General features: G+C 49.8%; 21 protein-coding genes and 3 long non-coding RNA genes across 55 annotated transcripts in view; 12 read left to right on the forward strand and 12 right to left on the reverse strand.

The window, feature by feature from the left end:
• The first annotated feature begins 1,243 nt into the window (after window positions 1-1,243).
• On the forward strand, window positions 1,244-15,271 carry CAP1 (cyclase associated actin cytoskeleton regulatory protein 1). 5 transcript variants are annotated; one of them, XM_058856677.1, is made up of 13 exons: window positions 1,244-1,314; window positions 6,630-6,742; window positions 6,989-7,089; window positions 8,081-8,158; window positions 9,964-10,107; window positions 11,008-11,093; window positions 11,227-11,332; window positions 11,425-11,596; window positions 12,223-12,410; window positions 12,591-12,714; window positions 12,824-12,906; window positions 13,371-13,514; window positions 13,896-15,271. In XM_058856677.1, exons 2-13 carry the CDS (start codon window positions 6,649-6,651, stop codon window positions 13,977-13,979), a joined length of 1,404 nt encoding a protein of 467 aa, XP_058712660.1. In that variant the 5' UTR covers window positions 1,244-1,314; window positions 6,630-6,648; the 3' UTR covers window positions 13,980-15,271. The 5 variants fall into 5 exon arrangements, with proteins under 5 accessions (XP_058712660.1, XP_058712662.1, XP_058712663.1 ...); XM_058856679.1 differs by having other exon boundaries at window positions 1,250-1,369; XM_058856680.1 differs by having other exon boundaries at window positions 1,257-1,360.
• Window positions 15,272-15,363: 92 nt separating this feature from the next.
• Window positions 15,364-19,208, reverse strand: PPT1 (palmitoyl-protein thioesterase 1). The gene is made up of 9 exons (XM_058856682.1): window positions 19,080-19,208; window positions 18,788-18,897; window positions 17,914-18,041; window positions 17,589-17,659; window positions 16,859-16,961; window positions 16,691-16,781; window positions 16,475-16,573; window positions 16,242-16,313; window positions 15,364-16,006 (listed from the first exon to the last, which is right to left on the reverse strand). The coding sequence occupies exons 1-9, from the start codon at window positions 19,177-19,179 to the stop codon at window positions 15,884-15,886; spliced, it is 897 nt and encodes a 298-aa protein (XP_058712665.1). The 5' UTR covers window positions 19,180-19,208; the 3' UTR covers window positions 15,364-15,883.
• A 2,182-nt stretch (window positions 19,209-21,390) lies between these two features.
• Window positions 21,391-24,094, forward strand: RPL11 (ribosomal protein L11). Its single transcript, XM_058856683.1, has 6 exons — window positions 21,391-21,445; window positions 21,822-21,972; window positions 22,333-22,439; window positions 22,804-22,935; window positions 23,293-23,403; window positions 24,019-24,094. The coding sequence occupies exons 1-6, from the start codon at window positions 21,440-21,442 to the stop codon at window positions 24,046-24,048; spliced, it is 537 nt and encodes a 178-aa protein (XP_058712666.1). The 5' UTR covers window positions 21,391-21,439; the 3' UTR covers window positions 24,049-24,094.
• A 4,178-nt stretch (window positions 24,095-28,272) lies between these two features.
• ELOA (elongin A) lies at window positions 28,273-40,231 on the forward strand. 2 transcript variants are annotated; one of them, XM_058856674.1, is made up of 11 exons: window positions 28,273-28,651; window positions 33,161-33,217; window positions 33,814-33,932; window positions 34,724-35,936; window positions 36,711-36,825; window positions 37,175-37,330; window positions 37,689-37,786; window positions 38,032-38,212; window positions 38,640-38,751; window positions 39,003-39,154; window positions 39,799-40,231. In XM_058856674.1, exons 1-11 carry the CDS (start codon window positions 28,580-28,582, stop codon window positions 39,858-39,860), a joined length of 2,337 nt encoding a protein of 778 aa, XP_058712657.1. In that variant the 5' UTR covers window positions 28,273-28,579; the 3' UTR covers window positions 39,861-40,231. The 2 variants fall into 2 exon arrangements, with proteins under 2 accessions (XP_058712657.1, XP_058712658.1); XM_058856675.1 differs by having other exon boundaries at window positions 37,178-37,330.
• A 3,016-nt stretch (window positions 40,232-43,247) lies between these two features.
• Window positions 43,248-45,611, forward strand: PITHD1 (PITH domain containing 1). Its single transcript, XM_058856833.1, has 6 exons — window positions 43,248-43,679; window positions 44,339-44,382; window positions 44,515-44,592; window positions 44,780-44,884; window positions 45,154-45,262; window positions 45,348-45,611. Exons 1-6 carry the CDS (start codon window positions 43,263-43,265, stop codon window positions 45,447-45,449), a joined length of 855 nt encoding a protein of 284 aa, XP_058712816.1. The 5' UTR covers window positions 43,248-43,262; the 3' UTR covers window positions 45,450-45,611.
• A 136-nt stretch (window positions 45,612-45,747) lies between these two features.
• Window positions 45,748-53,416, forward strand: LYPLA2 (lysophospholipase 2). The gene is made up of 10 exons (XM_058856834.1): window positions 45,748-45,925; window positions 48,094-48,197; window positions 49,009-49,040; window positions 49,618-49,683; window positions 49,999-50,046; window positions 50,220-50,290; window positions 50,515-50,588; window positions 50,695-50,796; window positions 50,933-51,109; window positions 51,533-53,416. The coding sequence occupies exons 2-10, from the start codon at window positions 48,120-48,122 to the stop codon at window positions 51,581-51,583; spliced, it is 699 nt and encodes a 232-aa protein (XP_058712817.1). The 5' UTR covers window positions 45,748-45,925; window positions 48,094-48,119; the 3' UTR covers window positions 51,584-53,416.
• An 85-nt stretch (window positions 53,417-53,501) lies between these two features.
• On the reverse strand, window positions 53,502-57,801 carry GALE (UDP-galactose-4-epimerase). 8 transcript variants are annotated; one of them, XM_058856825.1, is made up of 11 exons: window positions 57,091-57,646; window positions 56,847-56,973; window positions 56,660-56,775; window positions 56,380-56,493; window positions 56,095-56,271; window positions 55,901-56,014; window positions 55,752-55,818; window positions 55,581-55,666; window positions 55,401-55,478; window positions 55,154-55,268; window positions 54,890-55,078 (listed from the first exon to the last, which is right to left on the reverse strand). In XM_058856825.1, exons 1-11 carry the CDS (start codon window positions 57,112-57,114, stop codon window positions 55,023-55,025), a joined length of 1,074 nt encoding a protein of 357 aa, XP_058712808.1. In that variant the 5' UTR covers window positions 57,115-57,646; the 3' UTR covers window positions 54,890-55,022. The 8 variants fall into 8 exon arrangements, 7 of the variants coding, with proteins under 7 accessions (XP_058712801.1, XP_058712803.1, XP_058712805.1 ...); XR_009279525.1 differs by having other exon boundaries at window positions 54,939-55,078; window positions 56,660-56,707; XM_058856822.1 differs by having other exon boundaries at window positions 53,512-55,078; window positions 55,581-55,818; window positions 56,660-56,707.
• A 1,143-nt stretch (window positions 57,802-58,944) lies between these two features.
• On the reverse strand, window positions 58,945-63,454 carry HMGCL (3-hydroxy-3-methylglutaryl-CoA lyase). Of its 3 annotated transcripts, none has more exons than XM_058856829.1 (9): window positions 63,302-63,454; window positions 62,818-62,907; window positions 62,488-62,595; window positions 62,028-62,123; window positions 61,441-61,589; window positions 61,046-61,109; window positions 60,141-60,329; window positions 59,759-59,884; window positions 58,945-59,471 (listed from the first exon to the last, which is right to left on the reverse strand). In XM_058856829.1, exons 1-9 carry the CDS (start codon window positions 63,350-63,352, stop codon window positions 59,370-59,372), a joined length of 975 nt encoding a protein of 324 aa, XP_058712812.1. In that variant the 5' UTR covers window positions 63,353-63,454; the 3' UTR covers window positions 58,945-59,369. The 3 variants fall into 3 exon arrangements, with proteins under 3 accessions (XP_058712812.1, XP_058712814.1, XP_058712813.1); XM_058856831.1 differs by having other exon boundaries at window positions 63,291-63,338; XM_058856830.1 differs by lacking the exon at window positions 63,302-63,454 and adding an exon at window positions 63,072-63,168.
• Window positions 63,455-64,061: 607 nt separating this feature from the next.
• On the reverse strand, window positions 64,062-68,697 carry FUCA1 (alpha-L-fucosidase 1). The gene is made up of 8 exons (XM_058856826.1): window positions 68,326-68,697; window positions 67,459-67,593; window positions 67,121-67,258; window positions 66,367-66,472; window positions 65,801-66,001; window positions 65,463-65,653; window positions 64,884-64,983; window positions 64,062-64,306 (listed from the first exon to the last, which is right to left on the reverse strand). Exons 1-8 carry the CDS (start codon window positions 68,667-68,669, stop codon window positions 64,166-64,168), a joined length of 1,356 nt encoding a protein of 451 aa, XP_058712809.1. The 5' UTR covers window positions 68,670-68,697; the 3' UTR covers window positions 64,062-64,165.
• Window positions 68,606-74,994, forward strand: LOC131588182 (uncharacterized). The gene is made up of 3 exons (XR_009279526.1): window positions 68,606-68,740; window positions 72,943-73,026; window positions 73,129-74,994. It is a non-coding gene; the product is annotated as an uncharacterized LOC131588182 (long non-coding RNA).
• Window positions 69,627-77,493, reverse strand: CNR2 (cannabinoid receptor 2). Of its 2 annotated transcripts, none has more exons than XM_058856827.1 (3): window positions 76,910-77,493; window positions 76,016-76,155; window positions 69,627-71,479 (listed from the first exon to the last, which is right to left on the reverse strand). In XM_058856827.1, the coding sequence occupies exon 3, from the start codon at window positions 71,412-71,414 to the stop codon at window positions 70,365-70,367; it is 1,050 nt and encodes a 349-aa protein (XP_058712810.1). In that variant the 5' UTR covers window positions 71,415-71,479; window positions 76,016-76,155; window positions 76,910-77,493; the 3' UTR covers window positions 69,627-70,364. The 2 variants fall into 2 exon arrangements, with proteins under 2 accessions (XP_058712810.1, XP_058712811.1); XM_058856828.1 differs by lacking the exon at window positions 76,910-77,493 and adding an exon at window positions 76,558-76,583.
• A 4,654-nt stretch (window positions 77,494-82,147) lies between these two features.
• PNRC2 (proline rich nuclear receptor coactivator 2) lies at window positions 82,148-86,053 on the forward strand. Of its 3 annotated transcripts, none has more exons than XM_058856291.1 (3): window positions 82,148-82,305; window positions 83,161-83,365; window positions 83,825-86,053. In XM_058856291.1, the coding sequence occupies exon 3, from the start codon at window positions 83,843-83,845 to the stop codon at window positions 84,263-84,265; it is 423 nt and encodes a 140-aa protein (XP_058712274.1). In that variant the 5' UTR covers window positions 82,148-82,305; window positions 83,161-83,365; window positions 83,825-83,842; the 3' UTR covers window positions 84,266-86,053. The 3 variants fall into 3 exon arrangements, with proteins under 3 accessions (XP_058712274.1, XP_058712275.1, XP_058712277.1); XM_058856292.1 differs by having other exon boundaries at window positions 83,164-83,365; XM_058856294.1 differs by lacking the exon at window positions 82,148-82,305 and adding an exon at window positions 82,344-82,686.
• SRSF10 (serine and arginine rich splicing factor 10) lies at window positions 85,012-96,845 on the reverse strand. 7 transcript variants are annotated; one of them, XM_058856288.1, is made up of 7 exons: window positions 96,615-96,836; window positions 94,537-94,643; window positions 92,773-92,874; window positions 91,198-91,360; window positions 90,865-90,918; window positions 90,591-90,692; window positions 85,012-87,539 (listed from the first exon to the last, which is right to left on the reverse strand). In XM_058856288.1, exons 1-7 carry the CDS (start codon window positions 96,677-96,679, stop codon window positions 87,521-87,523), a joined length of 612 nt encoding a protein of 203 aa, XP_058712271.1. In that variant the 5' UTR covers window positions 96,680-96,836; the 3' UTR covers window positions 85,012-87,520. The 7 variants fall into 7 exon arrangements, with proteins under 7 accessions (XP_058712271.1, XP_058712273.1, XP_058712272.1 ...); XM_058856290.1 differs by lacking the exon at window positions 90,591-90,692 and having other exon boundaries at window positions 90,865-90,915; window positions 96,615-96,835; XM_058856289.1 differs by lacking the exon at window positions 90,591-90,692 and having other exon boundaries at window positions 96,615-96,834.
• Window positions 96,846-100,434: 3,589 nt separating this feature from the next.
• LOC131588037 (fatty acid-binding protein, liver-like) lies at window positions 100,435-102,694 on the reverse strand. Its single transcript, XM_058856534.1, has 5 exons — window positions 102,623-102,694; window positions 102,392-102,497; window positions 101,201-101,373; window positions 100,826-100,915; window positions 100,435-100,545 (listed from the first exon to the last, which is right to left on the reverse strand). The coding sequence occupies exons 1-5, from the start codon at window positions 102,677-102,679 to the stop codon at window positions 100,495-100,497; spliced, it is 477 nt and encodes a 158-aa protein (XP_058712517.1). The 5' UTR covers window positions 102,680-102,694; the 3' UTR covers window positions 100,435-100,494.
• Window positions 102,695-103,586: 892 nt separating this feature from the next.
• Window positions 103,587-129,981, reverse strand: MYOM3 (myomesin 3). The gene is made up of 37 exons (XM_058856529.1): window positions 129,000-129,981; window positions 127,161-127,295; window positions 126,962-127,036; window positions 126,212-126,377; window positions 125,891-126,048; window positions 122,931-123,026; window positions 122,219-122,307; window positions 119,529-119,573; window positions 119,193-119,333; window positions 118,522-118,683; window positions 118,120-118,261; window positions 117,832-118,031; window positions 117,505-117,558; window positions 117,235-117,362; window positions 116,453-116,636; window positions 115,289-115,463; window positions 114,574-114,695; window positions 113,902-114,089; window positions 113,639-113,765; window positions 113,077-113,255; window positions 112,888-113,002; window positions 112,458-112,614; window positions 112,041-112,150; window positions 111,540-111,584; window positions 111,276-111,412; window positions 110,426-110,570; window positions 109,319-109,378; window positions 108,565-108,632; window positions 108,204-108,314; window positions 107,473-107,560; window positions 106,821-106,859; window positions 106,527-106,632; window positions 105,607-105,770; window positions 105,051-105,087; window positions 104,916-104,938; window positions 104,778-104,833; window positions 103,587-104,136 (listed from the first exon to the last, which is right to left on the reverse strand). Exons 2-37 carry the CDS (start codon window positions 127,265-127,267, stop codon window positions 103,843-103,845), a joined length of 4,293 nt encoding a protein of 1,430 aa, XP_058712512.1. The 5' UTR covers window positions 127,268-127,295; window positions 129,000-129,981; the 3' UTR covers window positions 103,587-103,842.
• A 150-nt stretch (window positions 129,982-130,131) lies between these two features.
• On the reverse strand, window positions 130,132-131,471 carry LOC131588038 (uncharacterized). The gene is made up of 3 exons (XR_009279498.1): window positions 131,271-131,471; window positions 131,007-131,179; window positions 130,132-130,420 (listed from the first exon to the last, which is right to left on the reverse strand). It is a non-coding gene; the product is annotated as an uncharacterized LOC131588038 (long non-coding RNA).
• A 2,011-nt stretch (window positions 131,472-133,482) lies between these two features.
• On the reverse strand, window positions 133,483-141,252 carry IL22RA1 (interleukin 22 receptor subunit alpha 1). 2 transcript variants are annotated; one of them, XM_058856530.1, is made up of 7 exons: window positions 141,034-141,252; window positions 138,870-139,002; window positions 138,320-138,492; window positions 137,001-137,185; window positions 136,366-136,501; window positions 136,053-136,174; window positions 133,483-135,319 (listed from the first exon to the last, which is right to left on the reverse strand). In XM_058856530.1, the coding sequence occupies exons 1-7, from the start codon at window positions 141,074-141,076 to the stop codon at window positions 134,078-134,080; spliced, it is 2,034 nt and encodes a 677-aa protein (XP_058712513.1). In that variant the 5' UTR covers window positions 141,077-141,252; the 3' UTR covers window positions 133,483-134,077. The 2 variants fall into 2 exon arrangements, with proteins under 2 accessions (XP_058712513.1, XP_058712514.1); XM_058856531.1 differs by lacking the exon at window positions 141,034-141,252 and adding an exon at window positions 139,982-140,063.
• A 2,484-nt stretch (window positions 141,253-143,736) lies between these two features.
• Window positions 143,737-148,103, reverse strand: IFNLR1 (interferon lambda receptor 1). Its single transcript, XM_058856532.1, has 7 exons — window positions 147,994-148,103; window positions 147,259-147,382; window positions 146,835-147,016; window positions 146,349-146,491; window positions 145,762-145,918; window positions 145,353-145,477; window positions 143,737-145,175 (listed from the first exon to the last, which is right to left on the reverse strand). The coding sequence occupies exons 1-7, from the start codon at window positions 148,097-148,099 to the stop codon at window positions 144,264-144,266; spliced, it is 1,749 nt and encodes a 582-aa protein (XP_058712515.1). The 5' UTR covers window positions 148,100-148,103; the 3' UTR covers window positions 143,737-144,263.
• Window positions 148,104-181,694: 33,591 nt separating this feature from the next.
• Window positions 181,695-204,794, forward strand: GRHL3 (grainyhead like transcription factor 3). 2 transcript variants are annotated; one of them, XM_058856458.1, is made up of 16 exons: window positions 181,695-181,783; window positions 192,819-193,005; window positions 193,601-193,662; window positions 194,751-195,090; window positions 195,281-195,360; window positions 196,830-196,983; window positions 197,446-197,557; window positions 197,691-197,785; window positions 199,214-199,372; window positions 199,825-199,903; window positions 200,168-200,301; window positions 200,771-200,805; window positions 201,369-201,457; window positions 201,546-201,631; window positions 202,433-202,497; window positions 204,014-204,794. In XM_058856458.1, exons 1-16 carry the CDS (start codon window positions 181,767-181,769, stop codon window positions 204,126-204,128), a joined length of 1,809 nt encoding a protein of 602 aa, XP_058712441.1. In that variant the 5' UTR covers window positions 181,695-181,766; the 3' UTR covers window positions 204,129-204,794. The 2 variants fall into 2 exon arrangements, with proteins under 2 accessions (XP_058712441.1, XP_058712442.1); XM_058856459.1 differs by having other exon boundaries at window positions 194,754-195,090.
• Window positions 204,795-206,669: 1,875 nt separating this feature from the next.
• Window positions 206,670-218,182, reverse strand: LOC131588015 (uncharacterized). The gene is made up of 4 exons (XR_009279495.1): window positions 217,562-218,182; window positions 216,751-216,845; window positions 210,033-210,192; window positions 206,670-207,148 (listed from the first exon to the last, which is right to left on the reverse strand). It is a non-coding gene; the product is annotated as an uncharacterized LOC131588015 (long non-coding RNA).
• A 78-nt stretch (window positions 218,183-218,260) lies between these two features.
• NIPAL3 (NIPA like domain containing 3) lies at window positions 218,261-228,175 on the forward strand. Its single transcript, XM_058856476.1, has 12 exons — window positions 218,261-218,358; window positions 219,200-219,573; window positions 221,146-221,214; window positions 221,302-221,473; window positions 221,568-221,627; window positions 222,185-222,330; window positions 222,954-223,050; window positions 224,093-224,228; window positions 224,810-224,898; window positions 225,560-225,623; window positions 226,553-226,647; window positions 227,115-228,175. Exons 2-12 carry the CDS (start codon window positions 219,475-219,477, stop codon window positions 227,312-227,314), a joined length of 1,227 nt encoding a protein of 408 aa, XP_058712459.1. The 5' UTR covers window positions 218,261-218,358; window positions 219,200-219,474; the 3' UTR covers window positions 227,315-228,175.
• Window positions 228,176-233,246: 5,071 nt separating this feature from the next.
• Window positions 233,247-242,033, forward strand: RCAN3 (RCAN family member 3). 3 transcript variants are annotated; one of them, XM_058856657.1, is made up of 7 exons: window positions 233,247-233,511; window positions 234,416-234,453; window positions 235,373-235,454; window positions 236,277-236,522; window positions 238,439-238,612; window positions 239,092-239,263; window positions 240,001-242,033. In XM_058856657.1, exons 4-7 carry the CDS (start codon window positions 236,328-236,330, stop codon window positions 240,207-240,209), a joined length of 750 nt encoding a protein of 249 aa, XP_058712640.1. In that variant the 5' UTR covers window positions 233,247-233,511; window positions 234,416-234,453; window positions 235,373-235,454; window positions 236,277-236,327; the 3' UTR covers window positions 240,210-242,033. The 3 variants fall into 3 exon arrangements, with proteins under 3 accessions (XP_058712640.1, XP_058712639.1, XP_058712638.1); XM_058856656.1 differs by lacking the exon at window positions 235,373-235,454 and having other exon boundaries at window positions 236,280-236,522; XM_058856655.1 differs by lacking the exons at window positions 234,416-234,453; window positions 235,373-235,454 and having other exon boundaries at window positions 236,280-236,522.
• A 3,315-nt stretch (window positions 242,034-245,348) lies between these two features.
• Window positions 245,349-252,299, forward strand: NCMAP (non-compact myelin associated protein). Its single transcript, XM_058856684.1, has 4 exons — window positions 245,349-245,530; window positions 250,829-250,923; window positions 251,048-251,132; window positions 251,584-252,299. The coding sequence occupies exons 2-4, from the start codon at window positions 250,839-250,841 to the stop codon at window positions 251,723-251,725; spliced, it is 312 nt and encodes a 103-aa protein (XP_058712667.1). The 5' UTR covers window positions 245,349-245,530; window positions 250,829-250,838; the 3' UTR covers window positions 251,726-252,299.
• Window positions 252,300-254,953: 2,654 nt separating this feature from the next.
• Window positions 254,954-257,467, forward strand: part of SRRM1 (serine and arginine repetitive matrix 1) — a 17,251-nt gene continuing 14,737 nt past the window's right edge. For all 5 annotated transcript variants that reach the window (XM_058856369.1, XM_058856370.1, XM_058856372.1 and 2 more), the window contains exons 1-2: window positions 254,954-255,054; window positions 257,412-257,467. The exon at window positions 257,412-257,467 is cut by the window's right edge and continues 34 nt beyond it. In XM_058856369.1, coding sequence (XP_058712352.1) covers window positions 255,034-255,054; window positions 257,412-257,467 — 77 coding nt within the window. In that variant the 5' untranslated portion in view covers window positions 254,954-255,033. The remainder of the gene's footprint in view (window positions 255,055-257,411) is intronic.

A 257,467-nucleotide genomic window follows, 5' to 3' on the forward strand; every position in this document is an offset into this window, starting at 1 on the left:
CCTGGAAGCAGACAGCGGAACCGTCTGTGGGAACAATCCGTGCCACTCCAGGCATCTCTTCCTCCATCCCCGTCGGTTTTCCCTTGACCACCCCGGTCTCGGACTGTCCAGAGACTTGTCCCACCAAGCTGGGGTGATCTTTATCCCTCCTCGGGGGTCTGGGAGCTCAGGGCTCCAAAGTGCTCCATCCCCCGGGATGCAGAGGAGCCTCCCGGTTTTGTGATGCTTGGGATGAGCCAGCAATGCCAACCACCCCTGGCACAGAGCACCCAGAGCCCCCCGGGATTCACCCTGAGAAGAGGTGCAGATGTTTTAGTGTCCCATGAGGATCTTTCTCCCACCCTGCACCCACCAGGCTCAGAGGGATCGTCACCTCAGCCCCAGCCAGGTACCATTTGGGGTGACCCTTTGATCCCTCCCAGCCCCAACAGAGGCCACCCCACTCCCAACCAAACCCTGGCGCTGCAAGAGGGGGGACGAACCCCTCCCCAAGGGGATCTAACCCCCCCTAACCCCACCCTGGCAGCGCATCTCCAGCCCCATCTCTAGATCCCAACCTTCAGCCTTACCCCTCTCCCAGTGTGTGCTGCATCCCAAAGCACCCCTAACCCCTTTCGGGGGGTCCCAAACCTCCTGAGGACCTCGCTACCCCAACAGCCTCCCCCGAGGGGGTCCCTGCTGGGGCTCTCAAATGCCCCCAGCCCCGCTGTGTGACCCCCCGGGGGTCCCGGAGCCCTCCCAGCCCCTCCGGGGGTCCCGATTCCCCCCGGGGGTCCCGGAGCCCCCCCAGCCCCTCCGGAGGTCCCGATTCCCCCCGGGGGTCCCGGAGCCCTCCCAGCCCCTCCGGGGGTCCCGATTCCTCCCGAGGGTCCCGGAGCCCCCCCAGCCCCTCCGGGGGTCCCGATTCCTCCCGAGGGTCCCGGAGCCCCCCCAGCCCCTCCGGGGGTCCCGATTCCTCCCGAGGGTCCCGGAGCCCCCCCAGCCCCTCCGGGGGTCCCGATTCCCCCCGGGGGTCCCGGGCCCCATCCGGCCCCTTGGCCCCGCCCCCTGCGTGCTCAGGCCACGCCTTCATTTCCACCCGCCAATCGCAGAGCGGCATCATCCGCTAAGCCCCGCCCCCTACCACACCCCTCACCGTGTCTGACCACGCCCCCCATTCCTGCCAGCCAATCGCGCTGCGGCTGTCCCGAGGCCCCGCCCCCTCGCCGCGCCGCGCGCGCCGTGCGCACATCCGGCGCGCGGGGCGGGGGCCGGAAGCGGCGGGCGCGGCGGGGCTGGGCGGCGCCGGGAGCGGCGGAGCGGGAGCGGAGCGGGGTGAGAGGCACCGGGCACGGCCGGGGCTGGGCATCCGAGCCCGGGGGTGAGCGGGGTGAGAGGCACCGGGCACGGCCGGGGCTGGGCATCCGAGCCCGGGGGTGAGCGGGGTGAGAGGCACCGGGCACGGCCGGGGCTGGGCATCCGAGCCCGGGGGTGAGCGGGGTGAGAGGCACCGGGCACGGCCGGGGCTGGGCATCCGAGCCCGGGGGTGAACGAGCACCGGGCACGGCCGGGGCTGGGGGCGGTACCGGCGAGCGTCAGCGGGGACCGGGATCAGCACCGGGCACCGGGCGGGGGACACGGCCCAGCCCCGGGGGCGGTACCGGCGAAACGTGAGCGGGGAGCGGAGGAACGGGACCGCTCCCCCCGGGCCGGGGCACCGGGCAGTGGGAACCGGGGAGCGATGGGTACCGGAGAGCGATGGGTACCGGGCAGTGGGTACCGGGGTACCGGACAGTGGGTACCGGGGTACCGGGGAGCACCCGCACCGCCCGGGCGGGGCATCCCGGGCAGGGAGACCGGAGAAGCCCCGGCCCGGTTGAGCTGCCCTAAAGGCGGCGTTCCGGGGTTAATTCGGTGCGAACACCCCCGCGGGGCTGTTACCGGGGGGATGGAGCTCGGTCACCGGGACAGGCAGCGGCCCCGGTTTCCTCCGCTCGGATTTTTGTGCTCCACGGCCCCGGTACCGGCTCCATCCTCTCCTCAGCCTGTTGCTGGTTCCTGGCGATGGGAAAAATGCGCGATTTGGTGATGGCGATGTAGAGAATATTTTATATTTTAGTAAAAGCCTCTCTGGGCGAACCAGCCTTTGGTATAAGCGGTGATATTAAAGGCTGATGCCCTTGAAACTCGTCTGAAGCAGAGAGAATGAAAGAAAAACATTATCCTTGTGTACGGGAGAAAAAATGTAAACCAATCTGTGTTAGCCAATGGTGACTTGCTCGGCCCTCAGACCCTGTAAAACCCGATAAAAGTGTGCTAAAGATAGAGATAAACGATGTTTGCGGTGCTTCTGTGAAGGCTAGGCTGAACAGTCTGAGCGGTTTCTCCATATTGTGAAGTGGAAAAATAATAATTCCAGGGTTGTTTCTGAAATTCCCCCAGAATTTCTGAAAAAAACGGGGATCCGTGGCATCACGACACTGCTGTGTGTCCCTGTTCCCTTCCAGAGGCCATCCTCGTGTCCCTGGGATATTGCTGAGCTTTCTGAAAGCCCAAAATACCCTTTTTATTCATGCAGAGAGTTCAGCCAAGCGGCCCATGCAGGAGGGATGCTGAGCAGTTTCCATGCTGGGAATTCCTGAGCTCGCTGCTGCATCTTAGCTCAGATCCCATTCCTTGGTTACCTCCCTGCTGGATTCATCCCCCTGTGACAGGGAAAGGAAGTGAGAGGAGTGTGGTAACTGAGGCTGGCAAGCTCCAGCCTCGTAATTCAGATAATTGTGCTGAAAAAAGAACCTTTGCTCCAGTGCCGAGCTTTAACCCCCTGTTAACAACACCAAATTAACATTTTTAATGGCTTCAGGAGGATTTGGTGTGTGGGAAAGCTGGAATAGGAGCCAGATGGATTTTTATTTTATTTTTTTTTTTAAAAGCACTCTTGGTTCTCTAAATAAAGTGGATCTGAAATAGCAGGAGCAGCCAGCACGAGTTCTGGCGCAATGTCAGCAAGTATTGTTGGACTATAAACAGCTGAGATCTCTGTCCTGGCAGCTGCTGGGACCAGCAATAGCTGTCTTGTGTTCCTGACCACTGCCTAAATTCAGGCATTTGACTCCTGCCTTGCTTCAAATAATTCCTGCCTTGATGAGCTGAACTGTTTAAAAAAGAAAAAAAAAAAAGAAAAAAAAAATTTCTTTGGGCTTTTGGCAGATATAAATGTTGGAAATCATCTGGTAGCTGATCCCCTGAGATATTCCAGTGTCAGCTCAGAAATAAACTGTGGTATGTTCCTAATTTAGTTGTCCCATCTCTATTTCTTTTGCCTGGAGAAACAGGAAGTTGCTGATGCAAATTTGGTGGTGCTGACAGCAGTTTGTCGGGCTCGGTGTGAGCAGAAGCGTAGGTTTGACTTGCTTTGGCTAGAAACCCAGCATTTGTGTCTTCCAGAATGTCTAAGAAAGGGCTTCAGGTTCATGTGCTGTCTCAGGCAAGCAAATAATTTCATTTTTTTAATTGGTTTTCTGAGAATTTGCTCACTCTGAGGCTGGGACATTGATGTTCCCCAAACAGGAAGCTCCTCTTGCTGTGATGGGCAGGCTTTGGGGTTAACTGATGTTTTTACCATTAAAATCCCTTCCTTTTATTGCTCTGCTCAGGCTGTTTGTGGCACAGCGTGTCCAGAGCTGTGGCACACGTGCTCCAGTGTTCCCAGGCTGGGATGGGAATAAAGGGCAGTTGATAGATGAACAAATGTGCTGTGAAAAGGAATGGATCCTCTGGCCTTGGGTGAAATGCCTGTTTGCTGCTTCCGCTCCACTGCTAATCAAAGTTCAATTGAATTTGAAGGGGACCTGGAATTAAATCCTGTCTGGGAAGGGAGAGCTGCATCTCCACCCTGTCAGGGAACTCCAACCCTGCACAGGGAGCTGGAAAAGTCTCCTTCATCCCTCTGGAGCATGGGGTGCAGAGCAAAAATGATCCCTGGATGGGTGTGTAGGATAAAAATGATCCCTGGATGGTCTGTAGGACAAAAATGATCCCTGGATGGTCTGTAGGACAAAAATGCCTCCTGGATGGGTCTGTAGGATAAAAATGATCCCTGGATGGTCTGTAGGACAAAAATGATCCCTGGATGGGTCTGTAGGACAAAAATGATCCCTGGATGGGTGTGTAGGACAAAAATGATCCCTGGATGGGTGTGTAGGACAGAAATGATCCCTGGATGGTCTGTAGGACAAAAATGATCCCTGGATGGGTCTGTAGGACAAAAATGCCTCCTGGATGGTCTGTAGGACAAAAATGATCCCTGGAGGGGTCTGTAGGACAAAAATGATCCCTGGATGGGTCTGTGTGTGTGTCATCTTCCTCTTCAGAGGAAGGAAACAAGATCTGATCCTTTGCACTGGGACTTCTGAAGTCAATTTGTCGCTTTCTGTGGAATTATTTTACATTCAGACAGGCCAGTAGAAGAAACCTTGTCTAGATGCAGTCCAGGCAGGTCCTCTGCGTGGTTGATTTTATTTTCCTTGCTGAATGTTAATGTCTGGGTTGCAAACTCGGGTTTATTTACAGCTCAATCTTTTCATTTCATTCCGTGTGGGTATCCAGGCAGCAGAAATAGCTGCATCCACAGGGCAAAGAGCACAGGGAGGGTGAGTCAAGAGGAGGGACTGACATCCAGGACTTCGGGTTGCCTGCACTTAGCTCCCATTTTGCTGCCAATTTACCAACTATCTTTTATCTTTTTTTATCTTTTAAGTTGCCTTAATGCCATCCATTAAAAGGAAATTAAAATGAGTTCACCATCTGCCTGACAGCACGAGGTTTGCAGAGCTGAGGAAAAACAAGGGAAGACTTGTCAAACAGCAGGGAGAGTGGAAGGAATGGGAGTCCCAAGGAATGCTGTGATTTTAGGATGTTAATCCCAGCCAGAGCAGCGTGTTTTGCTGCTGGGGGTGGGAAGGAAGCAGATTTCCATCTGGACTTTGAGGTTGGTAATCCTGATCCGAGCTGCAGTTTGCTCACTGGGTAATGGTGCTGATCAGATTAGAGCCCTGGGGCTCAGCAGAGCAGCTCGCTGTGCCCTTCCCTGTGCCACATCCCCCCCTGGGATGCGGATCCCAGGAACAGGTGGCTGTTTCAGGGGAAGAGCCCACACTTTGTGAGATGCTGGCAGCGGGGGAGGCAGAGCCCGGCTCTTCCTTGGCCGCGCTCCCGCGGAGCCGCGGATGCAGCAGGAGCGGAGGATCCTGCGGTTCTGCATCGCTCACAATTAAAGCAGCAGAGCTGTTCATTACTCTGATGATAGGGGTGACTGCCGTGGAGTTTCAGCTTCTCTGGACTCTTTTTTTTTTTTTTTTTGTGTATCTGGAAGGCATCCAGTGGCTGCTGGCTGGTTTTATGCACGGTCTGTCCCCTGGCTCAGCCGTGGACAGAGGAGGAAACCGCTTCTCTTCCTCTCCCCTGCCCCCCACAGCAGAGCTGCCTCTCCTGATGCAAGCAGGCACCAGAGGGGTGGAAAACTGCCTTGTTTGTCTTGTGACATCAGTGCTGGGCTCATGACTAATGCTGGATCTGCCCCACATCCTCTGGAGATGGGGTGAAAACCCTGTGCTTTGAAGCAGGGCTGAGAGGGCTTGTGAACAAAAGCAAAACTCGAGTGAGAACTTGAGGTTTCCTCTCCGAGGGGATCCGGTGTCAGCTCAGCTCAGCAAACCCTGCCTTCCTCCTTGAGCGTTCTAGGGAATGTTTTGGGAAGGACCCCCTTCCTCCAGGCAGGGCTTTGAGCTTCTGCAAGCTGCAGGAACCACTTCAGAAGGAAGCTGTGTCCAGGCCACCATCGTGATTCATGCTGTAAAATCTTTTGATGAGTGGTGATAAGATAAAAATGCCATTGGTGATTTTGCTGCTCCCTCCCTGCATTCCCTGCGCATTACTGCGCTGGGAGCGTGACCTGTCTTGTTGCTTGGTGCAAAGCAGTAATTAATGGAAAGTTTATGTGACTTTTAAGACTTTTTCCAGATGAGTTGCAGCAAATGGTTTGTGTGCCTGAGTCTCTTTCCTGTGCAGTGGCTGCAGAGGAGGTTCTGCAGAGCTGCAGAGGAAGAACAGGGGCGCGTTGTTGCAGAAGCAGCTCCGCCGCCTCAGCTCGTGCAGCTGCTCCCCTTGATGTGTGCCAGGGCGGCTCAGGCTCTGTGCTGGAGTGATGCTGGCCTTGCAGATGCTCCTGGGAGCAGTTCAGGACTCCAGGAGGTCCTTCCAGATGCATTTGGAGGATCAAACCCAGTAGTTTTCACCTGGAGCCTGTGAGCTCCCAGCAAAGCAGTTGAGCTGCGTGGTCACAGCTGGGACTTTGGCCAGGAGCTGACTGCAGTGAGAACCTTTGTGTCACTACGAGGTTAGAAGGTGGAAGTTTTATGTCCTTACACATGTAAGGAGTGCTTAAAATGGAATAGAAGCTATTAAGGAGCGAGTGTGGCAACAGCAAGAGGCTGTTGTGTAACCCAGCTGCCTTTGCTGATGTGAGGGTACTTTGCTGGCCATCCTCAGGGGCAGGAATGATTCTCCTGGAACTGGCAGAGCTTGTACCAGACAGCCATAAACCCTCTGTGGCATTTGAAGATGGAGGTAATTGTCTCCTGTCTGTGCAGGTTGTGGACATCAGCAGACATGGAGAGGCTGGTGGAGCGGTTGGAGAAGGCTGTGGAGCGCCTGGAGGGCGTGTGCCAAGGCTCTGGCATGTGTGGAGATTCCTCTGCCAAAGGTAAAGCCCAAAGCAGCTCCCTGTGCAGGGCTGGGAGGGGAGGGGGCAGCAGCTCCTGTGCAGCTCCTGTGCAGCTCCTGTTTTTATCCTGGGGGCTGCGCTTGCTGCTCTGAGAGGATAAAAACTCTGTGGCTGCAGCACTTGCTGAGCTCCCAGCTGAGCCTCCTGCGGGTGGGAGGTGCAGCCCGGGGCTGTGGCAGCCTGTGGGGTGCTCCTGGTGATCCCTGTGCTCGGGTTTCCCCACAGGAGTGGCTCAGTACGTGCAGGCTTTCGATGCCCTTCTGGCCGGGCCAGTGGCCGAGTACACCAAGATCAGCAAAGAAGTCGGCGGGGATGTGCAGAAGCACGTAAGGATTCCTGCTGTCCCTGTGCTGTCCCTGTGCTGTCCCTGTGCTGTCCCTGTGCTGTCCCTGTGCTGTCCCTCTGCTGTCCCTCTGCTGTCCCTCTGCTGTCCCTCTGCTGTCCCTGTGCTGTCCCTGTGCTGTCCCTGTGCTGTCCCTCTGCTGTCCCTCTACTGTCCCTGTGCTGTCCCTGTGCTGTCCCTGTGCTGTCCCTGTGCTGTCCCTGTGCTGTCCCTCTGCTCTCCCTGTGCTGTCCCTCTGCTCTCCCTGTGCTGTCCCTCTGCTCTCCCTGTGCTCTCCCTCTCCTCTCCCTGTGCTCTCCCTGTGCTCTCCCTCTGCTCCTCTCCCTCTGCTCTCCCTGTGCTCTCCCTGTGCTCTCCCTCTCCTCTCCCTGTGCTCTCCCTGTGCTCTCCCTCTGCTCCTCTCCCTCTGCTCTCCCTGTGCTCTCCCTGTGCTCTCCCTGTGCTCTCCCTGTGCTCTCCCTGTGCTCTCCCTCTGCTCCTCTCCCTCTGCTCTCCCTCTGCTCTCCCTCTGCTCTCCCTCTGCTCTCCCTCTGCTCTCCCTCTGCTCTCCCTCTGCTCTCCCTCTGCTCTCCCTGTGCTCTCCCTCTGCTCTGGAGGTGCTGCCTGTCCCTAGGGCTGGAAGGGCCAAGTTTGCTGTCAGAGTCTGCATTCCTCTAGCTCTGTATCCCAGGATCTTTACAATCCCTGAGCATTCAAAGCAGATGCCCAGATAACCTCTGGGTTGCCACCTACACACTCAGGATGACTCAAAGCTCCTCCTGGAAATCCTGAAGTGCCTGGCTGTGTACAGACCTTGGTGCAGGCCTTCAGGAGAAAACTGCCCATCCCTGAGCTGTGACACTCTGGTGAGGTTCCTCTGGGGGTGGGTTTCTCCAGGAATGTGCTTGGAGGTCAGTGTGGCTGGTTCCTCAGGGATGGGATGATCTGTTAATGTGGCACAAGGGAATCTCCCTCATGTTTGTGTCTGTCCTTAGGCTGAGATGGTCCATGCAGGCTTGATGAGCGAGAGGGCTCTCCTGGTGGTGGCATCTCAGCATCAGCAGCCAACAGAGGTGAGTGTGGGAATTCCCTGATCAGAAACTTTGTCCTCGGGGTCAGGGGTGGCTGTGAGTGTTGGGGGAACCTGGGCTGTCACAGCTGGGCCAAAAGAGGAGCTGGAGGAGGACTGGGGACACTTGCTGAAGGTATAAAGTGCTCTGGGTGCTCCCCAGTATTGGGCAGGATGCTGGATGTTGGTTCTGGGAGCTGCAGAACTGGCATTTCCCAGCTGTTAGAGCAGCAGCTGTGGTGTCAGAGCAGCCTGGGGGTGTCAGCTCGCAGCCTCTGTCTCCAGTTTCACCTGGCACCAGCTCTGCTCAATCAGTGTTCCCTGAGAACCTGCAGACAGCATCTTGTCTGAGCCAGCAGCCACCCTGGGATTTGTGTAGCTGCTGCTTTTCATCCTGTGATGCTCAGGAGACTTTCAGGCATCAAACTCCTCCAGGAGCAGAGCAGACACTTGTCTCTAAATGGCCTCTGAATAATCGCTGGGCTTTTAGGATTGATTTGTCCTTAGCAGGTAATTTAACACTTTACCCTGAGCTGCTGCTTCTCAGCAGGGTGTGTGCCTGAGAATCTGATCCTGAATGCATTGGCTTTTCCCTGCTGAGAACTGTTTTTCCCGAGCAACAGGATCCCACCTTGCTTTTCTTTGCAGTTATTATCTCGCTCAGTCATGGCTTCTACTGTTACATTGTGAGAGCTGGGTTTCTCTGCTCCTTTCCTGTTCACTGCAAAATAGATCTGCATCTTTTTTCCCCAAAATCAGCGTTGGAGGGTTGTTATGTTTCACCAGCCTTGCTGGGATGCAGCTCTGTGCAGCCTCTAGCCTGAGAACCTGCTTACAAATCCCACGGACACGTTATTTAAATAAAGGATTATGAACAAAGAACAGCCTTAATCTAGGGTAGCTCTTTGTGCAGGTTGTCTGGCAGGAGTCTAATTCTGGAGCAGGCAGTTTAAAATGCAAAATGTGTGAACTCTCAGTGCTTGTGCTGAAGAATTTCCCCATCCTGTGACTGGAATGTGCTGCTGGGCTGCAGCTTCTGAAAGTGTGGCCTGGCCAGCGGTGCTTGGGACCTCTCAGTTTTCATCTAAACAGAGGAAAGGGCAACAAAAGCAGAAGCTGAGGCTTTGGAAAGCAAGTTTTGCCCAAATTTGTCCCTCTCTGCTGCCACCAGCAGGAGATTTTCTGATGCTGAAGGAAGGAAAAGTTTCCTCAGAGGCTTCTCTGGAGATGTGGAACTGGCTCTTTGCTGTGCTCTGACCCCAAAGCACTTCTGGCACTTCCAGTCAGCATTCCAAGGGAACAGCACACAGGAACAAATTTTTGCTAAATCCAAATACTAAAGGATTGACTTGAGAAACAACAGAGGAATCCTGAAGTCTGGCTTGATGGGGGTGACATTTGAATTTGCTGGTTGTGGGGCAGGCTGTAGGTGCCAAACCTGCCCAGCACCCTTTTCTCCCAGGGTTCGTGAGAGAGAGGAAAAATGTAACAAACTGTGTTGGAACAAAAGAACCCAGGAAAGGCAAAAGCTATTTCTGTCCTCGTTACTAACAAGCTTTGTCAGTGTCTCCTGGATTGAACATGAGTCACAGTTCTTGGCGTTCTCCCACAGCGCCGATCCGATGGGAGCAGTGACTTCAGCCCTGGAGGAGCTGGGCTGTGGGACCAAGCCTGGCCAGGCCTGGACAGGAGCTGCAGCAGTCACTGGTGCCAGCTGGAATCTTGTTCTGAATCACCATCACCTCAGCTGTGCAGCCATTCCAGAGCCGTGCTAATTAATCTTAATTAATTGTCGCTGTCGTTGTGCAGAACGCGTTCTCGGATCTTCTCAAGCCCATCTCGGAGCAGATCCAGGCTGTGCAGAATTTCAGGGAGAAGAACCGTGGTAGCAAACTGTTCAATCACTTATCAGCAGTCAGCGAGAGCATCCCAGCCCTGGGCTGGGTGGCCATGGTAAGGACTGCAGTGGGAAGGGGTTTTCCTTGGGGAAAAGTCTGCCTCCTCCTCAGTTCTAGCTGTTACTTCTCTCTCCTTGCCTCCTTTGGGCTGAATTTTCTGTGGATATAACTTTTCTCTAGTCTCTCAGCCTCCTTTGGGCTGAATTTTCTGTGAATATAACTTTTCTCTAGTCTCTCAGCCTCCTTTGGGCTGAATTTTCTGTGGATATAACTTTCCTCTAGTCTCTCAGCCTCCTTTGGGCTGAATTCCCTTGGGATCCTCCCTCGTGGGGAGTCCCACTTATCTCAGTCCTTATTATTCAGAGAAAACTCCCGGGCTCATTAAATTCTGGTTTCTGGTGTTTATTGAAGGATCTTTACAAAACTTGGCAGGTCTATCCAGACTGCACAAGCTTAAATCACCACAGCCTGGCTGATCTCATACTAATGATACAAAATGGCCTCAAACCATGTGGTCTTTTCACCTTTATACTAACTTTTATCCTATTAACTACAGACACGTGTATTGTTATTATATCTCAACAAATGAGTTTTCTATATCTGCTCATGTAATTAAAAGTGTGACTAACTCTAAACCAATCATATTTTGTGCTTCTATAAACTGCAGAAGCATGGAGAAGAAGGAAGAAGAAGGATTAAAAACTACACCCTTTTTCCTCCATCTTTACTCCACGTGTGGAACCCTCTTAAAATCTATACTTTCACCTCTGTGTTAAAAGAAACATTTTTCTACTTTCTATTTTATTTCTTACAAACTCTGACTTGCTCAGGGATATTTGGAAGCCTTTTTATCAATATTATATATGATTGATGTATTTTTTTTAAAGAATTACATAGACAGAGAAATGTCCCTGCATTTCTAGACTCCTACACTAGCGTGTTCTTTCTGCTCTAGGCTCCAAAGCCTGGTCCTTACGTGAAGGAAATGACTGATGCTGCCATGTTTTACACCAACCGGATCCTCAAGGAGTACAAGGATGTGTAAGTTCACCTTTTCCCTTTGGGATGTTGTTGAATTTCACCAGCTGGGTGTGCAGGGGCTGCTCCAGCATCTGCCCACAGCCGCTCTTCTCAGCCTTCAATTCCTCCTTCTCTCATCTCCTTGTGTTCTCAGAGATAAAAAACAAGTGGACTGGGTGAAAGCTTATCTGAGCATCTGGACAGAGCTGCAGGCTTACATCAAAGAGTTCCACACCACGGGGCTGACCTGGAGCAAAACAGTGAGTGCTGGCTCCGGGGCGCGCCCGGCCGGGTCACCGCGGCAGAAACGGAGCTGGGGTGCCACTGCCTTTCCTCTTCCCCGCTCTTCCAGGGTCCTGTGGCCACAGCAGGGGCTAAAGCACCGCCTGCCCCCCCAGCTGGGGTTGCACCCCCACCTCCAGGGCCTCCCCCTCCTCCTGCCCCCGTGAGCTCCGGCACGGACGACTCGGCCTCGCGCTCGGCGCTCTTCGCCCAGATCAACCGGGGAGAAGGGATCACCTCGGGTACGTGGGGGGCACAGGGAGGGAGGGAAGTGCTCTGCCCCTGCTCCTTGTGCTGCTGCTTCTTGTTTCCCTGCTGTCCCTCAATGCACCTCCTTAAAAAAGACGTGAAAACCCATCTGGTCCCAGTCTGGGGCTGGCAGCCAGGGGCAGCGCTTTCCCAGGGACCAAGTGAGCGCTCCTGGGGGAGGATTGGCACCCTCAGCTGCCAGGTGGAACAAGACATGGACCTCTGGATGTAAACAGCCAAGGCTGAGCCCTTTGGTTGCCTGCATGTTTCTGGTACAAAAAGTGCAATTTTGCAGCTGTTGTTTGCACAAAATCTTCCCCTTTTTTTGTGTTACCTGGTGAGCACATCAGGACAGGGGCTCGGGGCTTTTTCCAGCTGCAGAATGGAAGAGCTGGCACACTCTGCATCTGTGATCTGTGTTCTTGTCAATATTGCACCAGCATTTCCTGCTTCCTCCTTCCCTTCCTGTCCCTCCCACTTGGGTCAGCTTAGCCCCAGTCTCAGAGTTTATTTGTGTTTTGACAAGTGTTATCTTGATGGGTGGAACCGCTGATGTCTGGTGCTGGTGGAGCTGCATTCCTGCAGGAGAGCCGAGTCTCAGGTTTGCCTTCCCTTGCAGGCTTAAGGCACGTCTCAGATGAGATGAAAACCCACAAGAATCCAGCCCTGAAGAACCAAGGGGGCCCCGTGAGGAGCGGCCCCAAACCTTTCACTGCTCCCAAACCAGCCTGTAATGCTAATCCCTCCCAAGGCACCTCCCCGAAGGCTCCTCCCTTGCTAGAATTAGAAGGCAAAAAGTGGAGAGTGGTGAGTGCCTGGTGCTGGCAGGAGTGGGTTGGAGGGATGGGAGCTTTGGAGAAGCAAAGGGAGCTCTTCTGGAGACCTAAGAGGCACCAGCCTGAAGGCACCTGTTTGTTTTTAAAGGGATTTTCATGGCTTTATTGCTCTGCATTCAGAAAATGAAGTGTGTTTCCCCTTCCTTCTCAGGAAAACCAGGAGAATGCCACTAACCTGGTCATCAGTGACACAGAGCTGAAGCAGGTAGCATATGTTTTCAAGTGCACAAACAGTACACTCCAAATCAAAGGCAAGATCAACTCCATCACCCTTGGTGAGTGGGGAGAGCCCTGAAAGCTGCCTCTGCCTGCTGCTGTGTGTGTGTGTGTGCAGGAGCTGAAGCCTCCAAAATCTTGGTGCCCTGATCTGCTTTTTCTTTGCAGATAACTGCAAGAAGCTGGGTCTGGTGTTTGATGACGTGGTGGGCATTGTGGAGATCATCAACAGCAGGGATGTTAAAGTTCAGGTGAGTGACCTGTTCTCTCTCCTGGCTGTGGAGCAGTTGTATTTCCAGACCTGGAATGTGCAGCTGTGAAGAATATCCATGAAACACCATCTGTCCCTTGGGAAAGGGCTGAAATTTGTGTCTTTTGAGCTGTTTCAGGGCTTGGAGTAAGAGCTGAGGCTCTGTGAGGAAGAAGGCACAAAGCAGGAGGCCAGCAGTAGGATTTATTCCAGTTCAGTTTGGTATCTGATTTGGGATGGTCAGTTTGCCCAATGCTGGCTCAAGCTGTGTTCTAAAGAGATCAGAATAAGAAAATGGGGGAAAATGCAAGCAAAAAACTTCTTTTTTGCTAAAGGTGGGAATATTTGAATCCTGTGCGATCATCACGGGGAGGGCTTGGAGTCAAACCTCTTGCCTTGAAAGAAAACACACCCAAAAATGCTGTGGTTGTGCAGTTTGAGCTAATTCTGCTCTGGCCCTGCCAGGTCATGGGTAAAGTGCCAACAATTTCCATCAACAAGACAGATGGGTGCCACGTGTACCTGAGCAAGAGCTCCCTCGACTGCGAGATCGTCAGTGCCAAGTCCTCGGAGATGAACGTCCTCATCCCCACCGAGGGGGGAGACTTTGTAAGTGCTGCTGTGGAATCCTCCTGCAGCTCCCAGAGTGGGGCTGGGGGATGCAGGAGATCTGTTTTGAGCTTTGCAGGGGGTGTTGGATACAGTGGGGGACAGTTTGTAGCGTTTGGAGGTTGTGAGTGGAGAGTTTTGTAGAGTTTGGAGGTTGATTTAAAAAAAAAACAGCAAAAAATATCTATAAATAAGATTATTCCTGATTTGTGAGAGCTGCTCCTTCCTCAGGATCTCTTGGGGGCAGGACAGGCACCAGTGGTGGTACAGGAGGTAACAGAGCACAAAGCTGAGAGAAGAAATGCCTGAAGTGGTGGGAGTGGTTACTAACCTCAGTCATAAACGGATTTTTGACAACAGATTTCTGTTTTTACCCTCCAGACTGAATTTCCTGTCCCAGAACAGTTCAAGACAGTGTGGAATGGTCAGAAGTTGGTTACCACTGTGACAGAAATTGCTGGCTAAGCTGAACAGCTCCAAGGCTCACACCCTCCCCTGGCCCTGCTGTGGGACAAATCTGCTTTCAGATGATTCTCTTAGATTTCTTGTACCTTTCTGCTCTCAAACTGCTTCTCTTCTACCCAAGAGACACAGCTGCCTGCCATCACTGAGATTCCTCTGCCTGGGGCTTGGGGTAGGTGGTGGCTCAGTGATTGTCCACCTCTCTCAGCAGGAAGGTGTATTTCTCTCTCCCTTTGTCCCATCTAACCGCACCAATCGATCAAGAGTCTCAGTGAACTTCACAGCCAGTCCTGGCAGTTGGCTTTCAGAGTGTTGTTTTTGTATTGCCTTTAAGCAAAACTGTTCATGTGAGAGGAGTGTTGTCCCCTTTTTAACGAGTGCTGGTGTCTGTTGGAGCCCACAGTACCCGGCTGCTGGGGCAGGTGTCTTGGGAAGGTCCTGGCAGCTGCTCACTCCAGCTCTCTGGAGCACTTGGTGGCATCACAGCACATGGAAACGGTTTTGTCGGACCAAAGGCTGAGGACCTGGGCCGATTCCACCCTGATTTCCTCTTCCATCATTCCCAGTAGCTCAGTGCATTCCTGATTGTGCCATGACAGGAGGCTTTCATTGCCCAGTGCCACAGGAAGGCTGCGGCGCTGTCACCACGGCCACCCAGCAGCCTGGAGCTGAGCACCTCTCATTCCATCAGCTCTCCACCTCCACAAGGGAACCTTTGCTTCCTTCTTGGAGCAGCTGAACTCAGGTTCAGTCTTCCAGGATGGTTCTTCTGAACCTGTCCCCTTCCCCAGAGGAAGGGCCTCCTCCATTCCAGGGCAGCAGTGCAGAGTTGTAAATACCCGACTTGGATCAAGTGGGTTCATCACTCTCTTCCTCATCTGCAATCAGCCCCCACTGAATCCTCCCCTTTTTTTCCCCCCTGTTGCTTGGCTCTTTATTTTGGTGGAAGCTCACAGCCTCTGTTCCAGGGCCCTGGAGCAGAGTGATGGATCACACAGTACTGTACTGACCCATAAAGGGAGCTGCACGTGCTTTGACCTTCATTTTTCCAAGGCCTCGGGTGGTATAAGCATATCTTAAATGCATTTCTTCTGTAAAGTGTCAATGTTCTTTTTCTCTAGTACAAAACTTACAGAAAAAAAAAATAATTATGCAAAAAAAAAAAAATTTTTTTTTTTATTTTGAAACTGTCCTGTGACTTGTACTTGTCTTCTCCTGAGGCTTGTGAAAAAACCTTTCTTATGTACTTAAGATTATACAGAAGATAGAATAAAGTTAATGCCAACTTGCTCATTCCTGTGGCTCTTGTCTCTTTTTGGGAGCTCATCTCTGCCTGACCCAGATTTTCCTCAGCTCCCCTCCAAACACAGTCAGTAGCTGTCCAAGCTTCTTTTTTAGTTGGTTAGATGGAAAGTTCTTTATTTATTTCATTTGTACAAAAGAACAGAAACCAAGCCATTAGTTGAAAACTCTTCAAGCTGTTAATACTGCTGAATTCCAAACCCTCTTTTTTTTTTTTTTCTTTCTCCCAGAAACCCCTAAATTTGGCCTTTTCCCCCCATCTTGAAGGGTGGGCTGTAACATTTCCCCTGCACACAGCCATGAGAGCTTTGCTGATCCCTACTGAGTTGGGTTAATACTGCCAGTGTGTCCTGCAGGAACAGGGGATTGAGGACAAAGCTCTGGCACAGCTCTGAGAACTGAGGTGGATTTACCAGGCCCTGGAGTGTGTCAGAGCCAGAGCAAGGCTCAGCCCAGGTGGGAGTGGAATCCTGGCAACCCCTGCTGAGCTAAACCTCCCCCTCTTGTTCCCCAAATCCCTGCAGGCTTGGCTGCACCAAGTGCTGTTGCACAGTGGCTGGTGTTAGTTACAGTGAAAAACCCTGCCCAGTGCTCCCAGAGGAGCTTCACTGCAGGAAAGGGAGGATGGTGCTGTCAAACCACTCTTCTGAGAAGTGCAGGTGATCCCCCTTCACCCCCAGGAACACCAACTTCCCTGCTTTGTCCATCTCCTGCAGCCCCAGGCGATCCTGCAGAGGGAAGGGGGAGGTTCCACCACTGTTCCCCTCATGGAGGGGGCAAAAGGGATTTGAGGGGGATCCTGAGCCAGGCAGGAACCACCAGTGCCATTCCCTGAGTTTCACCAGGAATGGCTGGAGGGAAATGTCTCCCCAAACAAACAGCTCCTGGCAGGGGGAGTGACAAGAGCAGAGCTGGGACAGTGAAGAGGGGACACAGCAGAAGCCCCCATCCCCCAGAGCTCACCTCTTTGTACAGCGAGGTCTCCTGCAGTGGGATGGTCTCCTTGGCTTGGCCACTTTTGTAAAACCCAAACCACTGCATAAAAACGGATTAAAAAAATGAAGGAGGCTTCCAGCAGGCTTCCAGCAGCTCCTGGAGCTGTCTGTGCCCAGCTTGCCCCTCTGCAAACTCCAGTTCTGCCACCAAAGGACAAACCAAAGACAAGGAAGCCCCCAAACCTGCCCTGCCTTCCTCACCTCAGAGATCGGAGGGTCCACCATGGTATCGTTGAGGAATTTCACCATCACAAACTTCTTCAGAGCCATCAGGTTTTTCTTGTAGGTCTGGTTGATGCCCTGGATGGAAGCAGGAGAACACATCCAAGCCCCTGGAGAGCCCAGAGCCAGGGAAACTGCCTGCTCTTCAACCTGAACCCTCCCAGGCTTCTGCTCTCAGGTCACCGCTGTCCTTACCCTCTCCTGATTGATGTCAGCCAAAAAGATGCTGTTCTTCCTGTAGTCCTCCTCCTTCAGGGGGTCGTGCCAATACTCTGCTTGGACCAAGCTGGAGAGGGGAGAAACCAGGGCTCAGCCTGGAATGCCAGAGCTGCTCCTGTGGCCTGGCCTGGGGGAGGTACTCACTGCTCCTGCACTGCCTTGGTGTAGGCTCCCAGGTCCAGGGTTTTGCGGATCCAGTCGCAGACGTGGGAGCTCTCCCCGGGACAGCGTGGGAAGCCATACACCCCTGGGGCAGGGACACAGCTCAGTCAGCCAAACTGGGACCCCTGGAGCCCTCCTGCTGCACAGGAGCCACCTCTTGCACAGCAGCAGCAGCAGCAGCAGGAGCAGGAGTTACCCAGGCAAGCTCCTCAGCCAGCCCTCCTGCCCCGGGAGCTGGGGCAGAGAGAAGGGATGTGCTGGGTGCTCCCTACAAATCTTCCCTCTCCAGGAGCTGGGGAGTTCTCAGGTATCTGAAATGCACTGCCAGCCACTCCTAACTGCACACCTCCTTAATTCCACTTCATACCTCCCTCTCCTTGGGGCTCTGACCTTCCAGGTGCTGATTGTAAAATACCCTGAAGGTTCAGTTTCACAAATCTACAGAGATTTCCCACAGAATAAATCATCCCAAAAGTCCCAAGGTGTGTAAGAATCCTACCCAGGCAGTGAAGGCAGCTCCTGACAGAGGTCCCTTTCCACTGCCAGTTAAGCAAGATCAAGATAATGAAATCAGCAAATATTAATTGGGCCAAACAGATCAGCAGGTCCAGAAAAGGGCAAAGGGACAATTTAATCCATAAGAAAGTGATCAGAGCTTAGGAAAGAGCCCCAAAAGGTGCCCAGGAGGGGTGACAGCTGCAGGGGACACTACCTTGGTGCTGTCCCCCGACGGAGATGAGGTTGAGCATGGGAGGAACAGGGCACCTCTGGGCCACAGCCCTCCTGTGGGGGAAGAGGAAGGAGCTGAAAGCGTGCCCAGGCCACAGCTGAGAGTTCTGCGTGGGTTTGGGCACTTGTGCAACGTTTGCCAAGGGATTTAACCCTGCCTGGAAGAGCAGGGCTGCGGGAAATCACAACCTGCCCCCTTTGGAGCACTCCTGCCTTTAGGAATTTGGCAGTTTGTGTCTGCTGAGTGCTTCTGAAGGGTCTTAAACGAGCAGCTGAACCCAGCAGGAGTCCCTGGAGTGCAGACTTACAGGAATTGGCCTCCCTGGGAGAAGCCCATGGCGTTGTAGCCTCCCTGGAGCCGAGGGTCCGTGGCCAGCTGGCTGCACACCTCCCTCACCTGATCGTTGACGTTCATGAAGAAGCTGTTCTCCATATCCTGAGGGATCAGATCAGGATGGATCATCTGTACCTGTGCCATGGCTGGTGATGTTTTCAGCTCTGCAGACAGCACTGACATTTGTGGTTTTGAAAGAGGACCTGAGCTGTCCCAGGGACAGAAGTGAAATTCCAGTTCTGAGACTTCCCTTTACCATGTCCTGCTCTAGTTGTCCAAACTGGCTCATGTGGGGCAGAGACATTTCTCCAAACTTCTTCACAGCTTGAATCTCTTCACATTTTATTCATGTATACATAAAAATTAAACCCCAAATGTCTCCAGAACCCAGAAAACCACCCACACTGAGCATTGCCCTGAGGAATGATTTAAAGAAATTCCACGGGACTACAAAAAATCTGTCAGAACCCACGAAGGTGCAGAAGGGTGTAATTTATTACACTGAAGTAAATAAATGTTTGCAAATCAAGAAGCATGGCCAGGGTTAAAGCTCTGCCCCAGCACAGCATCCATCCCAGTATTACCTCCAGTGGTTCGAGTGTGCTAATCAGTGGATTTGCATATTAATCCAATTTAGGTCAGGGATTTGTTTTCCCCCAGTGCTTTTCTGCAGGTATTAGCTGGACTTTATCGGGTTCTACCTGCCAAAGCTGTTTACCTCACTGAGAAGAGAAAATGAGCAGGGAAAGCACAGCAGGAATCCTTGTGGAATCCTGTTAAAACCACGGCGTGCAGTAACTTCAGCCCCACCCCTGCACGCAGACACCCAAGAGTGACACCCGATTTACCTGGATCATGTTGCTCCCAATCTTCAGCGACAGGACGTAAATCCCCGGGATTTTTTTCTCCACCAGTTTTTGGATGTAGCCCATGCTCACCGGGTTGCAGCAGCTGTCTCCTGCGGGAGGGAACACGGGGATTGACCACCACGCCACGGCCGCGGCCCTCACCTCGCCTCCACACACACACCGCGAACCCCGCTGCCACGGCACCGGGAGCTAGCCAGCGTCCCTCGGTTCTGCTCGGTCCCCAGCCAAGCCCCGCCGTCCCCGCGGCCGTGGGCGGAGGGTCCCGGCTCACCCATGCCGTGCCAGATCACCAGGGGAGTGGCGGCGGCCGCGGGGCTCAGGCACAGCCCCAGCAGCGCCAGCACCGGCACCGCCACCGTGAGCGCCGCCATCTTGGGCCGTCACATGACCCGCCGGCGGCAATAAAGGGGCGGGGCCTGAGCGGGGCCAATCAGGGGGCGGGACCGAAAAGGGGGCGTGGCCTGAATAAGGGGGCGTGGCCTGCGACTGCCCCTGGACCCGGGTTCGAGCCCCGCCGTTGCCGATCCCAGCCAGAAATCCCAAATCCTGCGGGCCGCTCCCCGCCCCGGGACACGCAGCCAGGAAATCCATCAGGCCTGCGTGTTGTCCACGTGGCACTGCTTCCTCTCTGCCCTGCCGCGCGTTGGGAATGGGCTGGGGCACATCCTGCCTGGGCTGCTGCCTGATTTCCTCCTGCAGAGGCGGGTGCTTGGCACAGCAGCCTTCAGGAAGTTCTTCTCAGCACCGAGTAAGGACAAGCCTTCATCTGCCACCCAGCCTTTCCAAAACACTTGTGTGCTCTGTTGTAAAGTGATTCCCATTTCCTCCCAAGGGAAGCTGCTCCCAGGCACCTTCCTGGTGGCTGTGCCATGCCTTGGCTGCGGTCCTGCAGTCATTGTGGTCCTTCTCACGCTGGCCTTGACAATAACCAGCATGCCAGGGACAGGCATCAATATCCACCACGTGGATATTGCACATCTCTGCCCTCCCTGGCTCTGCATCCTTCCCATTCCCAGTCCCACGAGGCCTCTGCAATTCCTGCTCTCCCCTTTTCTTCTGGAGCTGCTGGCATTGGAAGATAAGGGGTGAAATATAGGCTTAAAATTCCCCCCACTCTTGCAGGGATGATCCTAACGTGTCTCAGCACTCCAGGCAGCGTTCCTGCAGCGAGGGAAGGGACAGGAAGCACCCACTCCTCTCCCTCCTGGTGACAGTTTCCTCCCGGCCTCGCTCAGGAAATTTTGCTCTCTCCCTCCCTAGGGAATCACAAATACCTTTGGCATAGTGGCAGGGATTATTGCTCCCACTGCAGCTGGACTCCTCATCAGCCAGGTAACCTGGGGCCAGAAACCAACAGCACATCCCTGGACAAAAAACAAACCTGCTCTCAGCAATGGATTCCTTTCTTTGCACTGAATCAGAAATGACACCAAGCCCACCCCCTCTCCCAGAGAAAATGTGTTGTAGCACCTGGCAAAACAGAGCTCTGGACTATTTTGGGGACAGGGATGACTCAAAGCAGGAAGAGCTCCACATGGGACCCCATCTGGATGTATTTGGAGATGGGGAGAGGGTTGGGGGAGCGGGTGAGTGGGAAGCTCTGTGCCAGGCAGGAAAAGCTTCCTGAATTCAGCAGAGAAATGTCAAGGTAGGAAATATCTCTTCAACAAGATGGGGTCCGACAATTCTTCTCTGTGAGGGTGGGCAGGCCCTGGCAGAGGTGCCCAGAGCAGCTGGGGCTGCCCCTGGATCCCTGGCAGTGCCCAAGGCCAGGCTGGACAGGGCTGGGAGCACCTGGGACAGTGGAACGTGTCCCTGCCATGGCAGGGGTGGCACTGGGTGGCATTTCAGGCCCTTTCCAACCCAAACCACTCCAGGAGTCTCTGATTCTCTGTGTCTGGAGCTGCTGGCTGCAGTGCCCTGAGCCTGTGCCCATGGGAAGGAGCATGGACAGATCCCAAATGGGATCCAGGGATTGCTGGAAGCCAGCCCAGCCTGCTGCTATTTCCAGCAAAGCTTTTCTTGGATGAAGTAAATCCATAATGAAGCAGTGTTACTTTTTAACCAGAGGCTTTTCACACCCTCTGCGCTGAGACTCCTGACACTTTTTTCTCTCCTTAATGAGACAAGCTGATTATTCATTTATCCTTCATCCCTGCTTAGAAGCAACTGGGGCAAAAAACAATTGATGGCATTACAGAGCTTGGGCTGGCAGCTCTGGGGAGGCAGGGAAAGGGGATAAACAGGGAAAGCCTTGAGCTGGTGCCATCCTTACCGAGTGGGAGCCTCCTTGAAGGCATTTTCTGCTCAGGATGTGGCTACTGAAGAGAAGTTTGGACTCCAAAGTGGTGTGAGTTTGGGCTGCTGGGAAGTTCTGCTCCCCCCCTGAATGCATCACATGCTTGGGGTGCTTTTTCCTGTCTCCGTTCATTGTGGTTACTATTAACACTTCCCGTTATTAGCACATTTGACCGTGTTTTCAGTGATGAGCATTAATTAACGGCGGGAGCCATGACAGGGCCGCGGTTGCCATGGCAACGCCGCCCTCCGCCCGCCAGGGGGCGCCGCCGCCCCGCGCGCTCCCATAACCCCCCGCGGCCGCGCGCTGCCCGCCTCTTCCCCGCCTCCATCATGGCGGTGAGTGCCGGAGCCGCGGGCCGGGACTGGGCCGGGCCGTCTCCATCCGCCGCCATCCGCGCTCGCCGGGGCTCGCCCGCTGCGGGCGGGAGCGCGGAAGGCCGGCGGGAGAGGCACGGGGGTGGGATGGGCGCGGAGGAGCCGGTGGGACGCTCCGAGGGAGCGGCTGTGGGAACAGGCCGCGGCCCGCCCTATGGCGGCGGTGCTCGGGAAGGGACCGCGGCACCGGGACTGAGGCCCGGCGGGGAGCGGAGCGCGGTGTCCGGCTGCGGAAACCTTTCTCCGGAGCCCTGACGAACCGTCCTGGGGCTGCCGGGGCGAGCGGCGAGCCCTGCCCTGGGCACCCCCGGTTACCCTCGGTGTGGTCTCTCCGCAGCAAGACCAAGGTGAGAAGGAGAACCCGATGCGGGAGCTGCGGATCCGCAAACTCTGCCTCAACATCTGCGTCGGGGAGAGCGGGGATCGGCTCACCCGCGCCGCCAAAGTGCTGGAGCAGCTCACGGGGCAGACCCCTGTCTTCTCCAAAGGTGAGCAACTGCGGAGGAGCCCTGGTGCTTTTCTCGGTTGTTTTCTCGGTTGTTTTTCTTCCTTTCCCGTGGATGCAGTGGCAGCGCGGTTCGCAGGAAAGGGCTCCTCGGCAGAGCCGGTGTCGGGAGAGCTGCTGGAGATTTGGGGGGTTTCATTATTTAGGGATTCGTGCACGTTTGTGTCATTTGAGTTATGTCTCCAAACTCAAACTGCTGCTCTGCCAACATCCCTTAAGACGGAATGTGGGGCTGCCTCGGTTCTTTTTAATTCCCTTGAGTTTATGGCGTGTTGAGAAGCTTTGAATCCGGCGGGTGGGAATTCTCTGGCTGTGATCTAAGTGTAACTATTGCTGCCTACAGCCCGATACACGGTGAGATCCTTTGGGATCAGGAGAAATGAGAAAATCGCTGTCCATTGCACGGTTCGCGGGGCCAAAGCAGAGGAGATTCTGGAGAAGGGGTTAAAGGTGAGGATTTTGGGCTGGATCTTTGGTTTGTGGAAAAATGGAACCTTTCCATTCTGACTGAAGGGGGGTGTGCTCTGAAATGTTGCAGCTGGTCTAGGTACAGGTCAGATCCATGGGATGAAGTGTTCACACTGTTAATCTGGGTGTTGTTTGATCCTTATTTAAGAACTAATTGGTGCAGCAGCTGATTTTGTTTCGTGTTCTGTCTTTGCTGCTGGAATTTAGGATCAAGCTAGGGGAGTAAAATTTTTGGGATAAGGACTCAATAGCTTGTGAAGAAGTTTGGGGTCTGGTAGCAGTGGGCAGGAGTTTTAATTCTGCTTCCAGTCAGGAGCAAAACAGTGACCAAGAACCAACGTTTCAGGTGCGAGAATACGAGTTGAGAAAAAACAACTTCTCAGACACGGGGAACTTTGGCTTTGGAATCCAGGAACACATCGATCTGGGCATTAAATATGATCCCAGTATTGGGATCTACGGCCTGGATTTCTACGTGGTGAGTATTCCCTGTTTTCTGGGCTTGTGGGAAAGCTCCAGAAGGAGCCTAGAGCAAACCCTGGCTCCCATGGACTTGCTGCCAAGTGCTGGAAGATAGATTTGGATTTTGCTGACATTTTTCTAATCTGAGATTCCCAGAGCTGCCATAAAATCCTTGATTTATGACAAATCCCACAAAGCCTCTTCAGAAACAAACCCTGTTGTTTTGACAGCAACTCCTGGGATATCATTGGGCTGGGTTTGGGGAAGGAGAGAGCAGCAAGGCATCACTGATGAGGAAATTTCCCTCCTGGAAAAGTGTTTAAGAAAACAGTAAATGTCAGGGTGAAGCAGTGCTGTTTGCCTCCTCCTGCAGGTGCTGGGCAGGCCGGGATTCAGCATTGCTGACAAGAAACGCAGGACTGGCAACATCGGGGCCAAGCACAGGATTGGGAAGGAGGAAGCCATGCGCTGGTTCCAGCAAAAGGTACATCTTTATTTTTGTACCCCAGGAGTTTTCTAGCAAGGAACAGCAAAATTCCTCATGGAGAGGCTGGAGAAAATCACTGGGCAGATCTTGATGAGGGCTTAAATCGTAGATTTTTACTGTCCCAGAGTAGTAGAAGGTGCTACTACTAAATAGAAATGTTAGAGCAGGAGTGCTGTTTGTGCTTTTTTGTGCTGAACTGAAAGAGCTGCTCTTGGCAGGAGAGCTGGGAGGAATTCCCAGCTCTTGTGGAAATGACTCTCAGTTTTTGGAGGAGCTGCATGTTTGGGGATCCTGAGTGAGGAGGCAGGGTTAGGATTTGTTGGTCTGACAGAGCTCCAGGCTCAGCTGCCACACTTGGAGGATGGAGATATCTGCAATTAAAACAAATTCTTGGGGTTATCTGTCCGTATAATGAATAACAGGATAATGAACAGGAGCTGCTGAGAGCTGGGCTGGAAATCTCAGAGGTGGGGACTGCTGATAGTTTCTTGGGGGGGGTTTTGATAGAAAGTGTGGACAGACTGTCCTAGACCTACACAGGTCACACCCTGATCTTGCCTGATGGTGATTTCTCACTTTGGTTCTTTTTGTTTCTTTGTGTTTCTTTCACAGTATGATGGCATCATCCTTCCTGGTAAATGAGCGGTTCCTGTTACCAGAGAAGTAAATAAATTTTTCTAACCCCTAACTTGTGTTGTGAGTTTTGTGGGAAGCTGATGGAAGCGAGGGTCCTTCTTTTCCACTATTACAGTTTGGCTTAATTCTTTATTTTCTCCTTTTTGTTTTCCCCAATCCATGCTGCAATCCAGTGCTGCAGGCTGGGGAGAAAAGCTCTCTGTCCTGCTTCTGTGCCTGCATTCCCTGCTTAGGCTTCGAGATGGAGATGGAGGCAGCTCAGGGGACAATTTCCTGGCTCCCAAAGTTTGCAGTGAGCCCAGACATCAGCGTGCCTCCTTACCCAGCTGTCCCACACTCTGGAGCTGGGTGTCCTTCCCTGGCTGGTGGCAGAAGCCACGTGGAACTCAGCTCTTCACGTGCTGCTTGCTATTGAGGCCACAGAGCTGGAGCTGGAGCCCAGGGATGGTGCAGCACGAGACACCCACCATGGCCTCGGGGAGCTCCTCACCCTCAGCCCGCTCGTTGAGGTCAGGGTTGTAGCACTGCACACAATTCTGATAACTCTTCCTGCTCTCATTCCAACCTCCCTCCAGCTGTCTGAGCCAGCCCAGGCTGCTCCCTCCAGCTGTCCCAGCCGGGCTCTAGCAGCACACAGAGCTGGAGTGGGTGTGCCTGATGTAGCCACAGGTGGCCATGGATGACTGTGGAGGCATCTCCAGGGTGGTCCTGCTGTGCCAGCTGGTGGTGGTGGGGATGTAGCACTCGACAGAAGCCAGCAGGCACTGGGTGTTGTGTCCTCCCACAGCGTAGAGGAGCCATCACAGGTGCTCAGTGGATCTCCTGGGCTCCATGCTGGCCAGGTGTTGACGTGTGGGTCGTACCTGGGGGAGGAAGGGCAGGGCAGTGAGGAGAAGGGGCGTCCCAGACACATCTGCCTTCAGAAGAGGTGAGTCGTGCTCTGGATGTGCCTCTGTCTTCTCCAGGAGTGAGAAAACACCTGGACAGGCAGTGCAGGTGGAGACAGGTGCTGCACAGCACTAAATCCTACCTGTGACTGCTGCTGCTCTCCCCCCCTGGACAGCCCAGCATTGCTCCTGAGCTCCAGCCTGCCCTGGAAACACTGAACTGCTGATCTGAGGTGTCCCAGAGCACTGTCACTGTCCCTTCTGCCGAGTCCTGGCAGGTAGAAGAGGAGCAGGGACAGAATGAGAAGGCACCAGTTCCCTGTGTGCCCAGGAGATGGCAGAGGGAACTGCTGTGTCCCCAGAGCGATGCTGCAGGGACTAAAGGCCAGCCTGGGACAGGTGGATAAACTGCAGACCCGCCAGTGACTCCCTGAAACCTCAGAGCAGGAGGAGGATGATGGTTCCTGAGTGATCAGGTGAGGAAGGGCTGGCCTCAAGATGTGCCAAGGATGTTGGCTGTGCTCTCTCAGGTGGCAGAGCCACTGGGAAGTGCAGAGGGGTGAGGAGCCTTGCAATGGGGGTACAGGTGCCTTTCTGCTCCTTAAGATCTTCAGAAAAGGAAAGGGAAAACTCCCACTGAACCAAAATCACCTGGGTCAGGTCTAGAGAAGGATGGGAACTGTTCCCCAAGCCCTGCACACCTCTGTGAGAAAGAGCCATGACTGCAGGAGGGGATTCTCAACAAAACCAGTGCCAGGACCTTTGCTGCATTACAAAGGACTGAGGATTTTGGGTGGCTGCTCTGGGGAACTGGGAGCACCCACTGCTCCTGGGGTGTGGGGCCACGCACAGCCCCAGTCTGGGGTGACAGCAGGGTGTGTTTCACCTGACTCAGGCACAGCTTTTGAATATTCCCAAATCCCATTTGAACCTGCAGTCTGAAACTCAGCAGTGACCTCACCTCCTCCAAGGGAGCTGGGAGCAGCCAGTAGATGAGGGAACAAATCTGGCCAGAAATAGCTGTTACCGCTCTGTCTCACATGTCTGGGGCTGTTTATTGCACTTGGACACAAAGATCAGGTTTCTTGGAACTGAATCAGCTCATATTTAGCACCAGGAGGGAAGGGGGGAATTAGGAGACTTCAGCAAAAAAATGGAGAAGGGAAAAGTTTGGGAAAAGTTGAGTAAAAGTCTGTCAAGAAAGAGGATTCCAGGCTGGGCTGGAGTGGGAAAGTGGCAATGCCAGCACAGCCAAGCTCAGAGGAGAGAGCAGAGATGACTCAGAAGCCACAGGGGTTCAGGAGCAAAGTCCCAGGCACTTGAGCCATCCCTGGAATTGTGGTGTTTCATGGGGCTACCCCAATTTACACCACTGAGAGCTCATCGATCACGGTGTCACATCCTGGAGCAGGCCCAAAAACTGGGACCCAAATGCTGCTCTCTCCCTGAGTCTGGATGTGAAAGGATTTCTGACACCAGCTCAGCACTGGGAGAAGGAACTGGGATTTTCCCTTTCACAGCAACAACACTTGGATGTTGCATTTTATCCAGACTCGTCAGAAAAATTTGCAGTTTCAGCTTTTTGGCTGGATCTGAAATGAAGATACAGGTTAAATATTGGAATTTCCTAGGAAAATAAAATCTTTTTTCCAGGTCTTCTCTCCAGATCCCTCAGACTTTCCTCTCCCTAAGATACAGCACTGCCAGAGCCTCCTTGCAGCCAAGAAGGAAATTGTTCTGGGGTAAAACAGATCTTCCAACTGCAGCACACTTCACACAAGTACAAGGAAAGTTTTGGATTGATGTCCCTGGGATCCTGCCTGTCCCCTCTGGGCACCTTTGACAGATTCCCAACTCAAAGAACAGCACATGTTAGATTTATTCCAAAGTCTGGCTGTGGGAGGGCACAGCGACCTTTGTTACCTGCACTTAATTTAAAATGGGACATTATTGCTGCTCCTGATTGAAATGTCACTGCAGTGACCTGAAAGGGGTATTTTTTTATACAGATTAATCCTGTCTGCTGGATTAATCTAGGGAGCACGAGTGATTTGAAGAGATTTCAAAGGGCCCAGACAGAATGGAGGGAAGACATCAAGGGAAGCTTTTATTCTGGCTGTTTAAATTTCCCTTAAAAGACAATCATTGTCCTCACATCCTTTCAGTGCTGCTAATCTCAGCCCTGATTACTGAGCCAACAGCAGATCAGTGTAACAGTGCCTTCAGAAAGTTGTGTCAGGCTTATTTTCTTTAATACTGAACCAGAGTCCCTCTCTTTTTCCTGCTGGTGGGTTCAAACAGATTCTGAGTCACAGCCAGCCTGGAAAACTACCTGGGCACTGCAGCTCCAGGCACTCTTTTGCTGCTAATAATTCCTCCAGCCCTGTTTTAGAAAGCAACAAAGGGGTTTTTTTTCCCATTTTCCATTATTCAGCAGTTCCTGGCCCCACACAAAGTCTCTGCTGATCCTGCCAGGTGTGTCCTGGCTCTCTGTGACTCACCTACAGGCTGGGGCTGATCTTACCTTGCTCTCAGACAGGTTTGTCCAGGGGGAAGCTCTGTCCAGTGCCAGGATTTGCAGGTTGAGGCACAGAGACCCTCAACTTTCCCCACACGACATCCTCCTCCCTCCTCTCCCAGCCAGCTGACTGCTCTTATAGCTTCTACACTTACAGCTGGCTTTTGGGGTGGTGTGAGGTCAGCCACCCTCGCCGAGTCACAGGGACACGGAAAGGGCTGGACTCAGATCCAGACTGAGACCTGGAATGGGCTGGAATTGGGTCCAGACTGAGACCTGGAATGGGCTGGAATTGGGTCCAGACTGAGACCTGGAATGGGCTGGACTCAGATCCAGACTGAGACCTGGAACGGGTCCAGACTCAGCTGAGACACAGCACTGCAAGAACATCCTCAATCCCAAAGAAAAGCAGCCATTGGGAGGCAACAGGAACAGGTCTGGAGTGACATTGCCTCAGGAAAAAAAACCTGTTGAGTTCTGGGCTGCTTGAGGAGCTGCTGGAGTGGGTCTAAAAGAGAGAACAGAGATCACTAAAGGACTGGGGCATCTCTCTGGTGAAGAGAGACTGCGGGAGCTGGGCCTGGTCAGTCTGGAGAAGGGAAGGTTGAGAGGGAATCCCATCAATCCATAAAATGTCTCCAAGGGGTGTCAGAGGACAGTGACAGACTCTGTTCAGGGACAGGACAATGAGCAATGTGCATCAACTAAACCACAAGTTCCACCTCAACACGAGGAAGAGCTTCTTTCCATGAGGGCGGCAGCGCCTGGAACAGCTGCCTAGGGAGGGTGCAGAGCCTCCCTCTGTGGGGACATCCCAAACGCACCTGGATGCGTTGTCACCTATCCAGGCGACACTGCCTTGACAGAAGGTTGGACAGGACATCTCCAGAGCTCCCTTCCAGCCGCAGCTCCTGTGGGATTCCGTGACAGCCCATCCTGAGGGCGGAGCTGACGCGACCCTGCCAGCACTCAAGATGGCGCCGCCCTCTGCCCGCACCCGCCATGGCCGAGGCCGCGTTGCGCCGCTTCCGCTTCCTGCCCGCAGCCAAGATGGCGGCGGCGGCGGGGCAGCGCCGTGGGCCCGGCGGCCGCTGAAGCCGCTTCCGCCGCCGCCGGCTCTCCAGCAGTAAAAATGGCGGAGTCGGTGCTGGAAGTTGTGGGCCGGCTCCAGGCGCGGCTGGCGGGCAGCGCCGAGCCCAAGAAGGTGATGGGGGCTGCCTCAGCCCGCCGGGGTGCCGGCGGTGGGGACGGGGCTCGGGAGCGCGTGGGGCAGGGCCTCCCTCCGCCGGGGCTTCCCCTGCCTGGAGTTCCGTGCCCGGCCGGGGCCGCGGGGCGAGACGTGCGGGCTGCCCGGGGCTTGTCCCCGGCTCGCAGGCCTTGGGGGTCCCGTGGCGGAGGGCGGCTGTGCTTTGTGGGGTCCCCCCGTGGCAGCGGTGGGCGGGAGTCCCTTTTTCGGGTGGGCTCGGGGTGGCGGCAGGGCTTCCACGGCCGGTCCTGCCGCCACACCGGCAGGCAGGGCTCCCTTTCGGGGTCCCCCTGGGCAGACGGGCAGCGGAGAGCTCTCCGGAAGAGTCTTGCCCTGGTGACGTGTTGGGTGGCGGAGCAGGGTGAGCCCACGCAGGGAGGCACCGCCGCGGGGCTGGGGGGGACACACGGCTCCGCTCCGGAGCTGCCTCCTGTCGCCTCCTTCCCTCTGCCTTTGCGGGACTCGCTTGGCTCTTCTTGCCCCTCTCCACCGGGGAATTTGCCCGCTGACAAAACGTTCTGCCCGCAGCAGCTGCCGTGGAGCGGCTGCTGTGCTGCCCCGAGCTGTCCTGGGCTCGCTGTGTTCGGTGACATGAGGCTGGTGACAGTGGCTGGCTGTCCTGCTGGGCACCAGCGTTCAGAGCTGGCTTTTCTAATGAAATCTGGAATTATGGTTGAACTTGGTGCTGTTACTCTGTTCAGAGGGGGAGCATCTGTTGAGAGTATTGACACGTGTTGAATTCACGTTTTGTGTAATTCAGGTGAAAGAGGAGGCAGGCAGGGCTGTGCAGCTGCTCTGTGCTGGGCTGTTTCACTGAAACAAACACCTGCAGAACTCTCTTCCCGAGATCTCCCAGCACCCAGGAAGAGGAGAGGATGCTCGAGTGCTGACCCTTTGAAATGGGAGCCTCTGTAGGAGCTGCAGCCTGGCTGGGGGTGCTGCCATGGGATCTGGTTACTCTTCTCACCCTCTCAGCCAGGACCAGAGCAGGGTTTAACTGCTGGAGCCCCAAATGGAGCTGAGGGACTGCCAAGGACTCAGTTCCAGGGAGTCTGAGCTTCGTGGTGCCGAGACCATGGGCAAGACATCAAATATTGTCTTACAGAGAATTAGTGCTGCTGTTCCCCGACCCTTGTGTGAGCTCAGGGCAAGAAGTGCTGGTGTGTTTCTGGAGCACTGCAGTCCCAGGGCAGTGTTTGCACAGCCCGACTCTTTCTCCAGTGACCTCGTGGTGCGAAGTCATTTCTTGCTCTGTTGATCCTGGGCGGTTTTGCAAGGGCAGGCAGAGGAGGTAAAGCAGGGTAATGACTTGAAAACCTCTTTTCTTCCCCAGCAGAAAGGCCCTGTGACCTATATTCTTTATTTTTGATACTTTTCCAGCCGTATCCTCGGAAGCATTAGTGGTTTAAAGCCTGAATTTAGTTGCCATTGCACTGTCTTGATAGGTCTTGTGAGCACCTTCCTATTGAAGGAATTTGATCCTGTCAGCAGGACAAATCCATGGCATCCCTGGGTACTGCCCATTTTCACTTTTCTTGCCTGATCCTTTCAAAATATTTTATCAGGAACGTGAAAGAATAATATTTGCCCAGTGTCGTGTACAAACTCACTGCCTTGCTGAAGGGTGTAAAGTGTTGTTATTACTGGTTTTGGGTGAAAATTGGGCTGCTGGCACGGAACAGTGTGAGTGAAATCTTGGACAGTGCTGTCATGGGTTGGAAAGAGTCCTTTTTTCCCAGCAGAGGAGGTCCAAGCTCTGCTCCATGGCTATGGGAAGAAAGAGGAGAAGGAAAACAAGAGCAAGAGCATCTTCACGGAGGCAAAGCAGCCAGGCTGTGCTGGAGCAATTTGACATTAGTGTGTGTTTTTAGTGTCAGTCTGGCTGCCTTCTTTCAAGAAAGAAAATAATCCACCCATGTTCAACAGAACTTGATTGGAGCTGGAACTCAGGGAAGGTTTTATGGGATTGACTGAAGCCCTGCCCCGTGCTGGGGTGTTTTAGAAGAGCTTTGTCGTGTGTGTCTCACAAGACACGAGCCTGGTGTTTCCTGCCTCCCACCTGGTCGCCTTTTCCTCCCAGGGTTTGTATGATCCTGGTTATTTCCAAGATGAGCTGCCAGATTTAGAATCCCAGGATTGTTACAGGTTGGAAAAGACCTCCAGGATCGAGACCAGCCTTTGATTGAACCCTTCCATATCAACTGAGCTCCGCATTGAGTTATTTCTTGAACACATCCAGGGATGGGGACTCCACCACCTCCTTCCAATGCCTGACCACCTTTCTGTGAAGAAATTCCTCCTGTTGTCCAGAATTCTTCCTGATGACCCTTTAAGTCTCAGTGGGATGAACTCCATCAACTTGTTTCTAAAGGAAATAAAGTTTAGTATGAGTTTTTAAGCCCCACTGCATCAAAGTTGTCCCACTTGGTGCATCTCATGGACCTGTGTTCCACGGAGGAATCAACTGCAGTGGCTGTGGAATAACTCAGCTCCTCGTGAGACGTGTTCTGGATCAAGTGTGTGGCTCCTCTGGTCTCCAACCACACTGAGAACAGCATTCCCATTGAGAACAGCACCTCTCTTCCTGGAATTCAGCCCTGAAGGCAACAAATAACTGAAGAGCAAACAGAACTGTGGGAGATGCTACAGTGGGGTGTAGCTAGAAAATATTTGGGAGGATTTAGGGATACCAGGACGAGTTCTTCTTGGTTCTTACTCTCATAGTGGGATTTTGTAAGCTCTGAAAGAAACCTTTCTAGGAATTCAGCTAGCTCACAGACATGCTGTTGCTTTAATATTGTCCTGATTTTATCTTTTTCAATCTAGTACAAAAATCCATCCTTCTTTCCCTTCCTGTCCCCTTTGCACAGGCAAGTCCAAACTCCTTTATTACCAATCCCAGAAGGATTTTGGCCTTCCCAGAGGGATCCTGACCCCTGAACTGTGGCAGGCAGTCCTGGGAGAGGCAGCAGAGTAGGACTGTCCCTGCTGCTTTTGGTTTGATGGCTTTGGTTGCCAGTGCATTTGTTGAGCAGCTGTGCTGGCAAGGCAACAGCAGCCACTCTTGGTATCGGTGTTTCACTCTTCTAAACCAAGAAAACCGAAACCTTCTGTCACAGTTATTAGATCCTAAATATAAAAAAATACAAAGGAGTGGTTTCTAGTGGACAGAAGTCGTGGTTTTGCTTAAGTCAGAGCAACCCTTCCCTGGGTGTCGAGGAGTGCTTCCCCTCTGAGAGCAAGAGCTCTCCTCAAAGAGATTAAAGGAACTCATTTCCCTCCGGAGAAGGAAACCTGCAAACCTGTCTGACCCTTGCACGGTGGCCCTGGGGGTGACTGGGTGCCAGCTTAGGCTGACAGTGCTGATTTGAGCACGAGCAGAGTGCTTTAAAGAGAAGATCTTCTGGATCAGGGGCAGCCCTTTGTATGGCATATAGCATAGGAGTGCTGAGCACAGCCTGGGCTGTATAGGGGCCATAATAATGGGAATGCTGATGAGGCTGGACTGTGGCTATAGCTGAGCTCTGGGAAATGATGTGAGATGTGTCCTACCATGTCCTGTAGCTACAGAGCCAGCAGACATGGTGGTGAGGCCATGTCCCAAACCACCTGGCTGGCAGAGGTACAGGAACATCCCCTTCACTTAGAATCCCACAATCATTAGGGCTGGAAAAGATCATAAAGTCCAATGTGTGACCGATCCCCACCTTATCAACCAACCCCATGTCTGGTCAATCCTTCAGCACCTCCCTGGACAGTCCATTCCCATGCCTGGCCACCCTTTCCTGAAGAAATTTCTCCTGGTGTCCAACCTGAACCTCCCCTGGCACAGCTTGAGGCTGTTTCTTGTTGCCTTCAGCTCCTCACTGGAGAGGGCTCCTTGTTCCACCCTGTCCCATGGAAAAAACACTTCTCTGGTGTTTGGTGAAGGGAAGGGGAAAGAGTGGAGCAAGAGGGAGGGAATTTGGAAGTGATCAGGTGCTGTTTTAGCAGCTGATTGAAGAGAGCCTGTGGGCAGTGGAGACACTGGTTCACCTCTTAGGTCTTTAGCAGCATCTAGAAATCTTCCTTCCTCTTTTATTTTGGTTTGCTCCCACCCCTCTTGCCAAGGGGTAATTCCACCACCACCTTTTGAGTCACAGGCTTCCAAGTCCTTTCTTCCTCTTGCTGTGTGTTTCTGTTCCCAGTGCTTTAAGCCAGATTTAAGCTGCAGTCCTGTGTGAAGCAAATGTTAATATTTGAGTGTGCTACAAGACTTTCAGGTGGGTTCCTGTGGGCAGAGACAGGATTTTTTTGCAGTTTCCCCTCGTGTCCAGCTTCTCAGGAGCTTTTTGTGGAGCGAGACAGCAGCTGTCAGCCACTTGGATCTTCTTGAAGCTCTCAGGCAGTGCAGCATTTCCTTCCTCCCTAATCCCAGTCTGTGGTCCTGTGTGACAACTCTGAACATTTCTCCTGTTGCCTCCACAGCTGCTGAAGAGTCTGAAGAGGCTGTCAGAGTTACCCATCACCGTTGACATTCTCGTGGTAAGAGCTGGGAAATCTCTGGGGCTTTTCATGGTGTCTGTGGAGTCCCAGGGAGGGCTGTTTTCCATGGAAATGCTGCTTTCCCTGGAACAGGGTGTGTTTCCCTGGCCACCTGCTACAGCCCAGTGACATGGGTGTGATTGTGATAAGGTTCTGGAAGTGCCAGGGCAGGTGGGAAGCCACGGAGGACAGTTTGTCACGCTCTGTTCTCCCAAAAGCTTAACACCTGACTGGGATGTGAGAGCTGGAGCAGATCCCAGCAATAACAAATCAGCAGGAAATGAGGAAGTGCTAATCCTTACAGTTTTTAATGGCTTCTGTCTTCAAACTTGCCAGCTCTCATGGTAAATACTGACTTGGGTTATTAATACAAATAATTAGTGTTTGACTAAGGTAGAATTAACTCTTTGGTGTACATGTAGTGAGTGATACAAAGCAGCTGAAAACATAATAAAAGTGATATCTTTGCTGTGAGATCAAGGAACTTTCTCCCTCGCAGCAGTAGGGAGCGTGTTCTTTTCATTGACTCTTTAGGGAGTTTAGCAGGGGTGAGAATTCCTGTTTTGCTAAGATGGATTTGTGCTTCTCTCCTGAAGGAGACAGGAGTTGGGAAGACTGTGAACAGCCTGAGGAAACACGAGCTCGTGGGAGACTTTGCCAAGGACCTTGTGGCCAGGTGGAAGAAGCTGGTGCCGGTGGCCCAGGAGGTGGAGCGGTGAGTGAGCCCCATGGATGAGCTTTGGGAATGTTTTTTTTCAGTGGATATTTCAAACTTCTCTGGCCAAGGCTCTGGAAATACTTGTAAAACCAATATGCAATCTCTGCCTGGGGGTTTTGCCTTGTTTTGGCAGAAACTTCCTGCCTTTGCTGGCTCTGGAGTGTTGGGATGATGACAGCTGCAGTTTCATGTGGAAGCTGGGGCCAGCTTTCAAGAATTGGCAGTTTGATGAAGAGATTAACAGGAGATGCCTTAATAAAGCAAAGATGCAATCTGCTTGCTTGCCATTTTATGTTCTGAAGACAGGAAGTTCTAGGCCCAAGTAATTTGAAAGAAAGCTTTTATGAGCCAGAATCCTATGGAAACTGGAAGTTATTGCTAGCAGGCATGTGTCAGTAACAAAGCTGTGTTGAACCCAGCAGAGATCAAATAGATTTGAGTGATAAAGGCCCAGTTATTAATGGGAATTTAAAGGAGTCTCATGCCCACGTGTTGAGCTGGGGGACTGGGGGACATTTCCCACAGCATCACACAGCCAGGAGTGTGTAGGCAAGGAGAAAGTTCTGTCTCTAGTCCTAATAAAAGTGCTTTGTCAGTTCTTGCACTAGAAATGCAGTTTTTAAATCTCTGATTGTTGATGTTCCTTAGAGATTTAGTGGGATTTTTGCCACAAAGCTACCAAATACAACCTTGGTCTTCTGTGAGAGGTGTTCCAGTCCAGGGAATGGCTCTTTTCATTCATGTTGGGCACTATTAATCTAAGTCTTTTTGGTTTCTTCTCCCTTCAGAAATAACCTGGACTCTGAAGAGCGTGACTACGAGAGGAGCAGCTCGAGCAAAAGGCATCAGGAATCCTCCCTAAGAGAGGATGAGGAGGCTGACCAGGATTACTCAGAACCCTTCCAGCCATCTTGCAGCCAGTCCTATAGCCCAGATCACAGGGAAAAGAAATCCAAAAGGCATCCTAGGCCTGAGAGAGCCCATGAGACTTACGGCTATAGCGGCCACCAAGGGAAGGGCTGGGGCAGATCCTCCCCGGTGCTCTCCTCAGACCAGGAGTACTCGGACTGTGGACAAGCTGTGTCACCCGAGCCCAGTGAGAGCCCCCAGGATGTGGACACAGACCCTTACGCCTCTGAGGAGCAGGAAGAGCCAGCACTATTCCATCGGAAAGCCAGTAAAGGCCACAGCTTCCAGGAGAAGCTCGGGGCAGGCCGGGAGCGCGGCTCCAGCGATTTCTGCGACAAAGGGAACGCGAGTCGGAGCAAAGAGCACAAATCCTCGCACAAGAAGCAGCGACTCGATGACAGAGGGGATGACAGGACCTCTGCCTTCAGCCCAGAGAGGTTGCACAAAAGCTCTTTTAAAGAGCAGCTCCGAGAATCCCCCGTGGCAGCAGCTGGCAAGGAGAAGCAGAGGACATCAGAGGGCACCAAAAAGGAGAAGAATCGGGAAAGCGGCGCCTCCAGGAAGGAGAAGTCGCACTCGTTGCTGCACTCAGAGGAACCTTTGGACAACCATGTGAAGAAGCAAAAGCATCGGGACTCTGAGAAGAGCAAATTGGAAAAGTCCAAGCAGAGCCTGGAGAGCTCTAACTCGGAGAAACGGAAAGCTGAGAGTGACTCGGGCAATAGGATCAAGGAAAAGGGGGGTTCTGGGAGCTTAAAGTCTTCGGAGGGGAAGCGCAAAATCTCCGATGTGGAGAAAAAATCTGTGGGTTTTTCCTCAAATTCTGGGGAGGGGGAAGCAGAGGATGAGTTTGAACAACCTACAATGTCGTTTGAGTCATATCTCAGCTACGACCAGCCCCAGAAAAAGAAAAAGAAAGTGGTCAAATCCTCGGCTGGGTCAGCTGGGGACAAAGACCGAGGGCACAGCAAACAGAACGGATCCAAAGCCAGTACCAACAGCTCAAGCTCCAGTCAGAAAAGTCCAAGCCACAAAAGAACAAGTGAGAAAAAGGCAGAGAAGAAACCCCCAGAGCCTCCTAAACCAAAGAGGGTAAGGTTTGGTGAGAAAGCAGAGTATCTGTGGATGTGAGCTTAGAATCCAGCCCAGTTTGCAGTGCATCTCCTGCTAACAAGGTTCTCATGTCTCCCCTCTCAAGTATTTGTGCTTCTCAAAAATTGACCTTTTTTAGTGTGCAGAAATGGGAGAACTGGTGGTACAAGGCAGCTCATTCCAGAAGACAAACCTTCTTTTGTGAAAGCCTGGAAAATGAGCAATATTTCTGTACAGATCCTTTGTCACATGGGTGGCAGGGTTTGGTGTCTAAATAGGGACTAAATGTAAAAAAAATCATTACTGTTTCATCTTTTTACTCAACTTTTAAACACTTGGCTCTTCACAGAGTGGTTTTTATAAGGTTTAAATCCTGCTTTGCCATTCATTCTAATAAGTGCTTCGTAAAACTCCATATCAAAGTTTTCAGTTTTCCTCAGTTTCTGAGGTTCCCTTTCTCCTCCATCAGTGCAAAGTTTTTTTGCAGGAAGAGGAGAAAATGAGTGTTTGAGATCAAGGAAATGCTTCTGCTTGTCCTGAATAGGTTAAAAACAGGGATGTCTCTTTCTGGAAGGTGCTGAATGATTCAGATCCCAAATTTTGGCTTCTTCCTCTTGGCAGCCACCCCCTGAGCTTGTTGCCTTGTGCAAACTGAGCAGCACTGAGTGGTTTATTCTAAATATTCAAAAAAACCCCACAGCTGAGTGCTGTTTGTACACTGGTGGAATGTCACATGTATTCCTGTCTTATTCCATGTCCATCCTCTCCTTCCAGATAATTTTAGATGTGGTTCCAACGTTACCAGACATCCCCCTGCCCCCCATCCAGGCCAATTATCGTCCTCTTCCCTCGATTGAGTCCATCACCTGCTCCCAGACAAAAAGAAAAGGTATGTTGGGCAAGAAATGGGTTTGGAATGAGCCAGACTGTGGGAGAGAGCAGGAGTGGATGCTGGCTGGGGGCTTTCTGTTGGGGTCTGCCAAGGGCAGAGGTTTCAGACAAAAAATCGGCCGCTTCCCACGTGCTCCATCAGAAATGAGAATAATCCTTCACTGACGCTTCTTTGGGGCTTGGGCTTTGGCCTTGCCCTTCCTGAGCTTCCTCTGCAGTGTCTTGGAGAAGACTTTGCCCTTTGTGTCACTTCTGGGTGACCCCAATTTGTGCCTCCTGTGCTATTTATCAGGACAGGTTCTTTCTTTTCTCTGCCCCGTCCTCACTCCAAGTGTTTCCCTCCACAGCAGTGTCCTCGCCAGTGGAGGAGAGCGAAGCGGGTTTCACAGGCCGACGGTTGAATTCCAAAATGCAGGTGTACTCTGGCTCCAAAACTGCCTACCTCCCAAAGATGATGTCCCTGTACCAGCAGTGTATCAGAGTCCTCAGTAACAACATCGACTGTAAGTACTTTTCCTTGTCTCAGAGTCACTGAAATTTTGGCAGCTTGTTGGTACAGACCCCAGCAGTTCCCCCTTGTTACAAATATGGGATAAATCCCACTGGAATTCCAGGTGCTGCAGGGATCAGCACCCAGAATGCTTTCAAGCAGTGCTGAAGCACTGGAAATTGGAAATGGAGCTTGCACAGGTATTTCTTAACTTGGAAATATTGGTGCCTGAGGTTCCTTTCTCCTCCCCTCGTCCTGTCTGGTGTTGTGCAACGCTGCAGTTCTTTCACTGTGTTTCAAGGTGTCAAGCCCTTTCTTTGGCAAGGAAGGAGCAGGATAATTAATACCCTGTTCTTCTTGCTTCTCTCTAGCAATCTATGAAGTGGGTGGTGTCCCTTTCTCCGTGCTGGAGCCGGTGTTGGAGAGGTGCACCCCGGAGCAGCTGTATCGCATCGAGGAATGTAACCATGTGAGTGCCTTGGCCTGGGAGAAGGGATGTGATGTGCAGGGCTGTCCTCAGCTGCAACAGCAGAATAGCAAACAGAGATGTTTTTCATTGCAAGACGTGGCTTTTGTTCCTGGAGTTTAGAGTTCCTGGCTTTGCTGCACACAGGCCCTGCTGGAATTCCAGTGACACCAGCACTGAGCTGGTGCCAAGGGAAAGGGGACAGGAGGAGTCAGGAGGGATCCCAGCTCTGTGTGGGTTTGTTTCAGGTGCTGGTGGAGGACACAGATCAGCTGTGGCACAACCACTGCCTGCGAGACTTCAAGAACGAGAAGCCCGAGGAGTTCGAGTCGTGGCGGGAGATGTACCTGCGGCTGCACGACGCACGCGAGCAGCGCCTGCTCATGCTGGCACGCAACATCGGCTCTGCCCACGCCAACAAACCCAAAGGTGGGGCTTAGGGAGGGCATTTGGGTTTAAAACCAGTCCAGTTTAGGGGTTGCTTAGCTCTGTGTGCTCACCTTTGCTTTGTGGTTTAGTGGTGGCTCGTTTTCATCCATGATGGTGTTGAAGCAGCTCAATATTTGACACCAGTGAGGAGTAGGCTCCTGTTCCATGTGGTTCTCCATGCTGGCATGGAAGAGAACCAGGGTGGGGGGAAACATTCCCGGTTTTTGGATGGACATAATGAGAACTGCTGAGCTGATCAGTCTCATTTCTCATTGCTAGAGGTTCAGACCTTAGGAAGGAGACTGTCACTATTTCTTTGGAATGGATTGACTGGGGAGAGGTGGATGAACTGTCAGCAGTAGGACAAGCAGTGAGGAGCCTCATTTATAGCCAGCTGGATGTAAGTGATGTTTCTGGCCTCTTGCAGGGAGAGTGGCCAAGATGGCATTTGTGAACTCTGCAGCCAAGCCCCCTCGGGACGTACGGAGGAGACAAGAGAAGTTTGGAACTGGAGGCCCTCTTCTGCCAGAGAAGACCAAGTGAGTGTTCCTCTTGCTCAGGGCCCCTGCCAGGTGCCCCCTGAAGCTCAGGAAAGGACACTGTGTGTCTGGGAGTTCCTTTTGCAGAGAAATTTGTAACTGTAATCGTCTGTTTCCTGCTGGGAAGTGCAGGTCACCGCTGGTTCCACATTGTAGCAGCCCTGCTGCTGTTACAAAGGTGTCTTGTATCTAGAATTGTGTCAAACCATGGTGAACCCTTTATGGAAACACCTGTCCTGTGTCTGTTCCAGAATTAAACCAGTCCTGTACACATCCAGCAAAAGCCACGCTCGGGCGAGTGACGAGCAGTCCTACGATGGGCCCAGCACCAGCAGTGCCCACTCGGTCCCATCTTCAGGTAGCACCTTCTCCTCCTACGACCCCAGGAAACCCCCTGTGAAGAGTAAGTACAACCTGCAGCACATCCCTGTGGTCTCTTAGAGCTTCTTCACAAACAGCTGCTGTGGGAGAATCCTCCAGGCTGTGCAGGAGGGTTGATGTTGGTATCTCTCCTCTCTCTCTGTTCAAACTTGTTGCATGAGGAGCAGCAAAGGGAAACATCTGATTCACCTGCTCAGAGCTGACTGTAGCAGCCTGTCCTAAAGGTACCAGTGAGGCAGAACCTCTGCCTTTGCCCTCCTGCTGCCTGTGTCTGTTTGGAATTGGAGTGCAGCTCTCAGGGGAAGGAGGCAGGGAGGCTTTAACCAGAGATCTGTGCAGGGAGGCTTTAACCAGAGATCTGTGCAGGGAGGCTTTAACCAGAGATCTGTGCAGGGAGGCTTTAACCACAGATCTGTGCAGGGAGGCTTTAAGCACAGATCTGTGCAGGGAGGCTTTAACCACAGATCTGTGTTGGTGCAGTGCAGAAAGCAGTGGATTCTCCTCAAATCTGTGACCTGAAAACTCTGATGGGCCCTGCTCAAACACTCAAGTCTGCCAGAGCTGCAGATTTCAATTGCTCTCAGCTCTTTGTCTGTCACTTTTGCTTTCATTCATTTCATTTTTGTTTGATTCAGCAGTGTTTTGTTTTTTCTTTCTCTTTTGCAGAAATTGCACCAATGATGGCAAAGACTATCAAAGCTTTCAAAAACAGGTTCTCTCGGAGATAAGTTTGCAGTGCTGAGCTGGGCCTTTCTCTCTTGGGAAGGAGTGGCACTGAAAGGGGAGAAGGTACCCAAACAGCCCTTCCTTATCTTTGAACTCTTTGGAGGCTGCAGCTGCTGGGAGAAGCTTCAATCTGCACAAGATGACGGCACAGTATTTTATCTTTTATTCTGGTCCCTTTCTCAGTGTCAAGCCCCCCCTCTTTTACCCCCTGTCCTCAACATTCTGTTTCTGGCTTTGTCATCCATCGAAAGAAGGGTGTACAGAATCTCCCGACACAGGAAAATGTGAAATCTTGGCGCCTGCTGAGAGTGGAAGATCCAGAGACTTATTTACTATTTAACCTCTTAATAAATTATAAAATGGTTTTAATTAATATTTTGCCCCTCTCCCCTGATGTATTATTTATGTTGCTCCCAGTAGTCCCTCCCCTCCCAACCCAGTCCTGGGGTCAGCCTTGATGCCTCGAGCTGGAATCCATCTGAGTGGACTCTGGGTGTCACAGGAGCCTTTCCTGTGATCTGGTACCTGCTGGGCCCAAAGTCTCACCTGGGGACTCTGGGGCAGGTAGGACCAGTGGCCCATCCACCTGTCAGTCCTTTGGCAAGTGCATCCAGCCCTGAGGCTTTGCTCCCTGCTCGTGTGTGTCAATAAAATCTCAGCTCTTGACCTTCTCTGTGCTGTTGCTGTAGATCCTGTACAGGTGCTTTTGTGGTCCTGCAGGGATGCAAAGAGCCTTTGGGGACGTTTCCTCTGCTGCTGTTGTCTTCTATAAAACTGCCAGGGATTTGGAAGAAGTTTTACTGTGCATCAAGTCAGATTTTAACTTTTTATCTGGAGAGAGATAGGGGACTTTGCAATGGAAAACAGTTTTTAAATACCAGTGAAGGCATCGTTTGCCTCTTTCAGTGGGAAGAAGGAATGCTTTTGTCTTGTTTTCTGTGTGGAATTGCAAAGGATTTATTTCCAGTTGGGAAGCTGATGCCTAAATCCTGTCTTTTCCCTGTACGTTTTGCTCTGTCCCCTCTTGGGAAAAATCCAAGGATTTTGGTCTTTGAACCCGAAACCACTTGAATGAGGTTGGAGGGAGGTGAGCAACGGAATGTGGCTGTTGTAACACGTGTGTCCTTCAGAGCAGGAGTTCAAAAGGCTCCCTTGGACCTGCTGTGTGAGGAGCTGGAGCTCAGGAAGGAGAAGGTGCTTGATGGGGCTGGTGGGAGTGTCAGGGAGAGGTCAGAGCCCTGCTGAGGATGTGAGGATGGCAGCTGGGCTCGTGGGGGCCGGAGCTGGACACAGCCAGGAGCTGTGCTGTGCTGTGCTGGTGGGAAGCTTTCTGCTTGTGCGGTGTGACGGGGGGAAGGTTTCTGCTTGTGTTTTGTCTGCCCCAAAGGGAACCCCAGGGGTGGTGCAAGCAGAGGATGGGGCTGGGGAGACCCCAGGGCTCATGGCCTCTCTGGGAGGGCTCCAGGCTCCAGCTGGGTCAGAGAGGGGAGGGATTCTCCTGTTCCAAGCCATATTTGCTGCCCTAGGACTTTGCTGTCTGGGTGGAAAAGATGCTGGTAGTGGATGCTGTTGTTGGCAGCTCCTGAGAAGCTCTGCTGCTGGCTTTCTGTGGCTGCCAAATCCCAAACCGGTGGAGCTGTCTGTGTGCACTGACCGGGGGAAACTTTGCTGTGAAGGGTCCTCCCTGGAGGGCTCTAGAAAAATCCCTGTTTTGCTTCTGGTCTGTTTGGTTTTTTTTTGTTTGTTTCCTTTTTTTTTCCCTCCTCCTTTAAAAGAAACATCTTTCTTTAAAACCATTCTAAACACCTGTCTCCTGTTTATTTGCTCTGTTCTCTGTTTAGTTTGAAATTCTTGGAAAAATGTTCTCAGACTCTCATGTGCTGTAAGTTTGTTACAGTCCCAGATGCTTTAATGTTACTGTGCAGCATTTCAGTGTGTGTTGTGCTGTAAAATAATGGCTCCTTCCTTACTCTCCTGCGTTTTTGCTGTATTTAATTTTGCTGTATTTTTAATTAGATAACAATATATTCTCTTCTGCTGACTGTTGTGCTACTGTTTATTTCTCTCTGTACTTGGGGTAGGGGCAGAGGGGAGGGAAGCAGAGCCTGGTATCGTGTTCAGACACGATGGAGCTTTGAGCAAAGCATCTGGGCGATGCCTGAGGACGATTCTGGGCACTGCAGAACTGCCAATTCTTGATATCACAACTCCACACTCAGCTGTGGCTACGGCCCAAGCATTGCTGTTTTGGGGAGATGCTCTTTCCCTCCCACAGCAGCTGCTTTGCTCCAGGCTTTGCCAGCTGTGTCTGTGTTTTGTTGGTGGCATTGCAGGGAGGTGACACTTCTGTGACTCTGCTCTCACAGGGGCGATGCCAACCCCTCATCCTTCCTTTCCTTTTGCTCGGACACTAAATCCAGCCTGAGGAGAGGGGAGCACCACCCTCAGCTGGGAGCAGAGCAGGGATATTCCCCTGAGGGACACACTGTGCAAAGTCTGGGATCGAAGTGCTCCTTCCCAGTCTCGGGCTGTGACACTTGCACAGTTGTTCTGTGCTCCACCAAACTGAAGGATGGAGCAGAGCTGCCTCTTCCCCCTTCCCATCCCTGTAGGAGGAATAACAGGAGGAGGAGGAGGGGGAGTGACTCAGACTCGTATTTGTATTTTGGTCCCAAACTGTGTATATATACAATTTTCTATGTTCCCTTTTTTTTTGTGGTAACTAAGATGAATATTTTAATTAGATAAGTTATATGAAAAAGAGGAGAATCATGTCTCAATAAAAGCCAAACACTGGACCGTGGCTGCTCGTTCTTTCCTGACGCTGATAACGAATGTTAAACACACCATTAGGAAACTCCGTGGCTCCTCGGAGGCGATGCTCCGGTATCCCACTCCGCTATCCCGGCGGCGGTGCTGCTCCCGTTCCTGCGCTGCTTGGAACAATCCCCACGGATAACACCCCGGAAGCCCTTGCGGGAAAGCAGCAGCTTCGCCATTCCCCGGGTGGGGTCAGGGCGGGGCAGAGACCACCGGGACCCCTCCCCGGGACCACCGGGACCCCTCACCGGGACCACCAGGACCCCGCCCTGGGACCACCGGGACCCCTCCTCGGGACCACCGGCACCACCGGGCCCCTCACCGGCACCACCGGTACCCTCATCGGGACCACCGGGACCCTCATCGGGACCACCGGGACCCTCATCGGGACCACCGGGACCCTCCCCGGGACCACCGGGACCCCTCCCCGGCAGCAGCGGGCGGTTCGCGGGCTCAGCACGTGCAGCGCCAGGCCACGCCCACATGGGCGTGGCCACGGCAGAACGGACCTATCACCGCTTAGCGTGGGCGTGGCTACGGCCACATGGGCGTGTTTAATTACTACGTGAGGTGACGCCAGGGAGATGGGCGTGTCCTGTGAGGTTTGTGGGCGTGGCTTAGGCGGCACCGGGGCGAACCGTGAGGCGCTGTGGGCGTGTCCCTCCGCCGTGTGGGCGTGTCCCTCCGCCGTGTGGGCGTGTCCCGCGGCCGTGTGGGCGTGTCCCTCCGCCGTGTGGGCGTGTCCCTCCGCCGTGTGGGCGTGTCCCGCCGCCGTGTCCCGCCGCCGCGCATGCGCGCTGCGCGGTACCGGCGCGGCCATGGCGCACGGGCACGGGCCCGGCCGGTGCCGCTGCTGCGGGGAGGAGGCGGCGGAGCGCGGCGCGGCCTGGGGGCTGTACCTGCGCATCGACCGGCAGCGCCTGCAGTGCCTCAACGAGCGCCGCGAGGGCTCCGGAGCCACCGTGTTCCGGCCCTGGGAGGAGCGAGGAGACCGCTCACAGGTGGGGCCGGGAGCGGCGGCGGCGGGACCGGGGGCAGCGGGGACGGGACGGGATCGTTCCCCGCCGCTCGGCCCTAGGGAGGCACGGCTGGAGTGCGCTGCCCGGGCCTGGGCTTCTCAGGACAGAAGGAGCTGCTGGAGGGGTTGCAGTGGAGGCCGCAAAGGTGGTTTGGGGTCTGGAGCATCGCCCTCATGAAGGGAGACTGCGGGAGCTGGGCCTGGTTATTCTGGAGAAGAGAAAGGCTGAGAGGGGATCCCATCAATCCATAAAATATCTCCAAGGGGTGTCAGAGGATGGTGACAGACTCTGTTCAGGGACAGGACAATGAGCAATGCACATCAACTAAACCACGAGTTCCACCTCAACACGAGGAAGAGCTTCTTTCCATGAGGGTGGCAGAGCCCTGGAACAGCTGCCCAGGGAATCTCCCTCTGTGGGGACATCCCAAACCCCACATTGCCACCTGCTCCAGGTGACCCTGCCTGGGCAGGACTAGATGCTCTCCAGAGGTCCCTTCCAATCCTAAATTTTCTGTGAGCAAGGTGCCCCCAGAACCCCACTGGGGTCATCCCTCCAGCTGTCCCCACACTCCCCACCTTGTCCCCTCTGCTCCCTCACCACCCCCAGGCCAGCCCTGACCTGCTCTTCTCTCTCCCCAGTTCGTGGAAAGTGATGATGACGAGGAGCTGCTCTTCAACATCCCGTGAGTTCCGTCCCCGAGCTCCTCCGGCACCGTCCTGGCCGCTGGCAGGGCTTGTTCCTCACCTGGGAACGAGGCACCGGGGCTGGCTTGGAGAGGACAGAGGTGAAAACCCTGCTCTGTGTGTCTGGGCAGGTTCACAGGCAGCGTGAAGCTGAAGGGAGTCATTGTGATGGGCGAGGATGACGGGACACACCCGGCCGAGATGAGGCTGTGAGTAAAAGCAGCTTTCCCTTCCTCAGAGGGGCTGGGTGCTGTGGGGGGAACTTTGTGAGAAGACAAACTGAATCCATTTTTTTTGTTGAGAAGAAGCTGGGCGGTGCTAATGAACGGAATCCAATTAGCTGACCTGTTGTTAATTAATGTTGTTGTTCCCTGGGTCTCCTTCTTGTCCTGCCAGCTTCAGGAACATTCCTCACATGTCCTTTGATGACACAGCCAAGGAACCAGAGCAGAGCTTCAGCCTGAGCCGGGACCCCTCGGGAGAGCTGGAATATCCCACCAAGTACGAGCCAGACCCTCATGAGGGGTGTGGGGGCTGCTCCTGCCTGGCACAGGATTTTCCCAGATTCCTTCCCAGATTTAGGGAAGGGTCAGCGCAGGGCAGCGCCTCAAAGGAGGAGGATTTGCCTTCCCAGAGCCTGGGGCTGGCTGTGTTGGCACCCCAGGAATTGTTGGGGTGTCTGAGTGGGATCAGGGGGAGCTGCAGGTGGTGTGGGAGCCTGGGGAGCTGCTGGAGCAGCGGCTGCGCTCTCAGGCTGTGTTTTCCTCCAGAATTTCCCGTTTCTCCAACGTTCACCACCTCTCCATGCACTTCCCAAAGAACTTCGGGGCGGAGACAACCAAGATTTTTTACATCGGCCTGAGAGGGGAGTGGGCAGAGGTGAGTGAGAGCAGAGAGGAAGCCGAGCGTGGAAAGGGCTGGAATCCCGATTTCCCTGGATCTCAAACATTCCATCTGCACCCAGGCTCACCGCCACCAGGTCACCATCTGCAACTACGAAGCCTCGGCGAACCCGGCCGACCACAAGCTGGAACAAATCACGCCGCAGACTCACTTCATCTCCTGACGTGGCTGCCGGGAGCCTGCCCGGGGCAGGAACGGCTCCCGAGGCACCGGAGCAGCTCCGCTTTGTGGGACAGACGGCGGCGCGGTGTGAGGCGGCCCCGAGGGCGGCGGGGCCGGTGCCGGTGCCGGTTGTGACTGACAATAAACGCTGCGGTGCAGAGCTGTGCGCTGTCCCTGAGTCGCGGGTGGCACCGGCGCTGAGGCGGGGAGGGCGGCGGCGTCCCCAGAACCCGTCAGCCACCGGGGGCAGCGCGCTGTGGGAAGGCCGGGGCCTGTCGCCGATAACGCCCTGCGGGTCTGCTCGGGGTCGGGGCCGCTCCCGCCGCGGGTTCCGAGCGCGATCCGGTGCCCGTTTCCACCATGGCCGGCCCGGTACGCCCGGCGCCGCTCTGCGTCACTTCCGCCGCGCCGCCGGAAGTTCCTGTGGGAGCGCGTCGGGGGAGCCGCGAGGAGCGCGCGCGCCGGGCCGCGGGAGAGGTGCGGGGGGGGCGGCACGTACCACCGGGGCGCGGCGGGGGGGGCGCCACCGGGCAGCGGCGCGGCGGGGGGGACGTACCACTGCTGCGGGCGGGGGGGGGGGGGCAATTCCGTGAGGGCCGCGGGGATGGCGGGGGGGCGGCGGGGCCCTTCCCGGGGTTTAACGGGGGATTAACGGGGAGAGGGGCCGGAGGGCCGCAGGTCTGGCTCGGCGATTCCCGGTGCGGTAGCGAGGCCGGTTCTTCCCGCCCGAGGGGGGTCCCTACGAGCCCTCAGGACTCGCAGCCTGAGGGGACCCCCCTCTGAAAGCTCCGGTTTTGGCGGAAAAGCGGCGCTCCCGGCCGCGGGGATCCCGCCTCCATCCGCTTCCAGGCGGGATTTCTCCATCCCCCCGCTGGATTCCGCTCCCCGCGGGGCTGCGGGCTGGAGGAGAGGCTGAGGCACGGTAATTAATGCTAATTAATGACTGATGAACGCGTCCCCCCCTCAGCGGGCCGGTGTCACCGGTGGGGTCGCCTTGAGGTGCGGCACCTCAAAATCGGACCCAAATTCACCTCCTGCTTCTGTGTTTGCGCCTTTACACCCACCCAGACACACACGAGGGGTGTTCATCCTCGGGGTTCCCATTGTGTTCCCTCCAGGAACATCCCAAGCCATTCCCAGGATGTTTGGGGCAGCCCTGAGCATCCCAAGCTCTCCTTTCCCTGGAGCCTCCCCAGCAAGGAGCGCATCCCATCAGCTGCCAGGGGAAGATGCTGTTATTTCTGGCTCTCTCTCTCTCTCTCTCTCCCTGCCAGGGTTTTTGGCAGGTGCGGTCTCTCCTGGCCGCTTGTTTTGCCCCTGGAGTACACACGAGCACGTGGGCCGTGTGTCTGTGTCAGATCCGGGGAGCTGCTTGTTCCCGGTGTTTTTATTTGAGTGGGGAAGCCGCTGACGAGCAGTCGGTGGAACGAGTCGGGCAGGTCTTGGCCGGGCTGGGAGAAGGAGCAGGCTGTTTCTCGTGGGTAAGGCTGGCTGCTGGCATTCCGGGCTTTTGGCAGGGTTTGGGGTGATCCTGTGTCGCCCCGAGCCGGGGATGGTGCTGCTGTGGGAGGTGAAGCTGGAGCGGAGTGAGGAGGATGAGGAAAGGCCTCCCGAGGGGCAGCTCTGATCTCTGACAGGGGCAGGACCTTGGGAGCGGCTGGAGCTGTGCTGGGGGAGGTTTAGGTTGGATTTGAGGGAAAAGGTTTTTCTTCCAGAGCATGCTGGGCACTGCTCAGGCTCCTCAGGCACGGCCCTGAGGCTGCCAGAGCTCCAGGAGTGTTTGGACAGCGCTGCCAGGGATGCCCAGGCTGGGATTATTGGGTGTCAGGGCCAGGGACTGGACTGGATGATCCTTCATCCCTTCCAGCTCGGGATGTTCTGTGATCGTGCTCCAGAGGCTGATCCTGTTCCTAGGGGATAATGGCAGTGCCATAAACAAGCTCTGATCTAATTAGTGCTGGTGGGTCAGTGGGGTCAGGGCAGCCTTGTGGGGAGCTGGAGCTGTGATTTGTGATGTAGTGGGGGCAAACACCGTGGACTGTTGTGGCTGAAGGCTGTGGGTGCTGCCAGCTCTGTGGGATCTGGGAGGTGACAGGACAGCGGTGGTGACCCTGCCTGCTGTCCTGGGGAGGCACAAGGGTGCCATCCATCACTGGGGGGGCTCAGACCAGCTCCCAGTGCTCTGCTTCATCCTAAACAGCCCCAATAACACAGGGCTGGACTTCTATTGGTGCAGCAGAGCCTGTGCTGCCGCATGCCAAGGGTTTCCTGCTTCCTGGTCGGAGCAGATGTGGGTCAGGCTCCTGCACAGCTCCGGGAAGGAATGAGGGGATGCAGGAATGAAGGGATGCTGAGGCTGCACTGCCCGGCCGCCCTCTGCCCACGCCAGTGCAGCCACAGGAATAACTTTGGCTCTGAGGTGTAATTTCCAGGCTAATTTTAACACTTCCAGCGCCCCACGCAGGGAGTGTTGGCTGCTCCTGGACTCTTCCAGCACTGCCAGGCCACGGTGTGGGGTGTCCCAAGGGCTTCAACATCAAAGCCTTCACCTTCTCTTTAGTTTTCCCCCATTCCTCTGGATGAAGGAGCTGCTGAAGGGGAGGGGTGAGAGGTTTGTCTTCCTGCCTCACCTCTGTGTCCCACAGGTGCCAGTGTCGATCCCTCTCGGTGTATGTGTGGTAACAACATGTCTGTCCCCCTCCTCGCCGACGCTGTCACCGTGTCAGGGGCAGAGCGGGAGACCGCCGCGGTAAGGGCTGCTCCCTCCCTCCCTCCCTCCCTCTCCCAAAAACCAGGGAGCTGCTTCCAAGGGCTCCAGAACGGGGGAGGCAGGGCCAGCAAGGGCTCTGTGGCTGTCCTTGGGCTGGGCTGTTTGCTCAGCTTCTCAAGGCAGTGGGAGTTGGGGCTGATTGGGATGTTTCAGCTTTTAAAAGCAGATCTCCCCAAGGACAACCCCCCCCCACCACTCCAGTCCTTCCCTGGGGTCTGCAGGCTGCCTTCCCTCTGCTCCCCAAGGCTTAGGGGTTGCTGGAGTTGGAGGTGAAAAGCCTGTGGAGGTGGATTTGTGAGTTCTTGGTGATACAGGGAAGGAATTCCTCCCTAGGAGGGGGGTGAGGCCCTGGCCCAGGGTGCCCAGAGAAGCTGTGGCTGCCTCATCACTGGAGGTGTCCAAGGCCAGGCTGGATGGGGCTTGGAGCAGCCTGGGACAGTGGAAGGTGTCCCTGCCCGTGCCAGGGGTGGCACTGGATGGGCTTTAAGATCCATTCTGGGATTCAGGCTGGGTCTCTGCTCTGGTGCCATTCCTGGTGGGATGATCTGACACTCCTGGTCCCTCTGCTGTGCAGAGCAGTTGGGACCTGCCTGTGGCAGCTCTGTGGCAGGATGACACCACAACCCTGACCCACCCATCCGCCGTGCTCCGAGCTAATTTGAGCCTCTTGGAGCTGGTGACTAAGTGTCCATTTGCCACCTCCCTGCCAGCCCAGCCCTGCCCTGCCCTGCTCCCTCCCTGGGCACGACTCTCACACACCAGCTAATTCCCTTCCTTTTCTGTTTAACAGGTCATTTTCCTACATGGCCTTGGAGACACGGGGTGAGTGTCCCTGGAGCTGGCTCCAGCTGGGATGTGTGGTTTGCCAAACGCAGATCCTGGCCTTTTTGCTGCTGCTTTCCCTGGGGGCTTCTCTGGGATCTGTGTGGGGCTTTGGGCTGGGGTCTGCAGCCATTCCTGCACCAGCCTCTCATGGAATGGCAGGGAATTGCTGCCAGCAGCTGTCTGCTCTTGAATATTTATGATGCCGGCAGCCTGGCAGCCCCCCACCCCCCGCGGGTGGATTTTGTGCTGCCTTCAGGGATTGCTGATAAGCACTGCGGCTTTTCCAGGCCTTGGCAGGGCTGGCAGCTGGGCTGGGCCTGCACGAGGCCACCTCAGAGGTCCCGTGGTGGTGACAAAGGGCTCCTCCCTGTCCAGGAGATTCCCACCTCCCTGGTGGCAATCCAGAATCCAAAGCCTCCAGGGCTTTGTGTGCTCCTCTCAGATGGGATCGGTGCTGGGGGGGGCTTAGGCTGATGGGGTGGATAAAATAAGCTCAGGGGAGGGGTTGGGGGGCAGCAGCCTTGGGAAAATGGCTCGGACAAGCCTTGGACTCGTCTCTCCTGTCCCTCCCCAGGCACAGCTGGGCCGATGCTCTCTCCTCCATCCGCCTCCCGTACGTGAAGTACATCTGCCCTCACGCGTAAGTGCTGCCCTGGGGGGGCTCCTGGGGCTGCCAAGGCTCCTGGGGGAGGCAGGTGGTGGCCTGAGCCCAGCAGGGCTGCCCAGCCAGGCTGGCTCTGCTGCCCTGGTCAGTTCCTGCTGCAGGCAGAGCTGTTCCCACAGAGCAGAACCAGAGGCTCGTTGCTTTCCCCTCCTGTTGTGTTTATCCCTGGTGGCTGCGGGGAAGGACAAAGGCGCTGGAGCTCTCTGTGCATCCCCAGCAGGAAGGGCAGAAGTGTCAGTCTTGCTGCTCCCCTCAGACTTCAGCTAAACCACCCAAAATGTCCTTCCACAGGCCCCGGATCCCGGTCACCCTCAACATGAAGATGGTCATGCCCTCCTGGTCAGTGCTCTGGGGGACAGGGCTGGGTGGGACCCTTTTGGGGAGTGAGAGGGATGGGGAGACAAAATCCACTGCCCTGTGAGGGCCAGGGAAGGGCAGAGCACACCCAGCTCCTGCCTCCCCACACTCAGGGTGCTGGGAGAGGTTTTGGCTGATCCTGCTGCTTCTCCCAGGTTTGACCTGATGGGATTGACTCCAGATGCACCTGAGGATGAAGCTGGGATCAAGAAAGCTGCAGAAAACAGTAAGGAGCTCTGGGGAGGGGGTAGTGGAGAGCACGGTGTTCCTCTCCCTCCCTGTGACTGGAGCCTTCCTTCCACCTCTCCTTTGTTTCCACTGTCCTGTGATCCCAGCAAACATTTCCTCTGGGATCTGTGGCACCTCCCTGTCCCTGATGTGCACCCTGAGGTGCTGGGTGATGCTTTTCAGCCCCTCTGTCCTTCCACTGACCCTCCCATCTCCTTCCAGTTAAAGCAATCATCGAGCACGAGATGAAGAACGGGATCCCCCCCAACCGCATCATCCTGGGGGGCTTCTCACAGGTGAGCACCAGGACCCCAATTCCTGCTCCACCTGTCCCAGGTGGCTTTGTGAGCTGAGGGTGGCCCTGCATTCCCCGTGGCACTGATTCCACGTTCCTCCCTGCAGGGCGGTGCCTTGTCGCTGTACACGGCTCTCACCTGCCAGCACCAGCTGGCCGGGATCGTGGCGCTCAGCTGCTGGCTCCCGCTCCACAGGGCCTTCCCACAGGTACCCCACTGCAGGGACCCTCGGCTTCTCCCCCTGCAGCTCTGCATTTCTCCCCTCATGAGCTGCTGGCTCATGTGTTGGGGGCACAAAGCACTTGCCCCACTGGTTTCCCACTCACTTCCCCTCCTGGTGGCAGGCGGCGAACAACGGCGTGAACAAGGACATCGCCATCCTGCAGTGCCACGGGGAGATGGATCCCATGATCCCCGTGCGCTTCGGGGCCCTCACCGCCGAGAAGCTCAAGTCTGTCGTCACCCCCACCAAGGTGCAGTTCAAAACCTACCCCGGAGTGATGCACAGTTCCTGTCCTCAGGTCAGTGCTGGGTGTGGAGGGAGGGATGATCGGTGATGGGACCCATGGCAGTGGCCTGGAGCTGGGTCAGGGGAGGGCTGGGGTGAATTTCAGGGGAAGGTTCTTCCCCCGGAGGGTGCTGGCACTGCCCAGGTTCCCCAGGGAATGGGCACGGCCTGAGGCTGCCAGGGCTCCAGGAGGGTTGGGACAGCGCTCCAGGAATGCCCAGGCTGGGATCACTGCGGGGTCTGTGCAGGATGATCCTGGTCCCTTCCCTTTGGGACCTCTGGGATTGACCCCAGCACTGTAGCTCAGGCAGGGTGGGGAACACACGAGATTTGTTCCCGACTTACTCTGGGAGGCTGCAGAGCCTCGTGCCCCAATCCCGGGGCTCAGCCCGGCCTCTGGGGAGCCCTGGAGTGACGGGCTGTGCGCTGCCGGCAGGAGATGATGGCGGTGAAGGAATTCATCGAGAAGCTGTTGCCCCGGATCTGAGCGGAGCCCCTGGGGACTGTCGCAGGGGAGGGTGCCGAGGTCACGGCCGCCCGTGTGTCCCTGTGACCCGCCCGCTGCGAACGGAAGCCATGGCCCCCCCAGCGCACCTCCCACCGCCCCCGCCCTCGCACCGCGTCCCCTCCGGCCGGGGCTGCCCCGCTGCTCCCGGAGCCCTCATCGGAGCTGCCTAAGGCGAGTCTGGCCTTTTCTCTCCTGCTCTGGCTCCGAGCGCTTCCCGAGGGGGGGTCACCGTCCCCTCGGACCCCGCGGGGCTGGCACGGTGCGGGTGAGGTTTTCCTGTTGGGTTTGGGGTTTTTGTACCAGTATTAGGGGCGGGATGTGCCCGGCTGCGGTGGGAGGAGCGGGGCGGGGCTGGGGCACCCCTGGGGCTCGGAGCGCTGCCCTTGATGGCCGCTCTCGGCCTCCGCTCAGGCGACTCACGGGTTTTCAGTCAGAGCTCAGGAACCCGGGACTCCCCTGCGGACGCCTCCAGGCTCCGGGGCAGGCTCTGCCCTGGGCTGGCACCGCCAAAGGCTGCCCGGGGCCGGCGGGGAGGGTCAGTGCAGCTCCCGCACCTCCCGCACGGCCCCGCCTGTCACACACGCACACTCCCCTCAGCCATCGGCCTGGGGCAGCTCTGCCCTCCTGAGATAATCACCTCCCTCCTCCTGCTCCTCCTCCTCTCGTTGCTTTTACAATCTCCATCTCCTCCTCTGCCCCGCGGGGGTCCCAGAGGCATCTCCCCCCTCCCAGCCCAGCTCTGCACCCTCGGAGCCCTCAAGCTTCGTTTACACTCACAGAGCCACCGGCCCCATCTTTAATGTCTTCTCTTGCTGCTACTTGTCCTTCCCTTTGGACTCGGGCTGGCTCGGGGAGGGGGAGGTGAGGGGGGTCCCTGGTCCCCGGGTTTGGCTCCTGGTGCAGCTGGAAGGAGCAGCTTTGCTCCCATCCATCATCTGAGCCCTGGGTGCTGCTGTGCCCCATCCTCTGTGCTCCTGGGATCTCCCTGCTCCCCGGGGCTGGGGGCTCCAGCCCCTCCCCATGTACAATCACCAGTGCCCCTCACCTGTGTCCCCTCCCCAGTGCTGGCATCATGCTGGGACCCCGAATGTCTCCTCCTGGGGGGCTCCTGGCTGACCCTCCCTCCCCATAGGGCCCAGGGCAGTGGCTGTGGAGCAGCTCTGCCCTCACCCCCTCTTCCCCCGGGCTGAGCCCCTGCTGGGGGCTGATCCTGGCTTTTAAAACACCCCCACATTCCCCTGGCCCCAGGGCTGGCCCTGCTCCCCCTGCCCGGTGCCCTGGGGCCAGTGAGGTGAGGGCTGCCCTGGGGGGCTCAGCCCCAGCAGTTCTGCTCCAGCCCTGCCCTTCCTGCCCGGGCTGTGCAAAGCAATAACTGCTCTCTGGAGAGTGGGACCCACCCTGGGCTGGCCTCTTGGCTTGGGCTTTGAGTTTTTGCCCCTTTCAGCAAGTCTGAAAGTGGCAGAGCTGGCACCGGGGACAGCCCAGCTCGGCTCTGCCCTCGGCTCTGCCCTCGGCTCTGCCCTGGGTTCTGCCCTGAGCTCTGCTCTGGGCTCTGCCCTGCCCTGGGCTCTGCCCTGGGCTCTGCCCTGAGCTCTGCCCTGGGCTCTGCCCTGCCCTGGGCTCAGCCCTGCTGGCTCTTCTATGCTGTGTTTTAATGTTGCTGTGCCCCTGCCCCCCACGCTTGGCTGGGGGGCATGAGAGGGTCACAGGGGTGGGATGGCAGCTCTTTGGGGTCACCAGGAGCTGGCAGGGGTGGGATGGCAGCACCCTGGGGTCACCAGGAGCTGGCACGGGTGGGATGGCAGCTCTTTGGGGTCACCAGGAGCTGGCAGGGGTGGGATGGCAGCTCTTTGGGGTCACCAGGAGCTGGCAGGGGTGGGATGGCAGCTCCCTGGGGTCACCAGGAGCTGGCAGGGGTGGGATGGCAGCTCTTTGGGGTCACCAGGAGCTGGCAGGGGTGGGATGGCAGCTCCCTGGGGTCACCAGGAGCTGGCAGGGGTGGGATGGCAGCTCCCTGGGGTCACCAGGAGCTGGCAGGGGTGGGATGGCAGCTCTTTGGGTCACCAGGAGCTGGCAGGGGTGGGATGGCAGCTCTTTGGGTCACCAGGAGCTGGCAGGGGTGGGATGGCAGCTCCCTGGGGGTACCAAGGGCTGGTGATGGACAGACTGACCTGTTTGACTGTGAACTGGAACCGTGTGTGATGGGGGGGCCTGGGACCATCCCTGGGGGCCCCGTGGGCCCCTCTGCAGAGCATTCCTGCTCACTCCCTGCCCGAGCAGTGCCGGGAACCCGGGAGGGAGAGCGGCTTCTCTCCATTCCTCAATACAGCTTTGGGTTTTTTTTTTAGTTAGTTTGTTTTTCTTCTCTCTCTTGTCTTCCTTGTACATGTTTGGGGTTGTTTTTTTTTTTTTGTGTGTGTGTGTGTGCGTTCCACAGAGAATTAAGGTGAAATAAATCCTCAACCTATCCTGGAGCTGGCGTCATCCCTGGCCAGGCAGGAGAGATTTGGGGAGGAGTGGGATTGGCACGAGGCCCTAGGGTGCCATTTTTAGGGGCAGCAGCTCTGGCTGAAGGGAAGCAGAACAAAGCTGCCACTTAGAAAGTAGGAAAGTTTATTTTAAAAACAAATCAAAAGCTCGATTCATAATTTAGGAGCATAAGTTATTCATCCAGCCGACAGCACACGGGGCCAAGTGCGTCATCCCTGCCCAGCAGAGCCCTGGGAGCTGCCAGGAATAAATAGGAGCAGTGTGGGACAGGGGGGCAGAGCCGGCTCCTGGGCAGCCTTTGGGCTTTGGGGAGTGACCAAACCAGGCACCGAGGGGGGGCTGTGGGCAGCCAGGCCAGGCTGGCACAGCCCTGGGCAGGGGATTCTCTGGCTCAGCAGGAGAGGAGGGAGGTGAGATTTGGTCCCCAAAACCATGCTGGGGTGGGGGGGTGGAAGAAGCCCTGGGTTGGGGAGATGAGCTGTGGTGGCCTTGGAATGTGACAGGTCCCTGTGGGAGGCTCCTGGTCCCGCTCTGTGCCGGGGCAGGGGCAGAGGTGCCTCGGGCTCCCCCTGAGCCCACGAGGCAGGTGGGGCAGGAGGGAACAGGGGCTGTGCTGCAGTTTGGGCTCAGCAGGACTCAGGTGTCCCTGGCTGCAGCCCCTGGCCATTCCCACAAGGGGTTCCATGCCTGGGGTGCCAAACCAGGCCTGGCTGTGTTCTCTGTTTGTTGTGGTTCTGCTCTGTGAGATGCAAAGACCTGGGGGATGAGGATGAGGAATAGAGAGGCTGAGGATGCTCCAGCCTTCCTGCCCCGTGCCAGAGGCAGGAGGGGGAGCTGGAACTGCTCTCCCAGGATGGTGACAGCTCTCAGGGAAGGAGGCAGTGCTGGCTCAGAGCAGCCCAGGGCCCGGCCAGCCCTCAGCCACAGCTCAGTTCTTGCTGAAGCCCGTGGGGTTCTGCAGCTGCCACCGCCACAGGTCCTCACCTGGAACAGGGAGAAGGGAGGTGAGGGAGGACAGGGGCTGCAGTGCCCGCTGTGCCAGGGAGGAGATGCCCTTACACATCTTGTCCAGGCCAAAGGCAGCTTTCCAGCCCAGCTCCCGCTCGGCCAGCGCGGGGTCAGCGTAGCAGGAGGCCACGTCTCCCTCCCGCCGGGCTGTGATCTGGTACTTGATCTGCAGGGAGAGCAGCACCGTGAGCTCCCAGCGGGGCTGAGGCCCAGGAGCTGAGGGAGCTGTGCCAGGGGGGATCAGGGGGTCTGTGGGAGCAGCTCCCCTGTCCCTGTAACGCTGCAGCTCTGCCCTCACCTCCCTCCCTGAGGCTTTCTCCATGGCCCGGACCATCTGCAGCACGGAGTAGCCGGTGCCTGTGCCCAGGTTGTAGATCTGGGAGGAGGAGAAAGGACAGGGATCAAGGGGAGAAGGGCCAGGCCCCCCCTTTGGGACCCCTACACCTCCCCAGGACTGGCAGCACCCCGAGGTTGGTACCTTGCAGCCACAGTTCTCCTTGAGCTTCTTGAGAGCAGCGATGTGGCCCTTGGCCAGATCCACGACGTGGATGTAATCCCTGACTCCTGTGGGGACACAGAGGCTGAGGGCAGGGCCCAGGGTGCAGCCAGGGCTTTGGAAATCCCAAATTCCACCCATCCCATGACGCACCCGTTCCATCGTCCGTCTTGTAGTCGTTCCCAAAGACGCTCAGGAATTCCCGGCGTCCCACTGCCACCTGCACAGAGGGACAGCCCCATGGGAGCCCCATCACCCTCTGTCCCCTCCCTGTCACCCCCCAAGGGCTGTGGGGGCGCTACCTGAGCCACGTAGGGCATGAGGTTGTTTGGGATCCCCTGAGGATCCTCTCCGATCATCCCCGACTCGTGGGCGCCGATGGGGTTGAAGTAGCGCAGGAGGACGGCGTTCCAGTCCTGGGGACACACGGACGGCGCTGCCCGGTCACCCCCGTGGGGACACACCTGGGCTGCAGCCCCTCGGGGCCGCTCCTCACCCTCTCTGCTTTGCAGAGATCCCGGATCATCTCCTCGATGAAGAACTTGGATTTGCCGTAGGGGTTGGTGCAGCCCCCGACCGGGTGGTTCTCGTCCAGGGGGAGGTACTTGGGGTCCCCGTAGACGGTGGCGGAGCTGCTGAACACGATGTTCCTCACGCCGTGCGCCTTCATGGTCTGGGAGAGGGCAACGACCCAGCTCTGTGCCCTGTGCCAGCCCTGCACAGGGCCTGGGCACAGGGAGAGCAGAGGGAACAGCACAGGATCACCGCTGGCTCCTCTCACCTCCAGCAGCCGGATGGTCCCGGTCAGGTTCACTCTGTAATATTCCAGAGGCTTCTGCACCGACTCCCCCACGGCCTTCAGCCCCGCAAAGTGCATCACGGCCGAGAAGCGATGCTGCAGGGGAAGGGGCTGAGCATCAGTGCCACGGCAGGAGGAACCGGCCACAACTCCCCCGGGAGCTCCGTTCAGCCAGCCCGGGGGGCTCCACGGCCTTTCCTCCCCGCTCCCGTGGCTCCCACCCCTGCCAGGGACCCCAGGGCACCGCAGCTCCTGCTCTCACCTTCCCGAAGAGCTCCTGGAGCGCGGCCTCGTCCGTGATGTCGAGCTCCTGGAAGAGCACGGGCCGGTTCGCGATCTCCTGCACCCGCCGGAGGCTCTCGGGGAGCTCCTCGGAGCCTGGGGGATGGAGGGGAGTGAGGGGTGGCTGGAGTCGGGCACAGCCCGGCCCCGCATGGGGCTCCCCGCACCTCGGATGGCGTTGTGGAAGTTATCGATGACCACGGGGACGAATCCCGCCTGCAGCAGCTCCAGCACGCAGTGGCTGCCGATGTAGCCGGCGCCGCCCGTCACCAGGATCTTCTCTGCCATGGTTCCCTGCGGGAAAAGCCCCGGACCCCTCAGCTGGGGCTCAGCCCGGCCCAGGCACGGCAGCCCGGCCGCCAGCCCTGCCCCGAGGGACGGGCCGGGCGCTCCCGGCCAGCCCGGTCACACCTCCCGGACACGGAGCTGCCACATCCCGGACACGAGCCCCGGCTCTTCCTGGTAAACCCAGCCGAGCTCCTGCCTTCACCCACATCCCTCAGGGCAGGAGTTCTCACTATTAATTAATTATTGATTAATTGAGGTGGTCTCCGCAGGGGTATCAGCTCTGCCCTTCAGCCATTCCCTGTTTTCGCCCAGCATCCGTTCCCGGTGCTGGCCCCGCTCCTCGCAGGAGCGCGGACTTTGGGACACCGCAAAGGGCAGCGATTGCTGCGGGACCCGTCCCTGCCACGGGCAGCACCGAGGGAAGGAGCCGAGCTGGGAAATTCCTTCCCTCCGGAGCCCCCCAGACCACAGCCCCCAGCTGGGAGAGGGCGGGGAAGGCGAAACAAGGCGGGTTCCAGCAGGGCGGGAGGGAGCGGAGGGGTCCCGGGGGACAGAGCGCACCCCGGGGACCGGAATTACTCCAGAGCCCCGGGGGTTTGGGCTCTCCCCACCAAAGGAAGCAGGGGAGGGCAGCACACCCGACCCCCCGCCCGTTCCTGCCCGTTCTCCCCTCCGCCTCCCCCCGCTCTCTCACCCGCCGCTGCCGCCGCCGCTCCCGCTCAGCCCCGCGAGGGGCGCGGCCCCTTTAAGGCCGGGTCTTGGCCCCGCCCCCCGGCGCCACGCGCGCGGCTCCTCCATGGAAACGTGTCAGGGCTACGGGGCGGCGGCGCGGACAAAACACCGTGGGCGAACGGCGGCCACCGGTGCGCGCGACAGGGGGCGGGGCCACCGCGAACAGCCCGGAGCCGCAGCGCCCCCTGGCGGCGGGGGGAGACCGGCCCCAAACCCCGAATTATTGCCCCAAAACCCCGAATTATTGCCCCAAAACCCCGAATTATTGCCCCAAAACCCCCGAATTATTGCCCTAAAACCCCCGAATTATTACCCCCAAACCCCGAATTATTGCCCAAAACCCCCGTATTGCCCCTAAACCCCGAATTATTGCCCCAAAACCCCGAATTATTGCCCCAAAACCCCCGAATTATTGCCCTAAAACCCCGAATTATTGCCCCAAAACCCCCGAATTATTGCCCTAAAACCCCCGAATTATTGCCCAAAACCCCCGTATTGCCCCTAAACCCCGAATTATTGCCCCAAAACCCCTGAATTATTGCCCCAAAACCCCGAATTATTGCCCCAAAACCCCGAATTATTGCCCCAAAACCCCGAATTATTGCCCTAAAACCCCGATTTATTGCCCCAAAACCCCGAATTATTGCCCTAAAACCCCGATTTATTGCCCCTAAACCCCCGAATCACTGCCCCTAAACCCCGAATTATTGCCCTAAAACCCTGAATTATTGCCCCTAAACCCTGAATTACTGCCCCAAACCCCGAATTATTGCCCCTAAACCCTGAATTACTGCCCCAAACCCCGAATTATTACCCTAAAACCCCGAATTATTGCCCCTAAACCCTGAATTACTGCCCCAAACCCCGAATTATTGCCCCAAAACCCCAAATCATTACCCAATTTCACCTCATTTTTGTGGCATTTATTAGCAGTTAGAGTTTATTGAAGTTATGTGGAAAGGAGCAGCCTCGAAACCACCCTGCCCCCTGAAAGGACAAAGTTCCTGCGCTCATCTCCAGTCTCACAAATAAACAGTTGAATAAATTATTGTAAATAGAAGAGCTGGGGGTGGTTCCCAAGCACCTGATCACCGTGAGGAGCAGGAGGGTTTCACTCTCTGCTCTCTGGGGGTGGAAGGAATTCATCACCCCATGATGATGGAGTTTCCATGCAGAAGAGGCACTTGGAACCACACCAGCAGCAAAAGCTCCTTAGCTGGTTCAGCTGAATCAAATTTTTAATAGTTCAGACTATTAAACAATGTGTTTATTACTCCTGGAGGTATCTTACAACAGATACACAGAGCAGTACCACAGTCCCTTTGGGCTCAGCCTTTGGAGGGCTGTGCTGGGAGGGAAGGGAGGAAGAGCAAAGCCTGACCTGGAGCAGAGCTCCAACTGCACAAGCCGTGGGTTGTCCTTGGCTCTGCAGGCTTTGGGGCTGCTCAGAGCTTTCCTCAGCCCCTCCACATCCTCCCTTCTCTAAGGCACATGGGGACATCCTCGAGGTCCAATATAATACAGTGGAATAGAATATTCTCTCATTTCTTCATAATTCTGGTGGATTTTGAGCTGCCTCTCAAATGCTGAGGTCAGGAGATTACAGAGGAATCCTGGACACTGCTGGAGCCTCGGTTTCTTCTTGATCCAAGGAGAAATTCCACTCAGTGTCACAGTCTGCAGGAGGCCTGAGACACCTTGGAATTGGTTTTTCTGTTCAGGGCATTGCAGATGAAGGTGCCTGTGTCCATCAGCTTCTGGAGATCCACTCCCTGCATGGGAAAGGCACAGGACACGCCTTGAGGGACATCTCCCACCATCCCAGACTCTCCAAGCCCCATCCAGCCTGGCCCTGGACACTTCCAGGGATCCAGGGGCAGCCACAGCCGCTCTGGGCACCCTCTGGTGCTCTCCCCACCCTCACAAGGAATATTTTTCTCTAATATCCCATCCCACCCTTCCCTCTGGCAAGGAGCAGCCACTCCAGGCCCTTGTGAAGTGTCTCCCCAGGCCCAGTGAGCTCCCCAAGCTGCCCCCACCACACTCAGGTGCCACTCACCGTGTGGATGCCCAGCCCATTGAGCATGTACACCAAGTCCTCTGTGGCCACGTTCCCAGAGGCTCCCTGGGCATAGGGACACCCCCCAAGTCCAGCCACGGAAGCGTCCACCACGCTCACCCCCATCTGCAAACAAACCCAGAGTCAGGGGCTGCTCTGGAGGCACAAAATCTGCAATTCCCAAGCAAGCACAAAAAAATCCCAGGGAAAACTGTTTCATTTGTGTGGCTGCCTCATCCCTGGAAGCGTCCCAGGCCAGCTTGGATGGCACTTGGAGCAGCCTGGGATAGTGGGAGACAGGCAGGAAGTGGAACAAGACGGGCTTTAAGGTCCTTCCAACCCAACCATGCCATGAGTCAGTGATCCAGAGCAGGAATCCTACCTGGAGAGCCACCAGGATGTTGGCCAGAGCCTGTCCGTAGGTGTCGTGGCAGTGCACAGCCAGAGCCCCCACGGGCACCTCCTTCATCACCACTGTCAGCATCTCCTTCATGCTGCCCGGGGTGCCCACGCCGATGGTGTCCCCCAGGGAGATCTCGTAGCACCCCATGGAGTACATCTTCTTGGAGACCTGTGCCACAGCCAGCACGGGCACTGAGAGGACAGCCTTCCCTCCCCACAGCTGATTCCTGCTGCACCACCATTCCCTGGACACCTCCTTCCCTCCCCACCGCTGATTCCTGCTGCACCACCATTCCCTGGACACTTCCTTCCCTCCCCACAGCTGATTCCTGCTCCACCACCATTCCCTGGACACTTCCTTCCCTCCCCACAGCCGATTCCTGCTCCACCACCATTCCCTGGACACTTCCTTCCCTCCCCACAGCCAATTCCTGCTGCACCACCACTCCCTGGACACTTCCTTCCCTCCCCACAGCTGATTCCTGCTGCACCACCATTCCCTGGACACTTCCTTCCCTCCCCACAGCCAATTCCTGCTCCACCACCATTCCCTGGACACTTCCTTCCCTCCCCACAGCCAATTCCTGCTGCACCACCATTCCCTGGACACTTCCTTCCCTCCCCACAGCTGATTCCTGCTCCACCACCATTCCCTGGACACTTCCTTCCCTCCCCACAGCTGATTCCTGCTGCACCACCATTCCCTCAACACTCTTCTCTGGGATTAAAAACCTCCAGGTGCCCAAACCTCCCTCAATTCCCCATTTCAGCTGGATTCAGCCTCTGGATATTCCCTTAGGGCTGACACATCCCCCAGTGCCCACTTCACATCCCTAAAAATAAACCAAAACCCTCTCAGGAATTCTGGTTGCAGTTATGACTTACCTCTGCAACTTTAGCTGCAGAAATCTTGCCTTCATAGGGACATCCAAGGACACAGGAAACGTATCTGTGGTTAAAAGAAACCCCACACTTTTAGCTGGAAAAGGGAAGTGGGATTCTACTGGACAAATCAGTCAGGACTTGTGTATCTTCCATGTCTGTAAGATGGGAGAATCAGATTTATATTCCAGAAGTCCAGTGGCCAAAGGTTACAGGATTTCAACAATTTCTTCTTCCATGTGTGTGAAGCTTGCCAAGATGAGCCCACAGGGCTGGAGGGTGTGTGATCTGTGCATTTCCATGTGGGACATTTGCCAAGAAAATCTGATCCAAACTGACTGTGGATTATTCCAGAATGAATGGTTACATGTGGGTGAATTCCAGTAGGAACTCCTTACCCCCTGACAGGAATGTTGGCTTCCCTTGCTGCCTTCATGACCTCGTCAAACCTCTCCAGGCTCTCCTCGATGGAGCAGTTGATGTTTTTCTTGGTGAACAGCTCAGATGCTGCCCCAAAGATCGACACCTCTTTGGCCCCAGCTGCCACCTGCAAAGAAAAAATCCTAAACTGGAAGCACAGGACCACTGAGGGTGGAAAAGATGAGCAGGTCCAACCCTTAACCCATGGCCAAGTGTTAATTCAAGGCTTTCAAACCTCTTGGTAGAGAGCCCCATAAAGCACTTCCCCTTACAGAGGCTCTTCTGTTCCTAAATAAATCTGCCCTGTTTACTTGCACTTGAAGATCTTGGAGATCTTCTCCAGCCTCAATGGCTCTGATCTACAATCTCTGACTGCACTTCTCTCACTTTATAAAAGTATTTTTCCCCCAAACAACCCAATCCTTCCCTAAGTTCATTCTGCAGCAAGACCACCAGGACACATCTGAGTTTGCCTTGAAAAGGGTGAAGCCACAGGTGCAGGAGCAAAGGATAGGTGGGACTGGAAACACCCCAGTGTGGATATTCAGGTTTTCCCAGCCCTTACCGCTGCCTGGAATCCCTTCAGGTTTGGAGTCAGCACAGGGTAACTGATCCCAGGTAATTTATTAATCCCCTGCATGACCTCGGTGTGATCAGCCATCTGCAAAGCAAACCAGGAAACATCTGTGAGGGGGACAACTGCCACTCCTGTCTGCCAGAAAATCAGCACTAAAACTCCTTTTTATAAAGGAAACAGAAATATTTAGGGATCAGAGCCTCTAAAAGCAAACAGAACTGCACTCTGTGAGGGGTCAGGGGTCACCCAGCCAGGCCAAAGTGTACAAACAGATGTTTATGTGTGACCTGCCTGTCCCTTTGCTCTTTTCCAGGGTCCAAAGGGAAACTCTGGGATATTGTAACTCCTCTGCTGGTTCTTGCCCAGTCACAGGGATTTGGGAGCAAGCAGAATCACTGGATTGCTGCACTTTTAGAACACACCACTGCAAATCTGTCTGAACACTGACCTGAGGAACCCACTTGGGGGACACGAAGCTGGTGGCCTCTATGACCTGAAGCCCTGTCTCTGACAGCATGTTGATTAAATTGATCTTCACTGGGGTGGGCACGACATTCTGAGAAGAAGAAAAGGAAATTTATCTATAGTTATTATTATTTCCACAATAAACTCTTCCACCACTGGAAAAAAAAAAAAAAGCTATTTTCCAACATCAAAAAGGCAGCATTTAAAGAAAAACCGCCGCACTGGTGGGGGCAGGGGGACGTTTGGGGGGATTTATTTGGAGAATATTCCAGCTCCATCCCGGGAGCTGCAAGGAGCCCGGAGCCGCCGGTACCTTCTCGTTCTGGAGCCCGTCTCGGGGTCCCACCTCCACCACCTTCACTCGCTTCGGGTACGCCCCGCTCGCCGCCGCAGCGGAGCTCACCTGGCACGGAGGGAAGAGTCAGCCGAGCCCCCGGAGCCCCGGCCCCGCTCGGCTCTGTCCCGGTGCCTGTCCGGTCCCTTTTCCTCCCAGTCCCGGTCCCTCTCTCCCTGGTTCCGATCCCCCCATCCCCTGTCCCCCCCTCCGCCGGTTCCCCGCTCCCTCACGGGCCGCAGCGATCCCGCCCAGCGCGGGAGCAGCCGCCGCGCCGCCGCCATGCCGGCCCGCCCGCCTCACGTGACCGCACCGCCCCTCCACGTGACCTCACGTGACCGCACACACCCCCTCCACGTGACCTCACGGGGGGCGTGGCTCCCGTCACGTGGCGCCGGGGCCGCTCGGTCCCTCCGCTCCCGGTGTCGCTGTCCCGTACCTGTCCCCCGTACCTGTCCCGTACCTGTCCCCAGGCGCCGTCCCGCGGCGCGGAGCCCGTGTCGCACCGCGGCATCTTCCCCTCCGGCACTGCCGGCAGCGCGCCCGCCGCGCACTTATACCGGCGGCTTTCCCGCTAGCCGGCGCGCAGAGTAAACACGGCGCTGTTTGTTCTGGGGCGGGCCCCGCGCCGCGCCAAGGCTCGGCGGCGTGATGGGGTTGTGAGGCAAGGAGGGCATCGCTCTGTTGTCCCTTTTGTCCCCGTGTTTTGTTTGTAAGGGTCGCTGGCACTCGCAGCCGCTTCTCTGGAGCCGGGGTGGTTGGGTGTTTGTCACTGCCGCAGCCCCGGGGCTCTGCTCGCCCTCAGCTCCTGGCAGGTTTTGCTCGGACAGGAACAAAATAAAGCCTGTCTGCAACGCTGTGCTGGTGGGAGCAGTTTCAACACACACACACACATTGTTCGACCCTTTTTAAGGAGTTCAGTATCCACGCAGGAAACCTGCTCCCACTGCAACTCAAAGTTCAGAAGTTCGGCAGCACAAGTAGAAGTGACAAGTGCAATTCACAACGGTGGAGTCTCTTAAATTCACTAAGAATAAAACCTTTTCTTGTAGCTGTCTCCAGCAGAATATTGATAAAAGTTTGTTGATGGATTTGTATCATATTTTTTACAGATTATTTCTTCCAGCAAGCTTCCATTAGATTTATTCATCACGGAAACAGCTGATCACAACTGTTCCAACCAACAGCAAAGTAACACAAGGCAACAGAAACTGGAGGAGAGATTCTCTCAAGTGAAAAATAATGTATTCATTGTGAAACATAAAAATCCTCTTGGATTCAATCAAAAAGAAAGGCAGTGGGAGATGCTGTGTCCCCTCCACAGGCATCACTTCACACCCTCAAGCTTCACTGCCCAGCCAGACTGAGGTGAGAGAGGAGATGGGAGCATGTGGGGCAGGGTTATGAGCATCCCTTGCCCTGGCTGTTTCTGCCACTCCAGAGTGCCACCAAACCCCAGCAGTGTCACCTGCACGGGAAGGAAAGAAGGGGACACTCAGCTGGAGCTCACCAGGCCCCCTCTGCACAGCCCAGCATTTCCCACAGGCCCTACAGGTCCCCAGCCGTGGTTCACGTGGCACAGGGGGTGACACACGAGGTGTTTTGAGGCCAAACCAGGCTCCAGGTTGTTGTTTGGGGTTGGTTTGTTGCTGATGCACTGCCCCTGTTTGTTCAGAGCAAAGGACACTCAAACATTTGCGTCACGGTGACATTTGCCACGAGCAGGGCGCTGCACCTGAGCTGAATCTGGGCTGCAGGACAGCCACTCCTGCTCTGTGGGTATTTACTTCCCTCCCCTGCAACAAAACATTCCAGGAGAGGAATCTTCCCTGGCAGCCATGAGCCTGTCCTGGCAACTCCTGTCCTATGCTCCATGTGAGCCAAAGCCTAGGGGACAGCCTGGGATGCTGCAAGGAGCCCACAGCACAAAACCTCTCCATTTCCCACTCCCCCAGATCCTAAATAAATCCAGGTTGGCCCTTCCCAGTTCACAAATGTCCCCAAATGTGCTCTCAGTATGTGCTGTCTTGTTTCAAGTCCCTTACCTGTGTGTCTGGGGATGGAATGGGCGAGGCCAGACGCAGGACACTGTCCAGAGGCCAGAGCAGGAAGATGGCAAACACCACTGGTCCCTTGGAGGTGTACCTGAGTGAGCAGGAGTGCAGCAGGTGAAGGGCACCAGACACAAACCTGACCCTTCCAGGCAGCACAAGAACACTGCCTTGCCTTCTGTCACCACACAGGGGTCACCTACTTCTCCTGACTCCAAAATCTGTCACTTTGGACCCACCAGCAGCCCCTCAGTGCTGGCTGATGAAACCCAAGCCAAGTCAGTATGTAAAGGTCATTGCCAACCTGTCCTGGCCTAACCCTGCTCTACATTTCTGGGCTGAACACACTGGGGGAAATCAAACAACTCCATTTTGTAGGTATTTCAGGCTGGGACCACTACTGAAACAGTCCTGACAGCCACAGCATGGACATTTTTTAAAGGAAGAGTTGTTTTTTCTCCTATTGAAGCAAGGTGGATGAAATCCTAATGGCAAGACTACAGAATGTACCAAATTCAGGAAAAGATAAGAAACAAACATCAGCTCAGCTGGTGTGAGCAGCAGAGTCCTTACCAGACTGTGTCTGTGGTGTTCTCCATCTGCACCCTCCAAGGCTGGGATTCATAAATCGCCTCCCCATTGGTGTCCAGCCACCTCCCAAGGGCCAGGAGTCTTTCCTGGAAGATGGGGACAATCACCCCTTCTTTTGTAGGTCCCACATTGAGGAGGTAGTTGCCACCCAAACTCACAGTCTGCACCAGCTCCTGTGGCAGATAAAACAAGGAAACAAACTGCATTATCTTCACCTCAGACAACACAAAAACTGAGGAGTTTTACCCTCATCAGCTGCTCCAGAAGCTTCTAATTCCCAGTAACCCTCCCCCAGGCTATTTTGATTTCAGGTTTCTCACCTCAATAATACTCATTTCATCCATCACCTCAGCCAGGCTCATGTTGCTGCGGTAGCCCCAGGAGAGCTTGTCCAGGGAGGAGCACATCTCCCACTTGTGATCTGGCAGGGTGCCTGGTCTGTACTTGTCAGCACAGTTGTAGAAACCCCCATGGTGGCAGGAGCAGCCCCGACCCCAGCGATCGTTGACAACCACAGTGTCCTGAGAGAAGGAAAGCAGCTCAGGGGACAGAACCTTTTGTTCTTGGGCTGTCCAGCTGCCTGTCACCCCCCTGAGGAAGCACCTAAAAATTCCCTGTGTAATGGAAACCCTTCTGAGAAGGCTGAATCCCTCCCTCTGCTCACTCAGCTACGAGCTGAGGCAACAAAGCTCCTGGCCTGAGCCTCACACGAGGATCCTGCAAAGGACAGTGGAGCTGTCACAGCAGCACAGCCAAGGTTCTCTTTTTGTCAGAGAATAAAACACATCTGGCAAATGTCAAGGAGGTTTCTGGTTTGATCACACATCCCACAGCTTCCTGCCCTTCCACACCCACCCAATGCCACGAGGGCAGCAGGCACCGGTACCTTGACAGGGCTGTCGTTATAGAGCCAGGCAAGGAAAGAGGTGGAATTCCAGTAGGAATCTGGAGCTTCCCAGTCTCCATCTGACCAAATCAGATCTGGTTTGTATCTAAGAGAGATAGGTGCTGTTTCAAAATGGCTTATTAGCTCCTGCCATGCTGTGTTTCTTGGGTGTGGGGTCGTTTCACCCTCCCTTCCCAGTGCCTGACATCACCAGGAGGTTTTTGCTTCATTTTCTGCTTCACACAAAGCTCTAAGGGAGGTTCTTGCAGCAGCAAAGAACAAGGTGTTGATCCACAGCTCAAGAGAGGGTGCAGCTCTTCCAAAAAACCCAGAATTTGGCACCTCAAAGGTGATTATGAGGCACACTCTTGAGCTGGGACAACAACCCACAAGCCCAAGTTCTGTATTTTTGTCAGCAAGGGGAAGCAAGTCAGGGATGCAAATTCACAGTGAAATCACTCTTCTATTCTACTAAATACTGAGCAGTTTGTTCCACTTCCAGCCACCCTGCACAAAGGCAGGATTAAAGGGAATTGCTTTTGCAGGAAAAATTTGTCTCTGCCTTATTCTACAGATTAGATCTTCCACAGGGCAAAAGTGAACCCCTTTTCTAATTACCACAAATCATTCCTGGTTAGCAAAGAGAATTTGCTTCAGAAAAAATTAACATTTCTCCTCTTTGAGCCCACATTGCACTTTTCTCTATAGAACTGAAACCAGGAAATGCTGGTGCTGAACTGGTTGTGGCTCTTACTTTAAGACAAGGTCATAAAGTTCTGGCATCGTCTTCTTTAAAACGAAACTCTGGGTCTTGAAGTCACTTTGTTTGTCAGCAAGGTAGAGAGGGTTAAACCACTCCATCAGGGAGTGATACAGCCCGTAACGGAGGTTGCTGGAGGACAAAACACAGAGGGAAGAGTCAGGCTTCAGTGGGGATTAAGAAGCAGTGGAAATTAAATTACTGGCGTTATTATTTTTCATTATTTGCAAGCACTCAATTTTTCATACTGAACTTGGGCTTTTCTGCTGTTTGTCAAGCACAGCCAGGAGAGTTCTCTGCTCTGAAAGAAGAGTTCTCTGGCAGGGTTGTACCTCTCCCTGAGGGCTTCTCCCAGCTCTCCCACCAGGTCTCGGTGGGGCCCTGTATCCACAGAATTCCAGTTCCAGGACACTGGTGACCCCCAGTTGGTGAAGCCCTCATGGTGCTTGGTGGTCAGGACCACGTATCTGAGAAGAGAAAAGGATTTGATTGGGATGGCAAAAGAAACAACTGAAATATTTCCCAGCCTCACTGCAAACCCAGTCACTAGAACAGCAAGGCTCTAAATAACCATTCTGTGAGGAGCCCTCTGTCACTGTCCTTTGAATTTAGAAACAAATCCAGGAATAAGAGAGGCTTTTAGTGGATTTTAATGCTGGGAAATAATAAATAGTCAATACTTAGGAAAGAACAAGACCTGCTGTCTGCTCAGCATCCTGGGCATGACCCCTCAGGGATCTCCAGCACTGTCCAGGGACCCCCAATCCCTCAGGGATCCCCAGACTTGCCCTTTCCATCCCCTCAGAGACCCCTGCATCCTCTTGGGAATAGCCCCATTTGCTTCCCAAGCTTTTCCATCCCCTCAGGGACCCCCAGACCCACCCCTCATTCCCTCTGGGAATCCCAGACGTGCTCTTCTATCTACTCAGTGACCCTCACTGCCTCAGAGATTCCCAGACATGGCTCCTCTACACCCTCAGGGACTCCCAGACCCACCACCTCAAGGACCCTGAGGGATCAGGGACCCTGGGCCATGACACTCATCCCCTCAGGGACCCCCCATCCCCTCAGGGACCCCCCATCCCCTCAGGGACCCCTCATCCCCTCAGGGACCCCTCATCCTCTCAGGGACCCCTCATCCCCTCAGGGACCCCCCCATCTACTCAGGGACCCCAACTCGGGCCACTCCCGGCTCTGACCTGGCCCCAGCCCGCTGGAAGAGCTGTGCCCACTGCCGGGGTTGGAAGTCAAAGGCGGTGAAACGGGGCGCGAACTCCGCGTAGGTGGTGCCGGGCGGGAAGCGGCGGCGCACGAAGCGCTCGTAGGCGGCATCGTGCTGGCCCTGCCAGTGCCACCAGAACCACTCGGAGCCCCAGGCCGGCACGGAGAACACCCCCCAGTGCACGAACACCCCCACCTTGGCCCGGTCGAACCAGGCCGGCAGCGGCCGCGCGTCCAGGCTGGCCCAGTCCGGGCGGTAGCGGGGTGCGGCCAGGCCCGGGCCCAGCGCGGCCGCCACACACAGCAGCGCCCGCGCCGCCATGGCCCGTGACGTCACCGCCGCCGCCGCTCCTCGGGGGCCGCGGGTTCGAGGCTGCGGAGCGACCCCTGCCCGTGAGCACGGCGGGGAGTGGGGAACGGCCCGGGGAGGGGATGGGGATCATCGGGATAACCCCAAAAATAGGGGAATGGCCAGGGAGGGGATGGGGATCATCGGGGATAGCCCCAAAAATAGGGGAATGGCCAGGGAGGGGATGGGGATCATCGGGGATAGCCCCAGCAATAGGGGAATGGCCAGGGAGGGGATGGGGATCATCGGGGATAACCCCAGCAATAGGGGAATGGCCTGGGAGGGGATGGGGGATCATCGGGGATAACCCAGGAGTCGGGGAATGGCCCGGGGAGGGGATGGGGATCATCGGGATAACCCCAGCAATAGGGGAATGGTCTGGGAGGGGATGGGGGACCATTGGGGATAACCCAACCCCAGCAATGCCACCCTGTGCATCCCTGGCAGTGCTGTTCAAACGCTCCTGCAGCTCTGGCAGCCTTGGGGTGGCTTTGGGGAGAGCCTGGGCAGTGCCCAGCACCCTCTGGGAGAAAAACCTTTCCCTAAATCCAAGCTAAACCCCCCTGGGCACAGCTCCAGCCGTTCCCTTAGATCCTGTCCGTGGTCACAGAGATTGGAGCTGCCCCTTCAATGCCCTGCAGACTTTGTTAAGTCTCCCCTCGGTCTCCTCCTGACCCTCCTGTGCAGCCAAGACAGGCCTGGCAGGGCTCCCAAAGCCTCCCGGTACTGGGTGCATCCTCTGGGACAAAGGGCAGAGTGCAAGGGCCTCGTGGCCGTGCCCTGGCCAGGCTCATCCGTGTTGGAGGTGTTTTGGGAGCTGGCAGGAGCCAAACTGCTGCTCCAGGTCACTGGTGAAGGGCCCTGTCCCACTTCATTGTCCATTCAGCTAAAAGTGCTGCTTTTGCGTAATTTGCAAAAAATCATCTCAAATCAAGTTCCTCAGGCTCAAAGTATCTGCCCCAGTTTGGGCTTAAACTTGTCACCTGGGGGACTTTGTACACCAGGAAAGAAAGGGAAGAAGAACCTGGAAAAATGGCTTGTAAGTTTAATCACATAACATCCAAGGAACACGTGTGGTTAGATCAGTTCTCCTGAATTCTGCTGGAATAAATGTGCTGCCTGCAAGGTCCTGTCTGCCCCAGCTCTGGCCAAGTCCTTAAGGCACAGTGAGAACGTTCCTCTGAGGTTGGAAAAGCCCTCCCAGACCATCGAGTCCAAGCTGTGCCCAGTCCCCACTTTGTCACCAGCCCAGAGCACTGAGTGCCACATCCAGGTGACACCTGCAGGGATGGGGACTCCAGACCTCCCTGGGCAGCCCCTTCCAGAGCCTGACCACCTTTTCCATGAAGAAATTCCTGCTGATGTGCAAGCTGAACCTTCCCTGGTGGGACATTATCACAGAATCATGGAATATCCTGAGCTGGAAGGGACATCCCAAGAATCATCCAGTCCAACTCCTGGCCCTGCACAGGACACCCCAACAATCCCAACCTGGGCCTGAAGCAAAGTCTGTGCACTTTATGTCCCAGCGTCAAAGGGTGACATCAGCAGGAGCTGTCTCCATATCACAGCTGATCCCTCAACTCCCACCAGAAGTGAAAAGAAAATGAAAAGTGATCCAAGCAGTTCCATCCAGCCTCAGGGTATGCATTTCCCACCGCTGCCTCCCTACACCACGCGCGTGTCCTCGCAGACGGTCTCTATCACGGACGACTTGTGGGTGCTCTCAGCTTCTGGGCTCTCCTCAGCAGCCTTCAGCTGCCTCCTGAAGTGGGAGAACACCCTCCTCAGCGAGGAGAACAGCTCCTTGCTCCGCAGGGCGTAAATGATGGGGTTCACCATGGAGTTGAGCAGGCAGAGGGTGCTGCAGAAGGCGAACACCTTGCGCAGGTGATCGCTCAGCCTGGCGAAGACGCTGTAGATCATGAGCACCAGCACGGGCGACCAGCAGAGCATGAGGACAGCCAGCACCATCACCAGGGTCTTGGCCAGCATCACGTCCATCCTCATCCGGGTGTTTTGCTTCCCTACGTGTGCCTGGTGCTTCTCCATGTAGGCCACGTGCTGGCGAGCCCTCCAGAGCACGTGGGCGTAGGCGTAGACGATGCAGCCCAGCAGGACCACGACGAAGCAGATCCAGCCCGCCAGGTAATTGTCATCCACGAAGGGGAACAGCTCGGAGCAGGCGGAATCCAGCGCGCAGCAGTTCCAGCCCAGCAGGGGCAGGCAAGCAATGGTGGCACAGGTCACCCAGAGCACCGCCAGGGCTGTCCAGGCTCTTTTCCTGGTCATCAGGAGCTTGTATTCCGAGGGCCGGCTGATGGAGATGTAGCGGTCCAGGGCTGTGAGCAGCAGGCTGCAGAGGGAGGCGGAGAAGGACGTGTTCACCCCTCCCAGCTGCAGCAGGAACACCTCCTTGGAAAAACCAGCCTCGTTGAACACGTGGAAGTTCACAAAGCTGCAGACAAAGATGATGCTGGCCAGGATGTCAGCCAGGGCCAGGCTGCCTATGAAGAGGTAGGAAGGCTTTTTCCTGGTGCTGGGGGAAGAGAAGATCAGGTAGAGCACCAAGGAGTTCTCAAAAACGCACATTGTCCCAAAGAGGCCGCACAGGATGCCAATGCTTATCTTCTGTGCCTGTGTGCTGAGCACCATGAAGCACTCCATGGTGTTCCCGCTGCACTTGGAGGCGTTTGCAGGTATCCTGCAAGTATCCATGGTGTTACCTGGAGCTGGCAGCTCACAGAGAGCCTTCTGCTGCCTCCTGCACTTCTTCACATGCTCTGAAAAAGGTGGAGGTGAAGAGGTCTTAACAAGCAAAAAATTCAAGCCAGACACTTCCATCTCTTTAGAGGGAAGCAAGCAAAATGAAATCAGCCTACACAGAGCTGCTTTCAGGTCCACAGCCCAAATGCTGGAGCCAACTCCCATGCTTTCCCAGCTGAGCTCCAGGCTTTGTCCCACTGGTTGTCTGGCACATTTCCCACAGCCTCAATCTCCCAGGCTGGTTCCTCACCACAAGAGGGAAGCAGCAACGGTGAGAATTGTACAAATCCTGAGGCAGCTCTTATCACTCCTCCAGGATTCACTGCTCAGGGCCAGCAGCACGGGAAGGGACTGCTCATGGGGAGTGCTGTGGGCAGAGACAGAACAGCCTGTCCCACTGAAGCTGCCCTGGGAGATGGTTTGGATGGAGAAGGATGGGAGATATTTCCCTGCCAGGGACTCGATGCAGCTCATCTGGGAACACAAAGTGCACTCTGAAGGATTTACTCCTCACCAAAGCTGTTTGAACATATAAAACAACATGACCACTTATATTTAAGCTTGCCCATTGGAGCTTTACAAAGCTCACTGCAGATGTGTTTCCTCCTCCATCCTCCATGTGCCACAGTCAGAGTGATTAATAGATTTTATTAGAGATTAATTAGAGATCGATATTAGCGTACAAATGGGGACATGCAGGACTGAGACCACCTGAGCCTAAGAACCCCTGTCCTAATAGTAATAATTATCCAGGATTAGGATAATTTCATCAGTACTTTTAGCATTAGCAGAGGTGTGATGGAGGGAAATACCTGATTTTCCATAGGGCAGATGCTGAGCTGCTCAGTGCACCCTGCAGCAAGAGTTGGGTTTTTCTCTACAGCTCAATGCATTTAACCCCATTCATCTTCATAACTTGTCTTTCAGGTGTTGTTTTCTCCCATTCTTTCTGTGGATTGCACTGGTGTTTAAACCAAGTTGTGCTGCCTTGGATTTCAGGGAACAAGGTTAGAGAGCAGGTGAAAAGGCAGCTCTGGGATACCCCAAACCTGCCTGAATTACAGCAAAAATGCTGTGCCCAAGCTCATGGAACAGGACCCCCCTTCCCAAAAGCTTCCAGGATCCCTCATCCAGGCAATGGGATCAAGAGTTCCCTGTGCTGGAGGAGAGCACTGAGCTGACAGAGTTCCCTTCCCCCAGAGCAAACAAGTCACGGTCCCTCCCTGCCCTCAATGGAAATTGAAATGTCCCAAAGCCACGAGCCATGGCCAGGGTGAGTGACAGGGACAGAGCAGGGGTTCCAGCCACCTGTCCCCCTCCAGCTGTGCCTCCCCTGCCTGCTGTGTGACATTCAGGTGACAGCAGCCAGCACTGCCCAACAAACCTCTGTCATCCCAGCAGTGACACGTTTTATAGCTGGCTTGGGGACTTCCTTCCCCACTGATTTCCCCCGACACTCATCACCCTTCCTGTGTTTCAGGAGTTGCAAAATGACCCGAAAGGCTTCCCAGGAGGTGACAGAGAAGAGCCCCAGCCCCACATTTGACTCCTGCTGCCTGTCAGGGTGAGGACATCAGGGACATCAGGACATCCCTGGCCTCAGGGAGTTCAGTGCAGGTTACAGGCAGAGCAGGGCAATTCTCATTGGGGTTTCTTGGCATTCCAGGCTGGAGGATCCTGGATTTTGGGCTGATGTGTGGCTGAGTGTTGCAGCAAGCTGCCCTCCTCTTACATCAGGCTCTTGCATGGGCTAACAGCACAGGACCAGGACGTTGCCCTCAGATATCAGCGCTCTCGTTTCCTGCAGCCCTTTACAGGAACACCACGCAGGCAGCAGGAATTACCAGCTGCTGTTATTAAACCTGACAACATCCCTCCCTCTGGAGAGAGATGGATTTAGCAGACAGATGGACTTTTCATATAGCAGAGCTCACCAGGGACCACTAGAGCAGCAACTGCCTCGAGTCTCCAAACCTTTCCAGCCAAACCCCAGCATCCAAACCAAGACATCTCTTCATTAAGCAGTCTCCAGCATCACCTTGGTATCCATTACCTGCAGCTAGCATTCCCAGGACCATCATAAATCCTCAAACCTGCAGCTGTGCAATATCCAACAAACATCCTTAGGAGCCTGGAAACCGTTGAACACCAGGCAAGGGAGTGAAGGCAGCAAAATGCCATCCCTGATATTATGCTGCTTGGGGAGAAAATGTGCCTATAATGTTAAAATAACTCCTGTGCTGCCTGTCCTGGCCCAGCTCTCTCCACTAAGTTGAAACAACTCAGCTAAGGCTCAGGTTCAAAGTCCTGTGTGGGGCTCACAGCAATCAGCCAGCCCTGATCTTCCTTTCCCACATCAGTTGTGTCTCAGGCTGAATGACAAGGACAGATCTCTTTGCTGCCCCAGACCCTCCTTGCAGCTCCTGTGTCCATGAGGGAGAGCACAGGGCTTTGCTCCAGCAAAAGATCTCTTCTGCACAAGCATGAAAACACAGGCAGATCCAACAGCTCTTCTTCTTGCACCGCCTGCCCCTCATTTTTTTTTTGCTTTTTTGGCCACAAAGCTGCTTTTTCCTGCCCAGAGGACATTTTCCTCTTGTTGGATGGGCCCCTAGATTAGTTTGTCCATGCCCTCTGCTCCCTGCCTGGCTTAGCTCCTGGGGAAAATGCCAGCCCATATCTGGTTCCTGGGGGAGAGCTGACCTGCAGCATCCTCCATGGGACAAGTCCTGCTTTCCAGGGTGGAAACATCACCTCCCTGGGAATTCCAGCCCCAGGCATGGCTGTGCATCTCCCCACAGCCAGCCTGGCAAGCCCAGGGAGTCTCAGCCCCATGGGCTCAGCTCAACAAGAAAGAGCCAAGTGGCTTCTGGCTCTCCTTTAGATCCAGGGGCTGTGGCACAGAGGGCCTGGTTCCCTGGAAGTGCAGAAGCTGAGCCGAGATTCCCTGGGCTTCGGCTCTCTGATCACAGCACGGCATCTCCTGCCGGCAGGAAGGCCCAGGCTAGGGAATATTTTACCAAAATAATGTCCTTGCAATAGAGAACCCCTCCAGCAACAAGAGCAGAGCCCCAGGAAACAACACAGTGAATGAACGAGGAGTTATTAGGAACAGAATCCAGATAAAATACTTGGGAATGCAATCCTGATACAGCCTCAATGATTGTAAAGTGCCCAGAGCAGCAGAGAAACCTCCCCTCCCATTAGATCTGCTTCGAGCCCACTCACTCCAGCCTAATAACTCCAACTGGCTTCGGGGGAAATTAAATTTACAAATGAAAAAGTCCTTTTCCTTCTCAGTGCCTCGCTGCGATTGATTCCAGCTGTCGGGCTCGCGGTGCCTCGCACGCAGCAGCGCCATTCCTGCTTCCATTGGGATGGGTTCTGCATTCACAGAGCTATCACAGCACCCTGCTGATTAAAAAGTTACGTACCAGTTGCTTAGATAATGTAAAATTAAATTTTCCTGCTGCAATCAGCCAGTGCATTGTGCCTGTAGCGCTCTGAAAAGCGCTGCTCTTGAATATTTCATGTTCAGAATATCTGAGAGCGTTGAGCTTTACGATATAATAAAATGTCTTAAATGATCACCTACTATGAACAAGTGCGGTGATTTATGTAAAAATTGTCACTAATGCTTGCAAATTTCACTTGCTGAAGAAGCAAAGTATCTTTTGCTTTACAAACATTTTCGTTTATGTGTGATTTCTTAGTTTAGTTGCAGAAGTTTTTCCATTATTTTGGAATTAGCTGTTCACAGTTTGTCCTACTGAACACGTTAAATAACACTGAGAGGAATTCCCTTCCTGATGTAGGACCTGTCTACCTCAAATGTCACTCTGAGGATTATTTGATTATTTATTATCCAGAGTCCAGCTCTGCCCATGTGTGACCAGGATGGGGTGGGTGCAGAGCAGCTGCAAGTGCCAGTTTGGGTACAAAGGAGGGAAAAACAAGCAGCTCTCACTGCACCAAAATCATCACAAACTCTGAACTCAGCATCACATCCTCGTGAGACATTTGGGAGTACCTCTGACACAGAGAATCTGGGAATGCTTTGGGTTGGAAGGGACCTTAAAGCCCATCCAGTGCCATCATCCCATCAAACCTCATCCAACCTGGCTTTAGGCACTTCCAGGAATGGGGCAGCCACCAGCTGTTCTGGGCAACCTGTGCCAGGGCCTCCCCACCCTCACAGGGAAGAATTTCTTGGAAACCATAACCCTTGTCCTGTGACTCGAGCTCCTGATGAACTGATCCAACATTAATCCCCAAAATCAGCTGTAAAGAGTTAACCCACAGCCTGCTGTGGAGCACTTACCTTTCACCTTCTCCTTAAGAAAGAATCCATCCTAAAAACAGATTTCCCACCCTCTGTTAAACATTGCCTTGCAGTTTATCCTGAATAGCTGATAGTCAATCCCGAGAATCTCCCCGTGCAGCAGAGTCTCCCCAGCCTGCCTTGTGCATGGCAGCACCGAGGGCTCTCAGTGTGATCCAGTGTGAAAAAAGGGCTGCAGGATGCTGTGGGTCAGCAAACACAAACCACTCACCTCCCCACGGTTGTTCCGGGGCTTCCCATCCCTCCGGCTCTCAGGGCAGTTGGTGCAGCTGTGGACAGCGCCTGCTTCCCTCTCCTCTCACAGCACTTCTGGTTTCGCCTGGGTTTGTTGAACCATTCTGGTTTATTCCCCTGGGTTGAAAATCCATCAGTGTGAATCCTTCCTCTGCTTCCTTGTTCTCTGTCACACTCTTTTGGAGAATGTGTGTCGGGTTTTCTTTCCTTCCTCCCTTCTCCTCTGGGTGTTGTGTTCTGCTGCCTGCTCGTGCCACATCTACAACCACCCAAACCCTCCGGCTCGCTGAAACAATCCTCCCAGTCCCTATCCTTTCTCCGTGTAACTGCAGAGTTTGAGGCAAGAGACATTCAGGTTCTCCTCCTGATTTCTCTGGGAGCATGGAAAAGTATGGGGAGGAAAAAAGCTAGGAGGCAGACGTGGAAAAATCTGGATATACCCGGCTGTGTGCAGGTCTAAGGGCAAGCTCAGAAATCTGCTGTGTGTGCCTGCAGCTCCTCGAGCAGCACAAACCTCACCTGTGTCCCTGAATTTCTCTGTGCACAGGAACGAGGTGATTTTCTCTCTGCAGGTGGAAGGGAAATGGCTTAAGGTCTTCAATTACACAATCTCTGTGGTCAGGAAGGGCCCGGGGCTGCAGAGGTTGTGGTCGCTGCTGTACCTGCTCTCATCCATCCTTCCTCCAGTGACCACTTCCCCCTCGGCTGGGCAGCAGCTGCCTGGGGCTGGGTTGTGCTGGCAAGTGGGGACAGCTGCCGAGGGACACCGGGGAGAGGCAAATTCGCCCCAAATCCCAGAGGAATTGGCCACATTGTGGTTGGATGTAGGCCATACGGGCTGTAGTGGGGAGCCTTGGAAGTGAAGGAATACCTGGAGGTCCTTTTTGTCCTGAAGCTGAGGAAAGTGATCTTTAGCTCTTGGATGTTCCTTGCCTGGCTCTGCCACCCCCAGAGCGACCCCACAGCCCCATCCCAGCACCAGCAACTCGCTTCTCCGGCTGGGAACTCAACTTTCCCTCCCAGTTGCCTCATTCGGTGGAATCACGAGCAGTTACATCCCGTCCTCTCCAAATCCTGCTTTGCCTCCTTCCCCCTGGCCACCGTTTGCGGCTCGGGGCTCAGCGATGCTCGGCTGCCCTCTCCAGGGAAACCCGGGCAGCGGCCGGGGAAAGCTTGAGAAAGAGGCAGAACTGGGAGCTCAGCGCTTCCCCCTGGCCCCGGCCGGGGAAAAGGGGTTCCTTGGCTCTGCAGGGACCTGCCTGACCCTTTCGAGGTCTGAAATCCACAATAAGGATGAGAGGCATCACGGGCTCTGCTGTAAGCACAGGAGATGATGGGCTGTCAGCTGTCTCAAAAAAATAATTCTTCCATTCCCGTTCCCAGGAACTGAGAAATTTGCAGGAACAGGTATGAGACTGTAAAGAGCAGGTGAGAATCAGAAAGGACCTGAGTTCCAACAGCAGCACCCAGCCCCAAAATATTCCGTGCTCTGACTCCGCTTCACACCCAGCAGCATCCTGTGAAATAAGGATCTAAGTTTCCTCTGTCTGCAGAGGGAACTGTTGTGTCACAGTTAGTGTGTGTTATAGGAAAGAAATCTTATTATTGCAGCATGGTTAGAAGCTTTTATTTTGACTCTGATTTATAGCAAAAATTCTCTTGCCAGACTAAAGGACAACCATTACAGCCGATTCCTGTAATGTAAAGGCTTTTTGGTCAGCTTGGATTTTTTCTCCTGGCATCAGCTACTGTTAATCCAGCCTGGAATAACCCTGCTTTGGGAACACCCAGGGTGGAAGAAACGCTGTGCAGGCACTGGGGAAAGGGACTGTGAGCCTGGTGTTGTTTGGCAGTGGTGTCTCTGTCTCCAGAGCAGAGTGAAGAGCCCTGGGCTGTGCTGGGACACAGAGCAGGTGATGGGACACTCAGACACGCAGGAAAGGTGTCTGTGCTGTGTGGGAACTCAGGGATTTGCTCCTTTCTCTGACTGTTGTGTTTGCTGGGGCTGAATTTGAAAACTGGGTGGTGCAGACGGGGCTGAGGATGGGGGCACTGCTCACCTTGATAAGGTGTGACTGAGAGAGAGCCCCCGTGAGTGACTCTACTGCACCCTTAGAGAAAATGCTCAGAAAAACCCCCAGATTTATTGCTGTGTCTAGCACAGCTCCTGAGAGCAAACAGGGCTTGTCCCAGAGCCTCTCCTGTGCCCTGGCCTGCTGCAGAAACCTCTGCTGCTCTTGTGGAGGGAGGAGGGTTCAGGTAAAAATGGGTTCCCTGCTGCCAGGATGTGAAGGAGGCACATTGATTTAAATGGGCTGAAGGTTCCTGCAGGGTTCTGTGACTCAGAGCTGCTGTGGGTTCCAAAGGGGAGCTGTTGAGGCAGAAAACAGGGAGTGACTCGGGAGTGGTGCCTGCATGTGTTTGTTTTCCAGAGTGGGGCTGTCAGCTGTGACAAAGCTGCTTCAGCACAAGCGCTTTAAACCCCCAGGCTCGGGGTTTGGATAACTGATCTGTCGGTGTCGGGGGTGTTTTTACTCCTAGTGCTGAGCACACCCCCACACATCAGTGCACGATGCAGTGGTGGATGTGATCTCACACTCACGAGCTCCAGCAGCGCAGAGGAGGGAACTCGTGTTCTGGAGCTGATGTAACTCAGGTGCTGGTGGACACAATTCATGTCTAAAGCTTATATCAATATGCTTATAAGGAGATTTAAGCAATTAAAGTGTGTAGTTTTGTGGGTTCTTGAGCCTCTTCTCTATTTACCCTGCAGAGGTTCAAATATCTGCTTAGTTCCTGTAGCTCACTGCTGTGAATATCCCAAGCTTTATTTGATGAACACCAGGCAGAATAAAAGATATTCTAAACATTACTGTATACCCAGTGCTTTCATGCAGTTTTAAAGAAAACACAAACTCGCACGTTTCCCTCATGAGGAAACTTAGATTAACAATCTGGTTAATGTTTGGCTCAGGTGGAAACATCCAACGAGTTTCAAGTGTGTCATGAGGCTCTTGGAGCTACAAAAAGTAAACATCTTGGGTTTACTGAAAGTCACCCACGGCCGGAAACTCGTCACTGTGAAATAAAACTGGGGCAATGGTTCACTATTGATTTAACAAATGAGTCATCCGTGCTGCAGACTTCCTGCAGCATCCACGCTGAGCAGCTCCACTGAAACACTCGGGCAGGAGCATGTGTGCGGTGAGATCCATCTCAGCCACAGCTGGAAGCATCTTAATTTGGTGCTAATGAAGCTCTGGAGGCTTTGTCTTCACTGGGACTTGCTGGTTGTGGCAGTGCCAGCACAGATGGAGCTGCTTCCCTGGGCTGGATTAATGTTTGCTGTGAGAGCCAGTGGAGGTGCTGAGTGAAAAATAAAGGTGGCTGGGGAAATCTCTGAGGTGCTGTCACCGTGGCAGCAGAAGCGTGGTGAGGAGCTGAGGAGGATTTGGGTAACGCAGCTCCCTGGGAACATGAGGAAAGCTGAGATTTGTTGCAGTCAGAGGAAGTGGAATAATCCAGACAGAGCAGACACTGGCACAGCAGAAAACTCCTGCCCGTGCTGAGGACAGGTTCTGAGAGGGTGCAGTGGAGCTGAGGTCACCGAGGCTGTGTCACCACGAGCAGGGTGGGTTTGGAAGCACTGCCCTGTTCCAGCAGTGTCTGGGGGCTCTGCCTCTGCAACTGGGTCTGGAACCTGGAGGGCTGCAGGGCATGAAGGGTGGGCACAGCGTGATCCTGGAGGCAGCTAAAATATCCCAGTCTGCCCATGAGCAACTGAGGTCAATGCAGCGTCACATGCTTAGGAGTCACAAATGTTGCATTGAGAGCTTTGAAAAGGAAGAGGGTTTAAAAATCATGATTTGAAGGAATGGAGTAGCTCCTGTTGAGGGAATCTCGGGTGGTGATGATAAAAAGTTGAGACAGAACCTCAGGATTCAGTCTATGCTGTGTCTTCAGGACGTGGCAGGAACTCCAGGGCTTCTGTCTACGCTGGGGTTAGCACAGCTCTGGGAACATCTCCTTTCCTTCCACTGCAGAAGAGGAAACCAGCCCCGGGCTCTAAAGCTGGACAGTAAAACACAGAAGTTTGCAAGTTGGACTTTGTGGTGTTTGGGGTATTTGTCCCGTTGATTTTAAAAATACCCTGGTGATCCTGCTTGGCCTCCAAATGACTCAGTTTGTTTCGGTGGAGCAGTTCCTGCACAAATACAGGAATGGCTTATCACTGACATTTCCTGCTCCCCCAGGCTGAATGTGTCAGCCTGACCCCAAAACCAGCTCTGAAAGACAAGATGTTTCTTTAATTATCTCAAAGATAGCAGGGACAAACAGCCAGACCTTGTGTCATTCTTGATCTGAATTGAAAAGTACACGCTGTTGTGTTCCCCAGACAAGAGAGCAGAACATTTGCACACTGCAAAATGCTCTTTCTTAATCCCACTGACATGTCCTGGCTGGAAAACATCCACACTCTGGGGTGAGATCGTGTTTGAGCAGAAACAAACACACTAGAGATAGAAACAAATCAAAAATCTGCTGATGTGCATTGTAGGAGAGTTGTTTATTAATGAGTGGAATTTCAAGGCTTACAGCAGATATTGTTGTCTTCCATCTAAAGACAAAAAAAACTGCTATAAGGACCTCAGCCATAATGTTGTGCCAAGAAATCCAAAGCAAAGGGAGGAAAACAAATTAATTTCGGCTTGCTTTGTGCAAACATACAATAAAGAATAGGGACAAAGGTCTGGGCTTGGGTATGTCAACACATCTTGTATATTAAAATATATGCTGGCTTTTTTAATGACTTCACAATTAATACAAACTTTGTTTTAGAGTCTTTACCTTGTCGTGGGTTGGGTCACAGCCCAGTAACACCAGGTCAGTAAGAAAAGAGTTTTGTTTTAGGGATAAAGCCGAAATGCATAATTTTCCCCTTCTGTAGCAAAAAAATGCAGGGTAACTCAATGAACCCAGGGTCTTTACCTCAAAATAAAACCTCTGAATGTTCATGTGTTGTTTTTAAGTACTGCTCTGACTTGGTGGGGTTGGAACTGAGCTAGTTGTTTTCTGTTTTCTTTGAAACTTCCTTTTTTTGGTCTTTAATGTGGTGTACAGTGCTCGCCTGGCCCCTCAGTAGTGGGCAGGGAACACTCTTACATGTGCAAATTTCTTATGTATAACTAATTTTCTTTCATCCTACACATGGTAAAGGCCAAATCTTGTGAGTTTTTTCTTCAAAATGATCCTTTGAGGCAAAATAAGAACATGTGAATATAAACACAAACTGCAGCCAGTTCCAGGGGCTGTGCATACCCACAGTGCTGATTTAAACCTGGGCAAGCTTTTCCCTGTATTTTGACCTGAAACATCCCACTACGTTGTTTTCAATACTTTAAATTTAAACATTAAATAGTTTAACTAAAGGCAGGCATGGAGAATGGGCTGAACAAACCCGAGACCCTTCGTTTGACATCAGAGCTTTGCGAGGATCTCTGGGGGGGCTGAATTTTACTCTTTGTTCGCTGAATCCCCTCTCTCGACGCCCCTCGCTCGCACAGCCGGGTGTTTTGTGCCTTTTTGCTTTTTTTTTTTTTTTTTTTTTTTTGTTGTTGTTAATTATCTCACCTCTTTGAAGCCCCCAGCGGCAGCTGGTGCGGGCGTTCCTCACTTTTTTTTGTTGTGCTAATTCGCGGGCGAGGCGATGTTGGCAGCCTGTCAGGGGGGCTGTGGAGAGGGGCCGGGGGAACCGCGGGCGGTGCCGTCGATGGGGCCGGGCCGGGCCGGGCGGGACAACGAACGGGGGGGCCGGGCCGGGCGGGACAAAGAGCGGCGGGGCCGAGCCGGGCCGGGGGGGGACAACGAACGGCGGGGCCGGGCCGGGCGGGACAAAGAGCGGCGACCGCTCCCGCGCTGCCCTCCGTGAGGGGATTCAAATGGCGGCCCCGCCCGCCCTCGCGCCGCGGCCGCTCTGCCCCGGGCCCGCCCAGCAACAGGCGGGGCTTGGCTCCCATTGGTGGAGCGGGCCAGCGGCGCGCTCCTATTGGCTGCGGCCGAGCGGCCCCGCCGAGGGGGGAGGAGGGAGACGGTGTTAAACGGCGCAGGACGCGGCCGCCATTTTGTGAGGGAGAGAGAGGGGCGGTGCGGAGCGGAGGGAGCGCTGAGGGCGGGGGTCGGACAGTGACGGCGGAACAGCGCGGGGTCGGTTCCTGAAGGGCCGCGTGTGTGTCCGTGCTTGTGGGCGAGCGGAGCGGACAGAAGTCGGTAAGGGCGGAGCGGTGCGGGAAGGGCCGGGCGCGGCCGCCGCCATGTTGTGCTCCGTTGTTGGGGAAGGGGGGACGGGGGGTCCCGGCTCCCCGCAGGTGTCGGTGAGAGAAGAAGGGAGAAAGTTCGGAGGCGAAGAAGCTCCGGTCGGCGGGAGCTGACGGCAGCTGGGCCGGGGCCGGTGACGTTATCTCGGCTTTTGGTTGCAGTCCAAACAAGGCGGAAGCTGGAAATGGAGCTGGGCGGCTCCTCTGGAGCTGAGGGATGGACAGGGGGCTGCTGAGTTTGGAGTGACAGGAGCTGAACAGACCCGAGTGCGTCAAGATTAAAATCTCAGAGATCCCAGGAAAAGACAAGCAATGAGCAAAACAGGAAATTAGTGTAAGAGTTACTAAGGAATTACTGGGATAACGAAGGTTAAAGAAATAGCTGACAGATGACAAATGGAGTTCTGTGATGGTTGGGGAAGGGTTTGGACACTGGGCAGTTCCTGTGTTGGTCCCAGTTCCCAAAGTATTTCTTATTGTACTTTACTTTTTCTCTACTAAAACGAAAGGGATAAAGTTCTTGATTGTCTGTCAGAATGCTTTTTAAGACAGAAAATGAGAAAAATGTCGTTACTTGGGATATGCTAAGTTTGGTGGTGAACTTTATATGTAGAGAAAGGCAAATAAAGCTGTGTCTTTTTGGGTGAGGTTTTGGGGTTTAGTTTGCAGCATGTTGTCATGTTTAACATCTAAGGAGACACAGCTGACTCTAAATTCTCTGAATTAATTGCGCTTGCCCTTTATTCCACCCCAAAATGAAACAATTGTTTCCTTAATCTGAATTGAAATTTCTTTCTCGTTTCTGCAGCAGGACTTCTCCCTTGGAGTTTCTGTGCCGAGAATCCGATGTTGGGCTCGGCTCCCTGGCTGAAGACAGCAGATCAGCCCATGAAAACTTCTATTCCCAGCCAAAGGAAGGAGTCCAGCACAAGGCAGCACCTGTTCTTTCAGGCTTGGAAGCAAGAAAGGGGACAAGAGTTGGAGAGTGTGGAATCGGAGAAGACCACTGAGAGGTAAATGACGGTGGGAGAGGGAAAATAAATATTGCAGGAGAGCCTGCAGGGATGTGCTGAGTGTGCTGTGCTGGAGTCTGGGTGTGGGCTTTGGAAATGAATTAAATCTCTTCCACTTGAGGTGCTTTTCAGCTCATTTTGTGTTTATCAGACTTTGGGAAGTCTGGGGAGTGGCTTTATCAGGGCAAACTTTGCCCAGTCATCAGGCGTTAACAGACTGAGTTTAAATGTCTCCAGCACACAGTACTGACGGATGAAATGTGGTTCTGCACTTTCTAAGCAAGGTTTTGTCAGTCACATTCCTCCAGGTACACCTTTTCTGAGGAGAGGACTGGCCTATTTAGAGTGAGTTTTGGTTAGATTAATTTTTGTCCTTTTGCTTGAAATCTAAATGTTGTCTGAAATACTTCGTTTAAAAAAAGTAATAAAGACTTATCCTGACTCATCTTGTTTTTACAGGTGACATTTAAGTTGAAGATGGGAGGTGGAGAAAGATACAACGTTCCCGTTCCCCAGTCTAGAAATACCACCAAGAACCATCAACAACTTAAAAACAGGCAGAAGAACAAAGACCAGAATTCTCAGATGAAAACCTACGTGAAGAAGGAAAGAGGCCACGGCTGCAGCTCCTCTCCTGGTGCATGGCAGGCCATGCAGAAAGGGGGGAAGAACAACGTTCCCTTCCCCAAGAATCCCAATTGGAATCCTGCTCTATCCAATCGCAACCTGTTGTTCACCCCTCAGAGCAACCAGAACTATGCTGGGGCCAAGTTCAGCGAGCCACCCTCCCCAAGTGTTCTGCCTAAGCCACCAAGCCACTGGGTACCTGTTTCTTTCAAACCTTCTGATAAAGAAATAATGACATTTCAGCTCAAAACCTTACTGAAAGTCCAGGCCTGAGGTGTAGTGTGTGATTTTTCGGAAGTGATTTCGACTGTCAGGGTTTCAAATTTGAGCATTGCTTTTCCCAACTCCAGCTGCACAGATGTGCAGGACCAGGTGTTCTTGCTGCATGTAGTTAGTCACTTGGAGAGGGGTGAAAGTTTACATTCCCCTCATCTTTTACCTCAAAAGTTCAGTGCTGTGTTCACCTCACTGTGAAATAGCTATTTTCTTGAAAATCAGTCAAATCCTGAGCAGTCACATTTACTGTATTTAAGAATAAATGGGACTGTATTCCAGAATTGGACTTGTGACTCTGAATTGTTAGAAAACCACCTTTTACCTAACTTAATGCAGCATGAACTGAAAATTAAAACGCACTGAAAACTTTAGTCAGGTTATTTGCTGCTTTTCAGACTGGTGTGAGATTTGCTAAACACTCTGCAGAGCAGAAACCTCCACCTGGGCACAAGGGGAGGCAACAGCTGATTGTCTTACCTGTCCCTGTAAGCTTTGTTGGCACTCCTGCAGTGGTGGGTGAGTGTTTCAAGCCCGTGACTCCCATCTGGAATGTTCTGGAAGGGTGTGGAAGAACTCCTCAGGCAGATCCATAAAGCCTCTCCAGCTGTGTTTCCCAGGAATCTCCGTGAGTGCCAACTAAAGACCTTGCATTGCCAGGTGACTGCCAAAAAACCTCCCCCCAATCCTTTGTATGCCCACTGCACTGAGGAGTTCTAAACCACATTTTTCTATCAGTTTTTATAAAAAAAAAAGGTGGAGTAGTTCCTTAGTCTAGTCTTAAATTGGTTCCCCTGTAACAATTAATAGTTTGGGGCAGGTATTAGATGTTCTCACAGGGAAGACAGAGCCATGTAAATACATGTAAAACATTGTAGCATATGTAAATTTCTGCTGGGCTTTCCTGCACAGATGTATTTTTAGTACAAAAACTGCTGAATGTAAGATGACCATGTTGAGTACGTGGCCTGGTTTTAAAAAATGATATTTTGTTTAAAAAAAATTAACAAAAAAAAAAGACATTTGTGGCTGTGCCCTTGCACTTCACATGCAGTGAATATGCACATTGTATTTGGTTGTAATCTCATTTTTTTAAAGTAAAATCAGTGCAAAAGAGGCTTATTTAGATTTTTTTTTAATTAAAGAAAAAAAAAAATTAAAAAAAAAAAAAAAAAGCTGCTGGAGTTTCAAATCCTCCTGTTGTGAATGTGTAGGAGAGGTGTGTGTTCAGTGATGAAAAAACACTGAAATGTTCCAAATCAAGTGTTTCACAAGAAATGCAAATGCCTGGGTTTGGGTGCTTGATAAAACTGAAGGATTGTAATCATTCTGTGTTTCTGAAATGTATCAATGCTCTGTAAAACAACATTTTTGTCCCAATCTTTGCTAAAATCAGGGCAGGTGGCTCCTGTGCTGTCACCCTCCAGCAGGAACAGCTGGACTGTGACAACAGCAGCAGCCAGGGTTCTTTCAAAAATACAAGGATTACTTAAAAAAAAAAGTGCTTTAATTTGAACAGGCCTTTTGCAGATTGTGAAATGTTCAGAGGTGTCTTTCTGTACATTCCAAATGCAGTGGCAGCTGAGCTGAATGTTTACAAAAATTATTGCTCCTAATCACATGGAATTGGCAGTCTCTAAACTTGTGTTGTGACCTGGACCTTCACCAGAGTCTGAGCTGTATCCCAGTTAATTATCAATTCTCAACTTCAAATTGTCAATTACTGATGATGTTTGTACAAATTGGAAACAAAACATTTTAAATAAACTTTTTTTTTTTTTTACCCCCTAAAAGGATCTCTTTGTTTTCAGATGGAAATGGAAAAGTGGGGATGACCTCATTTTGGCAGTTCCTTTCCCAAGGGAGGTTTCTTTAACTGCAGCCTTCTCCTTCATGCCTTTCCAGTGGTTTGGGAACACAGGGTTTGGGAATTAACACTAATTAATGTTCCTGACAAAACCAAAAGCTGGCGAGGCTGGGAAGCAGCGCTTGGGGCTCCGTCTCCCACAGACTACGGCTGGATTAATTAAGTCAGAAGGTGCTCTCAAGTTATAGTCAAAACTTGTACATTTTATTCCCAATTCACAGGGTTATTTGCACAGATGGAACACAAAACTCAAGAAGAAAGGATGTGGATGAATAAAACATCAGCATCTCCGATCAAACACACTACAGGGTACAGAGTCTTCCCTTCCTACAATAGTCTCAGCAGCAAGAGCATCTTTAGACAAATATTATAGCAATGGACTACAGACTTTTTTTAAGCAAGTTACAAGATAAATGGAGAAAACCAGCAATTCTTAATGGGTGATTATGTCCTAAAAATGTGTCAATTTTATCCCTTTGTACTTCAAAATGTTCATCTGCACCATCCCTGCCGAGGCCCGAGCAGCAGTGCTGTGCGTGGCTGCACTGCCCCTCTCTGAGCACACCCCCAGCTGTCACCCCAAAGGCAGCAGGCAGGAAAAAAAGCTCTGTCCAAGCAGAGAGCTCAAAACAACATTAAAACCAAAAGATTCCACTTTGAGTAAAACCATGATACTGTACATTAAACATCTTGATAAGACATAGAAAGGATAACATTGAGCTTTCAGAGACCAGTCTATCAGAGTCCCTAATTAAACACCCAGCTACTTAACCACTAAATTGAAGATTTTTAATTACCAGTTGGGTGCATGGACTTTAGGTGAAAAAGAAGTTCCAATAGAGCCTTCTATGACTGCTGACACCAATCGATTCGCTGCAGATATTTTGGAGCACAGCCATTACTTTCAGCAGAGTTATTTTTTACACACTACTTCAATTCTACAAATTTTGCAGGAATGACAAAATCTAGTTTTACCACAGAAAAACGTAATTCCCACCATTCTTGAGACTCCAAAAGAAAGATGCCTAGACATGATCTTTTGTAGCCTGCAAAGTTCTTGCATTCCAGCTGTGCATAACCTGCAGGAAGCTTGCACAAAACAGGCTCCTGCTTTTTTTTATTTTTTTAGGGCAGGACTGGGATACCTGCATCAAGGAAGGGAGATGTTATCTAGATGGGCTGTGGCTTGACTTGCATGAATGCATAAACATTCCCTGCCCTTTTGGCCACATCCTGCTAACTCGTCCCCAACTGAAAGGCCCACAGAACAGCTTCTTCACAATTTTTCCATGGGAGCAAGAACTAGGACAACATCTTTATTCATGCACTCTTGAAACATCGTGGGTTTGTGTTCGGCTTTTCTGGCTTGTTCATATACACAAGTCAAGTCAAAGTTTAGTCCTACCTCTGGGAGAGAAAGAAAGAACCATCAGAACTGGCAGACACTATATTATACTTGCAATGATCTGGCTTTTCAAAACAAAAATTAAACTGTGCTATACATAAATGCTGAGGCACACAATATAAGGACATGCTGACACAACAGTTAAGGAACAGTTACTGTTACTCTGCCTGGACATGGAGATTTCTCCTCCCTCCTCCCACCCTTCCAGCTCCAATTCCAGCTGGACCAGCATCACCATCAACCACAGCAATCCCTGCAGGTCCCTGACAGACACAGCCACGCTCTCCCCACCACTCAGTCACGAGGACCCCTTTCAAGCAGGAGTTTAGTCATGAAGACTATATTTATATTTATAAATTATAAAGCTGAAAAGAGTGGGGGTTTCTGCTGTTAGAAGCAGAAATAATCACAGCTCAACTTATAAAGGGTGACAGTAGATTTATCAAAGCAATTCAGTGCTTTACAGAGGATTTTTGTCTTTCAGGGCAGAACCTTCAGCTGGGCACACAGCAGTGCCAGCAGGCAGCTCCATCCCTGTTGCCACCTCCCACAGAACCACTGCTGGCACCAGTTTTCACATGGCAATCATAAATTGATATGGTGATACTATAAATTTAATTTTATATGAACCTTCAGTCATTGCTTTTAAGTAGTTTCATAACCTGGCTGATAATATCTGAATTATAACCTATGGGGCAAGTCCATCCAGCAATAATGAAAGATAATGGCAAAGAAAATTCAATATATTAGAGTACAACTTATGCTTAAGAGTTCTCAGTTTGTCTTGTACCCCTTCAAAAATGTTAAGTGACATTTATTCAGACACTAAATGAAAAATTCCTGCCTTTACTGAAATACCATAGTAAGGATTTTACTCCATAAGGGATGCATAGCTCTACTCCTAACCATGCTCTGGAGTCAAATTCTAAAGCTACAATAATTCCAGTGGATCAGTATTTCCTTCATTTTTTTATTACAGCATGTTTGCTAAATTTACAGCAAGCAGAAAATAAGCTGGGTCTTTAGTTATTTTGATCAAAACATCGATGTTTTAAAGGTAGTACACAATATTTGTTAAAAAGAACATATAAAAATACCTTTTTAGAAGCCTCTATAAGAAAGGAAATACAAAGTTTAATCCCACAACTTTCCTCTGCTAGAGCTGCACGCTACTGCTACAGTTTTAAATAGACTTTTTGCTGTTTTTTAAACTATACATCCAGGAAAAGTCTACAAAATTAAAGGAACGTGCATATAAATGATTGCATAGCAGAACATGAACATTAACTGCAAACAGTAAAAGAAAAAGTTAGAAATACTATCAAATGTACAAAGGTTCTAGGATCAACCCCTAAGCACGTTCCACTGACAGGATCCCAAAGCCATTTGTGCTTCTTTAAAGACCCTGCTGAAACACTAAACCCAAACCCTAAAACATTTCTCTAAAAAGGAACTTTTGGAAATCAATGTCTTTCTATGCTACAGACATCAGACAGTGAGGAACACTTAAGTGTTTGATGGTGGCTTTTGAAGGTAAAGATAAAAAAAAAAAACAATGCCAAAAGCCATTTCCATAACAAAGGATCTTGCCTTCTAGAGAAATACTGGGAAGATTACACACTGGGTTTGTTATTTTTCACGTCCAATTTTCTAAATATACTGTACTCGTGATAAACTACATAACTAGAGATGCAGCTCTTGTTCATATCCAACTTCAAACTTTTGTTCTGAAGGAAAATGAAATCTTGTAACCAAACCACTATCCATTCTGAGGAAGGAGTGATTCAGACTTGCTTGAGCAACTGCTTTTTTTGCTGTGTAAAAAGCAAGCCTGGTAACCCAGGGAGATGGCTACAGTTTGATACCTATGAATACACCAACTAACCACAGGAGTCATTGGCATAAAAGTTTAGTTCTTATATACTGTACACACACAACTCCAAACAATCTACTTGTATCTAACAGCAGGAAAACTAAGCAACTTTATGGTTAACTGCTCACTAAAATTGAGAATAGATACAAAAAACTGCATAAAATGTACACACAACCTAATATTTAGTTGCTCTGCCGTTTGCTGAAATCTGAATTGAGATTTTCCATTTCAAGGTGGGTTTTTCCCTCACATTCAGCACCAGCAACCAGGGCAGAGGCAGTGAAGCCTCTATCCTGACGGGTCACGACACTGCACAGGCTCTGAGTGAGCTCCAAGGCCAACTCTCTGCCCATGCTGTACATGCAAGGTTAGTACCATCTCTCCAGACAGCAGGGTAAAGAGAAATCTCCCAAATCTCCCTCCACAGAGCTCCATCTGCCAACCTGCTGGTGCTGGTGGGCACAGAGAACACTGAAACCTGCCCTGGAGCCACGGAAACAAACTGCCAGTCTGATTTCCTAGCAGCCAGTGTTGCACTACAGCTGTCCAGTTTTCCTTTTTCTCACAAAGTTTAGAGTTGAAGAACCAGTTAAACAGCTGGTTTAACTGCCCAGCACAAACTGGTACCAATTTTTCTATGGGTGTGACATTTGTAAAAGGACAATGTTGCAAGTTACGATCAACCAAGTCATCACCAAATATCTAAGCATTAAAAATGCAAATCTTTACAAAAATATACATAGAGACACCACAACCAAATCATTAGCTGCCCATGACATTTAACCAAGTGGACAATCTCTCTCTCTCTCTCTCTCTCTCTGTGGCTTCTCAACACTGTTCTAATTTCAACCATTGTTGGCTACAGGGAAAACTGACAAAGAAAATATTTTTTAGCACTGCTGCAACATCATATTCCTGATAATTTAAGTAAACTGAACTGTGTGTAAATGAATCTTACATGCCTAAACCAACATGGATACACTGTTAGTGGCCACTGGACTTGGGACTAGTCCAAGACCTCGATCTGGATTTTGACCTAGACCTAGAATGTGATCTTGACTGTGATTTGGATCTAGCTGGTTCTTTTTTTCTCGACTCCTTCTCATATCTTGAGCTGGACTTATAGTGTGTTTTAGTATCTGTTTTAGAGGTGCCTCTAGATTTGGTGTGAGATGCAGACCTAGACCGTGATTTAGCCTTCATTTCTTTCTTGGGCTGTGACTTGGATCGTGATCTTGAATTGGACTTAGATCTTGAAAAAGATCGATTGCGGTGTTTGAACCTATCAGAATAAAGGGGAGAGAGGAGATTTGAATGTAAAAACACTATTCTTAGACATCTAATACATTAAAAATTGTTTACCGTTTTTGCAGGAGAAACTTTTTTTTTTAAACCTATAGTTAAAGGAATACAGTGATCTAGTTTGCAATTTAAAGGGTGTAAAAAGTTTTTACCTATCATTGTCCGAATGGCTTCTGCTACGACGAGGTCTTCCAGTAGGTCTACTGCTAAAAAGGTACATCAGAAAAAGTAAACGGTGACAAATACCTATGTAAACATACAAATACTTAATACATTATATTTTCAAGCTGTTCATTTGCTTTTAGTTATTCTCCTATGCAGCACAGAATCGGTTCATTCATTATTCCTGAGCAGATGCAGCATGCAAGGTATGCAACTCCCAGTGGTTACTCCCACGATAAGAATTACTCAAAATTGTAACAAACAGTCAGCGTGGTGTGTGTCTGTGCTGTGCAGCTGAGGCCAGCCCCACACACTACACTTACTTTCTGGGACTATAGGATCTTCTATAGCTGTAATCAAAGGAGCGACTCCTCGACCGTCTGCGCTCGTAACTGCGACTCCGAGACCGCCTGTATCTGTCATAGTCATCGTAACGAGAAGAACTGTACAGGTTTCTCCCTTCCTTGGCTTTCATTTGGTTTGGTGCTGTAAAAATAGCAGGATTTGCAGGTGAAGAAGATGCCCTACTTTTTTCCCCCTCAAGGTCTAAGCCATGTATTTGGTATTGAGCAGAAAGGCTCATTTGTGATTTGATGTTTATGAAGGAACAGGTGAGAGGCTGCTCTGTGTCACTTGTTTTGTGCTGCTTTAGCCACTGGACACAAATTAATGCAGCCTTGGGGGCACTGTAAATCTAGAAAGCAAAACAAACAAAAAAACCCCCTCAAAACCAGTCAGAAAGGACTAATGCTCCATATAACCAGAACACAGAGCTGGCCAAGGTGATTTCAGGCCAGCTGGAAACTGGTACAGCAGGTCAGACCCATGACTGACACATTCTGACATTGCTGAATTTACCCAATGAGTGAAAACTAATTAAACACTTTTTCCTGACTGCACAGCACCATCATCACACCTGATCCACAGCTGTCTTTAATGATTAAAGGCCCAGCTTATACAGAGGCTTTGATGGATGCCACACAAAGAGAAGTCTGATTCCAGAGGGAACCCCCCCAGTAAAACACTTCACTTTCACTCTGCAGCTTAGTTATTAAAGAAATTAAGAATGAATGAACCTATTAGTCTTCCACTGTATTTCCTCTAAGCAGCACAGCTATCCTTCCTTTGTAGAAAATTCAAACCCAAAGACCATGCTCTAAGTATTTTAAACTCGCTCTAACAAACACCCTCTGCAGAAAATGGCTTCAAATTTTATGTTTTTAGTGCTGCTTGCACCACACTTAAGGTGGATTTAGTTAATTTTGTTCAGAAACTAGCTAGAAACCCCCATGTTTATACACAGGGCAGAAACCTGTCCTTTGGAGTGTAGAATTTCCATTAACTCCATTAAATTTAATTGTGAGGACTTGAGGGAGAACTGGACAGTCAGGTTGTTTTTCTGAGAGGTGTAACTAAAGACCTTTAAGGCCCTTTTATTCCCAGGCATCACATGAGTATTACAGTCCTCGTTTGTGCCAGGTTTTACAAATCTGTATCACTCTGCAAATTAAGACAACACACACAAACAACAGATTTAAAAGATCTAAATTCTTTTTACATTTATCTGTTCAGAAAATATTGAGTTCTGCTTCACCTTGAACTCGGGTAACTTGAAACTGACTTTTATCCTGAAGCCAAATGAAAATGAAGACATTACCTCAATCCTGAAAAATCACACAGAGCTGCACAGAAAGCTCCAAAGAATGATTGTGGTGACTGCTGTACTTAGTTATCCATTTATAATTAAAACGAGTCATTAACAGTTACTGGATAAAAGGCAGAACATCCACGGGCTATTTATATAAAATAAGAACACATCACAACAATTAGCACCACGTGCTGTGTTTGGTGCTGAAATTCAGGCTAAATTCAGGCTGTGATAAAATCAAGGCACTTACTCTTGCGGTCCCCCTGTGCAAACTGGATTTCTATTTGCCGACCACAAATCCACTTTCGATCCAAATTATGGAGAGCATCTTCTGCATCACGGACATCTTCAAATGTGGGCAGTGTTAAGGTACTTGGGAATTTGAGCAGTTTAACAGATTTGGTATTTAAAATAAAAAATTAAATTTTCAAGTTATTTTCTCATTTTACAGCTGTTAAGTTTTTGTGTTATGCTACTCTACATACTAGTGATTTTTTAAAAATTAACCACCAGCTATCTGAAAACTCCTGTAATAAAATTAAAATGTTGTAGTATGACCATGAATTTATCAACAAGCACTTGCTATGTGATAATCTTAATTTTTTTTCTTCTCCCACTTGTACTTATGCAAAGAAAACAAAGGTATCCTTTCAAAACACACTTGTTAATGGTCATTTAGTTCTTTCTACTTGAGTTTATTAAAATTAAGCCCTAGTTCTTCAATTATGTTGGACATACCAACAGAAAATATTAACTATTAACTCTGGAATTGGAATAAAACTTTCCTTTATTTTTTAAAGAGTTGATTTGAGGTTTAACTGGTGTCATGTCACAGCCCTGTGTGCAGAGCCTCTGCAGTGTGAGAGAAGAGCAGACACTGCGAGCCCTGCACTGGCACTCGGGGCCAAGGCACAGTGACAGACATTGATTTTAATGCTGGAATTTACACCCCTAATTCCAGCTTGTGGGACCCCAAACAATGAGCTGCCTTTCCCCTCCAGGCCACTCATTTCTCAGCAGCATCATCTCTGCAGGAGAGAAACTTCCATTTCATTCAGACCACAGTTACAGCAGCACTCACAAGAGAAATATTACAGGTTTTGTCAATGGACTAAACCAGAATAATTCATCAAATTACTGCTTACATGACAGACAGAAGAAAAACTGTAATTCTGTAGGATACATCAGGTATGACTCCTTTAATCTTGGCCACCATTCAACTTCATCTTGACCTTTAACTCTTTAAGTGCTTGTCAGAAGGACTTGTCATGAGATGCTTGGCCAAAAATGACAGATGGCTTTATCTTTAACTTTGAAAAACAACCTTTTCCCCCTTTTGTAGATAAAGCGAAGCTTTGTCTCCCATTATGGCTTGTCCTTCTTCCAGCTTTTCTTTACTTTTTCTTTTCCCAAACTCTCCCTTCTCTTCAAGCCTGATCCTTAAGAGGTCTTTGGCTTGTCTACTTGCCTTAATTGTTGAACTCTACTCTAAAGGTTCTTTCATGCTTTCTCTTTGGGGTCGCCATTACTGTACAGCTTTACATTCTGAGGCAACAACAGAGGACAGCAAATTAGGGGACAATATTAAAGAAAGAAGTTCACCTCATTTTTTACACAATCTGATTTTGATCAAGTGATTCCAGTTTCAATTTGTTAAATTAACAATGAATAGCAGCCACATTTTGCTAAGCACAATTTTACTTACACACCAGTGATAATAAAAACGTGCTAGACAATTTTGAGTCAGTGATAAATTTTCATTTAAATCAAATAGTATTAATTTCAGTGACATAAGCAAGCTTTTATATTACTGGACTTAAGTTTTGCAAAAAAGGCAAAGAACAATTGAGAGAAGTTAATCTTCAAAAATAACGAAACACCACGACATAAGTAAGACACTTATTAGATACAACACAAAAGTAAACTGCTTTTTCATTTAGATTGGTTACCTCTTACACAAACTTGAATTTCAAACTTCAACACCCCTCACTAATGAGCCATCTGAAGAAAGGATATTGAACATAGGCAAATCCTCTGGGACGACGAGTGTAGAAGTCAAGTGGAACGTAAACATCAACTATAGGCCCATAACGACCAAACTCCCGGCGCAAATCTTCGGACCTGGAACACCACAAACACCTGATATGGCTTTGTCACTGGTTAAGGAGCTACAGAACACCCACCAAAATAAAATAATATAAAGCAAAAAATCAGATCTGCAATTAATACGACCATCCCTGGTTTTTGGAAGTGTTTGGTGGAGGATGAAAGTAGTTGAACATTTTTTGGGGGAAAAAAGTGTTTGGGCATTTCCCTGCTGGCAGCACATGGAGCTTTTCTGAAACACTCAAGATACACCCTGGCAGTTTGAAACCATAGCATAACCCTAAAATAAAAATGTAAACTGAGAAGTGATGCACATCAGCTCATTCAATGCAGCCAAGGTTGGCAGAAAGTGAAAGAAAGGACTGTTAAATTATTGTTATTATCATTCAAGTACCTCATGTAACTCGACAGTGATTTTGCAACACACAAACATCAATTATGAGATCCAAATAAACATTATGAGAACAAACCAGTCACCCAAACTCATTTCCATAGAATAATCAATACTTACAACCACATCAAATAGAACAGATCTCAGTGAGCAGCCACTCATGCCCTCAGGATAGTTTTTCCAAAAGACTTGGCTTTAGAGAGCTGAGACAAAACTGTTCAGCTTCAACTAGCCCTGGAACAACAGCCTTTCCTCAATAGAGGTTTCTCATTCATACTGGCTCCTCACATTTAATTTGTAACATTTGAGAACAAAAACCAGCATGAGAAGATTGATGCAATACCATATTTAGGTGGTATATGAGACTTACTACTGGTTTTCAGTATTTTTACATTTCTCTTGCATCAGCTGGGAAACAAAATCTCCACACAGTCAGTGCTGGCAGAAGGGAGCCACGACCAGCATGGAGATCTCACAATGAAACAACCTCCAAGAGCTCCGTGCTTGAGGTGAATCCTCAACAGGATTCACATTATTGTAAAGAATTTTAAAGTAATCATCCTCAGCTGTTCTTAAAGCAAAATAAATTATTGGAAACATTAATTAATTCATGAAAAAAAGTGAAAGTTTAATTTGTAGTTATTTATCACAACGTTCTCAATTCATTCCATTGTGCCCAGACTACTGTTTGCTGAACAACTTTGGTCCAAGTCGCCCAGGCAGAGGTGGAAAATTCATATTTTATAGGACCAGACCCTACAAATTCTACATGAAAAAAAAAACAACACAGGAGTGCTCTGACAAACGCAGTCTGTGGCAACAATGATCTGTAAATGTTCCACATCTGATAACAAACACCAAAAGTGTTTTTTGTCACTAAACTGCCAAAGTGAAATGAGGAAAGCCAGCAGTTCACTAACAGGAAAAAATAGGGAATAAATCAGAATCTGTGCAATGCTCTGGTTTTGTTGTTTCAATTCCCTGTGAGAAGTTTTGTCACCGCACACGTTTAGTCCTTGCGGGCTCTCGGTACAACACGATTATAACGGAGATCAAGCATTGCTTCCCTCGACTCTGAGCCGTCCTGAGAGGCCCCTGCACACAACTATTACCGCAGGAACATTGCACCTGAATTGGCAGCAGCTCCCACACTAAAGGGACCGGCTACGCTAGGAATTTTGGGCACAAATACTCTATTTTCTCCCATCTAGCAACAATACTGCACTTGCAGAGGAGCATCCCAAACACCAGCGGCTGTCCAGCATCGCCCCGGTGGCACATCCCACCTGGATCTCCCGCTGGCCACACTCAAAGGCGGCTGCGGGGAGCTTCACTTTGTTGCGGCCCAGCTTTGTTCTTTCTGGACGCTGTTTGGAAACGGATCCGCGTGGAGAGGCGGGGAACGGGGAGCATCGCGAGGAAAATGGAAGGCAGGGCACGGAGAAGGGAGAAGGGAGGGAGGGAGAAGGCAAAGCGGAGGAAAGGAGCGGGCCGGACTCGCCCCCTTCCCTTCCCCGGCTGCGGAGGGACCCCCGCGCCCGCGGCCTAGCGAGCCCGCCAAAGCCTGCGCGAGCCCCCGCTCCGCCCCCACTCACCGGGTGTCGTCGGCCACGTTCCGCACGAAGAGCGAGGTGTTGGGCGGCCGCAGGTAGCGGGACATGTCGGCGGCGCTGGGAAAGACGGAAGGAAGGAAAGGAGGGAAGGAAGGAGGGAGGGAAGGAGCGAGCGCGGCCCGGGCGCGGCGGCAGCGGCTGAGGCGACCCTGGGGGAGCTGCACCGCCCGCCCGCGCGCCGCCTCTCGCGAGACTTCCCGGGGGGCTTCCGGCGAGAGCCAAACGCGGCGCCAAAATCCTGCCCCGCTTTGGGAGCGCGCATGCGCGCCCGCCCCGCGCGGGAGCTCGCGGGCCCTCCGGCGCGCGCCGCGCATGCGCGTTTCTCTCCCCCCCCCCTTCGCTTTTCCCGCCGAAAGAGAGGGAAGGGGGAGCGCGCGCGGGGCAAGATGGCGGCCGCGCGCCCGCCGTGAGGGGACGGCGCGCCCCGGCCTTGTGCAGCCGCCTCAGAGCGCCGTGGCTCCCTCCTGCACAGCCAGCTGACACGACCTCGGGCTATATTGCCCTTCCTGAAGCTCAAGGGATCGATGTTCTGTGGCCTTACTCTTGCAAAACGTGGGGTGTGTAAAAGTTCCGTTAAGAAAAGATGTTCGCTGATGTTTGACGTTTTTCTGCTTTCAAGCTTAATCAATGTAACCCGTAAAACAGCAGCCAACAAGCCCTAAGTGGTGTCCCTGTGTTAGAATAACAAATTGGTAGAACTGCCTTGTTAAGGTTCAGGGCTGGACATGCTTCGATGATCTCAGACCTATGGGGAGGTTAACAAAGCTTGAGAAAAAAGGATACCCGCTGATAAAGGACACAAAAGAATGCAGAATTTATGGGCCATCTGGCAAGAACTCCCAAGATAAGGAAGAAACTAATAAGCCCAACTCAGCAACTGTGCTGAAATGATCTCTGGCTGGGTAAAATGTAATTTTACATCTGCAGGGGCAGGCCGTGACCACCAACCCACACACCACTGACCCAAAAGGAGAGAAAGACTGAGAAAGGGACTAATTAGCATGAGAAACAACAGAATAATTTACCAACAGAAGATAGAATAGAATACTAATTCAGAACTACGTAACTTGTAGCCAAGGAACACTAATTCCTTTTGTTTGCTAAAATGTGTAAATAGTAATAAATTTTGATCGTTGATGTGCTCGATTTGTTGAATCCCACAGGGCCCTCAACTGTGCAACTCTGAAATAGATGACCAAAGTCTCTCTGGAGTGTGAAAGTATTGTTGCACATGGAGCAATTAATCCAATTTTTGTGGAGAACACCGTTACCCACAGCCCTGTTGGGCCCCAGGAGTTTTCATCACAGTGTTTGCACAGGACCAGCCCTTTCCATTGAAGCTGTTTGTGTGATGAAAACAATACAGTTGGTGGGTGGAGAGATTATTTCTTACCAGCTCATGTGTGACTCACATAAAGGTGGATAAAAAGCACATCTGTGACCCAACAGTCACAGAGTTTGGTGAAGGATTGGATGAAAAGTGTCTGCATTTTCATGTGAGGGATTTTCAGCAAACTCCTTCAGGGATACCAAGACTTTGAGCTGATGCAGCCCTGGTGTCTGGCACCAGTGTATTTTCATCTTTATTTTTAATATTCATGAATGAAGACTGGTGGGAGGATATTGCTGTTCGTATCTTGGCAATCTCATACTAAGAAGTGCCTCATTTTTACAGGTTTCGAATGACAGACGATTCAAGTTTGAATGGCAGATGAAGTTCAGTCACTAACACAGGAGATGTGCAGCCATATACACTTCCAAAAAAAAGGAATTTATGTGGTAGTATGTTCAAGGTCTGTGTGCAGGACTTAACAGAAGAGGGATGGGAATCTCTGACCATGTTTTTTGCATTTAATATTTACAGTTAACATTTTTCTGTATGCAAGCAGCAGGTTGAGTTGATACCTTGTGCAATATAAACACAGATCTGCTCACACAAATCATTAAAAAGAACATAAAAATCAAGCCAAGAACACACATTAGAGACTGAAGTTGTGGTGGAAGTGCTTGGCACAAAGTGAAAAAGAAAAATATTTTATGGGCATTCTGAAAGCAATGAATTTACCAAAGAGTGGACTTTGGGGATTGACAGAAACCCACTCTGCCAGGATTACCTTGTCAGAGCTTGTCAGATTTCGAATCAAAACTTTGAAGAAGATCCAAGTTCAATTATAAATACTCCAATGGAGTCCTTCACAGAAAAATTCACTTGTTTTTGTGAATCCAGAGCTGCCATTCCAGCCTGTGCTAATTCCTTTGGGCCATGGGACACTGATCTCAGTCTGATCAAAATCCTTCAGGTTTGACTGCTTCACATAATGACCTGCACTGAATATTCCACCTAAATCCGGGATGCCCTGTGGCAGAAGGACATTGCCAGAAGGATGGGAAAGATTGGCAGCATTGCTGGAAATATGGAATCATTGCAGTTGTGAAGAAAGCCAGGTGAACTGTTCTTTTAATTTTTTAAAGTTTAGCCATTAGAATAGCTTAGCATGAGTTTAAGTTCTAAATCAGGTTAGCATGCTTTTAGTGTGTAGTATCCACAACAATCATTTTGTAGCAGGTTTTAAATGAGTAATGAATGATCTCTGCCTTGGTTTAGAAATTCACCTGAAATGTCTTGCATGTTCCATCCTCCAGTTTGCAGGTACAGCCTGTGATCATTGCAGACCTGAGGTGCTGAGTTCTTGGGTGGCTTTTTGCAGCACCAGTGCTTTAAAGCAGCCTCCTCCTCCTCCCTGAGTTTTACCAGCCCCGATTTCTGTGCTGTTGATCTTATTTCTGTGTAACTCACATGGAATTTAATTCTGGCTGCAGGAGTGTGCTTGGCATTAGAGCTGCCTGGGAAGCAAAATGAGCACAATGATCCTTTATGCCAGTGAAACTCCCCCTGAGAACAGCCTTATCCTAGAATAAGAATACACTTCCAAAATTGCTTGTATCACATTGTGTTATTAAGTAAAACACAAGCTCCCCCCTCACAAACTGCTCTTCTAGCATGGGGAGATGTCAGCTCAGCATTCTTCACTGGGATAAAACCTCCCCGTGAGGATTTTAAATGGCATTATCAGTCCAGCAACTTTGTTCATGGAGGCCTTGCACCCAAAACCAATTCTAACAAACCTGCAGTGACTTAGATTATGAAATGGAGCTGGTGATATAATAATGGGATCTAATCAGCAGAGGAATTATTCTAGGCACAGCTCCTGTGTGTTTTATACTTAATAGAGAAACAGGGTCTGAACAAAGTCTGGTTTCCTTGAGCCTCACAAACTTGGGCCATGACAAGATACTGGGAATTCATTGCAAATTGGAAGAATGTTTAATTCTCTTTGCTCTTGTAGTGCCTCTTAACTGTACTTTTGTGTAATTCAGTTTAAGAGCAGCCATCCCTATTGTTAATGACTGCTGAGTGCTTCACAGCTTTTAAAATATCGCAGTTTCTATTCCTGGGACATGTGGTACAGATCAGCTCAACAAATGCCTGATTGTTCTCTGTTGGCCAGGTCATAGAGAATGGGGGTTTGGTTAAAGACTAAACTTTATTAGATGCAGGAACTAAAGCTGAGTGTGTTCAGTCTGTGTGTAAGAAACCAAGAAGCATTTCTGTAGCTTTTGGCTGCTCCCAAGCATTATTGTGGTGAACTGGAACAATGTGATTTATGTCCAGGTTGGGTTGTCTGGGAGGCAAATTTCTGTCATTCTGAGGACAGAGGGGAAAACAGTCCTGTAACAGGGGAAAGTGTCACAGGAGAGCAGAATTCATCATTCATTCCTGATCCAAAACAGAGATCACACCTTATGGAAAGTGCACTTTATTTCAGGTATGTAAAGGTGTCACAGAGGTGAGGATCAGTCTTTAGACTTTCTTCCCTCTTCTGACAAGTGTTACTCCACCATATGTTATAGTCTGTGGGAGACAAATGCACATTTAAACTTTAGGAAATGTATTTACAGCTAAGTGGCAGAAGAGTCTGTAATTCATGCATAAATCCATCCTAGTCCACAAGAAAACACAATCACAGTACCTGCCTGTAAATATATGTACAACATTTGCATGAAGGAAAAGCTGGAGCTGGTTGTGCTCCTTGGAACAGTCTTTATCCACAGGACACTTTGTAGACTCTGAGCTAATCAACATTTTTTCCTTCAGCATTTTTCTGCAAATGCCCTTATTTTCTAGCACTTACCTCCACCATTTCATTTCCTTTAACTTCCTGCTCGTGAGAGAATTTATCTGATTTGGACACCAGCTTCCCGTTCACCAAGTTCACAGTGCACTGTTGGAACATTTATAATATTTAAAAAAAATAGATTTTGGAATTCAGTTTGAGTAAGTAGAGGACTTATGGACAGGAAATAAATTACACTGATGTTTCATAATGACAACTGCTAATTTAATTCAAATGCTGAGAGCACAATATTTGAACAGGAGTTTTAGGAACATTTCTGTTTGTTGAAGTGATAGAAACGTTTGCAAATGGAAATGGTACAAACAAATTCCACTCACACCTAAACTGAGGTTTAGGGATAGATAAAGAGATGGAATTCTTGGAATGCCTTACCTTCAGCTTTCTGCCATCCATGGTGGTGATGTCAGCCTCTTTGCCAAGTGTAAACGAGTTGGTTACAGATTTGTTGGGTGTTTTGGATGTCACAACAAAGTCATTGCCTTTTTGTTGTATTTCAACAATAGGCTTAATATCTTTGGCCATTTTGATAGTGTCATCTGGCAACCCTGCAAAAATAGGCAAAACAGGTCTTTTTGTTATTGAAATAGGAAATTCTTTTCTCCAACAAAGGCACAAAAGATTCAAACCAATACTGGAAGGTTGTCCAGGTTAAAAGACAAATCCTGTTTTGGATTCCTCTCTACTCTATGGGTTTTTTGCTCCATTCATTCTAGTCTGGTTAGGTTTTGATATTATATTTGGTGATGTGTCAGATTATGCAGTTTCTTCTAAGGGCCGGCCATGGGGTGATGATTCTTCATGAGAAAAACCCACGTGTGCATTACTTTATTTTCCCAGGGAGATTCGAGTTGTGGGGGATTATCTGTCCAGCCTGCAACAACGGGAGTACCTCAAACTCCCTTTTTGGGGTGTCCCTGGCATGATTTGAAGGTGTCATTGTCACCACGAGAGGGATTGGTTTTGTCACACTGTCAGACCAGGCTTTTCTGGGTCTCACTCTCCGGAATATCTCGTATTTACTCTTTAAAACCCCCATGGAATGTTTCGTTGCAAAGGTAAGTGGATATTTATTGATGTTGCTCCTCCTAATCCTCACAGATTACACCTGATACTCACTCCGAGTTATTGACACTTATCACAGGTGATAATCAGTGACAGATTACTGACCACTTATCACCTTTAATCATTCACAGATTACTGATGAACATTTGTGCTGCAGAAAGGGCTTCTGTACCAATAATTTACAAGCTGAATAAGTCACTGACAACTTGTTTCTAGTTATATGTGTTTATAAAATTACAACTCAGTCAACACAACTTCGTTTCTTGCTATAGCTGTTCTTTCTTGAGAAGAGAAAGAGTTTATAGCTCATCTAACATAAAGACAGGGGTTTGGGGGTTATCTGGGACCTTTCTCCATCAATTTATACAACTGTCAGCTTCTTTTTGCATTCAAATCAGATCAAACAGATTTAACCAAGCAGGGGAGTTTGCCATAGAAAGAAAAGGAAAAAAATCCATGGAAATGCAGCAGTTAAAAGTTGAGGAGGAAGCAGCCACTTACCCAGAGCTTTGAGGAAAGGCTCCAGGTTCTCCTGGGAGTAGATCTGCCAGGTGCCAGCGAATGCCATCCTGTGACACAGCGAGGGCTCTCCCTGCACACTGGGATGCTATTTATGGAAAGAGAAAGGCCAGCCCAAAATTGTCAGAGGGCTAATTATTAACTGGGAAAGAGCAATTATTAATCAGTTATTTGTTTTTAATGATCATAACCTCTCGTTCATGCTGCTCTTACCTTGACAGTTGGGATGTTGTGTTTGTTGTGGGTTACTGACCTCGGGTAATTGTCCATCGGTGTTGGAAAGTGTTGCAGTGCAGCTTCATTTGTTTGCTTTTTGTTCACAACTTCTGTGTTTAACACATTTTCTGTGTCCTGAGTAGAATTCTCCAGATTAAGTTAGGTTAGATCAAGGTAATTGGTATTGTACAGCAGGAACTTCCTAATTATCACAATATTCTCTGCTGTGGGCACTTGAACCTTAAAGGGTAGGTAAAGAATGCATAAAATCATTCTGTTTCTTTCAAAATTGTGGGCCTCATTGCTAGGGGATAGGGGAAATCATGTTGGAGTGGGACATCAATGATGACTGTATCCAGCAGATGTCAGTGATGTGCATCTAACTCTGAATTGAATTAAATTCAGTTTCTTTTTACTTTTTGTTTTAATAGAAGATAAAAGATAAAACATGGAACATTGCTTGGAGAGGGAATGCAGGAAGCAAATAGGATGTGTTATTTTTCCTTCTCAGCAACTGCACAAGGAATTCTCCACTCATTCCAGCCCTTGAGTGATGTTCTGTGCAGGCCTGACTGTTGATTTTGGAAGACTTTCATTAGATTATGTGTCTTGCAATTAGATTGCTTAATTCAATCTGAGCCTGTATCCCAGGGGTGGGTGACCTTTCTAAGTTAACTTTTCATTCTATTTAAATAGAAACCCAATGCTCAGTTTTTTCTTACCAGTTCACAACCTTTTGTTTAGTAGGTAATTTGAAAGATTTACACAGAAAGAGCCAGATTTGTAATTACATTTCCCTGTGAGAATTCTTGATTTGCAGGGCCATTTTTGTGTGTGGAGCATTACTGACTCCCCATACACCCACAGCTGGAGTGATTTCATCATGGATATACTCAAAGCAGTGCTGAGATGTCACCAAGGGTTTGAGTTTAATGACACACACACACAGGCTACAAGAAAATCTGTTACATGTAGTGATTTAATACAAAAACCCTCCACTGAAAGCCTCATGTGTGAATCCTCTGGTATTTCTCACACAGATTTTGCAGAGCAGAGTCTCTCTGGAAGGTGAACATGCAGTGCACACACATAAACACACAAGAATCATTCTCTAACAACTGCCAAAATACTGAAATATTACTAAAATAACATAGAGACACCAAAAGGCATCTTAAGGAGTTAAATTCCTTTTAAATTCAAGGAGACAATTCATTCATTTAGGCTTTTTTTGTGGTAATCCCAGCTGGGATTTCCTGCTCTGTTGGTACTGGGATCTCCCCATGTTTATAGACACTGATAGTGACCTGCCCTGTTTCAGACCCATATTTATTCTTGACATAGATGCTGTATTTTCCTGTGTCTTCATTGCAGACTTTCTCTATGGTGATTGTGACCACTGACCCCTTCACATCCATCTTGTATCTGTCCTTAAACACGATGACCTTCTCGTTTTTGAACCAGGTGATCTCTGGGTAGGGGTCTCCAGACACACAACAAGTCAAGCACAGGGTCTGTAGTGAAACAGAGAACAGAAATGGATTATGGAGCTGTAAATGTGCAGGGAAATTCAGTTCATAGAATCACAACATCATTTAGGTTGGAAAAAACCTTTAAAATTGAGTCCAGCTCTTAATCCAGCCCTGGCCACTGAACCATGTCCCAGAGTGCCAAATCCACACATTTTTTAAATTAAGAACAATAAAAATCAGTTCTCACATTTTCATTAGGTGATATTCCTTTCCCTGATATCCTCCAGTACAATCAGGATTAACCTGCCTGATTTCACTGGCACTGACTCATATTTGTTTTACTGTCTTTTTATAGCTTCCTATGCTGTAAAGTGGCACTTCAACAGGCACCTGGTGAGTTTGCAGGGCTTTTGTGCTGCCTGTGTAACGGGGAATGTGACTCAGAAATGAAAGCAGGGACTTGGTCTGATGGGAAAATCAGCACCTCAAAGCCTTGAAAGTCCAATCCTGTGAAATGGGAGGACAACAGGAAGGATCTGGCTGTGGTGGCCCAGGAGGGCACAATTCACAGCTCAGAAAAGCTGCTGGCAATGCACAGGAGGGTAAAACAAGGATCTTTCCTCCCCATCAGTGATCTTTCTGTGTCTGTGCAAGGACCAATTAATGGAGTTACTCAATATTACCTTGTCCTCCATGATGGTGGCAACATCTGGCAGACCTTGAACGACTCTGGCACGACCTGGGAATGAACAAATACAACCTTTTAGTTTTTCTTATCAGCAAACTTGGCTTTGTTTCACTGAAGAGATTAGTTTACTTACGCTTCTCTGCTATTGCTGCTTCCCTGAAAGGGAGAGAAAATGATTGTGGTTTTATTTATTAGCCATTATATTAACAATTTCGAGTGTGAGACTCAAAATAGATTTATCTGTGAAAATACTTAGGCAGGAACTTACTTTAGCCTCCTGTGCTCAGCCAGGGCATCTTCAAAAACTGCAAAAATGAAAGGTTTTAGGGAAAGTTGCCTTTTGTTTAGTTTGACTCAGCAGATTTAGCATTATGTTGTTGTTATCAGTGCTGGGATTACATGGATAAATGTAATTATCCTCTAGATGGTATCTGCCCCTGCCTTAAGGAAACACAGCTCTGTCTGTTTACTGCTGAAATAAATGGGACTGAGTACTCTCTTTCCAAAATTCAGAGGAGGGATAAAAAACTCCAGCAGTTTGGAAAAACCTTTGTTAACCTGCAAGTTTTCTTCTCCATGATGCCACCTGTGAGCTCTGTTGTCCAGTGGAGGAATTGGACACATCCCTGGAGCAGCTGCCCCTTCTCAACCTTTCCTCAGCTTCAATCCTTTCTCCATTTCCCCTCTCCTCGTGCTTCTGTGGGCTCTTCACTGTCCTCCTTACCCCAATTCCACATGGAAACCAGCTCCACACAGGGAGAGAGGAATCCCTGCCCAGGATTTGAAAGGCTCCTGGAAAGCAGCTCAGCTGTGACTCAGCTCACCTTGCCCAGACAGGTCTGTTGACAGTTTGTGGGAGCTGTTCCCATCGAATAACTCCAGGGTGTATTTGCCCTTATCAGCCTCCGTGGGGTCCAGGATGTGCAGCCAGATCTGATTCATGGTGCTCCCAGCTCTCATCCTGTCACGGCTTTCCAGTTGTTTCTCCCTGAGTAAACAAGTGATGCCATTTCAGTAATATTTAGGAGAGCTGGAGAGATCAGAGCTTTCACTTTTTTCTAGACCTGTAGTCTGAAAAAAAGTGTGGGAGTCAGGATTCATTTCATGGAGAGAGGAAATCCCATGGGGCTGTACTTTTAGGCAGTTTGCCAAAGCTTCACAAACTCTACAAAAGACCTCTTAGTTCTTATTTAAGGGATTAAATCCCATTTAGATGTTGAATATTTGTAAGTATTTAGCCCTTGAATGTTACTAAAAATTCACCTCCTTATCTACATGGGTAGGTGGTATCTAATGAAACACCAGCTCTATTTAGAAAGACATTATGAGGCTAAATTAGTCAGTGTTTAGGAAGAATTTTGTAATTTTGGGATTTTTTTTTTTATTCAGAGTGGGGGAAGAGACTGGTTTAGGAAAACATGAAGTAGTAAAAATAAAGTGTTTGAAAAAATTATGTCTGTAACCGAGGAGGCTGTAACTGAGCAGTATCGTAAGTTAATTATTTTTCTAGTAAAGATGATCACTTACAAATATTTCTGCAGTGCTATGATAAAAATAACATGACTTTTCATTCTGGAATTCTCAGACATATTCCAGGAAGGGAATTGTGGATTTCAGCCCTTACTCAGACAAATCCACAGTTGCCTAAAAAATATATGGGCTCAGGCCCAAATGTTTAATTTTGGATAAACAGTTACAAGAAACAGTGCTCCAGAAGCTTTGCAAATATTTTTGGGGGACTTACTTGTGATACCAGGTGGTTTTCATGTAGTCTGTGAAGAACTTGACATCTGTGTAGATTTTGATGCCTTCCTCGGTGGGCTGGATTTTCAGAGGTGTAGCAGAGAGAGCTGGTGGTATAACAGAAGGACTGAAATTGAGGAGGAATGCACAGATTTACCTGTTCCATCCCAAAACCCCACCCAAAGGAGCGGTGAGGGGGTGCTGCTGTGGCTGTTCCACACCCAGGGACAGCTCTGGAGCTTTGGCTGTGCCATCCCACCTTCCCCCTGTGCTGCAATGCTGAGAGCTGACATACCACTGATCCTGCACAGCTCCTTCAGAAGCTCCTCAAAGGCTGCAAGACAAAGATTTAAGTGCCTGTAAATACAATTCATAGCAAATCACATCCAATCTGCCAACTGATTTCACTGGGGATAGGATGTTTTATATCCACAGGTCATTTTCTGTGGCAGAGCTCACTGGGAATGGAGTTTTTGCCTCTGATTCGTTTGTTTTCAGATGCTGGGCATTTCTTACTAAATTTAGATGTCCCTATCTTCCTTCATGCTCACCAATCACAGCTGATTGCCTCCCAGACAGGAGATTTATGTGCCAGGTTTAAATGATGGATTCCAGATGCAGGGGCAGGATTTAATCTTGGGCAGCAGAACCTTCTGATTGTTTCTGGATTGAAATGACTGAAACATCCCTGAGCTTTTATCTGTGGGGCTTGGCAGAATTTATAATGCAGTCCTGGCTTGAGAAATGACTGCAGGTGGAAATGACATTATCATGTAGGGCAGGAATCTCTTTAAATTTGACCAGTAACATTTTAATGTGGGTTTTAACGTCTATAAAAGCACATAGGACATGTAGGTTTCACAGAAAGTGAGGATATTTGGTTTTAAATCCAAAATTAACCCAGGGCAGGGGTGTGAATGTGTCTGTGTGATCCAAGGTTCTCTTACCTCCTTTTGTGAGGTCCAGCTGGGTGGAGTCCTCTCCTCGGTTATCTGAAACAACTGCTTTGTACAGGCCCTCATCTGCTTTGGTTACCTACCAAATAGGTGTGTGCATGTGTAATATTGATTAAAATAACCCAAACAAGCCCCAAAACAAACAGCACCCCTCCCAAAGACATTTCCCATATCATTGAAACAGGGCAGGATTTGGAAAAGTGGAAAAAGCTGAGATTTTCTTCTTCCTTCCCACATGAATTTGGTTGAACTGAGCAGAAATGAGGAGGGGAAAAGGGTCAGTTTGTCCCAAAATCTCCTGTGAGAGGATAGGGGGGGTCTGGTTCAGAAACTGTTGATTTTTGGGGGGTCAGTTGCTCAGCTTTTGCCCTCAGTCCCTGTGTGAAACCTGAAAAAACCCTCCCATTCTTTTCAGCCTCTCAGGATAAACTTTGTACAGCCACCCACTGTTAAAAACATCTTATTTCTTATTAAGATCTCAGAATCACAACCTGGTTTGGGTTGGAAGGGACCTTAAAGATTGTTTAGTTCCCTGCCATGAATTCCACTAGAATTCAGATTCAGAACCCAACTGTAACATTAAAAATTTCTTCTCTTTTGCTTTTCTCAGTGTTTCTTTCTCTCAGTGGGCACTACCCCAAACCCACGTGGAATATTAATAAGATCAGCCCACATTTTTATGCCGTTTTCCTGTGAACCTCTGAGCTGTTTGAGGTTTTCACCTTTGAGATCTGCAGAGTTCCCATCCCAGTCTGTGGATCAAACACTCCACCACCTCGTGCCTTGTGATTGAAGAACCACTGGAACTTGGTGTCCTTCCTCAGGTTTGTTGCCTGTTTGATGTCAACATTTAGAAGTCAAAATACATTTGATTTCTTAATTCTTGGACGTCCTAATATGAATCATCACTTACATTTCTCCAGAATGTGAGAATTTCCCTTCTTTGTTAAAAATTCTGCCCAAAATAAACCATCTCCTTACTGTCACTGCTCTGCAGCAAAGCAAAGCACGAGCAGTGCTGATATCCTCTGGAAATTCCACCTAAAACTGAGTGCTGAAGGAATTCATCCAGGGTTCTGTTACCTTGCAGGTGAGGAGCACTTCACAGCTCTCCAAAACTTTCCATGTCAGGTTCTCTATGAAATGTGGACCTGGAAAAGGAAAGAAATATCTACAGTGGTGCCTTTGCCGTGTTTCCTGCAGGAATGCTTCCATCTAGTGCTGGATGCCCACAGTGCAGCCTGGAGCTCCCGAGTTCCACAGGGAACAGGGAGGGGAAACTGAAATAAATTACTTTAGATCCTTTCATCCTATACTGAGCAACTCAGGAGACTGGATTTATAATGTGGTGTCCCAATCGTTATGAAGTGAATATTTTTATCCTCACTAGCAGGGAATCACTTTTCCAATTGTAGCATTTTTCCAATGAACTTGTTTTATAAACTTCTTTATTCATCAACATAAGGTGGGAGGTGAAAGTGCAATGAATGGATCTTTACAAACTTGCTAGAAATCCTGTTTTTTACAAGGAAAAGCAGTGGATCTTAATTATAGAATTTATATTCTATAGTGGACAATTTCTGGAGTTTGGAAGTGTTCAGTGCCACAGCACTGATGCAGAAGATTTCTACTGATAAATCTGCCTAGCTTGGCTAAAACTGTTTGATAATTTTGATTTTTAAGGTCAGAGCAAAGTATCTGAAAACAAGGAGTCTTATCCTAGTGTCTTAATCAGCTTAATAATGTGTTTAAAAAGATGATGAAGTGAAGTAAATCCACTTGGGTTTTGCCATCCTGGCCTCATTCTGACAAATCTTTAACCTTTGGCTGATCTTACCCTGCTTTTTCTTCCATTGTCTCCGTTTTGCTTCAGCTTCTTCTGCCACTTTAGCAAAAGCTATGGAACAGCAAAGGACAAAGTCAACAACCCCTCATTATTGGATATTTCCTGTACAGAAGGTGTTATCCTTAGAGCTGTGCTGTTTGTTTATGCTGGGAGCCTAACATTTCTTTTCCTTGAAACAAAAGAGCCACTGAAGACTTGACCATTGAGCATTTAGCAAATTAAATACAAAATTTCACCATGTAAAAAGGTAGGCTAGAAAACCTGAAATTAAAAGATTTAAAAAGTGAGAAACACTGAAGAAGGCAGAGAGCAGAGAGCACAGCTACATCTAACTTTACATCTGCCTTTACATTGTCAGTAAAGAGAAATGGGCACTTCTAGAGCACAGCTCATCAAATTAATTTTCTATCCTGAGCCCAGCAAGTGCTGAATCCCTTTGGGAAGGTGCCTGTGTCTCTCCAGGGAGTCAGGGAGACATTTTATAGACATTTTCCATTTAAAAACTTAGGAAGCTTTAGAAGGTCACTTGAAAGCAAAATGCAGAGAACTGAAACCAGAGATAGGCACTTGATGGGGAAGGATTTGAATGAGAATCTTGCTCCTTTCTATTTTTAATTAATTTTAGGAGGCTCTTTGTACTGCATGTCCAGGGAACTGTGTGTTCCATGTTGAACTTCTGTGCCTTGTATTGACACTTTCTTTATTGCATTCAGTGCAGTGAACCAGCTGCTAAATACACTGAATTTCTAGCCTGATCCTGAAATAAATGACTTCACACACTCCACTCTGCTGCCAAGGCACAGTTCACCACTGCAAGCTAATATGTAAAACATTTGGAAGAAAGAACTGAGCATTCCACTTCAGCAGACTGCTTTTATCATCAAGCACCTATTTATAAGACCAAAAGCTTTAATTTATAGTAAAGAGAGATTCAGATCATTTCTTAAATGATTCCTGGACTTTAAATCTGGGCTAAAATTTGCTCTCCCCATTCCCAGTGTGCCATTAGAACTGTTGGAAATACTTTGAGGCCTTAAGTGCCTCACAACCTTTCCATTGAGCATGGCAGTCTATATTTGATACCAAATTTCTACTTACATTCATCCATGAGAAGAAGAGTGAATTGATTTTTTGCTTTCCCATCTTTGAGCTGGGCTGTGTACACCCCTTTGTCATCAGCAGAGAAATCCTGGATTATCAGTTCCACAAGGCCTTTCTCCTTGACAAAGTTGATTTTGTGTGTCTGTGTAAAACAAAGGAAATAAGATAAAGTGAAGAGTTTTTCCACAGTAGAACTATTCCAAGGTCAGATCCTGGCACAGCATCTTCTACAGCAAATTTTCCAGTCATTTTGTACCTGTATCCTTATAAACTCTCATCATTTTACTGGGTAATGAAGGCAGAGCACTGTGCTGTGCCACAGTGTCAGTTCTCCAGTGGAGAGGAGACAGATTTTAGAGGAGATAAAACCTTGGATAAATTTATTACATGTTGATTTAACCCCCCAACAGGGCACTGACAGCTCCAAACTGCTCTGGCCTGGTGCTGTTCTTTGTTCTGGGGGTCCTGGATGTTATTTGGGCATTGCTGCTCTGCACTGAGCTGACAGCCCATGATTTATATTTGTGCTTCATTCTCAACTGTTCTCCCCTCTGGTCCTCTCATTCCAAGTATTTTTTAAATGATCTAATATTAATTTGATATGGGAGGACAAGAGGAGGCCTGAACATTTTTGTGGATGTATGAGGAGGTTGGAGGGTGCTGTAGCACACGAGGCAGGGTTATTTCCAGTGCTTTGGACTGAGAAATAAATCACCTCCATCTGCTCTTAGAATTCATGAGATTCAAAATCCCCATCAAAATAGCTGATGGGAATTCAGAAAACTGGGAATGTGCCATATTCATCAGTGGGAAAGTAAGTCAGGATTAAATGCAGAATAAAACCTACTGGGGTACTGGTGAGCTCTTTGTCATTGAAGATCAGGTGCAGCTCAGCATTTGGGGACAGCTTCTCCACCTCCAGCCACAGCCTCACTTCCCCTTTCTCCAGAACATCGATGTTCCAGCCAGATATCAGCTTGATCACTGGCAAACAGAGAGAACAGCAGGGGAATCACAGGCACACCACAGGATTTGGCTCAGCCAGGGCTGTGCTGGGCTCCCTTTTCCCAGGCTGGCCCTGTGCTCGTGGCTTTTTGCTGCTTCCACTTACGTGGGTTCCTGATTTCGTGGCTACGTTTCAGTAACTTGTCCAGATCTGAAATGCAGGGAATAAAAAGTCAACACTAGGCCAAAACAAATTAATCTTATCAGTTTAGTTTAATTTGGTGATGAACTTTATTTATGTCAAAGAGAAGATAAAACATTCAGTAATGGGGAGGACTAGAAAAGGTGTTGATATCTGAATAAAAGATTGGTTGGATCAATTCAGGGAGTGTGCTAAAGAAGTTTTAAATCTCAGTGACAGTACAGCCAAATGTGAAATCTGAACTGCAGTGGAAAAATGACTTTGCAGGAGCACGGAATCTTTCCTTAGGGGACTGTAAAAAAAACTGCCCTTGAGCCTTCAAGGAATGGAAAACATCTTTCTAGTGATATCATTAAGTGACATTAGTCACTCACTATTCTTCTGCAAGAAACTTTCTTCTAAACATCTAAGATTAGAAAATGAGGGCACATTAGTTTTTTGTTGTTGCAAATTATCAGTTTTTACCTTCTTTTGTTAAAGTGCAGCTGGCAGAGATATCATCATCTACATCTGTGACCTCCACTGAATACACACCCAGGTCCTTTTCTGAGGGCTCTTTCAGTATCAGTTTTGATCTAAAAGTAAAAAGAATAATAGCAAAAACTACATTTTCCTCAGGAATTATGTCTCCTGTAACAGAATTCGATACACCCAGAACAGGAAATATAGAACTCACTGGAATTTATAAATGACACTGAGGAGCAAGGTAAAGATATTGGGAATATGATGGCAGCTGCTCCCCAGATTCCATTTCATGGACTCCAGGGCTGGGAATCAGGGAAAGGAGGGGAAAACATTTGGCTTCACGTTTTTCTCAGTGTTTAATGTGTTCTTTACTCACCAGACCATGATTCATTTTCCCAGTGTGCATTAGATACTCACCTATTACCTTTCTCTTTAATCTGAACTCGGTCAGCATCTGGAGGTCCCTCATAGTCCTTTGACCAGATAAATTCAGAGGAGTCATTCTTTTCAGGAGCTTCAAAGGCCATATAAATGAAACCCTCTTCATCCACCCCGAGTTCAATTTCATTTGTGCCTGTATGAGCAAAAAACCCACAAAACATTCCTTACCAAAGCAGATCAGGGCTGAGCTTCTGCACATCTAACTCAAAAAATGATCCCCAAAACCAAACCACGCAGTGCACAGTTAGAGCTAATTCATTTGGGTGGTTTGATTTGTTCATCTTTGTTTTTTCTGAGGGTGTTTCTTGCTGTGAAACAAATAGCTGATGTGTCACAAAGCAGTTTTTCACCCAGATCATACATTTATTTATAGACTGGCCCAGTCTCATGGCTTTTAGGTTCCTACCAGGTTTAGTTTTAGCCACCACAGGATCCGAGGGGAGTGAAGGGGGTCCAACTCCAGCCTTGTTCAGTGCTCGTACTCGGAAAATGTAACATTTCCCTGTCTCCAGGTCCTCAACCTGCAGGAAACACGGCCAGGAATTAATGTCAGACTAAGAGAAGCAGCACTTGGACACTAAGAGCAGGTACAAACCTTCATGTGGGTGGTGGCTGTGGGCTGCTTGTTTATTTGTTTCCACTCCTCTGAGCCCTCTTCACACAGGTCTATGAAATACCCTGTGAGTGGCCCTGCCCCCAGGTGGAGAGGAGCTTCCCAGTGCAGCTGCAGGGAGGAGTCCCTCACCTCAGTGCACCTCACATCGTAGGGAGGGCCTGGCACACAAGGGAACAGCAAAGTCAGAGAGCAGAGTTTAAGGTAGAAATTGAATAGTGGGTCTGCTTTCTATGGTAATTAGGGGTTGGTTTATAAAATAGCATAACCAGCTGCTTTCATGGTATTTGCTATGGTGTAAGAAAAAAAGGGATTTAGAGTTATCCTTAGTCTTCATTCTCTGGAAACAATATTATTAAAAATATCAGTGTGCTTTATCTGTGCAATGGAGGAAAAACACCCTGCATCAGAACATCCCTGGAAGTGTTTGTGTGCTCTTCTGTCCTGGGAGCAACCATTTCTATGGAAGAAACCCCTTGGATGAGTGAGGAGATAACAAATACAGCTGGTGACATTTTCCTGGATGGCTTTACACGAGGGATACCTGGCTCTGGCATTGTCCATTCCTCACACCTGAACCAGTCACTGGGCTCTGACACTTCCCCAACTCCAGCCCTGTTCATGGCACGGCCACGGAACTCGTACAGGTGCCCCTCCTGCAGGCTGCTGACCTTGGGGTGCAGAAGGGCAGAAGATGTGGTTAGCTCAGCCCTGCGTGGCTTGGGGGCCAGCAGGACAATGCAGAAGAGGAGAAAACCCAGCTCAACCCTCAGTGCAGCTGTTCCCAGCTGTGCTCCAAACAGATACCGTGCAAACTCGCCGAGGAATTGGCTGAGTGTTGACTTCGTGCCAGTCTGGCTCAGAGTGGTCGTGCTGGTCCAGGAAATATCCCAGGATTTTTGTTCCTCCTTTGCGCCTGGGGGCTTTCCAGCCAATGGTCATCTCAGTCTTGCCACAGTGCAGCAGCACAAAGCCACGTGGGGCTGAGGGACAGGCTGGCACAGAGGGACAGACAGAACAGGAATGGTCAGCACAACACCCACCTTCTCATCTGGAAATCACAGCAAAAGCCTTGGATGTGTCTCAGGAGGTCTCTTACCTGGTGCTTTATTGTTTGTGTGGCAGAAAAGATGGGAGCAGTGGGTTGATAAAATGGAGGGCTAGATCCTGGATGACACCAGGTTATTGGATTTTCTAATTTCCCTGAGAAATTCTCAGTGTTGATTTCCTGACATCACATAACGGAGCACTTAAAATGGTCACTTGCACCCAGAGCCAAATTAACACAACACTGCTAGGTCAAAATGCTAATTAATTAACTCTGTCCATGCTTGGCAAGTGTAATTAATGGCAGAAGCTGCAGGGTACAAGAAAATGAGTTCTTTTTTGTTTTGTTTCTCTGACCCTGTCACCTGCAGGCAGCAGTGGCTGTGCCTGACAGGTGGGAGTTGGAGGAGTTTCATTTTGGTCACTACTCACCGATCGCCGGCCTGACAACGATGGGATCTGTTTCTGGTGAGCTCTCACTCAGCCCTGCCTCACTGACAGATTTCACACAAAACACATATTCTTTTCCAGGCTGCAGCCCAGGAACAGTAAATCTGGGAGAGCAAAGGAATATGTTTGTGTTTGCCTGTGCACAGGTAAACAGTGCTGAAAGAGACAGCAACACACTTCAATGAGGCTTTGTTCTTGCAAAATCATTATTTGTCATTACAAATTAGTGTATCACATCAAATGGCTCCAAATAAATCACAGTGGGTATGGATCAGATGGAGAGGAATCACCACTGGCAGGGAGATAAACAAGACTTTTTAATGGATTTTTCTGCTTGACACGTGACCCCGCAGCTGGAGAGCAACTGTAAATTCTGCATGTGATTGACACTGACTTACTCTACTGGAAAACAGGCAAAGCCATGGAATGTGATTCTGCTGGTGCCCCAGGCTCTGTGGGGCTGCACAGCCCCAGCCTGTGGAGAACACACAGCCTTTGCTGCCAGCTCTGGGTGTAAAAGCGAGGCTTGGAGCAATCCTGAACTCTCCAAGAGGCCATGGTGTTGGTGTGCGTGCCAGCCTGTGTGTGGGGACTGAAGGAAGTTCTTTTTTTATCTGAAACACGACTCCAGCCAGAAACAGAAGAATCCAGGTTGGGCCCCTGTCATCCCTCAGCAGAGCAGAGGAGTTGAACTCACTGGGTGCATGTCACTGGCTTGTTATTGACTGTTTGCCATTCCTCTGTGCCCGTCTCCCGGCAGTAGATGTAATAGCCCAGGGGCTCCAGGCCATCCTTGGGCTTGTCCCAGTGCAGAACAACAGATGTCTTGGTGTCTCTGAATGCCAAAACCTGAGATGGTGGAGGCAGAGGAGCTAAAAAAAGGGAAGAAACAAACAAAAGACATAGACAAAAGTAGAGCGGGTTAAAATCTATAATTTAGGTAACACCAAAGCTATTATTAGTGAGTTGGCCTGTTTGATTTATTCTCCTTTTCCAGAGCACCATTTTCAAATTGTTGCCCAGGGAAGTTGTGGCTGCCCCATCCCTGGGAGTGCCCAAAGCCAGGTTGGATGGGGCTGGAGCAGCCTGGGATAGTGGAAGGTCCCTGCCTATGGATGAGCCTTGAGGTCCCTTCCAACCCAAACCATTCTGGGATTCTGTGGAATTAGAGCAAGAAGCCATGGACAGGGGCCCACTCTACAGGATCTGGTTTTGTGCTTGGGTTTGCCAGATGTCTCCTCTCCCACTGATTCCTGCAGTTACCCCACACAACCTCCTCTGAAGCAGAGGAGGAACAAAGCTCATCTGGTGATTGTTCTCGGCTCCATCCTAAACTGGGACCTGCTCCACTCTGCATTTCCATTTATGAGTGAAGTGTGGGACAATATACAAATGGAGTCAGTGCTCATCTCTCTGCAGAAGAGGAACACCAACATGAGCCTTTGGTCTGTTTCTGTCAGCTCAGTCCAGGGATAAAACAACCCAAAGCAGAGACCCAAAGAGTCCTGTCTGAGCCTCCCAGCCCAGGCTGCTGCAGCCTCCTGTCATTCCTTCCACGCTGTCACCTCCCTCACACCATGCTGGAAGCATCCTTGGATTAAACACAGGCTTCAACTGTTCCTATTTTATTAAATGTAATTCCCCACTTGCTGCTTGCTTAGATTAACACTGCCCTGTCCAACTGCAAACCAATTAAAGAAGGATTTAAGGCTTCAAGAGATTTCCTTATATCAAAGCCACTGCTGTGTAATCGTAGACCACGAAGTTTAGAGGAGAGTGTGAGCAGGGGATCCCCCTCATTCCTTTCAGTCAATGCCCCTCTCCCCATGGTGAGTGCAGAGCTGAGTCACTCAATAATTACCCAGTTTTGCCCCAGCAGTGATGGGTGGGCTGGGCAGGGAGGGCTCGCTGATCCCAAACTTGTTCACGGATCGCACGCGGAACCGGAATGATTTTCCCTTAACCAGATCAAAGAGTGCAAATCTTGGGGAATTTGCTGGCATCTCCAGGTTCACCATTTGCCAGGAGTTACTGCCTACGAGCGACTGCAATGAAAAAGGCGAAGATTTACAACTCCTACTGCAAGCACAAAACCCTCCTGACCAAAGCTGAGCTTTGTAGGAAAGGAATTTAAAAAAAGCTCCAAACAAAACACAAACCAAAGCCATAAATTATGTATTTCTGGTTGATGTACCCAAACTTTTCACCCTTGGCAACAGAGGGCCCCTTTGCTATAGAAGATGAGAAATAAAAATGCATGAAAGGAGATTGGCAGAAGATATTAATTAACCAACAGAATGATTAGTGGGGAACAGGATAGTGGGGTATCGTGCAGTTCTTCACAGCTTTTCCACCTTTCAGGGCTGTGGGGCAGGAACAGTTCTTCCTGTTAGAATTCTGCCACTGTTCTGTGGTGCTAAAATTCCTTGTCCATTCCTTGTTAATCATTAGTCCTTGAGCTGGTGTCAGAGCCAGGGCCATGGCTCAGGGTGCCTGTGGGGCTGGAGGAGGCTGAACCAGCCAGGTTTGAGGCTGGATCTCCCCAGTTCCTAACTGGGAATGGCCTCACTTGTGCCGTGGCCCACCTGAGAAAGAAATGGTTCTACTCTGCAGCTTCTGTCCTGTGTGGTATTATTTTCTTACCTTTTCCACATAATAATTCAGTGGCTCTCTTCCTCTTGGATCTGGTTCATCCCAGGCCAAAGCCACATAATCTTCTCTGACCTCACTTGCATGAACATTGGTGGGTGGCAAGGGAATTTTAATGTGTCCTATGAGAAGGCAGAAAAGGCTTTAGTGATAATGTGGCAGGAAAATAAAGTTCTTTTACAATGGGTTCTGTTCTCCCCGTGTAAATTAAGATTCTTCAATATAAAGAAGGAGACAAAACACTTTGGGGAAATCTGAACTCACCCTCCAGGTCATCCTTGGATATTTCTATGGTCCTGCCATCGTCGTATGGGATCGCTGCAATGACAAACAGGGCAGTGTCACCCACCCACAGGAGGTGTTGGGGGAGAAAGACAGACCCCAGGAATGGGTCATTGCTTCTGTGTGTAATTACAGACATTTTATGTCACAAACAAAGATATTTTGAGCTTTTTCTGTGAAGAATGCTCCCAAGATGAGCTCAGCAAAGGCATTTGTGGGAATGGAGAGGATCTGGACAATCTGCACTCAGTTATTCCTGCAGCCTCCCGTGGTCCTGAGGGAGCAAATTGTGCTGGCTTTGGTACCAACCTGTCACTCTCTTGTCCCTGCTGGCATCCTGGGTTGTAACAGGGTCACTGGCCTTTGAAGGGTGGCTGGTGCCAGCCTTGTTGACAGCCTTGACCCGAAATTGGTACGTCTGTCCCTCATCCAGGCCCAGCACTGGGCACCTGCAGCCTTTCACAGGCTGAGCATTGCACTGCACCCACTCCTCTGAGCCAGCCACACACCTGCAAGGAAACACAGCCCACGGGGCTCCTTTGGTCTGTTTCCACAAGAAAATGAGGTTTCTTAGCTCAGAGATGATGTCTTACAGACCTTTCAATGAGGTACCCCAGGATGGGGCTTCCTCCATCATCACTGGGTGCTACCCAAGAAAGAACCAAGCAGTCTTTGTTCACATCGTGGCATTTCACATTGAGGGGGGATCCTGGGGCTCCAGCTGTTGGTGCTGCAGCATCTGTAAAACACCAAATGAGGCTGGTTCTGATTTATTTTGTTCTTTTCCAAAATTTTCACTGAGTAGCTTAATTTTAATTGTCTAAGGGCCTATCCCAGTAACACAAATCCTGTTTTCTAATACCAAAATCACCAGCAAAAATAAGATTTGGTCATTGTGATAGTTCTATCCACGCACCAAATTAATTTCCTTGTGTGTGAGGGTGGGAATTCCTTTATGCCAAGGTCTTAGGAAAGGAGATGTGTAGGTTCTGCAGATACCTCTAACAAACACGTAAGTGGTCTGCTCCCTGTATCCATCCAGCGAGGGGACACGGATGGTGTAGAAGCCTTCATCCTCTTTGTGGGCACAGGGCACTGTCAGAGAGGCCTCACACTCCTGGTACCTCAATTTGTGATGTTCTGAGTCCTGCAGCAGCTCCCCTGTGGAGCAGGAGAAGGGGGAAAGGAAGTTCACCTGGATTTGCCTGGTTAGGAGTGGCAATATTTCTTTCCAAATGCCTCAAAAAGCACAGAATGAGATGAGGGATCTCTAAGACATTCCTGGTATTATTTTTGTGCCCCTGAATTGCAGCCATGGACTCTGATCCTCGGAAAGACCCAAATCCTTGATTGCCAGCAGAGCAACACAGAGTATCCAAAAGTTTTTCTCACTGGAGAACCACAGGCTTTTCAAACTAAGGCTCTTAAAATTTTCTCATGAAGAGGAATGCCATTACCTCCAGAACATTTCAATGATACCATCCTTTACAAACAGAGAAAAGACAAACATAAAACAGTAACATCTGTAGCTTAAGCAGACCTGAGAACAGCTTAGGAATCCTGAATTTTAATTATTTCCTTTTTTCTGTGAACACTCCATTACATGCTATGAATTCCAGTGGGATATTCCCAGAGGTAAATGCACATAAAGTCAGCTGTTGCCTACAAACCATCTCTGAACCAGCTGATGCCTCGTTGGTGGTCCAGTAAATCAGAGGAGAAGTAACAGGAGAGGGTGAAAGGCTCCTTTTCTCTGGCAAATAGGGGTTTCAGTGAAAAAGCAAAATCTGCCTCTCTGGCCAGAAGGGATCCTGTGGAATAAAAGTCAGCATGATAAAGAGACTTCCAGAGCTTTCCTCCTGTAGTATTTTTATTATCATATAATTATGGTGAGCCTTGCACTTTGCATGTGCAGTCAGGCTGACAGGAAAAGCTCTCAGGGAAAAAATAATCAGATTGCATCAGGCTATAAAAATAATTAATAATAACATCAATGATTTACTCACTTTTGTATATTTCTGAATCAAATCCTGACTCCTTTCCATAATATTCTATAAGACAAGAGGAAAGCACATTTAGCAAATCTCACAGTGTTCATCTTCTTAGAAACACCCAGTGTTGCTCAGCAAACTGTTTGTCCCTCAAGCCAGCCCTCAATTTGAACCTTTCAAGTGTCACCATGGGCTAAAGCTTTAATTCATTTGACATGAACTAAATTTGACATGAAATGAATTTGGCATTCATTTGATGCCCTTCACAAGCCACTGGGGATGTGAGGAAATTGTTCCCATGACTGTTCCAGTGGGAGCAATCCTGCTCCAAATGCTTGTGCACACTCAGTTATTCAGAGCTAAGGAGGGCTTTGTCACTTTGGCTTCTGCCTCTTCAAGCAGGCAAGTTTAAACCAAATAAAATGAAGATTTGAATAAAACAACCCCCTGGGTTTTAACAGCATTCCCAGAGGATGATGTGAAGTTTTTGAAAACTACCAGTGACAGGGACTTTAAGATTTAACCAACAGGAAAGGATGTTTGTGCTGAAACACTGAGGCAATTCCTGGGGCTCAGGGAAGGATGTTCCCAAATCCCAGATTCTCTGGAGGCATCACAGGTGGATGCTGGCCCACCTCACCTGCTCTGGCCTCTTGGCATCACAGCACAATGTGAAATCATTTGGAGCTGAAAGCCAACAACTGATGCACTTTCAGATGAAACTGAAACTGAGGGACTTTTCTCTCAAGTTGCAATAAATGCCCATAAAATAAAACCTGTGCTTCCAGTGGTTGAAGTTTGGCAGCAGCAGATCAAAAAAATGAGGAGTGAGACCATAGGAGAGGAGGGAAATACAAAGCACTGGAGGTAAAACAGCCTCAGCCTGGGTCCTGTGAGACCCTCAGTGATGTCTTAGGGAAAGGGAGCTCTGGATCCCAGGGACCCTCCCTGGGCATCCAGGCCCTTTCCAGACAGCCAGGGGCCAGGGGAGGGAATGGCAGGGCCTGCCTGGGAATGTTTCCAGTGGAGGCAGGATTAAGGCCTCGCTGTAATCTCTATTTTCAGAGCAGTAAATGCAGCTAGCAGAAGGAAGACTCGGGTTACTGGGATGGGAGGAGCAGTGGGGGCTCCTCAGCAGTGTCTGCAGTGGTGTGCAGTGGTTTGTCCCTGATGAGGGACAGCTTAACCAGGCACTCCCAGGTGAAGAGAGCTGTCCCAGCCAAGCCTTTCTGTGCCCCTGTCCCATCCTCATGCCTGCTCTGATCCTAAGGATTCCACAGGGAATTGAGAGGGGTGGGTTATTATCTGCATGGAATTGTTCTTCCAGGCTGCTCCTGTTGTGGCCATACTGTGAGAACCCCCTGGTAACTTTTCCTGTCTTCCTGCAGTAAGGAAGGGGGAATTTAGGAATCTGGGAAGGATGCAAATGAAGGTTTTCTGGGCTGTTATACCTGTCCCTTTAGAACTGGTAATATTCCTGTTCTAAATTCTAAATTCTAAATTCTATTCCTGCTGCATATTTCCAGATATGCTGAATTTTGACACTGTTTAAATAAAAGACCTGAAAGGTGTGATAATACACTGCTTTTACAATCCTGGAGTCACATTCTTCTGCAGGGTTCTGCATCCCAGACAGGACTCAGACCAAAATACAGCATGTGAAAATAAGTGTGATAATAACACAACCCATGACAGAGGGCTCTATCAGTCCCACTGAAAGGTTTAATTGTCTACAGTCCTGTAGGTCTATTCTGTCCATGCTTTTTTATTACAAAATCATAATTTAGATACAAATATATGAAACATGAACAGCTGAACTGTGATCCTGTGAGACTGCTCTGCACATTTCCTAAAGCTTGAGTTGATTTCCCTTTTTTTAAGTGCTGGTGGTTTATTTACTTCCTTCCCCACGTCTGGATTTGGCTGTGCACGTTGTGTATCTGTGGAGTCTGTGCCACTTCTTTTAAGAACGGCACAGATCAAAGAGGAAAATCTTGTATTTGCCCTTGGTAGTTGCTGATTTCAGGGGAAAACATGGTTCTCTCTGCAATAATGCACTGAAAGGTCCACTGAAAGCCACACTTCTTGGGGAACCATTTCTTGCTTATTTTTAGCAGACTTTGTAAACCTGTGTTTCACTGTGGGGCTGTTTCATAGCAGACCAGAAGAAATAAACACCTAAATTTAGTACAATTTTATCCCAGTGAAAGGACAGCTGTGTCCATATGGAATCTGAAAGGAAAAACTTTGGCTGGGCCCAGAAATGACGAAGGAAGAGAAGCTGTTCTGTCCTTTTCCAAAATACCTGTGTGTGCCTATCAAATAATGAAAATATTTGGAAGACTGTGCAGTATTTGAAAGTTTAAACCCAAAGGAATATTTGGAAGATTGTGCAGTATTTGAAAGTTTAAACCCAAAGGAATATTTGGAAGACTGTGCAGTATTTGAAAGTTTAAACCCAAAGGAATATTTGGAAGATTGTGCAGTATTTGAAATTTTAAACCCAAAGGAATATTTGGAAGACTGTGCAGTATTTGAAAGTTTAAACGCAAAGGAATATTTGGAAGACTGTGCAGTATTTGAAAGTTTAAACCCAAAGGAATATTTGGAAGACTGTGCAGTATTTGAAATTTTAAACCCAAAGGAATATTTGGAAGACTGTGCAGTATTTGAAAGTTTAAACTCAAAGGAATATTTGTACTTACTCCTGACAAGCACTGTAGCAAAGGAATAAGCTTCACCATACTGATTCTTTACCTCCACGCTGTATTCAGCAGAATCTTCCATGGAGCACCTGAAAAAAAAAATAATATTTCCCCTCCTTCATATTTCAAAGGACAAATTCAAAGGGGTTCCCCTTTAATCCCAGAAGTGTTTGCATTTCATCCAGAAGTTGCTTTTCCTTTCAATTACAAGGATTTCTGGTACTTTGAAGTAATTTTTTTCTTTTGAGACCCAGAGGGAAAACATTTTAAGTACTGAACAAGCAAAAGGCCTGTGGAACACTTGATTCCACTGAAGATTTGTGTATCACTGTATAATTAGATCAGAATTAATGATGTTCTGATTACACTGATCCATCCCAAATCACATTTTTTTGTCTGCTCATGAAGTACTTCATGTGCATTCCTTACACTGAGGGAAAAAAATACTGCTAATGCATAAAAAGAGGAGCAGAAGTAAATGAATCCATTAAATTTTGTTTTATTTTGTTTTATTTTTCATAGTTTTTTTTTAAACCTTGTGAACTGCTGTGGAGATTGGCAAAGGTTTAGCTCAAACACAACAGCCTAAAGGCAGGCAAGGTCAGATTCCAGAAGAATTCTTTGGTTTGTTTATCATCCACAGACTGGGAATTTAGGGAGAGCAGGTCTCACTCAGCTGAAAAAGCAGCTCAGCCAAGGGCACAGCCATTACCTGCTGATGTGCAGGGTCAGCATCCCAAATTTATTTCTGATCTTGTATTTTCCTGCTGGGGCTTGGCGGGGATCGATGGGGATTCCATTTTTATACCTGGGGGAAAAGAAGGAAGCGTGCTGTTAGGAAAGGAGCCACATCAAACACCACAGGAAAAAGGAGTAGACACAATTCCTTCTTTTACAGATCTCCCTCTTCAATCTGCGAAAAACAAGGTTCACATAATTTTTATAGAATTTAAAAGTTTAATAAAAAAGACAATTAGGAGAAAAATTAAAGTAAAGTATACAGATATATTTATATCAGGTGTCTCTGCATTCATCTCACTGACCAAGGATTGTCCCTTAAAAACAGAACCCTACTACACATCCATAAATTCTCACACATATCCATAAATTCTCACACATATTCAGACATTCTTCTTAGGATCTTTGGTGTTCTTCTGTTTAGTTTTCTCTTGCCCCCTTCCCAATAGATCAATCTTCTTGGCACCATCGAGATTTACATTCCCTGATACCAGAAATGCAATAAATTCCTCCCCCAGAGTTCTGGTCACTGCTGTCTTCATCTGGATAAGATGGTTTACAAAAGGAAAAAAAAATAATATTTTTTGTCTTTTTTATCTTTTTCAGTCTTTGGGTTATACAGACAAAAATAGTTTTTGTTTTAATGCTATGTCATAACTTAACATATATGTATTATATCACTACTTCTACGTTTCATCAATAAGAGAAATAAAGAAAACTATATTAATACAACAAAAATTTCCATTCTTATACACATAACATTCATTTTAATATTTGTGAAAAGCCAACAATAAATGTATCTATAACAAATCCAAACCCATCTGGCAGCTAAAACCAGACCCTTCCATGGTCCTGTGTGGGTCTCAGCCTTGGCTTTACATTCCCTGGCCTGCAGCTCCTGTGAGGGAGTTCACAGATGTCTCTTCCTTGTGTTCCCCAGGGATGTGTGGGAGGTTCAGATTCTCTTTGTTCTCTGAATAATTCAGAGAGGTCGTTCTGGAAGGACACAGGCAGAGCTGCCACCCACGAGTCATTAGTAATGCAAATGTTTGCACAATTAAACCTTCCAGAGGAGGACTGGTCAGTCACTTCAAACTGATCAAAGTATGCTTTGTAAGTTGGTTTTTGGGATGATCTTTCATTTATTTCTGGTGTTTATGGTGTGTGCTGCACTCAGGCCAGTCCATAACACTCTCCCCTGAGGTTGGTTAATATACAAAGGGAGTAAATGACAGTTCTCTTGTATTTTACAAGCTGTAGAAGCAGCAGTAATTTAATGCTGAAACTCTCATGGTGTGCAAGGCAGCCAGGCCTTGTTGGGGTGTGTTTGTGGTGATTTAGTGCTGAGAGGAGATTCTGAATTTTGAGACTTAAATCCCAAGTTTGCCTGTGGGAAAACCAAAGGAAACAGAGAAACCTCGATGGACATCAGCCCTGTCCCAGAAGGATCCTACAGGAATGTCCAGGGAACAGAGAAACCCCCATGAACATCAGCCCTGTCCCAGAAGGATCCTACAGGAATGTCCAGGAAACAAAGAAACCTCCATGAACATCAGCTTTGTCCTAGAAGGATCCTACAGGAATGTCCAGGGAACAGAGAAACCTCGATGGACATCAGCCCTGTCCCAGAAGGATCCTACAGGAATGTGCAGGAAACAGGGAAACCTCCATGAACATCAGCCCTGTCCTAGAAGGATCCTGCAGGAATGTCCAGGGAACAGAGGAACATCCATGAACATCAGCCCTGTCCTAGAAGGATCCTACAGGAATGTCCAGGAAACAAAGAAACCTCCATGAACATCAGCTTTGTCCTAGAAGGATCCCACAGGAATGTGCTGGAAACAGGGAAACCCCCATGAACATCAGCCCTGTCCTAGAAGGATCCTACAGGAATGTCCAGGGAACAGAGAAACCTCGATGGACATCAGCCCTGTCCCAGAAGGATCCTACAGGAATGTGCAGGGAACAGAGAAACCCCCATGAATATCAGCCCTGTCCCAGAAGGATCCTACAGGAATGTGCAGGGAACAGAGAAACCCCCATGAATATCAGCCCTGTCCCAGAAGGATCCTACAGGAATGTGCTGGAAACAGGGAAACCCCCATGAATATCAGCCCTGTCCTAGAAGGATCCTACAGGAATGTCCAGGGAACAGAGAAACCTCGATGGACATCAGCCCTGTCCCAGAAGGATCCTACAGGAATGTGCAGGAAACAAAGAAACCTCCATGAACATCAGCTTTGTCCTAGAAGGATCCCACAGGAATGTGCTGGAAACAGGGAAACCCCCATGAACATCAGCCCTGTCCTAGAAGGATCCTACAGGAATGTCCAGGGAACAGAGAAACCTCGATGGACATCAGCCCTGTCCTAGAAGGATCCTACAGGAATGTGCAGGGAACAGAGGAACCTCGATGGACATCAGCCCTGTCCCAGAAGGATCCCACAGGAATGTGCTGGAAACAGGGAAACCCCCATGGACATCATCCCTGTCCTAGAAGGATCCCACAGGAATGTGCAGGGAACAGAGGAAACCTCCATGAACATCAGCCCTGTCCCAGAAGGATCCCACAGGAATGTGCTGGAAACAGGGAAACCCCCATGGACATCAGCCCTGTCCTAGAAGGATCCCACAGGAATGTGCAGGGAACAGAGGAAACCTCCATGAACATCAGCCCTGTCCCAGAAGGATCCCACAGGAATGTGCAGGGAACAGAGGAACATCCATGAACATCAGCCCTGTCCCAGAAGGATCCTGCAGGAATGTCACTGTCCCCATGTCCTTACTGGTCTGACAGTGGGTCTGGACACCGAGGTGTTCCCTGTGACCCCTGAAGCTCTCCCTCCCTCCCTCCCTCCCTCCCTCCCTCCCTCCTGGCAGGACAGGGCTGCCATCCCCCGTGTCCCTGTGCCCATGGTGCTGGCACTGCCATACCAGGTGGCCTGTGGCACAGGGCACCCCAGGGTGGTGCATGCCAGGGTGACATCCATCCTCTCCCAGACGGCGTGTGCCCGCAGCGGGATCCAGAACATGGGCGGCCGCCCCGAGCGCAGCTCCAGGAATTCCTTCTCCAGACCTGCCTTGTCCATAGCCTGTGGCAGGGAGACACTGGGTAAGGGCAGTGCAAAGGGATGCTGTGACACAGATTCTCTGACATGAGGGACCTGTGAGGACATTTCAGGGGTGAATTTAGCTGGAAGGATTTTGGGATCCTCTGGTTTTAACCCTGCTGCCAGCAGAGGTGTCTGCTCTGACCTTCCTGCGCAGACCCTTGCGGTCAGCCCTCACTCGGAGCAGCCTGCAGATCCTGATGAGCTCCTCTTCCATCTTCTCTGTGTCATTCCCAAAACGAATCCTCTTCTGCCCCCTCTGTTCCAGCTCCAGGATGTCAGCTTCCCTTCTTAGATTGTACTCCCTGGAACTACATGATGATTATCATGTCAAAAATGAAGATAAAATATTTTTCTCTCTTTTTGGTTTTTTTTTTTTGTTGTTTATAGCACACTTTTTGGTTAAATCAGGAGTGTTAAGGACAGAAACACTGGCTGTGAGTGTGGGTAGGAATGTCAGGGAATTATCCCCCCCAGGAACCAGCATTCCCAGAAGAGATCAAACTTCCATAGGGACCCACTGTTGGCCACTTTTAATCCTGGGGAGGAAGCTGGGAAAAGGATCAAAGGGAGGAGAGATGTGGTTAAGATTTTCTAGGAAAGAGGGAGAGTCCCATTCATTTAGTAATCTGCCAGCATTTTCCATTTATTCCTATAAAATCTGGTTTCTCTCACTCCCCTACATATAAGCAGGGCAATGTTCCCCATTATCACACTGCACCATCATTTAATTTCCTGCATTTTAGTTGAGGCCTGATGTTTTTAAAGGAAGAACCTCTGTATTGAACCTGCTCTTTTTGCTTCCAACAAATTAAGTTGGAAGCTGTGACTCTGATCCAGAGCTGTGATGTTGCCTACAATGGTTATATTGGAGTTAGAATAATTCCTGACTTACGTTGCTGTTTCGGAGGTCAAGGCAAGGGCAGCTGCTATCGATAGGTCTGAAAGGCTGAAAGTCTCCTCTTCCTCACTTCCAGGGGCAGATTCATGGAAAAGAATCCAAATAACATTCCATCGTTTCACAAACTCAAAATTCTGAAAATCTGGGAAATTGTAGAAAGCCCTGCCTTCATCTGATTGACTCTGGGACTTACCTGGTTTTAAACCTTTTTTTCCTTGTTGTGGAGGTCATTTCCAAGCTCTGCTTCCTCTCCTCCTTCTGCTCCTTCTCACTGTGGTGGAAAAAGGCTCGGGTTCCCATGGTGGGATGTCAAAGCCAAACTTTCTTGCTGGAACAGATTAAAAGGTTCATATCAGACACTTTAACAGAATCTGTTTAAGTCCTTGCTCTGCTTTGGCATTCAGGGGCTGTGAGTGAAGGTTCATATAAAAATATTTTCTTACATCCACACTATGAGAGGGGTTTTCCTCATGGTGCTTCTGTGGAAAGTGGGATCAGGGGGAGAAATGGAGTCTCTCAAGGCAGCTGGAGCTGTCTCAGAACAGGGAACAGGCAGCCCCTTGTGGGAAGATTTGTTTCTCAGGATCTTATCAGGAATCCTGGAATGATTTGGGTTGGAAGGGGTCTTAAAGCCCATCTGATGGGCAGGGGACACCTCCCACCAAACCAGGTGTTCCACCAGTTCCAGCTGCTGAAAAGGAGCTCTCCCTCATGCTCCCATCTGCAAATCTGTAATTCCCCATTCCCAGGCTGCAGACGGGAGCAGCCACAGCTCAGCACTCCCAGAGGATCATGCTTTATCCAGTCCTTTGCATCCTGAGGGACCAGGTGTTTCTCCTGAGCTCTTAGGGAAAGGTTGAAAAATCATGGAGAAAACAGCATCCTCCCAAATGTCAGCCTACAAGGAATGGCTCAGTGAACAGCAGGATTTTCCCAAAGAGAGAAATCCCAGGTGAAACACAGGAGGTGAAACATTTGCACTCCTGGCTCCCATCCACTCCTGGCTGTTCCCAGCCTCTGCTCTGGGAATCCACAGCTCACTGCTTTTAGGCTCTGACTAATGGAAGGCATTAAATCCAGTTTTTAAAGTGGATTCATCCTTATCTCTCTCTCCCTGCAGTTAAATCCCAACCACCCAGCAGGATCCTTGCACTGTGCACATTTACAGGTTCTAAAAGCTCAGGTTACTTTGGAAAAGGAGCTTTGCAAATGTAATTGTTGCTGGATAGAATTTGTTCAAGCATAGTTGTAAATCTTTCCCTAGCTCATGTTCCATGACTGAAATTTTCCCTTGGCAAATCTTGCAGCTGGATTTGAGCTTTGCTGCTTTTTGAATCCAAACTTGATAAAAATACAAACCCAGTATCATTTTCTCATACAATTTTTTTACTTGCACAATTTTCTGTTGATGTAAATAAATTTCTTATAAACAGTCCATGGAAAAGCAGAGTTGTTGTGGTAAATGCAAAATATCCCAACATGCAAATGAAAATACAGAATTATCTTGATAATATTTCCTACATGGACATTAACTTTGGAAGAAACAACAAATGCTGACAAGTATAAGAAGAAGAAAATAAAGCAGGCTTTTATGGGAAAAAAATCATTATAATTTCATAGCTTCTGTTGTCTTCAGAAGTGGTTCAGCTGCAGAATGAGTTCTGTCATCCTGGGCATCAGAGCCTTGTTTCCATGCTCATGAATAATTATTGATACAGACTCATTTTTACTAAATAATGGTTTTTATTTTTCCCTGAACAAATTTCATTGTTTTATAATCACTGTTAAAACCTACACTTTTCAATTCAAATGCAGATTATTTTCTAAACATGCCAGTAAAACAGAGCAGATTCTGGTGAGAAAACATGAAGCAAACCAGGATTTTCATCATAACAACACTGGCAAAACAATCATTAAAGCAGATACAATCACAAAGCATAATCTACAAGTGAAACAAAGCTGTCACATAAAACAACTGATCCTATAAAAATGACAATAAACAGCAGTTTATTTACAGATAAACCAAACTCACCCAGTGAAGGCTGCAGGGAGAGCCCCTGTCCCCAGGCAAGGGAAGGGACAAAGGAGCTTTCCTTGTCCCTGGTGATGACACCGAGGATGACTGTCCCCAAAAGAATGTTGCCCATGTTGGAGTGCCCATCCTGCAGTCAAATATAGCCCCTGCCAGGCCCTCCCCGGACAATGGCCCAGCTGGGGACACTCACTGCTGTCTGCAGTGCCACCAAACACCCTCCCAGAGCTGTCCCCAAGGACCTGTCCTCTGCTCTTTAAGGACAGAAGCTCATAAAGCATCTAAACTGAATTCTGAATATTTTATCCAGTTTTGAATATCAGTTAACTAACTACTCAAAGCTAGAGAAATAGATCTAGGTTGCTCACTTAACCAGTAGCTTAATTTGGTTAATTGCTTTAAAGTTTCTGCTGAAGCTACTTGAATTGAAAGCTGAGTTGTTATAAATCTCTGTCTAAAATTTCATGAGTCAAACTCTCCACAATCAGGTGTAACTAAGATTGATAGAAGGTTACACTAAGATGTTGCCTCTTTGTATAGAGCATGTTTTGGAGTAACATTCATTATCTTCATTCTGTTTTAACACAGAAAAATTGGATATTATACAAAAATCTATTTTCTGAGATAAGGTGCACTTTCTTTTGAGTTAACTAAAAGAAATGATGCAGGTGAAATTGCATCACAAAGTGATCAACAAAATGATACAGCTCAAGGGTGATACTTGATTCACCTTCATAGTCAAGGACTTTATCTCTCGTGCAAGATTCTGAATCTTGACACAGTTCACACCATGCTTTAACAAATGAGGCTTTAAAATATCAATTTCCCCACTGTTTCCCATAAAACCCAAAGTTCATTGTTCTTGCGTGTGGGATCCAAGCTGTTCTGGGAATGTCCCTTGGATTAACCTTGCCATTGCTGCCTAACAGAGCGACATCATTTGATTTGACATCTCTTTAGTGAATGTCAACTCCAGGCAAATGCTGGCAGTGTCTGATTACACCAGGAGCTCCAGCAGCTCTCAGGTTTTGGTGGGCTGTGGTGGTTTTATTTCCTTTTTCCAGCAAACAAAGGCTTGGTGCCTCAGAGCAGGTGAGCTCATGGTGGTGTTTCAGAGTTTGGGGCAGGGTCAGAGAACAGAGGTTGCTGATTCTCTGTTTATTTGAGGTGGTGTTGCAGTACCAGCATTCAGGGAAAACCCTTCCCAGCACTGTGAGGAGCAGCTGATGTTTCTTGTGGTGTCAGAAGGCCCTGTGAGAATGAATTCCACCATCAAACCTGGCACAGTACCAGTAGGAGCCATTTCTAGGAACTTTGTTTGCTTCATCGTCCAAACAAAGCAGAAACCCAGCAGGATCAGCACCAGAGCTCCCAGGACTTCCAGGTGTGAAGTTCATGCAGTGGCTCTGTTTGTGACATTCCTAGGAAAGCAATAAACAGGAAAAACTAGGTTGGCATGTCTGGGGCACTCTGGTGTGAGCTGAGCTGTCAAAGGGAACAAACACTTCCCTTTCATTGGTTTTAAACCCATGGCCACTCAAGTGCTTCCCTGAATTTTGTATTATGAGAAGTAATGTGTAATTATCATCTATTCTGCTTAAAAATTATAATTTCATTCATTTTGTCACATCAACCCTCTGTTATAAAATTTATTTTATATAGAGGGGCAGGCACTGATCTCTGGTCTCTGTGAGCAGGGACAGGACCCAGGGAAGGGCTGGAGCTGGGCCAGGGGAGGGTTGGGGTGGATTTCAGGGAAAAGTTCTTCCCCCAGAGGGAATGGGCAGAGCCTGAAAGCTGCCAGAGCTCCAGGAGGATTTGGACAATGCTCTCAAGAACAAGGTGGGATTGTTGGGATGTCTGTGCAGGAGTTGAACTTGATGATCCCTGTGGTCCCTCCCAGCTCAGGATATTCTGTGAGCTCTCCTTCATTCTGTCTCCAGAATCTGGAACTTTCCTTTTGTTCCTCAAGTAAGATTTTCCTCACAGAACTTGTTAAAAACTCACCAGTGATTTTTCATGGTGTCCAAACACCCATCCAGTGCCAAAATAAAGGAGCAAACAGGGAGGGGAATGGGATCCTTGGCTTGCAGAGTGTTCATCCCTGGGCAAGGATCCCTGCTGAGCTCCCAGCGAGGCTGCAGCTCGGGGAGTGAGCAAGTGCCAGCTCCCAGATTTAGCTGAGAAGACAAAGAGCAATGCTTTGCTCTAGAGTTACAGCTGCCACCTGCTCCTCTGGTGTCCTTGTGACAACTGAACTGCAGCGCTCACCTGTCACTGGTGGGACATCTGCTGGGGACACACGCTCCTTGTGGCAAAGCACCTCCAGCTTTTATTGTCCAGAGCCATCAGAAGTGTTATCTGCAGCAGAGCCTTGTCAGGCACAGATGGCTTGCATGGGAAGACCTTTGGAACAATGTTGAAATCCTGCTGTTTAGCTGGAAATGTTCCTACACAGAAGGAGATGGAGATAAGGAGGTCCTGGAGCTGCTGTTTGACACAAATGGATCCGGTTGGTTCTGAGCAGAGGAAGGCAATGAGGTCAGCAGGGATGACGTGTTCCTTGATCCAATAAAATTCAACTGCATCAACATTTCTCTCCAAGCTTTTCCAAAGGGAAATAGCTTGAGAAGGGATGATCTGTGTGTTAAATTTAGGAGGTGACTCATGAGACAAGAATCAATCTCCCTCTGCTCAGAAGATCCAAGCCTCAAAGATCAATATTGACTAAGCCATGACTAGAGAAGGAAGTTGAAGATATTGCAGTCAGTCCCTCTGTAGGACAGGGCTCTCCTGCCTGTGATCCCTGGGCACTGCAGCTTCTGGGAGAGGATCTGATGGGGCTGGAATCATTCCTGCCTTCTGTTCAGCCAGGGGTAATGCAGCCCTGAAGATATTTAAGGGCCTGAAGGAGAGATGGATGTCCCAGCTCAGGGACTCTTTGCATCTTTTGGCACCTATGTGCATTCTAAAAATCCATTCCCAGACTTCCCTCAGTTCCCAGCTGTCCTCCAGCAGGAGGATACATTTATTACAGTCTGGGCATGATCACACCCTGTGGTGGGGGTTCTGCAGGGTGGTTTGGAAAGGCTTTTAAAAATAGAAAATAACATTATTTTAGCAGCAGACTCAAATGCTCTCCCAAGGCCCCCATCCCTTCCACACAACTCTGCCCATACTCATCCTGTGCTGGGGCTTGTGTTTCACAACACAATCCAAAATGTTGGTATTGTGGCATTTGATTATTCCCTGGGTAGCATCACTGGGAATGTTGTTGACACAAGTTATGCAGCCCACAGGCAACTCTGAATAAGGTAATTTGCATTAATGGCTTTAAATGCCTCTCCAGGGGAGTTTAGTAGAAAAAAAATGTTACCCCTGGGGTCTCCCTGTCTTTGGGAACAACTCCAGGAGCTGCAGCATTTCTCTGTGTGTTGTTTTTTGGGGCACAGAGCAGAGGAAACAGATCAAAGGACATTCCACAAACCCTTTGGTAGTGAATGGTAGGGAGGGAGCTCCCTGGAAATGTCCTGCTGGTCACTGCCCAAGCCATGCATTTATTTCAGTCTTTGATACCCTGACACTTCTTTACCACACTTGGAATTTTGGCCTTTTGGCCTCACTGGGCTGTGGTCCTTCATCAGCTGTTGGTGCTGCAGCTCACAGCTGAACCTTGGCCTGTAAAGTTTCTATTCCTTTAACCCTGGGTTGAATCATCAAAATCTTCACTTCATGAGCCTATGGCTTATTTGCAAAATCACCTCAAAGCAAGTGGAATTTAGCCTTCAGCTGCAGCTTTTCTAGGCTGAGAAAACCCCCAAGTGCACTTGGAGTGGGAACAGCTGAATTTGACTTCTGGTCAGCATTGGTATCTTTGAGTAAATCCTTCCCCATACCAGTCAAACCTTGTTTATTCCTCTAAATGCTTTCACTTCTCTAAAACCAATGTCCTCAGACACATTTTTTCACCACAGCAGTGGAAATGAACAGCCTGAACTGTGTTTTCTTCTGGATGAGAAATAATCACCTCCTCTGGCCCCTGAATTAGAATTTAGCTTGCTTTTGGTGGAGGTCCAAGTCTTCCAAGGGTTTTAACTCCCAAGAAATTGGTCATGGCAGCTCTGGCATGGAACATGGAGCAGGTTCCTTATGGGGAGTGAGAGGAAGAGCTCCAGACCTCCCTGGTCTCCTTTGTGGATTGCTGAGTGCATGGATTGGGATTGGGATAAATTGAGATTGAGGGTTGAACTGGGAATGCTGCCAATCCTCACATCCCTGCCTGTCTGGAATGTGATCCCAGGAGCTTCATCCCTGGGGATCTCAGGGGAGGAAGAGAATATGTGACTATTGCAGAGAAAGAAAGGAGCAGCAGCTGAGAAATCTCAGAGTTGGGCCAAGACTGCATTAATCTGTTGCAGAGATGAAAAAAGCTTTATCTTTACACAGGTATTAAAAAAGGCTTTATCTTTGTACAAGTATTAAAAAAGACTTTATCTTTGTACAGGTATTAAAAACCACAGGGGACAGGGACATATTTCACAGAACTGCTGTATCAGGAGCTGTTAGCCAGTTTCAAGGACTCCTTTACAGGCAAAGTCCAGGGAAGTGGAATCCTTTTTTTGCAAGTAATTTATCCAAGGGTAGAACACCAATAGCTATTTACTCCTTTTGCTCTACTGTGGTACAATAAATACTTCTAAGTTTGCATACCTGAATTTCTTCAAAGGGAGGGGTACATCTTAGCCCTCAATCTTTGGTGTTGGTAAAGAGCAAACATGGTTTCTGTTGTGAACTTTGCTAATTTTTCAGTAAACTGAATTTGAGATTGGGAACTGAATCTTAACTGATCTTTTAAAGTAATCCATAATAAATTTGAGAATATGCAAGAAATAAAGACCTGTTGTTTGAGTGCAAAGGTACAGTATTGCAGTGTAACAAGGAGTAATTCTATCAGTAAAGGCACCAAACTCCATCACAGAACAGTCTGAGCTGTGTTAATACAGCCAGGATCAGCTGTGGTTTTGCATTGTTTCCATTTCATGCAAGAAAACGTCCAGAAATCATCTGGATTTTAATACCTAATAAAATTCTGTGCTATCCTCCTCATCCCACTGCACTTTCAAGTCCAGATCTTTGAAGAGCATGGTGAGAGGAGTTCCCCTGTCCCAGCCGGAGCTGCTGGCTGGGGACACGCTCAGTTCTGTGCAGCTCAGCTCCTTTTCTGCTGGGAACATTTCCATGCCCGCAGTCTCTGGGAGCTGTGCTTTGCTTGCAGGATGTGGGAATGGCTCTGGCAGCACCCACTGCTCCGTGTGCTTCTCTCCAGGGATGTCATTCCCAGTCCTCACCGAGAGAAGCAGGGCTGCTGACAGCGGTGCCAGCAGCTCCTCCTCTGCCACAAAGTCTGGGGCAGTTTTCCCTGCAGACAGCAGCAGGGGCAGCTCTGCCTGTTGTCTGTAGCATCCTCCCTGTTCCAGCAAGGACAGGGACAGCTGGGACACACGCTCTGCCTGTTGTCTGTAGCATCCTCCCTGTTCCAGCAAGGACAGGGACAGCTGGGACACACGCTCTGCCTGTTGTCTGTAGCATCCTCCCTGTTCCAGCAAGGACAGGGACAGCTGGGACACACGCTCTGCCTGTTGTCTGTAGCATCCTCCCTGTTCCAGCAAGGACAGGGACAGCTGGGACACACGCTCTGCCTGTTGTCTGTAGCATCCTCCCTGTTCCAGCAAGGACAGGGACAGCTGGGACACACGCTCTGCCTTTTCCAGCCCCTCGCTCTGTATCAGCAGCTGCCTCTGCCCAGGGCTCCCCTGGATCACCGACTCCAGTGTGTCCCTGCTCTTCCACAGGGCCACCTTTGCCTGCTGCTCTTTGTAATCCCAGTGGTTGCAGCTCTTTCCCAGCCCTTGGGTTTGGAGTTTTCCATCCCCAGAACGATCTGGTGACATTTCCTCGAGCCTCTGCGAGCCGTGGTTGGCGTGGGCCGTGCCTGGCACACACAGCCCGTAGGTCATGGCCAGGCTGCTGCTGCCCGGGGCTGCAGGAACATTCTGCTCTGCTCTCTGAGGAGTGTAAGCAGTCAGAGCTGGGAATTCCACCTGGAAAGGCTGAGGGGACAGTGGGAATGCTGGAACATCCTCCTGCTGGTGGTAGGGACAGAAAAGCCCTGCTGGCTCCAGGGTCCTGTCCAAATCTTGGCTCATCTGCGCCAGCTGCACTTCAGGGATGGAAAGGCAAGGTTTGGGTAAGCTCAGGGGCTTTATGATGTGCTCCACTGTCAGTGTGAGAGGCTGGAATGATGGAATCCCTCTGAAGTCCTGGTGGAGCAGATAAAAAAGCACCAGTTATTAACAAGAAGCTGTGACCTTGAAGGTTTGCTTTAGTTACTCTAACATTTCTCTAACATTTTCTTTGGAGAAGGGTCAGTAAGAGCCAGTAACAGCCACCAGGGACCTGCTCTGCTCACAAAATAACTTCCTTTTTGTTCCTGGAGAATGACTATTCACAGGCATACAGCCATTTCTCATTGTGTATCAACTCAGCAGTCCTGAAATATGAGGAAGAAAATCTCCTGCTTTCGCTTTTGCAAGATTTGGCCTAAACCCTGCAGCATGGAAATGAAAATCCTTGAGCTCATTAGCATGAAAACCCAATTCTTGCTGTGGGGGATAGGTGAGAATCCCAGGGTTTCAAGGGGAGCTGGGGATTTAGGATGCCTAAGCTGAGGGGCTCAGTTTGGGGAAGGTTCTGAGCACCCTGAAGTGTGAAGTAGTAGTTCATACTACTTATGAAGTAGTAAAGGGTTTTTATTAACCCTTTAAAAGAAGGAGGGTGGGTTTGGATTGGATACTGGGGAGAAATGCTTTACTCAGAGAGTGACACAGAGATCCCTGGCAGTGCCCAAGGATGGGCTTGGAGCAGCCTGGGATGGTGGGAGATGTGGACCCCATAGCAGGGCATGGATTAAATGATCTTTCAGCTCCCTCCCAGCCCCAGGCAGTGGTGATTGGTGATTTCCAAGCTGAGCTGCAGTGGCTGCAGGGCACTCACCAGGGCTCTGGGCTGGGCACTGCGCTGTTTGATGTATTTGTAAGTCACATAAGTGCTGGCAGCAAACACCAGCCCAGCACAGAACGCCAGGGCCACCAAACAGTAGAAAATCCACGTTTTATCTGGGGAAAGAACAAGTGGGAAAAGAGCTGGATTAGAAAAATGTCACACTTAGCTAGGTGATGTCACAGGTTTGGTATCACTGGAATGAATTTTTAAATTATTCAAACGTTCTGTGCTGAAAATCAATGTGTTTTGTGTATCCAATATCCCAGCTAGACTTTTCAACTTTCAGCAGAGTTAACAGCCTCACCTGACAGTGTTTTGACCCAAAACACCTGAGGTTTGCTCCTTCTCTGCAGCAGACAGATGTAAACTGTCCCATTGTATTCAGTGTCTGGGTCCAAGTTGGAAACTTCAAATTCTTTGCTGTGCTCATTCTTTGTCCACTGTTGAAAAGAAAGGTAAAATCTTCTTAAGGGGAAAATTGAATTTCTTCAATTCAGATTGCAAAATTAAGCATAAAATATTATTTACTAATGAGGTCTTACAGGGCTCTAATTGTTCTGTATGTATGGAACTCTGATTTTTTCTGAATCATATTTATATTATTTTGTCGATTATTTCTGTATTTAATTTTGCATTTCAGTTTCTTAAGACTTGAACTACTTAAGTCATTTTTAATCACCAGTGGTTTTACTTTTTGATATTTAGACACTACTCTAGGCAAGTCCTTTTTTTCCCAGAATTTAAGAAGAAAGTTTAAAGTTCCCATTGTCCTGAGAATCAAAAACTCCAAGATTTTCCCTTGTAAATCAGAACATCTGATGATGAAGAAGATTTCCCTTGTACATCAGAAATCTCCCCCATCCTGTATAAAATAAGATCCTTCTCCAGCTCATCTGAAATGGGATTTACAGCATCCCAGTGGCCCAGGTTGTGCTTTACCTGCTGCTGTGTCCTCTGGTTGAATATTGTCAGGTGATAATCCACAGTCCCAAATTTGCTGTAAATGTCCTCCACGGTGAGCTGCTCGTCATCCTCACCCCGCAGGGGGGTAAAGGGGGGCCGGATCAGGAACTTTATGGAGCGTACATAGGGAATATATTCCACTTGTGGTGCCCCTATGATGGCTGGGAAGGGCAGAACAGGCAGTGTTAATATCATCTGATATCTTAAACACAGCCCAGACTGACTGAAATTGTTATTTCTGTTGGTACAAAAAGGTGTGTGAGCTGGATGAGCGTGAGCAGAAGTTCAAATCAGAAAGAGAATCCTTGAATTTCTAGTCAGGTTTCTTTAAGAGCCATTAAATGGGTGGTAAAATTTCAGACTCACTGAAATTGTTATTTCTGTTGGTACAAAAAGGTGTGTGAGCTGGATGAGCGTGAGCAGAAGTTCAAATCAGAAAGAGAATCCTTGAATTTCTAGTCAGGTTTCTTTAAGAGCCATTAAATGGGTGGTAAAATTTCAGACTGACTGAAATTGTTATTTCTGTTGGTACAAAAAGGTGTGTGAGCTGGATGAGCGTGGCAGAAGTCAGGCTGCTGGAGACAGAGGTGGTTTTGGGGTTCTGTACATTTACAGTGTTTGTCCCCAGGAATTCTCATCCCAGGCTTTTCCAGCTCCATGTTCCACATCCCTGTGTGTGTGAGGGGTGAAATCCACCACAGGCACTCAGGTAACAGCTGCCCAAATCCCAGCTCCCATCCCACACCAGATTTACAGGGCTTTTGTGCCTGCACTTGTCTCTGGTGACCACCCACCACTGCAAAGGGTTTAATCCAAGTTTTCACAGCTTTTTTTGCTCCAAAGGTCTGAAGGCTCTTCACAACCACTGGCTGCTGATGCCACTTTGAATTATTCTTGATTTTTCAGTGGGGAGATTTTAGCCACAGAGCCAGTGAGGCCCCCAAAGGCTGCGTTGTGTCAGGGCTCACTTTGGAGCTGGGACACAAAATATCCATTGGAAGGGATGCTCATCCCAATGTTCCCATTTCACAGCTCCTGGGACTCTCTGTCCTCATGTCCCTTACTCATTTCTTTATTCCTCTCACCAGCAGCTCTCCTCCCATCACACCTGGCTTTTCCTTTCTCCTCTGATCCCACTTTAGGGTCAGATCTCAGCTGAAACCCTTCCCATCTTTACCTCCAGGCCTTCACTCCCTCCCCACCAGGCACAGAGCTTTGCAAGGCTGAAATGTGAGGAAATGCTGCCCTGCAGGTGCTGGGAAGGAGGATTTGGTGGTTCTTGCAGTGGTACCTACTCTCTTTGCGGGGCTCGAACCTCTCGGAGCGCACCCAGCTCGGGGAGCAGCCCCTGGCCCTCACCCGCCCGTAGAAATGCTCCGTGAAGTTCTCTGTCTCCTGGCTGAGGTTGCAGAAGAGCTGGGTGATGCTCTGGCACTCAAGCTTGGTGAGCCAGGATTTCTCTCCATACCTGAGGATAAAAAAAGAGTTTGGGGTTGTTTGGTTGAACAGGACTGCAGGAAAACAGAATAGAGAGGAGGAAGTTGCTACAGGCAAGAGCTGCTCATTCTCTAGGTGATAATTCAGGAAATAGGATTGAAGCCCAGACTCCAGGATCAAACAGAAACACCACAATCAGTGACAGCAGAGGAGAGCTCATGGAACAAAGCAACCCAAGATGTAAAATATTTGTTTAAACGAGCATCATCTCCCACTTTGAATAATCCTGTCCTTCACTGAGCTCTTCTCTGAGCAGAACCATAATACAGGCAGGAGAAACAGCAAAATCAACTTTTCTGTCTCTCTGAGACCCCTAAAAACAGCCCAAAAGAAGCAAACTTCACATACTGTTTGTATTGGACATCAAACACAGTGCCAGGAGGAATATCTGCCTCTGTTTCCCACGTCAGGATGTTCTCAAAGTTTGTGGAAGTAAATGCTGCACGTTTCAGACATGATGGTCTCTCTGTAGCCACAATACCTGAAGGAACAGAGAAACTGGTTTTAAAAAGCACTTTCTGACATCTCAGCCCTCAGATCAAAACGGATCTTGTGGTGTTTTGCTGAAGCTGGGCTGAAAAGGAGCTTGAGCAGAACAGTCACACTCTTGCACACAGACTGACTCATCCCAAAGAAATGAAACTCAGGAATTTATACAGCAAAGCCTCAAAAACTCGAATCAGAAAGAGAATCCTTGAATTTCTAGTCATGTTTCTTTAAGACCCATTAAATGGGTGGTAAAATAATATCAATAACCTGTTTTCAAGCCCAGAATCCCATCTGTGAATGTCTCTGCTTTCTGCCCCTGCTCAAGGAAGTGACATGCAGAGCTCAGTGCCACCTCCCTGAAGATGTGGCTCGTTCTCCTCTCGTGCTCCATGATTTATTGGATGGAAATTGCCTGTACAGGCGACAGCCGATGTCTGGACTCTGGCCTGGGTGTGTCAGGGTGCCAGCAAACAATTCAGCCAGCTCCCTGCTTTCTGAGCCCTGCTCCTCTTCCCTGGGACAACAGGAATGTCACAGAAAACACATCCCTGGACAGCAGGATCCCACTGTGGCCCTGCAGAAACCTCCTCGAGGATTTTGTCTCTTATCATGAGAAAACACAGTGCAAAATTTCCCCAAGGCTGATCCACAAGAGTTTCTAACTGATCTTTAAACTCTGAATTCAAATTATAGGCAGATCCTCAAAGATAAATAATTTATATATTATTCTCTTGGTTTGTGGCACTGATTAACATCTGGGGCACGTGAGGGCTTCAGCCTGCAGTGAACAATGAGGCCCCTTGTGAAAAAGTGGGGTGAACAAATGAAAATAGCACAGATGGGCAAACTGAGCACTGGGATGAGGATGATTTAGACAAGGTCACATCAAACAGGGACTAAATCCCACCTGGATTCTCTCTCCAAGCTTTCCCCCCATGGGCCAGAACTGAGTGTGAGCGGTTCAAACTCACTGGCTGAATGGCACAGATCCCTTCTCAGTCCTGAGTGTGGCATTTGGGCAGGGAAGTGGTGCAGAAATGGGCTCCAAATCTCCTCCTGACTTCATCCTCAGCTCTACATTTGCCTCTGCTCATTCCAGGCTCAGCAGGAGGCAGCAGTGTGGGTATGAAGGAGTGGGATTCCCTGTCTGAGCACCCTGAAAACTGAGTCACAAATACCCTGGTCTTATCAGGAGTAGGAAATCTGTGTGTTCCCACATTTATCCATGCCAGAACACTGTTATGCAAAGCAGCAGGCACAGTCAGGTGTGGGTAGGGGAAAACCAGGATATTTCACTGTGTAACATCCCTTGGGCCCAGGAGTTCCACAGATCCCAGACAGGAGCAGATGAATGACAAGGCTGAATGCTGAAAAGCTGGTGTCTGGAAAAAGAGCAAGTTTATCCTTCATTCACCCAGCAGTGAGCTTGTCACATCTGGAGTAGGATTAAATGGCTTTTAGAGGGAGAAATTGTTCCCTGGGAGAGTGAGGAGCCAGAGAAGCTGGGGCTGCCCCATCTCTGGAAGTGCCCAAGGCCAGGTTGGTCGGGACTTGGAGCACCCTGGGATGGTGGAAGGTGTCCCTGGGGGTGGGATGAGATGAGCTTTAAGTCCCTTCCAGCCCAACCACTCTATGACAACTCCCTCATTTTAAGATTACATTAGTTGTTTGTACCTCTTAAAATCAGGACTCGTATTCATTTGTGCCTTTGGTTAAGACACGAGGAGACTGATCCAAAGCCCCCTGATACCAGTGAATTTCCTTCACTCCTGTAGGATTTGGGTTGTAACACAACAACAAACCCTTTGAAGGGAAGGAATCTTTTCCTCTCCCTACTGATCCCTCAAGTGCCGAGCACCAGCCACCCATGGGAGTTACTACAAGGAGAGATCGACACCCAAGTGAACTCAGGCAGCAGCTCATGCTCTAGGTGAAATAGGAAATATTCAGGAAATAGGATTGAAGTCCAGGATCAAACAGAAACACCACAATCAGCGACAGCAGAGGAGAGCTCAGGACTTACCGACCACTGAAACTCCAGCCAGGAGGATCAGAAATGGCTTCATGAATAACTCTGCAGGCTGGGCTGCAAGAGCAGGCAGCTGCTCCTGTTTGCAGGTGAATCACCTTTTACGAGAGCTGAACGCTTTCTTGCCAGGCCAGGTTGGATTTGTTGCTCAGAGCTGAGCTCCTGTCCTGCCTTCCCTGGGCTGGGAGCTGCTTGGAGCCCTGCGCATGTGTGACACAGGACAGAGTGACAGCAGCAGCACCTCTCCCCTCCAGTGCACACCTGACTGTACAAAGGTGCACGAGCCAGAGGCTGAGAAAATCCCCAGCTCCTGAAAAAGAGCCAAATACCTTTTTGCTGAGAGCTTCCTGCCTGAAAGCCCTCCCTGAGGTTCCTGGGGTTTGAGGTTTGTTTTTCTGGTCGGGTAACTTGAGCTTGTTACAACTCTAGACATTAAAACTTAGTGCTGTGCACCTGACTGGCTTAATACCTGCTGCAAGCAATGCACCTATTTCCTTAAAAATCCTGCTTAATTCCTTCTTAAAATAGAAGTCACTGGGTTTTATGCTGGTCTGTTGTTCTTACTGGCCTTGGATGGGAAAAAAAGGATCAGCACATGTCCTGCTGCAGCCTGGGCTGAGCAGGAGCTCCTCAGCTTTGCCCTCTGCACCACCAACTTCTCTCACCTGATGTGGGAAACAGGTGGAAGAGTGGTGGCCTTTCCACCTCTGTCCCACAGGTTTTTGCAGAGGCCATTGTACACCTGCAGTGTTTATTTTTGTGGCTGTTTACAGTGTAAAGTTCTGTTACTGAATCCACGTGATAAGAACTGGGAGTTTATATGGACAAGAAAGGGATAATAATTTCCATCCCTTTTCCATAATGTGCCCAGTTTTTAGGGTGTTATTTAGTTTAAATACAAATTAAATTAAATTGAATACAAAGCCTGTGTGAGGTTCTGAAGGTGAATGTTGATTTCAGTGCTTTATCCTTGTGGCCAAACGTGACAGAATTCACAAACCCCTTCTGCTTCTCTCCTCATCTGTGGCTTTCCTGTTCCTGATGCTGTTTCTGTTCCCTGCCCTGCCTGGCTGTGAAAGGGCTCAGTGCTTCCAACCCTGCCATGCTGCATCACTTCATCATTCTCAGCTCACCTGGACAAAGGCAGAGGCCTCAGGTTTGTTAAACCAGACACACCTATCCACCAGTGTCTAATTAAGTACAGCTATTTATTAGGGTGTTTCCTGAGCAGCCTGCTAAAAATATTTCCATTTTTCCCTTCCCTCACGTTCCTGCTGTGTGATGGGGCAGAGCTGAGGGACCTTGGTGTGCACCTGAGCCTGCAGTTCTGAGAATAGAATTCAAACTTTACCTCTGCCCTCATTTCTAGCAAGGGTGTCACCTTTTGAATAGCCTAGGAAACACCTCTCTGGATCTTTGGGGACATGAAGATATCCAAAACTCGACTTTCAAGTTTAAAATTAGGGTTTTATCTTCCAAACTCTTTCAAACTTTTGATTTCCTCCCAGTGTGTGGGGACTACAGCAACCCTGGTGAGTGCTGGCCATGAACCCTCCATGTGTGGATGTGACACCTGGGGACAGGGTGACTTCACACTTGGACTCCATGATCCCCAAGGTCTTTTCCTAAGGAAATTCTGCCACCACCTGTCCAGCTCACCTGGCTGTCTGCAGCCTGTCCCTCAGTTCCTTGGAAAAGACAAGAACTGATCCCTGGCTGTTTGCAGAGCTGGGACATGTCAAAATAATTTTGTAGCAGTTACTCAACCTCAGCGCTTCCTGTAAGTCAAAGCCTGGGGGGTTTTCCTTGATTGCACAAGAAATGGGGTGGTGATTGTATTTGGATCACCCGTGTCTTTCCAAATGATCCGGAGGGATAACAATGCAGGATGTACCTAAGAACACTTTGCAGAGGACAAAGGAATAGTCCTGCTGCCGAATCTTTTCTCCCACCCTTTTGACTTTCATTCAGGACCTAAATTAATACATCTTGCTGCAAAGCACTTCCCAGTCCCTCCTATCAGCCCTTACTTCTTTTTTCCTGATTCTCAGAAGATTTCAGCTTTCATGCCCTCCATCAACATCCTCCCCTTGTCTGAGCCTTCTCCCTGAATGCAGAGAATGGTTGGGGAGTGTTTCCCTCTTTCTTTTAACTTTGCTTTCCTCTGAGTCCTTTACACAACGGCTCCTTTTGATACTGGAGTATAAAAAACCTTTACAAGGGCATGAAGTGATGGGACAAAGGTGATGGCTGTAAGTGCAGAGGGGAGATCTAGATGAGATACTGGACTGAAATCCCTCCCTGGGAGGGTGAGGAGGCCCTGGCAGAGGTGCCCAGAGCAGCTGGGGCTGCCCCTGGATCCCTGGCAGTGCCCAAGGCCAGGCTGGACAGGGCTGGGAGCACCTGGGACAGTGGAAGTGTCCCTGCCATGGCAGGGGTGGAATGGGATGAACTTCAGGATTCCTTCCCACCCAAACCATTCTGGGATTCTTTGTTCAGAGGGAGGGTCACAGTCCTGCTTTTGCAGTGATCAGAGTGACCTGGCTGGGAAGTCTCAGAATTCCACTCCAGCCCAGGATGGGGTCTTGTTTTAAAGGTAATGTTTTTTTAGGATGAGCTGCAGTCCCCCTTTTTAGCTCTGGAAAACAAAAACCATGTACACATGGAAATTTCTATCAAAATATTATTGCTCTCAGACATTCTGCACAGCAGGAGGAATTTCAGCTTCAATAAGTATAAAATAAAAAATAAATAAACAAGCTTGCTGCACACTTTGGCTCCAGTTCCCTCTGTTGGAACACAGAAGGCGATTTCTGCAGGACGAGGTGGAGAACTTTGCATCCCACAAAAACCAGATCTTGCTGAATATCTCTGTAAGGAACTTCCAGTCAAGCTCTGGACTTACAGGGAATAAAGGTGACACAAAGCAGTTCAAAATCTGTTTCAAATCCACGTGCAGGTACAACACTGCATTTTCAGGCCCCAGCTGATGGTTCCACCCAGGGCTGGGTTGTGCTTTTGCCTCCCTCACCCCTGGCTGGCACCTTCTCAGAGGGACAGTGACAGGACAGAGGTGACTTCGCAATAAAATGCACTTTTTGTGTCCCTAAAGCCATTGCCTGGATAAGCCAGACATCATTTTTTTGTCCTTGTTCAAGGATTCTTGCTTGGATATCTGGAATTCTCCAGCATTTTCCAGGCACTCCCCAGACCTGCTGGGTATTTTAGATCCTTCCCAAGTAATGTGAGTGCTTGTAGCCTGGGAATTTAATCTTTGGATCATATTTTTCCTCTGTATTTGAAGTCTCAAAAGCATCACTGAGCACGGTGGAGTCGGGCAGTGTCTCTTCTGTAAAATTGTCACTGCCACAGTCACTTGCAATGCCTTCATCCTCTGCCACCTGCAGTGTCCACAAGGGGATGAGCAGCTGCCTGCTGGGATCCTGGCTGGGCTGGGATGTGGAGTCCATCTGGAGCTGCAGATCCACGATGGATTTCTGGTAATCCCTGGAGAAATGAGGAGCCTTCTTGTGAGGGTGCTGCTCGTGGGGTTCAGCAGGAATCCCCCCCAGCAGAGGGTGAAGGGGGGTCATTCCCATCCTCTCTTCCCTGTTTCCATCATCCTGCCCGTGCTCACTGGCACCTGGGAATCTCACATCAGTGAGGGATATCCTTCCCAAAGAGGAACAGAGGTAAAGAGATGTCTCCTCGTTCGCCTGGGACCCCGAGGTGTCCACCCCACCCTTCCTCTCTGCAAAGAGAGTGAATCCCAGGGCTCTGAGGTCAAGCACAGATCCAGAGTCCACAGAGATCCCTGCAGATCCTGAATCCAAGCTGCTTTCCCCCGGAGCTGCTGCGGGTGCCTGGCAGCTGAGGTGTCTCTTTGGATACCGAGGCATTTCATGGTATGGGATCAAAGGGCTGCTGTCTTCTTCCTCCTCATCCTCTGATGATGATGATGATGATGATGATGATTGGAAAGAAGCCATCCATGGCAGGTGATGCTCTCCTAAAGCTCTGTTTTTCCTCCTTTGAGGCACTGGCTTCTCTGTGCAGTTCAGATCATCACTGCAGAGTTCCTTTTCACTCAGCTCCAAGAGGAAGGTTGGTCCAGCTGCTTTAAACTGAGAGAAATCCTAGCAGAGAGAAGGAACGAGACAGTGAGCCTGTGATGCTTTTAAAAGAGAAGTTTGGGTGTAAGCAAGATTACTTCAAAAATGGGAATTATGAATGTAAAACTGAGAAGTGCAGAAAACCAGCTGAAAACCAGCAAGAGTCTGAGTCAGGAGGGGAGCTCAGAATTTGGGCCATACCAAAACCAGAGGCATCTTCCTTTCCTTGGCCTCGTGTTTCACCAGGCAGCAGATGAAGGGACTGACCACAAAGATAAGAACAAGCAGAAGGATCATAACCAGAAGTGGGAACTTCCACTCCACTGCTGAAAAAGACAGAAATAATCTCTTGTGAGTGGTATTTTTATAGGAATTCAGGGCTCTACATTGACACAAAGGTTTTCAGAAAACATTTCAGGGTTGGCTTTTTTAAATGAAACTACTTCTACAGAAAGCAGGAACCACTCAGCAGTAAATTCAACCAGCCCCTTTATCAGGAAGCCTTTTATTATTTTTTTTTTGTGGTGAAAAGCTGACTTTGGTGGAAATCTTAGCCTTTCCCTCATCCCACTGGATGTCTCCCCACATTCTTTCCTGAGAAGGGCCATACCTTTGTGGTTTAATTGCACACACACGGGCTGGGAGAATTCGCTGTACTTCAAGCTGATGCTTTCATAGAGAGCCCTGGCACTGAAGCAGTAATTGCCTCTGAGAGCAGTGGTGTTGATGGTCACCATGTCCTTCCTGAAGTAACCTTCATATTTCTTCTGTTGCCAAAGCAGAGGATTGGAGAGATGATTCTTTCATTATTGGGGTGATGTTTCTGGATCACTTTTAGCCCACAGATCCCTTGTGTGGCCCCATGTCTGGTATCTCCCCCAGGGCTGGTGGATCCAGGGTGGGAATTCCAGCTGTGCTCTGTGCCAGGGAATGCTGCCAGTGGCACCTGGATGAGTTGTTTTAAACCTCAGATCTTTTACAGACTGACTGCAGCCTCCCCTTCGTGATAAAAATAGGGAACTACCAAAAAAATAAGGATGCACACACACACTTCTACTTTTTGTCTGGCTTTGGTTTAACTCTGGTTTGGCTGGTTCATTTCCTCCAGGCCCTGGATCCAGTCCCTCCCTCCCTGCCCAGAGCTTTGAAGCTTTTTCAGTTCCTCCATTTCATCTAAAAAGAGCCACTTTTACTGACCTTGTCTTCAGATCCTGCTTCCCAGAGGTTCAAGTCATATTTCCAAGTGAGGTTCTCCACACATTTGGGCAGAGGGAAGGAGGCACTCACACGGATGGAATTCTTGCTGACATTCAGGGTCAGCACAGGGGGAGCCAATTCCACTGCAATTGAGTGAGCAGATGTGAGAATGGGGCTTGCTTGGCTCTTCCCTCCCCAGCAGTGACACTTTCCATGGCTGGTCCTCGCTTCCAGCTGTTATCTTGTGATAAGAGGGAAGCAAAGGGCACCTCTTTCTTATCTAAAACACCCCAGAGATCTTGAAACCACTTTGTTCAGCTGGGACACTGAGGAACAAATTCTTACACTCGCTACAAAATTCATCCTCAAATAATCCCAGCCCCTTACTGCTGGTGCTCACTCAAACCTTTTCCATCCATAAAGCTCCTGGGGACCTGTGGGGTGTGTTCTATCCATTTGTGGGAATGTCACCTGGCAGGCACTCACCATCTGAGTAGTAATCCTTGAACTGGGATTTCACCCACGGCGACTGGGACCGTCCCCAAACCGCTTTCACCCGAGCCCGCACTTTAACAAAGAAGCTGGACAGGGCACAAGTCAGATTGCAAAAGGATCTGGGGATGTTTTTGCAGTGAGGAACCTTCATCCATTTGTCCAGGCGGTCCTGGCTGAAAGGAGCAACCATACCAAAATATTAAACACGTTCTGCTGTGATTTACAGAGCAAGAGAAGGAGGGGTTTGGGAGAGTGGGGAGCAAATGGTGCTCAGAGTTTGGGACACTTCCCAGACAGATCATGTTTAGTTTTGGTGGAAGGTCACTGATGATGAGGACAGTCATGAATCAGGAGAGATGCCCAGTAGTTGTCCCTGTGCCACCTCTTCCATCAGACACGATTTGGGAGCTCTCACCTTTCATACCTCACAGTGTAGGTCACATCTGGGGGAGAGCCTTCCCCTGGAGCCCAGGTCAAAATCAGGGCAAAATCCTTTGACAGCAGGGTCACATTTTGAGGAGGGAGAAGTTGAACATGACCTAATCAAAAGGCAAAATGATGTGAATTATTTAAAAATATCTTTGGGGACAGGAAGTATCACTTGGTGGTGGTATCAAAATCTGAGGCAGAGCAGTTCATTAAAGGCTGGAGATTGGCTCTGGAAACAGGTGTGATGTTATGTTTTCTTCATCTCTCATAAAACATTTAATCTCAACAGTTTTTAGAATTAGGACTCACATTTGTGTGAACAATCTCTTTTAGAATTTTCAGCGGTTTTCCCCATGGTCTCACTGCATTTCACTGATTTACAACCCACAAACTCCGCCTGACTCCCTGGACAGGGTGGACACTGCTGTCCCACGCTTCTCATTCAATCCCAGTCCTCCAAGGGCAGATCCTACCAGGAATTCAGAGCTGCAGCTTTGTCCTATATATTTTCCTGCCCCTATTTTTTCCATCAGATCACTATGTCCATCACTAGCCCTCAACAAGACCCCTTCCATAGCCAGATCTTAAACTGTCGCTTTTTTACCGTGGAATATTCCACTTTATGTGAATCATTCCCATTTAAACTGATTAAAATTTATCTCTCCTCCTACCAACAAAGCCACATAGTGAAAGGAGAAGTTCCACTCAGGTGTGCACATACCTCGAGCCTGCTGCAGAAGGCACAGAGCCATCAGTGCTCCCACCCTCCATCCACACACAGCAAAGCAGAACTTCCCATTTCTCTTAAATGTCTTTCCTTGCTCCATTCTCATCGAACTTCCCGTGTGAATTCCAGAGGATTGAGGAGTTCAGGAGCTGCACACATGCGCCCTGCCTCTCTTCCTGGTACACCCTGCACGTTGTGACTGGGAGAGGAGCAGGTGTCAGAGGCTTTTTGGGGAAAGGAAAGGTAAAGGTTGCAGTGCTGCGCCCTCCAGTGCAGCACAGCTGAGCCCTGCCACTGCTGCCTCATCTTGTGAGACACCTCAGCACAACTCTGACCTTTGGTACTTACCTGCGTGCCTGTGAAATATTAATAAAGCTTAAATAAGGTTTCAGAGCAGGACAGAGCTGTTAATAACCTAGCAACAATAAAAACAGTGAGATGGGAGACTCTGGCAATCTGGTGTTTACAAGAGATCAAAGATTTTCTCTTGGTTTGTGTTGCCACAATGTTTTTTTTAGGAGTTAGGGAATTACTGCACTTTCCAGCTGGGGAGTAAAGTGCAGAGATAGGGCAGGGTCTGTGCCCTGGCAGTGTGGGGACATGAAAAGAGCTGGATCTCTGTGCCAGGGGTGTGCTTGGAATGGCTGTGCCACTGCAAGAGAAGGGGGAAATCCCTGCATCAGGCATTGCTTGGACTCCCATTACGGGCACCCCGTGCCATCAGGGATGGGTCAATGAAGTTACCACACAGGAGACTTACAGCAGATTCCACAAAATGGGTTTTTCCAGGTCTTCCTCAAGTGAAAAACTTTTCCAGCCCAGCAGACAGCCCTTGATAACCCTTTGAACCCTTGTCAGGTTCTGGGTACAAAATCGCAATTTCCTCCAAAAATCTCCATTTCTTCTTACCACAGGTTTCGGTTTCCGTGGCTGTTTTGCTACCTCTATTTAAATTAATTTAATTTTTATTGTTATAACAATAAAATAATAATAATAATTTTTATTATTAATTTAATTTTATGTGAAAAAAAAAAGAATTGTAATCCTTTCTGATGAACACAGCAAAGTGAAGGGTCTGGAGGTTCTATCTCCCTTCAGCATCGGAACTTCAGAGCCACAACCAACCCACGGCTCTTGTGCCTCCTCAAGGAGCCTGGACCGGGGTCACTCACTCGCATCTGGCCGAGAGCCCTGGGGCAGCTCCTGCCCACGGTGACTGGGACTTTCAGTGTGAGATTGCAAGAGGTGAATCTTATCATCATCATCATCACCATCATCATCATCACCGTTCACCGCCGTTTCCTGGCACACCCGCGCTGATCTCCGCGCTCCCCCGGAGCTCTCGGGCAGCCCAGCGCGATCGGGAGGGGCTGGCCCCGAGGAGCCGCTGTCCCCTCGCTGTCCCCCCCGCGCTGGGGTGGCCGAAGCCACGAGGTGTCGCTGCCTGTCAGATAAAAAGCGCTTTTCTCCAAGGCACACGGGCTGAAAGCGGGGAACCGCTGAAATTCCCGCTGAGCCGTGGCCTGGAGGGATTCCCGGAGCGTCCGGAGGGATTCCCGGAGCATCCGGAGGGATTCCCGGAGCATCCTCTCATGGCCCCGGGGCACAGCACACCCCGAGTTCTGCTCTCCTGCCCCTCCAGCCTCTGCCTCTGGCTGGGGGAGCCCGGGGAGGGGCCGGATCGGGTGCTGGCAGGAGCAGGATTGTCACCTGTGTGTGACAGGAGGACACACGGTTGTACCATCAGTGCTCTGGAGATGAGTCTGGGATGACTTTAGGATACGGGCAGGGATGGTGCTGCTGCCGAGGACGGGTAACAGCCTTCATCCTTGGGCAAATCATGCAGCTGTGCCTGTGTTCTGCCACTGGTTTACTCCTATGGAGCATAAATATTCAAATATTCTTATCCAAGAGCCAGCTGGACACAATCCTGTGCAATGTGCTTAGTGTGACCCTGCTTGACCCCGCTGTGGTCCTTCCCACCCTGAGTCACTCTGTGATGCTGTGAAATGCTTCGGGATGGGGCTGACATTCCATGGCACAATCACCCACCTGTGACACCGAGGATCCCCAGGGGACTCCCCCCGTTTTCCACCTCCTCCTCCCTCCCTGCGTGCAGCAGATGATTCAGCACAGGAGGGCAAACCCTGCAACCTTTCCTGAGTCACAGTGATGGGTACCTGCCCTCCCTGAGGAGGGGCACTGCAGGAAATCCAGTGTGAGGAAGGCACAGCTGGGGCACTGCTTGGGTTTTGGGAAACCTTTGGAAGCAACGAGCAGCACTGAGTGTTGTCACCCCTGCTCCTTCCCTTTGCTCTCAGCGCACCCAGGAGCTGATCTGGCAGAGCTGGGTGCTGCAAGCTGGGAGCTGGGGAGGGAGACTGAGCCCACCGAGAAAAAAAACAGGTTAAAAATTGTAATGGCACCATGGGAAACCAAACCTCTGGTCCATAAGTGCAGCAGCTGAATGAGCATGAGAAAATATTCCTTAGCCCCCAAACTAAACAAAAATACATGAGACTGAAGGTGAGACCTCACTCAATTCCAAAGTCTTCTCTTGGAATTTTGGAGGAGAACATACTGATATTCAAGGATGCTTAGGAGAAGAGCAGAAAGTTTTCAAACAATGCAAAAGCCACTGGTTTTCTTCTCTGTCCTTCTTGCACTGAGAGAACAATTTTGGCAGTTCTGTGCCCAGCTCTCCCTTCCCCTGGCTCTTGTGGCTCTGTGGGATGAGCAGCAAAGGCATCCGAGCCATCCAGGAACTCCAAGCGTGGAAACAGCCCCTGCCCTGGCAGGAGGAGAGAGATTCCAGTGACAGCCTGACACTGTCACCTGCAGCAGCTCCATCCTGGCTTCAGAGAACCTCTGCCTTCTTCTCTACCTCCTTTGTTGGAGGTTTAGTTCTGACTTTGAATGTGCCACTTGATCTTCTGTGGCTCAGCAGGGGAAATTTTTCTTCTTCCTGCTCAGGACCAGCCCTGACACCCAGGCTGCTGATGGTGGGATTTGAGAGGAATCATTCTGGAAAATTCAGGACCAGCCCTGACACCCAGGCTGCTGATGGTGGGATTTGAGAGGAATCATTCTGGAAAGTTCAGGACCAGCCCTGACACCCAGGCTGCTGATGGTGGGATTTGAGTGGAATCGTTCTGGAAAGTTCAGGACCAGCCCTGACACCCAGGCTGCTGATGGTGGGATTTGAGAGGAATCATTCTGGAAAGTTCAGGACCAGCCCTGACACCCAGGCTGCTGATGGTTGGATTTGAGGGGAATCGTTCTGGAAAGTTCACAAAGCAAACATGGAGAAATGATGGGATTAGCAAAGCATGAAATGCTACTGAGAATTAAAAGGTTAAAAAATCTGCAGAGCTGGGTGATACCAGATGGTAAAACAAAATATAGCAGTGTCCCCTTGACCCAGACAGGCATCTGGGCAACCTGTCACCAGGAGGAAGGGAAGAGAATGGGCTTGATTTGTTTTTTAAACTGAGTCTGAAAAGACTTGAAATGAAAAGCAAAAGCAAAAACAAACCCATAAAATTTTGTTCCCCATACAAATGCTATGAATCATTTAATCTCCTTTATTTTTTCTTCTGGGGAAGGGTTTTTACAGGAACTCAGGGCTTTGCCTGTGCACAGGAACTACAGCTGGCCATGATTTAAAGGGTGTGGACATTTAACAGTGTGTTCCTAAAGGTGAGGAGAATACAGGGAATCCTCTAAGGACCCCTGGACCCTGCAGGATTTATGGGACAGTATTTGAGGCCACATTTGTGGGATGCTGGGAGGGCCCTTGGCTTCAGCAGTTCCTGGTGCTGCAGCTCTGAGTTGGCTCCAGTTTACCTTGGCCAGGACCTGCAGGTTTTTGGGTGCAATCTGAGGTGTGCAAACACGGAATCTGGAATCCTGGAAGTGTCTGTGGAACATTAAGGGCACAACTCTGAGCAAAGGCAGCACCTCTGGGAGTTCAGCTGATTCCCAGATCCCACAGGGAATGGCACAGGAGGAGGGCAAAGGGGGCTCCTGGTTGAGTTGTGCCAATGAGCAGAATCCTTTTCTACCTCTAATTAATTAAACACAGCAGTTAAATAGCTCTGAAAGTCCAAACTACACCAAAGGAGACAAGTTTGGATCCTGGCTTGATCACAGAGAGACTTTTCCCCAGGATGTGTGGAAGAGCCAGTGGGCTCCAGCTGATCACCTGTTTTAGGCTGCTTCTCTTGCTTTCCCTGAAACCTGTCCCTTCCTTTCCTTTCCCTTCCCTTCCCTTCCCTTCCCAGTGGGGCTGGGAGCAGCTGGGAGCCTGCCTGGACACGCAGCCCCGGCGAAACTCCCGAGCACAGCCAGGGGAACACGTGCTTGGCCACAGGGAGCAGCTCCAGCCCCACGGGAACAGCCCGGGGGCACCGAGCCTCCCGAAACCCCCACTCCCCCCCAGCAGCGTGGGAAAACTGCTGGGGACCCTGCATGTTCTGACAGAGAGAGGATGAACAGCAGCCTCTCATATTCCCTGAGCCAAACCGTGCTGCTGGGGGTCATCCCACAGCATTCTGAGATTTGGGAGCATCTCCTGGTGGGGGATCTGATGTCACCCCGCTGGCAGGGATTTCTGTCCTGCCTCAGGACAGGGGTGCTGGAATGCTGGCCCTGACTGTGGAACCCTGCCCTGCGTGGCAGGAGGGAGCAGGGGATAAACTTTGTCTTGTGTGGATTTCACCAATGTGGGTGCACACTCTGGGAAAGAGCTGGTGTGTCCAGAGAAGAGAACAGAGCTGGGAAGGGGATGGAGCACCAGGAGAAGCTGAGGGAGCTGGGAGGGCTCAGCCTGGAGAAAAGGAGGCTCAGGGGGGACCTTCTCACTCTCCACAGCTCCGACACCAGGGTGCAGTGAGGTGGTTTCAGTCTCCTCTCCCAGGGAATTAGTGCCAGGACAAGAGGAGACAGCTTCAAGTTGCACTGGGGAGTTTTAGATTGGATATTAAGGAAAACTTCTTCACTGCAAGGGGTGTAAAGCAGTGGAACATGCTGTCCAGGGAAGAGGTGGAGTCACCATCCCTGGAAGTGTTCAGAAATGGTGTGGATGTGGCACTTGGGGACACGGTGTAGTGGGGAACGTGGTGGCGGTGCTGGCTCAATGACAACCTCAAAGATCTTTTCCACCCTTAAGGATTCCATGACTCCATAACTTGGGGATGCCATCAATGTTCTGTGTCTTTAACTTGCACAGCAGCAGGAACAGGTGAGTTCCCTGCAGAGGAGGATGTGCAGGAGCCCGGGGAGGATTTCCAGGCCAAGCCTGGGAGATGCTTTTCCCCCGCAACCACCAGTGGCAGCAGCTTCCTGGTGGGGTGGGAAGTCTTTGAATGTTTGCAATGTTTTGCATTGCAGTATTTGGATGCCAAAGCTATGCAGTGCTGTAAAAGTTAATTAGCCAGATAACTAATTAAAGACTTCTACCTTTTATTGTTGCCAACTTGCAATTCAGAAAGGGGCTTGTGTCAAAGTGAATCCAGCCACACACCCCAGTGAAAGAAGTGATAAACCATTCACAATCCAATTAACTATTCTGGGACTGGAGAGGGAAAATCCCATCTCTGGCTGGGGGGAAGGCAGGTCCTGATCCCACAAAGCACCACCACAACTGACCCAGCCTTGGATGCCTCTCCAGAGGATCTTGCTGTGGAGGGAACACGATTTCCAGATGCCAGGAGAAGTTGTGGTGCTGGAAGGGTCTCCAAGAGGGTGACATATCCTTGGGGACCCGTTTTGACCTTCCTGCTAAAGGTGCAGGATGGGGTTTATGGGGCTCAGAGCTGAGAGGAGGCTGTAGGGACACACGTGTGGCACTGGCTGCTGCAGTTCTGCCCCCAGAGAGGGTCCCTGAATGCTGAGAGTTCCACTGGAATGGGGAAAGATCTCACTGGACACCCAGCCACGGATAACCCCTGACAATCTCCCATTTCTGAGTGTCAGAAGTCATCATCACCGCACGGGAGTTCCACAATATTTTTAAAAAGGAGCAGCACGTTCCCATGGCTGCGGACCAGCCCTGCCAGGGTGTCAGAACACGCGTGTGCTGTCCTGACCTGGCAGTGCTGGGGTCACTCTGGCCCTGGGGAACAGACAATTCCAGGGTGGAGGGCAGAGAGCTGAGCTGAGGCTGCTCTGCCTGGCCCCCAGCCAGCAGCCAGACGTGCTGGAACCCAGTGGCACCGGGCCCAGAATTTCCAGGAGGGGTGAGCTCCCATCCCAGATCCGGAGGGGGCCCCGATTTCCACTCTGCACGTGCTGGGTGCACCCAGGGTCTGGGCTCTTGTGAAATCCCAGCCTAGCTGAGGGTGGCTGAGTGCTTGAAATTCCTCCCAGCTGCCCAGCCCTCCTTCCCCACTGAAAAAAGAGGGGAATTGAGCAATTGCAGCGAGCCTGGGGAGCCCACCTCACGTAGTCCCCAGGGCATGAGGATGCTGTCACCACCAAGCTGCTGCCTGGCACCTCTGGGAGCTCAGAGTTTTGGTGACAGGACTGCTGAGATCAGTCCATGGCACATTTACACCACAGCAAGATCTGGCCAGAATCCTGATACTGGGAGAAAACTCTTCCCACCCCCGCTGCTATCAGGCCCAGCCCTCAGATGACAAGAATTTAATTTAAAGGCTCAATCTCTTGTCTGAACAGCTCCCTCCCTCCCCCACTCTGATGAGAGGAAAATCTTTCGGAGAGGCATCCAGGCGAGTGGGAAAGCTCTGGAGAGAGCTGTCTCTTGCCCTTTAGCCATCCAGAGAGGAAGAGCTCATCTGAATGAAATGAGGATCAATCAGAGAGAGGCATGGGAAAAGCTGGGAAAAGGAGCCTCCAGTGATGTATATTCATGGGGGGGAAAACCTCCCCCAGACATGCAGGAGCTTTGATGAAAACCCTCCCAGCTGTGCTGGGCCTTTGAAGTGACACAGCAGAAGTGCATTCAGGATTAGCCAAGAGATAGAAGCAGATGAGTTCTCAATCAGCTGAATCCTCCTCTTTAGGACAGACTTTCAAGCTCACTTTTTATAACTCCTTCCAAAATTAATGAGAATCCTCTGCAAGGCACCCCAGCCTTTTTCTCCCCTGCTTCCTCCCCCACCCCTGATAACCTCCAAAGCCAAAATCCCATTCCCAGAGGGCAGGGGATGGGGTGCCCTTGGTGTTTTGTGCTGCAGAGGATAACTGGGAGAAGTCTTGAACCCTTATCAGGTAATAAAATGCTGATGCAAATGGGTAACTCCTCTTCTTTAACCAAAAATTTGGTTTCTGAGACACAGGGATTGAGTTGAAGTGTCAGCATTTCACCAGCAACGTGTCTCCCACTCGTATCCGCTCCCCTAATCTGAATCTTTCAAAGCTGAGTCTAAAATGTGTGCTCTGGCTGTGTTAGAGCTGGTTTTAGCCAGGAGGGGTTTTGCAGGGGATGGGAGGGATGAATCCCCAGCACTGCAGTGGAATTCTGGATCCCCCACGTGGACCCCATCCCTGGAGTTTACACGAGCACCCAAAAGGAATTTTTACTGTTCAAAAGATCTGTTCATCCCAAAACACAGAAATTCACTTTCACCTGAGCTGGGTGACCTGCTAAGCACAAAAATCCTAAAATTCCTCTTAGGAAAAACCTCCAGGAGTGCCCAGGAACACAACCCCAGGTCATTTATCCCCTTGGTGCCCCTTCCCCGAGGGTGGCTGGGGCAGGGACATTTAATGGGAAGAGGCAGATGCAATCAGCCAAGTCTGATGTGTTTAACACACTTCAAGGTGCCCCAGATGATCAAAGCCTCCCTTGTGATGCAGTGGCATTGCCAGGGTGTTTTCTTTTAACTCTATCTGATAAGTTGAAAGAAAATCAGTTTTGATGTTGTAAGAAACCGATTTGGGAACGGTCAGAGACAAAAAAAAGTTGCTCAACAGTTCAGATAACTGAGAGCAGGGGCATTGCCAAGGCTGAGAGGGAAATTGCACTTATTTCTTCTTCTTTTGGTGCTGATTTTCACTTTCTTCCATCATTTTACAAGCTCACAGCTGAACTGGAAGTGTGAAATGTCAGAGATTTGAAATGGGAGGTCTGGATCCCTGAGAATCACCCAAAAATCTCCCCTAGTGATGAGGAGCCTTCACCCAAAAGGATGAAGGCTCTTGAGTGCTAATGGCAGCTGGGCACATGAACCCAGCAATAAGGAAATGTCCTTCCAAGCCTCTGTGCTCCTTGGAATGTGTTTGCATTAAAAACACACATTTCTTATACAGATTTGTTGTGCAGGCGGTGTCTGGGGTTAACCTGGAGCTGAGGCAGCTGTGGGAACACAAAATCTTTATAACCAGGCTTGGGTGAATCAAATTCAGCCCAGTGGAGTCCCAGGATGATCATTTTTCCCTGCTGCCACTGGTTCCTCATGGATCCAGCTCATCCTGATAGGTTTTTATCAGTGGTGATTTCCATTCTGGGATTTTGGACTTTCCTGTGTCCCCTTTTTTGAGAACATTTTGTGTCATGCTCTCATTGTGTTTTCCAGTCTTCCTCTGGCAGTGTCTGAGAAGGGTGAATTCAAAATGAGCCACTTAAACCCCTCTGGATTCCATTAGAATTGGAGACTCAATTAGAATCAAATAATCCACCTGGAACTCTTTGGATTTACTGTGATTTAATTGAAAGTGATTTCAGATTCAATTGCTTGGTTATGGTTTTGAGCTGCAGCCTCTGCCATTTTACTGACTTAGTTTAAATCATATTAATGAACTCAGATTAATGAACTCAGATTATTTCCCTGAACTTCCACCAAGCTCAGGGTGTTTCAGGATCCATCTGAACCGACTCCACTGGACCTCCAGAGCTTTTCATAGCCTTCAGCTACCCTGGCAGAGGAGTGAGGCAGCTGGAAGAGGAGGAGCTGCTGGAATGGCCATTGGGAAATATCCCAAAACAGCCACTCTGCCTCTGCCAGGGAGGAAAGGGACAATTCCAGCAGCCTCTGAGTGGGGAGAGTGGAGCAGCAGCTCCCAGGAGCTTTATCCAGGCTGTCTGAGGGAGCTGTCACTGCTCAGGAGTGGGATCATTTTTCCTGCTTCCATGGGGCAGGCAGGGATTTGCTGTCCTGTCCTTGAGGAGCAGCTCTGTCCAAGCTGAGTGGAACAGCAGCACTGCTGCCACCAAATGTGTCCTGTGCTACCCAGGACATTCCCTGGCACCTCCCAGCTCTGGGGAAAGGTGGAAAATGAGGAAAAGGGAAAGGGAAGGATCCCAAGCTCCAAGCAGCCTTCTCCTGGCCATTCCACAGCTGCTCACACCCTGCTTCTGCCACAAATCCCACTCAATCTTACAGCAAATGGGCCAAAGCCTCTGCCCTCACACCAGAGCCCTCCTGGCACCTGCAGAGTCCCCCTGTCACCTCCAGAGCTCTTCTGTCACCTCCAGAGCCCTCCTGTCACCTCCAGAGCCCTTCTGGCACCTCCAGAGCCCTTCTGGCACCTGCAGAGCTTTCCTGTCACCTGCAGAGCCCTCCTGTCACCTCCAGAGCTCTCCTGTCACCTCCAGAGCTCTCCTGTCACCTGCAGAGCCCTCCTGTCCTGTCCTGCAGAGTCCTCCTGTCACCTGCAGAGCCCTCCTGTCACCTCCAGAGCTTTCCTGTCACCTCCAGAGCTCTCCTGGCACCTGCAGAGCCCTCCTGTCACCTCCAGAGCTTTCCTGTCACCTCCAGAGCTCTCCTGTCACCTGCAGAGCCCTCCTGTCACCTGCAGAGCTCTCCTGTCACCTCCAGAGTCCTCCTGTCACCTCCAGAGCCCTCCTGGCACCTGCAGAGCTCTTCTGTCACCTGCAGAGCCCTCCTGTCACCTCCAGATCCCTCCTGGCACCTGCAGAGCTCTTCTGTCACCTGCAGAGCCCTCCTGTCACCTCCAGAGCCCTCCTGTCACCTGCAGAGCCCTCCTGTCACCTCCAGAGCTCTCCTGGCACCTCCAGAGCTCTCCTGTCACCTGCAGAGCTCTCCTGTCACCTCCAGAGCTTTCCTGTCACCTCCAGAGCCCTCCTAGTACCTCCAGAGCCCTCCTGGCACCTCCAGAGCCCTCCTGTCACCTCCAGAGCCCTCCTGGCATCTCCAGAGCCCTCCTGGCACCTCCAGAGCTCTCCTGGCACCTCCAGAGCTCTCCTGTCACCTCCAGAGCCCTCCTGTCCTGTCCTGCAGAGCTCTCCTGTCACCTCCACAGCCCTTCTGTCATGCAGAGCTTTTTCTCCTTGCTGGACCCTGCTTAGGGAGCTTTTTCTCCTCCTCACAGCAATTCCAGACCCCTCTCGTGGGCAGGGCAGGGGCTGTGCCCGCTCTCTGCCGTGCTCATGCATGAGAAGATCTTTAGAAAAGCAGGAGACACCTTCCCCTTACCTGAGCCAACAAAAATGTCACCTCTTGAGAAAATGAAATGAAATCTAAAGTGTCACATGTCCTATAAACATAATCCAGGGAGAGTTTTTAAAGGGGCCTCAGATTTTCAGTTCTAACCTTTGTTAAAAGGAACTAAGGGGAAAAAGAACAAAAAAATCAAGTCTTGGTGCTTTAATTTTTTTGTGTGTGTTTTTTTAATTTTTTTTTTTTTTTTGTAGACACAGAGACAACATTGGATCAGTGCCCTGAGCTCTGCTGAGCCCCAGTGCAGAAATGAAAGCTGCTGATGTTTGTTCACCCCCTGGGATACACAGCTGTGAATATCCAGGGGGGCTGGCCAGCACAGAAAAGTGATTTTCTTTGCTGGGAAAACTCTGAAAGAACCTTTCAGGCTTGGTTTACAGCCCAAAATTGTGTGGAAATCTTGGGAACAGCAAGGGCTGCTTTGGGAATGCCTTACACTGAGGCATTGCCCCCCAAGGCAGAATTAATGAAGTGCCATTAAACTCTGTATTTTTATCAGTACAAAAGCTTGGACGTGGCAATTGGAGTTCTGTGTTCCTCATGGATCAAACCAGTGCATTTTCCTTCTTCCCCTTTCTGCTTTTGGGCAAACCACCACCCTGTTGGAGCAGTATTTTCCCCATTATATAAAGTGTGCAAGAAAACTTCAAGAGAAAATAATTTGTTGTTGTTGTTTAAAACAAATAAAAACCAAAGACCAATTTCCTTTAAATTTTTCCCCCTCTTTCTGAGCAAAAATAGATTATTTTTATTTTTATTTTTATTTTTATTTTTATTTTTATTTTTATTTTTATTTTTATTTTTATTTTTATTTTTATTTTTATTATTTCCCACCCTGTGTGTTAGAGATTTCTCCTGGAGATGAATGGGTCTGAGTGCTGATTATATATATATAATATATATATTATATATATACATTATATATATATAAAATATAATATATATTATATTTATATAATATATATACATTATATATATTTTATATATATAAAATATAATATATATTATATAATATATATTATATATATTTATATTTATATATTATATATTTAATATATATTATATATTTTATATATATATATATTATATGTATATATATATATTACATCACCAGCCCTCATTTATCCTCATTTAGCCCATTTTATCCTTGAATTGGATAAAAATGTCTTTTTTTTTTCCCCTTGACTGAGCCACGTGGTTTTTTTCCCTGTCTCCTGCAGCCACTGCAAAACAAGGTGAGGGATTACAAAAGCAGCCCATTAGCTGCTCTAATTAACCCTGCCTCATTAGGGCACTCTGGGGCGCTCTTTGTGGGTTCCTGGGGACAAACAGCCCCACCCTGGGCACCACGGGCTGGGCACGGGGCAGGAGAGGCCTGCTGGCACCTGCAGGGTCCTCCTGTCACCTGCAGAGCTCTTCTGTCACCTCCAGAGTCCTTCTGTCATCTGCAGGGTCCTTCTGTCACCTGCAGAGCTCTTCTGTCACCTCCAGAGCTCTCCTGTCACCTCCAGAGTCCCCCTGTCACCTCCAGAGCTCTTCTGTCACCTCCAGAGCCCTCCTGTCACCTGCAGAGTCCTTCTGTCACCTGCACAGCCCTCCTGGCACCTGCACAGCCCTCCTGTCACCTGCAGAGCTCTCCTGTCACCTGCAAAGCCCTCCTGTCACCTCCAGAGCTCTTCTGTCACCTGCACAGCCCTCCTGTCACCTGCAGAGTCCCCCTGTCACCTCCAGAGTCCCCCTGTCACCTCCAGAGCCCTCCTGTCACCTGCAGAGCCCTCCTGTCACCTCCAGAGCTCTCCTGTCACCTCCAGAGCTTTCCTGGCACCTGCAGAGCTCTCCTGTCACCTCCAGAGCTCTCCTGTCACCTCCAGAGCCCTCCTGTCACCTGCAGAGCCCTCCTGTCACCTGCAGAGCCCTCCTGTCACCTCCAGAGCTCTCCTGTCACCTGCAGAGCTCTCCTGTCACCTGCAGAGCTCTCCTGTCACCTGCAGAGCCCTCCTGTCACCTCCAGAGCCCTCCTGTCACCTGCAGAGCCCTCCTGGCACCTGCAGAGCTCTCCTGTCACCTCCAGAGCTCTCCTGTCACCTCCAGAGCCCTCCTGTCACCTCCAGAGCCCTCCTGCCCCAGCACCAGCTCAGTGGGCACCGTGTCCAGCCCCTGCAGCGTGTCTGGAGCTCTCCTGTGTCCCTGGCTGGGGCTGGGGATGGTGCTGAGCCCCACCAGGGATGTTCTTACATCAGCACAAATCCCGTTCCCAATCCCATTCCACTCCCTCTTCATCTCATTTCATCCTGCCCTTCCCCAGCACCAAGCACAGAGGCAGAGGAGACCTTTCCTCCTGTCTGAAGGAGTCTGGGACCTGCACAAAAAGCAGAAACTCAGGGTTTTCCACTGCCCCTTCCCTTGGATGATTTGAAATGCACATTCCTGGCCCCAAATCTCTCCATGGAAAACCCTCCCTGAGCAGATCTGAGGAGAGAAACGTGGCACCAACTGCTGCAGCTCCCCTCTAGTTTGAGCCCAGAGCAGAGTGGAGCAGCCATGGGCTGGCTGTTGTGAAAGAGGATTTTTAGCAGCCAAACCTGTAGTTATGAAATGAATCCTGCCTCAAATATAACAGAGGAGGATCATAAAGACACTTACTATAATTACTCCTAATGACACTGACACTTACCCATAGGTTAGTGCCACATAAACTTTTTTTATTCCCTGTGCAGACAATGAATAATCAGCTCCTCCATCAGTGCCTTTTGCAGGATTACATCATTTTCCCTGGGACAAAGACCATCTCTTTGAACACCACTTGCTCCCAGATTTCCAACACCACTGTAATAAAAGGCTGTCAAAATTACCAGTGAATTCATTAAGATCAGGAGGGACAAATTATCTGTAGGGCAAAACTGTTCCCACTGGACCTTTTCATTAGCTTTTTATTGGAGTGTAATTTCCCAGGCTGTCATTTCACTTTATGGAGAAAATCTGTTTTAGGCTTGTTTCTTTTGCCACTCAAATTGTAAGGTACAAGTTTAGGTGCTCTGCTGGGAGAGTTTTGATGTTTCTGGGTGTTTTGGTATCCACCTGCAGCTGTTTTTCTATAAAATACATTTCTCCTACCTCTGTTTTGGCACTTGCTCAGCCCTACGTGAGTGAAATGCTTCTCTCAGCCTTGATTAGGCATCAGGCATTTGCTTGTGAAAACAACAGCTCCCTTTGCCCTTCCAACGTCATTTTTCCTCCAGCCAAAATTGGATTTATTGCATAAACAACGTGTTCACTATAGCTAAGGTGAGTTGGTGGTTAAAAGCAGCTGTGGTTTACATCCCTTTTCAGCCCACCAAAGCCCAGCCCTCTGCTTTGGGCTGATGCATTCCCGCTGACAGCAGGAATTTCTAGTGACAGATACAGAAATGTCCTTAGGGAAAATACAATAGTGATGGAAGTTTCCTGTGGGAAAAAATGGGTTTTCTTCTTTTTTCTTCTTCTTTTTTAAAGTCCTTTCACCTTTTCTGGTTTTTTTTGTTTTTTTTTTCTTTAGGGACAGTTTCGTGACAGGTGTTTGAAATCTCTTCATCCTCTTAATTCCCCCCCGTGGTTTTCCCCTGAACCTCACGAGGAACAATCAAGTTCTTTTAGGATCAAACCTGAAAAATTGGCTGTGCTTTCCAACTGTACTGGATGTAAGTGCCAGCTGTGGTGTGGATTTGCTGCAATCACTGGAAAAGGCCACACCTCTGGATGAAACACTGTCTTTTGCATAGCAAGTGATACTGGGAGTTAAATTGGATTGCACAATTCAGACTCTAATCTTGACAGCAACGATAGCATCAATTCTGAGTCAGAACCCTGTTTTCCTGTATCTCAGAGACAGGATATTTTTTGCACAGCAAATGGCAAAAAATTTACATGTATGGAAATGAGTTTAATCTTGATCCCACCGCTTTTGAGTAGTCCTGGGTCAGGGAAGTCTCCCACTGGATGCAAATGGTTTTTGATGAATCCCAGATGGAATAAAGGTGGTACAGCCCTGCTTGAAGCATCCCAAAATCTGAGGGATTGCAGTAAACAAAGGGGAGGAGACTGGCAGGGGAGGAGGGAGGTTACAACAGCACAGATCCTGAGATTCACCTGTTGTTCTAAATCATTTGGTTGGGTCATAGTGCAGAACCCCAAAATTTCATTAAAACAACACTGGGAGGTGATAACATTGGACCTACTCAGAGCAGGGTAAATCAGCAGCGTGTCAGAGCACGGAAATGAGTAAGGGAAGAGCTGCCCACAGCTCCAACCTGTAATAAGAAATAATAAAATAACTGCCCAGCTCAGGCCACGCTGCCTCACCTGTGAGCCAACAAAAAGTGCAGCTCTCTCAGCCTCAGGAAAATCCCAGGCACAAACATCCACCACTTTTTCTCTGCTTGTGACATTCACCACCATAATTTCACTAAATTCAACAATTTTCTTGGCCTAAAAGCAGCTGGGAGTTTATTGCTTTAATTCAGATGTAGGTGTGTGTCTGAGTGCCCATCTCTGCTCTGGAAAACCTGGAAAACCACAGCTTTTCCAGGCAGGTGGTTTAGGGAAGATAATGTGTCTCATTTGGAAATAAAAAAGAAAATAAGAATCTTTGCCTTCCTGAAATGCACTGTGAGATCCTGGAGAGGGAGAACACCCCTCACTGCAGGTCCTGAACACAGGGAAATGTTCCCACTGCTCCTCATGGCCTCACACAGTCAGGATTTGTGATGTGTAGGGGATGTGCTTCAACATCACACCCTTAATTCTGCCCTGAAAATAATTGATCTTTTTAACTGCTTTGGGCCTTGATGCCACTCTTGGAATGTTTTCTTTGCAGCAACATGGAAGAAAATCATTAATTGATACGTTTATTGGCTTGTCTTTGTGTATTTTGCTGTAATAATGACAATTATTACCTCTGATAATGAGGAAATGTACCTTAATGGGAATTTAATTGCTGTTGTAGCACAGGACCCCTGTGTGGAGCTGGCCCAGCTCACAAATCCCCATCCCAAAGAGCTCAGCTCCAGTGGGATGTGCCATCAACCTGTTCCTGTGGCTTTCTTGCTTCTCCTGAAGTGTTTGCTGATAGAATTCCTGGGTTTTGTTTTGATCAGGTCAGTGACTAAGACATTTATGCTGTAATTGCTGCTTGTTTCTCTCTGTTTGATTACAGCGTGCGTGGTGTGAGGAGCAGCAGGCTGATGGCACATGGAGCAATCCCTTGTTTTGGTTTTAATTGCTGAAGCTGAGCAGGGGAAGTGACAAACACCCCTCTGGGAGTCTGGATGAAGCTCTCAGCTGTGTCATTGTCTCCTGACATCTCCACAGATCCCTGGCAGGAGGGTGCAGCAAGGTGGGGTCGGGCTCTGCTGCCAGGGAACAGGGACAGGAGGAGAGGGAAAGGTCTCAGGCTGGGACAGGAGGAGGGGGAACAGCCTCAGGCTGGGCCAGGGGAGGCTCAGGGGGGACAGCAGCAGGAATTTCCCCATGGAAAAGGTGATCAAACCTTGTCAGGGGCTGCCCAGGAAGCTTTGGAGTGCCCATCCCTGGAGGTGCCCAAGGAAGGGCACTCAGAGCTCTGGGCTGGGGACAAGGTGAGGATTGCTCACAAGCTGGACTCGATGACCTTGGAGATCTTTTTCAACCCTAATGATTCCATGATTTTGTGATTCTGTGGTTCTGAGTTGGAGACATTTTCAGCAGGATTCCCCAGGATGTTTCTTCTCAGAAAACCGTCCATGGTGGATCCTGTAAACTTTTGGATCCTGTTTGTTTTATATCTGAATCATCCCTGCATTTTGAACAAATCTCCAAATAATGGGATGGAGGAAAAAGAGAGTTTTCCTCCAAGTCCTGTATGAAATCATCCTGAGAGACCCTGGGCTCTGGGGTGATGCTGCAATTCCTGGGTTTCTTCCTGGCCATGAGGAGTTTTGGGTGAGGGAGGAGCTGCAGGGACGGAGCCGCTGCTCAGGGCACGCTACAGTTACTTTAATTGGGACAACTGCTCCAGGATGAGGCCTGGTGTGTTCATTAGAAATTGATGGTTATTACAATTAATCATACACTGAAATTAATTACTGGGAAGAAAAATCATGACCCTGTTGATCCATCCATGAGAAAGGGAGCAGAGATTCCCTCTGTGGCACTTTCCTCTCTTGCCATTTGTGCTGATTTCCAGCAGGTTCCCAGTGAATGCTCGGGGTGACAGTTGGATGGATTTATCTGATGTAATTCATTCCCCTCTGCAGCCCCATCTCCAAACAAAGCAGGAGAAAATAACTGCTCAAGCAGCCCTTAATCCACCCCAGTCAAGGCAGAGACGCTCTGAACTGGCCTGACTGGAATGATGAGCGACAGAGCTGGGGGCCCTGCAGGGAAACCTGGGCCCATAAAACACCGAATCCCTCTGCATCCCAGGATCTTTGGAGCTGCTGGAAGTGTTCTGGGACAGGAGATGTTGTTGGGCTCCTGAGCTCTGATGTCTGGGGTTTTATCTGTTTATTATGGGGGCCTGAGACCTTGTCAAAATGGGAAATTCACTCCAAGCAGACAGGAAAACTGAGGCAAAGGGATTTATCCCATGGGTAAATGTTGAAAGCGCTGGGTAGGAAGGAGGCTACATCCAGAATAAGTTTTGGCTGCAATTTTCTGCATTTTTTTAAGCGTGGACTGATAAAATCTGATGACTCTTATCCAGATTTTATCATCAAAAGCAGGGGAGAGTCAGGGCATTCTATGGAAAGAGCAGTGTCACCCTCAGGAGCAGAGCAGCAGAAGACACTTGGCATTCAAAGCACAAAAATGCAAATTTGGGTATTCAGGGATTAATAACTCATCAGCTACAAACAGGGAACGTTTAATTTGGAGGCAACAAAAGCAGGGAAGGGCCTGGGTGTGCTGTGGTGATCTGTGAGCTCTGGGATCCAGGCAGGGGGAGGAGACTTTTTAAGGGAAGGACAATTGTGATGTGATGAATTTGAAGTGAATTTAGGCTGACACTGAGAGATTTTTGTGCCCACCAGAGATGAAACATTTTGGGGACATCCAGCAAACCTCCAGCCCTCCCTGTGCCAGTAGATGGAGAGAGTTCAGGAGGAAGAGGAGCTCAGATCCAGCCACAGATCCAATCTTCATCCACCAAAGGTGGGAATTTCAAATCAATCCCACAGCCAGCAGCTTGTCCAGTGCAGCATCTTTGTCTTTTACCTGGTATTTCTGTGGATGGTGAAACTCCTGCAGAACATACCCAGCCACTTGAGCAATGCTGTGAATGGGAGGAAAAATTCCTCCCTTGCCACCAGCTCGTGCCCTCAAGCAGGAGCTTTCATTACCCCCACTTTTCCCCTTGGGTTATAGGACTGCCAGTGTTATTTGCAGTTGTAAAATTTTCCAACTCAAATTTGAAACCCAAACGTTGTTGTTTGTCTCAGTCTCCTTCCTGCAGCTGCAAATTCCTGTGCTCCCTGTAGGAGCCCACCCTGTCAGGAAACACTGTGGAAATTGTGGGATTCATTCAGATTTATTTGTTTGATTCTAGATTTTATATTCATTTCCAATAAACAAGGCTGAGAACTCCCTTCCCCCCTTTTTCCTTCCCAGCTGAGGGGTTTGCAAGGGTCTGGATAGAAGCACATGAAATCTTTTTTATTCCAAAGGAAAAATACTGTGGAAAACAAGAACACAAGCAGCTTCTTCAGCACATGGAATATCCTGTGAGGCAGTTCTGGCACTCCTGGCAGCAAAGGGAGGGGAGGAGTTACCCTGTAGCAGATATTTCTGTGGAGTCATCTGCATGGAAGGGAAGGGAACAGGATGGAAAAGAGATCCTGGGATTTGCTCTCCATCCCTGCCAGGAGTTTCTCCATCCACTGGAGCTCCTGTAATGTCTGTGTTTGTTCTGCTGAGTGCTGGATTTGAGGAAGCACCAGGAAGGGACTCAACACTGATTAAAGGAAGGTCCTCAGTGGCCTGGGATGGGGGAAAAATCTGGGAATTGCTGCTGGAGAGGTGGCCCTGTGAGCCCCAGAGGCTCTTACACACCCTGCTGCTACACACAGCTCCACAGGCTCTCATGGGCTGCTTTAGACAAGTTTTGTCATTTTTCCTGGTCTTGTTTTTGTCTTTTTTCCTGCCCTGCTCCCCTCCTGACAGTGGCAGTGAGGGACTGGCTGGGTTTGATGCTTTGCTGAACCTGCTGGGTTCATCACTCTTGAAAAGCAAAGCAGAGGACACAGAATGATGTGAGCAATGATGGATCCAAAGCAGAGGACACAGAATGATGTGAGGAACGATGGATCCAAAGCAGAGGACACAGAATGATGTGAGGAATGATGGATCCAAAGCAGAGGAGACAGAATGATGTGAGGAACGATGGATCCAAAGCAGAGGACACAGAATGATGGGTCCAAAGCAGAGGACACAGAATGATGAGGAATGATGGATCCAAAGCAGAGGACACAGAATAATGTGAGGAATGATGGATCCAAAGCAGAGGACACAGAATGATGGATCCAAAGCAGAGGACACAGAATGATGGATCCAAAGCAGAGGAGACAGAATGATGGATCCAAAGCAGAGGACACAGAATGATGTGAGGAATGATGGATCCAAAGCAGAGGACACAGAATGATGGATCCAAAGCAGAGGACACAGAATGATGGATCCAAAGCAGAGGACACAGAATGATGGATCCAAAGCAGAGGAGACAGAATGATGTGAGGAATGATGGATCCAAAGCAGAGGACACAGAATGATGGATCCAAAGCAGAGGACACAGAATGATGTGAGCAATGATGGATCCAAAGCAGAGGACACAGAATGATGTGAGGAACCATGGATCCAAAGCAGAGGAGACGGGATGATGTGAGCAATGATGGATCCAGCAGCGCTGGGCTCATCCTGCAGTGTTTTTCCTGCTTGCCTCTCCCACCATCCCAACCTTTTGCCGTGGCAGGGGATCCCTGAAGCCCTGAAAACTCAGGTTGAGTGTCAAGGACGTGCTTTGTGAGCAGAGGAGCCCAGAGCTGATGCTGAGAGGGTGTGGAAGAGACTCCGACTCTGACCTTCAGTGCCAGGAGCACAAACAGAAACCCCCGGCTGCGATGTTTTTACTTTCATCAGAGCTCTCCAGATGTGGAGGGGCCCCTGTGAGATGCTCGGCAGCGATAACTCAGAACATGTAAATAAATCCATCTCTGCAGAGATCCCAGCTCTGATGGAGCCGCCTGTAAAGCGCAGCATTTGTAGCTCTCATTTCCATCATCAGATGGGGCAGGTTGGTAACAAAGGGTGCAGCCTCCTGCCCCACAAAGTGTCTCCAGATCTTCCCTCACCCCCCGAGGTGCTGGAGTCTTTCATCTCCGGCTCCATGGAGATGCTCCACGCCATTAGCACCTATCCTCATTACTCCATCCTTACCCAAAGCCCTCCAGATAAAAGGGGAGACGTTTAAAGCTCAGATTTCTGTGGCAGTTCCCTACTCGGTGCAGTTTTACCCCGCCTCTCCTTTCTCCCTGGCTCTGAGAATCTCCCAGATTTGTTTGTGGTTTTCATTTTTTTCGCAGGAAGTTCAGACTTTCCTTTCCCTTATTAGGAACGTCTGTAATTCTGTCTCCTACACATCCATTTTGCCATCCTTAAAAAAACTTTTCCTCCACACCTTTCTGCATCCCAGCCCCAGCTGGTTATGATCTTGTTCCCCCACTGGGTGGCTGCTCATGTGTTTATTTGCAAAACTGAAGATATTTTCATTTAATTTCCAGCTGTCCTTGCTCCAAAGAGAAGCAGAAACTTTGCAGAAGGAAGATCTGAGGATTTATTTTTTTCCCCAGTCCCAGAATCTGAAAACAGGAGTTGTTATCTTGGCTCTGCTGCTCTCTCAGCTTTGGCCCTGTTTTCCCAGTTATCAATAAAACCAATAATTGACAAATATCCCAGGGATCTTTAATTAGGTAGAACATTTCCAATCTACAGCTCTCTGAGGCAGAGTTCATTTTTATTGTCCAGAGAAAAAGAAATATTCTGGAGGAAGCACCAACTCTTCCCAAGAGAGAAGGAATGAAGGGATGGGGATGAATTCCTGTGAACCACAGACTCCCAGGGGCTTGCATGGTTTGTGCAGCTGCTAACTGGGGAAAAAAAATGTTGTTGTCAGTTGGTTTAAACCATTTTTATAAAGAAAAATTGAAAATTTAGAGAGCTCTTCATCCAAGAGATGTTAAAAACTCCTGATGGCTGGAAATGGGTCAACATTGGGGTGGAAGAAGTCAACAAAGACTTGTTCCAACTTTCATGTCAGTTCCTTTGTGACTCTTCCCCTGTGGGGTGTTCCAGGGATGGGTCAGCTCCCCAGAATAATCCTGGAACTGGTGAATTTTAAGGAGCTCTGATTTTAATTCATATAGTTTAGTTTCTGTGGTTTACATCAAAAGACACCAATGCTGGGAAAACCTCTGGAGCAGCCACACCTCAGTTTTGAGCAGGGCAGTTCATTCACACCTCCTCCCGTGCTCTTCCTTTTAAGCTGTAGTAATTGTTTTAATAAACAAAACAGTTTTTCTTTCCAGAGCATTCTGCCCTTTTAGCTGCCAGTCTCTTGCTGTGTCTCCCTATGCTATGATTTGTTTTGTTTTTCCTTTCCTCTGACTTTGGTTTTAGATTTTTATTGAGTTTGAGATGGTTTTTTGGGAGTCCAGGTAATTCAGGACTTTCTCAGAGACATTCACTGCTCTCAGCTCTCCAAATCCTTCAGCTGGACACCCAAACAGGGCAAGGAACTCTAAAAATAGGGAATTGCTGTCTACTTACCAGATCTACATGCACAAATTGACATTTTTATGTGCAAATGCAGCTTCTTAGGTGTACATTTAATTTCTCTTTCAAATACTTCACCAGTTCCTTCTGCCACTTTCACTTGCTGCAAATTAGGGTCAGTGTGATTAAACTGCACCTTCAGTGAAAAATGGTATGAGCCAGGAGGGAATTGGGTTTATTGTCTGTGTGCTGTGCTGGGGTGGTTGATTTTGCTGCATATTTGGAATATTTACCTTTCCAAATGTAGGAAATACCTGCACAAAGCCAAGCCCAGTGCCACCACCACATCCCCGCCTGGTGCTGACCAGTGAATTCCAGATGAAGCTCAGAGAAATGATGATTAATTTCCAACAGTCCCAAAGAGGAAATTATCCTCGTTAAATCAATCCAGGAGAATTTCAAGCCTTGCATAAAAAGCAGTTTAATTGTCTGTGTGGATGGAGGATGAGCTGCAGGACAGCGACGGGAAGTTCACACACGCCTCGCTGTCATTAACCATTGCACAAGAGCCTGAAATGTTTACTCACCCGGCCAATAACATGTTTGTGCTCCCTCTTTATTTGCCTTTTTTTGACCTTTAATTGCAGCGGGAAAAGGGGAAAACATCCAGCCTTGATGCCGGGTCTCTGCCAGATGTTCAGCCCCAATTCCAGGGAGTTAATCCAAGGTTTGGGAGCACCACTCGAGGTTTGTTTTTATTCCCACCCTGCCCTATTTTGTCTCTAATCCTGGCCAGGAGCTGGGATGGAGCTGGAGATTCCTTCGGTGCAGTTTTCCCTGCACTGAGCTTTTCCCAGTGAGACATTTCATTTCTGTGCAAGGGTGATTTCCTGACATCACATTAATGGGATTTAACTCCCAAGGAGGTTGTGGAGCAGAAAAGCAGCTGAGGAATGAGGCAGAGAGTGGTTTGAGGCTCTGACTCAGCGGGTTGTAACTGGGTCATGTAGGGGAATAAAGGGGTGGCTTCATCTCTTCTTCCCACTGGGGACAGCAGAGGAGCTGCCTCGGGGTCTCTGTTGGGTGTTAATTCAGGCTGGATGAAGATTTTTCCATCCCCCTCTATCCGGGAAGGGCCAGGCTGGAGATTTTTCAGTGTCCAGGCTGAGCGCAGAGGGTTGTGTGTGGTCCCTGTCGCTTTATGGGACTTGGGTAAACACCCGTGGCTTTGTTGTGTTCTGAATAGGAAAGTTAGCCCCAAATTAGCGCTAATGTCAGGTCATTTAACCCTTATGGGAGGTCTTTTGAGAAATCATAATAGAGGCAAGCAGGAGTCCACCCAGCCACTTACAGACCCCTGCAAGATTGACAAAGTGCGCCATTATCGTGCTCAAAAATGTAAATACTCCCAGAGCAGCCCAGAAAAACTTTCCTCCTGCTGGGCTGATTATTCCCACAGCAGGTGCTGCTCCCAAATCCCCGAGGAAAGGCCACAAACCCCCCGTGTTATTCCTCCAGGAGGATGAAGAGTGAATTGGAGCCGGGCTGAGCATCGGCATCTGTGCAAGCAGCGATTTCCTTTGAGACAAGGAAAGGTCAGGGCAGCTCTTCCTCCAGTTTCATTGTCCTGGAAACAAGAGCTGTAATTGCCATGGGAAATAACTGGGATGGGAATGGGAGCTCTGGAAGTGGCTGCAGAAGCTGCTGTCCTCCTTTCCCAGGCTTGGGCAGCTTTTCCAGGCTCCTGGGCAGCGGGAGCAGAGCTGCTCCTGATGTCTGATGTGAGCACATGGGGGGGATTTTGATTCCCAGCAGAGTCCTGGGTGAAAGCTGTGATGATTTTTGGGACTGAGATTACCTTTAGGAAGGAATTGTTCCCTGTTAGGGACAGGGTGCCCCTGGATCCCTGGCAGTGCCCAAGGCCAGGCTGGATGGAGCTTGGAGCAGCCTGGGACAGTGGAAGTGTCCCTGCCATGAGAGTGCTGGGGAGAGAGCACATGAAATAATGGGATCAGAGGAAATGGAAATCAATCAACCCAGACCCCTGGAGCCCTCATCTGTTCACCAGCAAAAGGAAGAACGAAGCCTTACCCAGCTCCTTCCAATATTAAACCCATTTAAAGCTTCTATAATGTTTACATCCATAATTTGAACCCAAAAGTCAGGAGAGAAACCTCGATCCCTCTTTCCTAAGGGAAAAGGGTCTCTTTTACCTTTTTCAGGTAAAAACCTGCCTTTGTTTCCCTGAGTGCCCAATGAGCTCTCTAATTCTAACCTTCCCAGGAGGATTCTCTGGGTTGTTGTTGAGAAATCCTTTCCTGCCAAGCAGTCAGCAGGACCGGAAGCTCCGGATCCCTTCCCATCTGGAAAGGCAATCAGACAAAATGCCAAGCCCAGGGGGCAAAATTTCAGTCTTGGTGCCAGTCTTGCTTATTACATATCTGGGTTCTGCAGCCTGCTAGACTTTCATCATATAATTTATTTGCTTCTCAACATCCCTGCAGTTATTAAAAGCACCGTGCTTGGAAGTGCCACCCAAGGTTTCTCTAATTAGTACAGGCACTCTGGGATTGTTCATTTTACAGCCTCCCCTGGGGGCAGAATTCGATCTGGGCTCTTGGTAGCCAGGGGGGCTGCCCGGGGTCCTTGGGGCTGGGGAGATCACAGGGACAAGGATCAGATACTGCAGGGATGGGCTCTGGAGCAATGTCAGCCAAATGTCACGCTCAGGTCAAGGGGGAGAGGCTCCCAGTGCCCTCACCTGCCACTCTGCCAGGGTCAGCTTGTCCTTGTGTGGAGGGAAAGGACAATCCCCAGCCCAGAATCTCACTGGGGAGGGCTCACAGGGCCCTGCACTGCCCTGTCCCCACTGAAGGTGCAAGGCTGGGCTCCCCAAAGAGCATCTCAAAGGATGGGATTCAGCAGCTGGGAGCAAGGGAAGCTCCTCAGGTCATGCTCCTCATGGTCCTGGGCAGGGTTAGGGAGCACAATGCCATTAATCCCATCCCTGGAATGTGCAGAGCTCAGGCAGGGAATGTCCCATTCCTGCCCCCTGAGCACCTTCAGGTTCAGGAAGCCAAATGGAGACACAGGCAGGCCCTAACCCTAACCCTCAGCTCCCATTTCTCTGACCTTTTATTCAAGAATGGATAAAAATAAATTGAAATTCTTACAGCAAGGCTTTCAGCAACCATCTGGCATCCTTCATCTGAGCCCAGTCTTCAACTTGGCCCCTCCACTGAGCTCTGAAGGTGGTTGTGTTGTCCTAGCTCCAACTCAGATTAGATTTTTTTAATTTATCCTAAAATGATTTCACTCTGTGCTGAAAATCAGAGCAGCAGGCACCGGTTTCACTGGCAGTGATTAATCCTAAAGCTGCTGAAAGAGCTCACAGGAAAAGGTCTCACTGTCAAAGCCATAAATCCTCCAGGTTCAGGTGAAATCCAAGCTTCCTTTTGTGCCTTTTTAGGACTCGGCTGTGCTTGGGTTTTGGCCAGGAGCACCAGTTCCTGCTGCAGCAGAGACACAGTTTGTGCTGGTGCAGCCTAATTTGTTTGATCTAGCTTCAAACTGGGGTAAAAATGCATTGCTAAAAGTCACATCTCCCCCAGTGGTTTGCGTGGGTGAGGAGACACTCAGGGTAGGCAAATTTTCCTAAGACTGGCATGAAATTACTCCCAGCAGGGTCAGGGCTGTGAATCCCATGAGAGCCCTGGGGGTGGCTCCTGTCCAAGGGCTCCATCTGGGACTGCCCAAACAGGCTGGGAGCAGAAAGGGCTGGGAGGTGCTGGGAGGCAGAGCCCAGGCACAGGAACACGGAGCAAGAGGAGTTTGGGGCTCCAGATTCCCACTGCAGACAGCTCCTGGCAGCACATCCTCAAATCCCAAAGGGATCCCATCTCTGCTCCCTGTGACAGCACCTGGGAGAGGTTTAGGTTGGATTTTAGGGATTTTAGCACTGCCCAGGCTCCCCAGGGAATGGGCACAGCCCTGAGGCTGCCACAGCTCCAGGAGCATTTGGACAGCACTGCCAAGGATTCCCAGGCTGGGATTGTTGCAGGACCAGGGCTTGGACTCTGTGATCCTCCAGTTTGAGCTATTCCATGATTTTATCCTCCCTGAATATCACTGATACAGATAAATCAGGTTTTCCATTCTCACAGTCCCACCTGGCCATCTGTGCCTGGGATTTGGGGCGTCATAAAACTGTGGGGAAAATATGACTGAGCTCAGAAGGGAGGCAGCTCTCAGATCACCCACTAAAAGAGGCTTGATTGATTTATTTAACAAAGCCCAAGCAACAGTTGGTTTTGTAAGAGGCATGTGCTTCTTGCAGGAGGCTTTTTCTCAGAGGAAGGAAAATCCCCAGGCCCCGAGGGCCAGCAGCTCCCATGTGCTCCCTGCCACCCAGGACATTCTTGGTGCATCTCTGGAAATGTTGCAAAATACCTGTTATTTTTCCACTCCATGGGATAACTGGTACCTTACAGTGAACTTTCTCTTAATCCCACAACAACAACCTGCCCCAAGAAGCAAATTCCAGCCCTGCAGAGGCTGTAAAAACTAAATTTACCTTCTGGATTTGCTGTTCAGGAAGACTCCTGGGTTTGTACATTTGACCTACATGCTGGGCAATCCAAAAACAATCCAATAAGTTCCTACAAGCTTCGGTTAGATTTGTTATCTGAGCAGGAGATGCACTGATAGGATTTGGATTTAGGTTTCACTTCAAATGGGAGGATTTTTCAGTGTAGATGTTGGATTCTGGCCTGGCCAGGAAGACGAAGCAACAGGAGGAGGTTGAGTGAGTCAGAGTTGAGTGGGCCTTTATTTGGTATCAAATATGACAGGTAGCAGCGAGGAAGCTGAGCTTGCCCACTACAGAGGGTGGAGCAGATGGGGATCTGGGGCTCCTGCTCTCCTGCAGAGCCAGGGGAGGATGTTTGGGATGGAGAATGTTTGGGACAGACCATGCTGGGGGAGTTCCAGCTCTGGCAGGAGCCATCAGGGCACAGCCCAGGTTCCCTCCAGCTTTTGGGCTCTGGGGGAAAGGTGTCAGCAGGAGATGGGCTGAGATGTGTGGGTTGGGATTGCCTGGATCACACCTCCTGCAGGGCTGGATGCAGCTGCAGTGTGGATGGAGGGGGTTGGAATGAAAATCCCAGTCAGAGCCACGGGAACACAATGCAGCAGCTCCCTTGAACCACGAGATAAAACCCAAAAGCTGAAGTTTCCCTGTTCTCCAGCCCAGAACTGTTAATTTTTACAGGAGGCTTCTTGCTGCATCACCCACACGCTGTCCCTGTGTGATTTTGGGGTCTGGATAAAGCTGGAGCCCCTGGGGGGAAGGAGCAGGACCAACACTGGGATGTTCCCAAGAGATTTGCAGAGGGAAATCCAATCTGTGCCCGTAAAGAGCTGAGAACTCCAAGGACCTGGAGCTTCTCCCACGTGGGCCTGTCCAGGAGCTGGGGCTGTGTTCCCTGAGCAGGACCAGGACAGCTCTGACTCACACAGGGCCTTTGGGCTTCCCAGATTTGGAATTTGGAATTTGGAATGAGGTTCAGTTCCCACAGGGGCTGTCCCCAGCCTCTCCCCTGCCTCTCCCCTGCCTCTGCCTTTTCATTTGAATGCTTCAAGAGCAGGGGGTGTCTCCAAAACAAGCCTGGGATCTGAGAGTGGAATCCCAATTCCAGGGACAATTTCAGAGTCAAATCAAGATTGTGGAGCCGACTTCTTCCTCTTTCTCTATAAATAATCAGCTCCCACTGTTTTCTCAAGCTGTTGTGGGAAAGTCAGCTCCTGCAAAGTGCTGAGGCAGAGACAGGCAGGATGATTTCTGCTGTGTGCCCATTCTGGCCACCCCAAAACATCCCCTGGTCCAGTATCCCATGAGTGATTCAGATGAGTAATGACAGGTGTAGAGCTGAAGTGAGAAATAATTAAAATTTGCAGTGCTTTGATGAGTCCAATACTGACCAGCACAGCACTAATATGTCCTGAGCCCTGGTTCTGCTTGGAAACCACAAGCCAGGTCCTTGCTAGGTGGAGGATTGGCTTTAAAATTGCTTCACTTTGTGGGGTGTGTGAGGGAGTTATTTTCCTCTCTGTCTTTTCATTCCTGAGCCTGTAGAAATTGGGGTTTGGAGAGTTTTGCAATGATCCTGAAGGACAGAGATTTTTGTGTAGGGAACACTTTCACATGATGGGATGATTACAGGAAGCCAGGCTTGAAGAGGCAACTAAATAAACTAATAACAGCAAGTATCAGCAGATTTGAGATGAAACCATGGAGGCTGGCAGGGCTGAGATGTTATTAGTTCCAGATGTTGCTCACAGATAAATATCTCTGGCCTGAGCTTTTCTAATTACTGACAGAAACTGAGCTGTCATGTAAAGATGCCTCTCAAGGTTCCCTGAGCACATTCATTATAGTCCAGGGAGGACTGATAGCCATTCCTATTTCCTTTTTGTTATTTCTTACTCAGGAATTTGCTGAATGAAATCTCATTTCTGTGCTGTGCTCAGATTTGGGGATCCACAGCTGGGTGAGGGGAGCAGTCTGGAGCCTGAACCCCATCCCAGCTGTGCTGCTGGGATGTGCCACACTCCTGATAAAGGTAATTTATTCTGAGCAGCCCAGGCCACCTCTGCCAGTGCCATTTCCATATCTCTGCTCAGCCAGGGCTGATTAAGGAGGAGTGGAGTCAACTGAGGTACCCGAGACCAAACTCATCTCTGCTGCCTGACATCAGATAACTTCCTGAGGGGAGGCAGCTTTGATCAGGCTGCAGCACTGGGGGAAATGCTTGGGAGCAATCCCTGATGTTTTGCATCTGGTCCATTTTCAAAAGTGTTTTCATGTTTGAAAGTTTCTCTCGGGGAGGAATGGCAGCACTGAGGAAGTGTGGGCTCAGCCCTGAGCCCTTCCTGGTGCTGCTGGCATCACTGCCAGCACCTCCTGCTCCTGGCTGGGGATCACTGGGGAGAATCCAGCTCCTGGCTGGGGATCACTGCAGGGAATCCAGCTCCTGGCTGGGGATCACTGGGGAGAATCCAGCTCCTGGCAGGGGGATCACTGCAGGGAATCCAGCTCCTGGCTGGGGGATCACTGCAGGGAATCCAGCTCCTGGCAGGGGGATCACTGGGGGGGAATCCAGCTCCTGGCAGGGGGATCACTGGGGGGGAATCCAGCTCCTGGCAGGGGGATCACTGCAGGGAATCCAGCTCCTGGCAGGGGGATCACTGCAGGGAATCCAGCTCCTGGCTGGGGATCACTGCAGGGAATCCAGCTCCTGGCAGGGGGATCAGTGGGGGGAATCCAGCTCCTGGCAGGGGGATCAGTGCAGGGAATCCAGCTCCTGGCTGGGGATCACTGCAGGGAATCCAGCTCCTGGCAGGGGGATCACTGGGATGAATCCAGCTCCTGGCAGGGGGATCACTGCAGGGAATCCAGCTCCTGGCTCTTTTCCAAGAGGAAATGTTGTGTTTGGAGTTGCAGGTGTGAGCCCTGTGAGCTGGGTATGTGCTCCCTGATGGGTGCTGGCTTAGAAAATGAAGTTTCCTTGGAGCCAGGCTGAAATTCCTGTTGAAAAGGACAATTCCCTGTGAAAGCTTCCCTGTGCATATTTGGAGCTGAACATCACAGGAAGCCTGGGCAGCAAACTGGGCTGGAATGGGGAACATCCTTGTGACATCTCCCTCCCCTGACAGACTCATTGGGATGGGCACTTCCCACTTTCCTGCTGGCTTTGGATTGCCAGGTGTCAGCTCCAGGGAGAGCAGGGGATGAGCTCAGGCCAGAGAATGAAAAGTGAAGCTTCTTCCAGCAGGAGAAGGTGGCTGGGCTGGGGGTGATGTTTGTTTGTTTAACTGGAGCTGCCTGCCCCTGAGCTGGGTCAGTTGTTTGCAACCCAAACTCGTTACTGAGTGAGAACTGGTAGAACTCGCTAAGGACAACAGGAATTTTCCTATAGCCCCCTGGGCTACAACAGATAATAACAAACTGGCCTGACTCTATTAAAAAGACATTTAAGCATCGGGTCACGTTGTTTAGTGGTGCTGGGATCCAGCAGAGCCAGCTGGATTCCCAGGAATCCTGCAGATAGAGGCTGGAAAACTGGTGGGAAAGGACCACTGAGGGGTTTGTCCCTCTTGATTTCTCCAGAAGGCCAAATCCTCCTTTTCCTTTCCCTCATTATTCCCCTGGCACTGCAGAGGCACCTGTGGAGCTCTGCTGTGCAAACAGAGGGAAGGGCAGCGCTGCCAGACTCAGCCTTGCAGCCCGAGGAAGTTTTAGTTCATCTTTTTGTTCTGCCTTCTCGAGGAAAAGGCTCTGGGAGACACAGGGAGTCTCACTGGGAGACATGATCTGGTTTGGATATCAAAGGATTGAATAGCACAAGGTGTGTTTTTTTGCTGGAAAAGCACCTGAAGCAGCCCCATCTCACTTTAACCTGCTCCAGGCTGCTTTCCTCTCGCTGTGTATTAATTGCTGAAATGTTTTAATAACCTTTGGTCAAAGACAACTGCAATTCCTGGCACATCACAGGACAGCTGGGAAGGATGTTTGACAGCTGTCAGTGGGAAAAGCCGTGTATCCTAAAGGGATTAGAGTTCTTGCTTTGAAGTTCCTTACAAGTTCTACAGCAGAGAAGGAAGACTGGGAACAGGGAGTGTGGAATGGCTCAGGTGAGGTCACACCACAAATCGGTGGCAGAGGGACAAACAGGAACATTGGGATGTCAGGGCCAGGCTGCTCCTGGGATGAATTAAACATCCAGGGGTGGTCCCAGCTGGATCTGCAGGGCTGGAGACCCTCTGGGTGCTGCTGTCTCCATCCTGGAGCTGCTGCTGCCTCCTTCACATGCAGCTAATCCCAGTCTGCCCCTGGGTGTTTAAAGAGGGTTTAACAAAACCAAACACAAGAGCAACCCTGTTGCCTTAGAGAGGGTGTAGCTGTGAGCAAAATTTGGCCCTCTCTTTTAAACCCTGCAGTTTGTCTTGACTGCTGCATGCTTTATTTTTAGAGCATCATAAAAGGCTTTTGTTCCAGGGTATATTTAACAGGGGAGTGGAGGGGAAGTGGGAGGGTTTTGTTCACAGAGAATGTATCTCTTGGTCTCTTTCTTCTATCCCACCCCCTCAGCAGATACTCTTGGAGGGTGGAGTATAAATGGAAAGAAAAAAAAAAAAAAAAAGTAGAGAAAATAATAATTAGAAATACTGAAATCACAGTCAAAGGGATTGTCTGGGCGTCCAGGCCTGGAGGCCTCCGAGGCGCCACAAAATTCACATTATCACAAAAAAGACACAAAAGGTGCCCAAGAGGATGGAAGAGGCAGGCAGGGGTGGTCCTGTCTGGCAGGAGCAGAGCCCAGTGCCACATCCCAGCCACGCTGGGCTGCTCCTCATCCTCCTCCCAGGGCTGGCACCGAGGCTTTGCCAGCACAGGAGAGGGGTCTGGAGGGTTTGTTCTGGTTCTGGTTCTGGTTCTGTTCTGGGGGAGCTGCTCTGCAAAGCTGAACGAAACCCAGGTCTGGAGGGTTTCTTCTGGTTCTGTTCTGGTTCTGTTCTGGGGGAGCTGCTCTGCAAAGCTGAACCAAACCCAGGTCTGGAGGGTTTCTTCTGGTTCTGGTTCTGGTTCTGTTCTGGGGGAGCTGCTCTGCAAAGCTGAACCAAAGCCAATGTGGCACAGGACACCTCGCACTGAGACAAAACCTGGCCCTGCTCAGCTCTGCCAGACACATTTCTCTCTCTTTTCTTTGTCACCCTTCTCCCCTCGGAGGTCAGAGCCCTTCCCCTGCCTGCTCTGGCTCTGGCAGCGTTTTCTCCTCCTTCACTTTTGTTGCTGGAGTCTGGAAAGGTTGGAAGAAACTCAGAAATGCCCCGAGGGGATGTTGCAGCTCTGCAATAACCAGAGCCAGTGAAATCCTCTCTGCCTCGATGGGGGAAAGGACAAGGACTCAGAGCTGCCACTGTGGGCACCAGGGGCTGGGCAAGGCCTCGTTAATTTGGAGATGCAATCAGACAATTGATCAAGTGCTCCACAAATGCCACAGATGAGTGCTTTCCTCGGCTGAACAGGACACGGCCCTGCTCGTGGCAGGGGTTGGGACTGGTTGGGATCTTTAAGGTCCCTCCCAACCCACCCCACCCCACTCCACCATTCTCCAGGGGTTCCTTCAGCTGATTTTGGACACCTTCAGAGCTGTGACACCCCCAGAGCTGTGACACCCCCGGATCTGTGACACCTCCAGAGCTGTGACACCTCCAGAGCTGTGACACCCCCAGAGCTGTGACACCCCCGGATCTGTGACACCTCCAGAGCTGTGACACCTCCAGAGCTGTGACACCCCCAGGGCTGTGACACCCCCAGGGCTGTGACACCCCCAGAGCTGTGACACCCCCAGAACTGTGACACCCCCGGATCTGTGACACCCCCGGATCTGTGACACCTCCAGATCTGTGACACCCCAGAACTGTTACACCCCCAGAGCTGTGACACCCCCAGAACTGTGACACCCCCAGAGCTGTGACACCCCCAGAGCTGTGACACCCCCAGAACTGTGACACCCCCAGAACTGTGACACCCCTGGAGCTGTGACACCCCCAGATCTGTGACACCCCCAGAACTGTGACACCCCCAGAACTGTGACACCCCCAGATCTGTGACACCCCCAGGGCTGTGACACCCCCAGAGCTGTGACACCCCCGGATCTGTGACACCTCCAGGGCTGTGACACCCCCAGAACTGTGACACCCCCAGAACTGTGACACCCCCAGAACTGTGACACCCCTAGAGCTGTGACACCCCCAGAGAGAGCTGTGACACCCCTGGAGCTGTGACACCTCTAGATCTGTGACACCCCCGGATCTGTGACACCCCCAGAGCTGTGACACCCCCAGGGCTGTGACACCCCCAGAGCTGTGACACCCCCAGAGATGTGACACCCCCAGAACTGTGACACCCCCAGATCTGTGACACCCCCAGAACTGTGACACCCCCGGAGATGTGACACCCCCAGATCTGTGACACCCCCAGAACTGTGACACCTCTAGATCTGTGACACCCCCAGATCTGTGACACCCCCAGAGATGTGACACCCCCAGAACTGTGACACCCCAGATCTGTGACACCAGAGGTGCTGAGCAGCGGGGCAGGAGCCGAGCGGGGCCGGCAGGAGCCAGACACGATGCGGGGTGAGAACGAGGGGTGGAAACCTTTCTTTTTCCCTTTGTTTTAAAACTTGTATCAACTTGCCTGACAAAATCCTCTCCTGCCTTCCAAATCCAGTCACCGTGAGTCACGGCTGAGCCCATCCTCTGCCTCCTCATTGCAACACGGATGACAGAAACCATCCAGCAAGAGCGCTTGAATCCCTGATGAGTTTTGTTTTATTGCACAAACCTTTTCCCCGTGTGCAGGTGAGTTTGTGCAGAGGTGTTGTCTGGGTGCTATTCCCGCAGCCCATTCCCAAAATTCCCTCTGGAATAACAGGCAGAGAAAGGCTGTTCCACATCCTGACAGATCCAGAGCAGTGCAAGGCTTTCCTGAGCCAGGATATTTATGGAATGACTCGGTACCTAAAGTTAGGGGGGGTTAAAATTCATTTTTTAACGGGGGGGGGGGGAATCTCCTCGTGGTTCTGGAGTGAGCTGAGAGGAGGCGAGGAAAGGCAGGAAAAGCTTTTCCTGTCAGTACAATTCCCACGGAGAAACGAGAGGAAACTTTCTCCTTCCCTAATTCCCTCCTTTATAAATAAATTTATTTTATCACTATATTTATATATAAAGAAAACAGCAGAGGACAAACCAACCTCTAACTCCATATAAATAAATGTATTTTAACCCTGTATTTATATATAAAGGAGTAGAGGACAAACCAACCCCCAGCTCAATAGAAATAAATGTATTTTAACCCTGTATTTATATATAAAGGAGTAGAGGACAAACCAACCCCCAGCTCAATAGAAATAAATGTATTTTAACCCTGTATTTATATATAAAGGAGTAGAGGACAAACCAACCCCTAACTCCATATAAATAAATGTATTTTAACCCTGTATTTATATATAAAGGAGTAGAGGATGATCCAACCCCTAACTCCATATAAATAAATGTATTTTAACCCTGTATTTATATATAAAGGAGGACGATCCAACCCCTAACTCCATATAAATAAATGTATTTTAACCGTGTATTAGTATATATTTATATATAAAGAAAGCAGCAGAGGACAAACCAACCCCCAGCTCCTTACAAATACCAACTCCTTGGCACGGCAAACCATGGAACACATCCACCAAACTGAAACTCATTATCCCAGCGCTGAATCCTTGATTCCACCCCTTGATCGTGTCTCCCCTGGGGCTTTTTCCGGCAGGGACAGGGTTACTGTGCACCTGTCTGGGTGTACCTGTCCCAGGGCACCTGTCCCTGCAGCCAATCCGGGCTGTACCGCCCCACCTGCGCTCTGCTCTCCATAAATCAAACACCTCGCAGGGAATGGGAGTGTGAAGAGCCCCAGCACAGCCCTGCGCTGCCCTGCTCTCCGGCCACCGCCGAAATATGTCCAATGAACTGGAGTAAGTGATGCTTTTATTCTCTTTTTTTTTAGCCTTTTGCTCGCTGCCGGGTTTGGAGGAGAGTTCGGGGTTGCTCCCCTGGTGGGAAAGGGAGGGAAGAATGGGATGGGTTTTTGTGATTCCCTGCCTGAGCTGCTGCTGCTCCGGGGATAAATCACTTTTAGGAGTTAATCACTTTTAGGAGTTAATCGCTTCTTAGGAATTAGTCGCTTTTAGGAATTAATCGCTTTTAGGAATTCATCACTTCTTAGGAATCAATCACTTCTTAGGAATCAATCACTTCTTAGGAATTAATCGCTTTTAGGAATTAATCACTTTTAGGAATTCATCACTTTTAGGAATTAATCACTTCTTAGGAATCAATCGCTTCTTAGGAATTAATCACTTTTAGGAATTAATCACTTCTTAGGAATCAATCGCTTCTTAGGAATTAATCGCTTTTAGGAATTAATCGCTTCTTAAGAATCAATCACTTTTAGGAATTAATCACTTTTAGGAATCAATCGCTTTTAGGAATCAATCACTTCTTAGGAATTAATCACTTTTAAGAATCAATCACTTTTAAGAATCAGTCACTTTTAGGAATCAATCACTTCTTAGGAACTAATCACTTTTAAGAATCAATCACTTTTAAGAATCAGTCACTTTTAGGAATTAATCACTTTTAAGAATCAATCGCTTTTAGGAATCAAATCACTTTTAGGAATCAGTGCTTCTTAGGAATCAAATCACTTTTAGGAATCAATGCTTCTTAGGAATCACTAATCACTCCTTTTTTTTAATTGGGACTTGTTAAAAACACAATCCTGGTTACTTTTTTATCCCCAGTCAAACTGACACATGGGGTTTCTATCCGGAGAGAATCTGCTCTGTCTCTGTCCAGCAAAATCTAACAGGAGCTACAGGAATCTACTTTAATTTTCTTTATTTTAAGAAAAAACCTTCCAAACTATTTACCAATCTCTATTTTCTAGGGGTGAGGATTGTTGTATATATTTTTTGTTGGTTTTGCTTGGAATTTTATGATTTTTTAATTTTTTTTTCAGTTTGGGTGGAAGTTTTTTCCCCCTTTCTTTGGTTTTTTTTTTTTTGTTTGTTTTGCGATTTGGTTTTTGGGTGTCTTTGTTGTTTGTTTGTTTGAGTGTTATTGTTAAGTAAATGAATTCACACTATGACCTGATCAAATAATTTAAATTTTTTAAAATAAGAAAAAGCTTTTAACACCTATCAACTCTCATTTCTAATCTGGGCACCCCCAGAATATTTTGGAGTTTTGGATGCTGATGGTATCAGCACAAAACCTCTGAAATAAACACCAAATATCAGATTGGTGTGACAGGGTGTGGGGAACAGCGAAAAAAAGCTGCGAAATTCTGCTGTCAATCGGTGCCAAATCGGTTTAGAACCCCAATGAAGGATTTGTGCTTTAAAATATTTATCAAGAAATAGAAATGTTATATATCTGTGTAGGGATCTGGTGCTTCCAAGGTGTTTTTTGGGAGAAAACCACACGCCTGTGTGTGTTTACAAGCCTGACAGAGCTGCTGTGTCAGCCGATCTCCTCCTAATTAAAAACCCAGTAATTATTATTTTATGTAAATCATGGGATCAATCTGCTCGGATTGATGGAAAATCTGTGATTGAAATTTCCCCTTTCGGAAGTTTTTGGGTGATTTCTAAGCAATAAATGGGTCGGTTTGAGAGCGAGGGCTTGGCTCATGGAGTGTGTGCGATTGATGGATTTATCGCTAATTACCATTGATGGATTTATCGCTAATTACGGCCCGGGGAATTACACGGCTGCTGCTTCTGCCTCTCTAACGGGCTGTTAACCCCTGAGCCTGCCCGGGGATGGGGGAACAGAGGCAGCAGCGTCACCCTGAGCTAACCAGGGATGGGAACAGTCAGGAGCATCACCCTGAGCTAACCAGGGATGGGGGAACAGAGCCAGCAGCATCACCCTGAGCTAACCAGGGATGGGAACAGTCATGGGAGAACAGTCAGCAGCATCACCCTGACCTAACCAGGGATGGGGAAGAGTCAGGAGCATCACCCTGAGCTAACCAGGGTTAGGAACAGTCACTGCAGCATCACCCTGAGCTAACCAGGGATGGGAACAGTCACTGCAGCATCACCCTGAGCTAACCAGGGATAGGAACAGTCAGCAGCATCACCCTGACCCTCCCAGGGATGGGAACAGTCAGGAGCATCACCCTCACCTTCCCTGGGATGGGGGAACAGTCAGCAGCATCACCCTGAGCTAACCAGGGATGGGGGAACAGAGCCAGCAGCATCACCCTGAGCTAACCAGGGATGGGAACAGTCATGGGAGAACAGTCACTGCAGCATCACCCTGACCTAATCAGGGATGGGGAACAGTCAGCAGCATCACCCTGAGCTTCCCTGGGTTAGGAACAGTCAGCAGCGTCACCCTGACCTTCCCTGGGATGGGGGAACAGTCAGCAGCATCACCCTGATCTTCCCTCGGTTAGGGAATAGTCACTGCAGCGTCACCCTGATCTTCCCTGGGATGGAGACACCCCCAAAAGCCAAGGGCTCCGTGCGCGCTTTCTGCAGAAATTCATCCTTTGGGAGGACACGTCTGCAGAGCTTTGAAAACTTTGGTGTCTTTTTTTAAAAAAAACCTAATTTTTAAAATCTTTTAGCTTTATTTCAGTGGGGATTAAACGCGTCTGGAGGAGCGGGCGGCCGGGGCCAGGGCCGGGCAGGGCCTGGGGGAATATTTCAGCTCTCAATGAGCTCCAGGAGATCCCCGAAAGCTCCCCAGGGCTCCCGGCGGGAGATAAGGGAGCTGGAATTTCGTGGGACCGAAAGCCCAGGGAAAATTTCAGCCCTGGGTTTACTCTCCGGGGCAGGAAGCTGAGAAGAGGCTGCTAAAGCCTCTCAGAGAGCTGCGAATTTCGGGATAATCACCGGGGTGGAGCTCTGCAGGCTCCGGCAGCAGCCTCGGAGCGCTCTCGGTGCCCCGCACGCTGCTCCTGCCACCCCCAGCCTGAGCCGGGAACATCTGCCCAGATGTGGCCGATATTTCCGAGCTGCGCTATCCCCATTTCTCCTGCCACCCCCAGTCTGAGCCGGGAACATCTGCCCAGATGTGGCCGATATTTCCGAGCTGCGCTATCCCCATTTCTCACTCTCGCTGTCCCCACCTCTCCCTTTGGGACTTGAATTTCCCAGATGTGACCGGGAAGGGAGCAGCGTGGCCTGGGAGGGGGAGATGTTTTGCCTATTATAAAATATTCTAACTGCTGATTTCCATGCTCTTCTAAACTGTGTCTAACTCTGCCGTGCGTGGGCTGGAAGGAGTTAACCAGGAGTTACTCCCAGTTGTGGTTTTGTGGTCGAAACCATGATCGCCAGAAGCAAATTTTTGTCATGCATAAGGTGTGTTATTAAAACTTGAGTTATGCTCCTGGTGAATGAAAAGTTAAAGCCCTTTTATAAAATCCTGGCAGCAAAGCACACAAGGGATAACCGTGCTGGAGCAAGGGAGGCTGGCTTGGACTTTTTATTTTTTTTTTTTTTTTAAGTTATGTAAAGAGAAAAAGAGATTTGTAAATTAAAGAAACAACAATCAAATAACTTCTATGCAATTCCCAACAAAGGAGTAAAATCCCTCTGAATAAACTCCAGACTCAAAGCAGGAGTGAATCAACATTTGCACAGGATCTCTGCTTTGATGCTTTGGGTCACATTTTCGGCTGCTTGGTCCATGGGAGTGATTCCAGGGAAATTTGCAGAATGAAACCAGTTCCTCTGAGGAGGATCTGCTCCTGCTTAGATCCGGCTGGGATTTGTTGATGAATTGTTCATCTGTGTAAAATATTCATCCAAAAATGCACCTGGATTGCACCTGCCAGCCCTTGGGATCAGCTGAGTGCCAGGGATCCTGGAATTGTGTGTGCTCAAGGAGGAAAAAAGCAACAGCTGAAAAATGTTAATCAGTGGAACTCATTATTGAACATGTGATTATATTCCATTGCTCACAGCCAAGTTTCCAAGGCTTGGAGGATTAGAAATATGGCAGAGATCGGGGTTCAGAGGGATGTGGGGAAGGAATTCCTCCCTGGGAAGGTGAGGAGGCCCTGGCAGAGGTGCCCAGAGCAGCTGGGGCTGTCCCTGGGTCCCTGGCAGTGCCCAAGGCCAGGCTGGACAGGGCTGGGAGCTCCTGGGACAGTGGAAATGTCCCTGCCATGGCAGGGGTGGCACTGGATGGTCCCTTCCAGCCCAACCCAAACCTCTCCAGGGTTCTGTGATGGTTCATTTCTTGTCCCTTTAGGTGTCAGTGCTGTTCTGGCTGTAGCTCTGATTATGGGGGTGAGGCTGATCCAAAACCCATCCCTGTCCCTGGTGTGTTCCCACCTCGAGTGCTGAGAGCACCCAGCACTGACCCTGAGCCTCCTGCTCTGCTCTTGTTCCTCTCCATCCCTCTGCCCTGGCAGTGGGAGCTCTGCAGAAATGCCTGATTTTATGGGGTGAATCAGGTTTGCTTGGCAGAAACTCTGGCTGAAGCACTTTGTGCTGGGCTTGTTTTTGCTGTTAAACAGCAAAGCAAAGGGCCCTGTGCTCACAGCACTGGATCAGAGCACGTGAAGGGCAGGGACAGAGTGAACCTCTGGGCAGCTGAGATTGCTCCAGGATGGGAAGAGAGAGGGAAAAGCACAGGGGGAGAGCCCAGCTGTGCTCTGCAGGGCAGCTGAGGGGGAAGAGCTGCTGGCAGAGCGTGGAACAGGGGCAGGGCAGGGAGCAGCTGCTCCATGTGAGCCTCCTGTCAAGTGTCCTGCCCTGGAACAGCTTCCTGGAGCCTCTTGGGCAACAGGATCCACCTGTCCCACCTTCAGCAGGGCACAGAGCCCGTGCCAGGCCTGAGCTCTGCCTGCTCAGGGCAGCAGGGAGGGGTCAGCACATCCCTGGATTGTCCCACTGTCCTGAGACAGAGCAGAACTCTGAGGCTGAAACCTCCAATCTCTGCTCTCCTTATCACAGCTTCCTCAGAAATGTGTGACATCCTCAGTGTGTCACTGCAGCAGGATGTGCTGAGGGAAGCAGAGAACCTTGAGTAAAACTGGGCTTTGTTCTAAGCACAGATAACCCAGAACTGGCTTCAAAAACCACATTGCCTGAAGAGCAGTAAAAAAGAAACAAATTTTGTTGCAGAAGTTTGTGTATTACGCCTACCACTGGTGAGTTTTAAATCCAAGTCTTGTAAAACTGTGAATATTTAAAAATTTATTTTATTTAAAAGTCATAACTGTTGGAGTTAGAGAATATACCAAAATTATCTGTGTCATTTTTGGTGGGTGAAGGACTGGGAGCCTCAGTGCAAAGTGTGATGTGTTGGTACAGTGAGGGGTTGTGTCCAGGAATAACTGCACATAAAGTGTCTTTATCTGTCCACAGTGGAAATAGGAATGACAGCGAGGTTTTCAGCAATATTTCAGAAGTGCCAGGTGGGAGCAGATGCTCAGGGCCTGTTTTTGTGTCTCCCTTTGGAGTCAGATATCCCTGAAACTCAGGACACCCCAAAACGGAGCCACCTGACATCAGAAACTGCATCTGGAAAAAAAAATCAGCCGTAATTCCCAAATGCAAACAGATTCTGTGCTGTAATTTGTTGTGCTGGGCAGGGGAGGCAGTGCAGCAGGACTGCTCTGTGATGGGATGGGGTGGCTGGATCCCTCCAGGGTGATGTTATCGGGTAAATCCCAGCTGCTGTCCCCCTGGATGGTCTCAGGAACCCTGCAGTGCTGCTGGGATTTACAGCAGAGCTTCAGGGCTGCTTCTGTTCTCTCCTCTTTGCTGAACAGCCCAGGATGAGGCATTTCAGTGTCAATCCCTGTCCTCAGGCCCTTGTGCTGTGATAATAAAGAGCTACAAAAGCAGGAGTTAGGCTGGTGTGGGACAAATATTTGAGCTGGTTTGGGGTTTTTTGGTAAATAATCCAAGAGGGTCAGGAGAAAGGGGATCCCTGCACATTCCCCAGGCAGCACCAGCCCCTGGGGAGGTGTCACAGATCAGCCTGCAGAGCTTCCCAGCTGGATCTGCTGGGCTGGGGGATCCAGAGCCCAGCCCAGCCCAGCTTCATCACTGAGCCCCTTTGGGAATCAGGAAACACTTCCCAAAAGGGTTCCCAAATGTTCCCAAAAGGGTTCCCAAAAGGGTTCCCAAAAGGGTTCCCAAATGTTCCCAAAAGGGTTCCCAAAAGGGTTCCCAAAAGGGTTCCCAAATGTTCCCAAAAGGGTTCCCAAATGTTCCCAAAAGGGTTCCCAAAAGGGTTCCCAAAAGGGTTCCCAAATGTTCCCAAATGTTCCCAAATGTTCCCAAATGTTCCCAAAAGGGTTCCCAAATGTTCCCAAATGTTCCCAAAAGGGTTCCCAAATGTTCCCAAATGTTCCCAAATGTTCCCAAATGTTCCCAAAAGGGTTCCCAAATGTTCCCAAAAGGGTTCCCAAATGTTCCCAAATGTTCCCAGAAGGGTTCATCGCTGCCCCAGGCTGGCTGGGGTGGGGGCCCTGGGTCCCTCCTGTGCCACACAGGACCCAGGGAAGGAGAAGCTCCTGTGGGTGAAGCATTGCTGGGAATCTTCAGTGGCTGAGCTGTGTTAACCCTGGGGCTGAGGGTGAAATGCCCCTGCACAAACCCAGGACAGAGCCCACATTGTTCCCCAGCTGCCAGAGAAAATATCCCAGAAAATCTCCTGTAGGCAGTGCAGCTCCTGGGCCATGAGATACATCATGGTCTCCTGTGGATTGACACCGTGTTGTGCTTGGCACCCCAGCAGTGTTTTTCATCCTTAGTCTGTGTTTGTTGTGTTTCTTTCTGTGGTTTTTTTCCTGGTTCTGTCTCTGTTTGGATTTTTTCCTGGCTGTGTGAGTGGGCTGGTGACAGTGCACTCGCTGCTGGCTGTGCTGTCACCTTGTCTTCAGGTGTGCTTGTTTATTAAACCTGCAAAGAAATTACAAAATCACAATTTAGCTGAGAGGTTTGGCTTCAGTGATGAGGCCACTCTGGGGATGTTGTGTTCCTGACAGGGGTTTACAGGCTGAAATCTCTGCCCATCCTGCTGGCCTTGCCCTGTCCAGGGCAGTGCTGATCCTCCCCTGGATTTCTGACAGGAACTTGGGGAACACCAGGGCTGTTTCAAGAGAGGAGATGCCCAAACCCAGAGCTGATGAAACCCCCACAGGAGCTGCCTGGGGCATCCCTGAGCTCCTCAGGGCCAGGATCTCTGTTCTGTGGCTCTGAATTCCTGCTCACCGTGGATTCCCTGCTGCTTTGACAATTTGATGCTGCTCTGTAGCCACCAGCATCTGGCATGGCCAATATTTAGGTTGGAGGCTTAATCAGGTGTAGTGGAGAGAACAAAGGCAGCAACACAAAGCTCAAAGGGCAGCAAAGCCTCCCACAGAAACCCAGAAAGGCAGAGGGAACACAAGGGATCTTTCCTGCTTGGCTGATGTCCCCACCTGGACCCTTTGGGCATGTTCTTCTGTCCCAGCACAGCCCTGAGTGTTTATCATCACCAGGAGAAACCGGGGAAACAGAGATGGAGCGGGAAAGGGGCTGGGATCACCTTGTGTCACACTCCCAAGTGTTTGGAAACAAACAGACTGCTCCCTGCCCCAAATCCTGCTCTGCTCCCTGTGTTTGTGTTTCCCTGGCCAGGGAAAGGAGCTCTGGCTTTGCCAAACAGAGCTGGGAGCTTGGAATGGGCAAACACGGCCTGGCCACGTGCAGGGGGCATCACAGGCAGCGAGGAAAGTAAAGTTCAGCTGTGTTTGGATCTGGATTTGGGTGGATCTTTCCTGAAGCTGTGCTGCACAGAGGCTGCTGATGGCATCTGGGGGAGCAAAGTGATGACAGTGTCCTGTAGGTCCTGGTGTCAAAAAGGTGCCTCAGACATGTCAGCACTGCTTATCTCCAGTCACCCTCCCTCTGCAGGTACTGGGCAGCCCTGGTGACCTTTGGGAACAGGGTCAGAGCAGGGCTGAGCTCTGGGGACAGTAAATGGGGTGGAGGTTCCCTGACTCCCCTGCAGGCTGGTTCTGAGGGATGCACACAGCTCCAGGAACACATCCCAGCACCTCCCAGGGATCTCTGGAACAGAAACAAGCTGGGATAAAGGCGCAATTCCTGTCATTTGTGCCACTCCTCAGCTGGGTGAGCCCCAGCCTTGCTGGGACCAGTGCAGTTCCCAGAGCATGGAGCAGCTGCTCTCACTTTGGGGGCCTCTGAGCACCAGGAAGCTGCTGGAGCAGCTGAGATGCTGCTGTGCCCATCCTGCTGTCCCCATCCTGCTGTCCCCATCCTGCTGTCCCCATCCTGCTGTCCCCATCCTGCTGTGCCCCTCCTGCTGTCCCCATCCTGCTGTCCCCATCCTGCTGTCCCCATCCTGCTGTCCCCATCCTGCTGTGCCCATCCTGCTCTGCCCCTCCTGCTGTCCCCCTCCTGCTGTCCCCCTCCTGCTGTCCCCCTCCTGCTGTCCCCATCCTGCTCTGCCCATCCTGCTGTCCCCATCCTGCTGTGCCCATCCTGCTGTCCCCCTCCTGCTGTCCCCATCCTGCTCTGCCCATCCTGCTGTGCCCATCCTGCTGTGCCCCTCCTGCTGTCCCCATCCTGCTGTCCCCATCCTCCTGTGCCCATCCTGCTGTCCCCATCCTGCTGTCCCCATCCTGCTGTGCCCCTCCTGCTGTCCCCATCCTGCTGTCCCCATCCTGCTGTGCCCATCCTGCTGTCCCCATCCTGCTGTCCCCATCCTGCTGTCCCCATCCTGCTCTGCCCCTCCTGCTGTGCCCATCCTGCTGTGCCCCTCCTGCTGTGCCCATCCTGCTGTCCCCATCCTGCTGTGCCCCTCCTGCTGTCCCCATCCTGCTGTGCCCCTCCTGCTGTGCCCATCCTGCTGTCCCTGCTGGACTCTTGTGCCAGGAGCACCACGGGCAATGTGTGCCCATGCTCTGGCTGGGCTCAGGGCATGGCCAGGGAAGTGCCTTTGCTTTCTGCAGAATTCCTCATCCCATGGCTTCCCCCAGCAGAGGTGAGGGCAGGGAGGCAGAAGGGAATCACACAAGGAATGTTTTAGTTGAGGGAGAATAAATCTGCCAAGCATTTCTCCTCCTAACATCGGTGCTTTTTTAAGCTCCTGAAAGCTTTGTTGCCCTGTCCTGCCCTGCTGTGTTTATCTCTGCCAGTGACAGGGGCTGAGTCTCACCCTGAGCTCCAGCTCTGCCTCATCCCTCGAGAGGATGGGATTGAGAGTGGCTGAGGATTCCTGTCCAGACAGGACCAAACAGCCCCAGCTCCGAAATCTGAGTCATTCCCATGGCCCTGCTCAGAGACAGCAGCACAGGGAGGAGGGAGCCAGGGCTGCTGAGGAGCTCTAAAGACAACAAAACTCCCAAAAAACACCTGCTGGGTGAAACTGGGGCTGGGCAGAGCTGGGGAGCAGCAGGCTCAGTCCCGTTATCCCAGTGCCAGCCCAACCCTGGGCACAGAGAGCAGCAGGATCAGGAGCCTCAAGCCACCTGCAGGGCTGGTGCAGCTCAGGGGTGGAGGGAAAAGAAAAAGATTCCTTAAGGAAAAGGTGACCAGGACAGCAGAAACAGCCCTTGGTGGCCTCATGGAAAAAAAATCAGCTGTAATTCCTGACCTGCAAAGTGCTGTAATTTGTTTGTGAGGCATCAGAGCAGGGATCTGAGCCAAGGAGAGCTCTGGAGTCTGACCCAGGAGCATCCCAAGCCACCCTGCACAGTTTAATGTGTTTTTGGTGCAGGGTGGCAGTGCCTGGTGACAGAGCAACCACGGGGAGTTCCAGGAATGCCAGGTTCCTTCCAACAAGAATTATTGTTCTATGAATGATTCACTTAAAAGTCTAGACCAGGACTTACTATAAACACATGGAGAGTGGCTTGATGAAAACAACATATTCCTTATAAAAATGTCATTAAATTGTAGCATTCATTGCTGTAATCCTGAAGGTTTCCTTTGCCTTTCTATGAAAAATCATCAGCAGGTGATGTCATGGTTTAACTCCAGTCAGCTCTTGGCAACTTTTCAGATTTAAAGAAGCTTTTTAAACCTTTCTGCTAATAAAACCCAGCCTTGCCCTTCCTGGACATTTCTACTTTGAGGAAAAGGGAATTTTTGTGCATGGAGATGTTGTTTTGTGGTGAATGGTGTGAGCTGTGGTGGTGACACCAGCTGCAGGTGACAGGGAGGTGTGACAGGAGCAAGGCTCAGCCTCTGTGGACGTGGTGGGATCCAGTCAAAGGTTGGACTCGATGATCTTTTCCAACCTAAACAATTCCATGATTCCAAGCTCCCAGGGAATGCACAGGGGCACTGCTGGGCTGGCTGCTGGCAGGGTTTGCTGGAGGAAAAGGAAAGATGACCAGTGTTTGGGTAATTAAGTGTCTGACAGTTTATTAACATAAGATGGAGAGGCCTGGAGAAAGTGCCAGAAGTGAGGACAGGCAGGGCTTTATTTTGCTGTGTTGATTCTCACGTAGTCCCACGAGCCTCACCTCAGTCAGGAATTTTTTAGTGGAAGGGAGGGGGTTGCAATCTGCCTGTCTGCTTCCCTCTGAGTAAAATCATCTACAAATGATTGGGAAAAAATAATTTAAAAACCATGAACTGCAGCAAAGGAAAATGATGAGGTTCATGTGGGCACTGAGTGCCTGTGTCTGACTGTGGGCTGTGCTGGCCTGGAGCTCCACATCCAAGGGAAAACTCTTCCCTGATCCCTTTTTAGTGCCCAGCACCCTGTGACAGTGCAGGGTGGCACTGGAGGAAGGAGCAGCTGATGAGGTTTTGTCTCCCTGGGCAGGAGAAGGGAGCAGCAGCCCCTGGAGAGGCTCTGGCCTGATTTTGTATGGAGGTGGTGATCCCAAAGTCTCTGGGAGTTCAGGACCAGGAGAACATCCCTCCCCCATCCCACAGAGCCTTTGGGAAGCCTTTGCTGTGTTCCTGGAAATCTCTGGGGGAAACGCTCCTCCCTCATTCCCGTTCCCCTCAGTTTTAGATCCGTGCGTCTGATGAAGAATGACACCATGAACTTCCAGAAATTCCCCTACACCAGCGAAGATGAAGCCTGGAAAAGCTACCTGGAGAACCCCCTGACTGCAGCCACCAAGGCCATGATGAGGGTGAACGGGGACGACGACAGCGTGGCCGCCCTCAGCCTCCTCTACGACTACTACATGGTGAGAGCCCCTGGCTGGGGCAAAAAAGGGGCAAAAAAGGGGAAAAAGGTGGAGAATTGTGTAAAACCTGGACCACCTTAGGAGGGAACCTCTCCACTGAGCTCCCTGAGTTGTTTATCCAACACCACACGGTGCCACCAGTATCCCCAGTGGTAAACTGAGGCACAAAACACCATTTTGAGGGAATCCAGAACTTCTGGAGAGCCTGAAGCCAGGTTTTGGTTTGAGTCTTATTTTACCCACAAGGAGCAGCAGTGCTTCGAGGGCTGCTGGGCTGGAACAGACCCCACAGGTTTTATTCTCCCAGCACTGCTGTGGATGGAGCTCTGAGAAATGAGGATTTGATTTATCCCTGACTGGGAGCAATAGGAATGATGTTTCCACTCACTTGGGTGTTTTTTAAGGACCCAGAACAAGCTGCTGTGGCTTGTCCAAGGTTATTTGGGAAGCCAGCAGCAGCCCAGGGGAGAGCCCAGCTCTGCTCTTTGTTATTAACTCTGGGGTTTTGTCTGGGAGACTTCACTTGCTCATTCTGCTCTGTTTTCCATGAATAAAATCCACCACTGACCCAACTCTTTGCTCTGCCTTGTCCTAGGTCCCGAAGGAGAAGAGGATTCTCCCGGCTGGGATGATGGGACGCAATGACCTGGCAAAGAGGTTGGCTTCAGTTCCTGCTCTCTGGAGCTGCCTCACTCTCCTGCAGCTGCTGAAATGCAGGATGGGGCTCTGAGCTTGCAGAAAATAGACATCAAAGCACGGTGTTATTACCAGCAACAGTGCAGCTCATTAACCCTGAGACACACATTAAAATTCTTTAGGCCAGGTCCCAAGCAGGTATAAATGGAGCTACACCCATTTACACACCTGAGCATGTGGCTGGCTGTGTTCAGAGGGGTTGTGCTGATTTGCAGCAGCTGAAGAAATTGCCTTTATTTCCTATTTTGTGCCAATTGCAAAGGGCAGAAGGATTGAGCACTGGCAGCAAGAAGGGAATGGCCAAATCCTTGTTCACTCCCTGGGCTGATGAGAATCTCTGTTCCACTCTCCCAGGATTCTGTTCCAGTGACTCCCATTTGTCCTTTGAGGTTTTTAGATAATTAGCTATTAAATTAATGGCTCATTTGCCACTCTGAGTTCAGTTCCCCTTCCTGGATGCTGTGTACTTTGGCACTGTCAGTTTTTAACCACTTGACAGAATAAACTTCAAGTGATACTTCATTTCTTCAGAAGTAAACTGAGTTAAGTTTTGGTTCTTGCTTCCTAAGAAGTAAACTGATCCTGGTTTTGGTTTTTGCTTCCTAAGAAGTAAACTGATCCTGGTTTTGGTTTTTGCTTCCTAAGTTGCTGGAGTTTGTGAGTTTGTACAATAATTTATTTTTCCTTTAAAAAAGGATATAAAAAAATCAACTTGCAGCATCAATGAGCCATAAATAGATTTATAATGGACAGCTCACACAGCAGTTACATTTCTTATCACCCCTGCTGCTCTGAGTGTGTGATGGCCTAAATAAAGCAACAGTGGAAGAAGACCCTGGATGTGCAGCCCCAGCCCAAGCCCAAACCGTGTTCCCTGACTCCCTGTGATCATCCCTTATCTGCTGAGCACCTCTGGCTCTTGCTGAGTGCCCTGGGAGCTGTGGGTGGAGATCCCCCAGGAGCTGCTGGGGCTGACTCAGGGTCAGCAGCAATGCAGGCACTGCCACACCGTGCTGGGGGTGCCACTCTGAGCCAGGACCTCTCTCCAGCAGGCACTGCCACGGGATGGATTATGAGCCTGAGATCCCCTCCTTCGATGGCTCAGCCCATCTCATGAAGCTCCTGTCAGAAAACGTCTCCATGGCCCAGGAGTTCTGCGAGCCCCCCAAGAAGAATGGCCTGAGTCTCGAAGGTGTCCCTGCTCCTCACAAGGCAGCCCTGCTCCCTCCAGGCACCAGCAAGCTGGAAACCACCCCAGAAAACTTCCTGGTGGCCCCGGGGGACGTGTACGACAGCAGCTCCCTGAACTCGCTGTTCGAGAGCCTGCCCATGGCCCCCGCGCAGCAGCGCTGGCAGCCAGACAGCACCTTCAAGGAGGATCCCCAGGAGGTCAGGGCTGGGGCTGGGGATTCATCTGGGGGCACTGAGAGCTTTGCTTTTGTGTTGGAAGCTTGGTGCCACTCCTGTTGTGTTGGTTTTGGAAGCAGTGAGGGTCTGTTTTGTCTGGTGTGGTGTCTGGGAGAAGGTGGATGGACAAAGCAATGAGAGTTTCTGTTTTTGTGTTTGCTCTTGTCTGCAGACGCTGCTCTTCAGTGACATCCTCAAACCCCAGCCAGAGCCACCCTGCCCCGAGAGCTTCCCCACGGACGGAGTGAAGAGGTAACAGCAATCCAGGGGCTTGGGGATTCCAGGGAGCTCTTGGCTCTGCCTCTCTCCTGCATCCCCTCCCCATCCCCAGTGCAGCCCTGGCAGTGCAAACTGCAGATCCCGTGAGCTTTGAGACCCAGAGCAGGGATTGATTGTTCTGTGCCCAGGCTGGGGTCAGTGCAGGGCCAGCTGCTGTCACATCCCAGGGTGACAGCCCCTTCCCAGGTGGGTGACACAGAGGGATCCAGGTGGCTGCACCATCTTCCCACAGGCCATGGAATGGGACAAATGACAGGGAAAAGGAGGCTGGCAGAGCATGAGGGTGATAATCAGCCTCCCCTAATCTAAGGCTTAGGTTCTCACTTAGCTCTGTTAGTCAGCCTTGATTTTAGAGGGTGCCACTGCCTCTCATTCCTAAAACATGAGAGGGATTTCTTCCTCCTTTCCACCCCTCTGCCAGGCAGAGCTTTGCTGCTCCAGATACCAAATCAAACCTCCCAGCAGGTAACATTATTTCACCTCCCACTTTTTATTTGCCTCCTGAGTCAGCTGACTGTGTGACTCAGCTGTCAGACGTGGGGATGTTCACACAGACAGCAGCGTCTCCTGAGCCAGAGGCTCCCTGCTCACTGTTTATTTGTGCACTGAAGTTCTCTGGCTCTCCTGGCTCCAGATAAGAGGAGCTGCCAAGCCCATCTTCAGAGATGGCATCACAGGAGGTGGAGCAGGAAGAAGATGGGTTGGTGACTAAACAGGGCACTTGAAGGGTCTGAGTGAAGGCTCCTGTACAGGTGGTGGCTTGCACGGATTCCTCACAGCAGAAACCAGCTGTGGCCTCCTGGTTTCAGTGCTCACAGCTGCTGGTGAAGGCACAAGAGCTTCTGAATTCAGGCTCTTTCAAATTCCCTTGCCAGCCATGACACTTGTGTGCCACTGCAAAGCTTTTCTGTAAAGATTAAAGTTGGTGCCCATCACACTGAGAGTGCCACGAGCTGGGATTCTGAGTCCAGTTGTGCACAACCAAGCAGGTGTTGATGTCCTGCAGGTCCTTTTTCTACAGGACCATTAAGGGAGAGTCTTCCTGGCTCAGCCAGTTACAGGGATGGATTTGGAGACAGGAACCTGAGTTTAGGATGCTGTAAAAGTCTCATCACAGGTACCCATTTTTGTGTGTTTTGCTGTAGGCTGCTGGTTGAGCAATGGTTCTCTTGCCATCCACACAAAAATACTGGCTGCAGTCACATCCAGGGGTTTGAAAGCCAAAACCAAGGGGTAAAATGAGGCTGTTGGAGCAGTGCTGCTCCCCAGGGTGTTGGGGAGGATCAGAATGTGCTGTGCTGTGTCAGGGTGTGTGAGGTGGGGAATGGAGCAGAAACTGGAGCCTGTAACCCGCGGGGTGGAGGCTCCTGGGGCTCTGTTTTGCTTTTGCAGTGAAACAGCAGCGTGTGCTTATTCATCCTTCTCTCTTTGTTCCATCCAAGTGACTTTGAATACACTCTGGGGTCACCCAAAGCCATTCACATCAAATCTGGGGACTCTCCCATGGCCTACCTCAACAAAGGACAGTTCTACCCCATCACACTGCGGACAGCTGGAGACAGCAAATGTTTGCACTTGTCCTCAAATAAAGTGAAGGTAAGAGTCAGAGACAGGCTGACAGCTGTGCTGACAGCTCTGGAATGGGACATCCAGCAGCTCCACTGGCCTGGGAACAGAGCTGAGCACGAGCAGTAATGGCTTTGTGGCTCATGTTGGCTTAAAGGGATGAATGGGATGGATTCAGCCCCACAGGATAATCCTGTGCTGCACTGCAGAGCCTCTGTGGCAGCTGGGACCTGTCACAGCAGCTCAGGGATGCACAAAGGGCCAGTGGGGCCCTGCTCTGAGCTCTGAGCCAGGTTCAGGGTCCCCATCCCGCTCCTGGGATGTGTGGCCAGCAAACCCCGAGATGAATGTGCCAAATGGCTGAGCCCACCCCCCTTCCCTTGCCCTCCTCAGCTTCCCCAGTGTAAAATTTCATGTTTCACATGGTCCTGGGGGCAGTGCAGGGTGGGAGGGCACTGACCCTGCTCTGTGCTGAGCTGGGCTGTGTTGCAGAGCGTGGTGATGATCGTGTTTGACAATGAGAAGATCCCCACGGAGCAGCTGAAGTTCTGGAAGCACTGGCACTCCCGGCAGCCCACGGCCAAGCAGAGGGTCATCGACGTGGGTACGAGGGGCTGCCACTCCTGGGGGCTTCCCTGGCTCTGGGACTCAGCCAGGGCCAGGCTTTGGGGGTGGGAGGCCTGGGCAATGTCACCAGTTTCAGCCCCAGCATGAACTGCTCCTGCCCTGCCTTCCAGCTGACTGCAAGGAGAACTTCAACACGGTGCAGAACATCGAGGAGCTGGCCTACAACGCCCTGTCCTTCGTGTGGAACATCCACGAGGAAGCCAAGGTACAAACTGCCCGTGGAGGGGAGCTGGGAATGGTTCTCAGCAGAAGTGCAGCTCCCTCCTGCCAGCCCAGGGACAGAGCCTCAGTGCCAGGCCCCAGGCAGAGTTTGCCTGCCAGGACAGCAGCAGGACACCGTGCCTTGGTGTGTGTTTAAGCACTGCCATGAGCTAATAAACACTCTGGGTACACCCAGACTGGCTCAGGGATGTTTTCTTAGTGCTGATGGATAACTCTGAAGAAGGGGTTTTGCAGCAATTCAGGGCTCTGCTCACGTGGACCTGCAGCCTGTTGAAATAACCCCCAGCTCAGGGAACAAAGAGCCCCTTCCAGGCTGGGTGATGCAGACAGGACTGACCCTGCTGTGCCTTGTGGGATGTGGAAAGGAGCCAGGCAGGTCACAAGATCCCTTTTCACCTTAAAACCAAGAGAAAGTTTATTACAGCAAAGTCTTTGCAGCTCTGCTGTCTCCTCTGCATCTCCTCAGAGTCTCTCATTAACACTTTGTATCTAGTGGGGATTGAAAAACAGATGAAGTAACTAAGAAAAAAAGAGAAAAGCATAAATACCCCAAGTCTCTGAAGCTTGGGAAAACCCTGCCTGCCTCTGGGATCTCAATAAGCCCAAAGGCAACCTGGGTCTTTTACAACCCAAGAGGTTAACAAATGTCTTCAAGGCAGAGCTGTCAGAAATGGAAATATGTCAGGTATGTGGCAAGCCCTGGGGGCACCTCAGCAAAACTGGATTTAACTCTTAGCAGAAACTCTGCTCATGCACTGGCCTGGGGCAGGTAGAGGTGAGACTTCAGAGGGCTGGGAGTGAGGCAGGAGGGGTCAGGGGCTGGGAGCAGGACTCAGCTATTTGAGTTTGGGTTGTCCATGGCACCTGTTACTTCTCTCCTTCCAATCAACCTTCACCCCACAGTGAAGAGGTTTTCTTTCCTAGGAGCTGACATCAGGTTTCAGGGCTGAAATCCTCAGCTGAGAGAGCTCTGGGAGCTTCTCCAGCTGCAGATCTGTCCCCAGGGTCCAGGGGAATTCCAAGGTCACACCAGTGAATTGGCAGTTTGGAGATAGAATTTGGATTAGAGCTGTGCTCAGCTTTTCTTCCAGAGTTCCCACTGGAGTTAACTCCCTCCTGGTGATAAAAGAGCTCAGTGTGGGATGAATATTTATTTAAGCAGCACTGCTGTGCAATTCCTGAGGCTGCAGCCTTGTCCTCCTCCCTTCCTGCAGGGCTTTGCTGTCTGAGGGTCCCTTTCAAATGAAAGATCAGAAATATCAGCAAGAACATCCCCAGGCAGGATTTTGGGAGTGGAGAGGCTGAGCTAAAGAGCTGGAATAGGTGTGGGGGGAGAGGCTCAGGTGGGAAACCAACTGCTCCCACTGCTGGCTGAGGCTGCAGCACCAAGGATCCCTGTCCCTGCTTGCAGGTGTTTATTGGGGTGAACTGCCTGAGCACAGACTTCTCCTCGCAGAAGGGAGTGAAGGGTGTCCCCCTGAACCTGCAGATCGACACCTACGACTGTGGCAGTGGCAGCAGCCAGCTGGTGCACAGGGCTGTCTGCCAGATCAAGATCTTCTGTGACAAGGTACAGCTCTCCTTTCCCACCATTTCAAACACCCAGCTGCTCAGGGGCCCCAAGAATAAACCAGAAAGATTCTGAGAGCCTAGAGCAGCCCAGACCTGTGACTGTGTCTCACCATAAACTCCATTTTTGACTCTATTTTTGACCAGTTGTTAAATATCAAAAGAGATGAGAGTTTCCTTGGAGGTTCTTCTCCAGTCTCAGGTATCTTCCCATGGAAAAAATTCTCACAGCTATTCTTGTCTGTGTGTTTCATTTTTAAAAGCAAATTTTGTTTTTGCTTTTCTAATTCCTGAGTGTCAGAGAGTCCTGGCTTGGGCTGTGGAGGGTCCCTGGGGTGACCAGTTCTGAGCTGAGGCTGCTTCACCTTAATGTGTCACACCCTGAGCTGGTCACAGAGCTCTTGCCAGTGCTGGAAATGTCACTGTCCTAAATTCTGCTGGATCTTCCCACAGGGAGCAGAGAGGAAAATGAGGGATGATGAAAGGAAACAGTTCCGAAGGAAAGGAAAATGCCTGGACTCCAACAACAATGGTCAGTGCCTGCGTGTGTTCCCTGCCCTGAGCTGAAATCCCTGCTCCCTTCCAGGGATCTGCCTGTTCCAGACCTGCACTCAGACCCTGCTGGGCTCCTTCCCAGCCTCCCAAAGCCCTTTCTGAGCACCCACCAAGCTTTGGGAACAGTTCTGGGCTCCCTTGGGCCGCCCTGGAGCTGCTGCAGGCTCCTGGGCTGTTCCCAGCATTGCTCCCCTGGCCCAGATCCGAGGGAGCTGAGATGAACTGGACTCTCCATCTGTAGGTCTGAAAGGCTGTTTGCTCTCTGGCTTCAGAGGGAATGAGATCACGTTCCTGCGGCCCGAGAGCGACCTGGAGACGCAGCCGGTGCTGTTCATCCCCAACGTGCACTTCTCCACCCCGCAGAGGTGTGGCTCGGTGAGTCCTCCGCCCCTCCAGGGATGGCTGATGGGCCAGGAAAGCTCTCCAGGCTCCTTCCAGCCAGATATTCCTGTGCTTTACACACCTGCAGCTCCCACACAGGACTGCAGTGGTAGCAAACATAACAGTAGAAAATAAATTCTAGCAAAATGTGAGCATCTCAGTCCCTGTGTGGGTGGGACATCCCCTGACTCTCTGCTGTCCAGTGTCCTTCAGAGCTCCTCAGCGTTCCCTGCCTCAGAAACCACTGCCTCAGTTTGTCAAAAGCAGGGCATCTGGGGAGGTTCTTTATATCAAATTTATATCAAATCTGAGAAACAGATTTTTGGGTTTAATTGTTTGGGAAAACTGATGGGTGTGGAGGAGGGAAATGATGTTTAAAGTGTGCCCAAGTTGGCTCCCCCCAGCCTCTCCAGCACGCAGTGATGCTGTGCAAACTCTCAGATCCATTTCCTTTGCATTGCAGGTGCTCCCTCCCGCTGTTCCCAGCTCTGCAAACAGGTGAGGATGCAGCAGTTCCCACCCTTTGGGAATGTCAGGGCTGCTGGATACCCCCAGGGGCAGGATAACACAGCTCTGTGTCTCCCTGATGCCCTGAGAATCAGAACATGAGTTAAACCTTGTCCTGGGAGGGGCCATGGACACGTTTCTGTCCCTGTCAGAGTCACTCCAACACGAGCTGCTCCCCGCTGCTCTCATGGAGACAATGTTTGAAAGGGAGAATAAAGGATCACAACTGAAGGGTTCAAACACCCAGGGGCTGGAAAATAAACTGGAATGAAGTGGCCCCAGCCTGGGCCCCCCTCTGTGTGGGGAAACCAGTGGGGAAGCAGTGCCAGGAGGGTGCAGAAGGCTTTTGGTGACCCCAAACCCTCTGCAGGCCCTCCTGAGCTGCCCGTGGGCTTTAGGCAGGAAGTTACAACTCTGCTGCTGTAATTACAACCCAGTAGTTAATTGCTGGATGGTTGTTAATTGGCTGTTCAGTCAGAAGTTCAGCAGCTGGAGTTGTTCTGTTTGCTTTCACTGTTCTGCCCTGCTGACAATGTTGTGTCCCCCTGGCCCAGGCTGCCCCTGAAGCGCAGCGGTGCCTCCTTCACCGACGACTTCGAGCCCATCCCTCCGAAGCACAGCAAGGATGAAGATCCCCAGAGAGGTAACCCTGGGATCCTGAATTCCCTGAGGCCCCAGGGCTCTGGGAGCGCTGGGAATGGCCCTGAGCACGCTGCCCTGTCCTCTTGCAGTGCTGCTCTACGTGCGCAGGGAGGCCGAGGAGGTGTTTGATGCTCTCATGTTGAAGACCCCGGACCTGCAGGGCCTCAGGACAGCTGTGAGTGTCCCCAGAGCCCCTGGGGGATGGACAAAGTGCAGATGGGAGGGAATGGGGTGGTGAGGGGGAGCTGGATGTGGGCTGCTCATCTCTCCTGCCTGCTCTCCCAGGAGAATGGAAATGGAAGTGGGAGCAGGAGCTGAGCTCTCCCAGGAGCTCCTGGCGTGGCTGTGTTGTGCTGCAGAGGGAGGATCACACCTCCTGCCCCATCCAGATCCTGCTGCAAGTCTCCTCTTATGACAGCACATTCATATTTTCCACTGTCAAACACCTTTTCCATTCTCCAGGCTGGAGATGTGTGATCCACAGCCCTCCCTGGCCTCGTGCTGGAATTCCCTGGCCGTGTTTGAGGAGCACAGGGACATATTTCTGTCATGGTTATCAGCAGCATCTCTGATAACCCAGCCTCTCTGGAGACTGCTGGGAAGGAAACAAACAATAAACCTCCCAGATTTGGGGTGGCTTTATGGCTGCTCTTTAAGCTCTGGTGGTTTTACAAACTTTTAAAAATAGGGTGTTTGAAAAATGTCAGCCCAGAGGATTCTTTGCCATCTTCTCCTTCCCCAATCCCTCACCCGAGAGAGCCAAAAACCTTCATGGAAAATGCTTGGCAAAAACCTACAAAACTCCTGCCACCCTGAGACCAAAACTGAACTTGCCCAGGAGAATGTTCATGGTTTTTTTCTCTGGAGTAAAACTGAACCCTTTGCTGCTGAACACATGGGCTGGGTGTTATCTTTGATTTTTATCATGGGAATTTCACTTTACAAGTACAAAGATTTGCCATGTTTTCTCTCACAGATTTCAGAAAAATATGGGCTTCCTGAAGAAAGCATTTATAAAGTCTACAAAAAGTGCAAAAGAGGGTGAGCTAATCTCTCATCTGCTTTTATGCTGTGCCTCCAAACCTGTCCTCTCCAGCCCCTGCCATTGGCTCCAAGAGCATTTTAACAAGATAATAAAAGGTAGAGCCATGTCAGGCTCTGCTATTTGGAGCATATAAAACTCAGATCTTTCTGGCCTTTAAAGATTTGGGATAATGCTTGTTTGTATTGTATTTGTTAGGAGGGTAAAGTCTCCCAAGGGATGGAAGCTGGGTGAAGGTGGAATTGTTTGGGGAGTTTAATGGTGACCCTTTGTGTCCCAGTCTAAAAGCTTGAGGTTATGGAGAACTTATCAGAGAGGGATCAGTGTTTGCTTCTCCAAAAAGTGCTGGAATGTTCCTGGCTCAGGATGAGGGATGGGCCATGGGGAGCATCTGAATTTGTCAGGAGTTCTTCCACCTGTTGCTGATGCTGCCCCAGAAATGGGAATTTTCTCCCCAAAGGAAAAGAGCAGCACTGGTGGCTTCAGGGGAGAGGCCACCTCACTCACTCTGGCTTTGGTTTTGTTCATGCCTTGATCTGATAAGCAGCAAGTGTTGTTTGGTGATGACTGGGAGGGAAACCAGGCAGGAGGAGCAGAGAGGTATCTCATGAAAAGGGAAGGCCACACCTGGAAATTAGATTAAATAAATAATTTTGACACCTGTTTTAATGAAGGCTGGACGTGACCCATGCCAGCAGCTACTTCTGAAGTGTGGGGAGATTGGAGATATCTCCACTCTGCCTGGTGGCAGGGTCAGGCCCAGCTTCCTGCTCCCCCAGATTTAATTTTCAATAATTTTATCCTATTGCTCCACCCTAAACAATCTTGTCCTGGTAATTACAGCTTGAGGGGCAGATCTGCATCTGCTGAGAGCCCGTGGGGCTCAGTGGGGCTGCCTGGCCTGGCAGCAGGGCAGGACCTGCCCCAGCCATGGCCCTTCCACAGGGATGAGCTCAGCAGGTGAACTCGGTCCCAGAGTGACTCAGGAGCAATAATGAACAATTTTGGATCTTGGTGAGGTTTGGTCTGGAGAAACAATCCAGGGTTCAGATTCCTGATCAGCATCCCTGGGATGGTTTGTGGTTTAGAAATCAGATGGGAGCACGGCACAAGAGGCACAGGTGACTTCTCTGGCTCCCTGCTCTGACACAGCCACTGATAAAGGGATCAGCTCTGCTGGTGAAGTTTTGGGTACCCCAGAGTCTCTGTGGGGCAGCTGTTGGGGGCCAGGGCTGGGCTCCAGGGCTGGGGCTGGTGCTGGGATGCAGAAGATTCCGGATCACGGGGCAGACCCTGGGCAGTGCCAGACCCTGAGTCCCAGCACCTCCCTGGAATTCCTGACTGTGCCATGACAGAGTTCCCAGGTTTTGGTGACTGTTCTGTGCTGGACCCTCCCTTGTGTTGTGCCATGGCTTTAATTAATTAATTGATCAACAGTGGTTGAGCCCCTCACCTGGGGAAGGTGAGCTGCCCTCAATGTGCTGTATCTGATCCAGCCATTCTTTTTCTCTGTAGGATCCTGGTGAACATGGACAACAACATCATCCAGCACTACAGCAACCACATGGCCTTTCTGCTGGACATGGTAGAGGCAGAGAACAAGTTCCAGATCATCCTCAAGGAGCTCTAAAGAGCTGCAGGCAGCACTTCCTGGGACTTCTCTCCGAGCTGGCACGTGTGACCCCACAGAACTCAGCCCCGTGCCCCCTCTTGTTGCCTTGACTTGAATTGAACCCCCTGGCCCTGGGGCTGGGCCACAGACTGCTGTGAGATCATCCTGTGAACGTGGAACTTGGCTCTGTGGAGTTGTTATTATTAATATTATTATTATTATTATTTTTTATTATATTTTATTCCCTTCTGGCACCGGGCCTGAGCTGCTGTTTCAGAGCTGGGCACACGAAGCGACGCTGCCAGGCCTGGGCAGAGAGCAGAGCTGGTGGCCCTGGCAGTGACTGATGCCAGCCCAGGCCTCTCCACAGACCCTGCAGAGCTTTCCCAGCAGGGCTGAGCTCAGCTCTGAGCTCCTCTCTGGCACAGAGACTCTCCCAGACACAGCCACAGCTCCTGCTGAATGGACTCTGCCACATCTCTGACTGTAAATACCACGGAGGCCTCCACAACCCTTGTTTATACATTTCTGTGTTGTTCCTTTTGTATTTTATATGTATAAATATGCATTGTTTTATACTGGACTCAGTATGGTGACACAGAGCATTTCAAACACAGGCTGCTTCACATTTCTCCGTGAACTCCTTTTGTAACTGTGTTGTTTTGGATATTCTGTAGTAATAAAGGCTCGAGGACTGAAAATGAACATTTCCCCAGCTCTGGAGTCAGAGTTGGGCTGGGCTGGCCAGGAGCCAGGGCAGGGAGGTGACCCCAGAGGCACCAGAAGGGCTCCAGGATGGTTTTGGCCAAGGTCTGTCCCCTCTGCAGTCCCCAGGTGTGACAGCACTGCAGGCCTGGGGCTGGGCAGCTCTGGGCACTGCCTGGGGGGAGGGATTTTGTCATACACCTTTGGGGACATTTTAAGCAAGTGAAAAGGAAATGCCCAGTTTGAATTCTGCTCACAGGAGCAGCTCTGCCTCTCCCTGTGTCCCAGGCCAGCTGTGTCCAACATGGAATATTCAAACTCCTTCACCCTGTGCTCAAACTGCCTGAAGCTGTTTCCCATTTAGGCCATCAAATGCCAAGGGGAGCCCTGTATTTTCTAATTAATGCTCTGACCAGTGAAAGACCTCTGGCCTTTCCTCCTCCGTCCTCTTCATCCTCTGCTTTTCCTGGCCATGTTAAAGATGCACCTGAGGCCTGTGAGTGGGGAGGAAGGAGCCCTGGGAAGAGGATTTGGAAATGCTGGAATGTGTCAGCTTGGTGAGTTTTGGATTTCTTCAGTGCTGTTTGAGGATGGCCTCTAAGATGAGGTGCAGATAAGCTGAAGGTTTATCAGCCTTTGGGATCTCTCCAGCACTCCTTCCCTTCACATCACAAACTCCTTCTTCAGCAGGATGGCTCTGATTCAGTGTTGATTCTGAGTCCTCCTACAGCAGAATTTCAGCTCCAGTTCAAACCAGTCCCAGCAGGAATCTCCCGGTGCTGGAAGCTGCAGGTCCCCGTCCCCTGCTGTGCCAGGGGGGTGTCAGAGCCCTGCTCTGGCTCTGGCTCCAGGGCTCAGCCCAGCCACGGTGACCTGTCCTGCCTGGCCATGGGGACAAGCAGAAGCTGCTCAGGTGGGGACAGAGGTGTCCCCCTGCCCTGGGGACAGATGGGGAGGGCTTTGTGTGCATACAGAGTTGGGGGTTTGGGGACCTCTCACCCCACAATGAGTTGTTCTGGAAGTCTGATCTCGGGGTTAACTTCCAGCCAGATAAACATTTACCCATCTGAGCTCAGCTCCTCCAGCCTGACTCCAGACTCCAGCAGCACCACTCCTGATTTACAGCAGCAAAAGCCATCTCAGTTGTAACTTTATGTTCCCAGTGGAACAAAGATGAATTTTGCTGGATTTTATGGGGTTCCCTTTCCCACAAACCCACCCTGGCTGCAGCTCGCTGAGGCTGCACTGTGAGAACAGCTCCCCTGGCTGGGGCTGGGATGGAGGCAGGGAACCGGGAGCTGTTTCCGTGCAGCTCTGGGTATTCCTGGCTGTGCCGGGGCTGAGTGCCGGTGCCTGCTGCACAGGGAAGCGCTGCCGGGGCAGAGTCCCCAGCCCTGCCCCGCGAGGTGGGTGTTTTGCTGACTGCCTCAGTATCGCTCATCCCTTCCAGCCAAGGCGAGTTGCTGGGAGGTTGCGTAAAGCAGAGCTCCCAAATATGTGAGAACATTCCTGACTCCTTGCCCGGAGCCCACCAGTTCCTTTTGAAGATTGAGATAGGAGCACGAAGGCGATTTTCACCCCGAGCACCAAAGGTCGTGTGAAAGCACCGAGGGTTTGCCAAGGGCTCCGCTGGGTCCCTGCTCTGTGCTCACCTGAGCTGCTCTGGAGCTGAGCCTGGCAGGGGTGGCACAGGGTGGGTGCCAGGGCCCAGTGCCCAGCCCTGAGCCAGCAGGATCTGTCCCCTGCCCTTCTCCCTTATCCCCAGCCTGGTCAGGACTGACTCCCCTCCAGGGTGAGTCTCCAGCCTCCATCTGGGAGCTCTCAGATGAAAACACAAAGGAGCCCATTGGTTGTTTTAATTACTCAGCATCTACAAAACTGGAAGCTTCAAACCAATTTTAATTAATGATCCTCTTCCAATTCTTAGAACCGAGCACCACTAATTAGCTGCCCGTGAGCCAGCCTGGCAGGCCAGCACAGGCTCATGGTGTGTGGAGTCTGAGGGAAATCCTGACACAGGAATCCCACTCTGGCATCCCAGCCCTGCTGCTCACAGACCAGGAGCTGCTTCCTCCTCCAGCTGGGGAGGAAGGAAAACTTCCCCAGTGCTCCTGGTGGAAAAGTGCCCACAGGGACAGAGATGCATAAAAAGGAGCAGCAGGCTGAGAGCCGAGTTGTGCAAGAGCTCTGGTATCCCCAGCGCTGGGCGGAGGGCTCTGCTCCTCACTTCTACAAACAACACCCAGTTTCTGTGTCTTTATTCGTGCTTATTCACTCCTTGCATCATCAGGCAGGCAGCTGAGGAGCTCGGTGTGTGGTGTGGCTCTGCAGGGCTGTGAAGGGAAAAACAGCATCCTGTGTTTTGTTAGGACACCCACACGCCGTGTCCGGAGGTGCCCTGGTGCTGTGCCGGGCATGGGATGAGAGGATTAAAGTCGGGGAAATCAAACCCTGCATCTGTTTGTAAATGTGCAAAGCTTTAATAAATCTGCTGAGGGTTCCCTCTGCTCTCACTCATTTCCACAGGTAGTGCCTTGGATTTACAGAATTAAATTTTGGGTGAGCTGGGCACTAGAACCCCCAGATTTGTGGGAATGTCCTGGAATCATCAGCTGGAAAGTGGCCACAGAGTCAGAGCTCAGTGCTCCCAGGCAGGGTGCACAGACTTGGGATTTACCTCAGCAACTTGAGGGTTGTCTTGGCTGCACCTTTTACTGGGAGTCCTGGGAATGCTGAGCCCCAGCTCTGAGGCAGCCCAGGCATGAACTGCTGAATAACCAGCCTTTGGTAAAGCTGCTGCTCTGAATTGTGATTTTACCTCCCTTTGGGGCACAGCCCAGAGCAGCTCTGTGTGTTCATGCACTGCTGTGGCATTTCAGGCTTTTTGATCCAGTCCATATAAAAGAGTGATGAAAATGAAAGGGGGATTTCTCCACAACTTGCAGAAGGGATTTCTTTCCATCCTCTTCCTCTTTAGTTCATTTGTAGCCACTGTGGGCCTGCTGTCCAGCCTGACTGCCCTGGCCTGGCCATGATCTCCAAGTGAGCCAGGCAGGATCTGTTGGCAGCTGAGCCAGGAGCTGCTCTGGGAGCTGCCAGCCTGGGACAGGAGCTGGAAGTGGCTCCAGAAAATCCCATTTCCCCCTTTGTGCTGCCACAGGGGCTCAGGACAGAACAATGTCACCAGGGTGTCCCCTCAGTGTCTGTGGCTGGGACAGAATCTGCAGCTGGGTGAGTTCAAACGCTGGGAATCCCAGCAGGAACTGCTCCTGTCTGTTCTCCCAGCCCTTCATAACCTCACAGAAGGACCTGGGGATCTTAGAAGGAATAAAAAGGGTAAGAAATTAGTGTGATTAACTGAAAAAATCGTTATTAGTTGTGCCTGGCAACAACGAGCCAGGGGGCACTGAGGGATCCCGCAGGATCCCAGAGCTCTGCCCTGGATGAGCCCGGGATGAGCTCGGCATCCAGGCAGGGGAGAACCAGAGATGGGGCTGTGGCTTCATCTGCTTCTGTCTCAGCATCCAGCTGTGCAGCCAGGGGTTGTGTTTAACCCATTCCTCTCCCAGGTGGGCCCCTCCTCCTGCTTCCCCAGGCAGTTCCTGATTCCAAGCCCCAAGATGTGTTTCTTCTCCCATTTCACTCAGCTTTAGGTGAGGAAGGTGAAGCCAGAGCAAAGGGGTGCTGGGGGTTCTGATGCTGCTCTGTACCCCCAACCCTGTCCCCTGCAAGTGCTCCCCTTTTCCCATCAAAGAGAGGAATTCTGCAGCTGGAATGTGTTGTACCAACAGTCAGAGTGATGTGAGTTTTACACACACACACAACTCACAGAACCTGTTTGTCCAAAGCCCTGACAGTCAGTGATGCTTTAATGGCCTTTACACTGCAAACATGCTTTTATTTTTTCAACCTTACCTTTAAAAATAATATTGTAAAATATGAACCAGCCAAGCTGGACGAGGAGCTGGTAGTGAGGACTCCAGAGCTGCTGTGTGGCCCTCAGGGTGATGCTTAATCCTCCTAAGCCAAAATCTTTGGGAAATAAAAAGCTTTTTATGGCCAGGCTGTGATGTTTATTGTAAAATACATGGATTTGCCACGGCCCAGCCTTGCAGGGACCTGGCTGCTCCCCTCTCCAGACAGCACTGGAGCAGGGCAGTGATGCCAAAGGACTCCAGCTGAGAGTTCCTGCTGCTCTCCCACTGCCTGGAACAGCAGAGGGAGCAGGCTCTAACCCCAGCAGCTGGGTGTGGAGTGTTTGTGTGTTTTCTGATAACACGGGCTGGGGATCTTCCCTCCTCTTATTTAATTTGCCCTTTCCTCCAGCCCTCTGTCCTTATCAAATCCCTCCTGGCATTGCTTCCCTCCCAGCTTCCTTTTCCCCAAACCCCTGATACCAGATCCAGCTGCTGAGAGATGTAGTAAAGATTTCCCTGCTGGGTAAGGAGAGCCCTGGGCTTTCTCATGGGTTCATTCTTTTCCAGGGTCAGGAATTTATTGATGATCTTAATCTCAGGCCAGGCAACATCGTCACTGTGTGGTGACAATAAATGTTTTTGAATGATCTGCTGATGGATTTATTTGTGTTCCCATGAGGATCCCAAGGGGTGGGAGGGCTTGGGAGAAGGCAGTTTCTGTTGATGCCTTTTCATCCCTGTGAAATGGTGGCAGGATGGAACACCTGGGAATAGCAGTTCTGCCTTCCAGGGGAAGCACTTTTACAATCCTCTCTGCAGCTCTCCTTGCCAGCCCAGGGAAATGGCCAGGTTTTATCCATCAGCTGCTTTGGGATGCTGTGCAGGCATGAGTGTCCCTCTGAGTCCTGCCCAGGGGTCCCCAGATTTGAGTCTTTATCCTCAGTGTTCCTCTGGGGAGAGCTCAGGCACAAAACCAGCCCAGCCTAAAGCCTCTGCTTGGGATATGAGGAATCTTTTTCCAGCTCAGGTGTGCTCTGGCTGCTTGCTCCATGCAGTGGGGATAAGCAGTGCCCCCCACAGCCCAGGGTGCTGCAGGGTTTAATTACTGTTTGTAATTGTCTGGGAGATAAAGGGCCCCTGATCCACTGCTCCAGGCTGTTCCCAGCCCACGCTGCTTCCCCTTCCTGGGGACAGCAGCCATCCCCTCTGGACCAGGACACAGTGGGACACTGGGATCACCCTCCCGTGGTGGATTTTCATATCTCCCATGGCAGTGGGGTGGCTTCCGGGCTGCACTCACCTGGAAGGAGTTTTCTTTGCTTCCCTGGCAGGTTTGTGTGACTGAGGCTGCAGACTCTGGAATAAATCTGGAGTGAGTTCATTGTTCCTTGTTAGGTGGGAAGTCTTTGACTGGAAGGAAGATGTTACTCCCTTGGTGAGGGAATCCATGCTGGGATGAGCTACAAGACAAACAGGAAAGGGATGTAAATACCAGCCCAGGCACTGAGGAAGGAGAGTGCATCCAGCAGGGAATGTGAGAAAGGAAAGGAACCGGTGAGACAGGACCGTGTGGGGAAGCTGCTGCTGGACTGGAAAAGTGCTGGGCAGAGCTGATTTCCAGGGACACTGATAAGGCAACACTGAACTCAGTCCTGAGCACAGGAACAAAAGCACCATGAGCAATGTCAGGGAATCAAACAGGAGAGCTCCCAGCTGCTGTCAGCTGTCAGATAAACTCTGTGCCCTCACCCCAGGTCTCACCCTCAGCAGGCAAAGGGCCAGGAGATCTTTTGGGGCTTGGTACATTATGCACCAGTGTGGCTTCTCCTGAAGCCTCTGGCATTTCCAGTGTTGTGGGGTGTTCTGGTGATTCCTTACAGCCACTCCAAAGTCCCAAGGTGGTTTCTGGATGGTTCTCCCAGCAGAAGTTCGAAGGGACCTTCCTAGAGCTCATGGAAGTGTCCTGTGACACTTCAATCCAGCATTTCCTAGGAAGCTCTGGATTGTGTGTGAAGGTGCTCCACGGGGAGCAGAGCCCAGCTCAGCACCATCCTCCCTCCCAGCTCCAGGCTCATGGACGTGGAAAAAGCCATTTCCCAAATTTTTTCCAAATTAAATCCTCTCGTGGTTTGGGCCACAAACACTGCCAGGGCAAAAGTGGTATTGCTTTGCTTGCAGAAATGGTGAATTTCAGAAGGAAAAAGGGCTTGGGGATGCCTTAGAATTGCCTTTCCCTGTGGGTGATGACCAACAAAGGCAAACCCACATTTCAAACCCAGTTGTCTCCCTGTGAGTGGTTACAGCTGCCAGCAGCACTCACACCAAAATCTGGGAGAGCTTCCCAAGGGTAGGAAGGGCTCTCTGTGGCTGCCCAGGACTCGACACACTGGCAGGAAATGTCTCTGTGTGACTGCTGTGTCCACAATCCTCCATCACCTCTACGTGTCCCGTTTTGTTCAGGGCCCCAGAATTCCAGGTGGGAATTGCTGTCCTTGCAGTCAGGAATCCTGGGTGCCAAGGGTTGTGTGAGTTACCCCAAATCACAGATTAGATCACAGTGAAATGGGGACAAAATCCTTCAGACTGACAGGATGAAGCTTCACCTGCTGCAACATCCTCTGGGATTTAAAGCTTTTATTGTTAACTCCTAAGTCTGACTTTCCTAATGGATTGTAATGAGAGGAAACATCTGATGGCCAGGCCTCACTCAGTGATGTGGGAGTGTCCAGTTCAAGCTGGAGAGAAGAGGGGCAAAAACCTCCCTGTATTACAGGTTCAGACACAAAGAGATGATGATTTTTCCCTGTCTTTTTCCCCCTTGTTTCCTGGTGAATGCTGAGATGTTGAACTGCCTTTGTTGTAACACAGGGTTTGGTCCCAGAGCTGAGGATGGCTTTCAGGTCTGCTTGGACACTTTTTCTTTGTTTCTCACTCGTTTTTTTTCCCCCCCTCAATTTTAATCTGTCACTCAAAACCAGAACCTCCAGTGTCTACACAAAAGTTCCTTTTTGCTGAGCGAGAGCAGCGACCACAAAACTGCAGGATCTGTCCACCTTCTTCTTCTGAGATATCTCTTTGTCTAAAGTCATAAATTATCAGCCACTGCCATCTTTTAAATAGATAGTTTCCTGTTCTGCCTCTTGTAGGTTAGATATTATCTCCCCCAGTAAATCATGAGTCAGTGATTAATTCAAGAAGGCCGTTCCCAGAAGCAAATTCTTACAATGTTAAAATTAATATGATGCGGAGCCATTATACCATGATAGAGAAAATAATTATGGCCTGCAAATCAGTTTAATCAACACAGAACATGCTGGGGCAGGTGCTCAGCCTGAGTCACTGCAGCAGAGTTCAGAGTCCCAGTGCAGGGGCTGTGTGAGTGAGCAGGATTGTGCTGAGCCCCAGGACCGCTCTCTGCACACCCAGCTTGGGAGGGAAAACACCTTTGCTGATGTATAAATACCTATAAAAGCATGAATTGCTTCAGGAACGTGCATGCAGCCAGTTAAGGTGTCTCAGCTGATGAGTGGTGGCTTCTGAAGCTGATTAAGTTGTGTCTTCACTCGGTGTTAAGCAGCTCTGCAAAGTCATCACATATTCTGGAGTCTGCCTCAGCACAGGGGATGGAGCTGCTCTAGGAGCAGTCTGAGAGGGGACAACTCACTGGGGAATGCCTCAAAACTGGGCAAAAATCCCTCTCTAGAAATAACAAAACAACCCCAAAGCAATCAGAGCTGCAGCAAGACACCACAGAAGGGACCCAGCAGCCCAGGAGGTGTGTGTATGTTATTATAAACTATCTGATAATGGATAATGACACCCGGTGTTCTGTTAACAGCTCCCACATCTCAAAACACCCTGGATTCCTGTGGATGAAGGTTTACAACACCCTGCTGCAGCCTGGGCACCCTGCAGGGCTGGGCAGCAGGCACAGAACAGTTAAGTGACTTGCACAAGGGTGAATCAGCAGGACTTGAGGAACTCAACCTGAAGGCAGGTGCTGAGCTGGAGGAACAGGCAGAGACTGTCAGCAGTGTCCCCAGGTGTGACCCTGAGCCCAGCAGTGTCCCCAGGTGTGACCCTGCACCCCCTGAGACCAGCAGTGTCCCCAGGTGTGACCCTGAGCCCAGCAGTGTCCCTAGGTGTGACCCTGAGCCCAGCAGTGCCATCAGGTGTGACCCTGAGCCCAGCAGTGTCCCCAGGTGTGACCCTGCACCCCCTGAGACCAGCAGTGTCCCCAGGTGTGACTCTGAGCCCAGCAGTGTCCCCAGGTGTGACCCTGCACCCCCTGAGCCCAGCAGTGTCCCCAGGTGTGACCCTGAGCCCAGCAGTGTCCCCAGGTGTGACCCTGAGCCCAGCAGTGCCATCAGGTGTGACCCTGCACCCCCTGAGCCCAGCAGTGTCCCCAGGTGTGACCCTGCACCCCCTGAGCCCAGCAGTGTCCCCAGGTGTGACCCTGAGCCCAGCAGTGCCATCAGGTGTCACCTGCCAGTGCCTTTTTTAGACTCAGGGTGGCCAGAACCAAACCCACCATTCCAGCACCACCAGTGCTGGTATTATTGGATTTCCTGTATTGCTTTCCAAGTCACACAAATTTCATGCTTTAATTTTAACTGTGCATTGAGGTAGGTGACTCCAGATTTTAAAAATCTTAATCCTTTAATGGAAGCCTCTTGTTGCACGGAAAGCCAAGTGATTCTGGGATGAGGAAGATCAAATTTCTCTGCTGTCTACAGAGCAATTTGTATAGACTGGGAGCCACAGCACATCTAAAATCTCACCTGTAACTTCTGAGCTGGGCCTAATTAATGCAGCATGTGGGCAGAATGCTTTATTTGCAGTACCACACCTTCCCTGCTTCTCTTCTTTTCCTGGGCTTTTCAAAAACAGAGCTGGGCAGGATTCTATTTATAGAGACAAATAAATCCAGCCCTGCCTGTGTTGTACATGATCCCTCCAGCTTTTCAGATGTGGTCCCAAGAAGGGCTGAATGCCCTTCATGTCCTGCTTCTGCCAATCCCAGTGGGAACTGGATGGCCTGGGACCACACAAGATAAAAGAAACAGCTTTATACTAACACAAATGTGAAATTACTCCAGTGTGTAGGATGGGAAGAGCTGAAGTTCCTGATCTTTAGGAACATTGTGTGAACTTCATTAATTGTCTTGTCTGCCAGTTACCAATGGAATACTCTGGACGTGCCTTGGTTCCTGCTCTGCTGACTTGAGAGTTGGGTTCTGGCAGTGATCCAATGCCCCCTCCCCAAATGGCACAGGAGGCAAAGAACAGGGAAAGGCCTGGGACTGAAGAACAAGGCAATGGGCAGCTGAGGGGAAAATGAAGCAGCTGGGGCATTATTCCACTCATACAGACACGAGGATGAAAGGATTTAACTGTGCTTGGCAAGAGCAAGAAGGAGCAGGGAAGATGCCAGGCTCAAAGAGGGGGAATGGATGAGCCAAGGGCTGATTAAAAAACCCCATCCAGATGGAACCATCCAGATGTGCTTAGCCACAGCAGCAGCAACCCTGGAATGACTCAAACCCCTCAAGGAACAACCAGGAATGGCTGGGAGGGGAATGGAGGCTCCTGCTCTGCTTGGCCTCACAAAAAGCTGAAGGGAAGAGTGGCAGGGAGTGGGCAGGCAGTGCTGGCTGCTGCAGAAGGTGCTGATTTACAGTGAGATCACGGGGAACTCTCCCTGCTCCGTTTTCCTCCCTCAGCTGAGCTGTTCCTGCTGCATGCATGGACAAGTGGAACGGTGCTACTATGGTGCTAAAAATAACAAACCCCAAATATGGGCCATTCCATGAAACCTGGGAGAGCTTGGAAAGGAATCAGACCCCAAGGAATTGGTCTTCTGGTGGATTCAGCCTTTCCTGTAAAAATACCCCCTGAGTTATCAAGCAGCTGAGCACAAATAATCTTTTCCACTTATTTTAATTTGTAGAAAAACGCTTCAGGACAGACCAAAATTTGAGGCTCATGAATTTCAGCAGAGCTGCCCTGACTTGGGCTGCTCCAAAATCACAGGAGATTTCTGAAGATGTGGTCTGAGGGTTCATCTGCAGGGGGCAGGGATCCTGAGCCAGCTGTTCCTTATCAACAACCAGAACCAGAACAGAACCCACTGCCCTGGGTCCATCTCCACGTGGTCCTGCCATGTGCTTGAGGTTGTCCAGCCCGTGCTCCGTGGCCAGCGGGGTTGTGCTGAGGGAAGCAGGACTTGCCCAATTCTGCTGGAGCTGATTATTAAAATTGCAGCAGGTTTCCAGAGCAGCTGATAAAAAACTGCATCCGCAAGCTCCTTCTGCCCTGGTGCTGCCAGGCTTGGCTGCTGCTGCCCAGCCTGGGAGGGCTGGATGCAATCCCTGCCCAGCAAGGGCAGCACGTGCCAGGGAAAGGCTCTGGAGCCCTTCTCCCATCCTGTGCATCCAGCTCTGGGTTTGGCACATCCATCATCACCCCGGTGCTGCTGAGGGTAATTGGAGATTAGGCACCTCCACACCCTTGGAGATTCAGCTCCTGCACACCTCAGAGTGCCCTCAGAGTCCCTGGAATGGTGTTTGGGTGATGCAAGGGGCACCGTGCTGCGAGGGAAATCCAGCAGGAGCAGCTCCCAGCCCCAGTGGCCTGGCTCCTGCAGGGATGTGTGCAGGCAGGGCTGAACTGGCAGAGTGACACAAGTGGGTCAAGTCACCTGCTGGGTGTTCTAGGTCAGGCACCGAGAGGCAAATAAGCTCTTTCCACTGCCTAAATTACAAGTGGGTAACTTCCCATCCTGGCATTTATCCCTGACTCAAGGAATGTGCTCCAGAATGGCTGAGGGGGACACAGCCAAGTCCCAGCAGCCCCCAAAAGGTTGATGGGTCCAGTGCTTCCCCTCCCAACCTGCTGCAGGAACTCCTCTCCAGGGATGAAGCCCAGGAGAGAAGCAGCCAAGCCCTTGTGTAGTTTGTGGCTTGGCCTCATGCCCACTCTGCCCTTCAAGCAGGAAATTCTCAAAGGGAAGGGAGTGCTTTGTGAAGCTCCCTGCAGACTCTGCCTGCTGTGCTTTAGTCACAGCTCAGCATCAGGTCAGCTGCTGCTGGAAGCTGACCAGGCAGACTGATGGCGCCTACAGAAAGTCTTTAAGCAACTTCTCCCCCTTGATCATTTTCCCCTCATCTTTTTTTGTCCTTTACGTCCTTGATTGCTGTTATTCAAGCCTGAGATAATGCACTCCTGATATCACTGAGATGGGAGAGACAAGCAAGGAGCAAGAGATCAAAGGAAGGAGAAGAAAGAGAAGATGCCAAAGGCAGGAGAAGAAAGAGGGGAAGATGCCAAACGCTTCCTTGATTTACCTACTTTACATACCTGGTACAGAGTCTCAGAAATCCTTCATGTACGTAATTTTGGGAGTTCTGGGCTTACCACGTAGTCCCCAGACAGCAGGAGGCTGTGGAAGGGCATCCTCCTTCCCGCAGCTGAGGAAGCAGTTGGGAAGGTGCATCCAGAAAGCCCAGGAGGCCCTTGGCAGCTCAGAGCGTTGGCTGGGCTTGAAAAGGAGCCCGGTCTGGAGCAGGCTGGGGAAGCGCTGCGGGTTTAACGCATCTTTCTGCTTCCCTCTGCTGGTGGAAGGAGGGTGCAATTCCTGAAAATCAGGGATCCGCGGGAAGGGTGGAAAAAGGTGGGGAGAAGGGTCCCTGGTGATATCCCTGAGCTCTTTGAATGTGTGCCTGAAGAAATGCAACCTGCGTGTCCTGGAGGGCTCAAAAACTTGGGGAAAACAGGGCCAGAGCTGGCAGGTGGGGGACGGGGAGGTGGCACAAATGAGATGAGGTTATCTGGAGTAATTTCCAGGCTTAAACCACTAATATTGCATTATCATTTCTCCTTCTGCTATCAGTTGTGATTACAAAGTTAATTTAATGACCTTGATCTAAACTCGGTTGCTATTCTTCTTGCAGAACAGGATCATTATCAGTGGCAAAAAAAAAACAAACGTATAAACTTCAAACTTTTTTGTTACTCACTTGGTTGTACTGAAATCCCTCTGACTGAGACTTAAATATCTTTTTCTCCAGTTTGAGATCCCTTTCCTGTGGTGTTTAGAAGGAAATCTTGAAACCTAAGAAGAACAGCCAAGGATAGCAACACTGAATATGGAGATGAAGGAAATACGTGAACACAACAGCAGCTTTCATTTGAAATGGGAGGTGTAAGATAAAGGCAAATCCAACATTAATGCAGTATTCCTGTCAGAAAATCAGCAGTCACTCCTGTGTTTCATTTCCCTGTTTTATGTAAAAAAACCCTTGGAAGCACTGCTGCTTTGAATGTTTTGTTTGATGGCATTTCTTATTCCCTTGTGCTGGCTTATCCCCAGAGAAGGAATTTTGGACCTGGGACATCTCTAACCCACTGTGGCTATAAACAGTTCCAGATATCCCTTGATTTGCTCCACTAACAAACCCTGGCTATGCTTAGAGTGAAAAATCTTGGTGTGGTTGAGGTTTTCACCCTTCAGCTCTGCACTCACTGTGCTAAACGCTGTTTATTTTTGGGACATTGCATCGAGTGGTGCTGCTCTGCTTGGGGTAGCTCGTGCCCCACAGCATCCCTGAGCTGGAGAGGCAGGGATCCGGGCACAGCCCACACGTCCTCTATCAGAGCCGTGATTTTATTTCTGAGCTCAGGCCCAGCTCTCAACACGCAGCAGGCCCGAGGCTCCAGAGCTGGCCCAGGTCAGCCATGGGCTTTGCTGTCCCCTTTGAGAGAACCCGGAGCTCGGGTGCGAGAGGAGTCCAGCTGAGGGATGAGGTGAGGGATGAGGTGAGGCCTCACCTGAGGGCGCCACCAGGAGTCGCCTCACGCTCCAGCCCCGCCCAGGTGAGGCGGCGCGGGGCACGCTGGGAACGGCGGGTACCTGAGGGCCTGAGGCGGCGCGGGGAGCAGCGGGGAGACCTCCGACCCCGCTCAGGTGAGGTGTGGGTCTGTATCCGTCTGTATCCGCCCGTAGCTGCCCGCTCCTGCCGGTGCATTCCCGGCCCTCGGCGGCACCGGGAATGCGGACACCCGGTTGCCGAGACAACAGCCGCCTCAGCTCTCCTCCAATCAGCGTGCCTGTTACTTTGATCACGCGGCAGGCGCCCAATCACAGGCGAGCTCTCAGCGCCACGGTGGCTGGTTTAAGGTGGCTCGGCGGAGGCGCTTTGCGCATGCGCCTTAAGGCGGCTGCGGCTGCTGTTCGTGCCAAGGTAAATCGCGCGCAGGGGAAGGGCGGGAGGAACGGGTCCCACCGGGGAAAAGCGAGATCTCTCCGGGGGAAGGCGGGGGCCGCGGCTGTCCCTGCCGCTCTGGGCCGGGGAGCGCCCCGGAGCTCCGGGCGGGGCCCGCCTCGACCCGCCCCAACCGAGCGACGGAACGCGGCTTCTTCCGCCCGGCCCCTCAGAGTCCTGCGCCTATTGGCTGGGGCAGACCCCGCCTCCTCATAGCAGCCAATCCTCGTCCCAGCTTTGTGTCTGGCATTTGATTGACAGCGCTGGAGACCAATCGGATGCGCCGGGCAGGAAGCGGCCTCGGCGCTCGCCCGGGACCCGGAGTTGGAGGCCGGGGCCGGGCCGGGGCCAGCGGCGGGGCCGGTGAGCGGCGGGACCCCCCCGAGGGGAGGGGAGGGACAGGAGCGGGGCAGGAGAGGAGCCGGAGCACCGCAGGGTTTGGTGTGAGCACCGTGTCCCGGCCCGGCGGTGTGCGGGGGCTCTGCGCTGCCCGGGCAGGGCTCGCTCACGATGCGAGGGGGATTTGCTGCCCCATCCCCTCACAAACGGGAGTTTCTTCCCGTTCCTGGCTGCTGTGCTGGGGCTGCCCAGGGGAGGCTGCCGGGCAGGACGGGTCCCGGGGCGGCGGGGGTGAGCAGGGGCAGGGCGGGGGGGCTCGGGCTGGGGATGCTGAGCTCTCCCCTTGCCCTGGGCCCTGGCACGGTCCCACCTGATCCCCCTCTGACAGGGCCCGGCTGCTGCTCCTGCTCCCCCCTGGGCTCCCTGGCGCTGCACGGAGCTCGTGTGGTGCTTTCCAGACCAGTTTGGCTGTGAGCAATCCGTGCTGCAGGCTGGCAGGGATTCCCCTGCCTTGACCTGTGCTTGCTGTCATGCCCAGCACGTGGGGATGGATGGGGTGACTCACGGAGCTGGTCCCGAGATGAAAAGCAGAGCTTGGAGGACTTGAGAGCCTTTGTGATGCTGTTAAATGCCAGCTGAGTGTGTCACCCCTGAGGCTCAGCCAGCTCACAAGAGCTTGTAAAGCAAAGTCTCTCTGAGTTTGTGTCCAAGGCTTTCTAAGAAGACATTTAAAATCTGCTTTCCTGTTCTGTGGGCAGCTGTTTGATTCCAGGGGCATTTCTGTGGCCTGTCCTTCATTGCAGGTTTTGGACCACTGATTTACTTGATCTGATTCTTTGATTTTTATTTCTTTTTTTCCCTTTAGATTCATCTTGAAGGAATAGAATTCTGCTGCTTCGCTGGCTGGAAACAGTGGCTCATCCACCCTCCCTCGTGCCTGCAGTGCCCACCCTGAGACAGGGCAGGGGAAGGGAAGCAGCAGGACTCGTTTGTGCTTCCCTGGACTTGCCCAAGGGAACAGGATGGATGGCAGTGAGCTGTACCAAAAGTTGATTCCTGCAGGGTCCAAGTCTCTTTTTTAAAGAGAACTTCCAGCATCAAGAAGGCTGAAAAGTAAAAAAAAAAACCCAACAAACCAAAATGGAAGGAGGCAACAGCCCCAGTCTGCAGCTTCAGCAGCTCCCGTTGGCCACAGCAGCAGTTTCTGTGCAGCCACACACAGACTCCTTCTCCTACAAGGTCAGTTTCCATCCCCAGAAGGCTCTGATTATTGGAATGAGCTGATAACGATGCTGCTTTGGGGTTATTTTCTGCAGAAAGGGCTCTGTCTTTGTGTTCAGCCATTCCTGGGGTGTGTCCAGTGCACAGTGAGAACAAGAGAGAAATTCTGTGTCTGCAGAGCGGAGGAGCTGGAGGAAGGAGTGGCAGTGGGAAGGGGTGGAGGTGTTTGGGTGCAGTGATTCTGACAGGTGCCTTTTCATCCTAAGCCATGCAGCAGTAACAGAGCAGAGAGGTTGTGGTTTGCTCTGTGTTCAGGTGTTTGAGTTGCAGAGACTGCAGCTGGGTGGGACATGGGGCTGTAATTCCTCCTTGTTCTCTAGCTGGGAACAGATAAATTCCCTCTGAATCCCAAATTCTGAAGGTGCTCAGAAAATCTCAGCAAAAAGAGCTTTTCTCTTTTTTTTTTTCCTTTGCAACCACAGTCCTGGGCCATTGTGGAAGTTGACCCAAGTGCTGTTGACCCGAGGCTGTCACAGCCCAGAGAACTCTGTGGTCACACAGTGACATCCTCCTGCCACCTTCTCTCTCTGTCCTGGGAACCTCTCTCAGGTGCTTTTGAGTGAAGCTGTTTGGGTGAATCTTATTCTTGTGCATTCTGATAAAGAGGTTTTTGTTCTGCTGCTGAGAATTTGAAATCTGGAAGTTCTTCTGTGTACAAGAAAATCAAGATTAGTCCATTTATTCATATTCACATCTGAGTGTGAGTTGGGTTATCCCAAATCCATCCAAGTAAGGACTGTGCTGAAGGAACAGTGCTAATGACATTTAATGAGATTTAGGCAGTTTTGGGAGCACCCAAATGTTCAGTGGCCTCAGGCTCTTCCTTCAGTCCTCCTCTACATCTCCTTTGTGACTCAGCCTGCTTTGCATCCTTGCTTTATTTTGAATTCCACCTTTAGAGCGTGAGAATTGTTGCTGAGCTGTGAATGCCAGTGCAGAAGAGCTTTGGAACTGGCTGAGAGCTGTCAGCAGTTCCCTGTGACTTTGGGAATAGCTGGTTTATACAAAAAACAGATCAAAATCTGTGATAATTGGGCTCCCTCATCACATGGCCTGAATTAGTGACTGAACCAGCAGAGGTCACAAGTGGAGAAGAGCAAAATAATTGTGAAGCAGAGGTTCCTGGTCCATTCTCTGTCAAATTCCAGGGTAATAAAATCCTCATAAATGAGTTTTTCAAAGGGAAGAATGAGTGATGGTGTGGGGTTTTTTTAGCCTTATCTTCCTTTTCTCTGAGAAACTGCAAACAAATTGAAGCCTCTTGGAGAAAGTGGCTGTTGAGTCTTATCTTCCACCTGAGTTCACAGGTCTGGAGCACAGCCACAGCACTTATCAGTAGGAAGGGAGGAAGATAAACAGGTTTTATTGACAGGTGGGTGTTGGACAGGATGACCTTTAAAGGTCCCTTCCAACCCAGGCTATTCCCTGATTTAGGAATGGTTTTAAAAGTCTGCTCTCCTCCAGAGTGTGCAAACCCCTCTGAGTTCCTTGGCCAAATTGAATAATTGTGTGTTCCATTTGTTTTTCCAGGAGAACTTGATTGGGGCACTTCTGGCTATTTTTGGACATCTTGTCAGCAGCATTGCCCTCAACCTCCAGGTGAATGCCCTGAAGCAAACACTCACCCTGCACTGAAACAAACCATCGAACATGACAAAGCTGCTTTATTTCTGTTTTCTTGCCTAGAAATACAGCCACATCAGGCTGGCAGGCTCCAAAGACCCCCGGGCCTACTTCAGAACCAAGACCTGGTGGAGTGGATTTCTGCTGCTGGTGCTGGGAGAACTGGGAGTGTTTTCCTCCTACGCCTTTGCTCCTCTCTCACTGATTGTGCCCCTCAGTGCAGTGTCTGTTGTGGGTAAGGAGGAAAGAGCCTGAGTGTGTTCCAGTGGGAGATTCCTGACTCCAGAATTCACTGTTTCTCTCTTTTTTTTTTTTTTTTTTCTCCATAGCTAGTGCAATCATAGGAATTATATTTATTAAAGAAAAATGGAAGCCCAAGGAATTTTTGAGTAAGTTCCACAGTTTCTTTTCATTTTTCCTCTGTGTTTACAATTCACACACAGCACAGCCCCTCAGGAATTATAATTACAGGGATGGCAAGGTCTCATTAGCACCTCTTGAATGAAATGTGTCATCTCATCCACTGTTTATTACAAATGGATTTTTTTTTTCTCTTGATTTGTGCCAAATCCCCTGAACCTCGCAGAATTTAGAAACAAGCAGAAGTTGCAGCCCTGATTCTGAAACAGCACAGGCACAAGGGAATGAGCTGAATTCCTTAAACATGGAGGTGTTTGCAGAAGTGGGAAAAGGGCAATGCCAGGCAGGATCAGCCCCAGACACAGATCTTGTAGCTTCATTTATTTAGCACCTGGTTCCAACTTTACCACACCCCCAGTGCCCCTGGTGGCTGCACAATTTTGGAGGTGGGGCAGAAAGGGCATGCAGGAATCCCCCAGAGGAACATCCACCATGGAACTGATGGTCCTGTGGGATTAATTCATTAATTCTTTGCATCCCAGTCCCTCATTAACCCTGTCCTCTCCTGTTCCTGTACCTGCCCAAGGGCGCTATGTGCTGTCCTTCGTAGGCTGTGGCCTGGCAGTTGTTGGCACTTACCTGCTGGTGACATTTGGACCCAACAGCCACGAGAAGATGACAGCAGAAAACATCACCAGGCATTTAGTGAGCTGGCCATTCCTGCTCTACATGGTGAGGGGCCATGGAGGGTGGGGTGGTTTTCTGCTGGGGGGACTTTGATTTCCAGCATTATTTTTCCTTCTGGTTGCTACCAATGTTCCTTGTGTGCTCTCATGAGCCTGGGACAGCTTTTCCAGGTGTCAGACACATGCTCAGCTCTTTTTGTTTCTCTGAATTCTGTAGGATTAAATGTCTGTGACTGAAAATTTACTGAATCTGGGCTTTTTCCACAGTGATTTTCTCTGGACCCGCAAATCTCTCATTGAAAATCCCATGAACAAAAAAAATTTGTGTTTTAATGAAGATAATCTTGGGCATTGCCCCAGGATCACTTGTGGAAGCTCAGTGCAGAAAGCAGACTGAGATCTCTCCTGATATTCAGTCAGCACTATTTGATCAGCTGCTTTACCATAAATCTAACACCAAAAATCCCCCGTGTTTCCTGTTCTGCAAGAAGCTGCTGAATATCTCCTCTAACTGGAATCTAAATTGATGCTGAATTTGGTCTATAATTGTGTGGGATCCCCAGTTCTCTTTGATTTGCCCTATTCTAATATTTGATTGGCTCAAAATCTCATTTACTGCCAACCCCATGTGCTCTGCATCTCTAACATTCTCATTTTTCTCTTCTGTAGCTTGTGGAGATCATTGTTTTCTGTCTGCTCCTGTATTTTTACAAGGAGAGAAATGCAAACTACATTGTCATTATTCTCCTGCTGGTGGCTTTGCTGGGTAAGTTGATATGAACTTTTTAAGATCTTCAAACAGTAAATTGAGGAATCTCTGGCATGCAGGGGGTTATACTGATTTAATTAATGCAATGAAATGCACTAATTTTCTCCAGAAATATTCCTGAAGCTGATGTTTGGCATCTTTGCAAACAAACTTTGAACAATTAAGGCTTATTCCCATCAGAAAAATAATCTGCCATGCACAGAAAGTGCTGGTTTATTTATTAATGTTCTTAATTTTAATCTGGGCACACAAAGGGTGGCATTCAGTGCGTAAGGAGGGCTGAGCCAGTGAGTGAGGGAGAGGATTTGACCTACAAGAATTGCCTTAGCTCTGTTAAGATTTGCTGTGTGGTTAAAGAAATGAGGACTCCTCTGCCACCCCAGTTTGTCCCTGTGAAACTCAGTCCCTGATGATTCTGCTGTCCCACAGTGGGATCCTGCAGTGACTTTGTATTTACACATTCAGGTTTTTTTTTTTAAATAGAAACTGTAATCAATTAAACTTTTAAAAGGATGAGTAACAGCAAGTCAGCCATGCTGAAATTTGTGTCACAACCCTCAGTTTTTGCTGTTTATGCACCTTCAGTTCTTTTCTTTTACTCTTTTTTTGGTTTTTTGAGCTGTTTGGGGCTGGATTTCAGTGGTGCCATGAATTACAAAGCAACTGCCCTAATTCTGAATGGCCCAACTTTCAAGAAAGGAAAGCTATTCCTGATTCTTGTTCTGGAGACTTCCTTGGCTTTATTAACCAAACCAAATGGGAACCTGTATCCTCCCATCATGTAACTGCACAACACTCTTTAAACACTGCCAACACCAGTAAATGCTCCCAGTTCTGGAGCCATTGATGGAGAAGGCTTCAGTGATTTATTGCAGGTTGCTGTGGTGGGTTTGTGGGGAATAAAACGGGCAGAGCTGGTGGCAAACAGACATTTTACATTCCTTGTTTGGCCTGGCAGGAGGAGGGTGGAGTTTTTGGGGTGCTGGGGTTGTTTGCAGCTCCTGCAGCTGCCCCAGCTGAGTGTGTGGTGCCCCCCCAGGTTCCATGACCGTGGTGACAGTGAAGGCCGTGGCTGGGATGATCCTGGTGTCCATCCAGGGGACCCTGCAGCTGGACTCCCCCATCTTCTACATCATGTTGGTGTGCATGATTGCCACAGCCATCTACCAGGCCACGTAAGGACTCCTCTCTTTGTCTGGAATTGTGTGGGGTGTGGGTCAGGAGCTGTTTGTTACCATGCCAAAAATACCTATTAAATATCAGAGAATTATCCATTCTTTCCTGTGATCTGTCCCAGGAGCCTTGGTGGTCTTTGCTTTTCCACTGCCAGGTGGTTTTATACCACCAATCAAGTATTTGCCAAACAGTTTTAGTACTGAAATGGTGGCTAATCAAATGCAGAATCTGTGCACTGGCTAAAATCAAAGTGCAGGATCAGTGTTGTTGATAATGGGTCTATTTTTAGGGTTTTTTTTTTTCCCTTTTGTACTTGCAATAACATAAAAACCTGGCAGCAGCATGGATAAAAGGCTCTTAAAATATGAGGGACACTCTGGCCCTGAGGTTGGGGCAGTGATTTCGGTGCAGCCACAAACATCCCTCTTTCTGTCCTTTTTATTCATTCCAAGGCTTGCTGCTGGTGCTGCTCAGTGAGAAAAAGAATGAATTTCCTTAAATTTCTGCATCACTTTTGAAAGGTGTTTCCAAAAAAAGGATCCTTCCCAATCAGCCCCTGTTGCCTGTGATTGTGTTGCAGGTTTTTAGCTCAAGCCTCCCAGCTCTATGACTCAGCTCAGATCTCCAGCATTGGCTACATCCTATCCACCACAGCAGCAATCTCAGCAGGTAACTGCACAAACCTTTCTAAAAACATTCCAAAAGATTTTGGAAAATAATTCCCCTGAATTATTTTACTCAGCAATATGATGACTTCTTTTTTTCTTCCTTTCTAATAATGTGAACTATCCCATTAGACTGTTAAAATTTTCTTTTCAGTGCTGGCATTTTGTTTAAAGTGCAGGGGAATTTATGTTTGAGACTGTTTCTCATTCAATGTGTTCTTAGATGTGCAGGTAAAATGTTTCCTTGTTATTTATTTTTTACTTTATTTTCTTTACATTGAAAATGTAAAGAGCAGGAGGCAGAACATGTGTCCTGCTGCCACCCAGGACACTTCTAGAGATTGGAGCTGCTTGTTGTTGCTTGGGGTCAAGAGTTTGCATCTTTTTGTAGTTAAATCCAATTTGTTTCATCATTCCAAAATAGTCCCTCTTGTTTATGCTGCACAGGTTCACTTGCATGTCTGTTAGTGACACCAGCAGAACTATTTTGGTAGTGAAACTCAAAGAGATTTGTCAATAATTTGTGTTAAAATAGAAATCAGGACACCTATTTTAAGATCATTAAATAAACAAAGGTGCTGGCTATAAAAATAGGGATCCTGGCTGATGTGGGTTCTGGCTGAAGGTGGAATTGGGAAGATTTAATGAATTATTTCCTTTTCAAGGAGCAACTTTTTACCTGGACTTCATGGGTGAAGATGTTCTCCACATTTGTATGTTTGCACTGGGGTAAGTGCTCCAGGTCTCCTTGACAGAAAACTGTTGCTTCATGTGACTCAAATTTTAAAAATACAAATCTGTTTTAAAAATACCTCTCTGTTGGAGAGACAAACTATTTTGGAGAAGAGAACAGGCTGAAAGCATTTTCTCTGTCAGAGCAGAGTGGCCCTTAGAGCTCAGTGTTGTGTTTGGAAAAAATCATGTAACCCTCAGTAATGCACAATTACACAACAATTAATCACTAAATCCTGGGGATCAGCTTGGGTGCTGAGCATATGGCTTGGTTTTCAGGCTGCCTGCTCATGAATCTGGAAGAATTGTAAAATAACCCAAAGAAACCCTCTCTAGGAACCTCATTTCAGATTTTGTACCTTCCCTGAACTGTGTCTGACTTCTGGAGTTTTTAGAGCATGGAGAAGATCTGATCAGTAAAACATTTCCTGTGTAATTCAGTGTTTTGGTGTAATTAGCTCTCCATAATCAGGGGACATTCTCAAATGGCTTTTAGATAAGTACAGAAAAAAAAAACCCAAACAATTGGGAGATCATTGTTCTGAACTGCACCTTGCTCTGTAACAATCCAGACCCATGGCTGTTGGTGTGTTTACAGGGAGCCTTGGAAAGGTCAGGCTGATAAATCCTGGAATTCTATCAAAGCAAAACCAAATGTTGCCATGCTTCCTTTCCCCTGCAGTTAGTCAAGGTTAATTAATTAATTAACATCAAAACTTTTCCCTGTGTTTGATAGAGAAAAGGTGAAGTTGTGCTGGTTGCTGGGGGTGTTCCAGTGCTGCTCAAGGTGGGCTCAGCTTGGGCAGTGCCCTGGAATTGTGACTTGGCAGTGCTCGAACTGCAGGTCTGAATTCTGTATGGAGCAACATGGAATATTCCGTGCTCTCCCTTGCCAGGGATCTCTCTGATCCTTTCTCCTCCCTCAGGTGCCTCATAGCATTCCTGGGAGTCTTCCTGATCACCAGGAATAGGAAGAAGCCTGTCCCCTTTGAGCCCTACATCTCAATGGATGCCATGCCAGGTAACCAAAGTCCAGGGCTTCATCACTCTGTTAAAGACCTGGGCTGCAGAGGGAGGGCTCAGCTTCTGGCTCTGGACAGGATTGGGTGGATCAGGCAGTTGTTATCTGGGAACATGAGCTGGTTTGAGCATGTGCTTGGGATTGGGCTCAGCCCAGCAGGAAGAACTGAGTTTTGGGGATGGCTCAGAAGGGAGGTAGAAGAGCAGAAATTTCCTTTGGGAAGCACAGCTAAGCTCTCTGGTGAGCTGTATGAAAGATCTGCAGTGCTTGGTGGATAACTGAGAGCCATCCCTCATTCACTTGGAGCTTATTTCTCCATCAGCTGCTCCAGTGCTGAGCACAAACCCATCCTGTCTTTGATTTAACACCCTCAGAGCTGATGAGCCTCAGGGACCCCTCATTTCCTGGCTGAACAGAGAGCAGGAAAAATGCACTTTTGTCTTTAATCTGTTCCTCTGCTCTTGCAGGCATGCAAAACATGCACGACAAAGGGATTGCAGTGCAGCCTGACCTCAAAGCCTCTTTCTCCTACGGTGCCCTGGAGAACAACGACAGCATGCCAGAAATCTACACTCCAGCCACGCTGCCCATCGTGCAGGAGCAGCACGGACCCAAGGGAGTCTCTGCCCCTCCCTACAGGGTGCTGGAGCACAGCAAGAAGGAGTGAGAGACCTTCAAGGACTGATGGGAGTCCTCAGGAGTCTGACCTTTATTTATTCACCTGTTCAAACAGAACCAAGCATAAAGCCGACCTTGAGAAGAGTTTCGAGTCTCCAGCTGAACTTTCCAGGCTGATTATTAAAATAAACAACTCTTTCTAGTTGGGAAGTTGAAAGCACTTGGCAGGAAGCAGATCCCAGCTCTGCATGGAATTCTGCTGGCTGGGAGTGTGGAATGATGGAATGGTGAGTGCAGCACTGTGGAACTGATAAGAGAGGAGATGCTGTGGAGGAGAAGTGACTGTGCAGTTTTCAGCCCTGCTGAGAGTGGGTTTATCTCCAGACAAGTTTTCAGGAGCTGCTCACACAGAGAGGAGGACAGGATTTAATCTTTCATTTACAGGGACTGTGACAGATTTCCAGGAAGGCTCTAAATCCTGGTGTGACCACAGAGCTCCCCTGACATGGCAATAAATGGAATTGTTTTGAAGCACCAACACTGGAATTTGCTGTGTCTTTAGAGCAGCAGAACTGGTGAGAGTGAACACTTTATCCCCTCAAACCACAAATTTTGGGCACTTCTTTTCTGCTGTTGAACATAAGCACTGAGGATGGGGGTTGTTTTTAGAGCACCACTGGATTATATGGCTTAGAACAAAGATTATTTGCCAGTTCTGATTTCATAGCAGAAGCTTCAAGTTGGATTAAATGGTGCAGAGGGAGCACTGTAAAGGATGAGGATGAGGAGAAATGAGAATGATGTGACTGTATCTGGTGGGGAATTTATGTAATTTTGGACAAAATCTAAATTCTTTATCATGTTTATTTATTTTCTTTCTGATTGAGGCAGGATTTCCAACTTTAGTGGTCCCAGCTACTTAAAGGTGATGAAGTTCCTTAGTTCAAAAGCTCAGTTCAGGTGATGTAAGCTGGGATCCTCTCCCTAGTATTTTTCTTTTAAAAAAAGGAAAAACAATACTTGTCTACTATTGTGGATGACCTGAGGAGAGAAGTTGCACAGCCCAGCACTCACTGAGGCCTGTGAGGATAATAGAGCTTTGTGTACTTTGATATTTATCTTTCCAGCTTCCAGGAGATGGCCAGGAGCTGATACTGAGGGAGAATGGACACAGGGGGGGAGAGTGGGGAACTGTCAAGAGATGAGGACAAAGTACAACATTCACTGATTATCCTGACACTTTGATACCACTGGCTGCTCTAAAGTTGGGGTTTTTTTTCTGGGAAACTGAATTTTAAGTCCACTCAGTGTAGCTTGGGCTGTCTGCACAGTAGAATTTCCAGGACTCTGGAACTTTATTTGAAAGGAACAGTGCTCGTGTTCTGTGTATTTTTAAGTGATTCCCCAAATACCAGGGAGTTTGGGATTATCTGAGATTTGGAACAGTGTCTTTCTGCATTTATTTATTTTAATTTTTATTTGTTAAATTGACTCATGGCCAGTTTCTGTTCCCACTGCCAGACATTCCCAACAACTCCCCTGACCTCTACATGATTATTCCAGGTTCTTGTTGTTGTAAATGACAACAGAACTGTTCCTTTGCATTTGGTTGCTTTGCCAGCTCTGCAGATTGATTCAATCTGGGCATATTTTGGATTGCTTTAGAATTTTTGTGCAGCTTAGAAAAATAACCTTCTCCCTGCACAGGGGAGGTGCCCTGGGGCTGTACCCAGATTTCTTCACCAGCTGGGCACAATTCAGATCTTATCAGTGGCATCCCCTGCACTGGAACTTAGGGAACCTCAAGAAATATCAGCTTTCCTTTCACCCTCAATACTTTAGTTGTGATTAAGCAAGATATGGATGTTAATGGGCTCCTGCTGCCAGAGCATTCATCTTGCTGGGGTGCAGTGACACTGATTTACTGCCTTTGGATGTGGTCATCGACTGTTGGTGAATTTATGGGCAGCAGTTGTTCACTAACAATGCAGAATGAAGCAGTGCAGGAAGGCTGAATGGGAATGCTGCCTTTCCTTATCTCTTCCCATTTAATCAACCTGTTCTGACCTATTGGTTCTGCAGGCACAGAACAGTCTGAAAACAAGCTGTGCTACCCCACACTCTTGTTCCATGGCAGTATTCTGTGTGGTTAATTAGGTGAATTAATAAAATAATTCATCAGAAGGGTCTAAACGTTTGTCTGCTGGCATCCAGATCAGGATGGTCCTGTGTGTGACAGTGCAGTGGTCCCAGTTCTCTGCAGGGTTTAAACCCAGCAGGTGACTGGAGCCCAGACTTGGCAGCCATAAATGCCTGCTTTGGGTTTTCCTCCTCAGCACAGGCCCTGCCATCCTGAGAGATGTGCCAGGGGATGGTGAGGTGGCTGTGCCTCCCTTGCAGGCTGCTCTCTGGCCTGGTTCAGGGGTGCTTTTGCTGCAAACTCCCCAGTTCTCCTGAGCCTGAGCCCAATTCCTGACCTTGCTGCCTGCACAGAGCCCTCAGGTGTCAGCCCTTCTCTGAGTGAAACTGCCCCCAATCACAAGCTGAGCTTTTGTGTTATTGTGTGGGTTTGGCCCTTTCTTTGCAAACATTCTAAAGGCAAGTCTTGCTCCAAATCTTTACATAACCATGTTTTATTTACACAGTCCCTGTGTGCTCAAATAATTCTACTTAATAATGACAGTTCCCTTTACCTGCAGCCACAGGGAAATCTCTCTTTGTTTGCTTCTTGAAACTTCCTGCCAGAGGCCTCCACTGGAGGTGGTGTCTGTTTCTACAGCACATAAATCACAATATTTCTGATTATTGTGCCACAGCAGTGGAGCCTGGGGTGTTCCTTGGGCCATGGGCCTCAGCTCCATGATTGATGTAGGGGTAGGACTGAGGGACTGCACCTCACTCATTCCTTTTTTTTTGCTGCTGCTGTTTAACACTGGAATCCTAAAATGGGGTTGGTTTTGTTTGTTGTTTTGTTTTATGCACTTCCCTCTTTCTTACTTTTTCTCCCAATCTTCTAAAAATGGTATTTTGTGCTCTTCAGTATGAGAAAAGGCATGAACAGGGCCCAGAGAAACCAAGGATCTTGTTTAAACTTGACTGTAGGAGTTCTGTGCTCCTTCTGACACTTTCAGGAGTGAATTAAACTCTTCACCTCCCTTCTGGTCCAGAGAAGCTGAAATAGGAAGGGTTTTGCACCCTCACACTGAGCTTTTCACAGAATATTTGTTAGTCTGAGGTGACAATGGCCATGCTTGGAATTGCAGCAAATATTTACAGCTGAGCAGCACAGGAAGGTTTAGAGGAGTCCTGTGCCACATTCCAGGGTGAAAAATTATTTAAGTGTTGTACAGCAGACTCTGATCAGTGAATGTCAACATTGCAGGGCTCATGCAGGACCCTTGCATCCCCAGATTCCAAATGGGAAGGGTTTCTCAGCACCAGGAGCTGTTCCAGCTCCTTGGATTCATCCCCTGGGTTCTTTACCCAGTGTGAACTGACATCTCTTGCCTCCACCCTGTGTGGCTTCTCGATGCACCAGAGCACTTAAAACATCCTCAGTGTGTATTTTCTGTGTAACCTAACTCTGTGGAGCACAGCTGAATGTATAAAATGATCTGCCTACAATGTTCTCCTGTTCACCTTAAAATGTGTAAATAAATCAAGCTTTACACTCTTGCACTATAAACAATTGCTTCATTTTTCACAGGCAATGTTGCATGTCTGTTTAATTCTATTTGTCTTTCAGGCAAGACAAATGAAACCAAACTTTGAATAAAAGATTGTGGTAAAACATATGGAATTCTGGCTTGCTCCATGCTTCTGGTAGAGCTCTAATTGACCAAAAAATGTCTTGGGAGAAGTTAAGACAGATTTAGTTGACTAAAGTGTGTATTAAAAGAGTTCTGTCTGTTTTTAACAAGATGCTTGTAAGTGAAATGCAGATTGTTACAGTATTACTAAAATGCTCCCAGTTTCACAGGAGTCTCCACATATTTGGGGTCAGTTGTAGGAATTGTGCAATTTACTTTTAAAACTTCATTTTACAGGGCTTTGAAAAAAATATTCAGCATTACATATTTTGAAGAGCTTGAAATTGCAATCCAGAGAAGGGGGGGGGGGGACACAAACTGAAAATCATTGTATTTTTGGTGGCCTGACTAGTGCTGGTTTTTTACTGAAATTGAGCTTTTCTGAGACATCTGAGCCCTCTGCTAATAGCTGGGAATGCTCTGCTGTGGGAGGTGTCATCCCTCAGCCACAGTGCACCGTGTCTGGGATGCAGGACTGCACTAAGAGACACAGAAAAGCAGCAATTGAGCTTAATCGACTGCTTGCCAACCTAATTAACACCTTCCAGATGGATTTACAGTCCATGGAGAGAAGCAGAGGACCCTCAGGATACTTTAAATGTATCTCTTGGGGTCCCAAACCACAAAAGGAGAAAAGACAAAAAAGCCAAAGGGCAGCCTCGGTGCTGGAGCTGCACTTCACTGAATCCCTGGATTCCCCAGCTCCCAGAATTTCTGATCAATGTGGTAGTACTTTAACATCCACCATTCAAGGCTTAGTGGGTTATATTACAAGTGTTTTAAGTGCTGATACAAAGATGTGCCACTGATGTCAGGAGTGTTACAGGAATGCTACAAACGAGGTGTTATTGCCAGAGACAGAGTGTTTAAAATGGCACTGAAATAGACACAAATGTTGGAGTTAGAGGTATTAAAGCAGAATCTATTGTTGGCCAGGGAGGAAAATGTGGTATTGGATCGATAAAGCAGGAGATTGCAGCAAGGGAGGGCTGAGGATGGAGGGTAACCTGTTACCACCTGAATTTGCACTGCATCTAAACAGCAGAATCCCTTGACCTGGACAGGGGAGACTGATCTTACCTTCCTAGAGATCTGCTGGGCTTTTTTTCTTATGAGGGAAAGGTAGACAAATCACCTGGTAGAGAAGCTCAGCATCTCTGCCTGTTTCTGAAATTTAAAAGAAAATTATTTCAGCCACAGAATTTTCACTACTTATATCACAAACCCACGCTGTCTTCTGTCTTTCCAAGTGAGGACAAAGCTGTTGAACTCAATGTTCGTGTCAGTGAAATTTAATAGTTTTGTGTGGGGTTTTTTTTGTGAAAAACCAAAGAAAGGATGTTGGTTTGTGTTTTCTTTAGCAGTAAATGTGCACAGGCACCGATGTATCACCCAGCTCAGATGATGGCTGGCTGAAACCATCTCATGGCTGGATTAAGCTGTGATTTACTCTGAGGAGGACACGAACTGTCACTGTTCCCAGCTGGCAGGTGGCCGAGGCTGATGGCAGAGCCATCCTGATTAATGCCAGCACAGCAATCACGGAATCCCAGACTGGTTTGGGTGGGAAGGGACCTTAAAGCCCATCCAGTGCCACCCCAGCCATGGGCAGGGACATCTCCCACTGTCAAGGCTGACCTGGGACACTGCCAGGGCTGCTCTGGGCAGCTCCTTCCTCCACTAACCCCTCGTCCGGAAGCTGCTCCGAGGGCGATTTGCAGCATTTTAAAATAAATTCTCATCGCTCTGAGCTCAGTCATTCCCACAGTGACCGTGGGGCTCCCACCGCCTCTCCAGGGCTGGATCAGTGCCATACAAACAGCTCCGCAAGTGTCCCCAGAGCGCTTTTGAGGCGCCTGAAACGCCCCGGGGGAGGCGGCGGCGGGGCCGGGACCGCGCGGCCCCTCAGGGGACCCGACCCGCGGGGCGCGCCCGCCGCGACCCCTCAGCGGAGCCGGGGCATGCGCAGAGCCCCCCACTCCCTCCCGCCTTCCCTCCCTCCCTCTCTCATCCCCTCCTTTCCCTCATCCCTCCCTCCCTCTCTCATCCCCTCCTTTCCCTCTCTCCATCCGGGTCACCGACCCCCCTCACACCCTCCCTCAGCTCCCGGAGGAGCCGCGGGGGGGGCGGGGGAGGGGGGGGACGCGCGCGCAGGCGCGTTCCCGCCGCCGCCCCGCCCCGGGAGCCGCGGGCGCTGCGCGCTCCCGCCGCCCCACACGGACACCGCGCGCTCCCGCCGCCCCACACGGACACCGCGCGCTCCCGCCGCCCCACACGGACGCCGCGCGCTCCCGCCGCCCCACACGGACGCCGCGCGCTCCCGCCGCCCCACACGGACGCCGCGCGCTCCCGCCGCCCCACACGGACAGCGCGCGCTCCCGCCGCCCCACACGGACGCCGCGCGCTCCCGCCGCCCCTCAGGCACAGCGGTCCTCAGGTGAGCTGAGACGCGGCCCCGCCGGCGGGGCAGGGCCGTGGCTACGGGCGGGGAAGTTGTTTTCATCCTCTTTCAGGGCGGAGATCGAGGGTTTGGGGTTTTGAATTAAAGAATATTCGCAGCCAAGGATCCGGCCCCGCCCCGGGTTTGTCCCGCCAGGGCAGCTCCGTGGGGTCTGCGGGATCGGCCGCAGGGTTTGGAATCGTGGAATGGTTTGGGTGGGAAGGCTTAAAGCTCATCCGTGGCAGGGCCACTTCCACTGTCCCAAATTGCTCCCAGCCCGGTCCAGCCTGGCCTTGGGCACTGCCAGGGATCCAGGGACAGCCCCAGCTGCTCTGGGCACCCTGTGCCAGCGCCTCCCCATCCTCCCAGGGAAGAATTTTTTTCCTGTGCGCTCCCTATCAGAGCAGATCGAACTGTTCCTGTGGAAATTGCCACGCCGTTTCCAGTCCTTGCATTCCTTGAGAGATGGGATGTGACTGTGAATGAGCTGCTGGTCCACAGGATGCCAAGGAAAACTCCCCGGTGCTGCCTGTGCCGGTGAAGAGCTACAGCTCCCCACGGCAGAAGCTGCTTTGCTTTCATTTCAGATGATTTTCAGCTTTCTGAGAACTTGGGGAGTTTGTTTAGAAGCATTTCCCTGTTAGCTGGTATTTAAATGATAAGCAGGTATTAATGCTCAAAAGAAAGGACTTAGTGAAAGGTCTGATCCCAGTGCCTTTAGTTCTTGGGCTCCTTTAAATTGTGCTGTTTAATATGAAATCTGTGATGGAGCAAGTGATCCAATAGTTTGCTAATAAGTATTGCAATGAAATTGCTTATAATTTTATTGCTGTTATTACTATGATAAGAATAAGCTGATTGTAATAAATAACTAAGATTTGCATATCTCCATTCATATCAGACAATTTATAAATAGGAATCTCTCACCTTTCCAAGAAGGTAAGTGAAGAAATTCCCTTTTTGCTGAAGCAGAGCAGTTTGGCTGTTGCACTGATAATCACATTCCTGTACCTGTCAAGTTTATCATGTCCTTTTTCTGATTTTGATGCTTTCTAATAATTGCACAGTAAATAGTTCTACCCAGTCTGTTCAAATAACACTTCTGGCAGGGCTGTTTCTCACACTACTTCTTAATTAATATTCATACATGAGTCTCACCTGTCTCATCCTGATGTCAGGGGGCTGTTGGAGATTTTTGCCTTGCTCTGTATTCAGGTGTTTTGAATTGATTTGGGTGAAGTAATGAAAAATCAGTTATCTGAGGAAAGAAAAAATAGAATTAACCATGTAGGTATATGATTAAAAAGGACAGAACTATGATGAAATCTTAATTTTAAAATACAATATAATTGCAGTAGTTTCTATAGCCCAGTGCTCTCTGCAGGAGCACTCTGTGCTGAGCTGTCACACCTGGATTTGGTTTAATGTCACTGCTGCCCTGACTTTGTTTTGCAGTGAGGCTCAGACAGCCTCACTTGACCAAATTTCGAGTTGCTCTGTGTGTTCCTCACTCTGTGTTTGATTCACCATTCATTCAAGCATTTGAGTTTACTTTCCAAACTCTCCTTTTCTTCTGCCAGTGTTGCTCTGTCCTTGTTGGAGGTCTCCCCGTTCTTTGGGCTGTTGGAAGAGCAGGTGTTGGGAGCAGTGTTTGTGGTTGGGTGCTTTGATCCCTCAGGAATGTGGGATCAGGACCAGGGCCAAGGCTGGAATGTTGCTCCAGAGCGTGGCTGGACGTGGGTGTCTGTCCTGCTGCTGTTTGGATGAGCCCAGATCTCCTCAGAGCCAGATGGTGCCTTTTGTTTTCACCATTTTGGTGCATTTTTGTTCCTTTTTTTTCCCTCCTTGTATGAATCAGCAAGAACTGAGATTTCCACCAGCTGCCTGTTTTCCCAGATTTCCATCCTTCCTGCCGTGCTGGGCAGCAGAGCTGAGATCCCCAGATGTGTGCATGGGTTTGGGATGGCGTGACTTGGGCACTCACTGTCATTAACCCAGTTAATCCCCCCTCATTAGGCAAATATTCAAATGAGATCATTGCCAATGACACATCATGTATTTACTTGCCTTTTTTTTAGTGTTGTGTCACAAATTATCACTCTTTCCAAACCCAGGTCTGGTGCAGTTACTGTTTTTTTCTCTCAACACACGGCAGTGTGATAACCTCAGGAGTTTTGCAGGGGAAGGTCCACTCCAGTAAAATCTTTTTTATTTCTATTTAGTCTCTTGCTTCTTTGCATTTTTTTGTCTTCCTTGATGTGTCTACTCCTGTCTGTAGGTACTCTTACCTATGGGAAAGGTGTAGAAGAAGGACATTTATTTACATCAGGAGGTTTCAGATTTTGGTTGGTTTGGAGAGATGATTTAACTTTGTCCACGTGCTCTCATTGATGAAATAAAGTTATTTTTTCAGATACCAGAGGACTGCTCTGATTAGCCAGGAAATGGTTTTAATGATTAAACAAGAAATTGTTGCTCAGTGTGAAGTGTGCCATGCAGAAGAGCTTCTAGAACAGTGCTGTCATTTTGGATTCCTGTCAGAATAAAGAGAGGCGAAATTGCAGTTTCTTGATGGGGTGACTTTATCTTCCTTTTGATGGAACAGCAGAGTCCTCCCTCCATCCTCAGCAGGAGGACGTGGTGCTGCTGATTCGTGGGGGACAGAACGAATTTCATGTTGGTTCCTGTTGTTCTTTGTGAATTTTAACAGTGGGAGCAGGAAGATGTGGTATCCTGACATTTGGGTTTGGATTTTTGGCTGGCAGGGCCCTGTTGGAAGCTGGCACCTGAGCAGGAGCTGCTGGGGGGGAAGGATGCTCAGGGATTCCATGAAGTCCTGGAGTGACAGCCAGTCAGACCTGTACAGCAGCGACCAGGAGGAGGAGGAACAGATGATTTTTGGTGAAAATGAAGAGGATTTGGAAGAGATGATGGATTTAAGTGACTTGCCTACCTCACTCTTCGCTTGCAGTGTTCACGAGGCCGTGTTCGAGGTACAGGAGGAGAAGGTAAGGAGGAAGGAGCCTGAGGTGTTCTCAGTGTTCTATTGAATATTTTTGTCCAGATTTTCAGTGTATTAATGCACATTATAACTGAGGGAAAAACCCAACCCAGAGTATTTTCCTGGGAAGCTCAGAGCAGTTACCCAAGGCAGATAATACCACACTTCTCTGGCCTTGGAAACTGTTAATAAAGAATAATGCTGCTCCAGTGAAAAGCTCTTCTGATTATTATTTTTTTTCTCTTTAGCCAAACATCATGATACAACATCCAAAGGCAGATTTAAATAAAATCTGAAGTTTTAAAAAAATTATTATTAAATTGGTAAAAATTAAAAATAAAATCTGCCAACATCAATATTTTATTTCAAGGCAAGGATCCTGTTATAAGAGTGATAAAACGATGAAATTTGCAGGATTTGTGTTGAACACCTTGAAAGTGGCTTATGAAGACCTTGTCATAAAGTAAATTTTATCTGGCCTGTTAGCATTTTATTCAGTCAAATCTTAATTCCATTTGCTTCCAAGAGCATCAGGAATAATGAGTTCCATTACATGAAAGAATTCCCTCATTGTCCTTGCATCCCAGGTGTGTCCAGGGAGATGTGGCAGCATTTTGGTTTGAACTCATTAAAGAATTTGGCCTTTCACATTGCACCTGGAAGTGTTTTATCCAGTTTAGTTCAAAGAGCAGAAGGTGAGAAATGCAGACAGGGTAAAAGAACATCTTGTTTCATTCTCAGATATTCCCTTTGTGGGGGGAATGGCAGGACTGGAACATCCTCACTCTTCTCTGCTGCAGGGTTGAGCCACTCAGTTGCAATTCTGTGTTTGTCAGGTACAAAATTTGGCCTTTGTGCAGCAGGAAGAGGTTTTGTGATTTAATAAGGACCCTGATGTTTTGTGGGTTGGAGAAAATGGTGCAAAAAAACATTATTTGTGTTAAAGCAAACATGGGCATCATCTGAAGAGTTTCTTCAGTGCTGTTTAACTGAACCTGTCATTGTTTTAATAACCATTATCAGGATTTTTGGGAGAGATCTGAGTCTGTTTGAGTCAGACAAATTAACTGTGGTCCCTGGAAAGAGATTTTCATTGAGGATTCCTCTTCTGCCTATTGGCTTATGTAGATCACTGAATAAGAGAATATTATCAGAACTTAGTAACTAAAACTGCAAAGAGATTTCTTGGAGACTTCTCATCCATGGATTTAAATCTGACTTTTTACAGTGGATGAAAATGTACACCAGGAGATTTCCTGCAGCATTTACATGTGGGAAAAAAAAAATCTGTAAATGAGGCGGATCAGAGAGCTGGTAAATTAATTGAATTTCATAATTGAAAATTATTAATTTGGTTTCAGAACTATGAAATTGATTTTTATGCCAACGCAATTACCAGTCTTTAAAGAACTTGAGGATAAGATTTCATGTTCAATAAACCATGGATATTTTCTCAGTTTTTTTGGTTTTGTGTTTACTGTGGAAGAGACAAAAATCTTGTATTCTCTTACTCATGCTGATAATTTTGACATTTTCCTTACATAATCAATACTTTGGTTTATCTAATGCAAAAAGTACCTGATTTGCAGAGTATTTCTGTAGACCCTTGATGAAAATCGTGTGCAAGTACCAGTATTTCTGGAGACCTGCACCTCTGAGCAGCTCTCACTAGGTGGCACTTTGTGTATTCAGAGTTTTTGGGCTCCTTCACATCGGTTTGCTCTTGGAATTCAGAGTAACCAGTGAGACAAAGCTGTGCTGCCCTGAGTGTGGATTTACAGGCAGGGAGGGAGGCGTGGAATGTTCAGGTTGAGGTGATTCAGGAAACGGATGAGATTTGGGAGAGAAGAATAAAGGAAAATATTTTTTCACAGAGTGAGAATGTTCATTTTGCATCTGGAGAATGTTTGTGCTTCTCTCCAGGAAAGGTTTGAAGCACTTTTCAGAGTCTACGATGAGCAGGTGACGTTCCAGCTGTTCAAAAGCTTCAGGAGGGTGAGGATAAACTTCAGCAACCCCGAGGCAGCAGCACGAGCTCGGATAGAGCTGCACGAGACTGAGTTCAGCGGGAAGAAGCTGAAGCTTTACTTTGCACAGGTACAGTGGGACACAGAGATCTTGTACCTCTGTCTCTGTTTCTTTATTCCTCCTTTGCCCATGAGCTTCATTTGGGGTAAATATCTGAAATCACCTCACTCTTCTGCACTGAGCTGTGTCAAAATTTTAGGGCACAGTTTTTTTGTTCATCTTGAGCTGAGATTGGTTGGGACAGACTCTGTGCAGTGACCAAACCACCTTCCCCCAGACACACAGAGGGCCTGGAACTAAATTAGTGGGTCCCAAAGTCTCTTTCTGAGAGGTGCTTTGTCCCTGTTGCAGTGGCACAGGTCTCCCACAGCAGCCCCTGCACAAGTTCTGAGCTGCAGCAGCTCCCTGAGGTGTTGGACAAGAGCTGAACTAGTTTTGATTTTAAAGTCAGGCTGAATTAAGTGCAGCACATGGATGTGCGTTAGTGGGGAAATACACCAAATAAAAAAGGAATATTTGTGCTTTGTGTCTCCTGGCTTTGCCTGCAGGTGCAGGTGTCCAGTGAAATCGGGGACAAGTCCTACCTCCTTCCTCCACAACCTGTGAAACAGTTCCTGATTTCCCCCCCTGCCTCTCCCCCAGTGGGATGGAAACAGAGTGAAGATGCAACTCCTCTGATCAATTATGACCTGCTCTGTGCTGTCTCCAAGCTGGGGCCAGGTAGGGAATTTACCTGCCTTTGTTTGGTATTTCCCTTCAAAAGTGGTTATTGAGGGAGTTTATCTACTTGTCCTTTTTTATGAGAAGAAACTGAGTCTCTCTTATGTGATGTTTCTTGTGGGAAATGATCCATCACTTAATTATTTGATTGAAAGTGTAGCACAGGACTGGACTGTGAGGGAGTGGCTCCATCACACCCATATATTGAATTTTGTCAGAGCCTTGGGATTAAGGAACAATCTCAGTCTCTCAGATGAGCAGCTCCAGCTATTAAGGATGTCTGGAAGCCAATAGGGACTTTTTGGTTTTAATCATCAACTTCTTTCTAAGTCTTCCTGTAGTGTTTGCTTTCTGTGAAAAGCAGGAAATGGGGAGGCTTGATGTGCTCAAATGCTTTTGTAGCTTTTAATTTACAGATGTCACAGAAATATACAGTACAAATGATGTCACTTAGAAATGTGTTTGCTGCTTGTGTTCTGATGTCTTCCTGGGAGTTTTTTACATCTCTCCCTTCCTCTAAATGTCATTTAAAAGATTGAATGTATTCAAAATGTGCTTAACTGCTACAGGGACTGTTTTAAGGCATTTCAGAGGCTTGGTGAAGAGTGGATGTTGAGCACATTAAAGATGGGAATTAATGATTATTTGGCTGTGTTGTTGAAGTTATTAAGGGGTTTTTGAACTAAATGCTTTTCCTGGGGGGTGTTTTTAACCTGCCTCTTGCTGGCTGCTCTCAGGGGAGAAGTACGAGCTGCACGCAGGGACAGACTCCACCCCCAGCGTGGTTGTGCACGTGTGTGAGAGTGAGACGGAGGAGGAGGAGGAGATCAAGAACCCCAAACAGAAGATCCTGCAGACGCGGCGCCCAGACCCGCCCCCCACTATCCTGAGTGACTCCAAAGCCTTCGAGTGTGCCCTGGAGGTGGGGGGGACAATGCCCTGCTAGAGCTGAGCTGCTCCACGTGGTACCGACACCAGGCACCCGGCGCTGTGTTGCTGTCTGTGCTGCTGCTATAGGTCACAACAGATCTGACTTGTAGTTGTCGCTCATGTTCAAGATTTTGGATGCCAATGCTCTGAAAAGCACTTTAATTTTAGGGACTAGTCCCCCTCGAGTGTAGCAAATCCACCTGACTTGAAATAGTGACAATTAGGGAGTCTGGCTGTGTTTTGGTTTTTACGATGTCGCCCTTTGCTCTCTGTTGTACAGTGTGATGTTCCAAGTGCTGAAATAATCTCCTCCTGTCACGAGTGGGTTCCAGCAAGTTCCTTGTACAGCAGTTAAAAGCTGATCTGTCCAACAGCTTCCAGTTAATCTAGTGTTAAACACAAGTGAAATGCACTCTCTTTGCTCAGATTCCTTGCCAGCTGAGGTGTTAACCTTTGCTTTTCTCAGAAATACCAGGTGTGTGTTTGTAGTTTGACATGAGGCACAAATACACAGAGGAGCTGAATTCAGGGGGGGTTGGTGACTACAGGGAGGAGAACACCAGAGGAAGAACCTCAGAGTCTATCACCAACACTCCTGCTCTGCTGTCTGTGGTGGTGCACTGACACCTAATTAGGAGTTAATTACAGTGGTAGAGTGAAATATGGATCCAGCTGTTGAGTGTGTTGTGTCTGATCCTCTCTGACAATCTGGGGCTTTTTGTTCCTCTCCAGTCCTTAGGACGGCCTCCACATCTGAATAAATCCAGTGACTGTTAGGTCCTGGCAGGAGCTAAAACATCCACGGGTTAATTGTTAACTTCTCCAGTCTGTTTTGTATTTTCAAAGACAATCAGTTGCCTGGCTTAGCCAGTTTTTATGCAGTTTCAGCCCTTGTTTGCTGTTTTTCATGAAGACTTTTTCTGTGTGGCTTCCTGTGTGTCTGACAGAGCATCTGCTGCTTCTGAGACCAGGATGCATCTTTTAGAATACAGATCTTTGATTTTGTGATCTTGTGTTAAGTGTTTTAGTAGGAGGAAAATATGCCTTGGTATAACAACACCTGCTCCTGTGCTTTTATGCTATTTTATAGCCAAACTTTTTTAGTCTAGACAGATTCTTCTTTTTTTCTATTTAAAAAGATAAAATGATTTGTGAACAAACCAGGCTACTGATGTTCCTGTGTAGAAATCATTCTGAAATTCAGATTTTTCAGGTTCATTTCAGTGTGTTTCAGTTGTACCTGACGTGCTTCTTGAACTTCCAGAAGTGTTTTCACTTGACTGACAGCAGGGGGAAAAGGAATGGGCAGGGATTCTCATGGATGTGGAGGTTTTCAACTCTGTTGTGCCTGCTCAGGATCCCTCCTGCCACCAGCTTCAAAGTGGGATCCTGCAGGCAAATCCTTGCTCCAGAGGCAGGAATAGGACAGAGTAAAAAGGTAGGGAAATGGGGTTTGTCCATCACAGGTTTGATATTTATGTTTCTCTTCAGGTATTGAAATCACTCCAAGTCCAGCTTCACTGTCTCACTGTTCCATGGAATTAAAATTAAGGTTAAAAACCCAACAAAAACCTGTGTTATCCAGCAGGCTTGTGGATTTTTGAAATTCCAGAAATCTGGGTTGGATTCTCTGTGGTGTTTCTGTTTTTTAAATTATTTCATTTCTACCCCAGTGTAGAAGTTGCTGTAAGTAGGAGTAAGTGGAAAACCTTCAGAAACAGTTTTATAAGGAGAATCGAGTGTGATGTTGTTGATGTATAAATGTGTAAAATGTGGAACAACATTCCAGCACTTTCCATTGTGTAAAGACACTTCAAATAAAACAAAGCAGTGCCATTCACACTTGGGATCTGAACTGTGTTCCATGCTGGACAGGGTGGATATTGAGATTTTTAATGGTGATGAACACTGCTGAGTGTTCCCATGGGCAGATGGGATGGGGACTCTGTGCCTCAGAGCTGGGGGTGGGCAGGGACCCACGGGAGGGATTTGGGATCCTTGCAGGGACCACTGAGGGGGAGGAAGGAGCCAAACAGAGGCTTCAAAGCTTTAATGAAGCCATTGATCAATATCAGAAGTGATTCTGCTCCACTCCAGGGTGACAGCCTGCCTTGGCAAATGAAGCTGGAGTTTGCTTTATTCCCTCCACACCATGATTCAGTACCCCCCACCAAAAGCTGTTTCTCTAATCACTGACCTGCTGGGAAGGGCTGTTTTTAGCAGCAAGCTTGCACAGAAGCACCAACTCAGCCCTTTCTGAGCTTGCACTTTGTATAAATAAACACACCAAATTCCTTTAAAATGTTCTCCTTGAGCAGCAGCTGAAACATGTGGTGTTTCTTTGTGTTCTGGAGTTATGGGAGTACCTGGGTTTTATATTAACTGAGAACCTGTGATTGCAGCTCCTCATTCTGCCTTGTCACAGAACTGCTTCCCCTGGAAAGGTCCTGTGCATAAAATTCCAATTGCTTCATTTATTCCCTAACAGGTCTAATTTCCATTTCTGTCTGGGTTTGGATTAGGGATATTTTTGAGTCCAGAAGAGAAGGCTGGTTTGTGAATCTTACTGGGTTTTATTTGCTCCACTCTCAGTGTAAAACTTGCTAGGAGGGATTACTGGTGTGGAAAGAGACCCCAGCCAAGCTTCATCCCCTTGGAGAAAATGCAGAGCAAGATAGAAGATTTCTCCTCCTGTGGGTATTGACCCTGAGATGTGAGTGGGTGTGACACAGGGCTGTCCCTGAGTCACTCACAGTTCCAGGGAGGGTTCACAGGGTCTGACTTCTCCATAAAACAAGAGCAGGGCCTAGAAGGTAGAAAACACTGTATTTTAGATGTTACCTAATGTGTTAAAATCCTGCTCTGAACCAGGTCTCTGCAGTGTAACACTTTGGCATGCTCAGGCTTGTAGAGGGAATGTTTGATTCCCCTGGTGAAGGGAACATATTCCAACCATCAGCAGGACCGGGGTGAGGCAGTGGGAAAGACATTCTGGCAGTCTGGTTTGCTCTTACATAAAACACAAAAATAACCAATTCCTGCCCTCTGTGGCTCTGTGTTGGGATCACAGGAGCAGGGACTAGCAGGGCAGCCAGGCTGAGCTGTGCCCTCCTCCTGGACAGGTCACCTCAGCTCCCTTCATCCCTCCCAGCAGGGTCTGGTAATTATTTCTGAGGCTGTGGGTGCATGGAGATCACCGAGGGTCTGATTTCACAATACAGTTCCAAACTCAATCATAATGAATTTTTAGTTGGTCTTGATACCTGCTGTAATATCTGTTCCTTCTTTGTTCTCTCTGAGACACTCCAGGCTCTGCTCTGCCCTGCCAGGTGCAAGCTGCAGATTTACCAGCAGAGCTGGGAGCTGAGCTGGTGTTTCAGGAGGAGTCAAAACCTGCTCCATGGTAAATCTGGTGAGACTCCACACCTTGTAAGGCTGTGTTGCTTCCTATGGGCTGGTAATACTGTAATGAGCCTGGAGTTAATTCAGAATTATGTTTTGTCCTTTGATGTTCATTGACATCATCAGGATTTTTATGGAGCATCCCAGAGTCTCCTTTGGTCTTCCTTTAATGGGATAAGCTCAGGGTTGGTGCCTGCAAACTGGGTCACTGATGTTGGCAGCAGAGCTTTACAGTAACAATGTATAAATGTTTATACATGATACAAATGTATTTATACATTTAACAGTGTATAAACCTGGTGTGTGGCTCTAACTCATAGTAAACAGCTACAAATTTAGGATGTGGTGAGGGACAAACCCTTGGGAAAGTCCCACCCTCCCTCTCTGCTGTCACAGAGGTTTTGGGAACTCACATTTGCTTTTACTTGGGCTGCCCAACGTTCACAGGGGCTGGTGCCTCCCTTCCTGTACTACTTCAATTGAGTTATTAATTATTTTTATTAACTTACATTTATACCTCTTCCCATTTATGGCTGCTGTTGACAGAAGCCCCTTCTGCTCTCCAGAGATACAGCCCAGGGAAGGTTTGTGGCTGGAAAACCACTCCTGTTCCCAGGAGAGCCTCATGCTCCTGCTTGTTTATGCAGGATGGGACAATCATTGTAAAGAAACCAATCAAGTGAAATTTATTCCCTTGGAAAGATGATTGGTGAGTAATCCCTGCTGGGATTTCAGTCTGGGGTTTTAAGGAGCTGCATGAGCTTCAGTGGGATTGAGCTGGAAGTGACTAATTTGGGTCTTTGTGGCTGTACAAAACATTTGCTAAATAACTGGATCTGGAAACTGGTTTCTGGTGAAGAAGCCTCTGTGGTTGTGTTCTGTGAGTTCAGTGTAGAAACCAGCCAAAGTGGACACCAAAGTGAAGCACAAGCCCTGTTAGGGGCACAAATGTTTCTGGAGGAGGAAAGGGAGAGCTGCAAGGAAAGGAAGAATCATTCTTCAGCCCAAATGGACTCTGTGCCTTCCCAAGGAATCCACTGCAAATGTCTATGGACCATCAGGTTCCCCCTGTTGCTGCCTTCCGTACAGAGGCGGGATTCTGTAAGGAGCAGGTTTTGTCCTGCTTCAGGCTGCATTATGAAGGAGGTGGGTGATGATGAGGTGGCTGCAGCTGGGGCAGCTGAAGTGGAGAATGGGGGGAAACATCTCCTGCACAGCAGCTCGACAACCCTAAACCACGAATGGAGCCTGAATGAGGGCTGTGGCTTGTTCCTGTGGTTTTCTGGTTTCCTATGGGAGCAGCATCAGGTCCAGGCAGGGGACAGATCCCTTTTCAAAGTGTGATGTCCACAGGAAAAATCCAGACAGGGATTGTGATCACACTTCTCTGCAGGACAAAGCCAACGAAGTACAGGTTAAAATCAAAGATTCCTTTCCAGTTTGATCCTTTTGATTCCACTGACGAGTGGACAAAACCGCTCGTTCTGTCTTTGGGCTGGATGTGCTTGGGATCCTTCTCCCGAAGCGCCTGGAGACCTTTGGGCATCGAAAAGCCGCAGAAACCGGGCTGTTTCCAAAGCTTGGGAACTCTCGCTGTGAGACGTGGGGGCATATCCAGGCTCCTCCATGCCCCCCCAGCCGCTGCCCGGCGAGGTCGGGGGCACCCGCAGCCGCGCACGGGCCCGGGGAGGCGGCGCCGGGGGCCGGGCCGGGCTGGGCGGCCCCGGGGAGGCACCTGCGGCAGCGGGGCTGTGCCGGGGCTCCGGCCGCACCGGCACCGGGCTCCCCGCGGCAGCAGCGGGGCTGGGCTGCGCCGGGCTCGGCAGCTCCGGGCTGGGGAAGGGGCGGGAGCGGCGGCGGGGGCAGCCCGGGAGCCCCGGCGGGCGGAGGGAGCGGCTGCGGCAGCGCCGGAGCCCCGAGCCCGCAGCATCCTCCGTGAGTAGCGCCTGCTGAGGCTCGGGTGTAGGAACCGCTCTTGAATGGGGATAATTGTAACCATTAATGTGTGTTTTACCAGCTTTCTGCCCCAAATCTCTGCCACTTTCTTTCCCGAAGCTCTGCTCTTTTCTCCTCCAAAGCTCCGCTCCTTTCTGCCCCAAAGCTCCGCTCCTTTCTGCCCCAAAGCTCCGCTCCTTTCTGCCCCCAAGCTCCGCTCCTTTCTGCCCCAAAGCTCCGCTCCTTTCTGCCCCAAAGCTCCGCTCCTTTCTGCCCCAAAGCTCCGCTCCTTTCTGCCCCCAAGCTCCGCTCCTTTCTGCCCCCAAGCTCCGCTCCTTTCTGCCCCCAAGCTCCGCTCCTTTCTGCCCCCAAGCTCCGCTCCTTTCTGCCCCAAAGCTCCGCTCCTTTCTGCCCCCAAGCTCCGCTCCTTTCTGCCCCCAAGCTCCGCTCCTTTCTGCCCCCAAGCTCCGCTCCTTTCTGCCCCCAAGCTCCGCTCCTTTCTGCCCCAAAGCTCCGCTCCTTTCTGCCCCAAAGCTCCGCTCCTTTCTGCCCCAAAGCTCCGCTCCTTTCTGCCCCAAAGCTCCGCTCCTTTCTGCCCCAAAGCTCTGCTCCTTTCTCCTCCAAAGCTCTGCTCCTTTCTCCTCCAAAGCTCTGCTCCTTTCTCCTCCAAAGCTCTGCTCCTTTCTGCCCCAAACCTCTGCTCCTTTCTGCCCCAAAGCTCTGCTCCTTTCTCCTCCAAACCTCTGCTCCTTTCTGCCCCAAACCTCTGCTCCTTTCTGCCCCAAACCTCTGCTCCTTTCTGCCCCAAACCTCTGCTCCTTTCTGCCCCAAAGCTCTGCTCCTTTCTGCCCCAAAGCTCTGCTCCTTTCTGCCGCCCGCTCCAGCGGTGGTTGCAGCGCGGTTACTCCACGTTTGTGTGCGAGACACTGTGGATGTCTCACGGGAAACGCGAGTTCTTTATCGGTACCTCTAAACCAGAAAGAAATAGAGAACAGACGTCCTCGCACGTTTTTCTGTTCAGCTGGTGCTTGAGCAGTTGTTCCCTAAAGGGACAGGACTGGGACTGCTCTGGCGCGGTTTCCTTGCCGGAGACAGAGAAGCCTGCGCGGCTGTTGAAAGCTCATTCCATCGCCGGCGGTGTCCTTTCATCACTGGGGACGCTGAAACTCTTGTCCTGACTTATTCAACCCTGGCACTATAAATATGGGTTTGTTGGTGGTTATTTGTTTGTGGTTTTGGGGTTTTTTTTTCCCAATCTGCTGAGCAGCATGCTGGAAAGAGCTGGCAGAGTAATATTTAACAGGAAAAGCACTCGAAAGCTCAGAGCATTGTGTTACAGTTCACTGAGTGTCTCCAGCACAGAGCAAAATTACACTGCTTGCATTATTTGGGAACACACTGAAGCTGCTGACAGGTTTGAATGGTGGTTTCTGGTTTTCCCTGGTAATTAATGTATTTAATGCCCCAGGAAGTCCTTACTAAAGGAAGCGTAGCTTTTTGTAAACAGCTTTCACTGATGGGCTGCATTGTGCTGGGTGGGCAGGAGGGGTTGATTTAATGATTACAAACCAGGAGACAAAGGCAGAGCAGAGAGCAGTGACTTCAGAGTCTGATTTCAGAGTTATTGTCCCTCTGTGGGTGCCAGACTGGGGCACTGAGGGCTTACCCAGCGGTTCTGGTGGAGAACAGGCTGCAAGTGTGAGGTGTCAGCTGCTGTGTGTGTCTTCAGGGCTCTGCAGAGGAGAAGGTGCCTCACAGATCCAACAAGTTGGCATAGGCAAGCTCTGACTGCTGAGCTTCAGCACTGTGGTGGTGCTTGGGTTTTTTTTTTTTTCCATTTTAATCCATTTTTCCAGGGTTTTAAGTCCAAATCCTGGTTCTGTTGAATATTTCCCAAGTATCTAAGCAAGTCTCCTGATCCCAGTGTGCCTTAGATCCTGGCCTGGAACTAGTGGGAAAATACCTCTGGCTTGTTTTCTTCCATATCCCTGAAGTGTCTGGGGTGGTTTTAGGATCTGAACATGGCGGAGTTCCTGTCATTCCCATAAATAACTGCATTCACAGAGGGGAATGAGAAGTGTGTGTGGCCCAGAATTTTAAGGCAAAACAAAAAAAGTTAGAATTGGGCAATGTTAGAACTGGGCAAGTCAGTGACAAAAATCTATCAAGTTCATATTTCCAGGCATGGCTTTAGAAATGAGGGTGTTCCTTTTGGGCGTCCCGTTGTCACTTCTTGTCACCTGTGGGAGCTGAGGGGTTTTGGTGCCTCTCATGGTCTAAGCCAGGCAGGTAGAACTACAGAGGGGTTTTTAGTTGGTGCTGCTCCTGCAGTTTGTGCCACTGTCTCTGTCTTGGCAAGGCAATGAACCGTTTTTAATGTGTGTTCTACCAGCAGCTCAACCTGGGCAGCTCATGCCAGAACCTGAGAAAATGCTTATGTAAAGGTGCTGCCCTGACATGGGGACACTCAGGCTCACACAGGGAGGCTTGTTTGCCTCAGGCCACTTTGAACTTGGGCTTTTCTTTCCTCCTTCCTCCCTCTTTGGAGCCTCTCAAGGTAAAGCCAGGCACGTTCAGGTCTCACTGAAGGACGCTGTGTTTTTATTACTCTCTGAAATCACAGCTTGTCTCGATCCCTGGCGGTGTTCCCGGGCTGCTGGGAAGGTGAGGGCAGGAACAACCCAGCTCCACACAAACCCCACCTTTTCCCAGGTGAAAGCACTGAATCTGTGTTCTCCTAACCAGCACCTGCCTTCCCTGTCAGGGAGCTGCCTCTCCAAGTCCAGCCATCCTGGAAAAACCTCAAACAAACCCCTCTGCTCCCTGTGGCCCCTCTGCTGTAATTGCCAGGTGCTGCTGACAGGTGAGCTCTGATCCCCATCTCCTCACAAACAAACCCAGGCCAGGGGCAGCAGGGAGGCTTTAGAAAAGGGGGCCTTGCTCCCACTTGCCAGAACAACCTATCCCCTGTATCTTCCAAGGTGTTTGAAATGGAAATGTGCCCAAAGCTGAACTTTATGGAAACATTTCCAGCTTCATAACGTGGGGATGCAAAAATAACCAGCAGGGTGGAGAGTGAGGGTGAATGAGAGGCTCTGAGAGCCCAGGCAGGTGTGTGTGCACAGGGGGAAGTGCAGCCCTGTGTCATGGACAAAGAATGTCCTGTGATTACTGTATCAAAGTCCACTTCTTCTCCCCTGCTGAATGGCTTTTATCCAGCACTCCTGATTTTCCAAACGTTTTTCTGAACAGAGTAGGATCCAGGCTGAAAATCAGTAGGTTCCCATGGATTTTGCTGGCCTTTGCTGGGTCTTTCTTGCAGCAGAGGCTTGGTCAGGTGTAACCTGCTGGTTCACAGGGCAGGAATGGGGCTGGAACTCCAAGTAAGAGCAGGACTGGCACCTTCCATCCTGGCTGGAGACACAGACCTTGGACCTCTAGACTTTCTACACAAAGCAGAAAAACCCCACCTGATGCATTTTTCAAACTGCACCTCAGATTGGTGCAGCCTGCTAGATAAATTAATCCTTTTCGTAAACAGGCGGTTTCACTACGACAATAAAAATTCTTTGGGTCTGGGTGACTCATGCACAAACAGCTCCCCATTCCCAAGGTGCCTTGACCCAAAGGGAAGGTCAGAAGGATGAATATTTCATGGCTTATTATTAAAATATTCAGCCTTATTTATTTAGAATTTTTATTTTGGTAGCCAGAGGAGGAAAAAAAGGCTTCTGTAGATCTGGCATTTGCACTGGCCTAGTCAGGAGCCACAAGGTGAGATCTGGATGTGGATTTCTCTGAATTATGCCCATAGTCAGAACACTTGCTCAGCTTTTCATGATGAGTCTCTTGAGCCTCTGCTGTCACTGGTAGAACCTTCATCCACACGGGAGGACAGAGGTTCCACCATCCTACACAGAGGGAACAGCTGTCCCTGAGCTCTGGTGCCTCCCTGGTTCCTCTGAGGTGTGTGTGAACCCTGTGCTGGACAATAGGGCTGGGCAGAGTCTAAACATAAAATATTTCAACTGATGCTCATGTTGCTGAATTAACTTGGCTTTGGCTAAACAAAGGAATCATTCACTCATGGGAGAATGACCCAGTTCAGGCTCAGAGCAAAGTTAGTTTGGTTTTTAGATTAAAAGAAGAAAACCAAACTTTTAACTTTAGGGGATTGAAGTGTTCAAAGAATGGCCCTTGCAGTTCTCATCCTGCATCCCAGTCAGACACCAACCACTTCCCTTCTTGCTGCTTCCTGATCCCTCTTATTCCTCACTGACCTGCTCTGCAAGTTTTTAACTGGTATTAATTTTTATTACCAACTGATTTCCACTGAATTATTTCTGGCTATTTATCTTGTGTTGTGTGATACATGCCACACAACATCCCAGCGGAGCACCAGAGTCCTGCCTGGTTGTACTGGGCAGCATCTGAAGGTGGGAAACTCAGTTCCATATCAAGTGCTGAAGGATAATTTATTTTTCAAGGGGCAGTTGGAGTGTCTCAGCTCTGGGGCTGGGAGCTGAGCTGTTCCAGAGGGCTCTTTGAACTGGTGCTCACACCCCTCTTGGGCTGAAGGAGCCCTTTAATGGCTCGGGTTTCCAGGGACACTTGGAAAACCCTTATAAAACCAGCAAACATCCCTGCTGCTCTTTCCAGATCCACACTTTTACCCACCAAAACACAGACATGTTTTCAGCTGTGCCCTTGGAAGTTCACCCACTTCCAATAACAGACCTGAGCTGACACTGGGCTGAACTCACAACCTCCTGCCACAGCCACATTGCAATATCTCTGTTCAGGGGCTGTCCTGACACTTTTGGAGCTCCAAGTGAAGGGGCTGAATGTTTTCTCTTCTCCATGTTAGATGATTGAAGCTCCCTTAAATTCTATTTTATAACGGAGTTTTTAAACCTTTCTGTGATCAGTTTTTCCCTTCCCTCAAGACATTGCTGAATTCTGGGTGCAGAATCATTCACACTCATTGCTCAGTGATCTGAATCTCAACCAGAGGTGATAATCTAAAATCCCAAAGCATTTAAAACACATTATTGTGTTCATATCTTATTTTATCCTATTAACACTGACCAGGAGATATTTTGAAGCAAATTGCTCAAGATTGTACCAATTTCCATTCCTTTGGTAGGGCCAGGTTTCCACCACAATGAAAATATGAAGAACCCCAGTTCAGTGAGCCTGCACTTGGCAGGCTCTGAGCCTTTGGTGGGCAGTTGCCTAATTAGCACCATGAAATTTGGGTTAATATTTTAGGAATTCACTCCTTTTTCACCTCTGCAGCTGACTCAAGATGACGACGGCCACGCCACTGACCAATAACACTCAGCTCTCAGTGAATGTGACCACAAAGTCTCAAGAACAAAGTCTCTATCAAAGTAAGGAAAGGAGTGGGGTGGTGGCTCTTTTTGGTTTTAAGTGGACTTTGAACTTATCAAACTTCAAAGATTACAGTGACAACTTTGTAAATATGGCTTTTTTCCCTTCCTGCTTCTCTCCCAGGTTCTGGAGCAATAATTGCTGCCATCGTGGTGGGGGTGATTATTATTTTCACAGTGGTTCTGCTCATCCTGAAAACATACAACAGGTACGTGGCCAAGTCCTGTAGTCACCAAGTCAAAGCAGGATGAACCAAAGTCCCTGCTCTCAGCTAACAGAGCATTTCAGGGCTTGGTGCTGAAAATTTCCAGGAGAATCTGAGCAGAGATTGCAGTGTACTGAATCTCACTGTCAGTGCTCTGTGGATGGATCATAGGAAGCACAAAGAGCTCCTTGATGGAGGCTGTGTGGTGGGAGCTCTTTTTAAGGGTTCCTGTGATGCAGGGAAGGTCTGAGTGTGCACCAAGGCTGCCAGAGGGGGAGCTCGATTCACTTCTCAGAGCTCACATATGCTCTGGGAGGACTTTTGGTATCTTTGGGATGAAATCCTGGCTTGGTTTGACTGGGTTGTGTGGGAATCTCCCCAAAACTTACCCTGGGAGAGGAGAGACCTCTCCAGGTGCCAGCCCTGGTGCCAATTCCCCTTTTACCTTTGCCAGGCGCATGAGAGTGCGGCGGGAGCTGGAACCCAAATCCTCCAAGCTGGCAGTGCCACCTCCTGTGGGGCACAACAGCCACAGCCTGGCCCAGCAGCCCTCGGTGACCTTCATCCCTGTGGACATCCACCTGCAGAGCAGGTAACCAGGAGCGCTCGCCCTTCCTGCCAGAGAAGAGATGGAATTGTTATCCCATGGACCTGGGGCTCCTCAGCAGAGCTGCACTGGGAACAGCAACCAGCTGTTATTCCCCCTGTAAAATGATAAAAATCCTGGTTTCTTTCTTTGGGAGAAAAAACAGAGGTCTGGACACTTTTCTTATGACTGAAATAACAAGTGGAAGTCCAGGAATCATCAGGATGGCAGCGAGGTCTCTTCTGGGTCTGGATAAACCAAGAAGAGATGCCCAGGTGTTGTGGAACTTTTGCTTCCTCAGAGACTTTGAACCCTCTCTGTTCTGCCAATAAACAGGAGGAAAAATCTGGACATGCAACAAGCTCAGGTTGGACCTGAGTTTGTTCTGAGTTACATGGAAGAGGTTTGTGGTTTATTTTATATTTGATGGGTAGTACAGGAGGTATTAAAATTGTATTTATCTTTACTCATATTTCATGTTTCTAATGCCACATGTGTACAGGTTGAGGAAAAAAATGTTACTCCTTGTTTTCAAGTATTTTTAAACTATTTCTATAAACTCTGTAACTCTGTTTCCAAAAGAATTCAGTGTCTGGGGGGTTTTGCTCTCAATTCAGGTTCATGGCTAGAGCTGTGTTAGAATGCTTTGTCTTACACAAAATCTGAGTTCTTTAACTGAAAAAAATAAGCACAGAAATAGAAAACATCAGCTTTGATAAAGCAAGGGAGGCTCTGTGCAGCCCCAATGTGCTGCTCACCCTGCAAGGCTTTGTACTCTGGTGCAGCCCAATTATTTTTAGCAATTTTTTATTCTCGAAACCAACCCAAAGTGAGGTTGTTTTGTGAGGGCTGTGGGTGTGCAGCAGTGGCACAAAGGAATTCCCAGGGACACTCACAGCCCACGGGGTAGGAACACAGAGCAGCATTGTCAAACACTGACTGGCAGATTGTCTGAGATTTTATATTTCAGATTTTTTCCAATAAGCTTGGATCTCTTGAGCAGGTCAGTTTAACTAAACGGTAATTTTTATTGTGCAGAAACTAAATTCAATTACTTTGCAATATTCTTTTTTGGCTGAAACTGAAGCATGGTTTGGATTCCAAACCAAATATTGAGACAGCTGTTTATGAAGTTTATGAATCTCCTTGTAAATATTTCTCTTGTCCTGGTTCTCTACCTTATTTTTTGTGGCAGGGAGTATTGATTTAATAATTCAGAAGGGAGAGCAGATGCACATCTCATTTTTTTCCAAAAAAATATAAAGGGGTTGATTTTCTGTTTCTATCTCTGGATGTTCTCTGAGTTGTTCCATGGGATCAAAATCAAGATTATTTTAGGAAGGATAAGCCCATCTTACTGTTGTTGATTTTAACATCCCTAGCCAGACCTACTTCTAGAAAATTTTGTTTACTTTCCATTTGCTTCATTTCAAGCCAATGAAGTTCAAAAGCAGAATAAGCAGAACTACTGCAGGCAGTTCCAGTTTCACAGAATTACTATTATTGGCAGCAAACCAGCTGCTGTGACCACACCAGCACTGCTCCAGCTGAAAAATTCAAATACCAGTAAAATTTGCCTCACATTGGCACCTCCTGGAAGGCCCCACAACCCCTCCTGGCAGCAAAACCCAGAGCTCACGCTGAGCAAGCAAAACCACCTTCTCAAGAAACAAAAATCCCTATTCTGTGCCATTTGCTGTGGATTTGAGCTTTCCAGGAACAATCCCACACTCTCCCTGCCCTGTTAACAGCAGCTGCCTCAGGGCTGATCCAACCTGCCCTGATTTGGCCCCCGGGTTCCACTTCCAAACACAGGGATTTTGGGAATGCTCCCCTTTAGCTGGCCCTGTTTTGCAAGAATCAATGGTTGGTTTTTTTCCCTCCTAAAAGTTCTACAGGATCCTCAGAAGGTCGGATTCTCCAGCTGGAATTTCACTGTTACAGATACTCTGGTAAAATGTTTATTTTTTTGCTGCTGGGTAAGTCCTGACCCCAAAACTCAATTTCCCCCCCTTTACTTCCATCCTCCTTATCCCAGCAGAGAGCACGGAGCTCCACCTAGTGTCCTCCTGCCTTCCCACGGGTTCTATCTCGTGTTTCTCAACAAAAACATAAAGTATTTCCAGCTTTAGCTGTCAACTTCACTAAACTCCCTCATCCACAGTGCCAGGGCTATTGAGCAGCCGAGTCAAGCACTGTCCCAAGTTTGGCTGTGCAAAACTCAGATCATTACAAGTCTAAGCAGATAAAATATGATAATTTCCCTTGGGTTTTTTCCCTGAGTCCCATAAACAATATATTTCCAAAAAAAATGCATCTTTAACTCAGCCCAGGAGCCACACCAGTTTGTCCTGAGCGGGATGGGGTGGAGAGCTCATGACTTATCCTCAGGACAATAAAGGCGAGGAGGTGTTGGAGGGGTTCCAGTGGAGGCTGCAAAGGTGGTTTGGGGTCTGGAGCATTGCCCTCATGAAGGGAGACCGCCGGAGCTGGGCCTGGTTATTCTGGAGAAGGGAAAGGCTGAGAGGCGACCCCATCAATCCATAAAATATCTCCAAGGGGTGTCAGAGGATGGTGTCAGACTCTGTTCAGGGACATGGCAAAGAGCAATGGCCACAAAATAAACCACAAGTTCCACCTCAACATGAGGAAGAACTTCTTTCCATGAGGGTGTAAGAGCCCTGGAACAGCTGCCCAGGGAGGGCCTGGAATCTTCCTCTCCGGAGACATCCCAAACCCACCTGGACCTGTTCCTGTGTCACCTACTCCAGTAGCCTGGGCAGGGGGTTGGACTGGATAATCTCCAGAAGCCCCTTTCAGCCCCAACTCCTCTGGGATTCTGTGACCTCTTCAGAGCCCTGCCTCCCGCCCAGGGAGCGCTGTTATGCCGGGAGGGAGCCGAGGGGCCGCTCCCAGGATTGAGGCTGTGCCCTCACGGACCTGCCCGGCCCTGTCGCCATCCCTGAGGGGTCCGCGGCCGTGAGGGCAGCTGAGATCTCGCGAGATGTCGACATCGGCAATAGCTTCAGGAGCCAACACCTCGCGAGAGCGCGACTCACACGGCGCTCACCCCCGCGCGCGCCGGAGCAGCCGCGCTCTCTCATTGGCCCGGCTCCCGCGCGCGCGCCGAGCCTCCACCAATCAGCAGACGGCGGAGGGAGACCCTGCGCGGCGCGCGCCTGGCCCCGCCCACCCCCTCGCGCCCCTCCCGCCTTCCCTCCCCCCCCTCCCTCCCACCCCCGGCACGGCTGAGGGGGCGCGCGGTGCACGCCGGGACGGCAGCGCGCGCCGCGGCCCGGAGGAGGCGGAGGAGCCAAGATGGACGCCGGGTTCTTCCGCGTAAGTGCCGGCCCGAGGGGCCCTGAGGGCGGGCGGGCGGCGCGGCGGCCCCGCCGTGGCACGGGGGCAGCGCTCGGCCCCGCTGCAGGCCCGCGCTGGAGCCGCGCTGGAGCCGCGCTGCCCCGCGCGGCGCCGCCGTGCCCCCCCCGCCCCCGCCCTGCGCAGGCTCCTCGCCGCGGAGAAAATGGCGGCGGGAAGAGGCCGCGGCGGCGCGGCCCGGCCGGCGGCGGGGGGGAATCGAGCGGCTCCGGGCAGGACTCGGCACGGGGGGAAGCTCCGCGGTTCCCCTCACCCCGGGGCTGGCCCCGCGTCGGGCCCGGAGCGGCCTCGACCCCGGAGGTCCCGACCCAGGCGGGGTCGTGTCACCGCTGCGACCCCCGAGCTGCGGGGGGGAGAAGGGACCGAGGGGCTCTTGAGGGGCGAGCCCGGGTTTGCGCTGTCCACGTTCTTCAGTGTCCTCGTTCAAAGCGAATAAATAACCCTGTCCTTATTTTTATGGAGCTTTTTTTAGAGGTTATTGTGTTCTCGGCAAAAAGAAGATAGGATGTATTTATACGTTGATATTTTATTTTTAATCCTTAAGTTTCTTCTAGTCTTACAGCTGTGTTGCATTTTCTGCAGAGACCATGAAACCTACCCAGGGTCTATTTCCTTTCTGCTTTTTCCTCCATTAATTGAAATGACCTTATTTTGAGGATTTCGGTGATAATTTTGAGAACCAATCTAAATTTCAAGGTTCATTCATTTGTTCAGCCCATATTATTTCCATTTCCTGCGGCTAGAATGCTTTTAAAACACGGCAGCACACATAACCCTTCCCTTAGTTCACTTCTGTGCTCGTGAACTAACTTGGGAAAAATAATTGCAGATTAAATCCACACTTGCTGTAATGTAGTTGTTAAAAGGTTTACAAATCAGGTAGTTGTGACTGACAGCGGGATTACTGGGGCTGCAAACTCTGGATTAGAAATCAAATATTCTTTTAAACAGGCCTGTGGAAGGTGGCATTTTATAAAAACCAAAGCAGCATGGCACTGAAATGGGGCTGTGAACAGTGTTCTGGTTTTATTCTGGGTTCAGGAGGAACCAAATGTGAAATGACAGAACTGCAGCAGAGCAGCAATTTGGACTCCCCATACCAAACCTTCTATTTATAATTCTGTCAGTTCTTCACATTTCTGTGAAGTTTCAGTGCAGACTTTATCTGTCTTTAAATTCCTGTAGCCCCCTTGCTCTGTCCTGTTTGGTTCCTTTTGCTGCTTGCCACGTGTTATCAACAAGAAACTTCCCCTCCATTTCCCTTCTGGATTGTGAAATAATGTTAAAAAACCCCAAAAGAACATTCAGTTGTTGAGTGAACTGGCAAGTATCGTGGTTTTTTTGTAAGCCTCAGAGCAGACTGCAAATACTGTAAAGAGTTTTAATCCCTGGAAGTGCCTGTGCCACAGTCAGACTTTAGGATTCCCGTGTTCTGGAATAGCAAATGGGAACGTCAGTGGATTGTTCACTTTCAGTAACTGATGACTTTGCAATGTGTTATATTACTAATTCCAGGTGCTTTCTGACCAAAGTCAACTTAGAATTTGGGGGTTTATCTTCTTTATTACCGTTTAATTCCTTGACACTTTACATTTTTGTTTGTACTGAGCCCTGTTTTTCCACTGAGAATTGCCTATATAAAATTCCCTGTTTTCCATCAGTCACATTGATTCCTAGAATAAATTTCCCAAGTTGTGGGCTTGTCCTCAGTCATGAGCAGCCCACCAGGATCTGGATGCAGCCCTGCATCTCCTCTAATTCCTGCCTGGTTCTGTTTACTTCTCTGCCAGTAAATTTTCCAGAACTGGACTTCCAGGCCTTTCCCTCCATAGTGAATTAACCTACAGCTCCTGTCCATGGAAGTGGAGCCAGTCAGTGAACTTTTAACAGAGCAGGATCAATAAAATGCATTCTTTGTACTTCTCTGCTCCCTGCTTTGCCTCAGGGAAACTGCCCAAAGGTTTCAGAGGTGTCACTGTAAGCAAACAGGAAAATTTTGTTCTTGAACAGAGGACAAACACTTTATTTCTTTTATAAAGAAATGAATAAAGCCTTTTCCTGGCAGTTTGATGCTGCTCATACTTTAATTTGTGGGGGGTTATGATTGAGGCTCAGGAGCTGCTCACCCCAAAATCCTCAGCACTTGGTGAGAGCTAAAATTGAAAAGCACCTGGAAAGGCTTCTTTTGCCTGGAATAAATGATAAAAAAACAGCCTTAGAGATTGGTTTCACTGGTGCACTGTGCAGACAGGTGGGAAAATAATCCTTGGAGGTGGTTGAAGGCCACCAGACTGAAACTGTTGTTTGCTGTGCTCCAGGGAACCAGTGCAGAGCAGGACAATCGCTTCAGCAACAAGCAGAAGAAGCTGTTGAA

Source organism: Poecile atricapillus, chromosome 24, assembly GCF_030490865.1.
Source record: "Poecile atricapillus isolate bPoeAtr1 chromosome 24, bPoeAtr1.hap1, whole genome shotgun sequence".
Lineage (NCBI taxonomy): Eukaryota > Metazoa > Chordata > Aves > Passeriformes > Paridae > Poecile > Poecile atricapillus.

Excerpts from the sequence above, each read along its gene's own strand:
- PITHD1 (XM_058856833.1), top strand. The coding sequence starts at position 43,263 with ATGGGCGTGTCCTGTGAGGTTTGTGGGCGTGGCTTAGGCGGCACCGGG. Across the intron at positions 44,593-44,779 it reads CACCCGGCCGAGATGAGGCT|CTTCAGGAACATTCCTCACA; the intron begins GTGAGTAAAAGC and ends TTGTCCTGCCAG. Across the intron at positions 44,885-45,153 it reads GAGCTGGAATATCCCACCAA|AATTTCCCGTTTCTCCAACG; the intron begins GTACGAGCCAGA and ends GTTTTCCTCCAG.
- LOC131588037 (XM_058856534.1), bottom strand. The coding sequence starts at position 102,679 with ATGGACAATTACCCGAGGTCAGTAACCCACAACAAACACAACATCCCA. Across the intron at positions 101,374-102,391 it reads GCCTTTCCTCAAAGCTCTGG|GGTTGCCAGATGACACTATC; the intron begins GTAAGTGGCTGC and ends CTATTTTTGCAG. Across the intron at positions 100,916-101,200 it reads TGGATGGCAGAAAGCTGAAG|TGCACTGTGAACTTGGTGAA; the intron begins GTAAGGCATTCC and ends ATGTTCCAACAG.
- RCAN3 (XM_058856657.1), top strand. The coding sequence starts at position 236,328 with ATGCTCAGGGATTCCATGAAGTCCTGGAGTGACAGCCAGTCAGACCTG. Across the intron at positions 236,523-238,438 it reads TCGAGGTACAGGAGGAGAAG|GAAAGGTTTGAAGCACTTTT; the intron begins GTAAGGAGGAAG and ends GCTTCTCTCCAG. Across the intron at positions 239,264-240,000 it reads TGTCTCCAAGCTGGGGCCAG|GGGAGAAGTACGAGCTGCAC; the intron begins GTAGGGAATTTA and ends GGCTGCTCTCAG.
- HMGCL (XM_058856829.1), bottom strand. The coding sequence starts at position 63,352 with ATGCCGCGGTGCGACACGGGCTCCGCGCCGCGGGACGGCGCCTGGGGA. Across the intron at positions 59,885-60,140 it reads ACATCCTGGTGGCTCTCCAG|ATGGGGGTGAGCGTGGTGGA; the intron begins GTAGGATTCCTG and ends GTTTGTTTGCAG. Across the intron at positions 59,472-59,758 it reads ATGGGCTGGGCATCCACACG|GGAGTGGATCTCCAGAAGCT; the intron begins GTGAGTGGCACC and ends TTTCCCATGCAG.
- MYOM3 (XM_058856529.1), bottom strand. The coding sequence starts at position 127,267 with ATGGGAACCCGAGCCTTTTTCCACCACAGTGAGAAGGAGCAGAAGGAG. Across the intron at positions 115,464-116,452 it reads CACTGCTGGGGCAAAACTGG|CTCCTCTGCCTCCACCATCT; the intron begins GTAATTATTGAG and ends CCCTTTTTTTAG. Across the intron at positions 108,315-108,564 it reads AAGTGCTCCTCACCTGCAAG|GCAACAAACCTGAGGAAGGA; the intron begins GTAACAGAACCC and ends GACATCAAACAG.
- NIPAL3 (XM_058856476.1), top strand. The coding sequence starts at position 219,475 with ATGGAAGGAGGCAACAGCCCCAGTCTGCAGCTTCAGCAGCTCCCGTTG. Across the intron at positions 219,574-221,145 it reads CAGACTCCTTCTCCTACAAG|GAGAACTTGATTGGGGCACT; the intron begins GTCAGTTTCCAT and ends TTGTTTTTCCAG. Across the intron at positions 223,051-224,092 it reads CCTGCTGGTGGCTTTGCTGG|GTTCCATGACCGTGGTGACA; the intron begins GTAAGTTGATAT and ends GTGCCCCCCCAG.
- GALE (XM_058856818.1), bottom strand. The coding sequence starts at position 57,114 with ATGTGGCAGCTCCGTGTCCGGGAG. Across the intron at positions 56,974-57,090 it reads GGCAGCTCCGTGTCCGGGAG|GGAACCATGGCAGAGAAGAT; the intron begins GTGTGACCGGGC and ends CTTTTCCCGCAG. Across the intron at positions 55,079-55,153 it reads CTTTGGCCTGGACAAGATGT|GTGAGGACCTGTGGCGGTGG; the intron begins GTAAGGGCATCT and ends TCCCTGTTCCAG.
- CNR2 (XM_058856827.1), bottom strand. The coding sequence starts at position 71,414 with ATGGATACTTGCAGGATACCTGCAAACGCCTCCAAGTGCAGCGGGAAC.
- NCMAP (XM_058856684.1), top strand. The coding sequence starts at position 250,839 with ATGACGACGGCCACGCCACTGACCAATAACACTCAGCTCTCAGTGAAT. Across the intron at positions 250,924-251,047 it reads AGAACAAAGTCTCTATCAAA|GTTCTGGAGCAATAATTGCT; the intron begins GTAAGGAAAGGA and ends CTTCTCTCCCAG. Across the intron at positions 251,133-251,583 it reads ATCCTGAAAACATACAACAG|GCGCATGAGAGTGCGGCGGG; the intron begins GTACGTGGCCAA and ends TACCTTTGCCAG.
- IL22RA1 (XM_058856530.1), bottom strand. The coding sequence starts at position 141,076 with ATGAAGCCATTTCTGATCCTCCTGGCTGGAGTTTCAGTGGTCG. Across the intron at positions 138,493-138,869 it reads TTTGATGTCCAATACAAACA|GTATGGAGAGAAATCCTGGC; the intron begins GTATGTGAAGTT and ends TTTTATCCTCAG. Across the intron at positions 136,502-137,000 it reads ACCAGAGGACACAGCAGCAG|TGGACAAAGAATGAGCACAG; the intron begins GTAAAGCACAAC and ends TCTTTTCAACAG.
- CAP1 (XM_058856677.1), top strand. The coding sequence starts at position 6,649 with ATGGAGAGGCTGGTGGAGCGGTTGGAGAAGGCTGTGGAGCGCCTGGAG. Across the intron at positions 12,715-12,823 it reads GATCAACTCCATCACCCTTG|ATAACTGCAAGAAGCTGGGT; the intron begins GTGAGTGGGGAG and ends TTTTCTTTGCAG. Across the intron at positions 12,907-13,370 it reads GCAGGGATGTTAAAGTTCAG|GTCATGGGTAAAGTGCCAAC; the intron begins GTGAGTGACCTG and ends TGGCCCTGCCAG.
- ELOA (XM_058856674.1), top strand. The coding sequence starts at position 28,580 with ATGGCGGAGTCGGTGCTGGAAGTTGTGGGCCGGCTCCAGGCGCGGCTG. Across the intron at positions 35,937-36,710 it reads AGCCTCCTAAACCAAAGAGG|ATAATTTTAGATGTGGTTCC; the intron begins GTAAGGTTTGGT and ends CTCTCCTTCCAG. Across the intron at positions 37,331-37,688 it reads CCTCAGTAACAACATCGACT|CAATCTATGAAGTGGGTGGT; the intron begins GTAAGTACTTTT and ends GCTTCTCTCTAG.
- PNRC2 (XM_058856291.1), top strand. The coding sequence starts at position 83,843 with ATGGGAGGTGGAGAAAGATACAACGTTCCCGTTCCCCAGTCTAGAAAT.
- IFNLR1 (XM_058856532.1), bottom strand. The coding sequence starts at position 148,099 with ATGGAGCAAGGAAAGACATTTAAGAGAAATGGGAAGTTCTGCTTTGCT. Across the intron at positions 147,017-147,258 it reads TACACTGTGAGGTATGAAAG|CCAGGACCGCCTGGACAAAT; the intron begins GTGAGAGCTCCC and ends TGCTCCTTTCAG. Across the intron at positions 145,919-146,348 it reads AAGCAGGATCTGAAGACAAG|AAGAAATATGAAGGTTACTT; the intron begins GTCAGTAAAAGT and ends CTTTGGCAACAG.
- RPL11 (XM_058856683.1), top strand. Across the intron at positions 22,440-22,803 it reads TTCTGGAGAAGGGGTTAAAG|GTGCGAGAATACGAGTTGAG; the intron begins GTGAGGATTTTG and ends CCAACGTTTCAG. Across the intron at positions 22,936-23,292 it reads ACGGCCTGGATTTCTACGTG|GTGCTGGGCAGGCCGGGATT; the intron begins GTGAGTATTCCC and ends CTCCTCCTGCAG.
- SRSF10 (XM_058856284.1), bottom strand. The coding sequence starts at position 96,679 with ATGTCCCGCTACCTGCGGCCGCCCAACACCTCGCTCTTCGTGCGGAAC. Across the intron at positions 91,361-92,772 it reads TGCACAGGGGGACCGCAAGA|CACCAAACCAAATGAAAGCC; the intron begins GTAAGTGCCTTG and ends CTATTTTTACAG. Across the intron at positions 90,693-90,864 it reads AGCCATTCGGACAATGATAG|GTTCAAACACCGCAATCGAT; the intron begins GTAAAAACTTTT and ends TTATTCTGATAG.
- GRHL3 (XM_058856458.1), top strand. Across the intron at positions 201,458-201,545 it reads GGATGAAGATCCCCAGAGAG|TGCTGCTCTACGTGCGCAGG; the intron begins GTAACCCTGGGA and ends GTCCTCTTGCAG. Across the intron at positions 201,632-202,432 it reads TGCAGGGCCTCAGGACAGCT|ATTTCAGAAAAATATGGGCT; the intron begins GTGAGTGTCCCC and ends TTTCTCTCACAG.
- PPT1 (XM_058856682.1), bottom strand. The coding sequence starts at position 19,179 with ATGGCGGCGCTCACGGTGGCGGTGCCGGTGCTGGCGCTGCTGGGGCTG. Across the intron at positions 17,660-17,913 it reads TCCCAGGGAGGCCAATTCCT|GAGGGCTGTGGCCCAGAGGT; the intron begins GTAAGTCTGCAC and ends CTTCCCCCACAG. Across the intron at positions 16,314-16,474 it reads TGGACCCTCCGATCTCTGAG|TGGTTTGGGTTTTACAAAAG; the intron begins GTGAGGAAGGCA and ends GTTTTTATGCAG.
- FUCA1 (XM_058856826.1), bottom strand. The coding sequence starts at position 68,669 with ATGGCGGCGCGGGCGCTGCTGTGTGTGGCGGCCGCGCTGGGCCCGGGC. Across the intron at positions 66,473-67,120 it reads CTTTATGACCTTGTCTTAAA|ATACAAACCAGATCTGATTT; the intron begins GTAAGAGCCACA and ends TATCTCTCTTAG. Across the intron at positions 66,002-66,366 it reads ATAACGACAGCCCTGTCAAG|GACACTGTGGTTGTCAACGA; the intron begins GTACCGGTGCCT and ends TCCTTCTCTCAG.
- LYPLA2 (XM_058856834.1), top strand. The coding sequence starts at position 48,120 with ATGTGTGGTAACAACATGTCTGTCCCCCTCCTCGCCGACGCTGTCACC. Across the intron at positions 50,291-50,514 it reads CAAGAAAGCTGCAGAAAACA|TTAAAGCAATCATCGAGCAC; the intron begins GTAAGGAGCTCT and ends ATCTCCTTCCAG. Across the intron at positions 50,589-50,694 it reads TCCTGGGGGGCTTCTCACAG|GGCGGTGCCTTGTCGCTGTA; the intron begins GTGAGCACCAGG and ends TCCTCCCTGCAG.